Source organism: Rattus norvegicus, chromosome 1 (assembly GCF_021556685.1).
Source record: "Rattus norvegicus strain SHRSP/BbbUtx chromosome 1, alternate assembly SHRSP_T2T, whole genome shotgun sequence".
NCBI classification, from domain to species: domain Eukaryota; kingdom Metazoa; phylum Chordata; class Mammalia; order Rodentia; family Muridae; genus Rattus; species Rattus norvegicus.
The window spans coordinates 209481224-209737642 of record NC_141534.1 but is presented as its reverse complement, the minus strand read 5'-3'; the positions used below and the strand labels follow the sequence as shown (position 1 = coordinate 209737642).

General features: G+C 49.3%; 4 protein-coding genes, 3 long non-coding RNA genes, 1 other non-coding gene and 1 pseudogene across 20 annotated transcripts; 5 read left to right on the top strand and 4 right to left on the bottom strand.

Moving 5' to 3' along the window:
* Positions 1–28735: 28735 nt before the first annotated feature.
* Muc2 (mucin 2, oligomeric mucus/gel-forming) lies at positions 28736–59957 on the bottom strand. Its single transcript, NM_022174.1, is given in 49 exon segments — positions 28736–29112; positions 29236–29362; positions 29821–29860; positions 30054–30182; positions 30816–30914; positions 31168–31290; positions 31411–31451; positions 31661–31765; positions 32060–32237; positions 33811–33842; positions 33958–34055; positions 34187–34256; positions 34454–34632; positions 35579–35795; positions 36056–36239; positions 36833–37080; positions 37553–37727; positions 37979–38268; positions 38863–39141; positions 39710–45520; positions 45578–46108; positions 47439–47663; positions 48106–48149; positions 48735–48882; positions 49302–49433; positions 49658–49814; positions 50483–50722; positions 50841–51020; positions 51102–51209; positions 51797–51935; positions 52194–52348; positions 52709–52809; positions 52920–52972; positions 53197–53452; positions 53843–53969; positions 54171–54265; positions 54760–54924; positions 55031–55168; positions 55365–55434; positions 55523–55633; positions 55820–55958; positions 56041–56158; positions 56385–56510; positions 56682–56892; positions 57026–57135; positions 57235–57325; positions 57730–57844; positions 58871–59132; positions 59853–59957. Coding segments are annotated over 49 exon segments (13071 nt in total). The 5' UTR covers positions 59929–59957; the 3' UTR covers positions 28736–28889.
* Positions 59958–74770: 14813 nt separating this feature from the next.
* LOC147997005 (uncharacterized) lies at positions 74771–94084 on the bottom strand. Its single transcript, XR_015652723.1, has 3 exons — positions 93982–94084; positions 78647–78775; positions 74771–76156 (listed from the first exon to the last, which is right to left on the bottom strand). It is a non-coding gene; the product is annotated as an uncharacterized LOC147997005 (long non-coding RNA).
* LOC147997006 (large ribosomal subunit protein eL39-like) lies at positions 83656–83962 on the bottom strand (annotated as a pseudogene).
* A 267-nt stretch (positions 94085–94351) lies between the features above and the next one.
* Positions 94352–122484, top strand: Muc6 (mucin 6, oligomeric mucus/gel-forming; the record flags this gene model as incomplete). Its single annotated transcript, NM_001446951.1, is given in 41 exon segments — positions 94352–94493; positions 96793–96849; positions 97021–97264; positions 97333–97459; positions 97776–97866; positions 97950–98059; positions 98215–98422; positions 98547–98669; positions 98982–99102; positions 99206–99344; positions 99413–99517; positions 99624–99696; positions 99793–99930; positions 100172–100333; positions 100419–100513; positions 100599–100731; positions 100965–101214; positions 101498–101550; positions 101704–101813; positions 102264–102415; positions 102587–102728; positions 102813–102923; positions 103459–103644; positions 103748–103987; positions 104706–104862; positions 105091–105231; positions 106131–106193; positions 106598–106633; positions 107029–107208; positions 107745–107962; positions 108074–108085; positions 108112–108123; positions 108166–108177; positions 108201–108206; positions 108208–108210; positions 108229–108237; positions 108337–108345; positions 108422–108430; positions 108482–119768; positions 121452–121554; positions 121769–122484. Coding segments are annotated over 41 exon segments (15663 nt in total), but the record flags the coding sequence as incomplete, so codon positions are not given.
* Positions 122485–122973: 489 nt separating this feature from the next.
* Positions 122974–196462, bottom strand: Ap2a2 (adaptor related protein complex 2 subunit alpha 2). Of its 5 annotated transcripts, NM_001438429.1 has the most exon segments (23): positions 122974–124714; positions 125376–125510; positions 125600–125669; positions 125778–125894; positions 126641–126764; positions 127957–128046; positions 129092–129174; positions 131421–131584; positions 134016–134189; positions 134280–134511; positions 134745–134842; positions 135289–135471; positions 139854–139991; positions 141337–141505; positions 142614–142761; positions 144168–144276; positions 148886–148987; positions 151367–151496; positions 154623–154816; positions 155996–156138; positions 167752–167820; positions 188779–188981; positions 196273–196462. In NM_001438429.1, coding segments are annotated over 20 exon segments (2589 nt in total). In that variant the 5' UTR covers positions 156047–156138; positions 167752–167820; positions 188779–188981; positions 196273–196462; the 3' UTR covers positions 122974–124636.
* Positions 140446–144040, top strand: LOC120097363 (uncharacterized). Of its 2 annotated transcripts, none has more exons than XR_015652720.1 (2): positions 140446–141526; positions 143636–144040. It is a non-coding gene; the product is annotated as an uncharacterized LOC120097363 (long non-coding RNA). The 2 variants fall into 2 exon arrangements; XR_015652722.1 differs by lacking the exon at positions 140446–141526 and adding an exon at positions 142761–143469.
* Positions 158360–179221, top strand: LOC147997004 (uncharacterized). The gene is made up of 3 exons (XR_015652724.1): positions 158360–158409; positions 161943–162080; positions 177291–179221. It is a non-coding gene; the product is annotated as an uncharacterized LOC147997004 (long non-coding RNA).
* Positions 196463–199092: 2630 nt separating the features above from the next.
* Rnu6-317 (RNA, U6 small nuclear 317) lies at positions 199093–199199 on the top strand. The gene has a single exon (XR_015656322.1). It is a non-coding gene; the product is annotated as a U6 spliceosomal RNA (small nuclear RNA).
* Positions 199200–219096: 19897 nt separating this feature from the next.
* On the top strand, positions 219097–254210 carry Chid1 (chitinase domain containing 1). 8 transcript variants are annotated; one of them, XR_015687480.1, is made up of 15 exons: positions 219110–219156; positions 222976–223009; positions 226000–226153; positions 227973–228122; positions 228575–228707; positions 229954–229998; positions 230790–230896; positions 232135–232196; positions 236162–236254; positions 243181–243282; positions 244588–244743; positions 248503–248861; positions 253289–253369; positions 253679–253721; positions 253945–254210. XR_015687480.1 is itself a non-coding variant. In NM_001421299.1 (14 exons), the coding sequence occupies exons 3-14, from the start codon at positions 226034–226036 to the stop codon at positions 254041–254043; spliced, it is 1191 nt and encodes a 396-aa protein (NP_001408228.1). In that variant the 5' UTR covers positions 219097–219156; positions 222974–223009; positions 226000–226033; the 3' UTR covers positions 254044–254210. The 8 variants fall into 8 exon arrangements, 4 of the variants coding, with proteins under 4 accessions (NP_001408228.1, NP_001041319.2, NP_001408229.1 ...); XR_015687481.1 differs by having other exon boundaries at positions 248978–253369; NM_001421299.1 differs by lacking the exon at positions 248503–248861 and having other exon boundaries at positions 219097–219156; positions 222974–223009.
* Positions 254211–256419: the final 2209 nt, after the last annotated feature.

The following is a 256419-nucleotide window of genomic DNA, read 5'->3' as shown; positions in this document are numbered from 1 at the left end:
TAGCCTGTCATTTTGGACACATCTGTGTGTCAATGGAGACCCATAAAAACTCAGCAGGTTTTACGATCCTGATGGCTTCTCGGCCTTTTCTATTCCATAGCTGTGTGATGCATGGGTACCCTGACACCCTGGGTCTGGGCTGAGCCTATTGCCAAGCCCAGCTTTGATTACAAGCTGGCATTTGGGGGCAGGGAACCACATCTTCTTGTTTGATCATGCTTTGTTGGGAGCTTCATAAGAAAAACTATTTTCCAGGCTGTCAGGAAGTGACACCAACTGAGGAAGAGAATGACCCTGGTATGGTTGGGCAACCCCGCCACGTTCAGGAATTGTCTCTGGTGTTGACAGAGGGGGCAGGCTGGACGGTGGATCTTTACCGAGCCAGGAACTTCCTTGATAAGGGAGAGAAGCATCTTAAATTTCTCCACCTTTATTTGGGAGGGCCCGAGGGAGAGACATGGTGAAGCAATGGCCACGGGGGTTCTGTTTCACCCTGCCCGGAAGGAACTGAGGGCTAACCTTGCCTGCCTGGGGCCGGGGACTGCACCTCAGCATCAGAGGCTTAGAAAGGAAAATAGCGTCAATTTGATTTTGCGGTGGGGCTGCCGTGATTGGAGAACTCCTGAGATTGTTTGTTTCTCTGAGTCATTAGATAAACGGAATTCCTCCCAAGACCTGGCTGGGCAGCTGAAGAAGTCCTATCCCTTCTGGTCCTGGTTCTAGCCAAAGGGTCAGTTCTCTGGCAGTGTCCACAGCAAGGGCCATATAGATGGCTGCTAAAGTAGCCAACACTGACCTCCCGTGTGGCTGGTGCTCCCTGACCCCCAGCTTCCACTTGCAGTATCTGGAAGTGTACAGGGCTTTCTCCTGCTGTCTCTGGGAGTTGAACCTCCTTTCTTGCCCTAAAGTCCTTCATTCCTCACTTTGGGGAGGGGGGTTCTGGTCACCTGACACCTCTAAGGACCCAGGCAGCTTCAATGCAGCCCCTAGAGAATGGGAACCTGAAGATAACTTTGGGGATAGATAAGACCCTGAGGCAGAACACCAGACCCAAATCCTACTCTGGAGTCATCAGTCAGCCAGTCAGCCCAGCCTTCTCCCAACCCTGAGAGGCCCTAGGTCTGTGTCAGTCAAGCGGACCTTCTTGGTACTACCCCTTGATCACCCCGCCATCGCCATCGTGCTGTTCTCTCATGCTGGCCTGGAGGGCCAGGTTGCTCACTCTCTCAGGACCACCCTTTATACGGCCTCAGGGGAGAGAAGGGAATACTCCCTTACTGGCTCCCGAGGGCCAGGCCACAGCCAGACCACTGGGGCACAGACAGTAGTTCTGGCCTTTTGGACAGAGATAGAACCGAAGCGCAGGTTTCATCCTACACGACGGGGTGGGTCGGCGCATTTGAAGAACTCTTTCCTCAGTAATTAGTCATACCCAGGGGCTAGGAGGATTACTCTGACAATGGAGTGCCAGGCAAGCATAAGGACATGATGTTTGGATCCTCTGAACCCTCCCTTTAAAAAAAAAAGCCCGACGAAGGGAATACCAGCACTGGGGAGTCAGGGACAGGGGATCCCTGGAGCTTGCTGGCCACCAAGCCCAGTAGAATCAATGGCTCCACACCTGTAAGACAGCACCTGTCTCAGAATCATTGAAGAAGATATTTAACAACACCCTGTGGCCTCCACGTGCAAATTCCCACACATGAGCGCACGCACATACACATACACATACACATACACATACACATACACATACACATACACATACACATACACATACACATACACATACACATACACATACACACAAGTATACGGGGAGGGGGGGATCATATCTATTGACATGTATATTCATAGAAAAGTACTTCGTCTGGATGTGCACCCAGAATACTAGAAGGAGACTCTAAGAGATGCCTGAATACCCAGGCTCACGGAAGCACGACTCAGCAAAACCAAAATTCGCTGGTACTTGCACAAGACATCCTGTGTCCACACACCAGGATGCTACCCAGCACATACCTGTAATCCTAGCACACTGAGCCTGAGGCAGAAAGATAACAAGTTTGGGGTCAGTCAGGACCACGTAGAAAGACACCTTGTCTCAAAAGTAAGGGGCAGAGAAATGTGGCATGTGAGATAAGTCAGACATAAAAATATGATAAATTTCTGGGCTGAGCCTGATACAACACACCTTTAATCCCAGTACTCAGGAACAGAGGCAGGTAGATGTCTAGGAATTTGAGGGCAGACCTGTTCCACACAGCCATAGCTATATGGTAAGACCTTTCTTGGATTTAAAAAAAAAAGCGAGAAAGAAAAAGAAGAAAAGAAAAGAAAAATTCTACAGGATTCCACTCATAGAAGATCCCTAGAGCCGTCGGATTCACAGAAACGGAAAGCAGAGTGAGATACCTGTTATAGGGAGGGCGTAGCGTCAGCGTTGAACATAGACAGAGTTTCAGTCTAGGAAGATGGAATATTCTGGAAGTGGATGATGAGGCTGGCTTAACACGTGTGACGCAGGAGCTACGCATTGAAAATGACTGTGGTGGTTAGTGTTTATGGTCAACTGGGCAATCATGTGGGAAGAGAGTCTCAGTGAGAAAATGTCTACGTTGGCTTGAGCTATGAGTATGTCTGTGAGACGACCAGCCTTAAAGTGAGCAGCACCCTTCCCTGGGTTTGTGGCCTGGTGTGTAAGACTGAGAAAGAAAGCTGGGTGGTAGGCATGTGTGCATTCCTTCTCTCTCTCTCTTGACAGAGGATGTGATATGACTAGCTGACTCATGTTCCTGCTCCTTGACTTCTCCGCGATGATGGCTTGGAAACTTTCTCCCCAACGTTAAAACAAACTCTTCGTCCTAAGTTGCTTTTTGTAAAGGCATTTTTATCACAGCAACAGAAACGAACTTGGGACACTAAGGCAGCAGATCTTAGGTGATGTATATTTTACTGATTTTTTAAAAATGGAAGGGGGGTTGGGGATTTAGCTCAGTGGTAGAGCGCTTGCCTAGCAAGCACAAGGCCCTGGGTTCGGTCCCCAGCTCCGGAAAAAAAAAAAAAAGAAAAAAAATGGAAGGGAACGTCACAGCCACTGTTATTTCTCTGGGTTGAGAACTGTATGTATGCTTTCCCAAGCCTTGCCGACCCTTATGGTGACTCCATTCTTTTGGCTGCTTGGCTGAGCCCCCACCCTCCTCACCCAAAAGTGCTGCCCCTGGGATATCTGACAGTGAGGCTGAGATCACCCCAAACCCTAGCTCCAAGAGCAGCCAGATCAGGGACACTTACATTTTGGGGTGAGCAGAGCCACTCCAACACCCAGCTCTGAAAGCACACAGGCTTGCTTCCACACCTTGCTCTCTGACCATTGAGCAGGTAAACGAACCACAGGTGTCCCGTGTGTGCAGCTCTGAATCACTGCCCCAAGCCAGGTCAGGGTCCCAGCAGGCCAGCCAAGCACTCCTGGCCCACAGGTGCTGGACTCTGCTCTCCTGCACCCAAGTGAGTCCCTGTCAGCCAGTCAACCCTTCAGTCAGAGTTCACACAGAGCAAGCCTGACCCACCATGCTTAACTAGACCTGGTGTGCTCATACACCTAGAGCATACAAGAGCGGCAGCGGAGTCCACCCAAAAGCACCAGGCATGTAAAGAAGACAGGCCCAGCAGCTGGCAGCAGCCCTGAGAGGGGGCACCACACGAGGGGCAGTGCAGATTCACCCACACAGTCCTCAGAATTATAAAACCACAAAGAGGAAGGTGAGGAGGAAAAACACCAAAATGACGGAAGAGCTGAGTTCTGAAGTCAGACCACGGCCTGAGGCCTAAGCAAACCCCACCAGCATGGCTACCTCCATGCAGCTAGCTAGAGTAGTCTACAGCTGCACAATCAGGAGGGGTCTCATCCTCAGGAAAGCTGTGTCTCCTCCCCAGGCCACCTGAGAGGCACAGATATGGGGCCTCCCTGCGGTTTGAGCAGCAATTATTTCCTGAGAACTCAGGATACAGAGATCTGTCTAGATTATTTATGGCTTCCAGGAGCCTAGCTAACACGTATCTGTTCGAGCCTTTTGTCAAGGTTTTTTTTTTTTTTTTAATTAGGATATACACATCTCAGTAGGGAGAGTGTTTACCAGGCAAATGTGAGGACACGAGTTTGATTCCCAGCACCCATGTAAAAAGCATGGTGGTGCTCTCCTTTAATCTTGGTGCCAGGGGGTGCAGATGGAAGGATCCCTGGGGTTCACTGGCCGGCCAGTGTGGATGAATTGCAAACCCCAGGTTCAGTGAAAGACTGTCTAAAATTGTAAGGTGAAAATTTATGGAGGAATGACATTTTACAATGGCACACGCGCGCGCACACACACAACACACACACACACGCACACAGAGACAGGTTTTAGGTGTTCTGTTAAGTATGAACTATATTGGGGTTGGGGATTTAGCTCAGTGGTAGAGCGCTTGCCTAGAAAGCGCAAGGCCCTGCGTTCGGTCCTCAGCTCCGAAAAAAGAAAGAAAAAAAAATATGAACTATATTATATACTTTGGGAATACACTGTGATTCCTTGCATTGCCATCTGATGAAGTTCCTGAGTCCGGTGGTACCCAATTTATCAGTTCTCTGTCTTACGCCCAGTGTTCAAGCAGCCTTGGCCTAAGACTCAGTCTATTTTAGGTCAGGCAGACTCGGCCCATGTTTCTCCCAGGATGGTTTGTCCTGGTTTCGCCTGTAAGACGATGATGTACTTGAGTGAGGGGGTTGTGTAACATGAAGTCTGAGGCAGGGTTGTTACTGTCCACTTCCACCTCCAGCTTGCCACCTTGCCACTGTTTTTTCAACAAGGGGCTCAGTGGTGAGTAGAATGGCCAAAGGGTGACAGTGTGTGTCCGGGCTCCTTACTCACTCCATCTGTGTTCATCCCATCTTGACCAGGAAAGGTTTGGAAACAGTATCCTCTAGCTTAGCTCAAGGCCGCTCAGACTGTCCTAGGACCCACAGACCCATGCACACTTCAGAATGACCATGTCACTGTCTAGAAAGAAATCTGCTGACCAGTCTCAGGGGAAATGACATCCCAACCACCCCAAGTAGTCTGTCCTCCACTGATATCAGTCTCTAAATTTCTTCTGCTTTCTCCAGTTTTCAGTGTGGAGGTCTTGTGTATGTTTGTTAAATTGATTCCTAGGTATTTAAGGTTTTTCAAGCCAGCTGAGGAGAGCTGTTTCCTAGTAGTCTGCTGATAGTCTATGACATGTGGATCTAGTGAGTGGAGCATTGGTTTTCACCAACTGTGTTGTCGCTGACAACTGTGTTTGTCTCAATAACATGCCCCGACTTTATATTACTTACCTATTTTGCTGTGGCAGAAATGTCCAATAAAAACAACTTAAGGAAAGATGGTTTTGGTCCCTAGCTTCAGAGTACACTCCTTCCTGGAGGAGAGTGTGGTTGCAGGGCATTTGGCATCTGGTCGCACAGTAGCAGCTAGGAAGCAGAGGTGAGTGTTGGCGCTCAACTCGGGATTTTTTTCTTTCTTAATCAGACTGGCACCCCTGTCCATGGGATGGTGCTGACCACACTTACAGTGAATCTTCCCACCTAAATTATCACCAGCCAGAAACTGTCTCACAGACATGGTGGTTCTAGACCCTGTCAAGTTGACAGTCAGTATTAACTATCATGAATGTCTGCTAAAGAATAACCTCAAATCTCTTTGCTCAGGAGCTGTCACCTTATGTGAGACAGGATTTCTCACTGACCCAAGCCCACCAAGTAGATGAGGCTCACTGGCCAGTGAGCCCCAGGGATCTGCCTGTTTTGGTCTCCCCAGTGCTATGATGACACATGTGTGTCACCACACCAGGCTCCCCCAACCCCTGGGACTGAGCTTAGCAACCGCCATCTCTTCAATCCCATAGCAGGATTTGTCATTTTCCTGAGGAGATCTTCTGTGTTCCTATCTCTCTGAAGCTTACCACGATTGGTGGTTGAACTTCCCAAATTCTTTCTTCTCTGGCCATGGATTACACAGCCAAATGCTTCTGGTTGTCAAGTGTTTGGAGGGTCACTTACTGTTTTCTGTGCTGATTTCTGACTTGATTCTACTGTCACTGGACTCAGTGTGTCCAGGTTTATTTGAGATCCCAGGACATGGAGTGCCTGTGCTGGTTGCATGAATTTTTTCCGGCAGAGATATAAAGACATATCCTCATCCCAGATAAGGAGGGTACCAGCAGACCAAAGATGAGCCTGTCCGAGTCCAGCTTGGTGAATACCGCGGCTGTGATGTTCATATCTACTACCAAGTATCTAACACGAAGCATCTCAAGAAGGATGGGTTTAGTTTGGCTTTGGTTTAGGAGAGTACAGTCCAGGGAAGACACAGAGACAGGAGCAACTCAGTCTGAGGCAGCGGGAGCCCACACACATCTGGCTGGGGCAAGAAGCAGAACTAGACTGTAAATCCCATGGTCTACCACCAGCGACCCAGTTCCTCCTTCTAGAACCCACCTTTGAAATGTTCCACAGCCTCCCAAAAATAACACCTCCAGCTGGTAACCAAGTTCAAACACAGGCGCTTGCCCGAGGCGTTGCACTTCCAAACCCCAACAGTAAACGAACGATTTTATTGGAGTTATTGGTAGGAGTGTGGGTGACTCTCAGGCAGCTGTGTCACCATAGAGACCCCACCCCAATCAACCCTCCACCCCTTGAATATTCTAGCACCCCTCAAGACCACATACAGTTGGAGCAAGACCGTATAGGCCCCACTGAGGCAGAAGGGAACAGCAACCAGAAGCCCAGTATCCTGTGCCTCTCCCTCTGCATTGGACTATTAGCAGCCCCATTACCCCAGACCACACTATCAGCTGTATTCTTCTGCTTAGCCCCTCGCCATGACTACAGGCCAAGGTCTTCTGTAGATCACTATGTCAGCTCTGCTTCTGGACAACACTGGTCACATAACCTGGAGGAAACAAGTACTCGACAATGGTTCCAGGGCATTTGAGAGGAGGGTGTGTGCCCCAGGGTGGAGTGCCCAGGGATGAAGGCTAGGTCCTGTTGGCGGAGAGTATTAATCTCTGCTACATCCTTGTTGGTCTTCGGTCTCATTGTTCTAACAACTGTTTAAAGAGGGGTGTCGGCGTCTCTAACTATAACTGTAAATTTGTGTTTCTCCTTTTGTTCCTATCAGCTTTAGGGCTTGGGCTTTTCGGCTTTCAGTCCCTTCCCTAAGGTCCTGACCCTTCTGTTTCTCAGAGTTGTCCTTGCTGGAGGGCCATTCTGGGCTGGAGAACAGCTCTTCCCACACTTGGAGGATGCCCTGCCACCTTTGAACTCCATGGTTTCTGATGGGGAATCTGTTGTCAGCTGAGTTGGTCCTCCCTGTAGGTAACATGAATCGTTCCTACAGTTTTCAAAGCTTGTTCTCCTCTGTTTTCAGAAGTTTGTTGTTTCTTAGGTTTGCTCTTGCTTGAGGTTTACATGGCTTCTTGAGCCTTAATATGTTTTGTCATACTTGAGAGATTTTACTTTGTTAAGGGCTATTTTAATTTTTAATTATTTATGATACTGTGTTGTGGAGGCCAGAAGAGGGAGTCAGATCCCCTGGATTTGAAGTCGAGGGCCATTGTGAGTTTGGGTGCTGGGAACACAACTCAGGTCCTTACAGAGCAACGCAAGTCCTCTTTACTGCCGAGCCATCTTTCTAACCCTACTCAGGATATTTTCACCCTTTTTCGTTACTTTTTAATGCCATACCCTCTGCCTCTTCTTCCATGATTCCCACCATTTTGTAAGTCAGCTTTGGTTACTATAACACAAACACCTTTAGATAGACATCTTAGGCTGACAATGGACAATGATAGGGTTGGTTTGGGGCTTGGGGCTCATGTTTTGGAGGTTCTAGTCTATAATCATTGGGCTCATGCTTGAAACTTGTGACAAGGCCACGCATCACAGCAGAAGTGTGCGGGCACTGGAGACCAAGCCTTCAACACAAGAGCCCTTCAGGTAACGCCAAAGACCAAACCACATGTGATGGTTGATATAGAGTGTCAACTTGACATGATCTAGTAGAATCTGGGTGACAAAAACTCTGAATATATCTGTAAGGGAGCTCCTGGATTAGGTTGACAGGCGGGTAAATATCTACCCCAAATGTGGGCATCACCATCCCATGGACAGAATAAAAGGGGAAAAGCTGAGTCCCAGCATTCATCAGTCTCTCCTTCCTGTGGATTCTGTCTTATGATTCTACATCCATGCCTTCCTCACCAGGATGGACTGCATCCCTGAAATATGAGTCGGAAAAAGCCCCGTATTAAGTTGCTTTTGTTGGGTACTTGGTCATGTGAAGAGTAACTGACTAACACACCATGAAGGCATCACCGAGCTCCCTGGTACAGATCGCTGGGGCTGTGTGTGCCTTGCCAGCCTCTGGTGCTCTATCTCCTCTCTAGCCTGTATCATCTTTGTTGACTTATCTCTTCCAGGTCAGAGTGTCCTCCCCTCGAAGGATCTTTCCCCTGCTTTCTGTCACTTAAGTCTACTACGTAGCTACTTTCCTCAGTGCTGTGACCAAACACAAGAGGCAATTTAAGGAGTGAAGGGTTTGGCTTCAGCTCATGGTTTGCAGCGATGCAGCCCATCGTGGTGGGGAAATTATGGTGGAGAGACACTCTGCCAACGGTTGTTCACACCAGAGGACCAGGATTCAAGGAGACTTAGGTAGAACAAAGTTTTGGGTACACCCCTCAAAAGATCCTTTAGTGATTCACTTCCTCCAGCAAAGCCCCATCTAAAGGTTCCACAACCTCCCCAAAACAGGGCCCCTCAGTTGAAGACCAACAGTTGAAACAGATGAGCCTGTGAAGCCCATTTCTCGTTCAGATCCACGCACACTAAACTTTTGACATTTTTTTCTTTCTGTTATTGTAGCTCTCAGTCCTAAAATTTTCATTTGATTCTCCTTGATGTCTTTTGTTTTTTAATGTGAATGGGTGGTTTGCCTGTATGTATGTTTGTGCAAGATAAGTATGTCTGGTGCCCAGAGAGGCTAGAAGAAAGCATTAGATTCCCCGGAACTGGGGCTGCAGATGGCTGAGGTGCCACATGGGTGCTAGGAATCCAACCTGGGTCCCCTGGAAGATCAGCCAGTGCTCTCAATCTCTAAGCCACCTCTCCAGCCCCACTCCAGTATTTTTCATATCTCTGCTTAGATTCTGTGTTCTTTGTTGAGCCTCTATGTGTTGCCCAACGGAAGCCTTTCTACAGTGGCTGTGTAAAGGCCTTGCCTGAGTAACTATACTGTCTGTGCTGTCTCGGTATTGACCTTTACTGATGACCTTAGAGTTCAGCCTGAGATCTTCCTGTTTCTTGCACTGAATTGTTATCACTTTTTATCAAAATTTATGTATTACAGGTTCTGTTGAAACTCTCCATCTTAGAAATCTTTCAGTTGGTTTCCCCTAACACTCAGTGACCAGGAGGCAGAGGCTCACATTCCCTGTAGGTGTCTCAATGCCCAAGGGGCCTCTGCTCCTTGCTCACATTGGGCCTGATGTTGCTTAGGGTGGGACAGGTACCTTGTTACAACTCTTCACAAGTCCTCCACTAACGCAGTGGAGGCTTGGTCACCAGTGAGATGAAGTCAAGAGGGGGAGATGGGTACTTCATTGCTGATAGTGTGGTGGTGGCAGGGGGAATCTGTGTGTGTATCCACGTGGCCTTCATTGAGACTTCACCAGCCCAAAGGGAAGAAGGAAAGGATGCCTAGCTCAGACAAAACCCAGCTAGGGTTTCTTATCTCCACTGGTCTCTGCTGTCCTTTGTGCACTATTTTTTAAGTAGGGTGGACTAAGGCAGTAATCTGTGTGTGTGTGTGTGTGTGTGTGTGTGCATGCATATGTCTACATATGTGTATATGTATGTATATTGTGTATGTGTGTATATGTATGTGTGCATATGTGTATGTGTGTATATGTGTATATGTACGTGTGTATATGTGTATGTGTGTATACATATATGTGTGTATATGTACATATGTGTGTATATGTGCATATGTGTATGTGTGCATATGTGTGTATGTGTGCATATGTGTGTATATGTGTGTGTATATGTGTGTGTCTCTGTGTCTGTGTGAGTTTGTGTGAGTGTATCTGTGTGTTTCCTTTTTATTTGGGAGTGGTGCATGAAGGAGAGGATTGAGACAAGATCTTGCTGTGCAGCCCTGCCTGGCCTGGTATTTAGTGTGTAGATTGTAGAGAAGATCATACAATGTAGCCCAGGATGGTCTTGACCATGTGGAAGTGCCTCATCCTCTCAAGTGCTGGAAATACAGACGTGAGCCGCTATGCCTGGCTCTTTCTCCATCTTCCTAGGGTGTCCCTTTTCTTCATCACTTCAGCTCTAGAAAGAAGATTTTGTTCCCTGCATGTCACTTCTGCTTTATTGGGTTCCACTCTGCTAACCTTCTTGGCTCCATGTCTGAGACATGGAGTACCACGTGCTGAGGTCACCACCCCGTAAAATATAATCTCAGGAGACTCGGCCCTGTGACAGCAAGGATCTTGACTGGTTTTGCACTTCAGTAGATGAAAGGGAGGTTTCTAATTTGCACATGAGTGAGCCAGATGCAGATTCTGTGGGTTTGCTCCTCAGCTCCTTTTTTGTGGTGTTCTAAGATTCCTAGTTCAAGGTCTGGCATCATTGTGCTTGCACCTCAATCTGCTCTATCTAGCAAGCTGCTGCCTCCATCATGAACTCTCCCCATCATGAACCTGCAGACAGGCATCACAGTTCGCATGAGAAACCACTCCCTCCCATCACAGACTCTTCGTTAAACACATGGATTTGGCATTCAGCTTGAGTTCTCTTCCATTCCCTGAAAACTGGAGAGATTCCTTCTGGAGGAGCCAGCTGCCATAGTTTGAAAATGAAATGCCCGACCCCTCTAGCTCATGTGTTGGACACATGCTCTTCACCCTGGAAAGTTCTGGAAACATTAGATGGAGCCTAGCTGGTTGAAGCCCTTGCCTTTGAAAGTGATACCTTCACTCTCTGCTTCCTGTCTGCCACGAGAGCAAGAACTTTCTCTACAACACATTTCTGCCATTACGACGCACAGCGTCCAAGTGGCCATACATAGACCGAATGCACCCTCTGAAAACATGAGTCGAATCAGCCCTCTGGGTTGTTTACATCAGCCGCTTTATCACACCAATGAGGGAATGAGCCACTGTGCAGGTAGGATGCTCACACTTCATTTGCTTCCTTGCACTGGTTTGGATCCCCTCTGATACTGCCCACCTCTCTCTCCACTCCCCAGTCCTCAGCACAGGGTCCTTTCTATGCTGCCTAAATCTGTGACTATGAGTGGCAGATGTGCCCATCTGACGGCAGCCCCTTCTCAGCACTGAAGGGGCCACCCACTCTCTCTGCACACTCTTCCTCCCTATTCACAGGGAACCCTCCATGCCCTCCATCTGTCTTACTACTTTACAATCTCTTTTTCTCTCCTGGACATTTTTCATGGGCCCCACTACAGCTAGGGATGTGTGTGTGTGTTTGTATGCGCGCGCATGCGCACTGCATGTGCCTGTGTGTGTGTTGTTTGCATGAACATGGCCTCCCTAGCCTCTGGAGCTCTCCCTAGGGTCTGTGGATCACCTGGCCCTATGAGTCATCATTTGGATGGTCTAAAAGCCTATGATTTAAAAGCCCGAAGGACTTAGGCTCCCTAGTATGTCAACTGTGGGCTCACTGGGCCTCTCCCCTGCTGATGGAGGATCAAGAGGATCTCTGGGCACCATAGCAGAGGACAGAATTAATGACAACTGGAAATCTGCCCAAGAGCATTGTAAGAAGCGTTAATTTCCCACCAATTTTTATTCCCCAGGCAGGGATCTACGTATGAACAAATAAAGAAGTGTGAATATGGAATACCAAACATGACGGAGGGGACCTAATCCTGGAAAAGCAGGGTTGAGAGTTTGGGGGATGGAATGCCCTAAGACCTCAGGAATCAGGGTCACATACAGTGGCTTCATGGTGACAGTGGCAGGAATGGAGGGTGAGAAGAAGCTGGGGAAAAAGAGAAGAGCTTTGTTCAGAGCTCAGGCAATCCCTGTACTGACCATAATTTCCAGGACCTCAGGAGGGTCTCATGTCAGAAAGAGAGGCAACAAAACTGAGTTTGCCCTGAGCTGCCCTTCCTAGAGTTACTGAGGTCCAGAGTGGCTCAAAGCCTCTGATTGCACTGAACCATCTTCCTGCTGAAATCCTTGCCCTCCCTGTGGATCAGGGATCTGGCAGTCTCAGGGACACCCAAGCTCCTTCTCAGACAGCTTCTGCTTCAACCCAGGTGGCCCCTCCCCCTGCCTAGGTCTAGCGGGTGAGGCTCCTCAGCACCCCCAGAGTGCTTGGAATAGAAGAGGAGGCCCCACACACAGAGTTGTTTGCCTGTCCCCCAGCTCTGGGACAGTACTTTGGCTGTGAGCCAACCTTGGGGCCCCCGGGCCCACTAGCTATAGGCTGCTATTACTCATCCATTTGAGGATAAAGGGTGGGTCGGAACAGGCTCTAGAGGCTGCATTTCCTGCTGAGAGGGCAGGGGCTTTGTGAAGGGGTCTTGGACATAGAGCATTTAGATAAGTGGATGTGGGACTTACGGGGGACACCATGTTGAATGAGGTGCATAACTCTGGCCCAGACTCAGAAGAGACATGCAGGATGTGATAAGGTGGAACCTGATGATGCTAGGTCTCAAGTGGGAAGCCAGGCTGGCTGGGGTGAGACGGGCTCAAACCGGACTGGATGGGGCATGGCTGGATACAAGTGAGCTCTGGGGGTGGGGGTGGACAGAGGAGGAAGTAAACTGCATCTGCTGCTCAAGCTCTCCATTTAACACCTTGTGCCTCCTCACTGTCCCCAGGACCCCTTTTCTTGAGTCCTCCAGCTGTCTAGGCTCCCACTCCATCTGCCCCTATTCTCGGCATCCCATTCCTGCCACCTACAAGCCAAGCCCCTAGCTTGTCTCTCAGCCCGGGGCTCTCACATCTGGGATTCTCTTACAGGTTCCATGCTGGATTTATTTTGGTTTTGGTCCCGGGTCACTATAAGATGCTCAGGACTGCCTTGGGTTGAGATCTGATTGCAAAAGAGACAGCAACGTTCCCCAGTTCCGGCTCCCTTACTGCCGGTGCAGTCTCAGGAGCTGGGCAGAGCAAGCATAGGGATGCATTTGGTCCCACAAGTGGCCAGGGTCAGCTACAAATCCTAGTGTTTGAAGCTGCTCCTCAGTGCCCTCCCCAATGGCCTTCTTGATCCACACACGGGGGACACTTGATGAGGAAGGCTGCCTTTGAGGACCAAACAGGAGCTCAAACTGTCAACCTTGGCTCTTATCCACCTTGGCCCCTGGGGCAGAAGGCCCCTGGCCTGGCCTCTCCAGCCCTGCCCCTTCTTGTCAGGAGCTAGGCAGTGCTGCCTCTCTGTAGCCTGGGAACACCTCTCCCCTGGGCCTGCCCAACTCCACCTGAGACAACATCCTGGCTTCGATAAAGCCTAAGGGCACACGCCAAGCTAAGCAGCTTATCTACCACAACGCAACCGCACCCAAGAGGAGACACATTGAGTGTAGATAAAGGGACAAATGGGTGGGTGGTGTTCCCAGATATCCATCAAGGCCTGTGCCAGAGCTTGGCAGGCCCCTCTGCCACCTTAGTGGGGGAGCCTCAGGTTTCTCTCTGCCTGCACCCCATACCTGTGGGTCATTTGAAGCTGTGGCAGGTATCCTAGGGAATGGTCCACCACAAGTGGCAGTGGCTGAGCTAGGGCTACCATCTACTGGAGGGAATCATGAGGAGCCTTGATTGCCTTCTTCATCAGCTGCCTCTTCTTAGACTTTCAACTGTCTGTGCTCCCTGGCCAGGCCACAGTGGCAGATAGCTCTAAGCAGGGCAATGTGTAGTAGGAGTGGGCCCAGCTCTATCATAAAGTCCTCTGATGTCCCTTCAGGGTCAAGGAGTGACAGAGAGAGAGAGAGAGAGAGAGAGAGAGAGAGAGAGAGAGAGAGAGAGAAACAGAGACAGAGACAGGAAAGAGACACAGAGGGAGAGAGGCTGAGCTGGCATGAGCTTGAGACACCCGTAGTAGGGAAAAGAGAGTGTTGGAGAAGGCGGGCTTCCATGCCCACCAGTGGCCTTGCATGGTGGACAGTACTCAGCCTCCACTCACTAGGACCAAGGTCTATTGTTACCAGTGGCAGGTCTGACTCTCACTGGGAACTGCCTTTTCTAATGTCATATTCCTCCTCCAGCAGCCTGCTAGAAGGAAGGCACGAGGCCAGGGCTGGACTTTCACAGCTTATCTTGTACCTTGTTCCAAGAGTAACATCCTGAGAGTGTTCGATAAACCACTGCTCACAGTGGTCCTATCCCTCGGGTATTATGGAGAATGGGGTACGTATACTGCTATCAGGATATATGATGCATGAAGCCCCCTCTGGTCTGAGTTCCACCCTGGTGTCTTTGGTGCCTGTGCAGGCTCAGGCAGGCCATGTAAGAAGCTTCTACCTGCGGGGCATGGTGGATGGTGGCTTTGACTAAAGAAATGGACCATGGAGCAGAAGGTACAGGTTCACTTCCCGGAAACCAACAGTGGGAGGATGGGGTTGGGGAACCTGGCATCCCCAGCCTCCTCTGTATTCAGGGACCTGTCACTAGTCATGCTCATGCCCCTGCCCCAACCTCACACCTCTCCCCCACTTTCCTGACCTCCTGAGGACACTTGGGTAATTACTCATCTCATTGGCTTGACTTGGGCCCTCCTTGACAATTCCCTCTCCATGTTGCTCTGGTTTGATCCTTTGGCCACTCCTTTCTCTCATCACACCAAAGGCTTGAGGTGTCCCTGGGCTCAGAATTCATAGAACCCTCATTTACATTCTGGTGTCCCTCCCGCTAGCCAGACAAGGGGCTGTAAGACGTAGACAAGCTGTGAGAGACACACTGTGTGAATGGGTCACATGCAACAAGATCTGAAGGGCTGGAACACAGAGCAGAAGACAGCTGTGGCCCCACATGTAATTCTACTATGTAGGGCATGGGGGGCTGTCTGGATGAGAGCCCTCACTGCCGTGCTCATCCTACAGAGAGCAAGGGAAGGCAAGGCATCCATGAGAAAGCTGGACAGGGGTTCCGAGGCCCGCTAATGCTCTCGTTACAAGCATTAAGGAAAGTTTCATTTGGACTGACCATTTAAGAACACAGTCCATTATGGTGGAGAAGACATGGCAGTAGGAGCATGAGGTGGTTGGTCACACTGCATCTGCAGTTAGGAGAAAAGGAGAGATGAATGCTGGTACTCAGCTCACTTTCTCCTTTCTCAGTCTAGGACCCCACCCCAAAGAGTGGTCCTGCTCACATTCAGGGTGGGTCTTCCCACCTCAGTTGACCTCATCTAGAAATTCCCTCACAGACATGCCCAGAGGTATGTCTCCAGGGAGCTTTTATCTCCTGTCAAGTTGACATCAGTATTAACCGTGACAATGGATGCCCATCCCAGGATTATGCAGACCTGTGATACCGAAGGCCTCAGAAGCCTGACCTCAGGAATGGGGGATGCAACTATATACTCAGTTGCTACTCCCTACCCTGATATGCCTCCCTCTGAGATGCACCTGTGGTGGGGGGTTGGGGGGCTATGGAGTGAGCTAGACACTTGGAGCAGTGGCCACTGGTCCTGATACACAGCACGCCACCCAGAAGGATCAGGGAACTAGCCACGTGGATTGAAGATCTCACCCTTGTGCCTCTGAACAGGGCCAGGATGATTAGAACAGTTTGGTCCCTCTGCCAGAGCTTTAATCCCATCTTGGTCAGACTACCTTCCTGAGTGGACACCACATACACACATGCTTGATTCTAACAACAAGCCAGCTTTTTGCATACCCAGGTTCACGTGACTTTACTTCCAAAATCCAAGAGGTGGATAATCAAGTATCTAACAGCTAACTGGACAAACAAAGTGATCCTCTTGTCCCATGTGTGGTTGTCCTCATAGGAGGACATTACTCAACCTTTAGAAGAAGGACACTCACCATAGATGACCATCAAGGATGCTGCACTAAACCTAGCAGGATTCTATATCTTGAAAGTCCTCATAGTTGTCAGATTCATAGAAACAGTGAGAAAAATAAGATAGGATATTGGGTTCTGAGGAATCCATGCCTGACAGGAACAGAGTTTGGGCTTTTTTTTTTTAAAGGAAGTTCAGGAGGTGGATGATGGTGACAATTACATGACATTGTGAGCGAGATTTATACCACTGAATGTACACTCAGACCTGGGTATGGTGGTGAGTGAGATTTATACCACTGGAACATACTCAGACCTGGGTATGTTGTTGGGAAGCTGCTTCCCCGGGCCCTTTTTCTTATAACATGCCTTGCTGTGTGGTAAAGTACAGAATAGGAAACACACCCTTGTGACCGTGCTAATTGCACTGTTCTATGGCACTGATACATTCACACAGCTGTATAACTCTCACCCACAGAACTTCCCTGTGTGCCTAAAGTGGAGACTAAGGCTGGATTGGGCTATAGGATACTTGTCACAGTCAGTACAGGACAAAAATATCCACTGTACAAAGGAATGGAAGGGTTGCTTGAGGATGCAGACAGTAGTGACCCCCCTTCCTGATATTGTACCAGATGCACTTGCTAATCAGGAACCAGTAAAGAACTGATGGAAATAAGAAGAAAGGAGAAGAAGGGGTTGGGGATTTAGCTCAGTGGTAGAGCGCTTGCCTAGGAAGCGCAAGGCCCTGGGTTCGGTCCCCAGCTCCGAAAAAAAGAACCAAAAAAAAAAAAAGAAGAAGAAGAAGAAGAAGAAAGGAGAAGGAGAAGGGGAAGGAGAAGGAAAAGGAAAAGAGGAGGGCAGAGAGAGTGAGGCAGGGTCCCTGAGACTTGTTTGTCCAGACCACTGTTCACCACAGAAAGACTCAACCTGAAGCCTAAATAAGAGACCTGGGACCTTTCTGTGGGCCTGTGGTGGACACATAGGAAGGTGGTGGTGGTTTGGGCTATTCATTCCTCCTCTGATTCAGCAAATATTGACCAAGCCATGACCATGGGCTACTGGCCACTCTGCTCCCGCAAAGTTCATTCAATGTGGAAAGAGCCTTCTGACCAACTTATGGGCTGTTCAAGCCTGTCTGAACAGGGTACCTGGGGAAATACTAGGCCAAGCACTGGTGGTTGTTGGTAGGTTCCATGATCACTTGGAAGATACCTTGTGGATGATAAAGGTGTATAGGCTGCCTAGGGCTAGCCTAGGGTTTCTTCCGGCTAAGATGGGTGGTTCCAGATTCCCTATGGAAGTCTGAGTCACAGGCTATAACCTAGCCAGGTTCCTTGCCTATGAGTCGTGTACCTTGGCATGCATACTAGCAAAAGACTCATTTATTCATAGAAAAGAAAAATATCTTCTCCTGCCACCCTCCTCCTTCAGAAAACAAACTTTAGGTTTATCTCTCCTTGGAGCATTGGGTGGAGAGTGAATTCATCAGACAAAGGACAGACTGGCTCAGACCAAGGACTCAGAGCAAGAACAGCACCTGCCACCAAGGTTGACCAGATGACTGTGCAGGCATGCTTAGCCCTTAATCCCACTTCTGGCTAAGAGAGAAGGTAAGGGGATTTCAGGGTCAGTAGAACACACATGCTGACATACATTCTCAGAAATGGTACCAGAACCAACTATGAGACCTCCTCAATCCAAACCCTTCTTGAAGCGAACTCCAAGAGGAATGTACTGCAACTCCATCTCCTTGCCCAGCACCTCTGGGGAGTCTTAGGACTCTTCTGAATGCATGAAGAAGAGAAACTACTCACGAACTTTTAGCAATGCTAGCCAAAGTCTGAGAGGACTGTGGCCACCACCCTCACTCAGGCTAAAGAAAATAAGTCCGATATAGGCCATCCTCAGTTTTCTTGTTGGACTAGAAACCAGTGGCTCTGCTTGACTGCCTGGGGACATCCTGGTGTCATTAACATCTCCCTGCCCCTAAAGACATGCTGCGGTGCTAGGACCATACCTAGAGTTGAGGGTGCAAGTATGAGAGGTGAACCAGATTCTCAGTTCACAGGAAGGGACAGCCAGCATGTCTAGTGACCACATAAGGTGAGGAGTGTGAGATTGAAAAGGATGGTGAAGGGGGATCTTCCTGGCCCTGGGATGTGGAAAGCATAACTGTGTTCATTGTGGGGTAAGGAAAGATGGCCAAGTGTGGACATCAGGAAACATGGGGCAGTCTAGACACCAAAGCAGGGAAACCTCAAGAAAGGGGAGCAGAGCCTGACCCCTTACCTCTGGGGCTCTAGCTGGGAGCATGTCGAAGGCTACATGGTTTATAATTGTCCCACAGTGGTCTCAAAGTTCCCACAGTACTACAACAGTCCCCACAATACTTCCACGGTGTCCACAGTACTCTCCCAGCCTCTTGCACCACACACCATCCCTGCCTTGCAATTCAGTGTAGATGCCATAAATCCATCCCCCAGGCCTTTGTCCACTCACACCTTGACTCCTATCACCCTGTGTGGCTGCCACATCATTAGTTTAAGCTATCAAGGTGTGTACTCTGTATCCACAACTGAATAGTAGCACAGTTACAACCTGAAGGCAGGACTCCTGGCAGCCATGGCCAGGCCCCAACCAAGAAACCAATGTCACAGTGCAGGGGTGGAGTATATGACCCTGCCGTGGAGTTCCAAGACAATTGGAGCTCCTTATGACCTGAGTCCAGTCCCCTCCTGTGGTTGTCCATCATTCTCTTCAATGAGTTCACATGTTTGGTGACACAGACCCTCTCTGAGCCTGGCAGAGAAGCTATGAACTGGCTCTACAGCACACTGTCACTCTTCTGTTCTGAAAGGACTCTCAGAACCAGGTAGTGTCAACACATGGCTTGAAGGAAAAGTACCAGAACTCTAGTGACTGGAAGGAAGGAGGGGAGATTCTGAGTTCCTACAAACAATGGGGTAAGGTTACATGGATGTACCATGTTTGACCTTAGGGCTAGACCAGCTGCCTTGTTTAGCTATAGATTTGTTAGGATTCGATGAAGCAGTGTCTAGTAATGCCATCACAACTAGATGATCAGCACGTGGGGAATGATCCCACAATCCCTGGAAACACAAAGCCTCCATGTCTCTATGTTCTAACCTTCTAGAACTAAGGTCTGAACCCACGGTCTTTCAGCTACCTACCAGCAGGTCCCCTACATGCTGAGTCTATTCAGAAAGACCTTTCAAAGATTCTAGGTATCTAGCACTCTTATCCTGCTACTTGTAACCACAACTCCCATCTACCTTCTCTCAGCCTCTGATAATTCTCCCAGAAACATGGCCTCACTCTTCTGCTTTGTGGAGAGTGAATTCATCAGACAAAGGACAGACTGGCTCAGACCAAGGACTCAGTTTGCCCTTCATTTGCCCTAGCCCAGCTGGACAGCCAGTAGCTTTCACCTTGACACCCACCTTCTTCCTCCCATGAATCCTTTCACCATCCTCCTCCACCAATCCCAATCCTATGTTTTTCTGGCAAGGTCTGTCCCAAGCCCAGGCATGAGGGCTGTCCAGGAAGCCCTCCCTGATCCTACATTACTAGGCTTGCCCACCTACAGAGGTAAGAGGACTCTGATCAAGATCAGTGACAATTACAAGCCCTTGCTTCTCAGTCACCACACATCCTTATCTCACAACCAGACCCACTGGCCAGGGGTGAGTGGTTAGGCTTTTGGGGCTGATCTGGAGTTAGCCTGGGAGAGGAGTTCCCCATGAAGTATCTATAAAAGATAAGGAATAGGCTGGAAACTGATCTGAGCCCTAAAACCACAAACACAGACTCTGTGTCTAAGTTACTCCCTCACGAGGTAAGAGGGAGAGTCATCCACTATGCACACTTGGCATTGAGGAGACCCTGTGGCACATCTGACATTTCTAAAGTTTTCCCCACCAGCCAGAAGAGAACATAGAACTAGGACAACCCAAAGATGGAGGATTCCTGTGAGAGCCATGCAGCTATCACCCTGGTGACTCTCTTGAATGCTACTTGGACTGTTTATCTTTTCCATAGCTCAGTGTAGACATTAGTGTGGGATAGCAGGCAGTTAATTTCTACCATGGCGTTGCCTGTATCTGAGAAGCCAGTGCAGTTACAATAGTGCCTCACTCCAGAAACCAACGACTCAAGGCTCTGTGTGGTTTGATGGAGAGGCTGCCTGGCTCTGATTCCCAAGGAACCCACAGGATCCTGCAAATAGGTGATTAACGACAGTCCTGGGTGGGTTCCCATACCAGGGGGCTGGATGAAATTGTTGACAGAATTAACTCCCCAAAATTAAGAAGACTGGCTACTTGGCCCCACCATATCCTCTGTCTGCCCTGGGAGGAAAAAAAAGCAAATCTAAATCTGTCTGTACATAGGGCCCCGGGGAGAAGGGCCTTGAGATCCTAGGGTCAAGCTGGAGGCCTCTAGTACCACAGAAGCTAGAGCTGCCAAGCTAATGTGGCCTGCAGAGACCACTAGGAGGGCAGGAAGGGAGCACCTACAACTCAGTAACCTTGCTATCCTACACAATGAGGGCTCCTGAAGTAATCTGGTTTCCAGAGCCTGGGATTAGTCCTGGTAGGACTTTGCCCCCACTGTGGTGGGGTTAGAAGGGCCTCTTCATCTGTGGGAAATGAACCCTTGGAAATGAATGTAGCCCTTGGCCCTCCACCATGCCTACACTGCAGAAAGGAGTGATGTGGAGGAAGTCAAACTCCTGGACTAAGATAAACAGGGACACAGAAACAGACAGAAATAGGACACAGTGAAAGAGACAGAAACAAAAAAGTCAGAGACAGGGATACAGGGAGTTTCCAAGATCCAAAAAGAGAAGGAGGACACAGCAACAGAGACAGAAAGACACAGAGATAGAACGCCTAGATGACATAGAGGCAGAGTAGCACAGAGAGACAGAGATGGACAGACATAGGGAGACACAAACAGAGATGTCTGCATTGATAAAGAGACAGAGTTGTGAAGATCCAAAGACAGAAAAACAAGGGGAAACAGAAAGACACAAAGACAGAAAAATAAAGAGGGGCATCGAGACACAGAAGCAGACAGACAAAATCAGACAAAGTCGAAGGAGACACAGAGATAGAGACCAAGACATGACAGCTGATCTCCAACACTCACACCAACATTGTTGGCAGAGGCCAGAAGGTGGAGCACCGTCAGCAGGAGGAAACAATGGAGAGAAGAATTGGGTCTCTCCTGGAGTTTAATAAGATGAGTAAGGGAGGATGTGTTGGCCTCACACAACATGGCTGCCTCGAAGAGTTGTAAAAGAAAACAGTTACCGTGTGCACGGATTTCAGTCAAAGCTGATGCCAACAGGGCCTGCACTTAAGATTCAGAAAACAGGAAATATACAAAAGGGGGAGAGAACCAGAATGACTTTAGCAAGAGTCTGAGTTCTGGGAATGTTCTAGGTCTTACCTGGAGCTGGTTATGTATGTGTACCGTGTGGACACTCACCAGGCCATTCACCTCAGATTTCAAGGCTCGATTCAACTCAGAGAGACTGTTCTTGCTTCATTTCTGTTGCTGTGATAAATATCCTGACAAAAAGCACCTTAGAGGATAAAATGGTTCGTTTCAGTTTATAATTTCAAGTTACAGACCACAATTGAGAAAATCAAAGGAGGAACTTCAAACAGCTGGTCATATCACATCCACAGTCAAAAGTCATGAATTCATGTGTGCTCACTTATTTGTCTGTGCTCACGTCCATTTCCCTACTCATACATTTCATAATCTCCTGCCTAGGGAATGGTGCTGCCCACAGTGAGCTGAATCTTCCCACATCAATTAACTTAGTTAAGACAGTCTCCAACAGACATGCCCACAGGTCAGCTGAATTTAGATAATCTTTTATTAAAACTCTGTTCCCAGGTAATTCTATGCTATGTTTAGCTGATAGTTAAAGCCAACAGTCAGAGAGAGGTATCAACATTGTCAACTCAGGGCCTCTATGGCCTGGGGAGACAAGAGGCAATGTCTGTAAGAAAAGAAATTGATACTAGCATTCTAAATGAATTGTTTGTTTTTCTTATTGCTATGACAAAATACGTGACAGAAGCAACTTAAAGGAGGAGGTCTTTTTTTTTTTTAATCATAGTTTCAAAGATACATCTCACAGCACAGAAGCCATGGTAACTGGGATAGCTCCATCTGTGCAAGCAGAAGTTGCAACTCAGCTTGTTCACTTCTTGGGGAAGCAAAGGGCTCAGAACAGCTCTAACACCCATCCCTTGTGACTCATTTCTGGGCCCAAAAGTTCTATAACTTCCTAAAATAGTACCAGAAACTAAGGACCAATTGTCAAAACACACGAGCTTGTGTGGGACACTTCACATTCAACACACATCGGACTGTGTTCACCACAAGAACAAAACTGACCCCTCGTCTCTGCGACTGAGGTGGGTTTGGCAGAGGGTTGAAGATCTGTGAGGTGAAGGGCTCGGTACAGGAACATGCCCTGACACCTTGCAGACATATAGCAGGCAAAGTAGAGAAGATGCCTCCACAATCGGCTGCCATTCCCTCTGAAAAGGAAGACCTGGGGAAGCAGAAATCTGAAGTCATGACTCAGCAACTTCTCAGAGGCAGTAAGAGTAAGAGTGGGTCAAAGAGCTTGGGACACTTCTTTCAAGGAAAGAAAGTAATGTGCTACCCCCAGACTGCCTTGGCTGTGGCTCCTGATACCCATGTCTAGCTCTTGGAACTCCCTACCCACTCTGTGTGTTAAGGTTCCACTGGGGTTCTGGGTAGCATAGCCACATGGTCCTCTGTTGAGTTAACATTTCCCTGGCTTGGCACATTGGAGTGACAGCCTCAACCCTCTCAAGTCAGAAGGATGTGACTGACCCTAAGGAGAGGGCCCTGTGGGCTCCAAGATTGAACCAGGCACCCTCATCCTTCCTGCGGACTCTGACCTAGCTTAACACTTGTCTTCAAAGAGGCTCTGCCACAGGAGTAGGGATAGGAGGCCATCTCTGTTCTTAGATAAACTTTTGTGGCCTGGAGCATGGCCCATTACCCTACACACACACACACACACACACACACACACACACACACACACACACACACCACACCTAGCCAGAGCTCTGAGGTCCTATGGTTCAGCTGGATTTTGTTGTTTTAGGTCTGGGTTCTACTTAGGCTCTGGTCTCATGGGTAGGAGCCTCTGGGAATGCTTCTGTTTAGTACAGCATGTCCTCTGCCTGCCACCCATGACCTGGCCTCAACAAGGAAGGAGCTCAAAGGCACATCACAAAGGAAAGCCACAGTGTAGACCCTACAATTAGACATTAAGTTCAACTTGCACTAGGGCCTCTGTCCTGAATGAGTGAGGAGTCTGGCCAAGATTCAGTTTTCCCAAGGGTTTTCTACGAAACAGAAGCTGAGTCACTACACATAAGCAGAGTGGCCAGTATAGGGTCAGTGTATCCAACAGTGCCCAGTGCAAGACAGGCAGATCACCATGGCCAACTTGATAGTCCAAGAGGAAGGCTCTATCTTCCCTCTGACAACCTGGCCTAAACTGGTCTCAGGTCCCCTCTAATAGGACTGATCATACACTCATCCTGTGGCTACATTTCCCAGTGCCCATGTGAGAAACGTGCCGTAGAAACGAGGTGTTGTCAGAGACACTGTGCTGACCAAAACAGACCAATGTTATCTCTATCCCATACCCCAGAGGCTGAGGCTAGACCAATTTGAGTCCACAGTAAAGGAAGGGGCTCTAGTTACAACTGTCTTAGCAGGGAATCAAATCACAGGGCCCTGGATCAAGGGGTCAGATGATCTTGGAACCATGTGCTTCTCTAGAGACCCCTAAAGTTGGAGAGCAAAGTCACAGATGCAGAATGACAGCCAAGCCACTACCTGTATCCCTGGGCTACTAAGAACCACTGTCATCTGCACAGGAAGTGTGAAGACAATTAAGTGACTCATGGACGGATGCAGGAAACCACCAAGTCCTGATAAGCAGCATTTTGTGTCCCAGTGACAGCCCCTGAGATGAGAGGATGCCGCCAGGCTTGCCACCAATGCCACCTCTCAACAATGAGCAATGGGAGTGGTCTTACTGGGGCCTTGTTAGATAAGCCTGTGGGGAGGGAGAGGCTGTGTGGAAAGCGCCTGTATGCCAGGATCATGCCAGGATCGGACTTAGCTTTACACCTGGACTATTCAAGTGACCCCCAGATTCATGAAGTGGATCTGGTCCTGATTACAGCTCCATCTGCAAGGTGGGAAGACAGCATCTTGAGCCAGCTAAACCAATTTGAAGCTATAAACAGTGGGATAACACCACAGACTTCACCACACACCCGGAGTTTCAATGACCATCAGACCTCTGGGGTGACAATAGGGTTCCCCGAGATAGGGTGGTCAGGCAGTCTCTACCTCTTCTAGCCCAATGCCAAGGTCTCGTGGGATCCATCCATCTAGTCTTGTACGCTGTTGCTGTCAGGTTTTGAGTATTGTGCCCTCAGCATAAGATCTGGATACATCCTCCCAATAAAGACTACTCCTGTTGTCTCCTCCGGGGTGTGATTTCTCTATAGGAATGCTTTGGGCATTGGCTAGACATCTCCATGGCTTTTTTTTTTCCCCCGGAGCTGGGGACCGAACCCAGGGCCTTGCGCTCACTAGGCAAGCGCTCTACCGCTGAGCTAAATCCCCAACCCTTCTTTTTTTTTTTAAGATTTATTCATTTATTATCTATAAGTACACTGTAACTGTCTTCAGACACACCAGAAGAGGGCATCGGATCCCATTACAGATGGTTGTGAGCCACCATGTGGTTGCTGGGATTTGAACTCAGGACCTCTGGAAGAGTAGTCGGGTGCTCTTAACCGCTGAGCCATCTCTCCAGCCCATCCATGGCTTCTTGAGAGTCACATTCCACTCATCTGACTTCCCTGCCCGTGTATGGTCATACTGTGTGTCTGTGTTCTGAATATATCCAGTTAGATTAGACACCATTAAAATGACTTAACTGTGGTTTAATTATCTCTTTAAAGACCATATCTTCACAGGATGGATAAATGGTTTAGTGGTTAAGAGCACCTGTTCTGGCAGAGGATCAGGGATTCTGTTCCCATCATACACGTTGGCTCACAACCATCTGTAACTCCAGTTCCAGGGGATCCTGATGTCCTCTTCTGACTTTGGAGGACACCAGGCATGCAAAACATGCACATTCATACACACAGGCAAAAACACTCGTGCACAAAAATTTAAAAAATGAATTTTAGAGAAAAGAAACCTCTTCCTAAACGGTCCCTCAGGTGTTAGAGTTAAAGCTTCAATATCTCCCACAGCACATACAGTTCAGCCCAAAGCACACAGAAGCCAAGTAGAGAAAGGGTCTAAGTCACAGGGAAAGACTGGGTCCTCTCCTGGGCTCTGAAAGAGGGTGGGTTGCTGCTGGGGCTGACAGAATCCTGCACAGACTAGGTCTGACTGGACATCATTCCTTCTGCAAATGCTGGATCGCCAGCACTGTGAAGTTTGCAGAGCCCATTCCCTGTGCACAGCTCCTACTCAGCTCTGGTTTCTGGCCATTGATGTTAGATTAGTGTGCACAGCTCAGGTCATGGGGGGAGGGGGGACAGAAAGATCAGAGTGGTGAGACCTTGCCAAGCAGAGAAGAAAGGCAACAGACTCCAGACCGTGTGGCCTCAAGAGCCCCTGCTTGTGGCCCAGCACACACTCACTGACTCTCCAGAAGGTTTTCTTGGTTTGGTTTGGTTTTTCAAGACGGGGTTTCTCAGTGTAGCCCTGGCTGTCCTAGAATTCCCTCTGTAGACCAGGCTGGCCTCTGGTTCTGAGTGCTGGCATTAAAGGTGTGTGCCACCACTGCCTGAGTCCTTAGCTCTTCTTATGATGAGTGACTTTAAACCTCACCACCCTCAGATTAGCCTGTGGTCAGTTTTGCTTTCAAACGTTCTTCCCTGAAGGAATAGACATTACAGTCAGAGCAACTTCTGTCAGTCCACCCACAGCCACAGCCATGATCCTGAATCTAGTGCTTCACAGGTTTTTCTCATATTTGTCTGCTTGCTTGCTTATGTGTGTGTGTACAGGGTGCATGTATGCCAGGACACATGTGTCAAGGTCACAGAACAACTCCTGGAAGTCAGTTATCTCCCTCCACTATGTGGGTCCCAAGGACTGAAGACGGGTGGCCAGGCTTGATGACAATTGACTTTACCCCCCTGAACCATCTTGCTGGACCTCAAATGTTTCATGTTTGTTGCATTTGCAAATATTCAACTTGTATGGTATTATTTCACACTTGTAGAAACCAGCAGACACCACCAATGCTGGAGAGATGGCTCAGTCAGTCAGTAGCTCAAGACTGAGGATTTGCATTTGATCCCCTGAACACATGTGCAGAGAGCTGAGGAGAGAGACGGGAGATCCCTGGATCTCTCTGGCTGGCTAACCTAGCCTAGTCAGTATAATTCAAGTTCAGTGAAAAGACACTGTCTCAAAAACAAGGTGGACGGCACCTAAAGAATGACACCCAGGGTTCACCCACACATGTGCACACACATGCACACAACACACAGATCCATAAATATACAACTCCCTGTAACTCCAGCTCCAGGAAATTCAACTCTATTCTTGACTCTCTCTCTCTCTCTCTCTCTCTCTCTCTCTCTCTCTCTCTCTCTCTCTCTTTCTCTCTCTCTCTCTCCACACACACACACACACACACACACACACACACACACACACACACACACACACACTTTCTTTTCTTTTTCTCCTTGCATCTATCTATCCAAGAGCCATCATCGCAATCACTGGACAGCCACCAAGTGTCTCTGGCTCCCCCAGCTGCTCAATGGTAGTATTACAATCCCAGCATCCAAAGTGTGGGACCACTTGAAGCATAGAATCTGGGAAGACACCAAACACACACACACACACACACACACACACACACACACACACACACACACATACATACAACCCCCACCCCAAGCTGGCTTTAGACACAACAGAAGAGACCTTAAAGATGAGAGCTCCCCTGTCATCCATCCCAGGCTCTAGGCTGCTGATGCGTGCATTATGATGCCAGCCAAGCTGCAGCAAGCAGGAAGCATGAGGAAGATGGGCCTCGTGCTATTGTAAGCCTCTGACCCTTGACAGCTTTTGTCATTGCCACATGACTAATACATGTTAGAAAGTTTTCTGTAAATGAATCCTATTCATGATTATTGGGTCCCTGGGTAGGAGAGGGGGCTTCATATACAACATCCCCACTCTGTGTTTAAAGCCAATACAAGAGCAAGCTAAAAGAGTTGACATTTTCCCAAAGACCACATAAGCTCGTGCTGGTAGGTCCACGTGGTTTGACAGCTCTGCCCAACAGTCTTTGGGGAGCCATGTAATGGTTTGTGTATGGAGTATCCCTCCCCCACCCCCCAAAAAAAGTTCACATATTGAAAGGGAGTTATTTGGGGAGGTTCAAGAAACTGGGGGTTGCAAAGACTATACATGGACTGATCCTGGGCTCCAACCTCATAGGTAACAATGAATAGCCTAGTAAGAGCACCAGTGGAAGGGGAAGCCTTTGGTCCTGCCAAGACTGAACCCCCAGTGAACATGATTGTTGGGGGGAGGGCGGTAATGGGGGGAGGATGGGGAGTGGAACCCATATAGAAGGGAAGGGGGAGGGTTAGGGGAATGTTGCCCCAGAAACTGGGAAAGGGAATAACAATCGAAATGTAAATAAGAAATACTCAAGTTAATAAAGAAAAAAAGAAAGAAAGAAAGAAACTGAGGGTTGGGGAGTGAGACCTTGCTAAAGACTATGAAGGGCTGAGTCCTTGAAGGATATTATCTCTGGCCTTTTGCAGTCATGCTGAGTCAGATTCCTGGCCAACCAAGCTGTGAGCAGCTTGTCTCTCCACATGTTCCTGCTGTTGCATTGGTGTTCTGCACAAATGCATGGGGTCAAGCAACCATGGGCTGAGCCCTCAGAACCCTGAGCCAAATAAATTCTCCTTGTTTTATTTGTTTTGAGGAATCAGTGTCACTCTGATACAGAAGAAAACAATGCAGTCCACCGTTATGGCTGTTTTTCTTTCAGTTTGCAGCAGAGGTCAATGCCCTACCCCCAGTCTGTGGCCTGAGACCTCCTCAGTGACATGCTTACACCCCATGGGCACAGACACATAGAAATACACAGGTGTGCAGGCACATCTGTGTTCTTGCACCTACACACACACACACACACACACACACACACACACACACACACACACACACACTGTCCCCATAGCTTGTGGACACAGTTCTCACCCATTAGCAGAAAACCCTCTAAAGGAACTTGAGGGCTTTGTCACTCATGGTGGGAGGGGGCTTCACTCAGCCAGTGCTCTGAACACTGCCTGACAGAGCCAGGAGCCCAAGGGAAAGGAATACAGATGGCAGAGTCACATTGAGTCTGCTGTGCAAAAACCAGTGACTGAACCCCAGGGCTCCCTGAGGATCCTTTTCAAACTAGCTGGCCCTACCCAGTTCCCAGAAGCCATCCACATAGGGGCCCCCTCGGATTCTTGAGAAACCAATTTAAATCACAATACCAGAGTGGCTATGCCTGAGTTTATTATCAGAAAGCAAAGAATGGAACAGAAACTCCGAAAATAAATATGTGCAGAGAAGAAGTCAAGCAGGAAGTGGGGAAGCTCAGAGAATCAGCAGGATGGCTCAAGATGGGAAGAGATGTGCACGGTGTAACCCGTTCACTTCCTTCCTAGAAGCCGGGGACTAGAACGCCTGGTGCGGCTTTGCTGGGCCTGTGGCAGCTCACAGACGGTGCCCTGGCACAGACAGCTCTCGATGTGTGTGTAGCTATGGCTCAGCTTACTGCCATCTGGGCAGTCCAGGGAAACCATTCGTACACTGGTCCTCTCCTCCCTGCAGCAAGAACACCCATGATCCAGATCCTGGGCCTGGGCAGAGTACCTGGGGACGAGAAGGGCAGAATGAGTGCCAGCCTCCCTGAGAACAGCATCACAGTTCTCCCTCCTTGGGAGCCCATCCTTGAGCTCCTCCACCCCTCCATCACACTTGTAGCCTGAGACTCACATGGCAAAAGTCCCACAGGACCCAGCGCAGAAGTTCATGGAGATGTTCTTGGCGCAGCCATTGTAGGAAATCTCCTTCATGACGGGTATGGCAGAGCAAGGGACTGTGTTGTTAGGGTTATGGATGCCTGTGGAGGGAGACGCAGGTGCAGAGGATGATCTAAGACATCTATCTGTCTGTCTGTCTGTCTGTCTATCTATCTATCTATCTATCTTCCTTCCTATCTATCTATCTATCTATCTATCTATCTATCTATCTTCCTACCTACCTATCTATCCATCTATCTATCTATCTAGCCTTACCTTTACCCTGGCCCTGGCCCTCCCCCTCCCTAGCCCTCTCTGGTCCTGGTTCTTCTCCCTTCTTTCCCACTTTCCTTTTAGGAACTGAGTCCCAGCATGCAGCTGGGCTCCACCCAGCCTCTCCCTGGAAGCGGACTCGGATCCCTATACATTCGCATGAGTGTAGGAGACACAGCAGGGGCAGGAGTCCCGAAGCACCCTGTCCTGTGTCTTCTCAGGTCTTCCTGCTCAGGGTTCTGAGGAAAGCCCACCCATCACCCAACACTTCCCCAGCTGTACTCACATGTCTTACAGCAGCCATTCGGCATGTATGTGATGGAGCCCTGAAGAGAAAGAGGAGTGAGAAAGAATCCCACGGCACCCCCAGCAGGTGAGCGCCCCTTCTTGCTAGGATACATAAGGACTTTCCTACAGGAGGGTATGGAACAAGTCCCCTGGAAACCAGGTAGCTAGTGCACCAGGGTCCCCTGCCCCTGGCAGAGCATACATGGACAGGGCCATAGGGGTCCCACTCACCGGAACACAATCACTTGGGTCAAAGTCAGGGCAGGTGATATTGGAGACTGAAGAGATGAGCTGATTGTTGATTTTCATGCAGCTGAAGAAGGTGCACCTGTCGTTGGGGTTTTTCTGTATCTCCCCAGGCTGTGGACACAATAGGATAAAGATGAGCAAAAGTGTTCACCAGAGGCTAGCCAAGGAAGACCTGGGAGGTACAGGTTCACAGAAAGGAAGCCCAGAGTCACCCCAGAATCTTGGGGACAGGAGCTTACCTACCTGTGGTTAGATAACACAAAAATCTCTAACCTACGTCTAACCCGTGAACTAGAAAGTGACTCTGAATGGAGAAATGATCTCTGAAAAGCTCAAGAAAATAATCTGGAGATGAAGTCGCCCTACATCAAAGAGGTCCTAACTTCAGGAATGAGCATCCTTGTAAGAGACAAAAGAGGAAACATAGGCTCAGATAGAAGGCAGACGGCTACGTCAGAGGCGATGCGAACACAAACCAGTGTTGCCTGAAGCCCAAAGGAAAGGAGGCAGGAAGGACTCCTCATAGCTTCTGCCAGCCTTGATCTTGCCCTCCAGAGCTCCGGAAGTGGGGCAGTCATACATGTTGTTTTTAGCCACCCAAATATGGCCACTCATACCAATGTGGGATCTAGGCTGAGGCAAGCCCGAAGTCATCTAAGCCTGGCCCGCAGTGGTTGACTAGCTTATGGGTGGAACACACACACACACACACACACACACACACACACACACACACACACACACCTTCAGAATGATGTACTGCTGCTCGGGCCTCTTGATGATGCAATGGGTCTGCTGGCACTTCTTGCAACATTCCCCAGGAACCTCCACAAGCTCAAAGCCCTGTGAACACAGAAGATGAGGTTGAGATCAAAGACTTGTCACCGCATCCAACCAGACCACGGAATTGATAGAATGTCTCACTGGGGGTGGGGGGGCTGTATATAAACAAGTGCCAAGGCGGGAGGTAGATTTGGCACTGTTTGGCAAGAAAGACTTAAGAAAACTTGAAGGCAAATCATGGAAAATTAACATGAAATCGTGTTAGGAGATGGGAAGTGGCAGGAAGTGGGAGAGAAGGGGGAGCCACACTTACAGAGCTGCAGGAGATGTTGCAGGGCACATGGGTACAGGAGATGACATTGAGCTGGGTGCTGTTGTCCATGCTGTCGGTGCATACACAGTCCTGGCACTTGTTAGAGTACACTGGGGATCCAGGCTTTGGGAAGACACAGAAGTAAGGGAACCGCACACACCATCATACATGCATCACTCCATCTTCAGGCAAGGGCAACGCCACCCGTCCCCCACCCCCATCCCCTCCCAGCTCAGAACTCACCTGGTATTCAGCATTCTCGTGCACGCACACACCCTTGGGCACTTGGAGGAAAGAGTGGGGAAAGCCATCAGAGGCTATCCTGAGCCTCAGCCTGGCTGGCATACACATCTGAGCAGATGCTCAGGGCCGATAGGCACATAGCCGTAGCCATGACAAAGAAGGCCAAGGAGAGAGCATGTTCCCTCCGCTGGCCCCTCGTTCACAGCCTGTCCAGCCTGTGGCCTTCCCTCACCCCGGTGGCCTGACTTACCACAGGAGTAGACAGGACAGCATTTCCCAGGCACATGCTCACTCTTCACTTCGAATCCCAGCAGACATGAGGGGCGTTCAGCTTTGCACCGTTTGGGGTCACACTCTGAGGGCAGAGAAGGAGGGTGGTGACCAGGATGGACCCCACAGGCACAACACCACCCCCCCTTGTATAGCAGGAGTCTAAGCCTCTGTGGAGCCCACCAGGACCAGTCCTTGCATCAGGAGCTCCTGGCCTGATCCAAGAGCTACTCTCGACACCCTCTCAAGTGAGCAGAACCTGAGCTCACCAATGAGGGAGTGGCAGAAAGCCTCACCTACAGTGGGCATGTTTGGTTACACTAAAAGCATCAGCCCCAGTAGTCTGAGAATGGCTCCCACGCCCCAGGGTTGGCCTTACTACATGAGGTGGTGTTGCAGCACTTGTCATCTGGGTCGGCCTCCACAACAAGGTAGGTGCCATCCTCCTCACATGTGGTCAGGTTGCCCCTAGCACACTTCTTTGGTTGGCAGACAATACCACTTCCACCCTCCAGGCAAACACAGTCCTTGCAGTCAAATTCAAAGTGCTCTCCAAACTACAAAGAGGAAGGATTAGATTAGCACCAGGCTAGCCCTGTGGTAGCACATCCATGACCAAGCAAGGAAAAAGGGCTGGACCAAGTAGCTAGATGAGGTGTCAAGTGAGAAAGCTGTATCTCTCACTACCTTGGAACTCACAGGACAGGTTCAGGGACAGATCAGCAACTGTTCATTCAAGGGCACTGATATCACACAGATGTGACCTGCTCACTAGCACCCATCAGTATCTGCCCAGTATGCAGCAGATTACCTACTGAAGGCATTTTTTTTCTTTTTTCTTTTTTTCGGAGCTGGGGACCGAACCCAGGGCCTTGCACTTGCTAGGCAAACGCTCTACCACTGAGCTAAATCCCCAACCTCAAGGCATTTTTTTTAATTGAGCCAAAAAGTCCAACAATAGCTGTGAGGAGCACATACAGGAAACAACACTGAAGTAGCCAATGTGCCGTCTTATATTTAGTCAGAGTATTATATGACTGGTGGGTAGATGGGTGGACACATGGATGGATGGGTGGATGATGAATGGGTGGAGAGTGGGTAAGTAGATGAATGAACAAGAGATAGATAAGATACATGGATGATAGAATAGTTAAATGAATGGATAGTAAATGGGTATATGGAGGACGAATGGTTCAGATGGGTGGGTGGGTGAATAGATTGATGGATGTAGAATAGGCGAGTGAATGATGAATGAGTGACTGGATGATGGATGAATGGTTGGATGAATGGATAATGGATGGGTAATTGGATGGATATATAATACATACATAGATGTATAGGCAGATGTGTGGCTTGGGTGGATATATGGATAGACAGTGAGTGGGTGGATAGATGGGTGTTGGGTGGCTAGTAGGCAGATGGATAGATGAGAGATAAATGAATGGCGGGTAGGTGATTACCTGGATAGGTAATTGATGGGCATACAGATGGATAATTTGGATGGGTGGGTGGGTGGGTGGATGGATGGATGATGGATGGGTAAATGGATGGATGGGTGGACGGGTGGATGGATGGATGGTTGAATGGATGGTGGATGGATGAATGGATGGTGGATGGATGAATGGATGGTGGATGGATGGATGGTGGATGGATGGATGGTGGATGGATGGATGGATGGGTGAATGGATGGTGGATGGATGGATGGTGGATGGATGAATGGATGGTGGATGGATGGATGGGTGAATGGATGGATGGGTGAATGGATGGATGGGTGGATGGGTGGACGGGTGGACGGGTGGATGGATGAATGAGTAAACAGATTGATGGGTGGTCTGATGGAAAATGGATAGGCAAGTGGACAGATGGGTGGATGGAAAATGGATGATAATACATTGTTAAATGGATGAATACATGGATAACAGATGACTCAAGGATAGATGGCTGGATGATGGACTGATGGAGAGGTGCACCAATGGCAGGAGAGTGAGTGGATGGATCTCATCTAGTAGGACTTACATGGCTTATGACTCAGTCCTTGGGCCTCCCAGGCTGTCATACCACTTCACCCCACTCATTCCCCCAAAACTTGGGATTTTAAGGAGAATTCTCCTAGCTCAAGTGGGAACCTACCTCTCTGGGCACATTGTCCGGTCCCACACATCCTAGAAAGAGAGAAGAGACAAACTCTATTAACACTGTCGTGATATATAGAATTAGGATCAGCCTTCTGTGTGTACACAGAGGAAGTGGGAAGGGGGTGACGGAAGTAGGGCATACCACATATCTTCACACAGACGTCATAGCCAGGGGCAAACTTTGTGGTCCCTTCAGGACAGAAGCAGCCTTCCACCAAGAGCGTGGAATTCTTAGGGGAGCTAGAATGGCAAGACACATGCCTCAGAAGGAGGGAATGACAGACATTCGGGCACAGCTCTGGAAAAGGAGCTAAAGCTGGCTGGGATGCATGAGCAGGACTAGGGAAGCAGCAGGGATCTTGGGTGCATACCTGGACTGGCAGGTGGGTTCCTCTGAAGGGCCACAGGCCTGATACTGCCTGTGAGCTGGACACGTCACAGCTGCAGGGAAGGGACGAGAATAAGGAAGGCCATATCCAGAGAGAAGCCTGTCCCTCCCTGCAGTGACAGAGCTACCCAGCCTTCCCACACAGGACTTCACCCGATGCCAACAGAGGATGGGTAGTTGCCCAGTACCCGTGCCTGGCCCACAAGCCCCAGCACAGGGCAGTGAATGGGAAAGGATAAGAGGGACTTACCGCAGGCCCCCTGGGTGTGATTCCGCCAGTCAATGCAGACACCTTCCTGAGCACAGAGGGCAGCATAGGCCTGTACACTGGCACACTCCATACCAGAGCCAGCCACAAAGCAGCTATCAAACAGGCAAGCTTCGTAGTAGTGCTTGGGAGGCACGAAGGGGTGGCACTGGGAGAATAAGCTATGAAGGGGAAGATGGGTCGGGTCACATTGTGGTCAACACTGAAGCCTCTCCACATGATCTCCCAGCTGTCCCCCATCCCCACCCTACTGGAGCCTGCTCAGAGGCACCTGCCAAAGACAAGATACACTATGATAACCAGCTGCAGAAGACAGGAAGGGCTGGCCTCTAGGAAAGGAAGGACATTGTCTGTTTCATCGGACATGTAGAAATACACTATGTACACCTCAATGGTCAGTAGTTGCCAGGATGTCCCCTTCCAACAATCCTGGCAGAGACTCAGCTAACTTTGACCTCACCCTGCTACCTTCAGGGACAGGGAGCACCCTCCTGTGGCTACCAGATTTAGAAGTCCCTGACCTGTGTCCAATCCCAAACCTACTTCCCTGAGATGCTGCCTTCTGGTTAGTTGATCTACAGCTCAATGAGGCTGCACCTAGCCAGGAGGTGAGAAATGTCTGAGAGCAAAGAAGGGTGTTGTGGTATGGGGTGTCAGAGAATGGCTATGGCCTGGGGAAGCAGAAGCCAAGTCCTGGGACCCCTGGGACCCAACACCCATCCACAGTAACAACCTCGGCTCTTCCAGGCCCACATGGGCTGCTCTTTGCCTACTTGGTAGACAGCAGGGGTCATAGAGATGAGACCTCATGAGACTCTGGGTTGGGTTGGGTTGGGTTGGGTTGGGTTGGGTTGGGTTGGATTGGTTTGGTTTGGGTTGGGTTGGTTTGGGTTGGGTTGGGTTGGGTTGGGTTGGGTTGGGTTGGTTTGGTTTGGGTTGGGTTGGTTTGGGTTGGGTTGGGTTGGGTTGGGTTGGTTTGGGTTGGGTTGGGTTGGGTTGGATTGGTTTGGGTTGGGTTGGGTTGGGTTGGTTTTTTGAGACAGGATCTCATTAGCCTAGGCTTGCCCTTATCCTCTCGCCTTCACTTCTCCACTTCCCACAGATCACCTGTCCATGATGAGCTGACAGACAGGAGACACAGTGCAGTTTTCAGGGAAAGGTCCTGGTGTCGTGATGGCTGGGCGCTTAGTGGTGAGGCCTTTGTGGGGACAGTGTGGCTTGGACGGGTCATTCACCAACCACTCATCAGCAGCAACTTCACAGTTAGAAATGATCTCCCCACTGGGTAGGATACAGTCATCAGCAGTATTGTTGGTGCAGGTGCCTGTGTGCAGAGAAGTAACCTATTAGGCCAGCATTGAGCCCTGGCCCTTCTCTGGTCTAGAGTCTGTGTGTCCCACTAGTCAGGCCAGAAAGCAAAACCAAGAAGGCCAAGCCAACATCTGCTGTCTTCTCACAGGGACCAAACACAAGACAATGCCACAGTGACTGTCCACAGAGGAACAGAGAACCCCCAGCTGGGTGACAGAAGCTCACACCCAGTCTTGCCCTCCAAGGAAAGAGGCAGGGGAAGGGGGCACTCACCACATTGGCCCTTTGTGTTGTTGCCAAACAGGTGGTAAGGCAGCCGGATGGAGAAAGACAGGCCATTGTAGGAGACCTGGGCACCCAGCCTGGGGATGTCCACCACAAAGTTGATGCCAGATTGGTATACCTCCAGTCCATACTTCTTGTAGGGCAAAGCCACTAACTGCTTGTTCACCTGTACCTGTAGTCAACACAGCTGAGTCAGAGAAGACCTCTGAGACAGGAGCTGCCACCTGTTAGAAGATTGCCCTGCTCTGTCCTGTCCTTCCATGAACCTCTCTGGAAGCCATAGAGCTGATCAAGAAGACAAGGTTGCACCTTGGAATAGCACCAGTGATATCTCCAACACTATCTGAAAGGGGGAGATTTTCCTCTCTTTCCATCTTTCTCTTTCCTTCTTGCTTCCTTTCTACCATACTGACCTTTGTCTCAACTCATTCCAAGAGAGCCCAAGAAGACTCTCCCAGAGACTTTGAGGCTCCATGAAAGGATCGGGGCTCCTCATCTGTTTCCATAAACATCATCGGTGACACCAGTAGATAGAGAGGACTCAGACACGGTCACCACCTGTTCACCTATCCTCACAGAGGGAGTTTCTGTGTTCATTTAGAGAGCCCATTAGAAGAGCTGACAGGACCCTAAGGAGCACCAACAATGTGCCACAGCCCCAGCCTGGTCCAATAGATGTGCAGCCTAGTCCTCCGTCGCCTGTGGCCCACAGTCTAAGGCCATGACAAGTTTACTGTGGATACCCAATCAGCCCCAGCTACATACCTCCACCTCAATGGGCATCATGTGCACAGTCTTGATCAGCACTTCCTGGGTCTCATGGTGCACAATAAGTGTGCGGGGGCAGGACACCTTGTCGTTGGCATCGCAGTGGTAGTTGTCAATGTAGACCCCAAAGTTGTCCACTGTGGGGGTAATCTCCTCTACCAGCACATAGGTACAGTTACCCTGGTAACTGTAGTAAAGCCCATCGAAGGTGACAAAGTGTGGGTCCCCCCAGCCAGTGCAGTAGCCTGTGGAAAAAGGTCCATAAATTGATGTCACCAAGCCAGAACCACCGGAATCAAGTCATTGTCAGGATTCAAGAAATAGGCTAGAAAAACTATCAATCATTAAAGGAGTCTTAAAAAAAATAATAAACCCTGCAGGGGCATCCAAGCTGGAGCAGATCTTCCAAAAGCATCTTCCCATTTGGTCCAGAGACCTCCTTCTGCAGGGTGAGTCCTTGCTTAGGGGCCGGGGCAACCCCACCCTCAAAAGCATCCTTGCTCTGAAATATGCTTTGCTCCATCAGACAAGGCTTCTACCTGCCCAGGCTCCTACTCATAAACATAAAGGGTGTTGGGAAGTACCTAAGACTGTACACCCAGCCTTCAGCAGGTGCTTAGCAATTAAAGTCTGCTCCCAGGAGGCTGGCCCCGTAGCCACCAATACCAAAGAAGAAAGGACCCTGGCAGGTACATCCCAGGTAGCTAAAGGCCTTACAGTCACATTCCCAGTGCCAGCAGCAGCCATCAGGGTCAGGGACACGCACGGGTTTGAGGCCATTGGAACAGGTGGGCATGGGTGGGGGGTTGCACTCCAGCTCCACAATCTCCACTACGTTGTCATATTTGCAGATGGCCATGGTACAGTTACACAGCCACCAGGTCTCATTGACCTGCAGAAGAGATAGTACCAAACTATCAACATGCAGCTTAGCTTAGCTTCCCCAGTCTACACAGGAGGACACAGTCTACACCCAGGTCACTCTCAGGGCTGGAGCTGAAGGCAGCTAGGATTAGGACATGGAAAGGCAGGATATGATAAAAAGAGAGGAGAGTAGAACCTGTGCCCATGCTGTGCCCAAAAGGGAAACATCCACCCCACTGTTCAGTGCCAAGGTAACAAAGCCACATACTGCCCACTGACCTGTCTGGGAGGATCAAAATCGAGGCACCCAGGAAGGGTGGTTTTGGGTGGTGTGCTGGGCGTTGACTTGGATGATGTGGATTGGGGCGTAGAGGGTGTAGACTTCGAAGATGTGGTAGATGGTGTGGAGGGTGTGGTTGTCTGGGAGGATGTTGGTGTTGTTGGTGTTGAGGGTGGGGGAGTTGAGGGAGTAGATGGACAGGACCAATTGAAGACCTGGAGTTGGCAGTCCACAGAGCAGTTTACAAAATAACAGGTGTCCCCATAGGTACTGTTGTAGACCACTTCACCTACAAGGGACGAGAAAGACAGTCTTTACACTATCCAGGGGCAGAGCTGGCCACTAGAACACAGTGATAGACACCCATGGAGGTCATGGGGAGGGACTCAGTGTACTGGGGGAGGGACCTTAGGGGAGATAACTAAGGTTAGGTGAGGTATAACAGTGATCCCCCTAGCATAGCATTAGTGGTATTTAAAGAAAAGAGAGACTCAGAGTCAGCACATTTGTGCCATTCCACCACCTGGAACCTGTTTTGATGCACATAAGATGTCAGTGCCACTCCTGTACTACCTAGCCTCCAGAACTGCCAGATAAATGACCCTCCATTATTTATAAATCATCTGGCCTCAAGTGTTTTGTTACAACAGAAAATGGACTGAGCCCCACCTCTACTTGTTCTCCAAGCCTTGGAAGAACCCCGAATTCTGGTTCATGTTACCAACAAGATGAAGCTGGCCACAAAACATCCACCCATGACCACCCTCCAGCCTTCGCCCTCCTGATCAAGCTTCAAGTTGAGGTCTGACCCTGGTTCTACCTACTGGTAAGAGCAGGGACAAGTCTAAGCTGTGTGAACATTAGATATGAACACCATAGATACCTGGACCATAGAACATCTCATCCACAACACAGCAGGTAACTAAGGTTGCAATGCTAGTCCAGACAGTGCTGGGAGAGGTGATTGGGGAAGCTGAAGAGACTGTCCCCCAAGACGAGGTCCTGGTGGTTTCCATGGTTGGTGTGGTTGACGAGAGCCTTGTCTGGGTGATTGCTTCCGTAGTAGAGGTTGGCACAGTGGGGGATGTAGGGGTGGATGTGGAGGGTGGTCTTGTGGTAGGTGAGGTTGGCCCTGTTGTGGTCTTTGAGGAAGTGGGCATGCCTGTAAGAAGAGTTTCCATGTTAGCTGATGGCACTGATTATCTCAGAAACCACAGAGCTCTACCACCAGGCCCCACCACTGTAAGATAACAGCTAGGTCAAGAAGTCATGGTGAGGTGTCAAGCTTTATATACACTCACCAGGATTTGATAGCACCATGTACACTGTGTGACTGTCACACTGAACACTGGACATCTGCCAGTGCCAGACTAGCTACCCTCCAAGACCTCTTGTGCCATGCCCAGGCAGGAGTATCTTACACCAGCCCTGACTCCATACAGCTCAGGACTTCCCCAGGAGATCTTTACCCATGGAGTCCCATCAGTGTCAGACTGCAAACTCTATACTATCTACAATTCATTCAACCCAGGGATCTGACTCAGTAGGCAAAGAAGGCCCACTTAGGCTACTTCAAACCTTCCAGGGGACTGACCTCACTGAGCAAGAACAGGGTCATGCAGGACAAAATGATGACCCCAGGCTTAGGTCTTGAGATCATAAAACTTCCCTTGCAAAGAGAAGCTCTTGTAAGAATGGAGGAATGGGGATGGCTTCCCATGTCTGCTTACCTGAAGATGTGGTGGGTCCTGATGTTGAACTTGGAGGTGAAGAGGGAGTGCTGCCCACTGATGAAGTGGAGAAGGGTGATGTTGTTCCAGGGGATGACGTGCTAGATGTTGCTGTGGTGGTTACAGGGGTGCTTGAAAGGGTAGTGGACTCCGTAGGTGGAGAAGGAGTAGATGGAGAGGTCATGGGCGTCGAGGATCCAGTTGGAGGTTTGGAAGAGGTTGATCCTGTAGTAGGTACTGTGTTTGTAGGGGTAGGGGTCTCTTTGATTGTGGTGGTGGGTGTTGGGGTTGGGGTTTGGCTAGTAGTAGATGTTGGGCTTGTGCTTTCAGTGGTGGGAGAAGTTGAGCTTGCTGTCTCTGAAATGGTGGAAGGTGGGGATGGAGTCTCGGTGATTGTGGTGGTGGGTGTTGAGGTTGAGGAGCCTATGATGGTGGTAGTAGTAACATGAGAGGTAGGGGTAGAAATCTCTGTGGTTGTAGAGATTGGGGTTGGTGTCTCTGAAATAGTAGGCGTGGAAGTTACGCTCACTGTGGTAGTAGTTGTTGTAGCCGGAGTCACTATGGTGGTGGGGGGAGGGCTAGGTGTCTGGGTAGTGGTAGATCTGGGAGTGAAGGTCTCTGTTCCTGTAGGTGTTGGGGTTGTGGGCCCTGTGGTGCTAGGTGTCGAAGGTGGAGTCCCTGTGGTTGTAGGGGTTGGACTTGGTGTCTGAGTAGTGGTTGATGTAAAAGTGGAGGTCTCTATGGTGGGTGTTGGGGTTGTGGTCTGTGTGGTGGTAGTAGATGTTGGTGTTGTGGGCCCTGTGGTGGTAGGTGTTGAGGGTGGAGTCCCTGTGGTTGTAGGGGTTGGACTTGGTGTCGGGGTAGTAGTTGATGTAGAAGTGGAGATCTCTATGGTGGGTGTTGGGGTTGTGGTCTGTGTAGTAGTAGATGTTGGTGTTGTGGGCCCTGTAGTGGTAGGTGTTGAGGTTGGAGTCCCTGTGGTTGTAGGGGTTGGACTTGATGTCGAGGTACTGGTTGATGTAGAAGTGGAGGTCTCTATGGTGGGTGTTGGAGTTGTGGTCTGTGTAGTAGTAGATGTTGGTGTTGTGGGCCCTGTGGTGGTAGGTGTTGAGGGTGGAGTCCCTGTGGCTGTAGGAGTTGGACTTGGTGTCTGAGTAGTGGTTGATGTAGGAGTGGAGGTCTCTATGGTGGGTGTTGGGGTTGTGGTCTGTGTAGTAGTAGATGTGGGTGTTGTGGTCCCTGTAGTGGTAGGTGTTGAGGTTGGAGTCCCTGTGGTTGTAGGGGTTGGACTTGGTGTCAAGGTACTGGTTGATGTAGAAGTGGAGGTCTCTATGGTGGGTGTTGGAGTTGTGGTCTGTGTAGTAGTAGATGTTGGGGTTGTGGGCCCTGTGGTGGTAGGTGTTGAGGGTGGAGTCCCTGTGGTTGTAGGGGTTGGACTTGGTGTCTCTGTTGTGGTAGATGTAGGAGTGGAGGTCTCTATGGTAGGCGTTGGAGATGTGGTCTGTGTGGTAGTAGATGTTGGGGTTGTGGGCCCTGTGGTGGTAGGTGTTGAGGGTGGAGTCACTGTGGTTGTAGGGGTTGGACTTGGTGTCTGAGTAGTGGTTGATGTAGGAGTGGAGGTCTCTATGATGGGTGTTGGGGTTGTGGTCTGTGTGGTGGTAGTAGATGTTGGGGTTGTGGGCCCTGTGGTGGTAGGTGTTGAGGTTGGAGTCACTGTGGTTGTAGGGGTTGGACTTGGTGTCGAGGTACTGGTTGATGTAGAAGTGGAGGTCTCTATGGTGGGTGTTGGAGTTGTGGTCTGTGTAGTAGTAGATGTTGGGGTTGTGGGCCCTGTGGTGGTAGGTGTTGAGGGTGGAGTCCCTGTGGTTGTAGGGGTTGGACTTGGTGTCTCTGTTGTGGTAGATGTAGGAGTGGAGGTCTCTATGGTAGGCGTTGGAGATGTGGTCTGTGTGGTAGTAGATGTTGGGGTTGTGGGCCCTGTGGTGGTAGGTGTTGAGGGTGGAGTCACTGTGGTTGTAGGGGTTGGACTTGGTGTCTGAGTAGTGGTTGATGTAGGAGTGGAGGTCTCTATGATGGGTGTTGGGGTTGTGGTCTGTGTGGTGGTAGTAGATGTTGGGGTTGTGGGCCCTGTGGTGGTAGGTGTTGAGGGTGGAGTCACTGTGGTTGTAGGGGTTGGACTTGGTGTCGAGGTACTGGTTGATGTAGAAGTGGAGGTCTCTATGGTGGGTGTTGGTGTTGTGGTCTGTGTGGTGGTAGTAGATGTTGGTGTTGTGGGCCCTGTGGTGGTAGGTGTTGAGGGTGAAGTCCCTGTGGTTGTAGGGGTTGGACTTGGTGTCTGAGTAGTGATTGATGTAGAAGTGGAGGTCTCTATGGTGGGTGTTGGGGTTGTGGTCTGTGTAGAAGTAGATGTTGGGGTTGTGGGCCCTATGGTGGTTGGTGTTGAGGGTGGAGTCCCTGTGGTTGTAGGGGTTGGACTTGGTGTCTGAGTAGTGGTTGATGTAGGAGTGGAGGTCTCTATGGTGGGTGTTGGGGTTGTGGTCTGTGTAGTAGTAGATGTTGGGGTTGTGGGCCCTGTGGTGGTAGGTGTTGAGGGTGGAGTCCCTGTGGTTGTAGGGGTTGGACTTGGTGTCGGGGTAGTGGTTGCTGTAGAAGTGGAGGTCTCTATGGTGGGTGTTGGAGTTGTTGTCTGTGTGGTAATAGATGTTGGGGTTGTGGGCCCTGTGGTGGTTGGTGTTGAGGGTGGAGTCCCTGTGGTTGTAGGGGTTGAACTTGGTGTCTGAGTAGTGGTTGATGTAGGAGTGGAGGTCTCTATGGTGGGTGTTGGGGTTGTGGTCTGTGTAGTAGTAGATGTTGGGGTTGTGGGCCCTGTGGTGGTAGGTGTTGAGGGTGGAGTCACTGTGGTTGTAGGGGTTGGACTTGGTGTCGAGGTACTGGTTGATGTAGAAGTGGAGGTCTCTATGGTGGGTGTTGGGGTTGTGGTCTGTGTGGTGGTAGTAGATGTTGGGGTTGTGGGCCCTGTGGTGGTTGGTGTTGAGGGTGGAGTCCCTGTGGTTGTAGGGGTTGGACTTGAAGTCAGGGTAGTAGTGGAACTAGGAGTAGATGTCTCTGTCACTGTAGATGTTGAGGTTGTGGTCTCTGTGGTAGTAGATGTTGAGGTTGAGGTCTCTGTGGAGGTTGGTGTTGTTGTTGGAATCACTGTTGTGGAGGGAACTGGGCTGGATGTCTGGAGGATTGTAGCTGTAGGAGTGGAGATCTCTGTGGTGGGTGTTGGCATTGTGGTCTGTGTGGTAGTAGATGTTGAGGTTGGGGGCCCTGTAGTAGTAGGTGTTGAGGTTGGAGTCACTGTGGTTGTAGGTGTTGGACTTGGTGTCTCTGTTGTGGTAGATGTAGGAGTGGAGGTCTCTATAGTAGGCGTTGGAGATGTGGTCTGTGTGGTAGTAGATGTTGAGGTTGAGGTCTCCGTGGGGGTTGGTGTTGGTGTTGGAGTCACTGTGGTGGAGGGAACTGGGCTGGATGTCTGGGTAGTGGTAGATCTGGGAGTCAAAGTTTCTGTTACTGTAGATGTTGGGGTTGTGGTCTTTCCAATTGTTGGTGTTGGAGTTGGAGTCACTGTGGTGGTGAGGACTGTACTTGGTGTCTGAGTAGTGGTAGATCTAGGAGTAGATGTCTCTGTTACTGTAGGTGTTGCAGATGTGGTCTTTGTAGTAGTAGATAATGACGTTGAGGTCTCTGTAGTAGTAGATGTTGTAACTGGAGTCACTGTGGTAGTAGAGGATGGACTTGGTGTCTGGCTGGTGGTAGATATAGGAGTGGAGGTCTCCGTGATGGGTGTTGGGGTTGTGGTCTGGGTGGTAGTAGATGTTGAAGTTGAAATCTGTGTGGTGGTTGTTTCTGGAGTTGGAGTCACTGTAGTTGTAGGAGTTGGGCTTGGTGTCTTCATGGTAGTTGATGTTGGAATGGAAGTCTTTGTTGTTGATGTTGTAGTTGAGATCTCCGTGGTGGATGGTGGGGTTGAAGTAAAACATATTGTACTACAGCAGTAAACATTGATTTCATAGTTGAGACATACGGGCATGGGGATAATCCCTCCTATTCCCTGATCTGCATTTTTGCACACTAGCCCAACTTCTATATTACAAAGCACTTTTTGTCCAAGCTGATCAAGTGGAACATTGGAATACATCACAGCTCTGCAGGAGATGTTTCGTTCTTCCCAGTGTGGTTCACAGACACCTTTAATTGGTTCATAATCTCCACTTCCTTTATCATAGGAGGGTTTTCCAGAATCCAGCCAGCCAGTCCACTTGCAGCCATCAATGCATGGAGTGGAGGATGGGATGGATGATGATGGGGTTGGTGAGGTGGTTGGTGAAGTTGTAGCTGAGGAGGTTGGTGAGGTGGTTGGTGAGGTGGTTGGTGAAGTGGTTGAGGTGGTTGGTGAGGTGGTTGAGGTGGTTGGTGAGGTGGTTGGTGAAGTGGTTGAGGTGGTTGGTGAGGTGGTTGGTGAAGTGGTTGAGGTGGTTGGTGAGGTGGTTGAGGTGGTTGGTGAGGTGGTTGGTGAGGTGGTTGGTGAAGTGGTTGAGGTGGTTGGTGAGGTGGTTGGTGAAGTGGTTGAGGTGGTTGGTGAGGTGGTTGAGGTGGTTGGTGAGGTGGTTGGTGAGGTGGTTGGTGAGGTGGTTGAGGTGGTTGGTGAGGTGGTTGAGGTGGTTGGTAAGGTGGTTGAGGTGGTTGGTGAGGTGGTTGAGGTGGTTGGTGAGGTGGTTGGCGAGGTGGTTGGGGTGGTTGGTGAGGGGGTTGGTGAGGTGGTTGGTGAGGTGGTTGAGGAGGTTGGTGAGGGGGTTGGTGAGGTGGTTGAAGTGGTTGGTGAGGTGGTTGGTGAGGTGATTGGTGATGGTGAGGTGGTTGGCGAGGTGGTTGAGGTGGTTGGTGAGGGAGTTGGTGAGGTGGTTGGTGAGGTGGTTGAGGTGGTTGGTGAGGGGGTTGGTGAGGTGGTTGGTGAGGTGGTTGAGGTGGTTGGTGAGGTGGTTGGCGATGTGGTTGGTGAGGTGGTTGAGGTGGTTGGTGAGGTGGTTGGTGAGGTGGTTGGTGAGGTGGTTGGTGAGGTGGTTGAGGTGGTTGGTGAGGTGGTTGAGGTGGTTGGTGAGGTGGTTGGTGAGGTGGTTGATGAGGTGGTTGGTGAGGTGGTTGGTGAGGTGGTTGAGGTGGTTGAAGTGGTTGGTGAGGTGGTTGGTGAGGTGGTTGAGGTGGTTGGTGAGGTGGTTGGCGATGTGGTTGGTGAGGTGGTTGAGGTGGTTGGTGAGGGGGTTGGTGAGGTGGTTGGTGAGGTGGTTGGTGAGGTGGTTGGTGAGGTGGTTGAGGTGGTTGGTGAGGTGGTTGGTGAGGTGGTTGAGGTGGTTGGTGAGGTGGTTGGTGAGGTGGTTGGTGAGGTGGTTGGTGAGGTGGTTGAGGTGGTTGAAGTGGTTGGTGAGGTGGTTGGTGAGGTGATTGGTGATGGTGAGGTGGTTGGCGAGGTGGTTGGGGTGGTTGGTGAGGGGGTTGGTGAAGTGGTTGGTGAGGTGGTTGAGGTGGTTGGTGAGGGGGTTGGTGAGGTGGTTGGTGAGGTGGTTGAGGTGGTTGGTGAGGTGGTTGGTGAGGTGGTTGGTGATGTGGTTGGTGAGGTGGTTGAGGTGGTTGGTGAGGTGGTTGGTGAGGTGGTTGAGGTGGTTGAGGTGGTTGGTGAGGTGGTTGGTGAGGTGGTTGGTGAGGTGGTTGAGGTGGTTGGTGAGGTGGTTGGTGAGGTGGTTGGTGAGGTGGTTGAGGTGGTTGGTGAGGTGGTTGGTGAGGTGGTTAGTGAGGTGGTTGGTGAGGTGGTTGAGGTGGTTGGTGAGGGGGTTGGTGAGGTGGTTGGTGAGGTGGTTGGTGAGGTGGTTGAAGTGGTTGGTGAGGGGGTTGGTGAGGTGGTTGGTGAGGGGGTTGGTGAGGGGGTTGGTGAAACTGTTGAAGTGATATGCGAGGTTGTTGGTGAAGTAGCAGATGAAGTCAGTGGGGAAGTTGTAGGTAAGGTGGTTGGTGAAGATGTAGGTTGAGTAGTAGATGAGATTGGTGTTGAAGTTGTAGGTGAGATGGTTGAAGGACAGTATTCCATTGGAATGCAACAGTTGACTCGTATCTCATAGTCATAGCAAAGTTCAAACTGCCCAGATCCATACTGGTCCTCATTATTGCAAATGAGCCCCTCTGAGACATTACACTGTACCTTCTGACCCAGCTCTGTCCAGTCGAGTTTGGGATCTGTGGCTGCCCTGCACTCAATGTCCTCAGGAGTGCTGCAGACATGTTCAAAAGTCTCTCGATCACCACCATTGCCACTGGTAGGATGATTGTTGTTGATCCAGTCAGACCAGAAGCAGCAATGTGGTAAATGTGGTACTAGGAAAACAAAATTACATACAGGTCTTAGTGCTTGAGAGAGGATAGGTGATTCAGAGTCCTCAGTGACCTCGCAGGTCACACACACACACACACACACACACACACACACACACATACACAGGAACGCATGCACGCACATGTCCACCCTCTCCCTCTCCAAAGAAGCAAGTTATATTAACCCAGTCAGAGTTCCATTCCCACTTTTCTTTTTGCAGCTGAAAGACTAAGGCTCAGAGGGGAGGGGCCACCCAGGCCCATGTCTAGGTGGGACATACCCTAGTCTCAGAGCTTCAGCTTAGTACCTCTTTCTTGTCAATGCTGAATCTTTGTGAGAGAAAAATAAAAGACTAACAAGAGAGTAACCCTTAAGGAAGAGTGTGAAAAGGGCTTTGCCTATTCCTGACCAAGAACATGATCATCTACACAGGTCCCACCTCTGTGTCTATGGACTTGGCAGACACTGACTAAATACACCTGTGACATTCAAGCAGCTAAGTGCAGCCTGTGCTCACAGCTGCTTCCAAAGGAAGCCCAGGAATCACTTTGAAAGATTATCTCTTCTTGGCCCTACTAATCATGGGAAAGCATTGTCAATGTCACTTACTAGGAGTTCTTGATGGAACTTCAATCAAGGAAAAAGGAAGCTATTACTGCACAGTTTAAGACCTTTTTTGCATGGTCTTGCTATACAGGCCTAGCCTGGAACTCTCTAAATAGACCATAGGCCTCAAACTTATGGTGATCAGCCTGCTTCTGCCTCCCAAGTGCTGGTTGTAAGTGTGTGCCACCATGCTCAGCCTGCACTTTATGTGTGTGTGCATGTGTATGTGCATGTTTCTCTGTGTACAGTATCATCCTCAAGAGTACCTTGTCCTTCCAAATAAGGTCTCCCATTGGCCCTAGAACTTGCCAATTAAGTTATATGGGTTTGCCAGTGAGCACCAAGAATTCTGCTGTCTCCATATCCCTGACAATAGGATTGCAAATGTGCTCGCCATGCCTGGCATTTTACATGAGCTCTGGGGAGCAAACTCATGCTTGTGAAGCAAGTGCTTTGCCAACTGACCAAGCTCAACCTAGGTCCTCAAATTTGCAGGTGATCTCCCCTGTGTCTGTTATACCCCGACTGCTCATTCATTGTGGATATGGTTTGTACTAGAGCAAATCCAGAGGAATGTATGTCCTCTGCCTTCAAAGAAATGTCAATACCACTTTACATTCTATTTTCAAAACAAAGGTAGGATACACAGAACTGGCTCCAGCCCTAAGAGGTGCTCTCTATGGTAGATTTTCAAGAAATCAAAAGCCCCAGAAAAACCCTCACCTGTCGTGACTGTGGTTGTGGCGGTGGCTGAGGTGGTGGTAATGGTGGTGGAGATGGGAGTGGTAGAGATGGGGGTGGAAGTTGTGGTGAAGCTTGTCAGGGAGGTTGGACTTGGCGTGGAGGAGCCACAAATATTGAAGTATTTCTCTGCTGTTCCATTGGATCCACAGATCTCCCAGTAGCAGAAGATACCATCTTGTGTCTGGTTAATAATCTTCCCTGAACAGAAGTTATAGGGCCATCAACCCAACAGGAAAGACACCTTTTCAAGGCTTCCCCAATTTATCACATGTGAGGGATGATTGGGGATAAATCCCAGCAGGACTGCATACCCAGAACCTCTCACTTTGAAGGAGCCTCTTTGGCTCCCAGAGTCAATGAGCCCAGAACCTGGATGAGAGATGCACTAGAAATTCCCCAGAGGCCGTACCATTCCCATTAGAGAAAGGGAACAATGATGTGTAATGTGAGTCCCTAGGGGCTTGCTGCATAGCTCAGCAAGTCGAAGATGGAAAGAACTTGGGCAACAAAGAAACAGAGCCCAGGAGGAAACTCAACCCCACTAGAGACCAGGTCCCATACAAGAACAGCACAGCCCACAGACTTCCTGGGTTGGGCCTCTAACCCTCTACCTCCAGGATCCCAGCAGAGGGCAGCTTACCTTCATCTGGACGGCAGATGATTTCTGATGTGTTGGTGCATGTACTGCAAAGGAAGTATAGATACTACAGATTCTCCACATGCCCTTCCTGTCTACAGTCACCACATGCCCGTCTACAGTCCCAGTGCCCAAAGCCCCAGAACACTGCCCCAAACACAAACTACAAAGGAACCCACCCATTGGGTTCTAAATGTGGTCAGCTAGATGGGATGAAGCAAGCTGAGAAGAAGCTAGGCCTAGAGGATAAGGTGAGGTCAAAAGGCCTCCACAGCCCTCAAGGACAAGAACCAGCACCTCCATACTCTAGCTCCTATGACCATGTGTGTACATGTGTGATTGGGTGTGCAACTATGTGTGGCTGTGTCCATGTATGTATGCACACTGAATGTGCTGTGCATGTATGTGAGTGTGGCAATGATCCATGAGTGTGTGCTTGCATGTGCATAAGCACCTAACCAAAGTGACCACACTTCCAAATATATGAATACGGTCTGTGTGTGATGTGTGTGTCTGTGTGTGTGTGTGCATGTGTGTGTGTGCATTTGTGTATGTGCATGTATATGTACCATGCACACATACACATGTATATGCCAACCTTTCCCAGACCCTGTGCACTGTAGGCTCAGTACCAAGACATGCAGATCTCATCAGTGGGAACAGATCCTCCAGGTGGGTAGCGAGTATCCTCAATATAGCAGCCACACTTGTCCCCACTGACACATTTCTTCAGGTCCTCATCATAGATGGGCCTGTCCTCAGGGCACCGAGGGTAGCAACCTAGTGGATACAGGAAACAGGGCTCAGACCACCATGGAGGATCTCTGGTCCACCAGACCTTCCTCATCAGTCCCACCCCACCTAGTGTTTTGCTTGGAGATGTTCATCTATGAAGACCAAGAATCAAAAGACAGAGTTTGTGTCCCCCCCTAGGGTTTTCTGCTCCCCAGAGACCCAAATCGTTTCCACCCATGAGTTTGCCTGCTCCTCTGCCCTCCTCTTCAGGAGGCAGGACCTTAGCATGGCCCCAGTTCATTAAACAGACTGTGGTGAAGTGAGTCTTGTTCCCTAAGCCAAGCCTCTCAACCCTTGGTCCCCTCTCAAAACCTCCATGTGTGTCCCCCAGCTGGTGGTAGCTCTCAGCCTGACAGGGGCCCGTCCCTTGGTGGCTACCTCCCTGGAGGGCCCTGCCTGCTCACCCTCCAGGTAAGACACTGAGATGTTGGAATGGATGCCGTTGAGGGTCCTGCAGGTCTCAAAGCTGCGGTTCCCACAGGGTTCATAGTGCCATTCACACTCATCTGGGGGGTTGTAGTAATCACAGAATACAGCTAGAGGGAGAGAGGATGGAGACATGGTCAGGCTTCGGAACATACAAGTGGGTGCCCACGTATGCCTGAGTCAGGGAGTGTGAGCAAGTGCAGGACCAGTTCACTCCTATCAACACAAGTCTTACTACAGCTCAGGAAAGGACATCTGGGGGCAAGTGTGGGATGGTTCACACTCAACCATCGCTTGGATGGAGAAGGAAGTGCTGTCAGCCATGGGCACTCACGGCATAGATCTGGCGTCCTCCAGAACACACAGGCCTCGGCCTTGGTGCACTCTTGAGCGTAGGAGGCCACGGCGGAGCAGAAACACTCACAGTCACCACCAGTGTCACAGGAGCAGGAGTCATGAACACAGGCATCATAGAAGACTGTGGGGTCCACCTAGGAAGAGGACCTCAATGTGCCCTAGGTCCACACTGCCCTTAGAAGGCCTAGAGCTCAGGCCCAGGGCCAGAGTGGCTGATGGAGGGAGAACACTCAAATTGAGGCCACTCGGGGCCAAAAGATCTGTCGCTCATACTCTGAGTGCCTTGATGACCATCCTAAAACCAGCCCACCCCCTGATGTCCTCCAGGAACTAACAAAATAAGTCCTTTTTTTCCCTCTCTAGTGACCATGTAGTCATGGTAGAGGAGGTCAGGGTCCAGCCAGGCTCTCAGAGAGAAAGGCTGATCTTCTAATTACTGACTCAAAGAACAAAGTGCACAGAGCCAAAGAACAAACACCTCATGGGGTGCAGCAACATGGCTCCAAGTGTCCTTAGCCTACTTGGAGAGGCCAGGAGCCCCCAAAGCAACTATAGTAAAACTAATAACAGGTCACACCCCTCACATGGCCACAGTCATCCTAGTCAGTCTCTTTTAGTGACCCCAACCATGGCCACTGACCAGAACCATAACACACCTATAGTGGGACTCTGCCTACAGAGCCCTTTGCTTGTGTCCACAGTCAACCCATACCTGTGCCCCTGCTGACACTTGTGGTCCCTCCTATGCATGCAGCCCTGCCTACCTGGCTGTGACCCCACCATGCCTGCAGGCCCAATGTACCTTGCCGTGGCACGCTAGGAACACATCACTCTTGATAATGCTGCATTGCTTCTCTGCCCAGGAGCGGCGATGTGGGTTCAGGCTGCAGGGGTCTGGGTTGTGGCTCACATCTGGGCAAGTGGAAGCTTCCTTCCAGCTATTCCCAAAGTCCAGCTCGCTGGCCACCACCATGTGATCCCGAGTGGTGAAGTCATTTTTGGTCTGATCATCAAAGTTCCCACACAGACCACATACATTGCCCTGCAGAAAGAAAAGCAGGACTGTCCAGCTTGAAAAGAGCTTGAAGTAAGGGAGAGCAGCATCCACCGGGCCTATGCTGGAGGCGGCCCAAGGCACAGCTGGCATCTTGGTGGCCTACCTTGTAAGAGGGATCCAGCTTGATAAAAATGGTGGTCTTCTTGTCCCAGATAACGATGATGCCAGAGCTGACCTCCACCACTAGGTACAGGCCCACTTCCCGTGTGATAAAGGGCACATGGTGTCCCTCTTCCAACTGCTTTACCACACGGTGTTTATCCACCAACTTCAGCTCTGTCCCCTATCCAGAGGAAAGGATGGTCATTGTCTGTTTCCAAGGGTTCCCAAGGGATCCCCTGTCCCAGAAACCAGCGGCACTCACCCCAATAAAGATCTTTATGGCCTTGGAGCAGGTAACACCTGTGGTACCGCAGGGGACATTCTCAGTGATAATGCTAAAAGAACCGGTAGAGTTCTGGCCACAGTAGTCCTGGGGGCCAGCAAGACAGTGTCAGTGAAGAAGGCCAGGACACACAGGACACACAGGACACACAGGACACACAAGACACAGGTGCCTACCCCAGCTGGCAAGACTACAGCATCCCTCTGAGTAGAAAAGAAAGTGCTCTGCCCTTCCCCATCTGGGATGAGAGACCCTAACTCAAACCTCACCCAGCCAGATCTTCTGTTATCCATGGATAATGGTGCCAAAAAGCACAAGGAATAGTAGCTTGGTCTATCTATATACATGTACACACACATGCACACATGTGTGCACAGATGTGCACACACATTCGAACACACATGCACACACACATGCACATGCACGCACATGCGCGCGCACACACACAAACACACACACAGGACGGGGGACTTTCTCAATAACCCTCATCTCTACGAATGGGTAGGGCACTGGAAGGAGGAGAGTGGTTTACCACACCCTCTCTATTCATTGCTGGAAACCCAAATCCTGGCAGTGTGTGGGTTCCAGGGTGAGGAAAGGCTGGCCTTCCCACTCCCAGGACCCTCTTCCAAATCTCAGGGCAGGCTTCTTCCCAGACAGGTCCACAATCGCACCTGGACAGCCACATAGGAGCAGTGTCCATCAAAGTCATAGTGCTTCCCGTCGAAGGTGATGTAGTGGCCACTCCCATAGATAGAGCAGGTGCTGTGGCATGCATAGCGGGTGCACTCCCAACGTCCTTTCTGACAAGTACTGAGGAGAAAAAAGTACCTGAAGGGTCCTGAAGCCAAGACTCTCATCTCTTAGAGAGCAGCTTGGTAAGACCCTGGACACCATGGAGATACCTCCTGAGGAGGTCCATGTAGGAAACCTGCAAGCATGTCTGGCCTAAAAGTGACTTCTAGGGTAAGGGGTAGATACTAGACTTGCTCCATCAACAGAGTGGGGACCACCTTGTATCCCCATAAAACCAGCCCAGTCGATCAGTGCAGCCTGACTGGGCCAGCTCACCATGTGTTGTTGCAGTCCAGTTTGATAGTTTTCCCAGAATCGTAGAATTGTTTGTTGTGGATGCAAGGACACTCATCCTCCACCACACAGCCACCACGGCCATTATCCAGGAGTCCATCGGGACACACACAGCCACTGATGCACTCTGTATGGTACTGGAATAAGAAGGGCTCAGATAAGGGCCCAGCAAGTACAGATACCCGCGTGAGATCTAACAGTGTCCGAGACCCCCAACTTCTTTTCCTCTCTCCTAAGACCCCTCCCTTCAAGCTCACCCTGGTCAGGGAGGCCAGGTAGAGTTGCAGGTCAAGGCCGCTATTACTAACCACTGCACTGATACAGGCTACCACTTCTCTTCCAGGGTCACAAGGAGCATCAACCCGCATGTTTGCAAGACTCAGCTCCCAGCCCAGTGAACTGTCACTGTGGGAGTCTGCCTTTACCCTCCACAATGGACCGGGGCATCCAGAACACCCGCAACCAGCCCACCCACAGCAGCCCTCTCTGGCACTCACATAGCCAGCCACCAGTGTCTGGCAGCTAGTGGGACGGGGTTCCCGGATGGCCAAAGCAGTTAAGTTATTACAGTCCACAAGGATCTGGGGGCTCAGACAGGCTGTGGGATGAAGGAGTCTGTGTTAGCTCAGGGTGAATTCAGGGCACCCAGTGAGTGGGAAGAAGAAACAAGACTCAAGCTGTGGCCATACAGGGGCAGCATCCACTTACTGTGGCCAATCAGTTTGACCTGGGTACATTGCAGCCTTCCGTTTCGGCAAATGCTATGAAAGAGAAGTGGGAAGGGATGAATGGGGCCCAGATCTGTGTCCACACAGGACAGCTGCCAGCCGGGCCACTCTCAGAATCTCACCCCTGGCATTTCTGCACCATTTGGGAGCCTTGGGTCTCATGGGTAGAGTCTGCCATTTTTTCACTCATGGGTAGAGATTCAAGAGCAGTCCCCTGCCCCACTCTATGGGCCCCTTGCCAAGTCCAGGACACTTACCAACGCTCCTCCTGCCTCAGAATCACATCTCCTGCCTCTAGGTAAAGACCATGGTGGTAGCAGGAACACTTAGACAAGGGCACACAGCGACCTTTCTCATCCATGAAGGTGTGGTCAGGGCAGCCACAGCCTTCCACAGGTGCAAATCCCTTGAGGCAGTGGGTGTCGCCTTCTGAGATTGAGCGGCAGGTCTGCTGGCAAGTGGTCAGGTTGTACATGAAGATCTGTGAGCTGGGGCAAGCGTGCACATCTTTGTCTGCAGAGGAAACCACGGGAGTAAGGAAGGGGCAAAGGGAATGGACTCTGACTACTGTCCCCATAGGCTGCCTCTGAGTTTCTCCCTCCACCAGGACTGCAGATACCTGCCTAGCCCAAAAGCCAGAAGGCCAGCCACCCTGAGAATCCCTCCTGGGCCCCTGAACTCAACTTCCAAAGCTGTGGCTAGCCCATAGTCCATCTCTACAGAATTATGCTCCTTGCTGCAAGCAGAGAGTCTAAAAACTTGGGGAAATCTGCTGCTTCTGGCAGAAGCCGGGAGGCAGCTACAAGGAACTGGCCCCTCTCCCTGGACTGCTGTGCTCAAGGCTCCCAGCCCAAGCCCGAATCATCATCTTAGGTAGGAATCAGCCAGTGGGGAAGCACTCACTGCAGACACTCTCCCGCCAGCCCCACAGCATGACACCCTTGGCTGCACAGGCACGAGCGTAGGAAGAAAGAGCTGCACACATGCAGTCCTCGTTGTTCTGACAGTTGCACGTGTCATATTTGCACCTCTGGGAGACAAACCAAACAACAGACAGTGAGGCGAGGAGGCCAGGTGCATGGCCGTAGCACCCCATACACTCAAGTGAACATACATGCACACGCGTGCCAGCACTCAGGTACACACGCATACCCAGCCCCTCACAGCTCAGCTAGGTGCCCAGAGCACACTGTGGTGGCACTGAGTGTGCAGTGTTGGGGGATGAACTCACCTTGTAGTATTCAGTGGGATCCACAGCCAGGTGGCATCTGGCAAAGGGCGTCTCCGACCTCTTCAGTAGGGAGCACCAGTGTTCAGCGTAATTGGCTGGGGAGTGGATCAGAACCTTAGCATGGACCAATCTCCCTTTCACATGCCCTGAGCCTGAAGTCTGATCACCCAAAGGGAAGGTAACATGGTCTCCTGTGAGACCAAAGCCAGACCCCTTCCTTCCTTCCTCCCACCATAACTCCAGGCAGCTATGAGCAAGATGAGACCTCTCTGCATAGCACCCACTTCTCCCTTTCCACTTATAGGACAGAGAGATGGGTAGGAGCACATGTCATCCTAGATGAGAGCCACCACCTAGCAGTTAGCCTGCCCAACCCATCTACTTTATCACCTGGAACACTGCCACCCTGGGGCCACTATAAACCAGCTGAAACAGCAGGCAAATGTGCTGACCCCCGGCACCATGGGCCATGTGACCTCCACCCACCCCTCACCCACAGCCTGCGTGTTCATCTGCTCACAGCTGTACTGTCAGGATTGTGTGTCCTTGACAAGTCAGTGGACAGCAACTAGCTTCCCCCAAGCCTTACCGCTCTCAATGTTGAGGGAACAGGGGTCATCCAGCCAGTCTAATTTGTCATGGCAGCTTGATTGGGCCTTCCAGGTATTGGCGAAGCCAGCCCCCGTGGCCTCCACCATCCCACCAGACGTCATGAAGTCATCACTCTCTAGGCCGTTGAAGTTTCCACAAAGACCTACAGGACCAGGACACCATTAGGAAGAATCTGGGGGTAGGGGGACTGGGAGAAACAGGACCCTCGTGGGGCTCATTCAGAAACAAGACAGGAGAGAGCCCCTCACCTTGCACTTGTCCCTGGGCAGACTGGTCCAGAGTCACAAAAAGCTGCATGACTGGGACCAATTGGATCTGCAGCCGCAGCCCAAACATCGTGTTCACAACAATGTGGTAGGAGGAGGGTTTGAAGATGGAGAAGCTCGCTGTAAGGCAAGGACATGGTGAAAGGCAGCAGGGCTCCATGGTCCCACCGTACTATGAAGTGGCATGCCCACTACCCCCTACCACTGGCAAGGACCCAAGAATAGTCTCCTGGGGACACAAGGCCCCTCGTTGGCCCAGACCGTTAGGCTGTTTGAATCTCATCTGGCTCTGTTGACGGGCAGCAGAACCACTCACCTGCCACATGGGGCAGGGACACCTCCATTTCATTGAGCAACACACTGCCACCTGATTTGAAGGCCACCACCTGCAAGAAATGTCAAGGGCGCATAGAGCTGAGAGGGCCTGCACGCAGGACCCAGAAATACTGGGGAGGGAAGGGTGGAGGCACTCACGTTCTTCTTGTTGTCAGTCAACAGCACTACGGTCTTCAGACAGGTCTGCTTGTCTGTAGAGCCACAGGAGGCCAGCTCACCCAGGAGGGCATAGGAGTCATTGTATTTGGTCTGTATGAGAAAGGTCGGTGCAGTTATTGAGGATCTGACAGCCTCCTTGCACTCTACATCCCCCACTTCCCATCCTGTTTCTAAGAGCAGTATTACCCACCACCCCAAGGACAGCCTTCTCCAGAATCCGTCCTTCCACCCTCCTCAGAAGACAGAGGGCCCCCAGCCCCATCCTGGCTGGCCTACCTTGGTCAGGACATAGTAGCAGTCCCCATGAAAGGTAAACTTTTTCCCATCAAAGGTGGTGATGTGGGAGCCACCTTCCAGGGCACAGGTCTCAGGGCAAGGCAGGTCTTTACACATCCAGCGACCAGCATTGCAGACACTGCCCAGAAGCAGGGCACAGCGTCAAGACTCGGTAACACCCCAGCCTGTCTGACCCCCAACCTCTTTGCTCTGAGACTCACCACTGCTCACAGTCATTGGTAATCTCCTGGCCTGGCATATAGAGGTGTCCGTGCAGCTTGCAATGACACTGGCTCACAGGGATGCAGCCACTGCCCGTAATGTCATCATACACAGTGCCTGCGATAGACGGCCAGAGATATAAACTCACCCTGAAAGCCTCAGGAGGTCCCAATCTCCCCCCAAGGTGAGGCTTCCAGCCAGACCTCCACCCACAGGTGTCTGGAGCCCTGACCTGTCAATGAAGGTTCTCATCTCACAGCCCTCAGGGCTCTTGGGAGGGTCCCAACCCTCCCTGCCTGCTCCCTACCCAGTCCCTAGGACAAGGGTCATTCAGAGGACATACCTTCTGGGCAGAAACAGCCATCCATGTAGTGTTCCTCACACAAGCTGCTGACCTCCAGATGTGAGCAGGTGTCGACGCAGGGCGAGCCGCTCTCCAGGTACACCATGTTACCAGGGCATTTCTTGGCTACAAGCAAAGTCAGCGCCATCAGTCCCCAAATAAGGAGCTACCAAGGCCGCTGGTACATACAGCACAGACATGGCTCTCACCAGGGTCTCACTAAACCCAGCAACGCTAACATTGAGCACCAACCATGTGAATGGCCTCCAAGCACCCCATGGGTCACTAGCTACTTACGGCACAGTGAGGCAGTCCTCCAGTTCTCAGGTCTGCCACCTGCATGGGAGCACTGGCGGGAGAACTCAGCAAGGGTGCTGCACTCGCAGGCACCACCCTGTGGACACTGGCAACGGTCGTGCATACAGGCGAGCACATACAACTCCACGGGCACCCGGGCCTGGCAGTCCTCGAAGGCTGTGGAGGTCAGCAGCCTCTCACATTCAGCTCGCTTAAGATGGAAAGACATGAATGAGGACAGCTGTTCATGCCTCTCTTCCCTCCCCGTAGAGCATAGAGATCCCCAACGAAGGTCAGTAAGTACAGGTTTCCAGAGAGCCTGGAGTCCCCCAGTGGTGGCTCACATGTTCAGAGCAGGACTCCGGCTCTTGTACTTCCTCAGGGTCCTCACATACAACCTCAGGCTTGTTGATCTTCTGCATGTTCCCAAACTCAATAGCACTGAAGCGTATGCCTAGGGAGACAGCTGGTCAGCATTGGTTCCTTGGGAAGGAACCGGGAGCCTGCAATCACACCCTTGTCTCCCTCTCAACAAGACCCGCTTAACACTCACCATCAGAGAGGAACTCATTATTGGCCTGCATGCCATTGAAGTCCCCACAGAGACCACAGGTGTGGTTCTGGAACCGGCCGTCCAGCTCCACCTGTTGGAGAAGAAGGGAAGGCAGGTGAGCAGACCTCAGAGCCCAGCACATCTTCCAGAGAGCCCCTAAGTCTAGGCAGCTTTTCAAACAGGGCAGCTTGGGAAGAAGGCAGGGGTCAGCCACTAGAAAGGTACTTCAGCGTAGAGTACCAAAATGGCCATCTCTGAAGGACACTTAGAGACAGCTCACTGCACTTATAACACAGAGAGCAGAGCCTCTCTCAGGACAGGATAGTGGAGTCTCTGGTACTAATCACCATCTCCAGCAACCTTCTCTGCCACACAGGATCCTACTCCAATCATGAGGTATGGGTCTCCCACCCTTCTGCCCTTCTATGGAGCCACCAGGCCTCTAGCCAGACAGAGGAGTCCTACCACCCCAGAGCCCAGGATGCTGGTACCCACCATCAGGGCATCTTCCCGGTTCCACATGAGGGAGAGGCCAGCACGGGAGTAGACCTTGGTATAAGCATCGTTCTTCTCAATGAGCAGCCCGGAGCTGTAGTGTGGGGTGCTGACCCTGTGGGAGCCACTATGGGGTCACTCACCAATCCATCATCCCAGAACCCACCCACTTGTCCTCATGAGGGTTCTGCTGTCCATACGGTGCTGAGGCCATGGGCATTATCTGGGTGAAGTCAGTCCCAGGCTGACTCCTTACATGGCCTGTCTGTTTTCATCTGAGCCAAGCTCAGAGAGGAGGCCAGAAAGCCCTTGTCCTGGGCTAGGTGGATTTCCTTGGGGCAGGGCCAGGCCCTTCACCCTATTTCCTTCCTGTGCCCTCTCTGAGACCAGAGTAGAGGCTTTCCCAGGAGTCCTAAAGGCAGTGGGTCTGGGATATCTTGAGGACTGAGACCCCCCAACCCTATCTAGGTTATTCCTCATAGAATCTGCCAGGGTAGGACCTTCAACTCCCACCCAGCCCATCATCCTGGGGCTGCCCTTATGCCAAGACCCCATCCCATGCCTGTGCTGGCCTGCAATTGCCATACAACAGCCCCTGAGCCTCTAGCCCTAACCCACACATGACAGCATAACCCAGACAGACCAAACAAGCAAGATAAGGGAACTCTGGGAGAGCCCCATGCAGGACACAGAAACCCCGAAGCAGGAAAAGAGCAAATCCCCAGGAGGTGAACCTGCAGGACAGGAATGCATTTAAGAGGACCTCATTGTTGCAGAGACAATACCAGGGAACAATGGGGCAGGGCAAGCAGCCTCTCCCTTCTGAGCTTCTGCAACTTTAGTCTTGGGGGACATGCTCTGGCAGCCACCAACCTATCCCATATGACCCCCCTAAGGAAAATCTACAGGGGACTCACAAGATACCCAAGACCCCTGGTCTACAGAGGGGATCTCCTCAGGGTTTGTTGAATAAATCCATGGCCTAGCTCAAACCTCAAACTTAGACATGTACCAGAGAGGAAGAGGGTATCCTGGAGGCTGGCTAAGTTATACAAAATGTTCAGGGGGAAAGTTGCTCTGAGGAGCCAGAAACATCCCCCTAGCTGCTGGGACATAAGAGAAGAGTAGTAATCCCACTCACATGGCCCCATTCACAACTGCCAGCTTGTGGGTGAGGTAGATGGTGTCATCCTTAATGGTGATCAGGACGGACTCTATGCTGGAGTGACCCCCAGCCTTGTCCAAGCCCCGCTTCAGGTGCACAGCAAATTCCTTATAGGAGTCTCGGCAGTCAGAAGCAAAGTTGTAATCACAGAGACCAGGGAATCGGAAGACATCGCCGTCAAAAGTTTTGTAGTGGAAGTCACCCCAGGTGCTGCAGACATGGTTTCGGGATCTGGCTTCTGGGAGAACAGTGGGGACACAGTGAGACATCCAGATGAGAGGAGGGCTTCCCTGAGCCCACCCTCCAAGTTAACCTCAGAGGTCTCCCCAAGGGGACCGAACCATCTGGGGCCCCGAACCAGGGTTTCTGGTTCCCCCTATAGACACAGTCTCTGTTAAATATTCGTCACCCCTCTGCAGAGACTCTCAGACAAGGTGGAGTCCAAGCAGGGAGAGGGTAGAGGGATCTTCAGGCAATGTGGTCGCTCTGTCTACCTCAAACCTCTCAACTGATGCTCCATTTAGCCCCTCTCCACACACTCTTCACCCAGCAAGAAGCTCAGTCTTCAAGAGTTCCCCCTGGGACATCCCCCATCTACAGCTTTATCCTGATGGGACAGAAGTGTCACATATGAACACTCAGCCCATTCTCCAGAGACACTGTCTTGCCAAAGGTCCCCCTGAAGCCATCCTAAGCTTGGCTTCTTCTGGACATCCAATGCTTCCCCACTACCACGGACAATGGTCCCTCAGGGATCCCCGCTTCTCACCCACCTGGTGCAGGAGCCTCAGTTTTCAACCTCAGAGTGGTGGTACAAGCCTTAAGACCAGTCCCACTGCAGTGGCTCTGACTGGGGACCCTCTCCTATTCCAGAAGCCCCTTGCTAATTGCTCTGAACTGCCTTCCCACCCTCAGGGTGTTCTGCCCGTCCCTTTACCCAGAGTACCCAGCCCCTTACCTTTCTGAAGTTCCAAGCCCTTGCCTAAGGCCAGGACTAGGCACACAGCCACCAGGCGAGCTAGTGGCAGCCCCATGGTGGCTCACGAGGGTGGCACAGAAGAGCATCCCAGGACAGGGGTCCAGGACTTATATGCCTAGCAGGCACCCGAGGGCGGAGGACGAGGGAGGTGCGAAGGGTGGGTGGGGCATTTGCCGAGTTATCAGGAAGACAGCTGTGGGGGCTCCACAGGTCCCAGAGAGGAAATATTGATTCAAGTTATCTGAGTTTATCTTTATATGACTCCCTGGGTAAACTTGGCCTTCCTCAGGATGTCATAGCCCCAATTATCCCAATGCCAGCACACACCCCAAGCGAACTCCATTCCTTTAAGCTACAAGCCAGGCCACTGTCAGGTGGGGAGAGCAGGAGATGCCTGCTGGAATTACATCCCACAAAGTCTGCCATAGCCCCCAAACCTCCGCCAACAATGCTCCCAGGCTCAGCCCTGCAAGCTCCAACACAGCCTAGAATACGGAGTTTTCAGGTGTCCCCGGCTCCATTCTATCTCTCCACAAGCTGTGCGGGCTGAGGCAACCATATTCCTAATGCACCTCACTTCACATCATCTGGGGAAGACAAAGAAAGAGTGTCAGGAAACCAAGACTCCAGAGGGAGGGGGTGCCTGACCCCATTTCGTGATCCAGAAGGCAAGGAGCAGTGGGGACACGGGGGCCACCTGTCTCCATGGAGCCTGCTGTACTCAACTGAGCCCAGCTAAGACTACTCTCTAATCCCCTTATTTTCTCAGGCTCTGCCAGTCTCTGGAATTACATGTAATTAAAACTTGGGCAGCCCTCAGCCCAGGCAACAACTCTCATTGGATTCGTGTCCCCAGGGTACAAGAGGAAGTAGCTTGAGTGGCCACTCTGTGAGAATGCAGTCTGAGAAGAGGGGTTAGCCCCAACTCCAGCAGGTCCTGTCCCTGCAGAGTCTCCTAGGGCTAACACTTCTCCCGAGGATATGTGGGCTCAGGCAGCCTGTCCTGTGTTCCTAGCCACAGCTCTTATTCAAAGGACATGATCCTTTGGGTGACCCTGGTGATCTTCTGTCCATCCCTGAACTTAGCCCAAAACTATATGTAGCTGCCTCCCCAGTATCTGGAAATGCCTCCAGGAATCAGGATGCTACATCAGAGTTGGTAAAAACCACAAACAGGAGCCTATGAGAGACACCGGTTCCTGAGGTCTACACAGGATGGAGAGGCAAGGGTGGTCACCCATGCTGTGAGCATGAACTGAGACCTGGGGAGCACCCCTGCCCTTCATGTTTCCTCCTCCTGAAAACAAGGATAGGTCCTGACTTAGGTTAGAGCACACATAGTGGATTTGGTCACAAGGTGCCTCAGGCTCCAATTTTGTCCCCAACTTGCAGAGGTGAGTGAGGAGAGAGGCATGGATGGTCATAGGTTCCCTGAATGGGGAGTGTCATCTCCTCCCCTAGACTCTCCCTCCAGTTCTGAACAAAGGCCACATCCTGGACTAGAGAGACAGTACTGCTGGTCATAGTAGTGTCCTATGATGCCACCCACTTAGTCCTCTGGGACCTCTGTGCCATCCTAGCTGGAGCCAGAAAGGGTTCCAGGCACTGGAAAGACATCGGAGATAAAAATGACCAAGAGCTTGGGCATGGGTGGGAGCCAGTCTTCCCACCTCACTGTGCCCATCAGCCCTGGTCTTATGCTCTTCTCCCCACCATGGCTCAGGCACGTGGGGGAATCTGAGTGTGGCCTGAGCCCAAAGAAATAGGGATTAGGGAACTAGAACCAGCTGGGCCAAGGAAACCATTGTTTGGATTCTCTATGTGGGCCCCTCAGGCTGGCACCATGCCCTGAAGAAACCAAGGATAGACCTGGTCCCAAGAACCTGTGGTTTTCCATGCCGTGCTTTCTCTGCTACACTGGGAGTCAGAGGGATTGTGGACAAACTCATGATGCCCAGGACAGACCTCTGAGCTGAGCTCTGAGAAGATGGGTCCTCTCCACATGGGAGATATGAGTCCTTCCTGGATGAGGAAGCTGGAATCTCCTTGGGTAGAGAAGGTCAGTACTGTGTTCCTGCTGAACGAAGCTGTGGTGACTGCAAGCTGAATGACCTGATTCTCACAGACCTCTTGGCCCATTGCAGTATCTGGAGTGGCTTAGGTGAGCTTTGATGCCATGCAGCCCAGCACAAGGCTGGGCACAGCGGTCAAACCACAACGCTAGTAGTTGAGGGAGCTGATGTAAGGGCAAACGGCAGCAAAGGCTGTCAAGCTTTTGTTTCACCGCCTGCTTCTCAGCCGTCAATTTTGGTTTTTGTGGTTCCCTAGTGAAGGATGAGGACCAGGACACCCTGGGGGGCAGGGACAAGGCTCTGCAACAAGATGAACAGGAGCTGGACAGCACCGAGGGACCACACAGAGGCCAACACACATGTAGACACATTCTCAAACCACCATTGGATGTGGCAAACACACAGAGGGTGGCTTTATCCACCTGATTGACCTTCCTCTGTGCTGGGGTCTGACAGGCAGCTGCCACGATCTCAAAGCTCAGTTTTCCACTCTCGGCTCCAGAGGCCTCTATTCCACCTCCTTGCAGCTCTCCCCCAGGACTATGGTGAAGGAAAGGAGACATCAATACTTTGAGGAAGCTCCTGGGAAGTGTCACAATCTTCAACAAGGATGTGGTGGCCCAAGGTGACAATGACTGTACCACCCAGTCACAGGTGGACCGTGCTGGACGTCAGACTTCCTGCACAGTCCTTATTAGACTGGAAACGAAACCAATAGTGGACAGGGTCCCAGGCACCCTGGGCCTTCTTCTGCCGGCCCCACACCCTGCAGTGTTTATCTGGACAAGACACTGTTTCTAGGGACTGCACAAAATTTACAGCCTTGACGACAGGGAGGAGGTAGCAAAGACGTCACAGGCTCCTGAAGTGAATGTCCCACTCTGCCTGTCCACACACTGACTCATCCGGAAGCTGGGGGAGGGGAGGGGCTGCGAGAGGAGAAGGGAGAGGGAGGCAGAAGACCTGATGAGGGAAGAGAGAAGAGGGAGTCCTCCCCCAAATGAGAATCATCCAAGCCTCAATCCTGTTCTCAGTGGCCTTCTGTGGTGGTTTCTGTTGTCTGTCGACATGGCTGAGTCTCAGCACTCAGTGTTCGGTCAGACACTAGTCTTGATGCTTCCATGGAGGTAGGTTTTTGCTTTATTCCAAATGTGAGCAGTTGGTCCTCCCTGGAGTGGATAGTAAAGAGAGACTAAGGTCTACAAGGCCAAGAGGAGGCTACCTCCGGCTCGGCTTTGAGTCTCCCACTTGCTGACTTTCCTTCAGATTTCAGACAGCCCCACCATTTCACGAGCCATTCCTTAAAGTAACACTCACCTATATGTGTACACAAGCACACACCCTGGCGCTCCCGTTTCTCTGAAGAACCCTGACTGATGCATCCTGCCCGACACAACCCCTCCTCACTCAGGGTGGGAGGCAGCCATACAGCCCATCCAATCTGCAGCTTTAGGGCTCCCTACCCCAGACAGCTCCTCTCTCTTCCCTATCCCATTTTGATCTCATGTTACCTCACTGACCTTTACTGTGTTGGCCATATGTATGGTCGCAGGCCATCCCCCATGATGCTCTGTGATCCGTTTGATTATTAGCATCTGTAGCAGAAACCGAATTACTGAGGATCTTATGTCTCAGTTACCTCAACACAGTCTTTCTGTACACAGGAAACGAGGTTGGCTTAACACTCATGTAGACCATTACCCTTGCCTCTTGTCATCCTGGCCAAGTATCCAAGCCCAGGCTACCAAACCCCAGAGAGTTGGCCTTGACTGAAGTGGGAAACTAATGATTCCCACCATGGTAAGTAGAGGACTCCCAGAGAAGCCGCAGAAAAAGTTCTCAGTCCTTCCAGATTAAAGGAGACCCCAGTCCCAGTCATGCTAGCACAAAGTAAACACCAAGTCCCGAGCCTAGGCCCAGACTGCCATCTGTCACACAACCAACTCTGTAGGTCCTCCCCTGAAACATGAGAAAGGCAAGGTCCAATATGGCAAATCAGGTCAGAGAGTATACAGTATGGATGGATGGGCTGGTGTGTGAATGACGACTGATGGGTGGATGAGTGGCGGATAGATGTCTGAATGACTGAATTGAGAGTAGGTAGGTAGATGAGCGGTAGGATGGGTGAGTGGGAGAGTGGGTGGTATATAGATAGTCTTTTATGTTTTAAATTGGAAGGGATTTTGATTGAGGTTGCATTGAACACACAGATCAGTTTGGAAGAATCAACCATCAGAAAGCTCAGTCCTCCAGCCTGTGGCTCTGCGTAGGCCTCTGTTTAGGTCTTGGTTCTCTCAGCAATACTTGTCATTTTCTTACATCTTGTCAGATTTTTTCTTCAGTATTTCATATTTTTGATGCTTCCATGATAGGTATTTGCTCACTCCTATATCAAATTGCTTGGTGCTAAGATATAGAGACCGAGAAAACACGTAACATAACGTTTCCCACCTTAGCTACTGTTAAATACAATCTTCATTCTACCCTTCTGCCTCCTCTCTCTTGACAACTCTAGGGATTTCCATAAGGGGGCAGGGGGGTGTGCAGCATCAGTTCACCCTTCTGACTGCAGTGGCCTTGACGCCATCCATTCTGTGACACTTCAGAAGTGCCCTCCTTTGCAGGGCTGGATTAAGCCACATTTTTCCTTATCCGTTTACCTATTAATGGTACTAGGGTTGTTTCCCACAGCGCAGTTGTCGTCTTTCCTGCTGTCTTCATCATCAGTGTACAAATATCGTTAAGACTCTGCTCTGGATTCTTCTGTTTCTAACCAACAGAGAGAATTTCTGTATTATATAGCGCTTCTATGCTTAGCTTTTTGAAGGACCACCAGACTCTTGTTATTTTACACTGTCACCAAAATGCACAATTCCAGTTCCCTTCCTCCCTCCCTCCCTCCCTTCCTTCCTCCCTCTCTCCCTCCCTCCCTTCCTTCCTTTCTTTCTTCCTTTCTTTCTTTCACCTCCTCCACCCACACCCCACACCCCACTCCCGCCACGTTGTCTCCAGCTGTCCTGGAACTTGTTTTGTTGACCAGGATGGCCTTGAACTCTGAGATCCAGCTGCCTCTCTCTCTGCCTCTGCCTCTGCCTCTGCCTCTGCCTCTGCCTCTGCCTCTGCCTCTGCCTCTGCCTCTGCCCCTGCCCCTGCCCCTGCTCCTGCCCCTGCCCCTGCCCCAGCCCTTGCCCCTCCCCCTGCCTCTGCCTCTGCCTCTGCCTCTGCCCCTCCCCCTGCCCCTGCCCCTGCCCCAGCCCTTGCCCCTCCCCCTGCCTCTGCCTCTGCCTCTGCCTCTGCCCCTGCCCCTGCCCCTGCCCCTGCCCCTGCCCCTGCTCCTGCCCCTGCCCCTGCCCCTGCCCCTGCCTCTCTGCCTCTGCCTCTGCCTCTGCCTCTGCCTCTGCCTCTGCCTCTGCCTCTGCCCCTGCCCCTGCCCCTGCCCCTGCCCCTGCCTCTCTGCCTCTGCCTCTGCCTCTGCCCCTGCCCCTGCCCCTGCCCCTGCCTCTCTGCCTCTGCCTCTGCCTCTGCCCCTGCCCCTGCCCCTGCCCCTGCTCCTGCCCCTGCTCCTGCCCCTGCCCCTGCCTCTCTGCCTCTGCCCCTGCCCCTGCCCCTGCCCCTGCCTCTCTGCCTCTGCCTCTGCCTCTGCCCCTGCCCCTGCCCCTGCCCCTGCCCCCTCTGCCACCTCCCCATTGCTGGTATAAAGGAGTGAGACGCCACCACTGCCTGGAAGTTCCAATGTCTTACCATCCTTACCAACACTTGCAGGTTTTGTACAGGCTTGCTTGTTTGTTTTGGGTTTTTTTTTAATCTGTGTGCATGTGTGTGTGCGTACATGTGTACATGCATGCACAACTGTGTGTCTGTGTGTGGGTATGTAACAGAGACCAGAAAAAGGTCTTAGATTCCCTGTCACTGGAGTCATAGGTGGTTGTAAGCCACCTATGTGGGTGCTCAGAATTAAACTGAGATAGATAATCATGTCACCAGTGAATAGTGAAGGCTTCACATCCTTTCCAATCAGTCATTTGTATTTATTTCCCTCCGTGGGTACACAGGCTATGATTTCCAGTACAGTGCTGATGAGAATCGAGGAAAGCAGATACCCTGGCCTGGTCTCTGGAAAACCACTCTGTCCTCTGTCGTCCCAGCAGCCCTGGCCTTGATGATACCCTTTACCTGAATAAGGAAGTCCGCTTCTATATTTAGTTCATGAGTTTACCAGGAATGTGTGTTGCATTTCTGCAAGACTGCCTCTCTGACTTGATTGAGAGGGTTGTGTGGCTTTCGGTCTGTCAGTACGTTGAATGACACTGCATTAAATCATTAAGCCTTCCTGACTAGACTATATCTGATTACACTTTTAAATTTTATTTATTAATTGAATTTGATGTTAGAACATTTTTCACACATGCAATGCATACTGACCATTCTTACCCTCCCATGTCACATCTTAATCACTTTGGATTTCATTTGTCAACATTTAGAATGTTTTCCTCTGTGTTCATGAAGGGAGTATTAGTCCAGGTTTTTTTTTATCTTAATTCCTTAATATTTTATTTACTGCATATGGTGTATGCCTGTTTGTCTGTATGTGCACTGTGTGCCCTCTGTGCCTGTATGGGCCAGAAAAGGATCCCCTGGAACTGGAGTTACAGGAAGTTGTAAGCCTTCTTATGTGGGTACTAGGAACAGAGCTCTGGTCTTCTGCAAGAGCCCAGAGCAGTCTTTACCTTCCAGCCATCTCTCCAGCTCCATTTTTAGTTTTTGTGATGCTTTTGTGTGCTGCTCAAGTTCCTTAGAGAAAGAATTGAAAGAATTCAGTCCTTTTCAGATTTCTGAGTTGTTTGATTCTCTTCCCCAAATATTCAGTAGAATTTACCAATGGTAACATCTGAGCCCAGATCTCCCCTTGTGAGAGAGGCTTTGTTGTTTTCTTTTGCTTTGATTTTAATAACAATTCAATCCCTTTAAAATCTAGCCTTAGTCTCATCTTTGATCCAATGTGTGCACTTTGATAAATTGTATCCTCCAGAACTTTCCCATTCCATCTAAACTGCTGCTGTTCCCTTAGTGTCTGTCCCTCCGTGACTGTAGTTGGAAGTGACATCGCCACCCCTTTGTCCTCTCTTTTCTTCTAGCTGTCTGGCTTATCAGTTTTGCTAATCTCTTTAAGGTACTTGGTTTTGGTTTCACAGATTTTTTTTTCTTAGTTTTATTTCTTCAAGGATTTATCTTTTTCTGCTACTTTGGAGTAATTTGATATTGTTTTCCTTTCCTGGTTTTTAAGGTAGAAGGCCCCTGGCTGGGGACCTCCTGCTCCACCACAGCAGTTAGTGTTGTAAGTTTCCCCTAAACACTGCTTCAGTGGCATCCCACAAGTCACAACACTGCTCACAAGTCTAGGCACACACTGAGTGTCTCTCTCCTTGTCTGTTCCCTGGCATCTCCAACACTGGCACCATTTCCTAATCTTGAGAACTCATCCAGGGCCCAGTGCTTTCCAGTGAGGGAAAGAAAACCTCACCAAAGGGAGCCAATGAGTTAAATGATTACCCAGGCGCTGGAAGAGCAAAGCGGAGTGTGAGGTCCCTGCCAAGATGAACAGAAGAAAGCAATCTCTACTCCCAGGTCCTGGGATACAAAATGAAAGCGGTGGGGCTACTAGAATTTAGGAACAAAAAGGCAAGGAGGCGCTCCTTTTCAGTTCAGCAAATTGGATCAGGAAGTTTCAAAAGAAGCTTCCTTCCATCTCTAGAGGGCCTTTGAAAGAAGTTTAAAATAAAAACCCTCTCTTCCCACCACTCAACACTGCCTTCTAGGATGCCATCAGCCAGGGAGGCTGAAAATTTTGTAAAATCCTAGCCTCGTGCATCAGTCAGCTACCACTGCGTAACAAAGTTGTCTGAAACCAATGGTTTCAAACATTTAGCAGTAAATGCTTGAAAAGTGGATAGACAGATGATTGGAGAATTTGTGTGCTATGTGCACACACATGTATGCACAGTTATTTTCTAGTTTCTAGCCATATCTTAGAACCATATCATCCTCCTAGAAGAGGAACCAGGCTCTTTGGAGGAGCAGTTGTGTCTTTAGGAAAGGAAATGAGAACTCTGCAGTATTTCATGGTGTCAGAAAATGAGGACGAGCTCAGAATAGGATGAGGCATGTCAAAGGAATGCTAAGCCAAGGTGAAGGGGCTCCCAAAAGCCAAAGCTACAATCTGAGCCAGAAAACAAAGTAAGCCCAAAAGTTAAAATAAATGCATATAAATCCATGCTGATATAAGTAATTGTGCAAATAATTGAGAAAAGAGAGGGAGTATTTTATATAAGAATTCCAAATGATTCCTGCAGGAGAAATGAAGACAGAAACTCATCATAAGTGTTAACACTAACAACAATTCCTCTGGGTGACATCTACTACAAGATCCTAAAAGCAGTGGATTACTGTTTGAGGAGAAAGAAGTTATTCACAGAAATGAAAACGCGTTTCATGTGGTACTAATTAACTGATTACAAAGTAGCAAAATGGTAGCTTGTGGGGGCTGGGAAGATGAGTCCATAGGCAAAGTGTCTGCTGGCAAGCCTAAGGACCTGAGTTCAGATCCCCAGCATCCACACAAAGGACAAACAAAGGCATAGATATTTGTGTCCTCAGCAGGCGGAGGATGAGCTAGGCAGACTCCTGGAGCTCGCAGGCCAGCTAATGACAACTAATCAGTGAGAAGAAAAACAGAATAGAAGAGCTGGGGAGATGGCTCAGTGGTTAAGAGCTCATACTGCTCTTGCAGAGGACCCAGGTTTGGTTCCCAGAACCCAGATCAGGAAGCTCATGATCTTCGGTAAATCTAGCTCCAAGGGATCAAATGTCTCTGGCCTCCAAGGACACCTGCACTAATGTCACATATACACATCCTTTAAAATGATAAAATTAAGGCAGACGTGGTGGCACACAACTTTAATTCTATCGGAGGCAGAAAGATTTCAGCTATTGAATGGCCAGCCGATAGATAGATAGATAGATAGATAGATAGATAGATAGATAGATAGATAGACAGACAGACAGACATGACAATGATTATGGAAGACAGCTGGCCTCCACATGCACACATAAGCACATGAACCAACATACACATGCATGCATGCTCACACACACATGCACGTATGAAATGTACATGGATCACACATTAACACACACACAGAGAGGGGGAGGGAGGGAAGGAGAGGGGGGAGAGAGGGGGGTAAATAATGGCTATGCTATGAAGAATCCTAACAGGTGTCATGTTACCCAAGGGATCAAGGCTCACATGCCAGCAAGAGTGTCATGTCATACGATCTAACACAAGACACTGAGGTGAGCCCATGGCTCCCATGCACTCTTGTAAAATCCCCAGCACAACTCCAAATTCATGATATTACTTTTACCTTTTTATTTTATCAGCTCAGGAGTGTGAGTATCTGCCTCTGGAGGTGTATAGAGGTCAGAGGAAAACTTGTGGGAATCCATACTCTCCTACTCTATAGTTTCCAAAGATCAAACTCAAGTCACCAGACTCGGCAGCAAGTTCCTACACCATGTGTGCCACTACCCAGCCCCACAACTCTAGTTTTAATCATGAGCAAACATGCAACAAATTCAGATGAAGAGACAGTTTCCACATACCTGGTCGTTGCTTTCTGTAGGTGTCAAGATCATGAAAGGCAAGGATGAGAGGGGATAAAGGAAACAGGAATGTTCAGCAGCCCAAGGTTTAGTGAAATGTCTCAGTTCACCTGATCACCTAGGTGGTACCCACAGGGCCAGGCGGCATGGAGACCCTGAAGTGCAGTGTCCCTACTGACCTGGGAACTAGTACCAAGCTTCCTCTGCATCATGGATGGCTAAGATAGGTTCCCATCAATATCCTGGACATGAGTGTTGGGAGCTGTTCGCAACTTCTTTGAAACAGAGTAGGGAAAGAGAGAGAAAAGTCTGCCTGCCAGGCAGAGTCAAGGCAGGTCAGCGTGTGTTGACGGATTTCCCGGCCTGCTGAGACATGGGACATAAGAGGAGATGCACTTGAGGCTCGAGCCCACGGCTGAAGACTCTATTGACCTTGGTGGAAGGAACAGGGAGGTTTGGGGAGGGGAACAGATGTCCTATGTCTACACTTGAGCAAACTGTTTCTGTTAACTTGTGGCTTTACCCCCCATGGTACCAAAGTCTAAGAAGGCTATGAGCAATAGCCTCGCTGCTGGCATGGTATTGGCCTGCAGCCTCCTGTACCTGTCTCTTGCACCTTTCCTTATAATCAGTCTCACTTCCCTCGCATGGTTCCTGCATTGACTGACCAGCACGTAAGTTGCTTTTTCTACTCAAAGAACTGTATAGCACTGTTCATGTGAACCCAACAGCATCTCGTTCACCCTGTCCTACATAGCTGCTGCCAAAGGCTTCCTCTCACAGGCAGAGGAGTGTAGGAAGGGCTGCATCCAAAACCACCACCCGCCTACCACCAGACTCCTTGCCCAGGAGCAGCTGATCTGATATAAAGGGAGAGCAATCCACTAAAGAATAGCTACGGGGGCTGAATGGGAGCTCTCAGAGGCTGGGGCAGTGACCCATAAATTATGCCAGGTGCCTCGGGCCCAACTGGATGTCTCCATGATAGTAGTATATACGTCTGGGGACCAAGGGCTGGAGTCACAGCAGCACCCTTGCCATCACAGTTAGATATTTGCTCACAAAATGCTGCTGCCCACTCACAGCCATGAGGACCCCTTCTTCCTCGAGGGGCACTCAGCCAGGGCAGTGGTGCTGGCAACGTGGAAACAGATGCCAAGGCTACTGCTGAGTTTACAGGAAGAGTGTAAGGCCTCTGTGAGGGCTGTGGTGTGAGTCCTCACAGTCCTGGCTACCCACGGGAACCTGAGTGGCCGCATGAAGTAGCAGGAAGACAGCAGGAGGGATCCAGCTATGGCCAGAACTAGTCCAAATGGGCTGCAAACCCCAAGCAGGAAGAGACACACTTTGCAGACTTCCTTTTTAAATAGGACATTTTTATTTATTCTTTGACAATTTCATACATATAAACAAAGTACTTATGTCATATACACTCCTATCTCCCCTCCATCCTCTCAGGCAGCCTAGGTAAGAGATGCAGAGAGCAAAACCGTCAATAAACTGGCCTGGTGGCTACAGACTGTAAGGAGTCTACGGTCCATTTTCAGTGTGAGATGCACTTAGAGCTCACCAGAGAGTCACAGATTCACAGCAGGCACTAGGCCCCTGCCCTCCCTAGCTGGCAACTGTTCCTAATTATCTAGGCTCTTGGTTCATCCTAGGGTTGAAAAGTCACAGGCACACAGGTAGTGATGGTGCACACCTTTAATACCAGCACTCTGGAGACAGAGGCAAGCAGATCTCTGTGAGTTCAAATGGCCTGGTCTACATAGTGACTTTCACGACAGCCAGAGTTACATAGTAAGACCCTGTCTCAGAAAAGAAAGGAAAGAAGGGAGGAAGGAAGGAAGGAAAGAAGGAAGGAAGGAAGGAAGGAAGGAAGGAAGGAAGGGAGGGAGGGAGGGAGGGAGGAAAGAAGGAAAGGAGGAAAGAAAGAAAAGAAAAATGTGACAGGTAGTCTACTACAGGATCAGAAAAGGAGGGAATCTCAAACCCTGAGACATACATTCTATGAGGTTTTGTTTCCTGAACTAGCAGGATGGGAGTCTGGGGAGGGGACAACACTAGACACTGGGAAAATGCCCAAGAATTCAGACAGTTATGAATTCAGAGAGTAGAGAAGTACGGCTAGGAATTTAAAACTTCATTTTGTGCCGACATCAGTGTACCGGCTGTCCCTGCCTTCTCCCCAAGCTGAGGCACATCTCTGAAAAGTAGAAAGATAAAATGCTCCGCTTTCACTCTCTGGGTCCCCAGGACAATTACTGTGAAGTGAGGGTCATTGTGTCTCACAAACTAAACTCAGAGTCAGTCATGGGAGAGGCTGGGGGTCCCTGGAGGAGAACTCAGAACGACACTGGGGATGCTGTTAGTTTCTCAGGTCTTCCCAACTCTCTAGATTACTGTGCACTGCTCAGGCTCTTGAGGCCCACCAGGCTCGGCTCGGGACACCTCCCACATTGTGGCTCAGGGAGCAAGGCATTCACAGATTCATTCACACTGCAGCCACCCTTCCCTGGATGCCACCTCTTTTTGCAGTGCACCCTGGGAAGAGGCAATGCACAGACAGCTTCCCCCGCCCTCCCAATGGCCAAGTGGCACTTACTCAAAATTCAAAAGCCCATCCCCAAGTTTACAAGCTTTGATCAAGAAAATACAAAGTAAAATGAGGCCTTGAGTTTGCCTCTTGATCTACAATAGCATTTTTTTTTAAGATGGGGGTATCTTACCCTGTAGCTTGGGCTAGCTTCAACTCACTACATGGCCCAGGCTGGTCTCTAACTCATGACAATTCTCAATGACTTTAAAGGAGGGTGTTTCTAGAGTGTTCCCTTGGGGTAGAAGGAAGTGTGGTTTAGGGGACAGGATAGTAGTGAATGCCAACACTGTGGAGTGGGGGTGTGCCCGGTGTCTCTCTAAAGATGTCCCGCTAGGAAGTGAGCAACCAGAAGTGCCCTGAAGCCTTTCCAATCCACCGCTGCCCAGCTGCCCGGCAGTCCAGCCGAAAGCCCTGGATGAATGAAGTGCCATGCAGTTGTGCCATGGAATATTCCAGAACCATTAAAATCATGTTCCTAGTGCTGTTGGGAGAAAAAGGCTGTAAAGCAATCTAAGGCAATAATTAGCATGGCTTCCGCACTAGCGGAGAAAGGATTCACAAACACAAATCATCTTTGCCACCAGGGCAGGTGCACCCATCATTAGCCACTACCCAGGACAACTGTGCCTCCCTAGGACAAAGCCACATTATCCAGGTGGTCAGCAGCGGCACTAGAATCCAATCCCACCAGACCAGAACAACATTACCACCAGAGGGGTTGCTCCGTGCAGGCTGGAGAGACGCAGAATCCTTTCTAACACTTCGCTACGCCCCGCCTGTTGTTCTGGTGCATTTGAGATCCTGCAGACTCAGACAGTGGTGTTGCACATAAAGAGAACCAGAGTGCAGAATCATCCCTGAACTGTCAGGCATGGCAACTTCCTTCTTGCACCTGTGCCCTGCATTGCCCACAGTGAATATCCAGAGTGTTCTATGCCTTGCATCTGCATCTACTCCTGCTCTGTGGGTTAATGGCCCCCAAGCATCGCATCTGTGAATGGCGGGTGGCACAGGCATCGTTCACAAAGAAGATGGGAAGGTCCAGCCTCCCTCCACTCAGGGGTCACCTGAGGCCATAAAACTCCTGAATCTCACACCTTGGTCTTACTTAATAAGATTAAATAGTACAATAAAGGAAGAAGACCATAAAAATGGTAAATGCCTGGCTGGAGGCCTGGCATGGTGGCCACATCCTGACCAGTCCAATGGCATGGAGTCCAGAAGTCCTGCTTCCTGGCCCTGCATCCAGCCTGAAACTGAAATTGTGAGACCTCACCCTGCGTCCCTGCCAGAGCTCCAAACTGTGTTCAGGACTTGATTCAGAGACACAAGGTCCACAGAACCCCTGGGCCCTGGAGAGCTCACAGCAGGCTTTAAATGCCCTTCTGAGGACAAAGTAGCAGGTTCCCATGCCTCAGGCATAATGCCATCCAGGGGCATGGCTCACTAGGACCGAAGGAGGTGACAGGTGGGGGAAGAAACCTGAGGTGCAGGCCTCCAGTTGAAGCAACATTTGTGGACTCACCTGTAAACCCCTCTTTGGGGTTCAGGGCATCTAGACCGATCCCCTAGACCCTCTAAGGATGAAATTTAAGCTAGAGCCACAGGTCGCACCCTAATACCTGCCATTGGAGAGGCTGAGAAAGGATGACTGGGTGTCTGAGGCCTCCTTGGACTACATGATGAATTCCAGACGAGTTAAGTCTACAGTGAGACACAAAGAAAGAAAGGAGGGGGGAGGGGAAGGGGGAGAGAAATTGGGATGGAGTATCAGGGACTGGGGTCAGGGTTGAATAGAAAGTGAGTTTCAGCCTGAGAAGGCAGAATGTTCTGAAAGCAGCTGGTGAGTACGCTTCATGTCACCAAGGTGTGCCCTTCACCATGATGAGCAAAACAAACTTTGAGACAGGGTCAAACCATGTATCCCTGTGGCCTCTTGCCACAGTCCTCACACCTCGTTTCGCTGCTAGAACTACTGGTGTAAGTCACCACAAGTGACAAAAAACTGACATTTTAGTAGTTAGGTATCTTATTTCTGTGTATGTCTGAGTGTGGCTCTACATACATGTGTGCGTACCTGCAGAGGCCAGAAGAGGGCACCAGATCCCCTAGAGCTAGAAGGTGTTATGTATGTGATCCAGCCAGTGTGAGCGCTGGGAACTAAACTTGGGTCCTCTGTAAGGGCAGTATATGCTCTTAACCACTGAACCTTCTCTCCAGCCTCCAAAATCAAAAATTCAGAAGAAAGAAAAGCCATTTTAAATAATTAATAAATAAATACATAAAATGCAAAGTGGCCAGCCATCAACTGAGATCCACAGAGGGAGCACGCGGAAGAGGGGCAGTTCTGTCACATGGACACTGTAATGGAGTCAGTGGCCTTACTGTCCCTAAGATAGAGTAGGACACTGCAGCATACAATCTCCTCGACCTCAGGACCCTGGAGTACACGGGTAAGACCTTAATATTTTTCCCTATTTTACATTTAAACAGAAAATTGCAGAATGTATCATTCACTTCAATGAATAGTGAGTACATTCTGCACCGACACACATAAAACACTCTCATGAAAGAAGTAATAATTTTATTTTCCAAGACAAGACTGCTGAGGAGCTGAGAGTAATAGTGCCCTTGTTTTGTTTGGGGGTTTTGTGTTTCTAAGGCCGGGCTTCCACCCCAGGCAGCGGGGTCCTTTCTCAGTGTGTATGCCATCTACCAGGACACAAGGCCTTGTGGGAAGGGTGAGAGGAAGTGCACTTCGCCCAAGTCCGCAGTGGGAAGGACCCTTGAACACCTCTTAGGTCATCGAGGAACCCCATGAGCCGATCTCACCTCGGAGAGGTCCCACATACTAACACGGCCTGCACGCGGCGTGCTGACAGTCACCAACATCATCATTCTCCCCTCAGAAAGTCTTCAGGCTGGGAAGGCATCATGGTGCGGAATTCATGTTTTCTCTAGGAAGCATCTATTAATCATACCACTAGGGCCATCAGCTGTCCTCACTGTGAGAAAGACCTTCTTCCAAGGAGCTGGATATGCACAATCTGTCCACTACAGCAAGAGTCTCTTCCATCCCAACCCAGTCCCATGAACCCCAGGTCACTGCACTGGTGCTCACACTCCAGAGCCCAAAGGAGAACAAAACGCTCCGTGATATTTGTGGAGACACCAAGACATGCCACCTTCCTGTGTTCTGTCCCTATGACCATGGGAGGTCAAGGGATCTGCCTTGTGGTGGGGACACAGGAATCAGGCCAGTGGTTTCTCATCCTACTTTGAAAAGACTTTGGTGCTCAAGTCCTCCCCTGAAGGCAGAAGGACCCCAGAGAGAGTTGTGGAACAGCATGTCACTCGGGAAGATAATCAGGACAATTCACTGGGTGAATGTCTGTCCTTAGGTGGACACTCAGCCCAGTTGCAGCCAGGGGAGAGCCGGGAAAAAGTATTGTAATTCCCACTCTGGCCCTCTTTCAAAACTGGGAGCAAGAGTGGCCCCGGTGATCATCCTGTATTTCATCCAAGAAGGCAGACACAGGAGAAACACGGCCCAAGACAAGCTCCTGACCTCTGGTCCCACCTTAGAGGACTGCCTTTCTATGTCCCGGCAGCCTCTCCAGGCTGGGACCCACGTGTAGAGGAGAGAAGCAGGCGCACCCCCACCCCCAGGCTTCTGAAGAAGCTTGAGGGCTGGCAGGCAACTCTTTCAAGGAACAAACAAGGCCAACAGCTGCAGGCTAGGCTGGGAGGAAAGTCCACCAGGAGGGTCAGCTATCCACGCCAGGGCTTCACCCCACCCAGGTTTATGGCCAGGTCCTGTTGCAGGCACAGGTCCAGCATCACCACCCTTCCTCCTGCCGGCATCTTCCAGGAACCGTAAGGCAGGAGGCACCAAGATTGGGAGTCAGGAGGATTGGCAGGAAAGGGAATGTGACTCCCAGCAGACCTAAGAGCTGCGGTGACAGAAAAGAGAGTTAAATAAAGCCCTAACACATGTCCTTCCCGTTCTGGGCTCGCTGGACAGGGCAATGATTATAGTGGTGGAACAGAACTGGACACACTGAGTATGTGGCTGTCCATCTGCCCTGAGGGTGTAGTATGCTCTCCTCTCTCCAGTAGGAGAGAGAGAAAGGATGCAGATGCAGGAGGATGAGTTTGGGGATTGCCAGGGGACTTTGTTTGTTTGTTATTTGTATTTTGAGACGGGATCTCTCTATTATGTAATTCTGACTGTCCTGGGACTGGGTATGAAGATCAGACTGGCCCACCTGCCTCTGCCTCCTGAGTGCTGGAATTAAAGGCGTGCTCTACCACAACTGGCTTGCAGGGAACTTTAAACATGGAAGTAAAAATATGGTCAAGGGTCAGGGCTTGGGGACAGGGGAGACTTGAGAACCGGAGTATTTGTGGTCAAGAAGTTTATGTAGGATGTGTTTTCTTTTAGGGGCTTTTTTGGTTTGGGGGGGTGGTTTTTGGTTTTCTTTGTTGGGTTTTGTTGGCTTTGTTTTGTTTTGAGAAGGGGTTTCTCTGTGCAGCTTTGGCTACCGTGGAACTTGCTCTTTAGACCGTGTTGGCCTCAATCTCATAGAGATCCACCTGCTTCTGCTGATTAAAGATGTGAGCCATCATCTCTGGGCTGTAGGATGTGTTTTCAAGGCAGAGTTAGGCTGATCTGTGAGAGTAAGGCCTTGGGCTCAAGGGTCTGGGGAGATGCTGGAGCCTGACCCTGCAGGACAGGGCACTGAATGACACAAACTGAGAGCTGAGGAATTGGACATCCATTTCTACACCCGCAGGGCTGTCCCATACTACTTTCAAACAATCTGCCTGTTACCTCCCAACCCTGAAGGGCCTTCAGTCCTTTTCCCTGGACGAGTGTCACTGGCTGCACCCAACTGTCCACTCCCTTCACTGGGGGGCCTACAGGGTCACCAGTGGAGACCAGCTACCTTGAAAGCAATCAGAGCAGGTACTGGACGTCTAGGTAGCCTCTTCTGGCCCTGCAGGTAGATTCAATAGAAAGTGAAAGCACTGTAGACATCACTTCAGAGCCATCTCTCTGCCCAGGTAAGGGACCTGGGGAAGCCACTTCCTCCATGCCCGGTGTCAGCTGCAGGAAGGATGCATGGTTTTCACGACCACCACTACCCAGCGGCCTCTGCCACCGAGCAGGGAGGGAAGCAGACACTGCTGGTGGCTTAGGGCCCCAGGGCCCCAGTGGCTCTTCAAGGATCCCTCACCCTCTGCCTGCTGTAATCACCTGGCTCCAGAGGGCTTGCCTGGAGTGATGGTCTGGGGTGAGGGCAGGATTAACCTGCCACTCTGACACCCCTAGATACACCTTAGTGTTTGAAAAGTGTGCAGAGCCCTGAAACCCCAGCCATGAATGGGGTGCCTGAAATCTGCATACCAGGCCAGCACCCCAGCCTCTCAGAAACCTTGATGTCCCTGCCATAGGCCTGAGGGCCCAGCAGGATGACAACAGGGTTTTCATACCCCTGGTGGAGGGGGTCAAATGGTTAATCAATGGGAGACCTGTGGGCACAGTTGGTAGCTTGAACACTACCACAAGGGTTGTGATCAGGTCTGAGCCGGAAGATAAGACAGGAGGGAACAAACAGACTTGGGTGGAGACTGTGTTGGGGTGTGGGTAGCAACCAGCATGATGTCTTCTTGTGAGCTCCCAAAGATGCTAAAGAAAGCTTGTCCCTACCTTCAGTCCTCAGGGTGTGGGGCTAGACCTAAAGCTGAGAAGGGAGGGACCACACGCCAGCTTCCTGCTGGGCTTCCTGAGTCAACAGTCTAGGGCATGCATGGCCTTTTCTGGAATTGACCAATAGAGACCATTGGAGAGACTGACCTGGGTCAGGTTGGCTGGACTCTTCTCCCCAATGGAGCCTCCAGAAGGCCCTGGAGATAGTCCTGCCTAGCACTAGGAAGGCAGGCAAAGACAGGCTCTGGTCACCAGAGCTTGACAAACTCCCTCCTCTCTTTCTTCCTTGTCTAATTCAGGTTTTCCTATCTGAATCCACGGTTTCCTTACCCCACCCACGCCAGGCCTAGTCAAACCTGAGGCTAATGATGCATGAACTGTGGAAGATTCCAGAGAACATCATATCAAGATGCCGACAGCTGCCAACAGGTGGCACCTGGTGTCCACACTACGTCCCAGAGGAGGGCTGGGCCTAAGCTGACTTAGGGAGAAGTTCTGTCTTATGAGTCTCAGTCACCTCTGAACACACCAGGCTCCATTATGGCACATTCTAGAACAGGCCGAACTAGTTTAGGATTTTAGAAATCTGAGCTGTGGGAGCTGACTGGGCATAGCTGAACAGGCAAGGGGGACACAGGTGTGTGTGGGCATATGTAAATTCACAGAGCTTGCTATCCAGTTTAAACACATTATACCTTGGATTAGTTTTCCTACCACTGTGACGCAGTACCTGAGATGAACGATTTACAGAAAGAAGGATTTGTCTTGGTTCGTGGCCTCAGAGGGCTCAGGCCAGTCGCTTGTCCCACATCATGGTGGCAGCAGCAGTTGGTGGACCAAGTTCTAATACTCATGGAAACTGAGAAACAGAGAGAAAATACAGAACCAGAAAGCAGATGTAACCTTCAAAGCCAGTGTGACAGTTTGTATATGCTCGGCCCTGGGAGTAGCACTATTAGAAGGTGTGGCCCTGTTGGAGTAGCTGTGTCACTGTGGGCATGGGCTTTAAGACCCTCACCCTAGCTGCCTGGGAGACAGTATTCTGCTAGCAGCCTCCAGATGAAGATGTAGAACTCTCAGCTCCTCCTGCACCATGCCTGCCCGGATGCTGCCATGTTCCTGCCTTGATGAAAATGGACTGACCACTGAACCTGCAAGTCAGCCCCAATTAAATGTCCTTATAAGAGTTGCCTTGGTCACGGTGTCTGTTCATGGCAATAAAACTCTGACTAAGACAGTCGGCCACCCTCCAGCTATGCCCTATTTTGAGTTTCCAGCACCTTTCAAATAGCTCCATGAGCCTTGTGGGGTGACCCTTCCTATTTAAACCACAACATAACTAGATAACCAGAGAAAATATATGTGTGTGTATGCATGTGCATGGGTGTGTGTGTGCACACTAGGAGAGAGGAGAGAAGCCTCTCTCTCTTTCTCTGTGTGTGTGTGTGTGTGTGTGTGTGCGCGCGCGCGCGCGTGTGTGTGTGAATGTACGTGTAACTAAGGTGCCTGAGTATGTTAGTACATGTTCTCATAAACATGAGAATGACTGCCACTGTCCCTGCTGCCCACTCTGAGGTCTTCTTGCAGTAGGAGCAAGCACAACAAGCCCCCCAGGCACTGACCACATTCTAGTTTGCTTTCTCCTGCTGTGATAAACACAGTGACCAAAGCCAGCTGAGCTTGGCCTTAAGGTTACATTGTCATCATCAAACTGAGCCAGAACAGGGGTTGGGAATTTAGCTCAGTGGTAGAGCTAGCAAGCGCAAGGCCCTGGGTTCGGTCCCCAGCTCCAAAAAAAAAAAAAAAAAAAAAGATGTGCACAAACTGAGCCAGAACAAGGCCTGCTCTCCTTGATGTGCTCAGCTTGCTTCTTATACCCAGTGGTGGCCCCACCCACAGTGGGCTGGACTCTCACATCAATCATCAATCAAGAAAATGCCCTTTTCAGACTGATCTGATGGCAGCACTTTCTCTGTTAAGGTTTCCTCTTCCCAGGTGACCCTAACCTGTGTCAAGTTATAAAGCAAAAACCTGACCATCACAGTTCCCCTCATTCATAACTCCTTAGAGGTGCACCTCGCTGCCCATCCTCTGGAAACCAGATGTGCAGCTTCCCTCACAAGGACCAGGAGCACCTAAAGAAGGTCCCAAGTGAAAATATGCAAAAAGTCCCATCCTTACTCCTTTCTGTCTAGAGCTTCAATTGCGTTAGGTGCCTCCCTGGCCTTGTTATTTGTCTCTTTTTAAATTTTTTAAAGATTTTATTTATTTATTTATTTTTGGTTTTGTAAGACAGGGGCTCACTTTGTAGTCTTGGCCAGCCTAGAACTGGCTATGTAGACCAGTCTGGTCTCGAACTCCTAGAGATCCGCCTACCTCTGCCTCCCAAGTGCTGGAATTTAAGGTGTGCACCACCACATCTGGCCTGTTTTTTTTTTTTTAATTGTGTGTGTGTGTGTGTGTGTGTGTGTGTGTGTGTGTGTGTGTGTGTGTTATGATCCTGAGTTCAGATACTGCAGAAGTCAAAAGAAGGTGTTGGATCTCCTGGTGTCAGCACAAGCAGTCGTGAGGCCCCTGATGTTGGTGCTAGGAAATGAACTCAGGTCCTCTGCAAGAGCACTGTGGGGGCTGGAGAGATGGCTCAGTGGTTAAGAGCACTGACTGCTCTTCCAGAGGTCCTGAGTTCAATTCCCAGCAACCACATGGTGGCTCACAACCATCTGTAATGGGATCTGATGCCCTCTTCTGGTGTGTCTGAATTTACAGTGTACTCATACATATACATAAAATAAATAGATATGTCTTTTAAAAAAAAAAAAAAAGCAGTCTATGCTCTTAATCACTGAGCCATCTCTCAAGACCCTGTCTTTAAGGTTTGTTTTTCACATGAGTGTTTCACCTACATGTGTGTACATGTACCATGTCCATGCATAACACCCTTAGAGGTCATAGGTGGGCACTGGATCCCCTGGAACTAGAGTTACGGATGGTTGTGAGCTGCCATGTGGGTGCTGGGAATTGAACTCAGGACCTCTGCAAAAGCAGCCAGTGCTCTTAACCTCTGAGTCATCTCTCCAGCCCTGTCACTCTTCTATCTTTTTTTTTTCCAGAGCTGGGGACCGAACCCAGGGCCTTGCGCTTGCTAGGCAAGCGCTCTACCACTGAGCTAAATCCCCAACCCCCACTTTTCTATCTTAATTGTCTTTCAAATTTACTTTTGCAGTATTAGGGATCAGGCCCAGGGTGTTTCTCGAGTGCCAGGCAAGCCAAGCACTCTGACTTCTGAGCTACCTCTTCAGCTTGGAAAGATTAATGATTAGACAGGCAACAGCAGAATAGCCTAATAATTTCGAGTCTTAATTAATATCAGATCAGAGGGTTGGGGATTTAGCTCAGTGGTAGAGCGCTTGCCTAGGAAGCGCAAGGCCCTGGGTTCGGTCCCCAGCTCCGAAAAAAAGAACCAAAAAAAAAAAAAAAAAAAAAAATCAGATCAGAAACAGCTATGGGGAAAATGCGGAAGGGAAGGGAGGAACCACAGCCCATCAGAGCTGATAGTCTGTTGTGCGATGTTCAGGTGTCTCTGGAAGTAGACTGTGGTGTGAGACATGTGTAGGACTCTTAGAGTCCAGAGACTAAACTTCGATAATAATAACAAAATCGAGAAGTCTGATGTGACGCACCCGTAATTGCAGCACTTAGGAGATGGAGCCCAGAGGGTTAGCTCTGTAGAAGTCTCGGCTTGCTCTACAGCAAGCACGAGCTACACGACACACCACCTTGAAAAAAAAAAAAAACAAGCAGTGGTGGCACACACCTTTAATCCCACCACTCTGGGAGGCAGAGGCAGAAGGATATATGTGAGTTTGAGGCCAGCCTAGTCTACACAGCTAGAGACAGTCACTCTTGGAAACAAACAAACAGCAACAAAACCCAGCAAGTAAGCCCAGGCAGCAATGTGCCCACCTTTAATCCCAGCCCTCAGGAGGCAGGGACAGGCAGACCTTTGAGTTTGAGGTCTACAGAGAAGTTTCAGGACAGCCAGAGTTACACAGAGGTCAGCAGCTAAGAGCACTGACTGCTCTTCCAGAGGACTCAGGTTCAATTCCCATCACCCACATGGCAGCTCAAAGCTGTCTGTAACTCCAGGATCCAACACTCTCACACAGACATCCATGCAGACAAAACACTAACGAATGTACAAATGAGGGGAAAGAAAGAAATGAATGTTACACAAGAAGGCAGAAGAGAGAAAGGGGTTCTTGCTTGTACTGCAGTCCTCACTTCACTTTTGCTCAGTACTACAGGGGAGGAAGTATAGAAGGGACAGAAAATCAACAGCAGGTGGCAGACTTGCCCTAGTCACACCAATAACACACAAGTTTTAAAAAAAAAAGTCGACCGGATCTGTAAGCTCACCACTGCATCAGTAATAATCAATAATAGCGCCAGGACTAGGAGCCTCCCCTTGAGGCATGTCACTAGACCTCCTTTCCCTCAGTCTCTTCTCCATTTTTGTCCCTGCAATTCTTTTAGACAGGAACAATTCTGGGTCAGAGTTTTTGACTGTGGAATGGCAACCCCATCCCTCCATTTGATATCTTGTCTTTCTACTGGAGGTGGGCTCTACAAGTTCCCTCTCCCCTGAACCCAGGGCCTTGCGCTTGTTAGGCAAGTGCTCTACCACTGAGCTAAATCCCCAACCCCCGGGTATTTCATCTAAGGTTCCTCCCTTCGAGTCCTGAGAGTCTCTCTCCTCCCAGGTCTCTGGTACATTCTAGAGGGATACACCATCTCCCACATCCCAAGGTTGCCTGTTTCCATTCATTTTGCTGGCCCTCAGGGCTTCACTCCTGTTTCCTCCCCCCAATATCTGGTCTTGTTCTCCTTTTCCCCTTCCTCTCCCTTCTCCCACCCTGATCCATCGCCCCCGCCCCCATTGCTTTCCTCTCCCTCCCAAGGGGGATTGAAGCATCCTCACTTGGGCCCTTCTGCTTGTTAACCTTCTTGAGTTCTGTGGATTGTCTCCTCGGTAGTCTGTATTTTTTTGGCTAATATCCACTTATTAGTGAGTATATAATACGCATGTCCTTTTAGGTCTGAGTTACCTCACTCAGGATATTTTCTAGTTCCATCCATTTGCCTACAAAACTCGTGCTGTTCTCGTTCTTAATAGCTGTGTAAATGAACCACATTCTCTGTATCCATTCTTCCGTTGTGGGACATCTGGGTTGTTTCCAGCTTCTGGCTATCACAAACAAGGCCCCTATGAACATAGTGGGCATGGTGGAGCATTTTTCTGGGTGTATGCCCAGGAGTGGTATAGCTGGATCTTCAGGTAGATCTATTTCCAATTTTCTGTGGAACCTCCAGACTGATTTCCAGAGTGGTTGTACCAGTATGCAATCCCACCAGCAAAGGAGGAGTGTTCCTCTTTCTCCACATCCTCGCCAGCATGTGCTGTCACCTGAGTTTTTGATCTTAGCCATTCCGACTGATATAAGGTAGAATCTCAGGGTCATTTTGATTTGCATTTCCCTGACCACTTTTTTTTTTTTTTTTGGAAGGTTCTTAATCTTTTTTTTTTTTTCTTTTTCTTTTTTTCGGAGCTGGGGACCGAACCCAGGGCATTGCGTTTGCTAGGCAAGCGCTCTACCACTGAGCTAAATCCCCAACCCCTCTTAATCTTATTACTGGACAAACACCCTAATTTAGACACGAGCAAGCCTCCGGGTTAAAAATGTTGAAATCCATCTGGTAGGACTGATGGACGACCACAATGAGTATAAACCCTCAGTCTTGCCATTGTATGAATCCTTACAGACCCAGCTTCCTTCTCCTCCATGTCTCCTCTTAGAGTTGTATCCGATTGTGTTCCCAGCTTTCATCCGAATCCACTGAGGAATAGGACGATTTTGCTTTTGTTTCTTGGGCAGGAATTGCTTGATTCTGAGAGTCTTGTGAGAAGACATGGCAAGAAGTCGAACCAGGCATAGTGCGCACAATGGCGGAGGAAAGGAGAAGAGAAAGACCAGGCTGTCCCTGATCACTTAAGACTTTGACGTTTCTTTAAGTGCTTCTCAGTCATTCGAGATTCCTCTATTGTGAATTCTCTGTTTAGTTCTGTACTCCATTTTTTTGATTGGGTTGTCTGGTAGTGTTGTTGTTGTTGTTGTTGTTGTTGTTGTTTTTGGAGGTTAGCTTCTCGAGTTCTTTATATATTTTGGATATTACATTAGCCCTCTGTTGGATGTGGGATTAGTGAAGATGCTACCATGTGCTTACAGACAGGAGCCTAGCATGGCTGCCCTCCAAGAAGCCCAACAAGCAGCTGACCAAGACAGATGCAGATACTTACACCCGACCAATGGACTGAAGCCAGGGACCCCTGTGATTGCAGTAGGGAAAGGCTGGAAGAAGTTGAGAAGGAGGGCAACTCCATAGGAATATCAGCAGTCTCAACTAACCTGACCCCCGAGATCTCTCAGACACTGAACCACCAACCAGGCAGCCTACACCAGCTGATATGAGGCCCCCCGGCATAGGTACAGCAGAGGGCTGCACCATCTGGACTCAGTCAAAGAAGTTACACCTAACCCTGGAGAGACTTGAGGCCCCAGGGAGTGCGGAAGCCTGGAAGGGTGGGGGTGGGGACATCCTCTTGGAGATGGGGGAGGGGGTGGGATGAGGAACTGTTGGAGGGCAGAACAGGAGGGGGATAATGACTGGACTGTAAAAAAGATTAAAGTAATTTTTTTTAAAAACATGAAAAAATTCATGATTTAATCTTAGTAAGTGGCACCTATCAAGAAAAAATTTCATTTCCTTTTTTATATTTTTCAATTTATAGAGTACGGGTTTTTAGAGTGTGGCTTTGTGTTTCTTTGGATTTCCTCATGACTGTTTGTTATGTCTCCTTTTTCATTTCTGATTTTGTTCATTTGGGTCTTCTCCCTCTGCCTTTTAGTTAGTTTGAATAGGCTTGGCCGATCATAATGATTTTGCCAAAGAACCAAATTTTTATTTCTTTGATTCTTCATAATTTGAAATTCATTGTTGATGTTTGTATTTTATTGGTTTCAGTCCAGGGTTTATTATTAAAATAAAAACTAAAAAGGATCAGATCAAAAGGTAAAATTATGCTATAGGGCATCTAAACTCACTATGGCAGCCCAAGTGGTGGTGTGCATCTGGAACCTCGGTACTATGGAGTCTGAGACAGGAGGATGGTAAGTTCAAGGCCAGACTAGGCTGTGTAGCCAGGGCACCTCAAAAAAAAATAAATCATAGATAAATCCTAATTAAAGGATAGAAGAGGATCTGTCACGCTGATGACGGTCAGAGTCCAAGGCTATTCCATACTCAGCCTGGGATATCCTGCCCTACTTGGGCTACTTGAGATGCTGCCTCAAATCCACTGCTCTAACAGAAAAGTTAGACTGATCCTCTTTCTGCTATAAGAGCCAATATTAGGGGTTGGGGATTTAGCTCAGTGGTAGAGCGCTTGCCTAGGAAGCGCAAGGCCCTGGGTTCGATGCCCAGCTCCGAAAAAAAGAACCAAAAAAAAAAAAAAAAAAGCCAATATTAACATCAGGCAAAACAGATTTGCAAGCAATGGTGTTACCATGAGCAAAGAAGTCTACGTAATAATGACATGACGGCCAAAGACGTGTGGCCTCCGGGGAGCTCTTAGCCCCAGTATTCAAGAAACACTGGTAAGTCAGACTCTGCCAAGCTGAAGAGCAACTGCTCTGTGAAAGATGTGAGTATCGTAAAAAAGAGAGGCTGCAACCCCAATAAGCTTGCAGCTAACAGGACTGGAAGGACTGAGTTGAAAGCTCAGGAGGTACAGTGATTGCCTTGCACGCATGAGGCTTGAGTTCAATGTGCATGTGCACACACGCACACGCACACGCACACATACACACACAAGCACACATACACGCACATACACACACATACACACTCACATACACACACATGCACACACATGCACACACTCACACACACATACCACACACATACATACACACACACTCACATACACACACACATATACACACATGCACACACACACGCACACGCACACGCACACGCACACACACACATACACACACAAGCACACATACACGCACATACACACACATACACACTCACATACACACACATGCACACACACATACACACATACACACATGTACACACACATGCACACACTCACACACACATACCACACACATACATACACACACACTCACATACACACACACATATACACACATGCACACACACACACGCACACGCACGCACACACATACACACACAAGCACACATACACGCACATACACACACATACACACTCACATACACACACATGCACACACACATACACACATACACACATGTACACACACATGCACACATACACGCACATACACACACATACACACTCACATACACACACATACACACATGTACACACACATGCACACACTCACACACACATACCACACACATACATACACACACACTCACATACACACACACATATACACACATGCACACACACATGCACACACACACACACATAAGCATATGTGCATGCACCTAAAGAACTTCTAAGTGAACCACAGTTAAATAACCCAATCCAAAGATGGACTAGGGATTTGAAGCACTTCATTGAAGAAATAGATTCAGAAAATAATTGACAAAAAAAAAAAAAAAAAAAAACAGAGGCCGGGGAAGCCCACTGAAAGTACATAGCACTGCACACAGTGGGACTGTGGACTGCCATGCTGTAACTCTGCACACAGTGGGCACTATAGACTGCCCTTCCACAGCACCACACGTAGTGGGCATTGTGGTCTATCACATGGCATCGCTGACTAGGAAGTTGTGAAGAGCCTAGGAGTCTCTCATGTCCCCAGTGGGACTCAGTCCAAAGACACCAGCGACACGGCCATGGCAAACTCAATCATGGCAAGGAGTAAGCACCTGAGACTCTTCCCACACGCTCCCAACAGCCCACTTAAGGTTAACTCAAGCTGGAGACAGGCCAAGAAATCAACAAAGGAGGAGAGCATACACCAGGCTCTCAAGGTGACCTGGGACACAGGAACATGGACATTACGTTTATTCTCTTTTCGTGGTTTTATAGTTACATTTTTAATTATTATTCACTGTAAGGCAGGCGAGCCATAGCGTTCATGGGGAGGTCAGAATACGTCTTTTGGGAGTCTGTGCCTTCCTTCCACCATGCCTGCCAGAGTTCAGACTCAGTTGTCAGGATCCCATGAGCATTTTACCTACTGAACCATTTTGCTGCCCCTGGACATCACATTTCTTCTCTTCCTTGGTACTGAGAACGGAACCCATGGGCTCACGCATACTGGGCTGACACTGTGCCACTGCGCTGGATTCCCAGGCCTAAGCATTTCATTTCTAAGGCCAGTCTCAGCCTTGCTCAATCTGACACTGGGCAGGAGAGGCTAAAGGCCCTGTTTCCCCAGGACCCCAGAATTCCACCTGTTCCCATAGAGTCTCTCCGTGACTCAGCCTACATCAGGCTACAACCGACTACCGCCAATGTCTACAGCCCTTCTGGGCCCAGAGCTCCCCTCTTGACTGCTGCCTGCCTATGCCACACCCACCTTCCCCTTCCCACTGCCTGGGATGCTCCTTAAGTTCCTGAGGATTGCACTGGTCTGTGGTAGCCATGCTTCTCAGGAGAGAGGCCACAACTTTCCAGAAATTCCCTGCAGGATCTGCAGCCTCAGGCTGTGGCCTCTGTGCTACGGCCTCTGTGCGTGTCTGTTTACCATGCTATTAACAGAGCCAACATATTGTTCTCAAACTCCACCGAGACACCTTACCTAGACCCCATGTAAGCACACACTGCCCCCTTTATTCCCATGACTAGTTTGAAGCCCCTTCACCACTGTCAGCCCTCAGGCTCACTTCACCCATTTCTCCCAGTTGACTCTAGGTCCAGGACACCCTTGAATATCAGCTCCTGGCCAGGCCTGGCCTCCACAGTCATGGCTCTGCCTCAGATGGTGTAACTCTGGGCTACTGTTGTTCTGCTCTGAAATGCATCTGACTTAGGTTTCTGGGGCCCTGCTGGATCCCTAACATTATCTGTGACAGAGACCAAAGATATCTGAAGAGTAGTGCCCTCGTAGCTTCCAGCTCAACACCTGATCTCTAGCTTCCAAAGTCACCCACTCACAGTCTAAGACCCTCCTGCACTTCTGAAAGCCCCCTCTGCAGCTCCCAGCAGCGGGGACATCTGCACTGAGTCACGTATGCCACAGGTGCTCGCATGGCAGAAGGTAGCCCAGGAACCCAAAGCCTGACAGGTATTAATCCACAGTGCCACTTGGGACAGCCCAGGGGCCAAGCCTTGTGTCCTTGCCAATCCCCTATCTGTGTTTCACTCAACATCCGCTGGATCTGCACTAAAGTGGGGGCAGGGCAGCTTGGCCAGGGCTTTCTGGCAATCCCAAACTGCTTCCTGCTTGCCAGGCTGAGGGCACCTTTACATGTGGCCTGGAAGCTGGGATTATGTTAACACTGGCCAGGGTTGGATGCCGCTCATCCTTCCAGATTCTGAACTCTCCCCGGGTGCCTGTGCGATTTTAGGTTATCTATTGTGAGCAAGACTGAGGGATCACTGCCCTGGAAGGCTTGTTGAAGCATCCAGGTAATGGAAAAAGACCCATTAAGGGCTTCTGTCAGTCAGGTCCAAGGCTCCCCACCCTCCTGCAAGAAAGAAAGGTATGAGGAAGTCCAGCATAGGACTCACAGGTGTAGTGTGCCCCCTAACTGAAGGGACAGCTGAGCAAGAAGCCTTCCTGTCAAAAGGTGGGTATCTCAGACCGGAAGTGTAGCTCAGTTGGTAGAATCCTCACCTAGCATGGACAGAGCCTTGAATTTGAGCCTCGGCATCTCATAAATCAAATATGGTGGCCCCCTAGTAATCTCAGCCCCTAGGAGGTGGAGAATGGTTCAGGTTATCCTTGGATGCATAGCAAGTCAACACCAGCATGGGCTGCATCAGACCAGATCTTAAGAGGAAAAAAGAAAAAAGGAGGAAGAAAAAAAGGAGGAAGAAGAGGAAAAAGAGGAGGAATATAAGGAAGAGAAGGAAGAAGAAGATAAGGAGGAGGTGGATGTGCAGCCACAGGCACCCTCATCCCAGGGTAAGACCTATCAGCTTCCTGGGATCCAGGTCCACCTACCATCCCTTTCTGATGCCACCCTAATTATCTGGGGTCCCTCCATTAAGCACAAATACAGGACTTCCATGAACAAAAAGGACTAAAGGCCCCCAGCAGGGGGAGCACGATAATGAGCTCTCCACCGATTTCAGAACACAGTTCCTCACCACCCAGGTAGGACCTACATCGGGCACGCAGTTCCCTGCCAAGGCTGGAGGCCAGGGCCCATGTCCAGAGGAAGGGGCTGACCACAACCAAACCCCAGACCATGAACCAAAGCCTGATCATGTAAGTGGTGGAGTCCGGGTACTTTGCCAGGTAGAAACTGAGGAACAGTCGCTGAAGGGGCTGAGGAGGCCACACCTACCCCTCTAGCTGTGGAGCCCTGGCCATAGCAGGAGATTTGCTGACTTCGTTGTTACCTCATCAGAATTGACTCCAGAGCTCAGAGTAAATTCTTCAAGAGCCAGAGAAACAACAGTTGTCTAGAGTAGGAGACTAGAGGCCAGGAGTGAGTTATGATCTTGGACATTCTGTTCCAGCAGTGGGGCCCCAGAACAGCATGGTCCAGGTAGGAGTACCAGCCAGCAGGTTCCTGCACCAGGGCTTGCAGGGCCCTGGAGAAGGTAGACCATGAATGCTTCATCTTCTATGGACTCCCAAGGCCACTGGGAGGCCAGGACTCATGAGAATTAGGGTGGGTGTAGATCACCAGTGAACCTTGGAGGGCAGGAGAGGGAAGAACAGCCCTTCTGAGAAATCCAGGTTCCCCTGCCCCCAGTCAGTCCAAGGCTGACTTCCACCTACTACACACAGGACATAGCAGCTATGGCAGGCATGGCTCCGGCTCGAAAGCTTGAAACCCCTCAACAACTTGTGTCCAGGGTCACTGTCTCCCCACAACATAAGGACCTATGAACCTGCCCTGAAGTTCTCTGACCACCAAAGTTTCAGAGCCCACCCCAAACCTTCAAGAAACATCAGGGGGCTGGGGATTTAGCTCAGTGGTAGAGCGCTTACCTAGGAAGCACAAGGCCCTGGGTTCGGTCCCCAGCTCCGAAAAAAAGAACCAAAAAAAAAAAAAAAAAAAGAGAGACATCAGGCCCGACAGATCCATCCTATATACCCAGTCCTTGGAAATCCAAAGCTACATCCTGCACTGAGAATCCACACTGGATGGTCAGTCCTGTGGCTCACAGTCAGGCCCCCCTCCAAGGATGGCTCAGCCACAGGGGAGAACCCCTACTTCTGGGGTGGACATGTTTCACAAACCCTCCCCAGTTCTCATTGATAATGCAGTGGAACTGGGAAGACACCAGCCCCTCCCTTGGGGAATGTCACACCTGACCCAGGTGGGCCCAGCAGTCAGGGACAGGTGGTCCAGATGGGCTGATCAATATGTCCACTCCTGTACCTTTATGAATGAGGCTGAGCAAACCCAGGGTTTGGGGCTTCTTGCTAATGACAGGAGTGAAGACCCAAGCATAGTGAAGAGCATCTCAAAGCACCTGTTAAACCCTACACCAAGGCCTTCTTTTAGCTGTGCAAGGTTCTGAGCCACCTCTCTCTAAACCAGTGGTTCTCAACCTGTGGATCACGACCCCTTAGGGTCAAACAACCCTTTCACTGGGGTCACCTAAGACCATCAGAAAACATAGATATTTACATTACGATTCATAACAGTAACAAATTGCAATTATGAAATAGCAATGAAAATAATTTTACGGTTGGAAGTCACCACATCATGAGGAACTGTATTAAAGGGTCTCGGCATTAAGAAAGTCAAAAACCACTGTTCCAGACACTGGGCTCTAGGACTAGATCTGGCTTGGGCTCCACTTCATAGCCAAATCTAGGTCCTGGCAGGCTACTGTCCAGGGCTTGGGCACACTGATGGATGTGGAGAGCAAGGGTCTGAGCTGGACGTGAGAATGGACAATCATACACTTGTCCAGCTGTAGGTTCCGCTTTCCTGGCCCGCCAGCGGGACCTGAAGCTTATCACTGTGATTGCTGCAGGAACAATGGCGCTCACACACTTAACTCCCGGTCAGAGCTATCTCAGCTGTCAGAGCTGTTTGTTCAGTGCATTTGCTCTCCCAAGTCAAAGGACAAAAACACTATTGAGCCGTGATTTCCCACCAATCAAGTGTGCTGCAGAAGGTGGGCCCTGATGCCCTGCTGTGGCCCCTCCTCAACAGGATAGAGCCATTGACCTAGGCAAGGGCAGTGCCACTCCCTGGAGCTACCTTTTAGCCACAGGCGTACGCAGCCTAGAAGATCCTGGAAGGCACACATACGTGTGCACATGCACACATCCCTGAAGATTGTTACACAAGCATAGCCAGACAGCCAAGCAGACACAAGGCTCCTAGCCACACAGGGTCATGAGCCCCTGCTACACAACTCCTCTGTGTTAGGGTCCATCCTGAGTCCCTCCTCACCTGCCCAAGCCCAGCTTCGAGAATGTAGCCAGAGATAGGACAAGTTCCAGTTGTGTCAGCCTGAGTGAAAGCTTCACTCTGTTCCTCAATTTCTCACTGAGTGAAGGCTGTTGGGTTTTAAGAAACTGCTAAGAGGGCAGAAGTGGTGGCTCAGCGGTTAAGAGCACTTACTGTTCTTCCAAAGGACCAGAGTTTGATTCCCATCACCCACATTGAGCAGCTTAACAACACTTGTAACTTGAACTCCAGTTCCAAAATTCAGACTCCTCTGGCACATGCACTCACATGCACATAACCTACACACGAATACACACAGAAATAAAGATAATGAAATCTAAGGGTGAGAGGGCACTCACTGTCACGACGAGAGGCTAGAGAAACAGTTCAGCCATTAGAGCACTTGTTGATGGCTCAGTGGTTAAAGGCTCTGGCTGCTCTTCCAGAGGAACAGGGTTTGATTCCTAGCACCCACAACCATATATAGCTCCAGTCCCAGAGAATCTTGCCTCCATAGGACCAGTCACATGCATGGTGCACACACATACATCCAGGCAAAGTAATCACACATAAAATAAAAATAAATAAATGCTTCTTAAAAAGGAGCACTTGTTGCTTTTGTCGGATAATTCAGGTTTATTTTCCAGCATCCACATGGCAGCCCACACCTGTCTGTAATGTATTCAGGTTCCAACCTTTGTCTAGCCTCTGCAGGTGCACACACACACACACACACACACACGCATGCACGCACGCACGCACGCACACGCACATGCACACACACGCACACACGGTAAATAGTGTATTAGAAAGATGGAAGGAAAGAAGGAAGGGAGGGAGAGGGGAGGAAGGGAGGATGGAGGGAGGGAGGGAGGGAGGATGGATGGATGGATGGATGGATGGATGGATGGATAAGGGCAGTAGGATCAGATACCCAGCAGCCCGCACATTAAGTGACCACTCCACCCACTGAGGCTAAACTCAGTTTCTATAAAGATCATGTTCTTTCTGTTTGGTTTGGTTTGATGTGGAGGAATTGTTGGGGGGGTTTTGGGGGGTAGGGTGCTAAAGTCAAACCTAGAGCCTCAGAGATGCTAGACGCACACTGTATTACAGTGCCACACTCAAGCCCAAAACATCCTGTTAATGCTTAGTTTATTTACAGAAAACAGCATCCACTGCTTTCTCACAGAGTCTGCTGGATATGCTCTGAGCCAACTAAGGACAGCATCTGAGAGCTCCCAGTGTGGGGGACTAGAGGAGATATGCTAGGTCCAAAGTAGGGGACTTGGCCTAGCTTGGCTGTGAGATACAGGCCAGACTGAAACAAGGCTAGAGTCAATACCAAACCTACAATGAACACAGGTACAAGGCTGATCCTGGTTCCTGCAGGGGTCCAAGAGTCACTGCTCAGCACTCACTGGCCCAGGAGTACCCAAGCCACCATCAGGAGATCCCTGTCCCTCACCTCAGGCTCCCAGTGGGACTGGGTGGACCCAGAAGCTCGCTGGATTCTGCCTCATCTCCTGGATGAGAGACGGTCTCAAGAAAGAGCCTGCCCTGCTCTTGCTCTCTTTTTTTCTTTTTTCTTCTCCCCCCCCCCCGCTCTCTTTTGCCCTTACTCTTCTCTTAAGCCCTCTTTGTCCCTGTCCTTTCTCTCCCCATTCCTCTGCCCCCTTCCCCCACGTGCTCATGGCCAGCCTCCTTTGCTTCTCCCCTCTTCTACTCTTCTTTCATTAAACCTTTCCACGTGGAAAAAAAAAAAAAGAAAGAAAGAAAGAACCTGCCCTTTCCTCACCCAAACCTTAACCCCAATTCTGGCCCTCAGTCTGACCTTTGTCCTACTAGCCCCTTAAAGGGCTGGCATGCACCCCCACCTTTACACACACACACACACACACACACACACACACACACACACACACACACACACACACTCCTCTCATATTCCCAGGATCCCATGTCCCAAGTAGGATTAGCCAGTTGTCTAAGGGCACCCACAGATCACTCAACCCATGAGATGCTGCAAAAGAGTAACTTCACGGGGTTGGGGATTTAGCTCAGTGGTAGAGCGCTTGCCTAGGAAGCGCAAGGCCCTGGGTTCGGTCCCCAGCTCCGAGAAAAAAAAAAAAAAAAAAAACCAAAAAAAAAAAAAAAAGAGTAACTTTACCCACAGAACAGGAGTACGGAGCACAGCAGACTGCATGGAACCACCTACCTCCCACCCCACCCCACCCCACCCCACCACCACCCAGTATACTGCAGCAGGACCTCTCCCCAAGTGGTCTTTTTCCTGGAAGGAAAACTCAAAATAAGTGAAGTTGATGCAGAAAATAAGTATTGGTTTGGTACCAGGATCAAGGTTGGAAACTGGATTGTCTGACCGGATAAGGAAGAGGCCCAGCCTACCTGACCTCCCGCTGGACCAGCCCCATCCCAGGCTCCAAGGTGTGTGGTATCCACAGTGAACTGGCAGTTAGGACGGGCTGTGGCAGGACCCACCCTGGCCCCCAGGACAGCCAGATGCAGGAGGTGCTTGTGGGCCCCTGGAGTGTGTGTGTCAGCCCCCAACTGGGAGTGGGAAGATAATGGGGCCACAACCGTTGCAGAATTTTCCAAAGTCTGAGTCTTGATAAAGCAGAACCCAATATCCTGTTTGGCCACCGCTGTGCCAGGCAGGCGGTGGTGATCACAGGCCTGGAGTATGGGGCACACGTGGGTGCGGTAGGGGGAGGGCACCCCACCCCTATATAGGCTTGGGAGAGCTAGACGCTCAATCACAGCAGAGGCAGCAGCAAGACTGCCTGAGCGTCCAGCAGGAGACCAGGGCTGGTGGTCACCTCTCTGCTCCAAGAGCGCCACCATGCTCAGGGTCGGACACCTGCTGCTGTTGCTGCTCTTCAGGGGACCCCTAATCAATGGTGAGTAGGCAGTGACCAGTGCCCAGGGTGGTCTGAATACCCAATGCCTTCCATAGGTCCCTGTGCATGGGGAAGTTCTCAGGTCTTCTTGTCTCATTGACTGCCTAAGGCAGGCTGGCCATATTAATGAACACTGATGAATGGGAGGTAGGAGGGGCCCAGCGAAATGCTCAAACCTGTTCACCTCCTGTGAGCTGGGTATGGTAGCCAGGAAAGGAATGGGCTCAAACCTGAACTAGAATGGGGGTCCCTCTTGCACAGTCTCAGCAGTTTTGGTGACAGTTAGCAATAGGACAGACATGATACTCCTTTTCTCTCCCCATTGGCTCTGGCCCTGGGAGCTCTTGGAGAGGCTGAGGTATGTGGGGGCAGGCAAGTGTATCACCCCAACAAAGTCTTTGGTGCTGGACCCAAAGTTCCCGGGCAGAATTCAGGTTCCACTATTCTTCACCTCGCTCACTAACAGAACTGTAGGACTGGCTCCAGGTCTCAACTTCCCCTTCTGCATACGTCGTAGGAAGACATCTTGTGTCACCGCAGCCCACAGCTCTGTATGCCAATTGGAGCTATCAGGGACTTCCCCTAGGGAGATGGACCATATAACACCCACCCTTAGAGTAGACCCAGCCTTTGGGCAAGGGTGCTAGGTGGGTCTCAGATTTGGAAAAATGTGATGCGCCTCCCATCAGGCTACTCTGCTCCTCTCTCCAGCAATCTCCTCCCCACTGCATAGGGCCAGCTGTTCACACCAAAAATAGTCCTGAAAGTCATAAAGCAACGTCTATGGGTCCTACCAGGTCACCGTGGACCCTGCCTTGCCCCTTACTCAGCATGCCTGGCAGGAATAGAAGGGGGAGCCTGGAACCAGGTCCCCTGGGCCTATAGCCAGGATAGGAGAGTAAGCCAAGGGAGGGCCTACTAGGAAAGGCCTAGCGGGAACCAAGGCTGAAGTCTGGGGAACTGTGTTGGGCTGCTCCTATAACAGTGTTTGAGCATCACCTCTGTGCACCCTAGCCGGAGGGCGGAAGTGAAGAGTATGAGGTCAGACTCAGGTGGGGCCTGAGGCTACAGAAGCTGGGAAGGAGACAGATGCCTGAGGGAGTCGGGTTAACTGGAGACAGGAGAGGCCACTCAACAAGCCCAGGAGTCCCCATTGGCAATGGCTGAGCTGCAGGTGGTCCCAGCAGGAGGGGCAGTGGTGCTGGTGGTCTCCTGGATATCTTCAGAAGGACCTCAGTTAGAGGCCAACTCAGACTAAAACAGGGACGCCAGGCCCATTAGGCTGGGGTCAGAGAGAGGGAAGACTTGTCAGGAGAGGGAGACAGGGGACAGGAGCCCCTTAGAGCACAATAGACAAAAGGGGGAGGGATAGAGCCAGACCCAAGTCTGGGGTCAAGAGGACAGGAGCTGGGTCTATGCCATTCACATCACATAGAATGGCCAGTGTCTCCGTACTGTCTGGAAGAGAGAGAAACCTGAGCTACAGAGGCTGTTGCCCAGGGAGGCTGCCCATTCTCCATACCCTCAAGGATCGCTCGACAGAGGCAGATGCTCCTGACTTCCCTAGACATCACTTTAGATCTTCCGTTCCCACCGCCTGCTGGGTCCTGAGGTGATGCACGGGCATTCACCAGGCTGGGGCTCAGAGGACAAACCCATCAAGGATGATAGTGTGGTGGAACAGCTTGAGATAACAGTCCCAGCCATACAGATCTGGATACCACCTCCTTTGCCAGCCTAAGTCCCTGGAAGCTGAAACATCCAAAGACACACGAGAGCCATCAGCATCTGCATCCCTATTGACCAGAGTACCAGAAGCCCAGTGGTCCAGGGTGCAGGAAGGAGGGAGCTGCCACATCTCAAAACACACACACACACACACACACACACACACACACACACACACGCGCGCGCGCGCGCGCACACACACACGCACACACATGCACACATACACACGCATGTACGCATACACACACGTGCACACAAACACATATGCACACACACGAACACACACGTGCACACTCGCATGCATGCATACGCACCTGCACACGCACCTGAACACGCACCTGCACACACGCACAGCGTGCAGGCCCTGGCGGTGCTGTAGTTTGGGTTTCCACAAGAAAGATCCATAATACAAGCTTCAGCTCAGGCGTTAGCCAAGAGTTCTCATCCAAGGTGCTAACTGGGGGAGGGGTATTCGGGAACTGTGACCTCTATGTCCGCTGGCCCCGCCTGCCCTGATCAGAGCCTCGATAGGAGCTGTGTGGGGGATGCTGAGTTGTAGCTTCCTGCCTTACAGGTGCCCGGACTGGAGATGCCACAGACTCCGACTCCGAGGATAACCTGCAATCCTGTAAGGCCTAGAGAGAAGGCAGAGGCCAGGCCACAGCTGGGTGGGCATGTGGGACTGGGGCTAGGGTGGGCTCTCTAGGGCCACAGCCTCTGGACCGGGCTGCCCCAGACATGCCCTGCCTAGACACGGGAAATGGGACTGAGAGTGAGTGTATCTTTTTATTCCCCGCAGCTCCAGAAAAGGGTTGGTGCTCCATGTGGGGAGCTGGCCACTTTTCCACCTTTGATGGCCATCAGTATAATTTCAAAGGGATGTGTAATTATGTCTTTACGGCCACCTGCGGGGATGACTTGCCCACCACCTTTAGCATCCAGTTGCGGAGAGATGGGGATGGGAACATCTCCCGGATCATCATAGAACTGGGAGCCTCTGTGGTTACTGTGAACAAAGAAACCATCTCTGTCAGGGACATTGGGTAAGCTGAGTAGGGCAGCCGGGGTCGGGGGGACAGAAAGAACAGCTGCTAACTTGTCTTACCCACAGGGTTGTTAGCCTGCCCTACACCAGCAATGGCCTCCAGATCACACCATACGGCCAGAGCGTGCAGCTGGTGGCCAAGCAGCTGGAGCTGGAGCTAGTCATCATGTGGGGTCCAGACGCCCACCTTATGGTGAGATTCACGAGCTGACAGACAGCATTCAGGAGGGGCCCTCCTCGAAGTGAGTTCCAGGAGCCCCGACTAGCGGGACAGCTGGACAGTTGACTGCTGGCCAGCAACCAAGAGGACCTGAGCTTAGATAGCAGCTCAGTTTCCCTATTTGAAAAGGAGAAGGATCCAGTCAGGGAAGAAACCTCACGCTCTGCTCCCAGGAAGGGCAGGGTGGTGAGGTGGGAGTGCCTGGAACCTTGAAGAGTCTAAGGGTTCTCCAGCCGGGGTGGGGAACTCCTTATGCATTCCTACAGGAACCAACGGTATCACCCCACAGGTCCTGGTAGAGAAGAAGTACATGGGCAAGCTATGTGGACTGTGTGGGAACTTTGATGGAAAGATAGACAATGAATTTCTCAGTGAGGATGGTAAGCTGGGTCAGGGTGGGTGGTCAGGCTCCAGGCCTCTTAGTAGTTAGTCCCACACACTGATCTCTGTCCTGTGTCCCTAGGCAAACTTCTGGAACCCCATAAGTACGCTACACTTCAGAAGCTAGATGACCCCAATGAGATCTGTGCCCATGAAGCTATCCCCAGTCCCAGCATCCTGAAGACCAGATACGTATGTGAGGTGGCCCATAACCCAGGTCCAGAATGTGGCAGACACAAGGGGGCTGTGTAGGGTCTCTGGGACCAATGCCACCTCCATGACTGAAGCCCTGGGTATGATACAAGACGTGGCCTCGCCCGTATGACCTTGAGTGGCTCTCTATTCAGGCACATATCTGCAACCAGTTACTGACCCTGGTGTCCCCTGGGTGTGACGTGCCAAAGGAGACACTGATGTTGAGCTGCCAGGAAGACATGGCTGACTGTGCCCAGCCAGGCCAGCCCAACTGCAGCTGCGCCACACTGTCTGAGTACTCCCGCCGATGCAGCATGGCTGGCCAGCCTGTCCGAAACTGGAGGACCCCCAGCCTCTGCCGTGAGTTCAGGCAGGATGAAAGGGAAAACAGTTTTGAGAAGGGCAGAAACTAAGCAAAAATAAAGTAGGAACTCAGGAAGGCAGGTGAGATCTCCTTACCAGATCCCATGCCTGTTGCCTGCAGCCATGAGCCAGTGCCCGGCCAACCAAGTGTACCAGGAGTGTGGTGAGGTCTGCGTCAAGACTTGCTCCAACCCACAGCACAGCTGCTCCAGCTTCTGCACCTTCGGCTGCTTCTGCCCCCATGGTGAGGATATATATGAGCACCCACTTTCCCCAAAACTCACTCTCTGCTCCAGCTTGGCCTCGACACTCTATATCTGAGTCCCGGGTCCAGGCCTCATCTACGGATCCCAAAACTTCCAGTACACCAAGGGCTCCATGCAGAGTGAGCAGTGGGGAGCAGAGGTGGGCTTTGAGTCATTCAAAGCACCTTCCCCAAGGCTGGCAGGGATGAAGGAGGGCAGAGCCTGGGACAGATGGACAGCCAGCTGAGGACGAGTCTCCACAGTGATAGGCTGCCTCAGGAACATCTGTCCCACGGAGCCCATGCCCTTAGGTACACTGCTTGACGATATATCTGGAAACCACTCCTGTGTGCCAGTCAACCAGTGCCCTTGCATGCTCAATGGTATGGTCTATGGCCCGGGGGAGATCACAAGGACAGCTTGCCAAACCTGGTGAGTATGGAAAAGAAGTTCTGCTAGCATGGGACCCAGGGAGGGATGCTGTTCACCCTGGGCCTCACAATCCCCTGGGGATGACCCCAATATCCACCTGCAGCCAGTGTACCATGGGCCACTGGACCTGTACAAAGCAGCCGTGTCCTGGCCACTGCTCCCTAGAAGGTGGTTCCTTTGTCACAACATTCGACGCCAGACCCTACCGTTTCCATGGCACCTGTACCTACACTCTTCTCCAGGTAGGAGGAGCCCTAAGGCTGGGGGAAAGGGAACAGTCCATCCATGTCTGACCTGTTCCCCTTCCCAGAGCCCACAGCTTCCCAATGAAGGCACCCTCATGGCTGTGTATGACAAGTCGGGTTACTCGCACTCAGAGACCTCCTTAGAGTCCATCATCTACCTGTCCAAGAAGGTAAGGCTGCCTGCTCTGTCAAGCACGTGCTATGTCCCACTCTCTGAAGGCCAGCATCTGGCTCCTGCTTCTCTTACTTCCTATTCCCACTCCTCCGTCTCTCCAGGACAAAATTGTCATCTCAGAGGATGAAGTGATCACCAACAACGGGGACACCAAATTGCTGCCATACAAGACACGTAAGTCCTTCTGGGGCCAGCACTGGGGACTTTGTTGTTGCCATGTCTTTGGAGCACGGCAGCAGGGACGGCCTTCTTAGCCCTGAAATCTTGCAGACAACATCACCATCTTCAGGCAGACATCTACCCACCTCCAGATGGCTACCACCTTCGGGCTACAAATTATGTTCCAGATGCAGCCTGTCTTCCAGGCGTACATCACAGTCGGGCCCCAGTTCAAAGGCCAGACCAGAGGTGAGCACTGTCCTGCTGGTCACTCTCCGAGTCAGCCTGGCTGTCTCCTCCCCGCTGCAGTTAGATGCAGAGGGGACCCACGAGTATCTTATACTGGCTCTCCAAATCCAGGGAATCTGTAGTTCCAGCCATATAAGGCCAGTGATAATAAAGGGCACAGATGCAGGGGGAGTGCTTTGGGTATATGGAGGACTGGATGGGAGGATCAGGACTCAGTTGCTCACAAATCCCGCCCACGAAGGGCTCTGCGGAAATTTCAACGGAGACACGACAGATGACTTCACAACCAGCATGGGTATTGACGAAGGCACTGCCTCACTCTTTGTGGATTCCTGGCGTGCGGGGAACTGTCCAGCTGCCCTAGAGCGTGAGACGGACCCCTGCTCCATGAGCCAGCTCAACAGTGAGTTTCCTGCACCCCCACCTTCAGCCATCTAAGCCCGTTGGGATGGGAACGGGATACCCACGACTATATCTGTTGCCTCCAGAGGTGTGTGCAGAGACCCACTGTTCCATGCTGCTGAAGAAAGGCAGTGTGTTTGAGAAGTGCCACAATGTGGTGAACCCCCAGCCCTTCTACAAGGTGGGTGCAGTGGGCACTTGAGGAGACGAGGGGAGATGGTAGCAGCGGATGCAGTCCTAGATGCCTAGATGTCCTCTCCCCACAGAGATGTGTGTACCAGGCCTGCAACTATGAGGAGACCTTCCCTCACATCTGTTCTGCGCTGGGGGCCTATGCCCATGCCTGCTCCTCCCGTGGCGTCCTGCTCTGGGGCTGGAGGAACAGTGTGGACAACTGCAGTGAGTGCTGACTGTGACGAGAGAGTGGAGGGAGGGGTCAGAAGAGGCAGGGTCGCAGGCATAGCAGTGATGTGAGCCTAGACCACAACAGGGCCTCATGGTCAGCCTGAGGGGTTCTAGGGCCTTAATCTCCGCTCAGCCATTCCTCTGCCTGCATCACCACATCCCCAAGCCCCAGACCCTCTCCTCACACCGCTTCCTGTCCCGAGAACCTGACCCCTCCATTCCCACAGCTGTGCCGTGCTCTGGCAACCGTACATTCAGCTATGATAGCAAGGCCTGTGACCGTACCTGCCTGTCTCTGTCGGACCGTGAGACAGAGTGTCACGAGAGTCCTGTGCCGGTGGATGGCTGCAACTGTCCTGAGGGCACCTACCTGAACCACAAGGCAGAATGTGTGCACAAAACCCAGTGTCCCTGTCTGCTGGACAGCCACAAGTTTGTCCAGGCTGATCAGTCAACCATGATCAACGGGGTCATATGGTATGAAGGGAAGGACTGGGAAAGGTCTGGTGAGGGAAGGGCCTGTGCGTGTGTGCTCATGTGTCCCTGCCCCTCTTTTTTTTTTTTAAGATTTATTTATTTATCATATATAAGTACACTGTAGCTACCTTCAGACACACCAGAAGAGGGCATCAGATCTCATTACAGATGGTTGTGAGCCACCATGTGGTTGCTGGGAATTGAACTCAGGACCTCTGGAAGAGCAGTCATTGCTCTTAACCACTGAGCCATCTCTCCAGCTCCCCCTGCCTCTCTCTTATAGCTACTGCATCAATGGGCGTCTGAGCTGTCCACGGCAAGCAGAGATGTTCTTTGGTAAGTATATACCAGGGGATGACCATGAGACCCCGTAAAGAAGCCCCTGCTTCGGTCCCCAGCTCCAAAAAAAAAAAAAAAAAAAAAAAAAAAGAAGCCCCTGCACCACCTCGTGTCCCCAGTCCACCTGACCTGTCTGCTTCTTCCCTGCAGCATCCTGCCCAGAGCCCAAGACCTTCCAGTCCTGCAGCCAGTCGTCAGAGGACAAGTTTGGAGCTGCATGTGCCCCCACGTGCCAGATGCTGGCCACAGGCACTGCCTGTGTAAGAAGCAGGGTGGAGAGGGTTTCTAAAAGTCTACAGGAGCCAGTACACAGCAGGACCATGCTGCACTCAGGGTCCCTCTGGTTGTGGCTCTGTCTCGATAACTAGTGCTGGGCATTGAGTCAGGAGCTGATTGGTAGCTAGGCAGTTAGAGGACAGGGTGCTTGTCTCTGGAATTCTTGAGGACATGGACTGGCTCCCGGCTTGGGAACTACAGCCACCTGTCTCTGAGTATGTGGCACACACACACACACACACACACACACACACACACACACACACACACACCTGAAACATTACCCGAAGGGTGGCTTCTCTAAGAGTAAAACTCAGCTGTCCATAGAGACCTTAGAGAAGGCTGGACAAAAGAAAAGACACGGGTAGTCTCAAGGAGGCTGGTTCTGGGATTGCAGAATGCTTAAGGAGCTACTAACCCTGTCTCCCCACCAGGTACCCACCAAGTGCGAATCCGGCTGCGTCTGTCCTAAGGGACTCTATGAAAACAGTGACGGGCAGTGTGTGCCCGCAGAGGAATGCCCATGTGACTATGCAGGGACATCCTACCCTGGTGGTTCTGAGCTCCATACAGACTGTAAGACCTGGTAGGTCATGAACACCCAGACCCCTAGGGTCATCTGGGCAGGTGAAGACTCCCAAAAGTAAGTTGTCCCAGGGTAGGGCTCCCAGAGGTGGGGAATCCTAGGGTCACAGCCCAGTCCATCTCCCTGTGTGGAAAGACCATGTCTAACCATTTCTCACTGCCATCTCCCCAGCACCTGCTCGCAGGGAAGGTGGACCTGCCAGCTTAGCACCCAGTGTCCATCCACCTGTGTCCTCTACGGCGAAGGCCACATCATAACTTTTGATGGACAACGCTTTGTGTTTGACGGCAACTGCGAATACACGCTGGCCACGGTAACCATTGAGCCCGGGGCCAAAGGCTAACAGGAGCCAGAGTGGGGACCATGAGGGCTTCTCCTCAACACCCTCTTCCTGCAGGATGACTGTGGTGCCAACAGCTCACAGCCTACCTTCAAGGTCCTGACAGAGAACGTCATCTGTGGGAAGTCGGGGGTCACCTGCTCCAGAGCCATCAAGATCTCCCTAGGTGTAAGTGACTGTGATGCCTAGGGTGGAAGAAGGCCGGCTGTAATTTGATCATCAGCCCCCAGGTCTTCCAAGCTTCCTCCTTTACTGAACACCCTCCCATCCTCCCTTCTCATTTGTATGACAGGAAGATGTGGCGAGAGATTGGTGGCCAGCTGGGTGGTTGCACACTCAGAGCTGGCCACGTGGTCTCCAACAGTTTCCCAGAGCCGTATAGCATTTCGTGGGCAGAAAGAAAGCTGCTCTCCAGGAAGCTGAATCTGTTTCCACATGTCTAGCACCTTCTGTCCAGAACTGGCTCCCAATAGATACTCCTAGACATGTCTTTCGTTGTTGTTTTGAGACAGGGTCTCGTGTAGCCAGGGCTGGTCTCGAGTTTATCGTGTGTTTTAGGCTGTCTTCAAACTGATCCTCACAAAGATGGAAACCTATCATGTTGGACTTCACCCCTCCCTTCCAAAGACTCAAGTCATGGACTGATCTGGGTACTGGGTGAGCAGGAAGAGAAAGCAGGTGATGACAACCCTTCCCCCCACAGGGGCTATCCATCACAATGGCAGACGGTAACTACACAGTCAGTGGGGAAGAACCCCTGGTGCATCTACAAGTGAAGCCTAGCCCCCTGAATCTTGTGCTGGACATAGACATCCCTGGAAGGCTCAACCTGACACTTATGTGGAACAAGCACATGAGTGTCTCTATGAAGATCCGCCGTGAGACCCAGGTACTCACTGCATGTTTGCCAGTGAACCAAGGCCCTGGCTAGTTTCTGGGCGAGGGGTCCACCACAAAGCCTGCATGACTCCCCAGCAACTGTTCCCCAGCAGGACCCCCTCTGTGGCTTGTGTGGCAACTCCAATGGGAACATGAAAGATGACTTCGAAACACGCAGCAAGTATGTGGCGTCCAATGAGCTGGAGTTTGTGAACTCGTGGAAGGAAAGCCCACTGTGTGGGGATGCAAGTTACGCGGTGGATCCCTGCAGCCTGAATACCTTCCGGCGCTCGTGGGCTGAGCGCAAATGCAACATTATCAACAGCCAGACCTTTGCCGCTTGCCACAGCAAGGTGGGTCCTGTCCTCCAAGACAGGGACAGCGGGCACAGTCCTCCTACCATTGGGCTCCAGGTTAGCTGGAGGTTATCAGGTGTGAAGAGGGGTGTACCCAGCGCCGGAGGCCAGGGTCACACACAAGCTAGATATGATAAGCAGTGCCCAGACCTCTGCCCACCAGAGGACTATAGCAGATAAGACAATGAGTAGAAGTGTCACCCCAGGCAGACAACTGGCTACTCTGGGATACGTGGCCCAGAGATGAGATATTCAGTTGTAAGTGACACGGCTACAGGCAGGGATGAGCTTTTTGGACTCAGAGGTAAACCCTGATCTTTGGTGCTCAGAAAGAATTGCAGGAGACTACCTCATGTGGGGCAAAGTACCTATAGCCAGGGGACATCTGGGATAGCTTAGAGGAGCTGAAGAAGGGAGCAGAGACCCCGAGAGGATCAGGCATGCAAGCAAGAGACACCCGGCTTGGGTTTGCCACACTCTGGTCCCAACAGGAATTGTCTCTAATGGATACCCCAGAGCAGGGGTGACTGAGCACCAACAACATTCACCTCTGGAAGGTGACAGCCGATTAGAGCTATAGCTTACACTAGAAGATGCCTCTCAGAGAGCCAGGATACTCCCTCTCCAAAGCTTATTCCCCAAGGTAACAAAGTCTAAACTCCACCTTGCCACCACCGCAGCAGCCAATGGCAACATGGTACCCTCCTCTCCACAGGTATACCACCTGCCCTACTATGAGGCCTGCGTGCATGATGCCTGTGGGTGCGACACAGGCGGGGACTGCGAGTGTCTGTGTGATGCAGTGGCTGCCTATGCCAAGGCCTGTCTGGACAAGGGCGTGTGTGTGGACTGGAGGACCCCAGACTTCTGCCGTGAGTGTCTCACCCCATGCCCAAACCTGCTCCACCCAGGGGCTTACCCCAGAAGCCTTCTCTCCAGGTAGGCACCAGGCTGTACCCCTGCAAGGCAACCTTGGGTCACCAGCGGTTCCCCAGGCTCTCCCCTCCCAGACCCACCAAGAGGAAGCCTCCAACAGACCCCAAGCCCTTCATGTTGGCATGTAGGCCTTGGTGCCAGCTGATGTGCGTCCTTCCTCCCAGCCATCTACTGTGACTTCTACAACACCCACACACTGGTGGGTGACAATGGATACCAGATAGCTCAGCACAACTGCACGTGGCACTACCAGCCCTGTCTCTGCCCTGGCAGCCTGGGAAGCTTCCCGGATACAAACACTGAAGGTATGAGGGCCTGGGACGCACGTGCCATGCCTATGGCTTTCGTTCATTCAGCCATTCATAGGTCCATCCATCCATTCGTGCAAAAGTCTATTCATGATGCATTCATTCGTTTGCACGCAGATCCACTCTCCCGCATCCGTCCACCCACACTCCTCGGCACACATTGACCCCAGTGCACACTCATCCACGCACACAGTCACTCACTCACACACTCAGAGAATGTGTACTGAGTTCCAGGCCCTGTTTTCAATTGGGGACCTGGCCTCACCCAAACTAGCCCTGCTCCCTGGCCTGGCAAAGATCCTTAAAAACCAAAATAAGGAATTAAAGAACTGTCAGATGGCATTCTGACATTCGGAAGTTAAAATGGGCGCCACAGGAACCCCACACACAGCTAGATGGGTTGCTGCTGCTCTGGAAAGTCTCTGGCAGGGGGAGCCAGGATGGGGCAGGAGCTGGGACACAGGTGGAGATCTCCACATCACAAAAGAGCGATTAGGCCAGTCACACACGCCTTTAGTCCCAGCGTTCAGGAGACAGAGCCAGGGGAATCTTTGAAGTTGAAAGCCAGTCTGGGCTACATAATTAGTTTCAGGTCAGCTAGAGTTACATAGTGAGATGTCTCAAAAAGACAGACAGACAGACAGACAGACAGACAGACAGACAGACAGACAGATAGAATAATAAACATGTAGTTAAGACACAGGAACCAGGAGCCAAGAAAGCAAGGGCAGAAAAGGCAGAGTTGTAGAGCCAAAGAGTAACTTCAGGAGCTGGTGTAAAGTGAGAGGAGGAAGGAGGGAGGTGGAGGCAGGAAGGTAGGGTAGGGAGCACAGCAAGGCAGGGCTCCCTGTAGGCAAGTGGGGCTGGAGTGTTGAGCCTGCCCATTTCTATCCCAGGCTGTTACAACTGCTCCCAGAATGAGTACTTCGACCACAAAGAAGGGACCTGTGTACCCTGTGGTAAGTCCAGCAGGCACTCCCACGACCAGCCCTTGTGTGGGCAGCCTGTGTCTCAAGCTTGTCCAGGCCTAGTAACTCCTTCCTAGATCCTCTCCCTCAGGACACTGACACAATGGCTCAAACAGAATCCTAGGCCACAGCAGAAACAAAAACGCAGTGCTGGACCCCTTGGTCTCTGCCCTATTCCCCAGCCCAGCCACTACATACCCACAGCCAGAGTGCCCCACACCAGCCAGGGTACTTGGATACACAGTGGGAATTTTCTTATGAACCCAGCCCTAGATCCCTACTCTCCCTACAAGGCTGACAAAGAAGAGAGGGAAAGAGGCAGGGGTGGGGAGGGCCAGTCAGGGGAGAAGCTTCATACACAGCTATCCCTGACAACGCCTGCCCTTCTCTTACAGCACCACCTACTACCACACCACCACCAACCACCACAGGTGATTGCTCACCCACTTGGTACCACAGGATGAAGGCTTCCTGCCCAGGGCTCACCCTAGCTCCAGTGGACAGCCCTCCCCACCCCACCAGCCCAGCTTCTACATCTGCCAGGCCCTGGGAGGGTGGGTAATGTACCCTGCAAGCCCTAGGTTACAAGGGAAAGAACTTACAAAGCTTAGCTTCTGGCCAGCCATTGATGGTGGCCACTTGACTCACCTGACTGAGCAGGAAGCAGGGCCTCACCAGGTAAGTCTCCCAGGAGTCCACGCTGCCTTCAGAGGTCCATGAGCCACCCTATACCTTTTTGCCTCCCCCCCTCACGAGCTCTTCCCGGGATGGGGGAGCTCTGGAGCCAGATTCTGCCCATCCATGAGATCACATATGCTCTATACAGGTTCACAGCCTACTACTGCAACCCCCATCAGCACCGAGTTCCACAGTTCCAGCTCTACAAGCACACCTGTGGGCCCCTCCTACTTGCCAGGTCTTCCAACCCCACCGCCTTCAGCCCCATCCTCCACTGAGGAAGGAACAGACTGGACCACTCCAAAGAAATCCACAGTCTCCTCAGGAGGTAAAAATGGAGAGGGGAGCATAGTAGAATTCTAGGGTATGGAGGGTTACTACTTACGGTCTTCCCACTGAGATATGCCTGAGGTGGTGTCTCAGCACAGAACTAGCTGTGCATGAGAGGCAGGATGAAGATTTTTCCAAAAACCTAGTTGACAACTCAAGCTGGTCACTCAAGGTAGCATTCCAGGCTGTCTGGAACTTCTAATAGAATATCCATGGGAACTGCTGGGCCTCCACTCTGCAGCCCACCCTGCTCACACACCACGGCAATCCCAGATGCTGCTGGGGACACTGAGGAGAAACCAACATCCTTCCAAAGAGTATGAGTAGAGAACCGAGAACCTGTGTCATGGCCTGGGGGTGAGCCCACTCTAGGCAGACAGACAACAGCAGGCTGGGGAAGGGACAAGACAGGTGTTCATCAAGCTATAAAGAGATAACAATAAGTCTCCTGAGGGCCAGAGCAACGAGCAGGGGGCTTGAACATGCATCTGGAAAGCAGGTGGGAAAAAACATTGCCACTACTTCCCTCTACAGAATACCCCCAAACCACTGTGGCTACCAGACCACTGACATCACCTTTGTCTCCTACGTCTATACCGAAGTCAACACCCACAAGGCCCACAGTGACAGAGGCAACATCCAAACCCACAGCATCTTCCCTCAGCTCATCCACAAAGACCACAGCCGAGTTCACAGAGAGTACCACAGTGACACTGCTAACCTCAGTAATGATTGGGATGTCTACCAGCCAAGGTGAGTCAAGGCCTGTGGGAAGCCACGGCACTCAAAACACATGTTTGAATATGACTCTCAGTAGAGCACATACAACTAAGGAGGAGGATCTGTATATTCAAAAGATTAGGGAGAAAGGGAACAAAGGGGCAGATAATCACCAAGAGGGGGAGAAACAGCCTACATCAAGGTAAGTGTTCAGGAGGAAAAGGTAGAACTGCACTAAAATTAGCCAGAGAATACCAAGTATCTAAAGAAGTGGGCAATTCACAGGGAATCGATCTACCATGCTGGGAGGGCAGAGTGAATATCAAAGAACAGAACCGCAGCATAAAACAAATGAAGGGCAAAGAGCTTAAACTGATTATTATTCCCTGCCACGATCCACAGTGACATCAACCCAACAGGAAAGTCACACTACAGCCACAACAAGTTACGCAGGAGAGACCACAGAGGTACCTCTCACAGGAAGGACTACCATGACCACGCATCAGTCATGGTCAAGCAATAGCCTAGCACCACCTAAAACAAGTACGCGAGCTCCTCAGACCCCTTCGGTCACATCACTGCCATCACTTTCACCTTCCTCTGTGTCACCAACTTCAGAGGTACACATCACCCCAACTAGCCCACACAGTCACACAGTCTCCTCGGTGTCTATGTCTGGCCCAGTGAGCACCATTCTACAAACCACGATAGAACAAACACGACCTCCAAACACACCCACAGCTGCCACTTCCTCAACCAGCGCCACCACCCAAACTCAAAGCTCTTTCTCCACAGAGAGAACCTCTACTTCCCACCTTTCCCAGACTTCCTCCAACACTGTTCATCCATCCACAGCAGGACCTACAACCACTGCCACCAAGTCCACCATGGGAGGAACTGCCACTCCAGTGGTCCACACCACCTCAGGCGCCAGTACCACTCCCCAGGCTGGGAGTTCCACACACCTTCCCACCACTGCTGCTGTCTCCAGCACAAAACACACCACAGGTGTCTCCTTAGAAACATCTGTGCAGACCAACACAGCCTCCCCTACACCGTCAGCACTTCAGACCTCACTGGCCACAACACCTCCCTCATTTTCAACCTCCGCAGTGACGCAGACTTCTGAGGTAATTGTCACTCCTACACCCCAACACACAATTTCATCCGCCTCCACCTCCACAGCAAGGGCAACCATTCTTCCCACCACCCTGGAACAAACTCGGCCTCCTCACACATCAGCACCTGTCATTTACACAACCGGCGCCATCACCCAGACCAAAACATTCTCCACAGGCAGGACATCCCCCTCTACCTCACACCCCTCAGAAACAGCTTCAGTGACTGCCCACGGGTCCACATCAATGCCAGCGACTTCCAACTCAATTAAGCCAACCGTGAGTTCAACTGGCACACCCGTGATCCACACCACCTCAGCCACAACCAGCGGCCCTCAGACTCCACGCACCACACACCCTTCACCCACCGAGGCTGTCTCCAGCACAGTGCAAACCACCGGGCTCCCCTCAGGAACATCCATGCAGACTGCCACCAACCTCCCGACCCATTCAGGTCCTCAGACCTCAGCGTCCACACAACCCCCACTGATATCCACCTCGGCCGTGACACCCACCACTGAGATACTGAACACACCAACCAGCCAACACTCGGTGTCACCGGCCGCCACCTCCACGCCACCGAGGACTGTCCTTCCAACCACCCTGGAAGGCACAAGGCCGCCTCACACAACAGTACCTGTCATTTATACAACCAGTGCCACCACCAGCACAAAAGGCTCACTCTCCACACACAGGACATCTACAGCACATCTCTCAGAGTCTTCCGCCATGACACCCACTCAATCAACATCAATTCTAGCTACCACCAACTCACTTAAGCCCACCACCGGTGTAACTGCTACCTCAGTGGTCCACACCTCCTCAGGCACACCTAGCAGCGCCCCTACTCCACACACCACACTCTCCCCACCCACGGCAGTTTTCTCCAGCACTACACACAGCACAGCTCCCCACGTCAGAACATCTGAGCCGTCCACCACCACACTCCCAACGCCATCAGCTCCTCAGACCTCTTCGGTCACATCACTGCCATCACTTTCACCTTCCTCTGTGTCACCAACTTCAGAGGTACACATCACCCCAACTAGCCCACACAGTCACACAGTCTCCTCGGTGTCTATGTCTGGCCCAGTGAGCACCATTCTACAAACCACGATAGAACAAACACGACCTCCAAACACACCCACAGCTGCCACTTCCTCAACCAGCGCCACCACCCAAACTCAAAGCTCTTTCTCCACAGAGAGAACCTCTACTTCCCACCTTTCCCAGACTTCCTCCAACACTGTTCATCCATCCACAGCAGGACCTACAACCACTGCCACCAAGTCCACCATGGGAGGAACTGCCACTCCAGTGGTCCACACCACCTCAGGCGCCAGTACCACTCCCCAGGCTGGGAGTTCCACACACCTTCCCACCACTGCTGCTGTCTCCAGCACAAAACACACCACAGGTGTCTCCTTAGAAACATCTGTGCAGACCAACACAGCCTCCCCTACACCGTCAGCACTTCAGACCTCACTGGCCACAACACCTCCCTCATTTTCAACCTCCGCAGTGACGCAGACTTCTGAGGTAATTGTCACTCCTACACCCCAACACACAATTTCATCCGCCTCCACCTCCACAGCAAGGGCAACCATTCTTCCCACCACCCTGGAACAAACTCGGCCTCCTCACACATCAGCACCTGTCATTTACACAACCGGCGCCATCACCCAGACCAAAACATTCTCCACAGGCAGGACATCCCCCTCTACCTCACACCCCTCAGAAACAGCTTCAGTGACTGCCCACGGGTCCACATCAATGCCAGCGACTTCCAACTCAATTAAGCCAACCGTGAGTTCAACTGGCACACCCGTGATCCACACCACCTCAGCCACAACCAGCGGCCCTCAGACTCCACGCACCACACACCCTTCACCCACCGAGGCTGTCTCCAGCACAGTGCAAACCACCGGGCTCCCCTCAGGAACATCCATGCAGACTGCCACCAACCTCCCGACCCATTCAGGTCCTCAGACCTCAGCGTCCACACAACCCCCACTGATATCCACCTCGGCCGTGACACCCACCACTGAGATACTGAACACACCAACCAGCCAACACTCGGTGTCACCGGCCGCCACCTCCACGCCACCGAGGACTGTCCTTCCAACCACCCTGGAAGGCACAAGGCCGCCTCACACAACAGTACCTGTCATTTATACAACCAGTGCCACCACCAGCACAAAAGGCTCACTCTCCACACACAGGACATCTACAGCACATCTCTCAGAGTCTTCCGCCATGACACCCACTCAATCAACATCAATTCTAGCTACCACCAACTCACTTAAGCCCACCACCGGTGTAACTGCTACCTCAGTGGTCCACACCTCCTCAGGCACACCTAGCAGCGCCCCTACTCCACACACCACACTCTCCCCACCCACGGCAGTTTTCTCCAGCACTACACACAGCACAGCTCCCCACGTCAGAACATCTGAGCCGTCCACCACCACACTCCCAACGCCATCAGCTCCTCAGACCTCTTCGGTCACATCACTGCCATCACTTTCACCTTCCTCTGTGTCACCAACTTCAGAGGTACACATCACCCCAACTAGCCCACACAGTCACACAGTCTCCTCGGTGTCTATGTCTGGCCCAGTGAGCACCATTCTACAAACCACGATAGAACAAACACGACCTCCAAACACACCCACAGCTGCCACTTCCTCAACCAGCGCCACCACCCAAACTCAAAGCTCTTTCTCCACAGAGAGAACCTCTACTTCCCACCTTTCCCAGACTTCCTCCAACACTGTTCATCCATCCACAGCAGGACCTACAACCACTGCCACCAAGTCCACCATGGGAGGAACTGCCACTCCAGTGGTCCACACCACCTCAGGCGCCAGTACCACTCCCCAGGCTGGGAGTTCCACACACCTTCCCACCACTGCTGCTGTCTCCAGCACAAAACACACCACAGGTGTCTCCTTAGAAACATCTGTGCAGACCAACACAGCCTCCCCTACACCGTCAGCACTTCAGACCTCACTGGCCACAACACCTCCCTCATTTTCAACCTCCGCAGTGACGCAGACTTCTGAGGTAATTGTCACTCCTACACCCCAACACACAATTTCATCCGCCTCCACCTCCACAGCAAGGGCAACCATTCTTCCCACCACCCTGGAACAAACTCGGCCTCCTCACACATCAGCACCTGTCATTTACACAACCGGCGCCATCACCCAGACCAAAACATTCTCCACAGGCAGGACATCCCCCTCTACCTCACACCCCTCAGAAACAGCTTCAGTGACTGCCCACGGGTCCACATCAATGCCAGCGACTTCCAACTCAATTAAGCCAACCGTGAGTTCAACTGGCACACCCGTGATCCACACCACCTCAGCCACAACCAGCGGCCCTCAGACTCCACGCACCACACACCCTTCACCCACCGAGGCTGTCTCCAGCACAGTGCAAACCACCGGGCTCCCCTCAGGAACATCCATGCAGACTGCCACCAACCTCCCGACCCATTCAGGTCCTCAGACCTCAGCGTCCACACAACCCCCACTGATATCCACCTCGGCCGTGACACCCACCACTGAGATACTGAACACACCAACCAGCCAACACTCGGTGTCACCGGCCGCCACCTCCACGCCACCGAGGACTGTCCTTCCAACCACCCTGGAAGGCACAAGGCCGCCTCACACAACAGTACCTGTCATTTATACAACCAGTGCCACCACCAGCACAAAAGGCTCACTCTCCACACACAGGACATCTACAGCACATCTCTCAGAGTCTTCCGCCATGACACCCACTCAATCAACATCAATTCTAGCTACCACCAACTCACTTAAGCCCACCACCGGTGTAACTGCTACCTCAGTGGTCCACACCTCCTCAGGCACACCTAGCAGCGCCCCTACTCCACACACCACACTCTCCCCACCCACGGCAGTTTTCTCCAGCACTACACACAGCACAGCTCCCCACGTCAGAACATCTGAGCCGTCCACCACCACACTCCCAACGCCATCAGCTCCTCAGACCTCTTCGGTCACATCACTGCCATCACTTTCACCTTCCTCTGTGTCACCAACTTCAGAGGTACACATCACCCCAACTAGCCCACACAGTCACACAGTCTCCTCGGTGTCTATGTCTGGCCCAGTGAGCACCATTCTACAAACCACGATAGAACAAACACGACCTCCAAACACACCCACAGCTGCCACTTCCTCAATCAGCGCCACCACCCAAACTCAAAGCTCTTTCTCCACAGAGAGAACCTCTACTTCCCACCTTTCCCAGACTTCCTCCAACACTGTTCATCCATCCACAGCAGGACCTACAACCACTGCCACCAAGTCCACCATGGGAGGAACTGCCACTCCAGTGGTCCACACCACCTCAGGCGCCAGTACCACTCCCCAGGCTGGGAGTTCCACACACCTTCCCACCACTGCTGCTGTCTCCAGCACAAAACACACCACAGGTGTCTCCTTAGAAACATCTGTGCAGACCAACACAGCCTCCCCTACACCGTCAGCACTTCAGACCTCACTGGCCACAACACCTCCCTCATTTTCAACCTCCGCAGTGACGCAGACTTCTGAGGTAATTGTCACTCCTACACCCCAACACACAATTTCATCCGCCTCCACCTCCACAGCAAGGGCAACCATTCTTCCCACCACCCTGGAACAAACTCGGCCTCCTCACACATCAGCACCTGTCATTTACACAACCGGCGCCATCACCCAGACCAAAACATTCTCCACAGGCAGGACATCCCCCTCTACCTCACACCCCTCAGAAACAGCTTCAGTGACTGCCCACGGGTCCACATCAATGCCAGCGACTTCCAACTCAATTAAGCCAACCGTGAGTTCAACTGGCACACCCGTGATCCACACCACCTCAGCCACAACCAGCGGCCCTCAGACTCCACGCACCACACACCCTTCACCCACCGAGGCTGTCTCCAGCACAGTGCAAACCACCGGGCTCCCCTCAGGAACATCCATGCAGACTGCCACCAACCTCCCGACCCATTCAGGTCCTCAGACCTCAGCGTCCACACAACCCCCACTGATATCCACCTCGGCCGTGACACCCACCACTGAGATACTGAACACACCAACCAGCCAACACTCGGTGTCACCGGCCGCCACCTCCACGCCACCGAGGACTGTCCTTCCAACCACCCTGGAAGGCACAAGGCCGCCTCACACAACAGTACCTGTCATTTATACAACCAGTGCCACCACCAGCACAAAAGGCTCACTCTCCACACACAGGACATCTACAGCACATCTCTCAGAGTCTTCCGCCATGACACCCACTCAATCAACATCAATTCTAGCTACCACCAACTCACTTAAGCCCACCACCGGTGTAACTGCTACCTCAGTGGTCCACACCTCCTCAGGCACACCTAGCAGCGCCCCTACTCCACACACCACACTCTCCCCACCCACGGCAGTTTTCTCCAGCACTACACACAGCACAGCTCCCCACGTCAGAACATCTGAGCCGTCCACCACCACACTCCCAACGCCATCAGCTCCTCAGACCTCTTCGGTCACATCACTGCCATCACTTTCACCTTCCTCTGTGTCACCAACTTCAGAGGTACACATCACCCCAACTAGCCCACACAGTCACACAGTCTCCTCGGTGTCTATGTCTGGCCCAGTGAGCACCATTCTACAAACCACGATAGAACAAACACGACCTCCAAACACACCCACAGCTGCCACTTCCTCAACCAGCGCCACCACCCAAACTCAAAGCTCTTTCTCCACAGAGAGAACCTCTACTTCCCACCTTTCCCAGACTTCCTCCAACACTGTTCATCCATCCACAGCAGGACCTACAACCACTGCCACCAAGTCCACCATGGGAGGAACTGCCACTCCAGTGGTCCACACCACCTCAGGCGCCAGTACCACTCCCCAGGCTGGGAGTTCCACACACCTTCCCACCACTGCTGCTGTCTCCAGCACAAAACACACCACAGGTGTCTCCTTAGAAACATCTGTGCAGACCAACACAGCCTCCCCTACACCGTCAGCACTTCAGACCTCACTGGCCACAACACCTCCCTCATTTTCAACCTCCGCAGTGACGCAGACTTCTGAGGTAATTGTCACTCCTACACCCCAACACACAATTTCATCCGCCTCCACCTCCACAGCAAGGGCAACCATTCTTCCCACCACCCTGGAACAAACTCGGCCTCCTCACACATCAGCACCTGTCATTTACACAACCGGCGCCATCACCCAGACCAAAACATTCTCCACAGGCAGGACATCCCCCTCTACCTCACACCCCTCAGAAACAGCTTCAGTGACTGCCCACGGGTCCACATCAATGCCAGCGACTTCCAACTCAATTAAGCCAACCGTGAGTTCAACTGGCACACCCGTGATCCACACCACCTCAGCCACAACCAGCGGCCCTCAGACTCCACGCACCACACACCCTTCACCCACCGAGGCTGTCTCCAGCACAGTGCAAACCACCGGGCTCCCCTCAGGAACATCCATGCAGACTGCCACCAACCTCCCGACCCATTCAGGTCCTCAGACCTCAGCGTCCACACAACCCCCACTGATATCCACCTCGGCCGTGACACCCACCACTGAGATACTGAACACACCAACCAGCCAACACTCGGTGTCACCGGCCGCCACCTCCACGCCACCGAGGACTGTCCTTCCAACCACCCTGGAAGGCACAAGGCCGCCTCACACAACAGTACCTGTCATTTATACAACCAGTGCCACCACCAGCACAAAAGGCTCACTCTCCACACACAGGACATCTACAGCACATCTCTCAGAGTCTTCCGCCATGACACCCACTCAATCAACATCAATTCTAGCTACCACCAACTCACTTAAGCCCACCACCGGTGTAACTGCTACCTCAGTGGTCCACACCTCCTCAGGCACACCTAGCAGCGCCCCTACTCCACACACCACACTCTCCCCACCCACGGCAGTTTTCTCCAGCACTACACACAGCACAGCTCCCCACGTCAGAACATCTGAGCCGTCCACCACCACACTCCCAACGCCATCAGCTCCTCAGACCTCTTCGGTCACATCACTGCCATCACTTTCACCTTCCTCTGTGTCACCAACTTCAGAGGTACACATCACCCCAACTAGCCCACACAGTCACACAGTCTCCTCGGTGTCTATGTCTGGCCCAGTGAGCACCATTCTACAAACCACGATAGAACAAACACGACCTCCAAACACACCCACAGCTGCCACTTCCTCAATCAGCGCCACCACCCAAACTCAAAGCTCTTTCTCCACAGAGAGAACCTCTACTTCCCACCTTTCCCAGACTTCCTCCAACACTGTTCATCCATCCACAGCAGGACCTACAACCACTGCCACCAAGTCCACCATGGGAGGAACTGCCACTCCAGTGGTCCACACCACCTCAGGCGCCAGTACCACTCCCCAGGCTGGGAGTTCCACACACCTTCCCACCACTGCTGCTGTCTCCAGCACAAAACACACCACAGGTGTCTCCTTAGAAACATCTGTGCAGACCAACACAGCCTCCCCTACACCGTCAGCACTTCAGACCTCACTGGCCACAACACCTCCCTCATTTTCAACCTCCGCAGTGACGCAGACTTCTGAGGTAATTGTCACTCCTACACCCCAACACACAATTTCATCCGCCTCCACCTCCACAGCAAGGGCAACCATTCTTCCCACCACCCTGGAACAAACTCGGCCTCCTCACACATCAGCACCTGTCATTTACACAACCGGCGCCATCACCCAGACCAAAACATTCTCCACAGGCAGGACATCCCCCTCTACCTCACACCCCTCAGAAACAGCTTCAGTGACTGCCCACGGGTCCACATCAATGCCAGCGACTTCCAACTCAATTAAGCCAACCGTGAGTTCAACTGGCACACCCGTGATCCACACCACCTCAGCCACAACCAGCGGCCCTCAGACTCCACGCACCACACACCCTTCACCCACCGAGGCTGTCTCCAGCACAGTGCAAACCACCGGGCTCCCCTCAGGAACATCCATGCAGACTGCCACCAACCTCCCGACCCATTCAGGTCCTCAGACCTCAGCGTCCACACAACCCCCACTGATATCCACCTCGGCCGTGACACCCACCACTGAGATACTGAACACACCAACCAGCCAACACTCGGTGTCACCGGCCGCCACCTCCACGCCACCGAGGACTGTCCTTCCAACCACCCTGGAAGGCACAAGGCCGCCTCACACAACAGTACCTGTCATTTATACAACCAGTGCCACCACCAGCACAAAAGGCTCACTCTCCACACACAGGACATCTACAGCACATCTCTCAGAGTCTTCCGCCATGACACCCACTCAATCAACATCAATTCTAGCTACCACCAACTCACTTAAGCCCACCACCGGTGTAACTGCTACCTCAGTGGTCCACACCTCCTCAGGCACACCTAGCAGCGCCCCTACTCCACACACCACACTCTCCCCACCCACGGCAGTTTTCTCCAGCACTACACACAGCACAGCTCCCCACGTCAGAACATCTGAGCCGTCCACCACCACACTCCCAACGCCATCAGCTCCTCAGACCTCTTCGGTCACATCACTGCCATCACTTTCACCTTCCTCTGTGTCACCAACTTCAGAGGTACACATCACCCCAACTAGCCCACACAGTCACACAGTCTCCTCGGTGTCTATGTCTGGCCCAGTGAGCACCATTCTACAAACCACGATAGAACAAACACGACCTCCAAACACACCCACAGCTGCCACTTCCTCAACCAGCGCCACCACCCAAACTCAAAGCTCTTTCTCCACAGAGAGAACCTCTACTTCCCACCTTTCCCAGACTTCCTCCAACACTGTTCATCCATCCACAGCAGGACCTACAACCACTGCCACCAAGTCCACCATGGGAGGAACTGCCACTCCAGTGGTCCACACCACCTCAGGCGCCAGTACCACTCCCCAGGCTGGGAGTTCCACACACCTTCCCACCACTGCTGCTGTCTCCAGCACAAAACACACCACAGGTGTCTCCTTAGAAACATCTGTGCAGACCAACACAGCCTCCCCTACACCGTCAGCACTTCAGACCTCACTGGCCACAACACCTCCCTCATTTTCAACCTCCGCAGTGACGCAGACTTCTGAGGTAATTGTCACTCCTACACCCCAACACACAATTTCATCCGCCTCCACCTCCACAGCAAGGGCAACCATTCTTCCCACCACCCTGGAACAAACTCGGCCTCCTCACACATCAGCACCTGTCATTTACACAACCGGCGCCATCACCCAGACCAAAACATTCTCCACAGGCAGGACATCCCCCTCTACCTCACACCCCTCAGAAACAGCTTCAGTGACTGCCCACGGGTCCACATCAATGCCAGCGACTTCCAACTCAATTAAGCCAACCGTGAGTTCAACTGGCACACCCGTGATCCACACCACCTCAGCCACAACCAGCGGCCCTCAGACTCCACGCACCACACACCCTTCACCCACTGAGGCTGTCTCCAGCACAGTGCAAACCACCGGGCTCCCCTCAGGAACATCCATGCAGACTGCCACCAACCTCCCGACCCATTCAGGTCCTCAGACCTCAGCGTCCACACAACCCCCACTGATATCCACCTCGGCCGTGACACCCACCACTGAGATACTGAACACACCAACCAGCCAACACTCGGTGTCACCGGCCGCCACCTCCACGCCACCGAGGACTGTCCTTCCAACCAATGGACACACAGCACCATCACCTTCCTCCTTCATTCCATTGAGCACCATTCTCACAACTCCTACAGTGACCGGTACAAGGTCCCCTCCAACAGTACCACCTATGCTGTCTACTACAGTTGCCATTACCGACGTTTATACCTCCTTTACAACAGCAACAACTTCTCCTTCATGGTGGAGTTCTTCCCCCGTTCCCCACAGCTCCACTATTGCCCCTTCCTTTTCATCCTCCACCAGTGTTCTCTCCCCCCCTACAAGCTTGCTATCGACTCTGGTTTCTCTCAGTGACAACCCCCTCTCTCCGTCCGTGCCATCATCTCCGTCTCCCCCCCCTAATTCTAGTCTCACTACATCTTTCCTTGCATCTTCTCCACCATCCTCCCTGACATCCAGTATCCCTCCTACTTCACGATCTATTCCGTCCACCCTACTGTCCACACCCTCTCCCAGCTCAGTTTCCCATTCCCCGCTGTTTACTAAACCCACAGTATCCCCCCCTCCATCCGTCTCTGCCTTTGTGTCTCCTTCTGCTGCCTCTCCTCCTAATTCCTCTGTGTCTCCTCTTGTTACCTCCATTTCTTCCTCTGCTCTCCCTACTAGCCACATGACTCCCACCCCATCGAATATGCCAACCTCCAGCACTGGTCCTTTCTCCACTTCCAAGACCACCTCTCACACGCCCACATTTTCTTCATTTTCCTCGAAGTCCACCACCTCCCAATTTACCTCCCTTACTACCCAAGCTGCTACATCAGGGCTATTGTCTTCAACCATGGGTATGACAAACTTCCCAAGTTCTCCAGACACCAACCATACCACTAGGCCTCCTGGTACCAGCCCACTGCCCACATCTGTGTTCCTGAGCCGCAGTACTACTCCCAGTGGAAGCTCCTCTCCTTCTACCCCAACATCGCCCTCCAATCTGGGCTCCTCGGTCTCCTCACCACCCGCAGATCCTGGTAAGTACTGTGTGGCTGGGTCCCTGGTCCCTAGCCTACTTAGGTTCCATCTCTTTACTCCTCAGGATTTTACACAGCAGGTGTTGTGTAGTCTGCTGTGCATACTTCCCTCCTGTGCTCCCACGCTGCCTCTGTGCAGGTCTCGGAGCATCTTTTGGGTTTTTCTGGTGCTAAGTGCAAGCTTCTTTCTCATCACCTCAGGAGTACTTCTCTGTTCACCCAGTCTGGCTGAACAAGAGACTTAAATCCTCCGATAGTTTGAGCCAGTTTGACTTCTCTGGCCTTCTACTGCTCCCTGCAAGGGTTCACTTGTGCCCCATGGGCCTGCTGTAGCCTTGAGTTGCTTGGTCCCAAGATCTCTAAGCCCTCCACACCTGGCTAGCATGTGGGGTGTGGTTAGGCCCTTGTGTTTAGGCGTGCAAACTACCCCAGTGCTGAAGAAAGTGATCGCCTAGTCCAGGCAAGGAAATTAGTATGTACCATTTGCCCATGGTTTCTATAAGCTATCCTACCCACCTATCACTAATGCCACCCAGAGGAACGTGATCCCAGCACAATGTCAGCCTGCACAGCAACTGGAATTCAATATGTACTCTGAGGACAGACACCCTTGAGGGTTCCACTCAGAGCACGCAACTTGGGGCCAGGTTTCCCACACAAGCTCCAGGCCTCCTTCATGCAGGGTCTTCACAGAGCCAGCAATCAGTAACTGTTTGTGCTTACAGCTTGTTTAAGTTCAGGCTGTTTCCTGAGAAAACAGCCTCAAGAAGTAAGGCGAGAAAGCAGTGTTACAGCACAGGAAGAGATCACCCCAAAACTCCTCGGAGAAGTAGGCCAGGGATAAACTTGGATACATGAGAGAAGATACAGGGTGCAAATCTGTCACCCACAAATACTTTTTTTTTTTTATCTTGGTTTTGTTATTGTTTTTCAAGACAGGGTTTCTGTTCTAGAACTCACTTTGTAGACTCGGCTGCCTTTGAACTCACAAGCAATCCACCTGCCTCTGCCTCCCAAGTGCTAGGGTAACAGCTGTATGCACCATGCCTGGCTCACATATCATTTTTAACTTAATATGTTGTGGGTACAACTTGCAGGAGCCAGTTCTGTCATGAGGGTTCTAGAGACGAAAAGGTCATAAGGTTTGGTGACAAGCCCCTTTACCTGTTGAGCCACCTTACTTAACCCAAGTTCCTCATGGGCAGTATCAACCCAGGCTCTTCTTGACTCACGGTCTTTCGGCATAGCCTCCCGAGAGCTGATTGTAGGTAATATACCATCCCAACCTGCCCATACTGGCAGATCCTAAGGCCAACAGTACAGCCTGACTGCTGAAGTGTCACTACCATTTGTCATCCTGAAGCCCAGAGGAAAAGGCTTTCTCTGCTGCGCCCTTAACCCAGGTGGCACAATGCTTCTTCTCAGATATTGTATGTTCTCTTGTGAGGGATACAGACATTCTCCTCCGATACCCTCCTTGGCCCTTAGTATGTCCTCCCATCCAACAGGCCTAAGACACCTTTACTGGGGACTCTGGGGAACTGACTCAGATTCACTTGAGCCTGGCTCAGTGCCAGATCCTTTAAGAAGGCTTTGAAAACTGGAAGGATAAGGAGCTACGTAGGACGAGTCAGATGGGGACAAGGTAGTATCTCAGACCCCCTCTTCGGCCTCCATCCTCAGGGGCCTGCAGCTTGCAAGAAGAGGAGCACCAGATTACCTACCAGGGCTGTGTGGCAAATGTGACTCTAACTCGTTGCCAGGGTTTCTGTGCCTCCTCTGTCAGGTGAGTTGCTGGCAAACACCCTCCTGTCTGCTGGGGCCAGAAACCTCACAGGAGCTGGGCTCTCAGTGGTTCCCATGCCAGTTCTGACTGGCAGAGGTCTAGGCAGGTCACTCTGGCCACACTTGCCTTGCCCATGAGCAGGTGCTGGCTTCAGAGGGCCTGGCCTTGGGAGTCAGGGGGAATTCTGACCTTGCTGGTCTCTGTTTCTTGGCAGTATCAATATGGACACCCTGCAGCTGGAGACCAGCTGTGGCTGCTGTCAGCCCCTTAGTACCTACAAGAAGCAACTCTTGCTGCCCTGCCCAGATCCCAATGCACCAGGTCAGCAGCTCACACTCACTCTCCAAGTGTTCAGCAGCTGTGTATGCAGTTCCCTGCAATGCAAGAACTGAACAGCACCAACTAGCCTCTGGGTACAAGAAAATGCTATTCTCATTACCTCCCCAACACTGGTAACATGCAAACCCTTTATTGGCCAGGGGCATGGCCTCCAAGAGACATTGACCACGTTTCATCCTGAGGTAGCTACAGAGAAATAGCTGTCATGCAGAGCCTCCTACCATCGTCTCCTGTACACCTTGACCAAGCAAAACAGGCCTTATGGTGGAAATAAAGTGGCATCCCTTCAATCTTGATGCATTGGACATTTCCTGTCTGCCTGCACAGCAGCACCTCCCGGCCTCTGGCTATATTGCCCAAGACATCAGAGCACAGAAGCAGATGCTAAGACTGCAGGACACCTGGAGAGATGTGGAGAATGGTGGGAGGAAGATGCAGGGGTAGGAGTCCTGGGTGGGGACAAGCAGCAAGATAAGCAGCAGACACACAAGGAAAGAAAAAAGGAAAGAAAAAAGGCATTGGCACTTGCTGGACAGGAGGCCGTCGCCCAACAATGAGCAGATTCCAAATAAAATGGTTCTTTTCAAGGCAGAACCTGCTGTGTACACATTGCTACAGTCCTCCAGAATCCTGGGCATGATATCACAAACGCTTGCACAGGCTAGGCCATTAGGACCTGAAACTGTAGAGGTCCATGTCCTAGGTGGGGCTAGGGCAGAAAGACTGCCAGCCCTATGAGCTGCTCCCACCCAGGATTTTTGCCAAGTGTAGTGAAACCCACCATCTCCCTGGCTCTCCAGGCAAGGACCATCTCTCTTGCACAGTCTCAGCCTAGGGCAGGGAAGGAAGTCCTGAGCCCATAGGCCTTATGTGCTTAGACCAAAGCCTCGAGGTGCGGGATTTCAGTGGAGCTTAGGCAGTGTGTGGACCCAGCCTAGGGTACACTCAGCATCAGCGTCAGGAAAGTCACTTCCTGAGTTACCCCTCAATTGAGAGGGTCTTTGCTCTAAGTTGTACTCAATTCCTCAAGGAATGGTCTCAAGGCTATCCAGGACACTCCCCACAAAAACCACACACATGTTCCAGTTTCCTGTCCTAGCATTTATTTTTTTTTTTTTCTCTGAGAACAAGCACACTGGACTAATGGAGGCCCGGTAGTCATGGAGGGCGGGCCTATGCCCCAGCAGCTTCCGTGTGCTGGGACGTTACTGATCGAGACACCATCACTGGGCAGCACATGGTACACAGGTTGAGCTATCCACACGGTCCATGCAATAGTGCGTGGACTGTACATAATGGACAGCCACACTGTCCAGCTACTAGAGCAAGGGGACTTGGGAGGCTCACTGTGACCACAGCTAGGTCATCCATCTGGAACAGAAGAAGCCTGTGCCATGGCAGGCGTGGGTCACAACATGACAGGCAGACCAAGGGCTTTGTGGAATGCACTGATCAGCACACAGGTGTTGGTTGTTCTGACTAACTGCCTGGGCTGGACAGAGTGGGGCTACGGGAGCCTGAGTAGGCTGGAGCCCTGCTGCAGCCCTCAAACCCACCATGACAGGCTAGCAGCCTGAGGCTGAGGCAAAAAACATCCTCATTTAAGTGACCACCCCTAGTGCTGCAGTGGGCAAGGGACATCAACACTGCTGTGTAAGTACCGCTGACCCTATACAGCTGAGTCTGTAGCAGTCCTGGGCATCACCTCAAGACAGAGTGCAAGGTCCCAAGCCTGAGCTGCTGATGTGGCCTATGCTCTTCCCCTGATGGGCTGTACATACAGTCCAATGCCCACAAAGGGTTAACTGGCCCGTGAGCTAGGAAGCCCAGTGCATCCTTAGTGCAGCACCTGCCTGGGCTGCCATTCTCGCTCCAGCCTGTCACTCCATTGCCACATTTAGGTCTCTCTTTCCCACCCAACCACAAGGGCTTCACAGAAGTGAGGACAGAGCACTGGGCACCAACCAAGACCCTCTGGAGAGAAGCGTGTCTCACAGTCATTACCTCATCACCCCACCCACATAGCCTTCAGGTCCCCAGAAGGTACCATAGGGACAGTACATTCATAAAAACAAAAGATGGGTGACATCCATGTCTTCCAAAGTCAAGAGGAAGCCCTTTGCCCACCATGCTGCAAAACTAGGATCTCAAAAAAGTGGTGAAATGTTCAGACTGTCCCTTCAAGAACACTGGCTTGTTAGGCACAGGGCCCTGCCACGAGTGGGCATGGAGTTTGCCAACAGTTATAAGCACAAGCACTTCAGCACCGTCAGGCAGTGCTGCAGCAAACTCCATGGACACTGCCCGGCCCTTGAGGTCACACACCTCTAAGCCACTGCCCTCACCATCCAGCATGGTCACACAGCCCTGTGTTAACCCTATAAGCACATGGCGCTATTTCTGGATTCTGAGATTGAACCAGTGGCATTTTAATAAAATTTGAACAAAATTTCCACTTTCGTTCAAATTTCTAATTTCCCTTTAATTTGTAGGTTGAACCACAGGACTGCCTTGATTTCCCAGGCCCAGGCACCCTTCTTTGACGGGGCAGGCCTGCTGCAGCCCTTCTCAAACTGTGTCCTGCATTCCCTCCACACCCAGGGGCTGGCTGTAGGTGTAGGACTGGAGGTGCCTTGAATGGCAGTTTTCAGACAAGGGGTGTTTATCTGCAGTGTGGTACAAAGACAAACGAGAGAGACGAGAGAGACGCACAAACAAAGAGCCTGATCTTCTGGTCTGTGGATTAGAACTGTTCCGACAGCAATTCACATAGTCTCTGAGAGACGGTGTCTTTGCTGGTACGCAAGGTGAGTCTGTACATCTGAAAGAGAGAGCAGCAGGGTGAGTGGGCACTGAGCCCAGGCTGATCTTAGCAGTACTTTTGTAGCCCAGGCCTCACCACTCACAGCAGTCCCCCCCCCAAAGCACCACTGTTTCACCAGTGAAAAGTCTAATGAAAGCTGGTGTTTGCAGCCCGGGCACTAAGACACAGTCTAACTGTGTAGCCTGGGCACTCTTCCTGCCCTCTCTTCCTGAGTACTAAGATTACAGGCATACACAACCAGCTTGGCAGCTTCTCATCAAGTTAACTATGTACCACCCTGTGAGCTGACCACTATACTCCCAAACCACCAAGTGCTGTGAAAAGTATCCATACTCAGAACAGAGCACACAGAGTGGGGTCTCTAGAGGAATACTGCTGACACAAGTGGCAAATGTCCAACACTTCCAGAAAGGGACACAGAACAAGACAGCACTGGGAGCGCTGCTTAGACAGAGCTCAGGGGTAGGTACTGTGGAAGCACATTGGGCCTTCGGTGAGGAGATAGAAACATGATGTGCTCCACTGGCCAGGAGCTGTCTAAATGTCTGCACTGTCACCATGACCAACAACCCTTAGTATCTGAGTATCTCTATAAATAAACCACACTGAAATAAACAGCGACACAAGCATATCCATCCTCCTGTTGCAAAGCCCTCACCTGAGCTTGCAGGTTTGGCTCCAGGCGCAACAAGCAGCCGATCTGGGTGGTTTTGGTATGTATTATGCCAGCACCCACAAAATTTGCAGGGTTTGGATCAACTTCTTCCAGGAGCGCAGAACCAAATCCAATAATCTACAGAGAATGAACAGGCAGGTCAAGACTCACTGCCCCCAGCACTGGCCTCGGGGACATTGCCAGATGGCACCCTACCAGCATTCTACCTTCGCTTTAGTGATTTCTGTGTCCATCGGATGCTTTGCTTTGAAGATATTCTGCACTTCTTGCTGTGGACTAAAAGAACAGAATGTTAGTACTAAAAGCTATGCTGAAACCCACACAGCATCCTTTCCAGAGACAGCATCCCCATTCCCCTCTCCACCCATAGTTCACTCCTCTTACTTGCTCAACTGCTTCCAACGTTGAAAGAAATCCTGAGAAGCCATTTCTGTGGGCTGGAAAAATTTGTTGAGAGTGATGGGAAGCTTAACAGACACATTCTGGAAGGTACCACCATACCTATAACAACAGAGTCATGTTATGGAGAACAAACACAGAACCAGAATGTCTTAGTTGGTGAATCTTCTGGGCTTAGAAAATGGCCATGTAGCTACCCACCCCAATAATGACCACAAAGACTGCATACCAGCAGTATTACTCCTGGAGGGGCTAAGCCACATTCTCCATCTACCCCTCCACTCACAGGTGATCAGGGGACCAAACCACTGCTTTGTGTGAAGTGTCAGTGACCAGTTCCCTTCAGTCCTGTTCCTTTGACAAACAAAGACCCAGGACAAACCTAAGCAGAACTTCTATCAAATCAATTAGCCTTGTAGCTCCTCAAGAAGGAACCATGATCCCATCCACCCTACTGTGGTCAATAAAAAAGGAAAGGAGGCTACATACTACGGTCCAGATACCTGCCTCCAAACCAGTCACCACCTTTACCCTGCAAACTCTCCTCTTAAGCAGGCCTCAACAGGCAGCATGGAGAGTGGCTCTCAGACTCCCAGGGGGGCAAGCCCTTCCATTTCTCACCACGAAATCATCTGGGTCAGAAATAGCCTAGCTCCACAGACCACAAAGGAGACTCACACCCTGTGGCACCATGCCATGGTCACAGAAACCAGCTCCCCTCTCCACATGCTCCATGGTCTAGATTTCCAGGCCTGGCACTACTCTGCACATATGCACAGTGACACAGCACTAATGTTGAAGAGAAGCACACTGGTTGCAAAAGGACACAGGAGGCACACACCACTCACCTGAACTGGATGTTGAGGACAGGTGCCTCTGTGAAATCAGATATACACTCAATGTTGACCACCTGTTGCACCTGTGCGCCCCCATCCACAGTTGGGTCCACGGGCTTAGTCTGCAGGTTCAGATGTGAGTGCATTAAGGAATACAGGCAGACAGGGAGAGTGGGCCCAGTCCAGCCAGCCCACCACAGAAGGCAGCAGAGGCTCCTACTCATCGACCTGCCAACAGCTAAAGTAAACCAAGGTCCAGCGCTACTACCAGCTTGCCCTTCCATCATTCAATAGGTCCCAACGGCCCAGACTACCTACAGCCAAATGTATCTGGCCAGACCTTTCCCCTAAGACCTTAGAATTTGTACACTAGCTGCATACTTAGCATTGCAGAGCCAAGCTCTGAACTAAAAGTGCTCAGCAGAAGCCATGCCTGCTAATTAACTGAAAGGCACATTACAGATTAGTTCAGCTCTGAACTTACGGAAGCCAGAGACTGCAAAATAGACAGGAACCTCTCAGCTCTCTCACCTTTGCATCCAGGGCCCATGCAGCCATGGCTGGTCACAGGCAGCCTCTGCTTCCCTCTGCACTCTCTGTGGCATCCGGTGCCCATAGCTCATGACCCCATGGACCCAGGGAAAGGAGCTGCCTGAAAGGGAGTTTGTGTGCACAGCAGGGGCTGTTGGAGATGTTGCCAGGTTCCTGCTTATGCTGAATAGGTGTGCATGCTTCCACCGAGACACAGCCCTAAACACCACATCTGTGTTTCTTACTTGTTTCCAGATGGCTGCATTTAAATAGATCATCTCCAAATGAACAGAGATCTGCTACAAAGATGACACTCATTGCTCTACACACTATGAACGGGGTACAGTGCATCCCTGGTCACTGTCCGCAGACGCCAGCCGTCCTCTCTGACAGTCCTCAACTGAAAGAACCCAACGTACCAGACCATTCGTGACGGGTCACATGGATCCATCCTCTGCCCGAGCAGAGGCTGCCCACGCACACGTCACCAGTGGGCTTGAGATGCATCACACTAGCTAGTTACCACAGGATCACTCTGCCTCTGGCCACAGCTCCTTGTGGGGGATTTCACAGGGCAAAGGACTTACTGAGATCACAGGAGAACAAAACAAGCAAACAAAGAGTGACAGAGGTATGGGTGGCGTCTGATGCACCATCAGGTCAACTCAAAGGGTAGGCCCGTGCTTTGTCCTAGATACTAGGAAAAAATGCCATTTTAACAAACACATCCTCCTCGAAATTTCCTCTAACCCCATTGTTGTCTGTCTGTCTGAGAGCCTAGAGGTAAGCAAGGATATTAGTCTGAAGGTCGTCAGCACAGATTAGTGTTGGAGTGAAGTTTAGGAACTGCGTGGAGGTCTTGTTACCATAAAATATGAACATTCGACCTAGGAGGAAACAGAGGTGGTTTATACAAAGTATGTCACACTTAGCATGAACAGTCAAAGTGATCCCCGAAATCTCAGCTACAATTACTTACTGTGAGCTATGACTATTGCTAAAGTTGAAAAGAACTTTTTCTAATTTTTTTTGTTTTATTTTTGTTTAAACAGTTGTTTGGTTTCTCTCTGTAGCTTACTCTGGCCTAGAACTTCCTGACTAGCCCTGAACTCATGACAGTCCCCCCTCATCTCAGCCTCCTAAATGTTAGGACTATTCACAGAGCCATCACACCAAGTTTCTAGTTTAAAAGTAGTATGGCAGGTGGGCACAGTAGCATTCATCTGTAATCCCACCACTTCAGAGGTAGAAGCAGAAAAATTAGGAGTTCAAGGCCAGCCTCAGTTACACAGTACATTTGACGACAGCCTGGGCTACATAAGAACCTGTTTCAAACATAAAACTAAAGTCAACTAGACAAAGAAAAGCATGGCAAGATTAGAAATGGGGAGTGTCGTCTCTTCAGTCTCTCACATCTGCCCTAGAGTCTCCTTCTGTAGTTCCCATGTCAGGATGCTGGCAGGGCCATAAACAGCCCTCGAGGGCATTTTGAGAACCAGCCTGCACACCATGGTAGGCACCTAGACACTTATAGCTTCTGCCTGAGTCTATCAGCCAGCCTGCCTGCTGATTCTAACAGCTAGGACTGTCCTTCAAACATGCCATGCTCTGACAGTAACCAACCAGGACATGCTCCCTGTGTCAGCCGGCAGATCCTATTGACACTTACGTCCTTAGAGTTCAGAAAAACAACACCAGAGGTTCTAGAGATGGAGGCACCGCCCCTGGCTTTTTAAGAAAAAGGTTTTGTTGGGGGAGGCCTCACTATGTAACCTAGGCTTGCCTGGGACACCATTTGGTACAGAGTACCCTCAAACTCTCCATTCTCCTGTCTCTGCCTCCAAATGCTGAGATTACAGATGTGTGTGACCATGCTTGGCTATTTCCAAAAATTTCTAAAGAAATTTTCATTAAGTAAAATGGAACACATACCTAAATTCTGCCGAAATTCTGACTTCAGTCCAATTTGAAGCAGCTGGTTTTCAAACAACACACCATTGTTTTTACAAACAAACCTAGGAGAAAGGAGTGAAGGGTCACTCAGAGCCACACACAGGAAGTAGAAGAATCTGTTTTAGAAAGGGCTTAAAGTATTTTTGGGCTAAAATACTTCTGTGGAGACAGGGAAAGACATGGAAAGGCTTCTAGGACCTTACCATGGTCCACAGAGCTAGACCCAGAGCCAGGGGCCTGTGGCAAGCCTCCTCAGGTACCTCTGAGAAACAGATGGTGTCTCCTGTGACTAGTCACCCAGGGAGGTCTGGAGTTGAAGAGGCTAGGGTTGGGTGGAATGCACAAGGTGCAGCTGGACCTCCTCTATGCCCGGGACAGTCGCATGTGGCCACACACCTAAAGGTCTCAATGGCTACCTGAGCAGACTCAGGAACCAAGGTGAATGACCTCTGCCCTAGATCATACATCAACCAACTCAATCAACTTTTCCACAGCTATCAGCGCTAGGCAGAAAGAGCTGTTGCTATCGATCACAACACACAGGGAAGCTATCGATCACATTGTGCCTGCGCACTCAGGACAGAGGGAGTTTTGGTGGCCACACTCTGCACAATGTCCACTAGAGGAATAGAGACAGAGTCTCCTGTGAGCACACCAGACACCTCCAGCTTTCAAGTCACCCAGGTCACAACTCAACAGCTATCTGCCCAGCTCTGGATATGCTTGAGATCTCCCAAATAAAACACAGTGCATAAGACCATTTCCCCAACACTTCTGAGAACACGTAACAACATACATGGGATGACTGTTACCTCATAGGATGTGGCTGAGCTCAGGATGCCCCCACCTCCCCAACTGGGCCAGCCTTCTACCCAGGCCCAGCTTGGATGCTACTTGAGGAACTTAAGCAGAGGTTGTGGAGTTATGCCCTTGGGTCTGGTACCAATCTACTATCCACATGACAGAGAAGCCCCTACCATCCTTGTATGGCTGGCTGCTTCCAAAAGGTCCCTTCAACTGTACTTTGACCCCAGGTACCTCAGAGGTGAACAACAGTCATGGCAGGCTTACGGAGGATTCAACTTCCCTCGTTCCTGCTGCACTGACCAAAGCAACAGGGTCTTCCACAATGTACCAAGTAAGCATCAAGTGATAGGCCTGGCAAAACCAAGACAGGCAAATCTCTGCACAGGCTCATGCCCTAAAGAACTGACCGAGAACCTTTAGAGAGGACCAGGTCAGCAGGCTGAGATAGGGAAAAGGTAAAGGTGCATGACCTCCTGGAGCTGGGAAGCTTAGATCAACAGAAGAAGACTCTGTCTGCAGATGACATCCACCCACATTCCCCACCCCCAATCTTCACAGGACAGCAGGGAGGAGCTGATCCAGGGCCTATGGCTGTCATGGATAAATGACAACAGAGCAAGAATAATAAGGTATTTCTGGATGCAGACCCTGTCAAAAAGGGTAACTGGCTGGATCCCCACATTGCCTCTGCAACAAGGGCTTGGGAAGCTGGGTTTTCCAGAATTGTCAAACACCAAGTCAGTACTCTCCAGCTATCAGAAGCCTGTTTACAGCCCACAGAGGCAGCTTTGCCCCTAATACACACTCCAAACACACATTTCCTAACAGGAAGGAAGGATCATGTCCAAAATGAATATGAGGAAATGGACACCCTAAGATCACAAGAATGCTGCTATCATCTCCAGGCAGGAAGCAAAGACCATCCTCTGATGCATTCTAATCTTCCCCAGACAGAAATGCACTGCCACTGGAGGGTAAAAGTGAGGAGCCCCACACCACCCATGGACCCAAACAAAAGCAGGGCAGGGAGCAGCAGGGAAGCAGCAAAATCAGCCAAGGGAGAAGGAAAAGTGATCCCAAACCTTTAAGTAGCTGGACAAGGAGCATGTAAGCAGAGGACATCTATGGGGTCAGTAAGCGCCTGAGACAGTGGTAAGAAGGCAGCTATCTATACCCAGAGCTGAGGGGGTTTCCTTAAAGATGGCAGATGCCATAGGCAGACAAAGAAAAAAGACTGACAGAGCTGAAAGCACATGGGAGGCGGGAGTAGGTGGGAGATGGTAAGTGGGAAAGAAGAAACAAGCTCAGAGTATTTACCAAACATTCCAAAGAGAAGAAATAGATGTGCCATAAACTCTAAAACAAAGCACAGCTGCCCACATGGTCTCTGTCTGAAGAACACTAGGCCTAATACTGTCCATTAGGTGCTAGGGATTAGGCACACCACCAATGAGGTACAGTCCCACCCCAGCTCCCAGGCAGTACTCAGAAACTAGGATACCTGGCAAAGTTGTCTTCAGAGCCGGGTGCAAGAGGTGCAACTGCAGAAGCTGAGTCTGAGAACACGTCCACCAGTAACCCACCGCCAGAGGTGGGAGGGGGCCCTGTGGGAGCAGGGGGAACGGCCCCCAGACCCAGCAGGTCTGCTGATGGAGAAGGTGTGGACTGGAAGAGAAGAAAAGGGAGCATCAGCATAGACAGTCGGACACCTGAACCCCACAGAGCCCTGGGTCTACTCCAAGGTCAGGTACTGGGAGAGGAGAGGGGAGCAATCCAAAGACTGCAGAGCAGCAAGTGAGAGCTGTTGGTTGCCCGCCTACAAAGTGAGCCTACCCCTGAGTTCAGATGAAGACACTCAGAATTCCACCATAATTTTACACAGCTAGAAAATCGCCTGCATTTTTTCCACAAATGGCTATATGAACAAAAACAAAGTTCAAAAAAAAAAAAAAAAAAAAAAGGTATGGCTTAAGAAGTAGGTCTATGGGGTTGGGGATTTAGCTCAGTGGTAGAGCGCTTGCCTAGGAAGCGCAAGGCCCTGGGTTCGGTCCCCAGCTCTGGGAAAAAAAAAAAAAAGAAGTAGGTCTATGCACATTACTTTCAACTATTCAAAAGGAATAAAGTTTGCACATGGTAGAAACAGGAGAACAGAGAGTTGTAAGTTATCCTCTGCTATATATAGCAAGTTCTAGGCTAGCCTGGGCTGCACAGTAAATCAGGCTACAATATGAAGACTTGGTTTAAGAGATTAGCATGGGCCATCTGTTTAATCCTGGATTTGGAGTCATCTATTGGAGCCTGATGGGCTCAGCAGTGATGTACAATGAAGACAATGACTCTACCTCTCCCAGCACCTATCAGTAGCCACGAGTTCATCAGTGAGGCCTAGAGCCCTGTCAATCCTCCCTCATCCATGACTGACTGTTGACAGGAATGAAAGAAAGAAGTATGTAGAAAGGAAGGTGTGTACAAGGGCGGAAGGGGGTTAAGAAAGTGGAAGGAGAGTACTCAGTATATATTATACACATGAAATTATCAAAGAACAAATTTAATTAATAAAACTGTTAAGATTCAAAAAAGAAAAAAGATGCAAAGGTAAGCAAGCAACTTGCTCAGATGCCTTTTTGGCTCGGGATTAAATCCAGTGCAATTATGAAAGAGGGCAGATAGATAAGCACACACGCCTCTTACAAAAACCCTTGCTTTTCAGTCTAGGTAAAAGCACAAGGAAAGAGTCCTTAAAGCCAGGTGGTGGTGGCACACACCTTTAGTCCTAGCATTCTGAAGGCAGAGGCAGGGGAGGATCTCTCAGTTCAAAGCCTGGTCTATATAGAAAGTTCCAGGATGGCCAGGGCAAAGAGAAACCCTGTCTCAAACAGCCCTTAAAGTCACAGCATCACACAGGACAAGGGCACAGCTTGTCACCCACATTCACTCCCAGATCTGACTTACCCAAAGGTAAGTCACACCACAGCTGACATACACACTTGTGTGCAGTCCACAGCACTCCCCAGCTAGTCTATAAATGCTGGCTGCTGCTGACACAAGACCCTGCCTTCAAGAGTCACTGTGAATGACTTTTAGACATTCTACTGGCTGTTCACAAAGGCAAACATCGTGAAATTTGATCCCAAATCCATTCTAATTCTAATACAGCACACCATGTACAGAGCACGTGCTCAGTGGCTGCAAATACCCTGCACACAGGTAGCAATGGTCTGACGCAGCTACAGAACTCCTTCCAACAGGACCAGGCCTCAAACTGAGCTTCAGCAAAGAATGCTCAAGTGTGTGGAAATAGGTGTGAAATGGCTGTAATATGCTGTGTTTTTTCTAAGTGCACGTACAGGTATGTGATGATGTGTACCCAAAGTCTTGCCATGCGAGGGCCACAAGTGTGAGTGACAGCCTGCCAGGCCTCAGGCCAGCAAGAAGCCTAATTGCTGCTACTGCTGGACAACACAGAGAGGGAAGGGGATGCTGGGGACAAAGTGGGCTCCTGGGTCCGCTCATGTGGCTACATAACTCTTTCAGGGGCAACAACACAGATGTCTTTTCTCAGATAGTTCCCCCAAATGGGACAGGGCCACAGAGGCTGACCACCAGAAAAGTCTACAACCACATCTGATGAACCACATCTACAGACCATATTCCTAGTCCTACTTTAGTTGGAGAAAGACAGTAACGAAGCTCTCCAAGTGGCATTTCCCACCAATGAACATCAGATGTTGTATTCTTCCATCCACAGAAATACTTGCATTTTGCCACATAAAGGAGAAGTCTGTTTCCAAGTCATTACAGGAAACAAAGGGCAAGCCGTTCTAAATCAACGGAGAACACACACCAGGCCTCTTACACAATAAGTTACCACAGAGAGCCACAGCTGTTGGCCTCGTCCCAAGAAGCCATAACCTGGTCTCATGGAATAGGCTGTCCTGGAGATCCTAGGCTCAGGGGCACACCTGACTGCATGCCCACGGTTGGACTCCACTGGACTCAGTTCTCAACATAAGCTGTCTCACAGGCACCCTCTTAATCCCAACCCTGGGGGTATGGGGCCTTGATGGGCTCCAAGTTTGCAGTGGCAGGGACCCACCGCAGCACTGGTGCTGGCTGGAACGGGTTCGGGGCCCCCATTCACATCGATGCTTCGCTCACGCTTGGTCTCCTCCAGGTCAGTCACTGTGCTTGGGCCCTTCTTCTTCTTCAGCTTGGCCAAGATGGAGGACTCACGCTCAGGGAAGGGTGGCATTTCTTCCAGGACAGTTGCCTGTTGGAGGGATTAGAGGTTGGTGTGGCCATCCTGACGCACAGCACCAGCCCAGTGGCCCAGTCCCAAACAGCCCAGCCAGGAGCGCACCAGGATATCAGTGCTGGCAACAGTACTCAGTCGCAGGTACTCCACAGCCCGCTGCTGCAGCTCCACATCTGCGTTCTTCAGTTGGCTGTCACTGCGCAGCACGTCCTGAATGGTAGCCTTTACCTCTGGAAAGAGGTTCACGAACTTGATGTAGGTGGACAGCAGGAGTGCCCGAGTGGGGACGCTGCACAAGTGGAACTTGGAGTGGAGCAGGTTGAACTGGATCAGAGGGCTTAAGAGGGGCAGAGAGCACAGATGGGGAGTCACACTATCTCATCTGTCCCATGTGCTGCCTTGCGCTCAGCCTGCACCTCTCACGGGGACCGTATGTAAAGCAGTGCCTCCTTGAGGACACACTGCCAGCTCCCAGTGTAGGGGACTCCGCCTCCCTCAGGCTGCCAAAGCAGTGTGGAGAGTGGGGCAGTCCAGTGCAGTACATACCCCTGGTTCCCTGGGGTCTTTTACCTGGATCGTGGGTCTCCCGCTATCAAGTTTCCAAACTCGCCCAGGATGTAGCCGCCCACTTTGACCAAGTTCTCATGACATGCTGGAGCCTGCAATGCCTGCAAAAGGGGGAACATCAGGAGCTGGGCCACAGCTGACACAAAGTGAAGCCACAGCAAAGGCAGCTGGGCCTTCCTTACAAGGTGTCTTTTATGTCAGTGAGAGCCTCCCCTAAAGCCTTGGCAGACACTGGCTTCCTACAGCTTGCTGCAGTGCCAACAGCAAACGGGCCCAGCAGCAAGGTCCATGGCTGTCCCTAGAGTCTCCTGAGATAAAGCAGACGTGACTTCCCTTATGCACAGGACAGCGAGTAGGCCACTAACAGCCCAATTGCCTCAGCCCTAGTATGGTTTTGAAGATTAAACTGAGAGGAACCTACAGCTTGGTGGAGGGCATTAGTGCAAAAAAGGGCAGAACTGCAGGGGGTGAGGCAACCACACCCGAGACCCGTCTGTTCCCTCAAGGCACCTGTCCCCCGTGACAGTCCCACCCTCCCCCACCATACCTCAAACACCGTCTTGGCAGCATAACCCTGCACATCATCGCGATTGATGACAATCTGGATGACGCGGTACCACACCTCTTCGCTCACATAGTCGCCTGCAATGCGGATGAGGTTGAGGATGGTGTCCACATACCAAGTGTAGTCCACTGCATACTTCTCAGCAAGGATGGCCACCTTCAGCACCTGCGGGGAAGACAGGGCCCTCAGGCAGATGCTACGCAGGACATAGAGAACGGGTTGCCACACAAGCCCATGCCAGGCTGCAGAAAGACCTAAAGTTTAGGGTAAACAGGAGGCTTTCAGAAGCCACAGCCCAGAGTGAGAGACACAGACTCCGGAGAGAAAAGCTTCAGGCACACAGGAGTACTGCAACTGAGCACAGCAGCTGCACCTGAGACAAGAAGCTGACACTCCAGACATCTGCCGAGGCCGGCCACACCCCAGTCCTGCACCACCTTACCTCCCTGACTCCATGACACTTAGAGTACGGTGGTTTGAATGAGCCCATGTATGGTCTCCATAAGCTCTTATGTTTGAACATTTGGTCTCCACTTAAACTGTTTGGGAAAGCCCTGGAGTGGGTGTGGCCTTGTTGGAGGAGGGGCATTGCTTCTGGTGGGCTTTGAAGTTTTAAAAGCCGATGCCAGGTCCAGTCTGCCCACAACTTGCAGGTCATGTGAGCTCTCCGTGACTATCCCTGCCTGCCACCACACTCTCCCCCATGATGCTCATGGACTAATCCTTTCAAACTGTAGGCAAGCGTCCAATTAAATGCATGGGCACTAAAAGCAATAATTAATAAGCAGAGCCTCTTGAAGCTTAAAAGCTTCTATATAGAAAGGGCACCATCAATTACCAGCAAAGTAAGCCTACAGAATGGAAATGTGTGTGTCTAAAATATCTAAATGACAACAACACACACACACACACACACACACACACACACACACACACGCACACGCACACACGCACAACCCAATTTAAAAATAGGGGGAAAAAGTTCTCAAAAGAGGATTACAAACGGTTGAGAGATACCTGAAGAAGCGTCTTTAGCCACCCAGGAAACGAAAATTAGAAGTACTTTGAGATTTAATCTACCTCAGTCACAGTGTCACAGTGTCACAATCAATAAAACAAAGGGCAGCTCAGCTCGCAAGGACTCAGGGAAAGGGGACCACTTATTCAGGCTGACAAGGTACAAACTTATGCTGCCACTAAGGAAATCAATGTGGCAATTCCTCAGAACCTCAAGAAACCAGAAATAAGTAGTTCTACCTCAGGATCCAGTTATGCAACCTAGGCATAGTGGTGTAAACCTTGAATTCCGGCTCTCAGGAGGCACACAGTAGGTCTCTGTGCGTTTGAGGACAGCCTGGTTTACATCAAGTTTCAGGACAGCCATGGCTACCCAGAGAAGGTGCATCTCAAAAAAAGAAAAAGGTCGAGCTATACCACCCTTGAGTACATAGCCAAAGGATCCTATGTCCTACTACTAAAGATACAAGCTCATTCGTGTCCACTGCAGCTCTGTTCAGAATAGCCTGGAATTGGGAACAACCTAGATGCCCATCAACTGATGAATGCATAAAGAAAAGGTGGTACATTTATACACAATGGAGTATTATTCAGCTGGTAAAAAAAAAATGAAACTATGAATTTATGGGTAAATGGATGGAGCTAGAAAAAAAAAATCATCCTGAGTCAAGTAACCCAGACCCCAAAAGAAACCCAGGCTCTCACTTGTATGCGGACGTTAGTTTTAAGCCTTCAGCATGCAACAGGCAGGCCACAATCCACATACTGGCAGAGGTTGGCACTGAATCACACCAAAGGACCAGGGAGAGGCAGGGGTCCACGGAAAGGAAAGAGTATAGTGTTTGAAGAGATACAGAGGACAATGAAGTAGGGCTAATTAAACAGGACAGGGGTGGAAGGAAGGGTACAGGAAGAAATAGGGGGAGGGACAACTAACACTAAAGGGCATTTGAGAAAGCATACTGAAATATAACTGTAGACACTTGTGAAAATACTACATATAAAAGGAATCTAAATGAAGTCCCCAAGTAACAGAGGAGACAGTACTCCAACTAGACATCCTGTGCCATCAAGTGCCAGAAATGGGTTACATCCTGTTGAGCCGTTGGCCAAAGGGAAGCCCCCAAATATCTACTGGTTGCTCTCTACAACTGACGGTAAGGCCCTACTGCTGAAGACAACGTCCACACATCTCCTCCAACACAGAGAAGTCGAGCTGATACCTAACTAGAAGCTTCAGTCCTGCTGACTCAAGAGGGCACTGCAGGAGAGAAAAGATGGTGAGAGCCAGAGGATCCGGAGTTTGTCTCCCAGGAATGTCAGAAGCTGCCCCATCACATCTCACCAAGACCACCCAAATGTGAGCTGAACAAGGCTGGCACTAAAGACATAACAAACAGGACAAGAAAAGCCCGCAAGGTCTCAACCCTACACAAAGAACTATAGGCAACTGAGGAAAACTGGAAATGGGGGAGGCAACCTCCCCAGGAGGAGCTGGGAGTGGGAGAGGCAGTCCTCCCCAGGAGGAGCTGGGAGTGGGAGAGGCAGTCCTCCCCGGGAGGAGCTGGGAGTGGGAGAGGCAGTCCTCCCCGGGAGGAGCTGGGAGTGGGAGAGGCAGTCCTCCCCGGGAGGAGCTGGGAGTGGGAGAGGCAGTCCTCCCCGGGAGGAGCTGGGAGTGGGAGAGGCAGTCCTCCCCAGGAGGAGCTGGGAGTGGGAGAGGCAGTCCTCCCCAGGAGGAGCACACCAATCTGCTGTTCAGTGCAGAAGGGGCAGCCCTGAAAACATACAAGCAACATGATATGGACTTAACAGGATTTATTTAGAAAGGTTATGGATCTATATACACATATAAATGCATTAGCAATTAATAAAAAAAAGAGGCGGTTAATTTGAAGAATGGGGAGGGGTATGTGGGCAGGCTGAGGAGGAAAGGAAAAAATGTAATTATAAACTCAAAAATAAAAGATAAAAAAGGTGGAAAAAAACAAAACATACTTGGATAAGTAGGGAGGTGGGAAGGGTCTGGGAGGAACAGGAGTGGGAGAAAACATGAACAAATTCTATCATGTGGGGGAAAAAGTTGATTTCAATAGAAAAGAAAAAGGGTTAGAGGGCAAACCAACACACTGCACTGACAGATGCCACTGCCACCTCTGCTGAAAACACCAAGAGCAATCCAGTGAGGGTGAGCCTGGCCAAAGCTACAAGCCACATGTCCAGCCACATCTCAAACAAGGCCAACCCTTCCCCACACACAATGCCCCTGTGCCCACACTGCCTGCCTCAGCCAAACCTTGACTTTTCTAATGTTCCAAGTGTTAGAAGCGTGAATTCCAGAGCAGCGCAGTAGGTGGAGGTGACTTTGAAGGAGGGGATCAGTGGAGAGCCTGCTGTCACTGGAAAGGAGACCCTGAAGGGGGCTGTGGACTGTGGTCTCACTTGGACTCTGCCTCCTGGACACAGGGTGAGCAGTCTGCTTCACCATTTGTTCCCTGCTATTGTCACATGCAATGTATCTGGCCACACAGGCACAATCTTGAGTCAGAAACTCTAAAACTGTAATCTTTTAAAATCATCTCAAGGAGAACAGCAAGATGGTTCAGCAGGGGACAATGTTTGCTGCCTCGTCTGATGACCTTAGTCCCCGGAACCCATGTAGGAGGAAAAATAAGTCCACACACATGCCAGAAGCCATACACTGCACACAAATATAGACTAGAACAACAAAACAAAAAACTCCAGGATTTCGTTAGGTAGCCAGGGCCCCGCACTCAGCACCTGCTATGAGTGAGGCAGCAGCTTTCAATCCCATGTGGCCCCTCCTTCTAGCCCTAGTCAATAGCTCAGCTAGTTACCACCTCCAAGAAGCCTTCCTGACCTCTAATTATCTCAGGCCTTTCCTGGAGCAAGACATGGTCATGAAACAACTCAATGTGTGCGCCTAGCCCTTAGCCCTTCCCCATCAGACCCTTGCTGCAGGGCCTGTGAAGCAATCCAGCCAGTGCCACACTGCCTGTCACTCTAGGTCCAGAGACACCATCGAGAGACCAGTGTTATACCAGGTGAGGCAAGCCAGAGCCTCTCGTCTGTGGTCATGCACTTGCCTCCTTCCTCCCTAAGACACAATGGTTTCATGTAAGCAATTTGCTGGACTACAACAATGGTTAGGTGTGCATGACACTCAGACTGACCAGAGTCCGCTCGAAACCAACACTGCTCAGTGCTGATGACAGCTTAAACATTAACCTCTAATATGCCAGATGACACCAAGAAAACCTAACCAGCAGCATCTTCATGTTCAAAATATAAGAGTATCTTGGAGAATGAATATTAGCTCATTGCCTGGCACAGATGGCCACACCCTGCACTGCCAGATGTCTACACTGGAAGGCTAGACAAGAAAGCTGATGCCACGGAATCTTTTATCTAGTGTCTACAGACACTCATGCAAGCCTGCCAGGCACTGAAAACCACCCAGCAACCACCCACCAGAATGCAGCTTTAACAGCCCCTCAGGTTATAGGACTCACAATTTCCTCCCGGATGGAGTAGTCAGCTGTTTCTAGGTAGCTCAGCATCTCAGCCACAATCTGCTGGGCGTTGCTTCGGTCGCACATGGCGTAGAGCAGGTCCACTGCCCGCTGCCGCACACTCACATCTCGTTCCGTCTGAGAAAAAAGACAGTCAGGACTCCTACGAAGCACAGGTCGGTGGACAGTGGCTAACCACTGCTATATGCGTCCATGAGTCTAGCATCTGTTTGTTCCATAGGAGCTGTGTTGGGGAACCCCACAGCACTGTCCCCATCAGGCAGGGTGCTGCTCTATCCCCAGACCCCTTACTGGGCCCCCTCACTATCTATATATGGGACCCAACAGCTTAGGCCACTTGGAACCCACACACAACACATTGTCCTGTCCCCTCATGCTTTAGTCCAATCAGAGCAAACCAGTTCTAGCTCTGTTTGTCCACTCTCCCTCCTCCCTAACCAGCTCTTCTGAGGACCACACTCAGGCCTAATGAACAGGTCACTAAGGCCTCCATTGTGTGGGCACAGGCCAGCACCTTCCGAGTTGCCTGGGAGCTGGTTCTAAGGCAGGTTCTTGAGCCCCTCTCCAGGAGGCATAGGAGAGACACCACACACAGTGCTTGAGAAGCATGGAGCCGCTATCTGCAGCCCCTACAGTGGTGAACACTGCAGGGCCCCAGTGCAGGACAGAGGGCACCTGACATAGGTGTGCTTAAGATGAGAGGTTTAGGATAAGAGTTGTGATGGAAGAGAGCAACTGGAGCAGACACCCAACCAGGACTAGGAAGAACACAGCCTCCTTCAAGAAAGACACCAAAATGCCTGTTGATTTACACAAAAATACAGACCAGGGCCAGACCTGCTTCACTACAGCCTAAAACTCACCAAATGAAGGGTCTTACAAGTATGGTTCACTAATGAACTAACGTGTAACATGTAAGCTAACAGGCAGGCACAGTGGGCAGTGTGTGCCATACCAGAGGAACACGCTAGCAGGGTCACTCTCACACTCGGGAGGAGGTAAGAGAACAGGTAACCTCTGCTTTAAATTCCGGAATTCTAATCCTTAAAAGAATCTAAAATCCTTGACAAGGAATTTTGTTTTGTAAGAGGTGAACAGTCCTGGAGACAAAACAAAATATTTCATCTTTCTGTCAAAGAAAACTTTGTTTACTGAACTACACTATGTGGACTCCATCCAAGCAGATGTCACATGAAATCATCCCGTGGGATGGGCTCAGCTGTCAGGGACGCTCAGCTGAAGGAGCTCAGCCGGAGCTCTTCCCAGGTGCTAAGCCTGAGAACAGCAGTGCTGCACTGCAGGAAGATGGACAGCTTTCTCACCCAACTGCCGCGTTCACCCCAAATGCCAGCAAGTCACAGGACCCAGACTATAGGACTCAAACAGCGTGAAGGGATTTATCTTGAGGTGACGCAGGCACCTCCTAGCCTTCTGGCCTCCACATGATCAACAAGGAACACACCTTCAAGGCATTGATGACAGTCTCGATGTGGGTCTTGACAGCCTCGTGAGAGAACTCAGAGCTGGCCAGTGTGCACATGCTCTCCAGAGCCAGGTAGCGCAGGTTTGTCTCCCGATGCTGCAGGAACTGGCCCAGCTGGTTGCAGGCACGGACCAGGAGGTTGGGCTCACTGCAAGGAGCAGAGGACATGGTAAGGAGGGGCTCAGGAAGGGCTGTGAGCTACAAAAGAGGACAAGGTAAGGACGGATGCAGGGAGGAGAGGCACGATGAGGAGAAGGTAGTAGGGTGGTGAGGAGGAGGGAGAGCAGGAGGTGCTGGAGGAGGCGGTACATAAGGACAGAAGTAGTGAGACAGGTCCAGGAAGGAAAAGACTCAGTAAAGGGTACATGCAGTGAGGACGCGCAGTGAGGAGGTGGGACAGTAAGAAGTGCAGCGTGAAGTGACACAGGAAGAGGTGCTGTAAAGAGGGGCGCAGTGAGGAGCAGCTGCAGTGAAGAAGGGGTGACTCTAATGTATCTGCAGGATCTCCTCTACTCCACAGTAGACTCTGGAAAGCTCTGGTAGGCTAAGCCTTCACTTTCTTATTGTGTCAAGGAAAGTGAATTGGGTAGCAGCCAGCCTGGAGCAAGGCTGTGTAGGAAACTGGACCAGGCTAGGGCAAACAGTAGTGACAAGGGCTATGAATGTGGAACACAGGCTAAACCATCGAAATTCCAGTAAGCTCTCCCTCACACCACAAGTTTCGTTTTTAACAGTTCATTATCAACCCTGCTCTAGTTTGACAGACTGCTTTTGTCACAGCAACATATATCTAAATGATGTAGCAAAAACAGCTGGTTCCAAAAAGGCAAGAGTTCTGTCGGCTTCACCCTGCTCCTGAGCCTCGTGCCTCTGGCAGAGAGCCAGAGAGCAGTGCCATAGGCACACATAAGGGCACACTGCCTGTGACCCACCCAGAAGCTGGGAGTCATCACTATCATTGTCCTAGGAGACCCTAGAATACTGGCGTATTGCCTCTCTGAGCACAAGTCACGCAGGTATCCCTTCCCCTCAGAGAAGCCTCTTGGAATACTCAGAAGCAAGAGGCAGCTCTAGGGAAGATGCCATAGCCATAAAAGTATCTAGTGGCAATGTCCTGGGGCCAGAGTGCACATGAGCTCAAGAAGCGAGAGGAGCACAGACCAAGGCTAGAGAACAGGCCACCTTTCAGCAACAGACACCTAGTGCCAGCCTCTGCCTGCTGTCTCTGAGAGGGATGTGCTGCTAATGGGGCTCACCTGTCATGGTGGATGATGAGGCTGATGGCCTCAAACAGCACAGCGTTCTTGGCATTTGAATGCTGGACTTTCTTGGACTTGGGGGGCTCCTGGGCCTTATTCAGGATGGTCTCCAAGCACTCAGTCAGGCGGCCACGCACCGCAGGGTCTTCTGGGCAAGACACAACTGTTGGCTGGGCTCCTAGGTACTCATCCCACCAGCCCGACCCACACCTGGGCAATAGGCTGCCAATGAACTGCTCGTCCTGTGGGTGCCTTTGACAATTATTCCTAGCTGCAGATATGACTGGGCGCATTTGTACATTGTCATGGGATAGCTCCCTGTTCCAGTGTCTTAAACACGAAGCAGGATGGAGCAGCCATGGTAACTACACATTCCACTTAGAATGTGTTAGTCATAAAACCCAAGAATTATGGGCAAAACATCAAAGAGCTTAGAGACAAGGAGGCTTGGTTCTCCCTTATCACCCCCAGAAACAGAGAAAACATAGAGCAATGTAGAGAGAAAGAAAATTTTTAATTTGGTTCAAAGCAAAAGGAAAAGACGATGAGCAAAAAACTAAAGCCAGCCATGGTGGTACACACCTGTATCAAAGCCCTTAGGAGGCAGAGGCAGGAGGATAGGAGTTACTATACAGTAAGTTCAAGGCCAGACTGAGGTATGTAAGACCCTGTCTCATTAAAAACAAAACAAGGGCCAGTGAGACGGTTCAGTGGATAAAGGAAGGCATAGCCATCAAGCATAATGACCCGAGATCAATCCTCAGAAACTACACATGGAAGGAAAGAACCAACTCCCACACGATGCCCTCTGACCTCCACATGCATGCTGTGTGTGCACACACACACGGGAAAGGTAAAAGCTATTAAAACAAAACCCAGTTACAGTGGTGGGAGCCCGCTATCCCAGCACTTGGGATGGTGAGGCAGGAGGGTTATAGTGAATTCCAGGACAGTCTAGGCTGTACAATAAGAAACTATTGTAAATAAATAAATTTATTTACTTATTTTTTTTAAAACAGAGGAGGAGGAGGACAGAACAGAACCAAGACACCCAGTGAACTTTGTGTGTGATCTTCAAGTAGCTGCATGTGGACATAAGTGCATGTGTGCATGTGTGAGAGACAGGTCAGCCTTGGGTGCCATTCCTCAGGAGCCGCCCACACCCACATTTCTGAGAGTGTCTCTGACTGGGACAGGAGACTTGTAGTAGCTTACACTGGACCCTCCGTGTCTGCCTCTCTGTACTGGAGAATTCATCACTATGCCTGGGTTTTCATGTTGGTGCTTTAGATTGAACTCAGGTCCTTAAGTCCACCATGCCAACATATCACTAACTTGACCTCTCTCTGAAACACCTCCTAATAAATCTTTAAACATAATAGACAAAAACTAACCAACTACAGAAATAAATTCTCACTTATGAAGAATCTCGGGTGAACTGAATCTGTGACCATGGAGTAGGTGCTCAGGGAGCACGGAGGAAGCGGGTATGGGACTATCACTTGTGGGAGGTGCTGCAAGAACACCTAGAAGGACTGCGGGGAACATTACCTGGGGGTGGGTAGCACTGCAGCAGTCTCAGAAGTTTGACTGACAGCCAAGGAGCCGGGACAAAGTAGTAAGTATAATCCTGAAGATCTGTTGACGCGGACGTCACAATCTGTAAGACAGGTGAGTAAGAGGCTGTCCTCAGAGGACTCCACAGGGACCCACAGAAGATCACACTGGCTCCCTGGGCCGTACCATGAAAACAATTATTTTTAGTATTAGGTATATCCAATACTGTTTCCTGTCTCCCCTCGAAGAGAAGCTGGCATGGCCACATCAGCTCACACTAAAAGGGACTATGCATGCCCTTCAGGGACATATCCAAATGCTGCCAGCAAGGGCTATGGTGCCCTGAGGAAGAGACGACCAAGGCTGCTTCTAAGCAACAGACACACAGCAACCATCCCTTAGTACTAGACACTGACATCTAAAGAAGGAATCAATCTTTTCCTCATGAGCTGGAAAACAAACGTTCTGACCTACACCCCAAAGGCCCGGCCAAGCCATGCTGAGTAAGTGGAGCCAGGCAGCTCTGCCCCACTTACAACCTCTACCTCCTAATCCAATATGGCCCCAGGCTAGCTATGGCCACAGCTGCTAAGCTGTCTCATCAGCACACAGCCCTGCGTCTTCTTCACCTCTTTTAGTTTAGTTCTATTTTTTGAGACAGGATTCTCTGTGCTACAGTTCCAGCTGTCCTGGAACTCACTCTGTAGACCTGACTAGCTTCAATCTCACAGAGATCCACCTGCCTCTATCTCCCAAGTGCTAGAATTAAAGGCCTGTCTCACCATGCCTGGCAGCTTGTGTCTTATCAGAGGGACTCAGGATTGCTCCCTCCCTAAATGTGTACCTCTGTAAACCCCCAGCCATAAGTGAGCACATTCTAGAAAGCTCATCCTGATGAGACTAGCCTGGACTCAGGTTGTAGACATCCCTGCCACAGGCAGCAGAGTCAGAAGAGAACTAGACAGAGTAAGTGGACAGCAAGCAGCCAAGCCAGGCAAAAACAAGGTCCACATCCTCTCTGGGAAATGCAGAGGCAGGCCCAAATGATGTGTCTTTCCTGTGTGTGCTTTCCAGCTATACCATGCTCAGAGAGAAACCTGCAGCTTCAAATGCACTTATTTACAAGAAAAAGGCAAGGGAGACTCTAAATGTTTATGGAGAAAGACAACAAGAAGGCATAAACAGAAACAAAGTAGGACAGCACAATAAAGTCCAAGAAAATAAAAAGTGAAAACTTTGCAGGTCTTAGTGCAGTCGATAGCACGCATCTCAGATAGAGTGGGCACTAGGGGCCTAGACACAGGCCTGGGTTCAATCCCAACACTGCCTCCCAGGGAGGAAAGGCAACAAAAAAAGTGGGCCTTGCCACGTGTGCAGATGATGAGTGCATGGTGGATGAACAATGGAAAGATGCCCAACTTCATCACTAGGAAAATGCAGATCAAGATTGCAGGACCCCCCTACACCTGTGAGGAAAACCAGCAACAAAATCAAGCCTGCCTGCACACTAGCATGGCGGTGCACACCTATAATCCTGATACTTGGGAAGCGGAAGAGGATCTCAACTCCAGCCTAGGGTACAGAGCAAAACCTTGTCTCAAAAAAAGGGAGGCTGGATGGGTGGGCAAAATGCCCCACAAGCCTAACAACCGAGATCAACCCCTGGAACCCATGTAGAGATGGGAGGAGCTCAAGAGATGGTTCAGTGTTCAAGAGCTGTGCTGCTCTTCTAGAAGCCTCAAGCCCAGCTCCAGGCAGCTCACAACTATCTGTAATTCCAGGGACGCTGATGCCTCTCCTCTATGCTGAGATGTACATACACACATGCTGGCAGACACATAGGTAAAATAAAAATAAGTCCTTTTAAAAAAAATGGAAGAGAACCAACTGCTAAAGTTGTTGTCTGGCCTCCGTGGGTCATGATATACCCAGTGAGACACTGGTAAAGATGTGGAAAAAGCAGATCCTTTGTGTACTGTTGACGGAAATGTAAATAGCAAGGGTGCTGTGCAAACAGTATGTCAGTTCCTTTACAAAAATAAAATTAGCATCTAATCCAGCAATTCTACTCCCAAAAGACAAAGAGGCATCTAAAGGAGACATTTACATAGCCACATTTTCAACAGCACCATCCATAACAACCAAAATATGGAAGTAGCCCAAGGCTGAGGAGTTAGCAAAATACATATGAGACAATTATTCATCTCTCAGAGCTGAAGAGATAGATGGTTTAGTGATTAAAAAGACATACTGCTATTCCAGAGGACCTGAGTTCAGTTCCCATCACCCAAGTTTGGTGGCTCATAACTGCCTATAATTATGGCTACTAGGGACCCATCTCTCTCTCTGGCCTCTATGAGCATGTGTACATATAAATGTGTGTATGTGTGTGTGTACGCGCACACGTGCGCACACACACACACACACACACACGAGTAGTAATAAATAAATCTTAATAAAGATTATTTAGCCCTAGGAGGAAAGATACTGAGAAGTCTAAGAACACGGGTGGACCCTAAAGGCATTAATTATGCCAGATGAAATCATGCTATGTGACTGTGCTTGTATAAGGTAGTCAGTGCTGTCAGAGTCAGAGGCACTCAGGTAGAAGGTGCCAGGGGTTGGTGCGGGACAGGTGGGACATCATCAGTGTTTGATGAGGACAGTTTCAGGTTTACAAGCTATAAAAGAGCCAGAGAAAAGGCTCAAGGGGTAAATGTGCCTATAGTTAAGCCTAATGACCTGAGTTTAAATTCATGGACACCTACAAGCTGATCTCTGACTTCCTCATGTATGCATGGATAAATACATACTAAAAAACAAAGTTGTAGCTACAGTCACAACTTACGGACCTACTTACCACCAATGAACTATACATTTTAAAAAGTAATAAATCTTAAATTATATGTAATCCACAACACAAAAATTTTTTTATTTCTGAGACAGGGTCTTACTATGTATACAGCCCTGGCTGGCCTTGAACTCATAGAATTCCACCTGCCTCTACCTCCCAAATTCTGAAATTAAAGCAGGTGCCACCAAACCTGGCCAAAAAAAAAAAAAAAAAAAAAAAAAAAAAAAAGGTTGTTTTTCATTTAGAGGAATAGGATAACAATATAACAGTTAAAGTCCAAATGGTAGGCGCATTACGGAGGTCAGCAGTGGAGTGCTTACCCACCACATAGGAAGTGAAGATTCAATTCCCTGCACCTCAAGAAAAGTAAAAATTTTAAGCAGTCACTGAGAATAGCATTTTAAACATAGACAGAGCTGCTGGTCTAAAGAAGACGACCTTTAAATTGGTACTGTATCTTAAAAATCTTAAATTTTACAAAGCTACAAAAGCCTTCAGAGTCACCTTGTTTGCAAAGGACCTTGGGGATAGAGAACAGAGACACAGCTGACTTGTGTGAGACCACAAGACTGGCAAAACTTCAGAGAACAGTGAGGGAGAGCAGGAGAGGGTTCTCCAGTCTGGTCCAGTGTTGGCTCCTCACATCCGAACAGTGCCAGTTGTGCCACTTAGACGTGGCCTCAGAGCAGCTGGCTTCATAGCAAGATTTAGCAATGCTAACCCAGAGGCTCAGCAACTTAAGTCTCTGACCAGAAGACTCCGCAAAACAGTGATGGCCAGCACTGGGAATACACCATGGAGGAAGGACTGTCAGTTGAAGGCCAGTCTGGGCTACACAGTGAAAGTCTGTCTCAAAGCAGCAAGAAAGCCAAATAGCATGTCCACCAACTACACAGAGATCAGGGAAGGCCATTACACCCACTACCTTTGAGGAACAGCAAAGGGTAAGTGCTGGCAAAGTGTCTGTTCCAATCGAATGCAGCCAACAGTGCCAATCCATACGAATGCTTCCCAGGCTCAACGGATCACCAGGCCACATCACAATGACACCGAAGTCCAAGAGGCCAACTCACCCAGGCAAGACCAGAGCAGGGCCACACTGCTGCAGGTGTAACAGCAACTGCTGTGGAAGCCACTGAAAATCCTACAGCCTAAGCCATGCCAGCCCACTGCTACCAACATTTCACACACATGTAGCCTATGAGACACCCTGGGCCGCTCAGAGCCAGTCACTGATGATTGTCTGCGAGGAGGAAGAAACAAAAGGCTTGAGAGGACAGGGATGACTACACTGCATCCCTTCGGGAGAGCAACTTTTCTGCAGGATCAGAAAGGCAGCAACAGCTACTCCAAACAAAAGTCAAGGGTCCACACACACAAAATAAACACGACACAGAGACGCTAACAAAATCCAAGGCACAAAGCCAGGCCAGTCCTAGCTGCAGTGAAGGTGAGTGGGGAGCACACCAGCTAGGAGAAGGGACAAGGGTACACTTGGCAGTGTCAACTGCCCCTCAGTGAGTACACTGGATAGGGCAGGGTGCTTCTCAACTAACAGAGAAACATGTCAAGGACTGACAACGGCAAATTTTAATTTTATTGAGTTAATTAATGGTGCCAGATCCCATTACAGGTGGTTGTGAGCCACCATGTGGGTGCTGGGAATTGAACTCAGGACCTCTGGAAGAGCAGCCAGTGCTCTTAACCTGAGTCATCTCTCCAGCCCCAGGCAGGAACAATTTTTATTCTGGAATTTACAGTGTGGGCCAAATATCCTACATTCTAAATGTAAAGTAATAATTCAGCCAATCAATGAAAATCAAACCCACCTTGCTGTCTCCCCCCACCATGGACTTACTCTGCTCAGTCGAGAGACAGCTAGAGAGACAGAGGTCTTGAACTCCTCAGGATTCTTCTGGGCCAGTGTGGTGATGAGGCTAGTTGCGGCAGTCACTACACCCTGAAAGACAGGCATCACAGATGACAGTGCGTATAAAGTGCACCCTATGGGACATGGCCACCTGGTCCCCAGGCCTGCCCTGACCGACCCATGAGGTTTGCAAAACCAAGGTAGGACATACTGGTTCTTCCTGGGTCTAGCTTGTCTCTCGAAACTAGTCCAGCTTGGCCTAGATATTTGCAGGTGAAGCAGGCAGCAACTGGGAAGTTTGGGGGCCTTATTTTCTGTCTGTCACCTATACCACTGTCCCCATCTACTCTATGTGCCTTTAATCACTGTGCCCACTACAGAGGGAGACAGAACTTTCACAGTCCTCCTGTGTCTTAACTTGGATGGGACCCAAGGCTGGAGCCTGCTTCCCTGCATTGTCTCCACCGACTGCCTGGGCTCAGACAGGAGCAGCTCACACAGCAGTGCAGCATGGCCGGCCTCCACAAGCCTACCATGCTTGGCCTACCACCGTCATAGGATAACAAATAGCTGTTTCCAGTTCATGCCTCCTGTAAGAATTTGGTTGAGTAAAGGAATCTCTAGCCTGGCAGTATGGCACATCTGGTAATCGCAGTATTTTAGAGGAAGAAGCAGAAATGTTATTTCAAGGCTTGCCCTAGCTATATGGCAAGATGCTGGTTCAAAACCAAATGTAAGTTCCATAAGGTTAGGATAGGAGTCAGGAGCTGCTGTATTCCTGACATTTGGAATAGGCCAAATCCACAAGAACACAGCTACTCAAGTTATGTGCAAATACATACTTGTTGGCCACTGACTTAGCATCCCTTCAAACTATGGTTTGCTCATCTTCTGTGGTCTCACAGGAAGCAAGCTATGGTACACAGTACATGGATTCAGGTGTCCCCAGGTGGACATGGGGCAACTCTGGCCTTTTGTTCCCTCTCCAAATCTCTTCCCCAGATAGCAGCTTAGTCCTCAAAGCTCTAGGCCATCTGCTCCACCTAACCCCTGTTATGACCCATCAGGGCTGGGTCCTTCCTCCACCTATGGCTCTGTATATGTATGTGTATATCCCTCTACCTATGGCTTCTGTGTATTCCTGATCTCACCCCCAGGTCGTTGGCCCACCAAGCTCACTTATAAGCAAACATCTGACATTTTAAGAGTCCCTAAGCATGAGGCTAGGAGAGTAGTGTCTCAGGCCTTCTACACTGGCAAAGCTGGACATGGGTTTGAAGCAGCTAAAAGGAGACCATGCTGGGCTACTAAGGAAAGCCTGTGAGTCTGAACACGATGCCCTTACCTTTCCTACTTTGAGTTAAGTTTCTGTCATGAGCCAAGATGCAAGCAAAATAATGTAATGTGAAAACCAAAAGCAACTAAGAAACTGGGGTCATAGCATCCAAAGAAAGGCAGTGTCCTGGCACCAAAGACCCAGCCTTGCTATCTGGAAATGATCTGAAGCCACAGCAAGATGACTGACACACCACCAGAGGAGCTGAACACAAAGCACTGCTCAATGCTTCTCACAGCTGGTTCACCTGCACATTGGTGTGACACCTGACTCTTAGAGCCTCTGAAAACCTGGTTTAAGTCTGGCACAGTATGGCTCTGAGAATCTTAATCTCTTTGAACTGTGGTTTATTTTTTTTTCCAGCTATAAAACTGGGAAATTCTAACTAGTTACAATTTAAAAAGTCTATCAATGGTGAACTAGCATTTATCTGATATAGCTGATGGCCTCCAGTAACATCCTCTGACTTAAACTTCAGGGTCTTCGTGCTCAGGGACCACTCACAAAGCAGCATTACTGGCTCCCATCCAGGGCCTTCCACCTTCTCTGCACTCCCTTCAAGAGCTGCTCTAACTATCTCAACAAGCACAAGAAGTCACAACACAGGAATGGCTTGAACGGCTGCCACTCCACACTAAAATGTCCAATGCAAGCCCCAGGTACTGTTGCCTAAATGAGCATCTAACAATCTTTAACCTTCACAGCAGATCTTCCCAGGGGTGGGAGTAAATCTCTAACATACTTGCCTGACCCCAGCCAGGTCACCAGATTCACTTGTTCAACAGTCTAAGGAGCAGAGGTCACGGCTCACAGCTGCTTCCCGCCCATCTGAGCAGTCGTGCTCACCAAATCAGACCTTCCAGTCTTCTATAAAATGGGTAATTCAGTAAGACTGGCACACTGGAATTTAGCCAAGAGGTGGGACACACCCCTCGTAGCACACACAAGCAGTATATAGGGGGCACAGGCACTGAGTGAGAGTCTCCCTGCTACATGGACTCTCGGGGCTTAATCTGCAGAGGGGACAGTGCATCACCTTCACATTCTGAGACTCTTAATGGACCGCCTTACAGTGCTCTTCTGAAAGGCTACTGAAAGGGTGATTAAGAATGGAACGAAACTCAGACACTTACCAAGTGCTGGTCATTGAGGAGGTGTACCACACGGGATGTCCAGTCGCCCATAGGAACTAGGTCAGGTGACGTCCTGTACAGGCGCAACAAGCACAGGGCTGCGCTCTGCTTCACACTGTCCATGGTATCTCTAGAAAACAGACATCGACAGTCACTCAGGAGAGCGGCTGGTGACTTCTCAAGGTACCACAAACTAAGCCAAGGGGGATGGAGCTGTGCGAGGACCACATGAAGTTCACCAGGAGACCAGTGGGTAGGAAGGCCTACACGGCTCAACACGCTAGGCCTGCATAGGTCACTCTGAAAGACACATTTCAGGCACGACACCAACCTACAGGCAAAAGCCTGCACTATTTGCACTCTGGCTTCCAAAGGCATCAAATTTTCATCCCCATTTTGTAAATTCTCATATACAAAACGGACTGTAGAGGCCAGTCATGTCAATGATGATGTTCTCTGGATCACAGGACTACTCCAACCCCACCCCGTTCGTTACAGCAGGGTCAGACTGGAGGCCTGACCTGACGCACGAGTGGTTTCTTCTCTTGCCTTTCTTTTGTTTTGGATTTTGGTGCTCTCATCACGTATCATACACTCACCTCAAAGCCATTCTCCTGTCCCACCTCTTGAATGCTAAGATTTCAAGTGTAAGTCACAATGCCCAAATCTAACTACAGTCTTTTTAAAAAGCCCGTTGTGTCCTGGCCCAGCCTGCAACTTCACATCAACACCTACATGCAGCAGCTGCACTCCCTCCCTTCACACACACACACACACACACACACACCCCTCACATGCGTGCTGCCTTCCAGCCAGAGTGTGCATGCGAGGGCCTGAGGCAGCACTGGTGTCAGGAGGTGCTGTCCTCTCTCTTCTCCTTCCAAGGCCACCCAGAGGCCCAAAGAATAAAGTTGTAAATGGATGCAGACAACAAACAGGTAGACAGCTGTTTTCTGCTGTTGAAGACAGAGGAGCTCTGGGGCTCCCCTCCACCCTACCAGACCCTGCCAAGAAGTAGGAAAGAGGCCAGGTATGATGACACATGTCTTTAATCTTAGCACTCAGGGGACAGAGGCAGAATGATCTCCGTGTGAGTCCGGGGGCAAATGGGACGACAGACTGAGACCCTGTCCCAAAAACAGTCAAAGAAACAAACAGTGGAGGAAAAAAACAGGTTGATCAAAAGATGTTAGTTGGAGGAGGCCGTCCTTCCCATGGGAACCAGTTGGAAAGCCAGGCATAGTGGCGTATGCCCTAATCCCAGAAGTTAGGAGGCAGAGGCAGGCGATCTGTGTGACTCTAAGGCCACCATGAACTTCACAGTTCTAGGGACAGTCAAAGCTCCATAGTGAAACCTTGTGTCAGGAGGGGATTGGGGGTTGTGGAGAACCAGCTGGAATCCCCAAGGCATTAAGATGGGAACTATAGCTGTGGTAATAAGAAACAGAAGGGCCTGTTGACCAGGATGCTGAACCAGGAGGCCATCTCCTCTTGTTTCCAGACTGATGTTAACAGGCAACTCAGAGAAAAGGAGCAAACAATTGCTAGCCCAGCGGCAAGGACAAACAGCACCCTCATAAACCCACAGGGCCCAGAGCAGCTCCCAGCTGTCAAAGGTATTCTTTCTGATCCTGATCCTCTACTGAGAAAGGCACCAATGTAACTACCCTCTCCAGCCTCACATCCTAATTCTGACAAGACTACTCCACCATCTACAGCCACTGGCCCCCATCTCAGGAGCCACACTGACCAGCACCTTACAACCGTGATGCTCAGACACCACTCACAGAATCACCTGTGCTCAGTTGAGTCCCATCACTTGCTTACAGGGTGCCATGGTAAGCTTTGCCCATGAACTATCCCTACAGCCCAACATGTTCTAACTGGGAGACACCACCTGTCTCCTGCTAAAGAACCTTTACTCAGCGTTGGGCCTTGTGGTCACTCTCATGTACCCTTGTGTATCTCAGGAAATATTCCTGTTCCTCCGATGTTTTTCAAGGATCACCCTGTCTGTACTTGCTCCATTAGACCAGCCCTGTGGCAGTGCCAGAAGGCAGCAATGTAACAAAGACATCTGAGCCAGGATCCCTGATGGGGCATAGCAGGCAACACTCAGGTGCCCAGCCACAAGACTTCACAGTGACTGCTGGGGAAGATGGCCAGGGAGGCCTTGCTAGCAGCTCACACTTGCATCCTGCCCAACTTCCTTCCTCTCTGGTCTGAACTCTAGCCCTTCCTCTACCCCAACCAACAGCCACTGTGATCTCCTACCTCAAATACCCAGTATTCTCCATGATTTCTGCTGACAGTCTACAATCATAAGCCTTTGAATTTCCCATTGCCACTCAGCTCTGCAATGCTTCTCTTCATCAATATCCTGTGCCCCACATCCACATTTCTGAACCTGTTTCCACCGGACAGTTCTCCCGAGCCTGGTTCCTCTACCTGCCTGTGCTTCACATTGCTCAAGATTGAGGTGCCAGGGCTGGCTTAAAGCTCCTGTACCACAGCACAGCGACAGAGACTGAAGTGTTCTCTGCTTTGTGCCTGTGCCATGCAGAGGACACTTGTAGCATTTTTGGCCTCTGCCTACTAGAGGACAGGGGTAGGCACTCCACTATGAAAATGGTAAACTCACTAAGTCTTTGTTCCATGTCAGCCCCACCCAGGCCCCCAGAAAGCTGACTGGGTAGAGAATGTAGGCTAGCTCTGACCTACCTATATTCCAGCTTCACAGTAACAGAGGGCTGCAGCCATTGCTCCCAGTTCACTAACAACTGTCCTATCCTGTCTCCTGGACCATGATGAACGTAGCCACTATGTCTGTAGACTGACTACACAACAGCATAAGCACATGACCCAGCTGGCCCTGCCTCTGCCAATCCCGAGGCCTGAAACAGCCCAGGGCTGCTCCGAACTCTTCCAGAATGACTCTCAACACCACTGGTCAGCTTTCCAAATGAACTGAGGAGAGAGATGATGTAGAATCCTCAATACACAAAGGCTTGTCCTTTGCTCCACTGCTTCTGCGCAGGGATTAGACTCGGAGTTATACCAAACAACATTGTTTCTTTCTCCCTGTAGTCCTTTCTAGACTGGCAGGCTAAGGGTTTTCTTCTATGATTAGTGATCTTACGGAGAGAATCTATGACTCTGAGCTCTATAGTAGGGCTTCCTGGCACCCCTCGTTATACACAGTGGACTGTGTTTAGAAGAAGCACGTGCTGCCCACGTATAGCTCCCAGATACATACCCTGCCACCAGGATCTTGGGGATCTCTCCAGCGAAGGCCTCTGCCATCTCACGGCTACCCACATTGGCGATGCAGTGCAGGGCCAGACCCATAAATGTAGGATTGCGGCTGGCCAGGTCATTCTTGATGGCATTGTTAATCAACCGGATCAGTTCACTATTTGAATTCACCAATACAGAGATGAAAAGGTAGCCCTGTATTTCCAGAAAGCAGAGACAAAAAGCGTATGACAAGATGGCTAACATACAGTGTACAGAGAAGCAAGCCAGGAAAGCCTCTGGTACCATTTCAATGAGTGCCACAGAGACTCACCCCTTAAGACAGCCCCTGTTTGGACAGTGTACCAGTGAACACCACTTTTGTACCACCCAGCCCTGATGCACTAAATGCACTGATGCACTAAAATATGTACAAAGTCAGAGGCATAAGGAAACCAGACCACTCAGTCCTTCCCCAAATCTCATTTCCTTCTTGGTAGCTCACACATCTGTGTTCAGATACCACACCGTCTTCATGTCAGGATGGGAGAGGGCTGTCACAGCCAGAACCAAGCCTGGCACCACGCGACCTGTCCGAAAGCCTAGCTTACTGCTATCCACTCCTCACTACCTGTTCAGTCTCATATCCCCATTCTATCACTTACAAGGTGAGGATGTGGAGCCTGAAAATAGAAAGGGCTAATTTTCTTAACAAAAAACCCTAAGATAATTGGCTTATTTTTTAATTTCTGTGAGTTAATTTTTTTTCTTTTTTTCGGAGCTGGGGACTGAACCCAGGGCCTTGTGCTTGCTAGGCAAGTGCTCTACCACTGAGCTAAATCCCCAACCCCTGTGAGTTAAATTTTTAACCAAAAGAGAAATCTGTTATTAATACACAAACAGCCTTACTATAATAGAATGCAGACAGAGCTGAAACTCCAAACCTAAGCAAGTCTGAGCAGCCTGCAGAGAGAGACCGCACCTTCTCTGGCTTTATTGCTTGCCCCTGTGGGCACAGATCCTTTTTCAAGTGGTCATGCAAAAGGCCATGGAGTAAAGTCACTGCTGACATGGTACTCACTAACATGGCCCTGTGACAAGAAGGCACCGAGGCTGTAGGCAACAGACACAGGTGTGTGAGCACAGAGACTCTACCTGCCTAAGCCAGCAGAAAGCATCAGTGGAAAGAAGGCCACCCCATCAAAGTCTATCCTGGGCACAACTGGTCCTTAGAAGCAAAGAAGTATGTTAGGATGGCCGTGGCTACAAGAAACCAGCGCCAGCCAGTAACACAGGCCAGATGCACAGATGGTTGGTACCCAATATGGGACAGAGAGAAGAAGGAGTCTGCAAACTGCACACGGGCACATGGCCCTGCCCCTCAACCATACTCACGATCTGCTTTTCCGTGTATCTGTTTGAGCTCAGAAGATTCACAGCTTCCATGTGTCCGAAGTCAATGTCATGACCAAGGAGAAAGATGAAGAGTAACTTGCAGACATACTTCTTCTTACTGTAGCCATCAAGAGCCTTGTCACCTGCAGAAAGGTCAATGAAAGGTTTACATCTAATCTAGGTGAGGAAGGTAGAGACCTGGTTAGCACAGTAACAGACTGTAGTAAAAGTCTCAAAGAAGGCGCAGGCCTCCATCCAGACATGCAGCTACACACACAGGGAGAGCAGCTATTGCACTTGGTAAGTGTGGCACACACCACCATCCAGAATACATGGCAGTCAGTGCTCTGTAGCCAAAGAGACCTGCTAATGCATGCATGCCTGCCTGCCTGCCTGCCTGCCTGCCTGCCTGCCTGCCTGCCTGCCTGCCTGCCTGCGGGGCCCTCACCTCTCAAGCTGCTTTGGCCCCCTAACCCTGAAGAGAGATCTGAAAGCTCTGCACAAGCCATCAAGCTAAGCTAACCCTTTAAACAAGCTTATCGCCTTAGGCAGACACACTTACTCTAAATTATTTTCCATTTCACAACAGTTAAGGAGCAAATCACCTGGTCATAAAACCACACACACACACACACACACACACACTTCAGAAAGTGGGTTCACCATAAGACTTACTACAGCACAAACTCCATGTGTAGGTAAGAGCCATCAGCTGGCACGTGGCACGCCATGTAAAGCACAGGAATATTCCTGAGCCGACCTGCAGCAGTAAGGAGGGGTGCTGCATATAGTCTTCTCCAAGTCAGAATAACAGATGTATGTATGGTCTAAATTGTCATCCAAGAGGCTTCACCCAGGAACTGATGGAAACAGACTCAGAGACCCAAAGCCAAACATTAGGCAGAGCTTTGAGAATCCCGAGAAGAGGGGGAAGAAAGATTGTTGGAGCCAGTGGGGTCAAGGACACCACAAGAAAACCCACAGAATCAACCAATCTGAGCCCATAGGGGTTCACAATGACTGAACTGCCAATCAGGGAGCCTGCATGGGACTAACAAGGCTGTTTGTTTGTATGTATGTATGTATGTATGTATGTATGTATGTATGTATGTATGTATATGGTTGTGTAGCTTGGTCTTCTTGTGGGACTCAGAACAGTAGGCACAGGAGCTGTCTCTGACTCTGTTGCCCACCCTTGAGATCCTTTCCTCCTACTGGGTTGCCTCATCTAGCCTTAATAGAAAAGGAAATGCCTAGTCTCACTGCAACTTGACCTGCCATGGCTAGTTAATATCCATGGAGGCCAGCCCTTTTCTGAAAGGAAGCCCGGGGGGGAGGAGGGGGGGGCCTGGGAGGAAAAGAGGGGAAACTGTAGTCAGAATATAATATAAATACAAAAAATATTATTATATGTAAATATAATTTAAATGTATGGTCTAAAGGTATGTGACTAGTCAAGGACATCACAGCAACATCATCCCTTTGCTTATTAAGAGCTGGGCAGTGGCATCTCTGTGGACAGACCTACTGACCTCACAGGTATGTCCAGGACAAACACTCCACATGTTGGGCGAATACCAACTCAAAGTGGGCTTGTAGAGCTCCTGGGAAGCCTCCCCTCCTTTCTAGCAGCAGCACAGCATTCACAACTCAGATGCTAACACAGTATCTAGCTGGCTGCCTCCTACTTAGCCTCAGCTTGCTGCTATCTTCATGCTGTGTGCGTGCGCAGCATGAGTGGCAGGGAGGCAGACCAGGGAGATCTCTGCAAATTTGAGACCAGACTGGTCTATGTAGTGGGTTCCAGACCAGTAAGGGCTACATAGTGAGACTCCATCTCAAAAACGTAAGGTTATTATTCAAAAGGTTAAAAGAATTATCAGGTTATAGATGTAGCTCGATGGTTTAAAACACTTGCCTAGCACACATGTGCTAGCACACATCATAGAGGGAAAAAAGCTAAATTAATGTATTCCATTTCAAGGTATATCCCAAAAGGATGTAAATGAGGGAGTTAAGCATGGCAATACAAGACTGTTATCCCAGAACTAAGGAGACAGAGGCAGGAAATTCAAGGCCAGCCTCAGCTGTAGGCCATTCTGCACAGAGCAAACTGGGAACAGTGGAATATCATCAGCAGGTAAAAGCACAAAATGCAAGCCTGATGACCTGAGTTCACGTCTGGGTACCACAAAGTGGAAGAAGAGAACTGACTGGAACAGGCTGCTCTAGGACCTCCACTGTAGCATAGAGAACAAAACAGTTTAAACCAATTAGAGGTTTGCACATGAAATATGAACGAAAAGGATCTGAGAGAGCAAACTGAGTTAAGCACACTGAGGATGGGGCTGGAGAAATGGCTCGGGGGTTACAAGCATGCACTGCTCTTTCAGAGGCCCAGAGTTCAGTTCCCAGTACCACAGCAGGCAGCTCACAGCTACCTGAAACTCTCTGGCTCTAGAGAGACCCAACATCTTTAGTCCCTGTAAGCACCTGCCCTCATGTGCACACCCACATACAAACCACACACATACACTTAAAAATAATAAAACTAAGACTTTTTAAAAGCCACTGCGGATGTGCTAACCTCTGATTGGTGTGAGTGTGACCTGGACAGAGGTGGAAGAGCTGCAGGAAAGAAACTGGTCAGAGTCCAGCAAGGCAGCGGACAAGCGTGTGCTCATCCAGCAAGGCAACGGACAAGTGTGTACTCATGCAGAGACTCTAATGCAAAGTCAAAATCTAGCAAGGCAACGGACAAGTGTGTACTCATGCAGAGACTCTAATGCAAAGTCAAAATCCAGCAAGGCAATGAACAACTGTGTACTCATGCAGAGATTCTAATGCAAAGTCAAAATCTAGCAAGGCAGCGGACAAGTGTGTACTCATCTAGCAAGGCAATGGACAAGTGTGTACTCATGCAGAGACTCTAATGCAAAGTCAAAATCCAGCAAGGCAACGAACAAGCGTGTACCCATTCAGAGACTATGCAAAGTCAAAAATAAAGGTTAACGAGCTCTTTTATGATCTAATGTGGCAAATTAACTGAAAACCTCCTGAGTCTGGAGGCCTATAAAAATCAAGGTCATCCTGTCTGCTTCTTTAATAGACTAGATAAACTGTAGCTCTGAGCCAGGTTCCAAGAACTAAACAAAGCAAGGGTCCGATCTGTTAACCGTGCCATGAGCAGGCTGGAGAGATGGCTCAGCTGTGAAAGGTGTTTACAGGGCCCTCATGAGGACAGGAGTTCAGGTTCTAGTACCCATGTAACAAACTGGGTGTCCCCAAAGCACCTGTAACCAGCTCTGGACGACTCCACAGCCTCTTCTGGCCTCTGAGCATCCATAGGCACACTTTCAACTTCTCGTTTGTTTTGTTTGTTTGAAACAAGGTTTCATATAATTCAGGTTAGTCTCAAATTCACTGTGTAACAGCGGATAGCCAACCCTGAAATTCTCATCTGCCTTTCCTTCCTGAGTGCTGGGATTTTAGGTGAGCACCACCATACCTGGTTTATGCAGTGCTAGGAATCAGTAATGAGACTTTGAGCTAGAAAAGCACTATAGCAACAGCCCCAAAGCTCCTGCCCAAAATCTACCAACATCTTAAATAGACTTCCTGTGGTGGTAACCTTCAACCAGTGGATAAATACCACTGTACCAGCTGAGTTCTAATCACAGACTTTTCCCTATATCATAGTCTTAGAATATGCAGCTTACAAAGTCAGAGCCTACATCCACACATAATTACTGCTAGAGACAATCTTCACCACTAGAATGCTCCATATTCTGTACTGGAGAATAAAATGGTAAATACTAAAAGTACCACAGTGTTAACTAGCATAAAAAATCCAAGCCAGACATGGTGGTGCACTCCTTTAATCCCAGCACTCAGGACAGCAGAGGCAGATGAATCTCTGTAGGTTCTGGCCATCCTAACTCCTCACCCAGACTTTTCAAATGTCCTTATTCATTTTTGTTTACAGAGGGAACAGTATGTGTAGCTGTGTACAGTGGGAGACTACAATAAGAATGATGCTTGAATGATTCCACAATCCCTGTAACTCATTCTCAGTCATCTACAGCTATAGACTCCTACATGAATCCCTGCACAACTGTGGTTTGCAACAACAGATAAGTGGCTTGGTATTTCTGCCTGTCTGTGAAGGTTTCACATGTGCATCTTTTTGGAAGGTGATGAGGGAGGGAGTCAAGGCCCCATTCTAGATCCCAGGCTGGTCTGGGACTCACTACATAGCCCAGGATGACCTTGAACTTATAGCAGTTTTTCTATGGCACAGTGGCACACCTGTAATTCTAGCACTTGGCAAGAGGATCTTAAAGTTCAAGGTCCATCTCTGCTACACAGCAGCTTCAGGTTATCCTAGACTATATAGAGATGTCTAATAAAATGTTAATTAGAGTATTTTAAAGACATCCTTCCTTTTTTGCTGAGTGCTAACTGCTGTCAAAATGGGTGAATTCATGAAACCTGTGACAGGTGGTCCTGGCTGGACACTACTCCAGACTCAAAGCTGTTATTATAAAGAATACTGTTGACAGCACCTCAGACTGCCCTGACAGCAATGCCTTCCTTGGTGGATAAAATTGAGCACTATCCCTAAAAAGTCATGGATGTATGGACAAGGAAAACAAAACAAAACAAAACAAACAAAAAACAAAAGAAAAAAGAGATAAAAAAATCAAGTCCTGGGTTGGGGATTTAGCTCAGTGGTAGAGCGCTTGCCTAGCAAGCGCAATGCCCTGGGTTCAGTCCCCAGCTCCGAAAAAAAAAAAAAAATCAAATCAGACCACTAGTTGCTTTTTTCCAGAGGTCCTGAGTTCAATTCCCAGCACCCACATGGTGGCTCATAACCATCTACAGTAGGATCTGATGCCCTCGTCTGTCATGCTGGCATACATGCAGATAGAGCACTCATATACAAACATAATATATACTTTTAAAAAACAAGTCCTGTGTGAAATCACCTCGTGCCCGCAAGGTACTCTGTTGATATCCCGTGGACAGAACTTGGCAACAAGAATGACAGCTGTAAGTGCTAGGCCAGGCGGGAGGCCAAGCTCAAGTTTGAGGACTGATACAAGACAGAAAAGAACAAATGGTTTTTCTAGAAGCTTTGCTTTTAGGCATATTTTTGTTTCCATCATTTAAAAACAAAAAAAAAAAAAAACAAAAAACAAAAAAAAAAAAACCCTCTAATCGCAACACTCAGGAGGTAGAAGCAGGAGGCGCTCTCTGAGTGGAGTCCACCCTGGTCTACTGAGTGAGTTCCAGAACAGCCAGGGCTACACAGAGAAACCCTGTCTCAAAACAACAACAACAGAAGATTATATGTCTATGCAACAGGGAGCCACTGTATTTAAGTCGACCAACTAACTCAACGTTATAACTATTCTGAGATGGCCACGTGTAAACTAAAAGGGCTGGAAACAGCTTACTGGTAGAACGTTTGTTTAACATGCAAGATGACCTGGGTTTGATCACCAGCACCACAGAAACCAGGTGTGGTGGAAGCCATCTATAACTTCAGAACTAGGGTGGTAGATATAGGAGGATCAGAGGTTCAGTCAATCTCTGGGGCATCATACATTCTAGACCAGGCTAGCCCATGGAAGACCCTACTTAGGTCTTCATTAAAGCAGTGCCCTTCTGTATAACTTAGCGTCAATCATTCATTAAGTTTAGACTGCCATAAAAAACGTTCAGATTCAACTCTCCAGTGTTCACTGCTCACATTTTATCTGCTTACTATCAAGGACTTAATTTCTATCTAGACTTTAAACGCCACAAAACACTACCACATCACCATTTAAATTTACTACCCAGCATCCTCTGTTTTATCATTCATTTCTGTGTAATTGACCTTGTACCTGGAATCATGAGCGTGCCAAGTTCCTCTATCAGAGAAAGGCCTACTGTTAGGAAGTTCTTCATTTTTGTTGTTAAAATATCTTTTTAAGCTTTATTAGTACTGTTTTTTTGCTAGAGGGTTTTAGAGGGGCTGTTTTCTTGAGACTTGCTGCTGTATAGACCAGGCTGACCACAAACTCGCAGAGATCTACCTGTCTACACCTCCCAAGTGCTGAGATTAAAGGTGTATGCCAGCCAGGTGCATTCAGTGTCTGAAGAGGATTCCCTGGGACTGGAATTACAGATGGTGATGAACAACTATATGGGTGCTGGGAATTCAATTAAACCCAGGTCCTCTCAAAGAGCAAGATGGTGTTCTTAATCACTGAGCCAACTCTCCAGCCCTTAGGATTTTTTGTTTGTTGGTTGACAAGGTCTCACTATAATTCCCAGACTGACCTTGAACTGGCAATTCTCCTGCCTTGGCCTCCTGCATTTTGCAAATTTTTGTATATACAAGCTCTTCCCTCTCTCTACCCCTCATTGTTGTTGGGTTTTTAATCCTCTTTTTTCCTTGAGGGTTTTTTGTTTGTTTTTTTGAGTAAGACATTTCCCCAGAGTCACCCCTAGAGTGGACTTCCTCAATATCTGGACTTTGTATCCTTCTTCCTGCTCCCTGCTGTTCCTGCTCAAAAGCTGCCAGCCTTGCACAGCTGCTGTGAAGAGAGTTCCACCCCTCACCGCTCAGTGCGCCAGTCTTTGAGCCTACACAGTATATGCTAACATATTCAGGGTAGATTCCCTTTTGTATATTCTGCGTTTGTTCCAGATTCTTAGTTCTCTAAGCCACACACCTCACCTTCCCTCCAAGACACCAAGTAACCATCCAGGTTTCAACTTTAGTCTGTGCCTCCCACCGTCTATACACCCTCTTTTCCACCTTGTGAGCTAGTCTTCATCCGCCCAGCCTTTCAGAACACCAAACTTTTCTTAAACTACTTCTATCACCTCAGTCATCAGCCATATCTCCATTTAAGTCACCCCAAATGGTCTTACTTCAAAGTCTGTTCTCACTTCTGACACTTTCTCCATTTCCTACTGAGTTTGTCTTTTACACCTTTAAATGCTGTAAACCCAGTCCTCTGTAACGTGAACCTGACTTACAAGTCTTCAAGATGTTGTCTCCTGGGCCTCTGTGGGCTACAGCTCACATGCTCTCGTTCTCTGAGCACCCTTGTCCTCTCTGACCACATACTGTAACAGTGTATTTAAACCAACTACATTCAAGATTAAGGAGACAACACTCTCCTACCAGAGGGACTGGTGCTCCTCACCTCAACCCAGGTCTAACTATGAAGTTGTTCAGTGTCATGTGCCAAGAAAACCCAGCTGCTGTGTGAGAGAGGCCAGTGGGCCCAATCTCCAGAGCTGCAGTGTGTTTTTTTTTTTGTTGTTTTTTTTGGTTTTTTTTTGGTTCTTTTTTTCGGAGCTGGGGACCGAACCCAGGGCCTTGCGCTTCCTAGGCAAGCGCTCTACCACTGAGCTAAATCCCCAACCCCTGCAGTGTGATTTTTGGTATGATGTAAAAACCAGGTGAGACCCGGACTTTGACTTTTATCCCTCTACACAGGGATCCATTCTGAACCGGGTAGAAAGGAGCTGTGTCCTATGAGTATCTGCAGCTACTAGGCTCTGCCTATCAGATGTCTGCCATAGCCCACCCCTAGCTGATAAGCAAATAAGCTTTGCTTGGAAGACATTGTTCGGTCATGGCTCTAAGGCCCTCAGGGCCACCAAAACAGCTCCACCTTGAAGTGGAAATCTCTGGTTTCTTTGGAGACTCGGTTGTGTTATGTGATGTTTTTCTGGAAGCTGTCTTATGAGAGGATGTCTTCCTGAAGCACACATGTGAGAGGCTGTTTCGTTGAGGCAGACACTTGAGGATGTTAAGAATAACCAGCAGTAGGGGCTGGGGATTTAGCTCAGTGGTAGAGCGCTTGGCTAGGAAGCGCAAGGCCCTGGGTTCGGTCCCCAGCTCCGAAAAAAAGAACCAAAAAAAAAAAAAAAAAAAGAATAACCAGCAGTGGACAGAGCTCTTGCACTGGTTTGCCTTGTGCTGCTTCTCCGGTCTTCGCTGACGCTGCTCTTGCCCTGCCTTGCAGCTCTTTGCGGGTCGTGCATATCGTTGCTTGTCGTGACTTTGTAGACAAACACACCAAAGAACTTCTCATGGTATTCCATGCTTCTATTCTCAACAAACATGACATCCGGTTTTCTTCTCTCTTCCCATTCCCTTCCTCTTGCCCTCCTAAGTTCACTTTCTACTCTTCCCTTCCCCTTGATTCTTTCTTTTTCTGTGCCTGCCTTTCCTTTGGCTTCTGCAGTCATTGATGACCAGAACATTAAAAGCAGCTGTAGAGAAACACACCAAAGAACTTTCGTGGTATTCCAGCTACTTCTAGGTGCTTCCGCAGACTCACGCCAAAATGGCAGCAGAGCCTCTTGGTTTCTTCAGGATGGAGCAGCTGATACTGATGTGTTTGATATTTGCTGACTGGACTGGCTGCTGTGACTAACTCAGGTTTAGTATTTGGGATTGGATCGCCCTAAAGAACTACTTGTAAGGGGCTGGAGAGATGGCTCAGCGGTTAAGAGCACCCGACTGCTCTTCCAGAGGTCATGAGTTCAATTCCCAGCAACCACATGGTGGCTCACAACCATCTGTAAAGAGATCCGATGCCCTCTTCTGGTGTATCTGAAGACAGCTACCGTGTACTTATATATAATAAATAAATAAATCTTTAAAAAAAAAAAAAAAAGAACTACTTGTAAGCAGGTCAACGACTCCCATTTCCTACTAACCTTCTTTCTCCCTACTTTGGGTAGGTGGGCTAGAAGGGAGGTTGAAGCGTTTAAGAACCCTTATTAAAGTAGGTCTTGAAAAGTCTAAGCGCCTATACCATCTGGACTCCCTTTCTCAGAGCAGTAAGGTAAAGGTATAAACAGTGCTGCCCCTGGCCTCACAAGCCATGGCCTTCTCCTGGGTAGCCTGAGAATGTTTCTTCTCTCATGGCACTCATGCTCTCAGGAGGCCTTGGAACTGTCTGCTCCCCAGCTGACACCAGTGGCAGGACAGGTCTTGGACTCAGGAGGTGCCATCTACTGCAGTCTTCCAGGCAGTGCAGACCTAAGCCAACTGGACTCTAACTGCAGCAGACAACTGAGCTACGAGTTCACCACCAACAGATTATAGACATCTATCCCTGCACTCCTTCAACAACCAGTTCTGCTCAGCAGACAGCCCTGGGCAGTACACAGAGGGACTTCCTTCCTGCACAGAACAGCTCAGCTTCCTAAGACTTCCTAGCACTCACATAGATGTTTGTAGAATGGATAATTTAACACCTCCCTTGATTTGGGGGGGAGGGGGGAGGGAGTTGCTAGGCATCAAATCTAGGGCTTTGTACTTGTCAGGGGACACTTTAACAGTAAGATATAGCCTTAGCTAAAGTCCTTGTCCCTTATCTCTTCTTTAACATTTGTTAACGTTGTGTTTGTGTGTGTGCATGGGGGAAGTATACATGCCAGGTGTACATGTGGAGGTCAAAGGACAACTTTCAGAAGTTGGTTCTCTCCCTCTACAATGTGGGTTCCAGGGATGGCTATGAGACTCAGGAAGTGCCCTTAATCAGTGAGCTGGCACCCAGGCCCCAGAGTTCTTAACCTTTAACTTACACATATACAAATTACTGCTCTTTTTAAAGATTTGTCTATTTATTATGTACACAGCAGTTTGTCTGCATGTATGCCTATAGACCAAAAGAGGGCACCAGATCTTATTATAGATGGTTATAATATAATATAACATAAGCCACCATGTGGTTGCTGGGAAATGAACTCAGGACCTTTGGAATAGCAGTCAACACTTTTAACTTCTAAGCCATCTCTCCAGCCCCTGATTATTCTTAAAACTAACAAAAATATGAACACTTAGGGCTGGAAAGATGTCTTTGTGGTTAAGAACATAGGCTACTCTTCTAGAGGACCAAAGTTTGGGTCCCAGAACTCACATGTTAGCTCATAACCATTCGTAACTCTACTTCCAGGGAATCTGATGTCCCTCTTTTGGCCTCTGTGGGCACAAGGCATACAAATGCTACAGAAACATACATGCTGGCAAAATACCTATACACACGGGATAAAATAATAATTTTTCTTACTTCCACATTCAAACGTAATCCTTTCCACTTTGAGAGTCACAAACTCTGTATAATCACATAGGTTAAAATGTACTGGGTGCTCATCTTTTATCAAGCAAACAATATGCATTTCCTTATATAACACAGTTAGAATAGCAGACAAGGCCTTTCGCAGTGAGGGTCCAGAGCTGCCAGCATGTGGGAGCTGGACAGGTGGCTGTACCCAAGTCTGCCCAAGTCTGTCTGACTCAGCTGAGCAGGGTGACATAAGACCCCAGAGGCGGGCCAGACTCCACAGCTGCCCAACGGGTTACAGGTGACCATAAGTCAGTATCTCTACCTAGGGCCTCCCTCCCCATTACAGTGCGCGGGTATCCTCTGTAAGTCTTCAGCATTGCAACCCCATCATGGGGTCTACATCTGGAACCCAGCCTGCAGAGAAACAAATGGGCAGCCCCACTCCTTACAGAGCAATGAGAGACTACCAAAGTCAAGTCACAAGAGAGTCATTACATTCAAGTTCAGTGTCAGGACTTTCAGAGGCCTGCTTTAAGAAACTCAAATTTAACTTTCTGTCAGCTCAACAGCAAATATTTGACAAGTAATCGTTTAAATTCCACTAGTTTTCTCACTGCCCGACCATCCGGGAAATCCACTTTCAAGGCCTGAATTCCCCCCCACCCCCCGAGATTCTAGGAGACCACAAGGCTAACTCTACTGACCACGCACCTCTTCTGAGGATGCAACCCAAGCTTCTCCTCTACTCACCATTTCTAGGAAACTCCAGCTGTTCTCGCAGTTCTCATGATGTGCTCAGCTTAGAGGGTTAGCGGGCTTTCCCGAGGGCCCTACGTGCAGCATTCTAAGCCTGTGCTGAGCAGGCACACACCTCTTCAGCAGAAGTCCGTGTAAAGACAGGTCTTTGCCTTCACCTGACAGGGCAGATACACTGGGGCTCTGCATAACACTTCAGATAAACAGCCACACGGGCACTGTGTAGTCAACAGACTTCAGCACCCTGCCCGGCGTGGTGCTGGGCAGCACTTTCCAGACAAGGCAGAGTCAGTGTTATTTCCAACCCTAGGGAAAGGTCAGCATGAAAGCTAGGAGGGGGCTGCCCAACCAATTCAACACAAGCTGCTCTCCCTACCTGCGTCCTCAGGGCTAGATTTACTAGACTAAGAACTTGATGGTTTTAGGAGGTTGTTTTTTGTTTATTCATTTGTTTGTTTCTAAGTTAAAAGACTTTCTGTAATTACTACTTTTCTGGTGGTTGTGAAAGAACTATCTGACAAAAGTGACTTAACGAGAGTTAACTTCAGCTCATGGCTCAAGGGGTGCCCATCATGGTGAAGACATCAGCTGCAGGAACTTGAGGTCACATCCAGCCAGAAAACAAAACACAGATGAACTCACGGACAGGCCTAAAGTTCACTTCTCTCCTATGCACACTGCTTATAGCAAGCTCACCAGGACTGAGCTTCGAGTATCCCTGAGGCTGGAGGTGTGCTCAGCTTACTTTTCCCTTTTAATTTAGTCTAGGACACCTGAGCCCACAGGTGGTACTTCACACATTTAGGGCATCTTCCTACTACAGCCATGTCCAGATGGATTTCAGGCAGCATTAGGCTGACGATGAAGTCATTACAAGGCCTTTAGTAGTTTGCAGAAATGGTTAGCACTTACCTTTAAATTTTGATCTAATATTTGCCAGCTCCTTATTTATCCTCTTTATTTCAGCTTCTTTACTTTTACCTAGGAGAAAAGAATATAAATACATTGTTTCATTGCCTCTAAAGAAGCACTCTTTCCTGCTGAGACCTACACTGAGAACTGATGACAGACTCATGGTTTTCAGTGGTGCTGGGGGAGGAACGACCAGCCACACGGATGATGTCCAATTACATGGTACAGCATCACAGCCAAAACCTTGAAGACAGGAGGTAAAACCAAGGAAAGAAGCAAACCATTTCAAGACCAGCAGCAGGATCCTCGGAAACCTTAGTAAACTGGTATAGTGTAGTCACAGCAAGGCAAGAACCCCATAAAGATAGTGATGAAGTAGGCTCACAGCACCTCCTGGGAGCAGCATCTCAGAGGGGTGCACTACACCTCCAGCTTAACTCTATCTACCTGTGTGCCACAGCTCTGAGAATGGAAAGCATCACATCATGCTCTAAGGGTTCTCCCTCAACCCTCCATGAGTCCTCAGCTATAGATCATGGATGCTGACTTCCATGAGCACGGAGAAAATAGCAGTTTAACCCACAAGCATCCAACTGTCTTCTCTCAAGACACTCACTGCAAAGCCTAGCAAGTCTACCTCCAATGCAAAATGAAGTTAGGAGAAATGGGAGAACAGCTACTTCATGACTATGTATGAGGGGAATTAACGAGGAACACACACCTCACTTACCAAACGAGCATGCTGTGTATACAAACAAGTATTTATATGTGTAAATCACTCTTTGAAGCAGCAAGAAAAGCAATTTAAAGGGTCCATAGGCAACATGGTGGGTAGAGACCTCAATGCCCAAGACTGGGGATCTAAGATTGGCCCCTAGAACCCAGGATAAGGTAGAAGCTTGTGAGAACTGACACCAGAGGTAACCTCTGGCCTCCACATGCACACACAATAATAATATAAATAAAATTCAAACTTTAAAAATAGCTTTGCCAGGCATGGTGGTACTCTGAACCCAGCACTCAGGAGGCAGAGGTAAAGCCAGACTGGCCTATTAGTGAGTCTATGCCTCAAAAAAACAAAACAACCAATAGCTGTTTAAAGACAAAGGGCCCTTCCTCTCTGGATGTGGGAGGCCATTGACAGGTTTCCCAAGCTCCAGTAAATGGTCCCACACCCATGTAACTGTTTGTCCCAGTTGTATGTGCAGACAAAAACATATACATAAAATTAAGCAAAAAGTTTTAAAGAAAAGGTTTAAACGGGCCTTCTGCATTGAAGTGAGAAAGGGAAGTGTTGGTGTGGAGGGGAACAGGGGGACGAGCTGAGGGTGGATATGACCAAAATACATTGAATTCATTCATGCATTTAATTATAATAAAAGATAATAAAAATGTAAGTAAAAGGTAAAAATAAAATTAAAGTAAAAACAAAGGATCCTCTTAAGCTACTCCTGATATAACAGTTGTTCTTCCAAAAGGAACAACCCATCTGCAACACAAAGCCATAGCACAGGCTGTCCCAAGCCCAAGGCTGGCAGAGCCAATACTGACTTAACTCACATCACACACTGCAGAGCCTGGCCTCACACTGCTGTTCGATACCCAGCTTACCTGTCGTCCCCACCCCCCACCCCGCAAGGCAGGCCGATCGAGTGTCCCTTATCTCCTGGGAAGACTTGTTCATGAGCAGGGCTCACTATAGCTGAACTGAGAGCACTTCTGAGTCCAGTTCTACCCAGCGAGCTCTAGATGGACAGGTGAGAAGGACAGGAAACAGGATTCTATGACGCAGTTGGGGCAAAGGGCAGCAAGGTCTAGAGCCCAACAACCTCACATCACTGTCTCCAACCCTGATGGAGCAGGTCTTAGGACCCTGATTCCTATCTGCCACACCTGAGTAGCCGAAGGCTCCATCAGAGTGGACAGCACAAGCACTGGATTAGCTCTGGTGCTTCCTAAACTGCCAGGAAGAAGGTAAGAAGCTGCTTTTATTTCTGAAGTTTTCTTTAATCCTGTCTTTAGGAGATACAGTTCAAATTTATAATCCCAGTATTCAGGAGGCTGAGGCAGGACTGCTGTGAGTTGGAGGCTAGCCCGGGCTAACATGAGCAAAAAGGAAAAGGGAAAAAAGGGAGTTAAGAATTAAAAGCCAGGGGGTTGGGGATTTAGCTCAGTGGTAGAGCACTTGCCTAGCAAGCGCAAGGCCCTGGGTTCGGTCCCCAGCTCCAAAAAAAAAGAAAAGAAAAAGAAAAAAAGAATTAAAAGCCAGGGGGCTAGGGGTTGGGGATTTAGCTCAGTGGTAGAGCGCTTGCCTAGGAAGCGCAAGGCCCCGGTTCCGTTCCCAGCTCCGAAAAAAAGAACCAAAAAAAAGAACCAAAAAAAAAAAAAAAAGCCAGGGGGCTGGAGAGATGGCTCAGAGGTTAAACACTAACTGCTCTGAGGTCTTGAGTTCAATTCCCAGCAACCACATGGTGGCTCACAACCAACTGTAATGTGGTCATATGCCCTCTTCTGGTGTGTCTGAAGACAGCTACAGTGTACTCACATAAAATAAAAATTAAAAAAAAAAAAAAGAATTAAAAGCCAGGCTTGGTGGGACACACCCACCCTAGCCCTAGCACAGGCCTCATCGCCACATCTCCTTTGAGCATCAGGCTCTGACACATCCTGCTCTAAAGAGATATCAGGGTGTCCCCAGCCAGAGGCCCAGCCTTAGGAGGGAGGCTTTTGGAACACAAAGCTTCACCTAAGGGCCACCAAAAAAATTTGAGCTGTGGCTCTAAGTTCCTGAGGTGACAGGCGCACCTGTGTAAAAGAGCTGAGGAAATGGAGATCTGGGCAGCTCCTCCTTCCAGGCTGTGCCGGGGCTGCATACCTGTGGGGGTTCATTTCAGCAGAGATGTCTGAAGGAAAAGGAGTAAGGGGAGGGGCAGCCCACCTGCAAGCCTACTTTTTTTTTTTTTTTTTTGGTTCTTTTTTTTTTTTTTGGAGCTGGGGACCGAACCCAGGGCCTTGCGCTTCCTAGGCAAGCACTCTACCACTGAGCTAAATCCCCAACCCCGAGAGCCTACTTTTTAGCCAGAAGCAGCTCACCTGCTGCAGAGCTTGGAGAGGGCTGTGGGAGGCTTTGGTTTTTCTGGAGAGAATTAAAAATTTGCCCACGAATAAGAAATAAAAATAAATTTTCTTAAAAATGGAAGGGTCTGCTTAAATTGTTTTGCATATTATAAACTAAAACAGCTTTAACTTGTAAAGTATTTCATATTTTTTGCCGCCACCACCACCCCTCCCCGCTGCTTTTGAGACAGAGTCTGACAAAGAATGTAGCCTCAACTAGCCTGGAACCCATGACAATCTTCTTTGCCTTAGCCATCAGTCACCACGCTTGGCTCTCACAACAAGACTGCCCCAAGGAAGACAGGCAGGCAGGCAGGCAGGCAGGCAGGCAGGCAGGCAGGCAGGCAGGCAGGCAGGCAGACAGAGAGACAGACAGACAGGAAAGCTCAGGTGCTAACAAACATCTATCGCTTCAGCACTCAGGTCAGGAGACTGGGTCAGAGGAAGAGGTTTGCTTGGCATGGTGAAATCATGAGTTCCATCTCCAGATCATAAAAGTGAATAGAGGGCTGGAGAGAGCTCCACAGCTGAGGGCACTGAGTGCTTTTCCAGAGGACCTGGGTTCAATTCCCAGCATTCCATGGCAGCCCACAACCTCCGGATCCTGGGAATCTGATGCCCACTTCTGCCCGCTGCAGGCACTGCTTGTACATGAGCAGAAATACATGCAGATAAAACACCTATATGCATAAAAGGTAAAAATGGAAAAACTTTTTTAAAAGAGTAACAGTAAATGTAAAAATATGAGCATAAAAACCTAAGTTCCATCCCCAGAATCTATAAGAAAAAGTCGGGTGGCACAGGCTTGTTAACCCAGACCTAGGAGAGGAAAAACAGATTCCTGAGGCTGCCAGTCAACCAGTCTAGCTTACTCAACCAACTCTAGGTCAAGGATCAGTCCCCATCTCAAAGAAAGAAAAGGAAGGAAGGAAGGAGAATGCCAGTAGAAGATAGCCATGCTTTGAGCATATGCATGTACACACACACACACACACACACACACACACACACACACACACACATTTTAAGTTTTAAAAATAGGAAAAGCTGGGGCTGGGGATTTAGCTCAGTGGTAGAGCGCTTACCTAGGAAGCGCAAGGCCCTGGGTTCGGTCCCCAGCTCCGAAAAAAAGAACCAAAAAAAAAAAAAAAAAATAGGAAAAGCTGAAGGACTCTGTGGACAGTAGGAGCCTGGGGAAATCCTAGCCAAGCCCCAGAGCACGATGTTTAAAGGTCAGCACAGCGGCTTCTGTTTCGTGTGTGGGTGCTGGGTATGTTGTTTGTTGTTCTTTAGTTTCTCTAGACAGGGTCTCAAGTAGCCAAGGCTAGCATAGTGGAATGGGGAAATGCCTCAAATACTAAACAAAACAAAAACTGGGTGTGGTGACTTTCTGTGAGCTCAAGGCTAGCCTGGTCTACACAGCAAGTTCCATCCAGAACTACATAGAAAGACATGTCTCAAAAAGAAAAAAAGTTCTACATGGAGCTTAAGACACTAAGCAGTGTTGAACATCAGAATGGTTATAATATATCTAAGATATTCAAGCAAAAGAAACAAGGGGTTGGGGATTTTAGCTCAGTGGTAGAGCGCTTGCCTAGCAAGCGCAAGGCCCTGGGTTCGGTCCCCAGCTCCGAAAAAAAGAAAAAAAAAGAAAAAAAGAAACAAGACATTGGGGCTTTATATCCAGCAAAGTTATCAGGTATAAATGTCATAAACCAACTACATAAAGTCCAGACCACCTTGCTCCCTAAATTCTTTGTGGATCACGAACTTCAGACATCCAGTCACATGAGGAACCACAGAAAACATCAACTATGAATATGAGGTGCAAGCATGAGGTGTGCAGAGGAGCATAAGTGGGGTGGGGGTGATTGCAAAAGTGGGCGTAAGTGTTCAGGGACAGTCTAAGTGTACAGGATGGCAGTATGAAAGGGGAAGGCATGCATAAGTACAGAAACGTTATGTCCAGATAACGTAACAATGTAACAGTGTGCAACTGTGAAACACAGCTCCCGCAGGAGCACAGTGGACATGCAGAAGGCAGTTGCTTAGCCGTCACCCAGAGTGGCAGCACCTAACCTTAGGAGAATCATCACTCAGAAAGCCTGTTTCCTGCCTCAGTAGTTCCCAGTGGGAAGGGAGACCTGTCCGCCCAGAGGCCCACACCGTCCTGAAAGCAAGTCAGTCCTAACTCAGTGTAGTTGGTTCTGAAGCAGAGAAGCAGTGCACCCCAGGTGGCGATGACAGATAGACACCCAGAGGTCACAGGCACACTTAGTAGACCTGGCCTTTCCAGTGTTTCTGATCTACCCTGACTCTGTTCTATGGGACTCTGGCCAAGCCATATCAGCCCACCATCCTGCACTGCCCTCGGTCCTCCATTCACCTGGGTCTGCTCAAGGCACTCCCTATGGTGAACAAGAGTACATCTGGGTCCTTCAATTCATCTGACCACAGCTTCCGCTACAGAAAACTCAAGTCTCTTCCAAGAACAAGGAATGAGCCTATTCACTGAGAGAGCTTCCACTTGCCACCACCAATGCACTCTAACTACTCCTGTCCTCGGGCATCCCTGTCTGTCTGCAGCCTCACTGCCTCTTCCACTAGACAGTGAGGCCCTCTCTCCTTTCCCTGGATCAGAGCCCAGTATCTGATGCCTCCCGGCACTGACATTCTGAGGAGCAGCAAGGGATGGAGAATGCCTTCAGTGAAAGCGAGAGCAGGTCTACCTGTCTGAGAAGCTCCCACATGAGGAGTAGCCATGAGCTCAGCGTGCATACAGACTACTGCTGCTCCACGATGGGCCATGTTTCCCAGTTAGGATGGCTCTAAGTCCCGTCTGACACAGAAGGCAGCATCATAGAATCCTATGTTACTGTGAGGTTAGGCCGCCTGAATGACACAGGCCATTAACGCTGCCCTCCACAGGGTGGTACTTTTACTCACTTCACAGGGGTCACCAAATGTCCAAATGCTCTGGAAATGCTATAGAGGAATTCCCACCAGATGAAACGACACACAGGATTTAAAGTGCAGATGGCACCAGCAGGCCTGCCTCTTTTGACCAGATGTTTTACAGGTGGTATCTGTAACATATATTACAGATGTGCCACTGGACAGTAGTACCTGGCCACGTTCCTTACTCACATCACACTTCTAACTCTTAGACAAAGGGCCTCATCTTGGGAAGAACAGATCTAGGAAAAAAAAAAAAAATCAGGGGTTGGGGATTTAGCTCAGTGGTAGAGCACTTGCCTAGCAAGCGCAAGGCCCTGGGTTCTGTCCCCAGCTCCGAAAAAAAGAAAAAAGAAAAAAATCAAAACAAAACAACAACAAAAAGCTAATGTGACAAAGATTCAGCTTGGACCAGATGTAGCAGCCTTTTAATTCCAGAACTCAGGAGGCAGAGGCAGGCAAAACTCTGTGCGTCTGAGGTCAGCCAGGGTTACAAAGTGAAATACTGTCCAAAAAAACAAAAGCAAAAACACTTTTTAAAAACTAGATATAGTTCTTCAGCCACAGCAGCCACCTTCCAGTTAACTCACCAAAATGACGAACACAGAGAGAAGCACTCGGTCTATGTTCTCTAGACCTTTAGGAAGCATGGAGCTGTTCTTTTGGCCACACGCATGCAAATCCACAAGAAGGGTGCTACTGTAGACATCAAGGGAATGGGCACTGTTCAAAAAGGGATGCCCCATAAGTGTTACCACGGCAAAACCGGAAGTCTACAAAGCATGCCGTGGGCATCACTGCAAACACGCAAGTTAAGCACATCAAACAGTCGAAGGGCAGAGACAGCTTCCTGAAGGAGGTGAAGGAGAACAATCAGAAGAAAAAGGAAGCCAAAGAAAAGGGCACCTGGGCTCAGCTGAGGCGCCCACCTGTGCCACCCAGAGAAGTGCACTTTGTGAGGACTAACGGAAAGGAGCCTGAGCTGCTGGAGCCCATGCCATACAAATTCATGGCCTAATGGACAAAAATGAAATAAAGTACCCAGACTGAAAAAAAAAAAAAAAAAAAAAACACCTAGATATAGGCAAGGGCAAGGACTACTACCTATTCTAACTCTAGAAATTGATTTCAAAAAGGTAACCACCGGGCTGGAGAGATTGCTCAGTGGTTAAGAGCACCGACTGCTCTTCCCGAGGTCCTGTGTTCAAATCCCAGCAACCACATGGTGGCTCACAACCATCTGAAATGAGATCTGATACCCTCTTCTGGTGTGTCTGAAGATAGTGACAGTGTAATCATAATATATAATAAATAAAATATTTAAAAAAAAAAAGAAACTGTCTTAGGCTAGGCATCCATTTAAAAAAAACAAAAAAACAAAAAAAAAACCAAAAAGGTAACCACCAACCTGAGTGACCAACCAGACTGTGTGAACCAGCCTGACAGACACTCTGAGCTGTGGGATTCTGGTCTTAGCTACCTTAACTCTCTGAAATGCAACAGCAATTTCAGCATGGACTTCGGAGCGTCACTGGCTAATAAGTGACCTAGACTAGCTGCAGACATTGGCCAGGAACAAGCCATATTTTGCCTTAGTGAGTCTCAAAGAATGCACAGAATGGGGACAGGCTGGGACGGAGCACCTGGGAGAAAGCTCATTCCTCAGCAACTGAGTAGTTAATCATTCTTCTCTAGGGATCAGACGGATCCTGACGGTAGTTCAGTCAGGAACGACCCGGATTACAAAACACCTGCCGAGGCTGGACATGTTGGCAGACACCTCTAATCCTAGCACTCCGGAGACTAAAAGCAGGAAGATCACAAGTTCATGGCCAGTCTGGGCTGTGCAGTAGGACCTTACAGAAGAAAGAGACACAAAGGCAGAGACACAGAGAGGTATAAAAACATGAACCTTTGACGTGTATAACGAAACTCTGTCTAAAGTGAAGAGTTTCAGTCAAATGTATGCTAAGACAGAAACTCTCTTCACTTTAGACTGTCCACATGAAGATAAGACTCTTACTAGGCATTGAAGGTGTTCTCCACAATAGCCACTCACAACCTACCCACAAACTGCAAGGCTCAGATTGCTGGAGTTGCCTACTCAGATCTTCTAATGACAAGACTGCCATTAGCCCGAATGCTCTGAGGAATGTAATCTCAGATAATGGGCAGAAGGCAGTGAGTGGCCACAGGCTTGATATGGCTGTGCTCAGGAATGCCTCTCTATGGTCTGTGTTAATGGGAAGGGGGCCCACTGATCAAAATCCACACCAATAAACCCAAGGAAAGGTGCACAGACAGTCTGATGGCACGGATCTGTGCTCCCCAGCACGGGAAGCTAAAGACTCGTGCAATTTAACAGCAGGGATATGGAGTGGGCTTCAAAGGAAGGAGAAGAGGGGAGAGGAAGGAAGGGGAGGGGAAGAAAGGGATGGGAGGAGGGGAGGAAAGGGAAGGGAGGGGGAAATTTTACAGAAATTAAAAATTGTTCTGCTGGTAAGTCCCACTGAGTAAACCCACGAGGCTCTGACACACTGGGCTGGACCATCTTTTTCAGCAGTTTTTTGGGATATGATTCACAAACCACACTGTTCACTCACATAAAACATGTACACAGTGGCTTCCAACATTCTCCTATCTGTCTGCCCTTTATCTTTCCAAACGAAACTCCATAACTATTGGCAGTCATTTACTAGCCCCTGACATCCTCAGCTTGCCTGTTGCCAGTCCATTTAAGTGGGAAAGTACAGTATGTATGATTAAAGTCTGGCTTCTTTCCTCAGCACAACACTGTCAAGCAGCAGCCTGCACGGCCATTTTTATTAGGGGCATCATTGTGATCCATACTTTGTTACCTAGTGGTTTTGGGGTTCTTTCTACCTTGGGGCTATCAAGAATAACATCCTTGGGACAAGAGAGATGGCCCAGTGATAAATAGCCCTTGTTCTCACAGAGGATCTAAGTTCAGCTCCCACATTCCCATGCTCACATGGAGGCTCTCAACATTCGTTAACACCAGCTCGAGGGTAATAACACCTCTTCAGGCCTCTGAGAGTACCACACATGCACAGGGTACACATACATACATGCGGTCTAAACAGTCACAGACATAAAACTAACAAATCTTTTTAAAGAACGTATGAGGCTAGAGAGATGACTCAAGAGTTAAGAACAGTTGCTCTTGGAGGACACAGGGTCTGTTCCTAGCACCCACATGGTGGTTCACAACTGTCTGCAACTCCAGTTCCAGAAGACCCAATGCCCTTTTCTCACCTCCTCAGGCACTGCACACATAAGGTACAGAGGCACACATGCAGGCAAACTGCTCATACATATAAATGCTCATTCATAAAAATAAATTAAATAGATCTTTAAAAAAAAAAAAAAGTCAGGTGGTGGCACACAACTTTAACCCCAGCTCTCAGGAGGCAGAGGCAGGTGGATCTCTGTGAGTTTGAGGTCAGTCTGGTTCATAAATAGAGTTCCAGGACAGTCGCCAAGCTATACAGAGAAACCCTATCTCGAAAAAACAATAAATACATACATACATACATACATACATACATACATACATACATAAATGCCTTAATAATTTAACATCCCACAGGCCAGCCAAGGCTACACAGTGAGACCCATAGTGAGACCCTGACTGTCACATTCACATGTAAGTTTCTGTATATACACATCCTTTCTCTTAGACACATGCCTCACGGAGACTTCGAAATCCTGGTCATATGGTGACCATATTTACACTAAGCCACCCTCCCCACCCTAGACTAATAGCCAGTCAAGGAGGGAACTTAAGCCCTTGCACAGGAGCCACAACCAATACATAGCTTGGTAAGTTAAGAGAATTTACCCCAGATACCTTTCAGACCCCAGAACTATCTTCATTCAGGTAAGCTGTGAGCCACAGGAACTAGGGTTTTTCATTCCTTCACTTTCAGGTGTGCGAATGTGCGCATATGTCTATGTGGATGTGCCTACCCATGTGTGCATGTAGAAGCTAGAGATTGCCCTCAGGTACCATCACCTTGCCCTCACACACACGCAAGGCTTCTCTGTGTAGACTAGGGTGTCCTGAAACACTGTGGTGGGTTGAATAAGTATGGCCCCATAGACTGTGTTTGAATGCTTCACCCATAGAGAGTGACACTAGGAGGTGTGGCCTTGCTGGAGGAAGTATGTCACTGTGGGGATGGGCTTTGAGGTCTCATATGCTCAAGCTAAGCCCAGTGTGGCACACAGTTTCCTTCTGTTTCCTGTGGATTAAGATGTAGAACTCTCAGCTCCCTCCCAGCACCACTGTCTGTTGGTAAACGGTCGTGCTCCTGCCATGATGACAACAGACTAAACCTCTGGAGCTGTAAGCCAGCCCCAGTTAGATGTTTTCCTTTCTAAGAGTTGCCATGCTCATGGCGTCTCTTCATGGCAACAAAACCCTAAGACAGAAGCTGGTACCAGGAACTGGGTGTTGCTGTGACAGGCCTGACCGTGCTTTTGCTTGGAGGAGTGTGGATTTGGGGACTTGGGGTTAGGAAAGCCATGGAATGTTTTGAGTGCTGCTTAATGGGCTCTCCTAGTAGCACAGAAGAAAGTGGTGCTGAGGGAGATTTGAACCACGGGAGCCTAGCTCAAGAATTTTAGTATGCTGCCTAGAGATCATTCTTGTGATATTTTGGTGAAGAGCGTGGCTGCTTTTTTACCTTGTGAGAAGAGTCTGCCTGAAGCTAAAGTAAAGAGATCCAGACTAATTGCATTTGAAGTCTCAAAACAGTCTACTATTGATTATGTGGGGTTACTGCTGTCCACTCTTATGAAGAACATTTTGATGAAAAGAGACAGAATGTGAAAGGAAAAATTCAAAATAAACGGATTAATGAGAAACAGGGCACTAAAAAGGTGGAATGGAGCCAAGTCCTGTGTTCAGAGATAAACATGTGATGAAATGGAATAAAGGGAGTGGCCTCAGGGGAAGACTCCACCCAGCTCAGCCCCATCTTGAGAAAAGGAATTAAAGAACAGCTTAGGTCCAGGCATAATAGTACAGGCCTTTAATCCCAGCACTCAGGAGACAGAGGCATGCAGATCTCTGAGTTCAAGGTCAGTTTAGTATACACAGCAAACTCTAGAACAGCCAACCTTCCACAGTGAAGGAAATCATTGAAAACCGAAAGCTGGTGAAGATGTAATTGAAAAAGGGGGCCATGTTCCAGTCCCAGCAAGCAACAGAACTTGGCAGCTTCAGTCATATAATTCTGTCAACAAGGAGAAAAGAAAGGGGTTATGGATTAGGGTTTCCAAGATTAGGGAAAGCCACTGAGACCAGATGTAGGGCTGGGGTGTTCCTACATGGAGGCCCAGAAAGGTCGCTGTGTGGATTACCTTGGAAACCCCAAGAGGTCAGTCAGAGCCATGGGATACCTGCTGAGAAAAGCTGCTAACAGGAGTGGAACCAGTCCAAAAGAAAAGTGTGTTACAGTCAAAGCTGAAATGAGTTGGAGATCTGAAGAGCATTTGATCTGAAGAGATCCAAGATGCAGAGCTTGGAGTTTGTCCAGTATTTCCTCACTGTGCTCCCTTCCCTATATTTTGGAGTAGTAATGTATATCCTGTGCCATCATATGTTGGAAGTATGTGTTTTTTTTTTAATTTGATTTTACAGGGGATTACAGTTAAAGAGATTGCATGAATCTCAGAAGAGACTTTAAATTTTGGACTTTTAAAAACTGTTGAGGGCTGGAGAGCTGGCTCGGCAGTTAAAAGCACTGACTGCTCTTCTAGAGGTCCTGAGTTCAATTCCCAGCAACCACATGGTGGCTCACAACCATCTGTACTGGGATCTGATGCCGTCTCTGGTGTGTCTGAAGACAGCCACAGTGTACTCGCATATATAAAATAAATGATTCTTTAAAAAAATTTCAAAAAATAAAAGTTGTTGAGACTGTGGTAGACTATGAGGACTTTGAAGTGGGACAAAATGCATTTTGCATTATGTTATGACTATAAGCCGATAAGGGTCAGGGAGTGGAATGTGGTTGTTTGAATAGGTACAGCTCCCCAGGCTCAAGTGATCCAATGCTTCACCCACAGGGAGCGGCACTGTGGAAAATGTGGCCTTTTAAAGGAACTGTGTCATTTGAAGGCGGATTTAAGGTCTCCTATGGCTCAAGATGTAGAACTCTCAGCTCCTTCTCCAGCACCATGTCTGCCTGTAAGCTGTCCTGTTTCCCTCCATGACAATAACGGACTAAATTTCTAAAACTGTAAGCCAGCTCCCAACTAAGTGTTTTCCTTTCTAAGAGTTGCCATGTTCATGCTGTCTCTTCACAGCACTAAAATCCTAAGATAAACTCCCTCTACAGAGATCCACTTGCCTCTCTCTCCCAAGTGCTGAGATTAAAGGTGTGGGCTAACACTTCCCAGCTTGGTGTTTTGTTTTGCCACTGTACCTTCAATTTTACCAAGTAGATTAGACTGTCAAGCCAGCAAGCTCCAGAAATCCTGGGTTTCCTCCTTCCCACTGTTGGCACTACAGTCAGGCATGGTGATATACTCCTTTAATCCCAGAACTCCAAAAGCAGAGGTAGGCAAATTTCTGTAAATTATACATACTGAATCCTTGCTTGTCCCCTGCAAAAGGACAACATCACATCACATGCAATTTTTTTGTTTGGCTGATTGGAGGGAGGGGGTAGTTTTGAGAGACCCCTGGCTGGCCTGAACTCACTATGTAGACTAGGCTGGCCTCACACTCAAAGATTTGCCTACCTCTGCTTCTCCAGTGATGAGATCAAAGGCCTATTCCACCATTCCTGGCTTTACGAAGTTTTTTACACGGGTGCTGGGAGTTGAACTAAGGCTTCTGTGGCAAGTACTTTATTAAGTGAGCATCTTCCAAGCCCCAATGATGCTTGGGTGTGCTATGGTTGTAAGTGGACCTGTCAGGAAGTGACCTGAAGCCAACACGCCCAACACCTCTGCAGTCCCACCCATCCTCATTGTTCCTTAGACCAAAAACTCTTGGAAGGGTTAAGTCAACTACTGTTGTCCCCTGAGCCACCCCACCAGACTTCCTCCCTGGTCTATGATCCTCTTCACCTCAACACACCTACAACATCCTTAAAAGAAGGGGAAATGCTGCAGTCTGTGGCATCTGAATCTGGGCCCCAGCACACAACAGCAGCAGTAGCCACAGCAGCTGCCTCACTTGCTCAGTCAGAGCAGGGAAATGCACAGAGCCTGCATCAGATGTAAGCTAGGATGGTGTCTCAGCCAGGGTTTCATTACTGTGAAGAGACACTGTGACTAAGGCAACTCTTATAAAGGACAACATTTAACTGGGGCTGGCTTACAAATCCAGAGCTTCAGCCCATCATCTTATGGTGGGAGCATGGCAACATCCAGGCAGACATGGTGCTAGAGGAGCTGAGAGTTCTACATCTTCATCTGAGGGCAGCCAGAAGAAGGCTCTGATTCCATACTGTGTGGAATGTATGCATAGGAATCTCAAAGCCTGCCAACACCAAGATGGACTTCCTACCTACTCCAATAAGGCCACACCTCCTGACTGTGCTACTCCCTAAGGGGAAGCACTGAAACACAAGAATCTATGGGGGCCAAACCTATTCAAATCATCACAGGTGGCCAGAAGGACGAATCCATCTCTCCTCCTGGGCCTGACCTCATGCCCTCCAGCTTTAAATGTCAACTGTAACAGCACCCTGTATTCCTATCTCCAGCCCAGACCTCCAAACTCCACTCTCTTGTAACAAATATCTCTCTAAAACCTACTGGTCATTAGCAGGGTCCACACTTATCCTCTCTCTTAAAGATCTAAGAAGACACAGAGATATGCTCTGCCTCCAGTCAAAGAGAGGGAACCCAGGCCTGCTATCTCCCTGAACTGAGCAGGAGATGGACTCTGTAAGAAAATCCTTGACTTGACAGGTGCTACCCTGGTTAACAGGAAGCCTCTCAGCTGCAAGAAGCCCACTGTGGCCCTCTTCTGGTAAGGACCCCACCTCAAACAAGAGCCAGGCATTGTGGCACACACCTGTAATTCCAGAACTTAATAAGTAGAGGCAAGAAGTGATGAGTTCAAGTCCAGTCTCCACTACACAGTAAGTTGGAGGTCAGCCTGGCCTACAAGACTCTTAAAAGGGGAGAGAAAAGAGTGAAATCAGCCCCAGGCCTGAGGCTACTCTGGTCCTTCCTTACCAGACCAAACTGCCCCCAAATGACCTGGCTTCAGCCCAGAACAAAGTTCTGTGATATTTATAGGCAAGGTAATCATTCAAAACTAAGGAGGGACTCACAATGTCTAAATCGCAGGAAATGTCACCCTGTGGACAAAAAAACAGAAACAACTTATAAGGAGAAAGGAGTTTAACTAACAGGCATAGGCTGTTAAGCTGTGAACGGCAGAAGGTAGAGCTGGGAGAGCACTCGTGGTGCCCAGCATGTTAGCAACCTGGCACCACAGGTCACAAGCTGAAAGAACAGCCCCAGGGACTTAGGCAAGTGGAGCAAACAGAAAGAAGACCATCCGTAAGGGCTGGGGGATCTCATGGGGCAACGAGTGTGTGTGAGAGAACAGACACGAGTTTCAAACAGATGAAAACTACAGCTATTGTTTGAATCTGGGATGCCCCCAAAAGCCATAAAGGCTTCTTCCCCAGCCTGGAGCTCCTGGGAGGTCATAAGTGGAAGCAAAGTATAAAAAGTAGAACACAGGGCAGGTCTTTGGGTCTGGGGCTTGCTCTCCCAAGAGACTATGGACCCCATTCTTCTACCTCTTCCACTTCCTGGTGCTTAGTTAAGTGATTCTGCTCTATGTGTTCACTCCATGAAGAGATGTCGTGTCACCTTTGCCATGCCACAGACCACAAACAATAGGACCATCCCCTCATAGACTGCAAACTCCAAAGTTATGAGAAAAATCAACTTTTTCTCTGTTTAAGTAGATCATCTCATCTGTCTTCCAGACTTCAGAACTATAAGTCCACTGGTCTAAAAAGCTCAAATCTCAAGGATAGAAACTTTAACAGAATAAATCAAACTGCCTAAAAGCATCACTAGCACAGGAACAATACCAGAGAGACACAGAGGCTATAAAGATGACAGCAGATCCCATACGGGTACCAGAGACAGGATGTGCCAGCCCAGAAGCAGACCCACCAGCAGAAACAAGTCTATTGTTTCATATAGTACATATGAGCAAAAAGGGGGGAGAGAATGAATGTGTACACATGTGAGGGGGGGCTGCCATGGAGGCTGGAGAGGATGCCTGATTCCCTGGAGCTGAAATTACAAGCATTCTGGACGACCTAACATGAGTGCGAGGAACTGAACTCTGGTCCTCTGCAAAAGCAAGTGCTTGTATCCAGCAATCAATCTCTCCGGTCTCTACTTCAAACAATTTTAAAAGCTGGGTCATGCAGGGCTGGGGATTTAGCTCAGTGGTAGAGCGCTTGCCTAGGAAGCGCAAGGCCCTGGGTTCGGTCCCCAGCTCTGAAAAAAAGAACCAAAAAAAAAAAAAAAAAAAAAAAAAAAACTTTAAAAGCTGGGTCATCAGCCAGGCAGTGGTGGCGCATGACTTTAATTCCAGGAGAGAGATGCAGGTGGTTCTCTAAATTGAAGGCCAACCTGGTCTAGAGATTGAATTCCAGGACAGCTAGGGCTGCACAGAGAAATCCTGTCTCAAAAAACAAAAACAAAAACAAAAAACAAACAAAACTGGGGCATCCATAGTCAAGAGAGCAGGCATCTGACCAGGGCCTGATCTCAGGGTGTAATGTGACAGGGCAGAATGGTGTCACGGTAGATCTAGGCCAGGTATGGGCCCATAACTTTAATCCAAGCACTAGGGAGGTAGAACAAGCAATCTTTGTATAAGGCTAACCTGGTCTACATAGAGCGCCCCAGGCTAGTAGGGGTTGCAAAGTGTAACCTAAAAAATTATTTTTAGATGGGTGTGGTGATACACACCTTTAATCCCAGCACTCAAGAGGCAAAGGCATCAGACCTCTGTGAGTTTCAGGCCAGCCTGGTCTATGTAGCAAGTTCCACAACATCCAGGGCTATGCAAAGAAACTCTGTCTCAAAATCCAAAAAAATAAAATAAAATAATTTTATTGTGGGGCAGTGGTGGCTCATGCCTTTAATCCCAACATTCATGAGACAGAGGCAGGCAGATTTCTGTGAGTTTGAGGCCAGCATGGTCTATAGACCTAGTTCTTGGATAGCCAGGGCTACACAGAGAAACTGCCTTGAAAAACCAAAATAACAATAATAATAATTTTATGTATTTATTTAGTGTTGCTATTAAAGGTGTGTCACCATCCTGTCTAATTAAAAAAAAATGCCATCCAGTGCCCATGCACACTAACAATCTAGAAAAAAAAAAAGAAATCTGAACTATACACCACACTCAGAACACTCATATGAATGTTGCTATAGGGCTGGAGAGATGGCTCAACAGTTAAGAGCACTGACTGCTCTTCCAGAGGTCCTGAGTTCAATTCCCAGCAAGGACACGGTGGCTCACAACCATCTATGATGAGATCCAATGCCCTCTTCTGGTGTGTATGAGGACAGCTACAGTGTACTCACATACATAAAATAAATAAATCTTTTTTAAAAAATGCTGTTGTACCAAAATCATAACAAAGGAAACTATTCCAGCACTCAGGAGACAGGTAAATCTCTAAGTTCAAAGTCAGCAGCTTAGTCTATATTATGAGACCTTATTTTTGAAGAAAAAAAAAAAGGAGGAGGAAGAAGAAGAAGAGGAGGAAGAAGAGGAAGAGGAGAAGGAGGAGGAGGAGGAGGAAGAGGAGGAAGAAGAAGAGGAGGAGGAGAAGGAGGAGGAGGAGGAGGAGGAGGAGGAGGAAGAGGAGGAGGAGGAAGAGGAGGAAGAAGAAGAGGAGGAGGAGAAGGAGGAGGAGGAGGAGGAGGAAACAGCAGCAGCACCACTACTATAACCACCACAGCAACACAGATCAGATGTGGTAGCATCTGGAACCGCAGAACTTGGGAGGCTTGAGACAGGAGGATGAAGGATCAAGGCCAATCTGGAGTACACAGTATCTTGTTCTGGAAGAAAAATCCCCTGGAATTTACTATATTATTAATGCAGGGCATTTGCCTAGGGATTCTCCAGCTCCAGCCTCCATCCAAGCAAAGCCAAAGAAAATAAGAATGGAAGTATAAGAAAGAAAGAAGATGGCTCACCTCAAACCCACCATCCACCTGCCTCAGCCTCCGGAGTGCGGGGTTCTAAGAGCACACCTCCATATTGCGTATTCTTGTTTTCTTTTTTTAAAAGCAATAAACCTATTACATTAGATGTGCAATAAATCAGAGAGTATGAAGGAGACAGCACTCAGAACTGGATCCTTATCTCCCACCACAAGGACAACAATGACAAGTACATCAGCTTCCAAAGCATGGGGGGTGAGGGGCGGATGTGTGTGCACATGGTGGTATGCACCTTCAATCCCAGAGAATCCCAGGCCAGCCTAGTCTCCAGGACTTCCAGAGTTACCTACTAAGGCCTGATCTCAAACCAAAAAAGGGGGTAGATGGAAGGAGAGGACTGTGGGGCGGGGGGGGGGGGGGGGGGCAGGAGGGATGAAGGGGAAAAGTGCTAGGAGAGAAAACTGGAATGGGGGGTGGGCATCCCTGGGATAAGCTAGAAACCTAGGACAATGGGAACTCCCTCGAATCAATGAGGTGACCCTAGGGATTCCTAGCAATGGGGGGATACGGAGCCTGAACTGGCCATCTCCTATAACCAGGCAGGACTTCCAGTGGAGGGACTGGGATACCAACCCAGCCACAAAACCTTAGATCCACAATTTGTCCTGCCTACAAGATGTGCAAGGATAAAAAATGGAGCAGAATGAGGGAGGGGTCAACCAAGGACTGGCCCAGCTTGAGATCCATGCCATGAGACCCCTGACACTATTGACAATATTCTGCTATGTTTGAAATCAGGTCCATAGCATAACTGTCATCAGAGAGGCTTCACACAGAAACTGATGGAAACTGATGCAAAGACCCACAGCCAAACATTAGGTGGAGCTTGGGGAATCCTGTGGAAGAGGGAGAGGAAGTATTGAAGGAGCCAGAGGGGTCAAGGACACCATAACAGAACCTACAGAATCAACTAACAAGCCCATGGGGCCAACCAGGGAGCATGAATGGGACAGCCCTAGGCCCTCTACACACAGGTAACAGTTGTGCAGCTGGGTGTCTCCATGTGGGGACTCCTAAAGCTGGAGCAGGGGTTTCTCTGACACCCTGCCTGCCTTTGGATCCCTTTCCCCTTGTGTAGCCTCAATAAAAGATGTGACTAAGCTTACTGCAACTTAATATGCCAAGGCTGGTAGATAGCCATGGGAGGACTCTCTTTTCTGAGGAGAAGTGGGGGAGAGCTGGATGAGGACGGAGGGGAGCGGGAGAACCTGGGAGAAGAGAGAGGAGAAGCTGTGATGAGATGTAAAGTAAATAAATAATTTAACCAATTTAAAAAAAAACCGAATGTCAGCTTCAGAGGCTGAGGCAGCCTCGGGCAGAAGGACCTGGTGCTCCCAGGAGTAATTTTAGCCTGCAGCTCCCTCCAGCTGCACTCTCACCTCCTAGGAGAGAGGGATTTGCTACCCTGTGCAGGGACAATGCAGGCTACAGTTAAATATGGCAACAAAAGCTTAACATGGAAAACTGACTGAATGTAGTCAACAAGGTGGGGTACACCTGTATTTCTAGCTACTTCTAAGGCTGAGGCAGGAGAATGACTGAACCTAGGAAATGGAATGCCAGCCTAAGCAATGTGGCCATCACCATGGGTATGTGTATTCACTAATAGTGGTGAGGAATCTACCAGAGAGAACTTATAGAGGAACCCTTGAAAATAGACTCACAACAGCCCACAGTACCAATAAACTTCAAACTGGACAAAGACTTTCAAACGTCTATAGGCATAAATGGGATTCAAAACAGGGCTCTGATTTGTTGGTACCATGACCAGCAAAAACCACCTATACCAAAAATAAATATAAAAAAGCTATTGAATTTGTTTTTGTTATTGTTTTAGGGGAAAAGTTGGTGTTTTTGTTATGGTTTGTTTTGTTTTTGTTTTTTGTTTAAGAAGGTTCTCAAGTAATCTAAGGCTAGCTTCAAACTTGCTATGTAGCCAAGGTTAGCCTGATCCTCCTGCCTCTGCTTCCCAAGTGCTGGGGTTACAAGCATGCATCACAATGCTGAGCTTCAGACATGTATTTGCATTTGCTTTCTTGCTTTTTTTTTTTTTTTTTTTTTTTTTTTTTTGCTGTTTTGGTCTGTGTTTTTGAGACAGGGTCTCTATTATTATGTAGGTTGGCTGTGTAGCCCAGGCTGGCCTCAAAGTCACAGAGATCCACCTGCCTCTGCCTCCCAAATCTTGGGATTAAAGACTACCACACCCAGACTCAGAACTATATTTTGAACTATAAAATATGCAAACCAGAAAATATTAAAAAATACTCATATTTCACCATTTTAAAAGATTTTCACTACCTAGAAAAACCCTGTCTCCAAAAAAAAAAAAAAAAACAAAACAAAACAAAACCAAAAACAAACCTGCAAGTAGAAGGAACACAGGCGAGCTATCTACCAGCACACTCCAGCCCGTACCTTGTGCTCCTCCCACAGAAGCCCTCTGGCCTAACCTAACCTTATTCCCAGGCCCAAACCCTCCCACCGTCCCCCAGTCCGTTCTGAATACTGAAGGGAAAGGGGTGAGGTTGCCCAGGGAATTCATGGCTTTAGGGTCCACAGTGCGGGGAGTAACACCCTTCTCCACCCAGTTCCCTGAAGGGTTACAGTAACAGTGACTTTGTGACCTCAGGTCCCACGCTCTCTTGGTCTGTGTTCTGTGTACAGGGCACTATTTCTCAGTGAAACTGTTGTCTGCTCACAAGCTATCTAGTGTATGCATGTTGGCCAAGCCTAACAATGCCACATCCACACAATGCCAGGGCTAATTATGAGACACTTGCACAGGGACACCCAATGAATCCTAGACACCAGAGTAAAACTGCATGTGTGGTACTGTTTTTCGGACATGTCAGCCTTTGCTGGCCACCACATGGGAGTCAGGAAAGTTTAGAAAGCAAACCCTGATACAGTTTTGTTATCTGAGTGTAAGGCATCATATGATTTAGTAAAAGCCGTCCATTTGGTTTTGTTCTTTGGCTTGGTTTAAAACAGGGTGTCCTCCTGTAGCCCAGAGAGGCCTGGAATTGATCCTCCTGTCTCGGCCTCTGCTGAGATTGGAAGTGTGCAGAACACCTACTCTGCTCATTTGTGGTTTTTTTTGTTTGTTTGTTTGTTTGTTTGTTTGTTTTTAAAGATTTATTTATTTATTTTGTGTATCAGTACACTGTAGCTGTCTTCAGACACACCAGAAGAGGGCATCGGGTCCCATTACAGATGGTTGTGAGCCACCATGTGGTTGCTGGGAATTGAACTCAGGACCTCTGGAAGAGCAGTCAGTGCTCTTAACCACTGAGCCATCTCTCCAGCCCCCTCATTTGTGTTTTAAGCCAATGCCTTTCGCTCTGCATTTCTTCCCAACTGTGGAGACTTTTACTTAGCTCTACATACAGAAGCCGGAAGAGGCCACTCGACTTTGTAGCTCCTATGATCTTCCATATCAGGCCTTACATGAGACCTCATGCAGCTCACCGCTGACCACACGGAGAGGCTGGGAGGGAACATTCCAGACCGTATTAATCTGCAGGCAGGTAGGAACTGCATCACACACTTCCACTTCCACTGGAAAGAATGCTTGTTAGGCAAAGCCACACCCAAGCACACGGTCCTCCAAAGTTAGTTGGAATCGCTGATTCGTAGTGCCCAATACCATTTATACCTCTTATTATTTCTGTGTCCCGTAGGATCACCCACCTCCAATCAGAGAGCTCCGTCAGGCAGGGTGTCGGTCGGTACCACTCCAGATCTGAGAAATCACCAGGCAGGCGCCCATCCTGCCATCTCAATGGCAGTGCCAGTCCACTGTGCTTTGCAGGTTCAGGAGGGGTTTTTTTTTCTTTGTGATGGCATTTTAATGTGAAACCCAAGCTGACATCAAACACACAGTCCTCCTGCCTCTGGAATTAAAAGCTTACAATGCACAGCTTCAGATAGTGGGTTTTTGTTTTTTCTTTCTTGATCCAACTCTGGTTATCAGTCTTGGTAGCAAGCACCTCATCCCTCTGAACCATCTGGGCAGTCTAGGCCCAACCAAGATTTCTGACTAATTTACTACAGATTAACGAAAATACTTTTGAACCTTACAAATCCTGAAGTTTGAGCTCAAGGGAGGCCTCATGCTCAAGAAGCTGCCACAGGTGAGATCCACCAGAGTGCAGCCCCTTCTGCTCCGGAGTTGACACCACATACTTCAGCTCTTCTCGTGTAAACTGTCTTCAAAATACCATTCAGGGATGGGAAGATGCTTCAGTGCTTAAAACACTTGTTTTTCTTGCAAAGGCCCAGGGTTCAACTCCCAACACCCAAATAGCATTCCCAGCCATCCAGAACCCCAGCTGCGGGGAACCCAACACCTTCTGACCTCAGGCCCCAGACATTCATTCAGAATGCAGACATACATGCAAACAAAATACTCACATACATGAAGCTAAAAATGCTTCAAAGTAACCATTTCTCCAGCAGATGCTCATCTGCCCTTCTAGTCTGACTCATTTGTTTTTTTAAAGAGCCAAGGAACTGCCATTTAATCCCACAGAGACAGCCTTTCTAAGAACCGTGCCTCAAGCAGTTGCCAAAGCACAGAGAATCATTCTAAGAGGAAAAGAGAGGTACCAAGCATGGCGTACACCTGCAATCCTAGCACTCCACAGGCTAAGCTAGACTACACATGAATTCAAGGCAAGCCTGGAATACACAGTAAAAGTCTCAACTGCGGGGTGGAGCGGGAGATTGAGATTACTGCTAGGTACTGACATTGAAAGGTGCTACCAATGGGAGCCAACTTGTCACAAAACAGTGTAAGCCCTTCCTGAGGGTGGGAAAGTACTGTGGAGCTCCTGTGAGTATCTCCTGGAAGCCCCAACCAACAGTGCACACAGGAATGGCAGTTAAGACTTCCTTCCTCATCCCTCACCACCATCCTGTCACAAGTTTTCAAAATGGGTTTCTAAGGAATATGAATTATGCAGAAGATTGCAAAAGAAAATGTGCAAGACAAGCATTCTTCTCAAAAAGTCAGCACTTCTCAATGGGACTATCAGGAGAGAAGACAGTGAGTGAACTTTACAGGCTTTTAACTTTGAAGGTTCTTTTTAAAACTCAACAAAAGCTTAGGCATAATAGCATATGACTATAATCTCAGTGCCTCAGAGACAGTCCATGCTACCTAGGAAGCCCTTAATCGATTAATAAATATCTAAGCATGGTGGCTCACATTGTACTTAGAGGGCGAAGGGAACAAACAAGAACCACACAGTCAGTTCTAGGTCAGTCTCAGTATGAGACCCCATCTCACATAAGTAAAAAATATTTTTTTTCATTAAAACAAGGGGCGGTCAGGCATGGTTGCTCATGCCTTTAATTCTAACATTAGGGAGACAGATTTAGGTGGGTCTTGTGAGTTCAAGGCCAACCTGGTCTACAAAGTGACCTGGGCCCCAGTAAAGTCCAGGACAGTCAGGGCTATTATGGAGAACTCTGTCTCAAAAACAAATAAAGTAAGTCAAAGAAAATGAAAATAAAAAAAAAAAAACAGAAAAACCCTGTTAAAAAAATAAATAAGGGGGGTTGGGGATTTGGCTCATGGTAGAGCACTTGCCTAGCAAGCGCAAGGCCCTGGGTTCGGTCCCCAGCTCCGAAAAAAAGAAAAAAAATTAAATAAATAAATAAATAAATAAATAAGGGCTGGAGAGATGGTTAAAAGCACCAACTGCTCTTCCAGAGGTCCTGAGTTCAATTCCCAGCAACCACATGGTGGCTCACAACCATCTGTAAAGAGATCCAATGCCTTCTGGTACATCTGAAGACAGCTACAGTGTACTTATATATAATAAATGAATAAATCTTAAAAATAAATAAATAAATATTTAAATAAAAACATTCAACAACAGACCAGGTCTAATTTATCTTTACCATTATTGAGGAAAATCAAGTACCAACTTCATGTTTAATGTTTATACAGAAGCTTAAACAGAATTCGAATTGTTATGTTCCATTTCTCAATGTCCAACTTATGGCTAATAACTGAGATTCTATGACCAAATAAGTTGTCTGAGATCTTAGTGATGCTGAAGTACAATTCAAAGGGGCATCTGCCACAGTGGACCCTGCCATACACAGCCGCTATGCTCTTCTCTGAGGACGGAAGAGGCGTGGCTTGGCCGCCCCACCCTCTCCTCCTTCACCTGGGCTCCTACGATGATTAAGAAGGCACCCAAGCATGATAAAAGCATTACACAGTCTCCAAAGCCCAGCTCCACACACAGAGATAAATGGCAATTTGGGCAGTTTCCTGCCCATAGCAATATGACAAGTCTTACAAGGACCCTCTGTCTTTCTGCTGCAGTCCTGCCTGTGACAGTCAATTCTCAGAGTATGCCATGCTCAGTCAGTACTGTACAGAAAGATGCTCTACAACCTGTGATGGAGGTGCCCACTAAACCACAGCAAGGTGAAAATACTTAGCAGAAAAGGCCCTCAATATACTTAACCCAGAGCCTCAGGCTCAGACGCACAGCTCACTGCAAAGTCAGGGACTGAGGGGAAGCTTCACTGGCTGCCACTGCTCGGGACTGTGAAAGGATCATACCACAAGCAGCCCAGTAAAAGATCAAAAATCAAAGCCAGATTTTCATGAACGAGCATTGCTTTTATGCATATTAATAAGATCAAAAACCCTGTCAGGCCAACCATCTTAGTTGGGACCACTGGTATCCCCAATCATATTGGACTGTTGTGAAGTCAACAGCAGTGCACAAAGACAAGTGCCACTTGTCTGGGGGTGTGGCTCCATGACAGTGCTCATCCCCAGCACTTCAAAAACTAATGAGGAAGACATGCTAAATAAGTTCCACATGGCTCTCCTTCGCGTCACTTGTACTCCCAATGTCAGAAGGGTTTGGTTTCCTTGGCACACCATCAACACAAAAGCCTACATGGATGTCAAGGACCACACCAGTGAAAAAGCCAATCTCCAAAGTCACATGCTGTACAATTCCATTTACGTGACATTCCTGAGATCACAAAATTACAGAGCTGGTGAGCAGATTAGCGGTTGCCATGGTGGGAGGCAGTGGGTGTGGCTATGAGAGCTAATGCTAGGGAGCTTCGTGGAACAGAGCAGAACAGTCTCTCAGAAGTGCAAGCAACTTGAAGCTATGCAAACTAAACCCACAAGCATCTCTCACACGCATGCACACACACACACACACACTCACTCTCTCTCTCTCTCTCAGATATGCATGATTACAAGTAAAATACTGACATCTAAGGCCTGAAATACTCAAGGCCCTGGGTTCAATCCCCAGAACCAAAAAAAAAAAAAAAAAGTAAATAAACAAAATAATGAAATCTAATTATGCCAGTGGTTTGTACTAATGTTGGTTTTCCCGTGTTGAAAATACTGTGGTTACAAAAGATGTCCACATCAGGAAAGGTGGAATGAAGGGTGATGCCAAGGGCCTGCCTATCAATTTCTTCAGAACTTCCTATGAATCTACAATTATTTCAAAATAAGAAATTATTTAAAACTTGGACTAAAAAACAAACAGAAACATATTTTTTTTCTTTTTTAACATTCAGTGGGGCACACGTGCCACAGCAAACATGCCCAGTGTACATGTAGAGGTTAAAGAACAATTTGGTGAGTCAGTTCTCTCCTTCCACCATGTGGCTTCCAGGCATAGAACTCAGGTCAGCAGGCTTGACAGCCAGTGCCCTCACCAGCTGAGCTACGTCACCAGCCCAAACCAGCAGTTAGGAACACCAGCTGCTCCTGAAGAGGACCCAGGTTCAACTCTGTACACCTACATGGCTACTAACAACGACAGCTCCAGTTCCAGGGAGCTGATGCCTTCTTCTGACCTCCATAGGCACCAGGCACACATGGCACACAGACAGACATGCAGGCAAAAAATTCATACACTATATATATATGTATGTATGTATGTATGTATGCATGCGTGCACCTGTATGCATGCTACAGTATGTATGTATGTATGCATGCGTGCACCTGTATGCATGCTACAGTGTATGTGTATGTATGTATGTATGTATGTATGTATGTATGTATGTATGTGTGCATGTGTTGTTATTTAAAGAAGAAAAAAGAAACAATCTGAGATGGCCCAGCAGTTAAGAACAGTTGCTGCTGCATGGGGTTGGGGATTTAGCTCAGTGGTAGAGCACTTGCCTAGGAAGCGCAAGGCCCTGGGTTCGGTCCCCAGCTCCGAAAAAAAGAACCAAAAAAAAAAAAAAAAAAAAAGAACAGTTGCTGCTCATGCAAAGGACACAGGTTCTATTCCCAGCACCCACCAACCACACTGGGGAGATCACAACAACCTGTCAGTTCTGTTCTAGAAAATTCAACACCTTCTTCTGGCCTCTCCCAACACCTGTATGCACATGATACACACATAAACAAGCAGACACACATACACATAAATAAAAATAAATAAAGGCAAGAGAAACAGAAGCATTTACAAGGTTCTGACACACTAAAATCATATTACTAAGTTCACAGGCCCTGGCTGAAGCAGACCAGGAAGGAACACATTAGTTTTATAAGACTGAATGTGGGGTTGGGGATTTGGCTCAGTGGTAGAGCGCTTGCCTAGCAAGCGCAAGCCCCTGGGTTCGATCCCCAGCTCCGAAAAAAAAAAAAAAAAAGACTGACTGTGTCTGTTACCTGAGCTGCAAAGCTGCAGGCCTCCATGACATGGGAGTAGGTTGGGAGAGGGTAAACTAGTAACCCAAGCGCGAACAAGATGCAGAACCTCACAGCTCCCACATCCCTTTATCCCTCTCGACCCTTCCCTCTCAGCCTTCACTCAACACAGGCCCTCGGAGAGACACCAGATAAAAACACTGCTGAAACAGACATGACACAGACTTTGAGGACACATCAGCTTATCACCAACCCCTTGAGAACCAAGGCTCACTGACTGGCAGCTTCTAGCTACAAGGATGGTACCAGAGTCAGGATCCAGCACTGCACCCTGGGGGCTGACCTAGCACTCCCTCTCCACAGAGCCACCACCCACTCCCATCATGAGAAAATACAAACTCAGGAAAAGGGAGAGTAGTGACACTGCCCAACCCCCATGGCCTAGGGATCATGTTCACACCAGCTCTGGTCCCCGGCTCGAGTGAGAATTTCTGCGTCTTGCTTGGAGCTGACTCACTCACAGAGCACATATTGTATGCCAGACACTGAGGGGCACGGGGCGGGGTGGACTGAAGAGCATGAGGGCCCTTGCAGCAGGACATAAGACTCCCCTGGAAGAGACAACATGCTCCACAGAAGAGACTCGCAGTGTCATGGGAGCCCTGACAGCAGAGAAGGAAGGTATTCTGGGAGGATGGCTAGGTTACATAGAAACCTGCTCCCAGGGAGGCCCAGATACCCCATCTTCTAACGGGTCCTCTAGGTTCAGTCTTGTACATCCCATACACCTCTGAGGAGCCATTTACCACTATTCAACTGAGGCACTTGGTGTTGCCAAACATCCTCCAAGAGGCAGAAGTGCCCCGCCACCAAACAAATATCGATCATCCCCAAAGATTAGCTGTGCCAAGATAGGGATGGCTTCTCTACCAATTTACCCAGTTCCTACCACGTATCAAACACCGGGCATGTCTAACAAGTGGTAACCTGTTGGGTGAGAAACTGCTTTCACCATCAATATCCTGCCCAATGTAACTCTCTTCAGAAGACAGAAGGATGGAGATGGGGATATTGTTGGGGGCGGGGGGTAGGGGGGGAGATACTTGCTGGCACACTGAAGACCCACATGATGGAAAGAGAAAACAGACTTCTGAGATGTCCTCTGACTACAACACAAGACACCATGGCTTGTGGGTGAATACACAGACACACACACAACACACACACTTATACATGCAATTTCTTACAAAAATTTTCAGAACAAATGCATTATGACTATGAATGTTATTGTCTAAAATTTTGGTAAGCCCTGATCCAAGGATGCCTGTTATCTTTGCAGAGCAGGGAAGGACAGAAGTCTACCTCTTCCAGAGTCCTACAGAGCCAGGCAAGCTGGGGTCCTGCACACAGTCTTAGGGAATACAGTATAAAATGAAGTGTTAGTGTGACAACACAAGGGCCAAATTCCTCAGGACACATATTAATCTCTAAAGTAACAAAACTTATGGAGTCAGCTATTTGTGAATACCAAGTAAAAAATAAACTGACAGGAAAATGCCTTTTCTTCTCTGCAGTAAGGGGGTGTCTGATAACCCTCAGAAGTTTCCGTAAGCCAAAGTCCTGGGCACCCGCCCTTCGTGACCTTTAACCTTCCGACCCATTTCACTTTGTGCAGATTTTTTTTTTCTACCCAGGGGACACTGGCTACAGAACTGCTCAGCGAGAAGCAGGCGCAGCTTCCACATCCACACCCGGCTGCTCCCGGTTCCCTGGGGGAATGAGTCACTTTAATCGCAGTGGGTGAGATCTAATCATCGCGCCCAACATGCCGCCTGAATCAGGTCCGAGAGACGTGTAGTGTCCCTATCCCCGCCCAAAGAGAAAATTCACGCTGTTTTGGAAAAGGCTGGGTTAAAGGCTCCATTACTAGAAAGACCAAGATGACATCATGCTGGGGAGGGGCGTCTTGGGCCGGAAACCCCTCGACTGCCACAAACCCCACAGACTCCCCAGCCCGCCCCGCACTCCCATCGCTACACCTAGATCTCAAGACACCTAAGCCCCGCACCTCAGTCTGAACACCCACAGGCAATCTCCAGCTGTCCAAACCCATACATGCAACCACTCCACCAGGGGTCCGCACCCCAGATCTCTGCCTAACCCACTACCAGATTTGCACCTCCAGGACCCTGCCCCACACACCCGCACCAATCTTCACTCCACACCCCATCGTGGATCAGGACTTGGGACACCACTATCCCCACCACAGTTTGGGCCCCCGCAGCAAGCAACCAACTCCCGCCAGATGTGCACCCAGGACGCGCGCTCTGCACCCTAAGCGCCCGCGCGGGACCCCCGCCCCACCGCGCGATCTGCACCCCGCAGCCCTCCTTCCCAGGCCTGCGCCGACCCACGCACCGGCCCATACCCTCTTCCCCGTTTCGGCCGAACCCCCAGGCCCCCGGCCGCACCTGCGGACCCCCAGCCGCGCCCCCGCTCAGGCCCGCCCGGCGTCTGACACTCACAGTTACGGATATCGGAGATGAAGACCGCTAGGCCTCGCATCCCCTCCCCCTTGGATACGGCCGGCATCTTTGCGACCCGGGAGCGGCCTCGGCGGCGGGCTGGAACAGAACGGGCGCGGCCGTCACGCCGAGTAGCCCTGGAGCGCGGAGCCGCCTAGCCACAGCCGCCTCGGGCCCCCGAGCGCCGCTCGCTGAGCCGCGCGCGCGAGCACGCACGACGCACGCGCCGGCGCGCACGCTGAGCCTCGCGCCCGGCGACGGGCGGTGCAAGGGAGCGTGCGCGTTCTCGCGGTGCTGGGGGTGGGGGGGCAGGGGGAACGGGGGCGTGGCGCGGGATAGAGCAGGTTTACCGCTTGGAGAACCCCAGAGGTGCGGAGCAAGCAAGCGCCGCCTGTTATCACCTCTTGGTGAAGGATCCTTCTAATGTATACCGGAGTAGCCCCGATCTCGCTCTCCCGGGTGAGCCCGGCTTTACCTAGACAGGGACACTGACACCAGTGCCGGATCAACCCAGTGTCACACCGGGGTTTGGGGGAGGAGCGGGCTGCGCTAGCACCTGCAGCGGTCAACCTTTGCCTGTGCACACCTGCCCCAGCGCCCTGGCAGTAAGACTGACCTCCTTCCCCAGTCCACCGGTGTGGAACCAGAGTCAGAGGCGTTTACAAGCCTCTAAGCTAGGACAAAAGCTCTACTCCAGGCCCCTACTTCCCTTACAGATGAGGAAACTGAGGATCGAAGATAGACTGACCACTCTGGCCCAGGTGACTGTTTTCTGGAGTACAACCTCTCAACATCCATTCAAGCCCCTTCGCTTCTTGCTTCTGCTCCCCTGTTCCCCTCTAGCGAGGTGGACCCATTGGATCCTTCCTATGCACCCATTCTGCAGAGGAGCGGGCTGAGCCTAACGCTCCAGGAAACGGAGATCTCTCTTCTGTAAAGAGGAAGTTTCCCATTTAAGGTGGTTATCACGATCCAGACGCACCAAGCAGAACTCTGCCCCTTCTCATGATCTTTTACACAGCTGTGGTGGAGCCTAGCTAGCCAAGAGAAGGAAGAGACAGGACCCTCCTATAATTCAGGCATCCCACCAAGGTCGCAGGACTGATGGGAGAAACTGAGAATGTAAGAAGCTAAATCTCTGGCAAGGCTGCTGACTTTGCCTGACTTTTTAAGAGGCAAAAGAGCCAGCACCAGAAAATAAACATCCTCCAGCTGTCTGCCCCATCAGAAAGATGCTTCTGGGCTATAAGAGGAGTGATGGGCAGAGGACAATAGGCACCGGCAAAGCCTATGCCCGGAGGCTGCAGGAGATTCTCTGACTCCTCCATTGTACTGACTCTCAGAGTCACCACAGTCATCCCATAATTAATATTTTAAATAATTTTATTATAAATTGCTTTTTGAGAGGAGTGTGCGATGGGGAGCTGGAAGGACACGTATGAGAGTGGATTTTTTTTCTCTTCCATCTTGTGAGTCCCAGGAAGCATCTTCACCTGCTGAGCTAGCTCAAAAAATGGTTAATCCTGACTGTCCAATTTACACTCATCGTGAAAACAAACATCTGGGCATGCCTGCCAGGAAGTTTCTAGATTAGTTTAATTAGATAGGAAGGCCCACCACAAATATAGGCAGTACAGGTCCTGAGCTGAAGAAAAGAAAAGGGACTGAGCACCAGCATTCATCTGTCTCCTGGCTGTGGTGACAATGTGACCAGCTGCCTGAGCTCTTATAGTCGAGACTTCCCATTCTAATAGACTATATCCTCCAACTGTGAGCTTCAGCAAATCCTTTTCTAACTTGCTTTTGTCACAGGGGGGGGAAAAAGTAATATAGTGTCACACAAGTGTGCCACATTAGGCCTGACAAGTAGACTCAAGAAAGACTCCATCTATGCCCACTGCCTTTGCCATCTCAGATCCGAAAGCCCCCAGGTCAATTTCCCCACCCAAGCCTTGAACCTGAGCACATGGCCCTTCCAAAGCACTCACTGAAGGAGAGGCTGCATTGGTAATGTGCTGTCCTCGGGGACAATTTTGTTTAAGCTGTCTGAACTAGAGATTTGTCACAGTATTTTCCCCAAGTTCAGATGGTATTGAGAACCCTACCTTCCTCCATAACCACTAGGTCAGAAGGGCTCTGCAAGCTCCCGCTGCAGTTTTATAGAGAGGACAGCAGAGCATGCCCTGTCTCATTTTCTATGCTCTCCTAGCTCTGCTCTTGCCTGCCTCCTTTCACGTTTACAAATGGCCCAGTTTCCTTCCTGGAGTTTCTTCAGTAGGTCACAGATAATGAACCTTACACCGAATATTGGGGTTCTCTTCCTGGTTCAGGTTTAACTAGGTCCTGAGCATATTGAAGGACAGGGATGTAGAAATCTTCAAGCCCAGTGGCTATCTTTATGATTAGATGATTACCTATGGTCATCAGAAGTGACGAGGGGGGCATGAACCTTTGATCCCAGCACTTGGGAAGCAGAGGCAGGGGGATCTCTGTGACTTTGAGGCTAGCCTGGTCTGCAGAGCTAGTTCTGGGACAGTCAGAACTACTGTAGTCTGGGCTACACAAAGAAACCTCGTCAAGAAGAAGGAAGAAAAAAGATAAAGAGAAGAAGAGGGAGGAGAAGGAGGAGAAAGAGGACGAGGAAGAAGAAGGAGAAAGAGGAGGAAGAAGAAGGAGAAAGAGGAGGAGGGAGAAGAAGAAGAGAAAGAGGAGAAGGAAGGAGGACGGGACAGGGACAAGTGCTCAGGAAGGCCAGATCCTGAAAGAGACCCCTGCCACAAATGATGAGTAGCTATTGAGGGATTCAAAAACTCTAAAGTGGTGCCCACTTCGGCTGCACATATACTAAAATTGGAACGATACAGAGAAGATTAGCATGGCCCCTGCACAAGGATGACACACAAATTCAAGAAGCATTCCATATTTAAAACAACGGGGTTGGGGATTTAGCTCAATGGTAGAGCGCTTGCCTAGCAAGCACAAGGCCCTGGGTTCGGTCCCCAGCTCCGAAAAAAAGAAAAGGGAAAAAAAAACAACAAAAAAAAAAAAAAAAAAAAAAACCCTCTAAAGAACTGGAAGAGCTTGAAGAGCTCGAGACCCCATATGAACAACAATGACAAGCAACCAGAGCTTCCAGGGACTAAGCCACTACCTAAAGACTATGCATGGACTGACCCTGGACTCTGACCTCATAGGTAGCAATGAATATCCTAGTAAGAGCACCAGTGGAAGGGGAAGCCCTGGGTCCTGCTAAGACTGAACGTGATTGTTGGGGGGAGGCCGGCACTGGGGGCAGGATGAGGAGGGGAACACCCATAAAGAAGGGGAGGGGGAGGGATTAGGGGAATGTTTGCCCAGAAACCGGGAAAGGGAATAACACTCGAAATGTATATAAGAAATACTCAAGTTAATAAAAAAAAAAAAAAAAAACCTCTAAAATGGTTATGGTTGTGGCTCAATGGTAAAACATTTTTCTTGACTATATAAGACCAGGACCACAGAAAAATAAAATTGGTAGTTCGTACTTTGTTATCCCAGCTATTTTGAAAGCTAAGGAAAAAGGATTGGAGGTATAAGACCAGACAGGCAAGTTAATGAGGCTCTGTCTCAAAATTAATTTTAGTTTAGACGGGATCTCATGTGGCTCAGGCTGACCTCAAACTTGCTGTGTAGCTGATACTGGCCTTCAAAATAATCTTTTAAAAGGCTGGTGTTGTAGTTTAGTGGCAAAGTGCTTACTCAATGTAGAGATTAGGCTGTGCCCTGCTCTACGTTAATACACATTATGTGGAATCATGGTTTTCAGGCTGTGCCTTGCCTTAGGTGACTCCATTTTATAAGCAGCGTTTGGCCAAGTGCAGCTATAGAGGCAGGAAGACTGTATCTTATTCATGCACATAGGCACCACCACTTTTTCAGCACCACCCATGAGGCACAGACTGATAAATGACATTCCTAACAAGTTGCAAGGTTACCACTTTTGAGCTTATCAAAGTATACTAGAACACTCTCAGAAAAGCTTAGCCTTGCCAGGCGGAAGAGGGGCGGGGGAGCCAGGTGTGTGTGTGTGCACGCCTATAATCCTAGCACTCAGGAAGCTGAGGCAGGTGAATCTCTTGAGCTGTAGGCCAGGGCTACACAGAGAATTTCTGTCTCAAACCCCTGAGCGAGAAAGAGAGAGAAGCGGGGAAGGAGGGGGAGGCCTTTTGAATGTATTGAATACACCAGACCTAAAAGGATACACCAGACCCTTACCTGACACTTAAATGAAGAGACACCAAACACTCTGGTGGCCACAGTGGTGATAGAGATAGGACCCAATAAACCATCACCTGACCATCCCCTACGGTATGTGCCTCAAGGGATGGATAGGCAAAAACACTCTTTATTGTCCCCTGGGGCTTTGGCTCAGCCTATCTGACAACTTGTCACTACCTACACTCAAGTTTAAGTCTGTCCATCAGTCCATCTGGAACGGTCTTTCCATCTGGACCCAGTCCTGCCCTTCACCTCCATGGCCCTGCTCCTGCACATCACCAGCAACTCCCCCTTTGGGTTTGTAATATCTTATCTAACCACATGCGTATAAGCTCTCGGCCTGTCTTCAGTAAGACCTCTTGGAATTTAAAGGCCTCTTTACCTCTCTTAGTTAGGGTTACTATTGCTGTGATGAAACACCACGACCAAGACCAGCAATTTGGGGAAGAAAAGGATTGTGGTTTATATATGTGGGGTCACAGTCCATTAAGGCAAAAGAAAAACACAAACTTGGCTCTAACTTGTTCAGCTCTCTCGCTCTCTCTCTCTCTCTCTCTCTCTCTCTCTCTCTCCCTCTCCCTCTCCCTCTCCCCCCCCCATCACTTTTTTTGAGACAGGGTTTCTGTCCATAGCCCTGTGCTCAACCTCACAGAGATCTGCCTGCCTCTGCCTTCCAAGTGCCAAGTGCTGGGATAAAAGACAAGCAGCACTAAGTTCAAGTCAACCTGCTTTCTTTTAGAACCTAGGACCACCAGCCCCAGGGTGTCCCCGTCCACAATGTGCTGGGCCTTCTCATATCAACCACTAATTAAGAAACTGCCCTTACGGGGTTGGGGATTTGGCTCAGTGGTAGAGTGCTTGCCTAGCAAGCACAAGGCCCTGAGTTCGGTCCCCAGCTCCGAAGAAAAGAAAAAAGAAAAAAAAGAAAAAGAAAAAGAAAAAGAAAAAGAAACTGACCTTACAGGCTTGCCTACAGTCCAATCTTAGGGAGGCATCTTCTCCATTGAGGTTCCCTCCATTCTGATGACTCCGGTTTGTGTTAATTTGGCATGAAATCAGCCAGCACAACCTTTACTGTTGCTGTTACTGTTGGTGGTGGTGGTGGTGGTGGCTGCTGCTGCTGCTGCTGTTGCTGCTGTTTTTAGTCTATGGGTGTAAGTGCTTACCTAGATGAATGTATTATACACCATGTGGGTTTCTGGTGCCTACAGAGGACAGAAAGGGACATTTCATCCTTTGGATTTGGGTGCTGAACACTATCCTGGGTCCTCAGTAAAAGCAGCCAGTCCTTTTAACCACTGAGCCATGTCTCCAGATCCTTTATTTCTTTGATGCAATGTACGTTGGTTTTTGCTTCTGTCTTCAGGTTCCGTTTTGGTTTGGTTTGGTTTGGTTTTTTGTTTTTGTCTTTTGTGGGGTTGTTTTATTCCATTTTGTTTCTGAGACAGTCTCCTGTAGTTCAGATAAGCCTCAGACTCTCTATAGAGCCAGGAATGAACTTCAACTCCTAATTTTCCTACCTTCACTTCCCAAATGCTACCACACCCAGGTCTCTTTATTAGCCATTCTGTAACCTACCTTCTGACATTGTATAAAGATAGACACATACATGGGGGCTGGAGGGATGGCTCAGTGGTTAAGAGCACTGACTGCTCTTCCAGAGGTCCTGAGTTCAATTCCCAGCAACCACATGGTGGCTCACAACCATCTGTAGTGTGATCTGATGCCCTCTTCTGGTGTGTCTGAAGACAGCTACAGTGTACTCATACACATTATTAAATAAATGATATTTAAAAAAAAAAAAGATAGACACATACCTGCTTTGCTAAGTGCCATGAATTGTATGATCTGAGTTAATATTAATAATTAATACTGAAACAAACAGACAACACTAGAGCTAAAGATCAGTTGGTAGAGTATTTTCCTAGCAAACACAAAGTCCTGGGTTTGATGCTCAGTAGGACATAAAACTGGGCATGATAATGGTACAAGCCTGTAAGTCCAACACTGAAAAATTGAAACAGTAGAATTAGGAAGTTCAAAGTCAAATTCTGCCCCTTGGTAAGTTCAAGGATGGCTTTGGCTATGTGATATCCTGTCTCCAAAAATAAAAGATTGGTATTTCAAAAAAACTGTGGGGGCTGGAGAGATGGCTCAGCGGTTGAGGGCACTGCTCTTCCAGAGGTCCTGAGTTCAATTCCCAGCAACCACATGGTGGCTCATAACCATCTGTAATGGGATTCCATGCATTCTTCTGGTGTCTGAAGACAGGAACTGTGTACTCATATAAATAAAAATAAATAAATCTTTAAAAAAAACTGTGAAGACTGGAGAGAAGGTTTAGTAGTTAAGAGCACTTGTTGTTGCTCTTGCAGAAGACCTGGATTCAGTTCCCAGCACCCACATAGTGGCTCACAACCATCCATAACTCCAGTTTTAGAGGAGTTGATCTCTCTTCCAAGAGCAGCAGGCACACATGAGATATACATACATTCGTGCTGGCCAAATACTAGTACAGATAAATACATCCTTTTGTTTTCAAGTGAAAAAGAAGAACCTGTGGTTGCCAATTACTGTCAAGAGAAATCGGGACTACTTAGTAAATTACAGGCAGCAAAACTGATGTGACTTGTAAAATTTATTTTTTAAAGATTTATTTATTATATATAAGTACACTGTAGCTGTCTTCAGACACACCAGAAGAAGCCATCTGATCTCATTACAGATGGTTGTGAGTCACCATGTGGTTGCTGGGAATCGAACTCAGGATCCCTGGAAGAGCAGTCAGTGCTATTAATCACTGAACCATCTCTCCAGTCTGTAAATGTATTGCTAATAAAATTTAACACAGTGGAAAGACACAAACAAGTCCAGTTTGGGCAGCCCATCATTCCTATCATTGCCATTGTTGTCAAATACAATTAAGATGCCAGAAATTCCTAAAATTAATGCAAAGGAAGGAATTTACAGACTTCAGTGCTTGAGCCTACCTGGCCACTCCTTTGACTTTGGAACTATCTATAAGGCACAGAAAGTCAGAAACTTCTCAGGAGACAATCCCCTGAGGCTGGCAGAAATGGTGGCAAAGGCAACTCCCTGCTTTCAAAAGAGGTTGGCCAAGATGATCATGGCCCAAGAAATAGAACATCCTCCTGGGCACAGAATCTGTGACATCATAAAATGGCATGGCACAGGTTGGGGGAGGCAGTGCCACAGAGGACCCTTTAGCCAACAGGTTGTCAATTCTCAAAGTCCCTGATTGGTCAAGAAGATTCTAGATTTGGTGAATCATGCCTAGTATAAGCCATTAGGTCCTCCCTGATCCTGAGCCAAAGACAGGTGAGGATGTAGGCCCCTGATCCTCCCAGAAGAAGAGATAGATAGGTACTGCTGAGAAGAACCAAAGTCTGCAGTGACATCGCTACTCTGTCCTCCCTTCCTGGTGAATTATCAACAAAGCTGAGGGAAGAGACACCTGAAGGACAGTTAGTAGACAAAGCATTGAGCTATACAATGAAAACTCCCCCTCTGCCTCCCAACTGAGAGAGGCGGAAACGTCCGGGCAGGGCAAAGGATAGTTGGTGCGGACCCTGGGAGTGAACATCCCTGGTGCTTGCTGAGGCCAGACCCACCTTCAGAAGTTCTGATGACTTGGCCTGGTGAACTAAATATGTAGCTGAGGCTAGTCTTTTTTTTTTTTCAGAGCTGGGGACCGAACCCAGGGCCTTGCGGTTGCTAGGCAAGCGCTCTACCTCTGAGCCAAATCCCCAACCCCAAAAAGACACCTCCCCTGTCAAGTTGCTTCTTTTCTTTTTTATCTTTTTTTTTTTTCCGGGGCTGGGGACCGAACCCAGGACCTTGCGCTTCCTAGGCAAGCGCTCTACCACTGAGCCAAATCCCCAACCCCGAGGCTAGTCTTGAACTCTTGATCCCTCTGCCTCCATTTCCAAAGTGCTAGGATTGTAGTTATAGGGAGGCATTTCTGCTTTTAGTTATGCTAGGTAGGTGTGTGTGTGTGTTGTCTGTGTGTGTGTCTGTGTCTGTGTGTGTATGTGTGTATGTGTCTGTGTCTCTGTGTGTATCTGTGTCTCTGTGTGTATCTGTGTGTGTCTGTCTGTGTCTGTGTCTGTGTGTGTGTATGTGTGTATGTGTCTGTGTCTGTGTCTCTGTGTGTATCTGTGTCTGTGTGTGTATCTGTGTGTGTCTGTCTGTGTCTGTGTGTGTTTGTCTGTCTGTGTCTATGTGTCTGTATCTGTGTGTGTCTGTGTGCTATCTGTGTGTGGGTGTCTGTGTCTGTGTGTGTGTTAGTGTGTGTATCTGTGTGTGTGTCTATGTGTCTGTGTGTGTTTGTGTGTTTTACAGGGATTAAACCTTGGACCTCACACATGCCAGGAAAGATTTACAACTCAGCTATATTCCCAGCTCTATGGTGTCAGAAGTTTCTCAAATACTCTCATCACCAGACTCTCTTGAGAGCAGAGTGTGCTCTGTAGGGCAGACTTCTTTTAACTACTCTATCTGGAAACTTAAAGGAGTGAGACTCAGGAAGTGTTATGGTTTGTCAAGTCTATACCTGTAATGGTAATGGTATCTCAGTTTTATTATTCACAGCATCTAAAAGAACTAGTCACCTTGTGAATATACTGACTCTATCTCAAAAGAAAAAACAAAACAAAATGCATAAGGATGCATATCTGAGATCCCAGCATTCAGGAAACTAAGGCAGGAGAATTGCCATGAGTTTGAGGCCATCCTGAACTACACAGTATATGCCAAACCGGATAGGGTCACACAGCAAGACTCTGACTCAACATAGGAAAAGACACACACACGCACTCGCACACACACATACAGAGAGAGAGAGAGAGAGAGAGAGAGAGAGAGAGAGAGAGAGGCACAAATGTAGAGTTTTGGTTGTTTGGTTGTTTGTTTGATTGGTTTGGTTTGGTTTGTATTTCAAGACACGGTTTTTCTGTGCAGCCCTGGCTATCCTGGAACTCTCTCTGTAGACCAGGCTAGTCTGAAACTCAGAGATCTACCTGCCTCTGCCTCCCAAGTGCTGAGATTAAAGGTATATACCACCAACAACAACCTTCTCCACCACAACCTCCCCAACCCCTGGTTTAGATGTAGAGTTTTTGCCTGTCCTAATTAACTTTGTCAACTTGACAGGCTAGATTCATCTGAGAGGAAAACCAAAGTACTAGGATTGTAGTTGTAGGGAAGTGTCTGGATCAAATTGAGGAAGTGTCTGGATCAAATCAGCCTGTGGGCCTGTCTGTGTGAAGACTGTCTTGAAGACTGTGGGCTCACTGTGGGTGGCACTATCCCTAGGCAAGTGATCTAGGGCTGAATAAGAAAACTAGCTAGGTTGGGGATTTAGCTCAGTGGTAGAGCGCTTGCCTAGGAAGCACAAGGCCCTGGGTTCGGTCCCCAGCTCCGAAAAAAAGAAAAGAAAAAAAAAAAAGAAAGAAAACTAGCTAAGTGCCGACAAAGCCCTGAAAACCTTCCAGGAGGAATTCATGCCAGTGGAGACCTTCTCAGAGTTCCTCGACGCAGCAGGTCTTCTATCAGAAATCACCGACCCAGAGAGCTTCCTAAAGGACCTGTGACCTATGACATTGTCTGTCACCCAGGCCATTGAAGGACCTAGGAGCTGTGAGCTGTCCCGGCCAGAGTGAGTGTGTACATCTTGAAATAAATGAATGACTTAGTACAAAAAAAGAAAGAAAGAAAGGAAGGAAGAAAGAAAGAAAGAAAACTAGCTAAGTAGGAGACTGTGAGCAAGCCAGCAAAGAATTTTTTTTCATGGCTCCTGCTTCCAGGTTTATGCCTTGAGTTCTGGCTACACCTTCTCTCAGTGATGGGCTGTCACCTGGACATGTAAGCCAAATAAACCCTTACCTCCTCACATCGCTTTTTGTCAGTGTTTTATAAAAATGAAACACTGCTTAACATGTCTGAAGCCTTGAGTTCAATTTCCAGCACTGAAGAAAATAAAGTCAACATTTACCATGCATGGTGTCAAATATATGCCATCCCAGCACTGGGAGAGGTGGAGGCGGGAAGGTCAGGACTTTGATGGCTAGCTTCAGCTAAGCAGAAAGTTCAAGGCCAGACTAAGTTACCTCAAACCCTGTCTCAGAAAACAAACACAGGGAGAAGCAACAGGGAGGCAGACGTAAGTGATCCTTGCCTCATATCTCTGCACAGATAAAGGTTGTTATGAATATTTTTTTTCTTTTTTTCGGAGCTGGGGACCGAACCCAGGGCCTTGCGCTTCCTAGGTAAGCGCTCTACCACTGAGCTAAATCCCCAACCCCCGTTATGAATATTTCTTAAGGAGTGGATTTCTATAGGTCAATTTATCTTATCTAGGTGGGCGGTTTATATCTTATCAATTGGTAGTGAGTTTATTGTGTGGATATATTGTGGATTGAGGATTCAACATGTAAATCTGATTGATAAATTACAAAAAAGAAAAGAGAAAAGAAAAGAAAAGAAAGGAAAAGAAAGGAAAAGAAAAAAGAAACACAGAGCTGGGGTAAGCTGTGTTCGGTTGGAAACATTTGTTGAGCAAGAATCTAGATTTCAATCTCTAGAAACCATATGAAGAAACTGGGCATGGGGCATCCCTGATCCCAGTACTGAAGGGGCTGCCTTAGACACGGTGTCTATTGCTGTGATAAAACACCATGATCAAATGCAATTTGGGGAGGAAAAGGTTGATTTGCTGTACACTTTCATTCACAGTTTATCACAGAAGAGAATCAGGACAGGCACTCAAGCAGATCAAGACACCAGAGGGAGGAACTGATGCAGAGGCCATAGAGGAGTGCTGCTTACTGGCTTGTTCCTCATGGCTTGCCCAGTCTGCTTTCTTAAGGAATCCAAGACCACCAGTCTGAGGACGACACCACCCACAGGGATGGGTGGGGAGCTTTCTACATCAATCACTAATTTTAAGAAATGCCCTATAGGCTTGCCTACAGCCCAATCTTGTACAGGCATTTTCTCAATTGGTAGTCCTTTCTCTTGTGTCAAACTGACATAAAACTAGCCAGACAGAGGTGAAGAGAGGATGATCCCTTGGGGTCACTCGAGAACAAGTCTAGCCTAATTAGGGAGCTATGGGACCCTTCCTCAAAGGAGATAACTTGAGTTTCTGAGACTCAAGGTTTTCCTCTGACCTCTACAAACATACACACACACACACACACACACACACACACACACACACACACACATGAATATGCACACGTATACACCAACACAGACACACACACACATACACATATGTGCATACAAATATACAAAATATAATATAAATAAATCCTAAGAGATCAAAACTTGATAAAGGACATAGGATTGACTATAGGTTGGCCAAACCTAAACTAGAAAACAACAAAACCTTCTTAATTTCTCTCCACTTTTCCTAGAGCGCTCTTAAAAATTTTTATTAAGTGTGTGTATACCTGTTTATTTATGCTATGTATGTCCATGTTGTGTGTGTCTGTGTGTTTGTGTGTATCTACATGCACATATATGTGGAGGCCAATGGAAAACTTTGGGTGTCACCCTTGGGATTGCCATCCACCTTCTTCTATACAGGGTCTGACAATGGCCTGGAACTCATTAAGTAGGCTAGTCAGGCAGCCCCAGCCATCCTCCTGTCTCTACCTCCTTAATACTGAGCTTACAAGCATGCCAGCATGACCTGTATTTAACATAGGTACCTGTGTCAGGGATAGGTTCCCCAGGCAAGCACTTTCCTGACTGAGCTTAACTCCAGTCCCTCAGCCTTACAGTTTACAGAAAAGACAAACAGAAGTATGTAAAATTCAGCCACGAGATAAATTGATGTCTTTTCCTGGGGAAAGACAGCTCTTCCTTGGTCATGTCCCAGGCTGCTCCACTATCAGCATTGATGTTAGGTTTCACTGTTAAAACTCTCTCTAGATCAGTGGTAGTTTCCTTGCTGGAAACTCCAAGGGAAACGTTTTCTTCTTCAGCAGCAAATCCTATCAGCTCAGACCCACACCCCTAGCTGTTGACTTGGCTAAAAGCCTTTTTCTTTCTTTCTTTTTTTTTTTTCTCTCAATTGCATGAGAACAGAGGCCAAGCTGATTAACAAGGAAACTTCAGAAGTAGTGACTTAAATAAGAAGCATATTACTGTTCCCTTGTGGACTGTCCACTGGTCCACACTGCAGGGCTAAGGGCTGGCAGAGGGTTCTGTGTTCCCCAACACACATCACTGGTCTCTGGCTTCTAAATAGATGTTTTGCCAGTTGTTCTCAGACAGTGGAAAAGGATAGAGTTGGGGCTTTGCAATCACGCACAAGGCTCCAGGATGATCCTTAACACCATCTATGCAAAACAGTGCATTGGTGGGCATGGTAGTTTAAGTCTGCAATCTCAGCAGTTAAGGCAGGAGGACTGTCACAGATTCAAAGCTAGTCTGGCGAACTCAAGATCCTCTCTAAACAGAACAGGAGGGCTGGAGAAATGGTTCAGCAGTTAAAATTACTTGCTCTTCCAAGGGCCCAGAATCGATTCTCAGCACTCACAAGGCGGCTTATAACCATCTAGTTCTGGGGAACCTAATGTCCTCTACGTCTACCAGGCACACATATGGTGCACAGATATTACTCAGAGGCAAGCTACCCATACATGTAAAATAGTTTTAAAAAGAAAAAGACAGGACAGGAGAGAGAGAGAGAGAGAGAGAGAGAGAGAGAGAGAGAGAGAGAGAGAGAGAGAGATGACTCAGCAGTTGAGAGTGAGTGGCCGCTCTTACAAGGAACCCAAGTTAGGTTTCCAGTACCCACACCAGTAGGCTCACAGCAGCTCTGGGGGGACCTGACACCATCTTCCGGACTCTTGAGAGCACCAGCATGCATATACACATACTCAGACTAACGGACAGCAACACACACTCCCTAAAGTGTGTGCACACACATTAAAATAAACATGTTTTTGTAAGAAAAAGTTCCCTCAGAGCCGCAGAAGAACTACTCCTGAGGCCTCTCTGCAGAGTTGAGTTTCTGACGAATTTGTTTGTTGCATCATCCTACATCCTACAGCTATTACACAAAGAGGACCTGCTGAGCAGGAAGTAGCGCCAGAGCCCTGGGGAGACGTGCTGGCCATTGGCGGAGATTATGTTAATTCCTGACACTAGATTGCCCTCTTTTTGCAATAAGTGAACTCCAGAGTCTAACCCTGAGTGGACATGCCACCACCCAGAGTGGAGACTAGAGCATCTTCTCTGCATCTAGGCACTGCCAGGTAATAACAGAGCAGGAAGGATGGTATTAACTTCTTGTACTTTCCATGGCCAGTGGTACAGTGGGTTAAAATAGCAAGCACTGGTTCTTGCACAGTCCTGGAGTTCTTTCACACCTTTAGAATTCCAAGATCAAAGACTGGCTCCTCCCACTGCTTCTCTCTTTGGTTTATAGGTATCATCTTTTTCACCCACTCCCACATGGTATTGTTCTATTCATTTGTGTCCTGATCCCTCTTCTTATAAGAATTCTACCAGGGCTAGTAAGATAGGTCAGAGGTTAAGAGCATGCACTACTCTTGCAAAGGACCATGGCTCACTTCCCAACACCCACATGGCAACTCACAACTCCAGTTCCAGGGGACCTAACACCCTCTTCTGGCCTCTATAGACACCAAGCATGCACATCGTGCACAGGCATACGAGCAGGGAAACGCTCACTTAAAAGTAAACAAACCTTAGTTCTAGCCTATATGATGAGAAACCATCTTTCCCAGTGGCTTCATTTGAAATAGTTACACCTGCCATAACCCTGTCTACTCACTCTGCAGTACTCAGATGGGAGCCCAACACAGGCCACAGTAAAGGTGACATTCGGAGACACGATTTCAGTGCCTGACCTCTCTCCTAACCACCTCCTAAAAACCTGGTGTTTAAGATTGGCTTGCTTGTCTTTAACATTTAGTTAAGTAGTAAATTGCTTTGGGAAGTAGGGGCGAGTTTGTGGAGGTCATGTGTGGAGGTCAGTGGACAACTTTCAGGAGTCAGTGCTCTCCTTCCACCTTGTGGTGCTGGGGCCTGGACGAGGGTCCTCAGGCTCGTCAGCAAGTGCCTTTACAGATACAGCCGTCTAAACCAACCCTCCTCGACTTTTTAAAAAAATATATATTATTTATTTTTATTTATGCGTATGGGTGTTTTTTTTTTCCCGGTTTCCGGGCAAACATCCCCTCCCCTTATGGGTGTTCCCCTCCCAACCCTCCCCCCATTGCCGCCCTCCCCCCATAGTCTAGTTTTGTCTGCATGCAAGTCTGTGTGCCATAGGTATGCGGTGTCCTTGGAGGTCAGAAGAGGGCAGCGGATCCCCAGGTCCTCTGGGAGAGAGAGCAACCAACCACTAAGTCAGTTCTCCAGCCCCAAGGCAGGTTGGTTTTTTTGGGTTTTTTGTTGCTGTTGTTGTTGTTGTTGTTGTTGTTTTGAAACAAGGTCTTATTTTATATCTCAGATTGCCCTAAACTCACTAAACTCACTATGTAGTTCAGGCTGGCCTCAAATATGTGGTAATCTCCTTTCTCAGGTAGACTGAACTTCAATTCTCTACCTCCAAAGTGCTGGGTTTATGTGAGTCAACATGATTAAAACCTTTCTTTTTTTTCTTTCTCTCTCTCTTTCTTTCTTTCTTTCTTTCTCTCTAAAGATTTATTTATTTATGTATATGAGTGCTCTATTTCCATGTGTGCCTACATAGCAGAAGAGGACATAAACTCAGGACCTCTGAAAGACCAGCTAGTGCTCTTAACCACTGAACCATGTCCCTAGCCCTTAAAAACTTTTGGGGTTGGGGATTTGGCTCAGTGGTAGAGCGCTTGCCTAGGAAGCGCAAGGTCCTGGGTTCGATCCCCAGCCCCCCAAAAAAAAGAGAAAAAAAAAAACTTTTCTTATGAGAAGGAACTCCAACTTTACAGAGAGAGGGAGGGGGAGGGGGAGTGGAGGGTGAGACGGAGACAGAGAGAACCTTCAGCCTCCTCATTTCCACAGAGCAGAGACCCAGGCCTCCAGGATCCCTGAGAAAACTATCTAAAATACTCCCTTTGACCCCAAGGGCAGGTTTCTATGTCTGGCTCTCAGCCCTGACTTCTTCCTCTGTGGGCCCAGTCACGGCAGCTAATAGACTCATTTTAAGATCGACCTGAGAAAAGGAGCTTCTGGAAGGAACTCTTATTTTCTTCTTTCTTTCTTTGTTTTCCTTTCTGTCTGTCTTTCTTTCTTTCTGTCTTTCTTTCTTTGTTTTCCTTTCTGTCTGTCTTTCTTTCTGTCTTTCTTTCTTTCTTTCTTCTTTGTTTCTGACTTTCTTTCTTTCTTTCTTTCTTTCTTTCTTTCTTTCTTTCTCTTGTTGAGCCTGGGTCTGTCTTTTGATGTAGTTCTGGCTGTCCTGCAGCTTGCTTTGTAGACCAGACTGTTTTCAAACTCATAAAGATCTATCTGCCTCTACCTCTCAATCACTGGAATTAAAGGCATGTGTTACCACACCAGGCTTAATTAGGGTTTCTATTGCTGTGATAAAACACCATAACCAAAAGCAACTTGGGAGTAAAGGGTATATTTCATCATACAATTTGTAGGTAATCAAGAAAGGGAGTCAAGGCAGGACCTTGGAGGCAAAAAAAAACAAAAGCAAAGGACCTGGAAGGATGCTGCCTTCTGGCTTGCTCCCATGGCTTGCTCAGCCTGATTTCTTATATACACCAGACCCACCTTCCCAGGGCAGGGGTGGCACCACTCACAATGGGCTGGCCCTCCCACATCAATCACTAATTAGGAAAATACCCCATGGGCTTACCTGAGGTATTTTCTTAGTGGTTCTTTCTCAGATAATTTTAGCTTATGTCATGTTCTCATATAAACAACAACAACAACAACATCATCATCATCACCCTAAGACACTGGGAATAGTGCTTTGTGCCTTTCAACACCACCAAATGATTTCCGGGAACTGTTGAGATATTGATCCCAAATTGGATGTGTAATAGTCTGAATAAGAATGCCTCCGTGGGGGCTGGAGAGATGGCTCAGCGGTTAAGAGCACCCAACTGCTCTTCCAAAGGTCATGAGTTCAATTCCCAGCAACCACATGGTGGCTCACAACCATCTGTAAAGAGATCTGATGCCCTCTTCTGGTGTATCTGAAGACAGTTACAGTGTACTTAGATATATAATAAATAAATCAAAAAAAAAAAAAAAAAAAGAATGCCTCCGTGGGCTTCTATGTTTAAACAGTTGGTCCCCAGTTGATAGAGCCCTTTGGGAAGGCCTAGGAGGTGTGGCTTCCTTGGAGAAGGTGTGTCACTGAGAGTGAGCTCTGAGGTTTGAAAAGACAGGATCACCAGTGTTCTCTTTCTCTTTGTTCTCTTTCAGTGGCTGCGTTGTGGTTGTGCATCAAGAAGTGAACTCTCAGCTCTTCCTTCACTCCACCCTCAGGGGTTCTAACCCTCTGAAACTACAAACCAAATAAAAACTTACCTTTTCTAAGCTGCCTTGGTCATGGTATTTTATCACAAAAAATAGAAAAGTAACTTAAGACAGAAGTTGGTGCTAGGACTGGTTGGGTATTGCTGTGACAGACCTGACCATGTAAGGTTACTTATTTGTTTGTTTTTGTTTTTGGAAAATTAGAAAACTTCTCAAACTTTGGATTAGAAAAGCAGTCGAATAGCGTAAACAGATTTTTTTTTTTTTTTTTGAGCTGGGGACTGAACCCAGGGCTTTGCGCTTGCTAGGCAAGTGCTCTACCACTGAGCTAAATCCCCAACCCCTGCATAAACAGATCTTAATGGCCCCCCTTTTAGGTTTGGAAGACAGCAGTGCTGAGAGCTGTGTAAACTGTGGAAGCTCAGCTGGAGAGGTTTCAGAGGAGAGCAATATTAGCAACTGGGCTAGAGACATTTTTTGTGATATTTTGGCCCAAAACAACAACAACAACAAAAATGTAGTTGCCTTTTGCCACTGTCCTTATACTTTGTCTGAAGCTAAACTGAAAATTAATGGGCTAGTTTCTTTGGAGGAGATTTCAAGACAGCTTAATATCAAGTCTGTTGCATGGTCAACAGTAGTCCCTCTTATGCAGATCCACCGTGAAAAAAGATCAAGTTGGGTAAAAAGAAATGTACAATTTGAGAAGAAAAATATTACCAGGAAATTCAATGTTGAAACCAAGGTTTGTGCTGAAAGAGAGGATGGAATCAGAAAGAGGCCTGACCCAAAATGGAAGAGAAGACATGGTGCACTCGGGGTATGACCCCAACCAGCTAACCATGCTAAAAAGCAACAATGAATCAAAACCTTTGCAGATGAGATTCAAGGGGTCCAGAGTTCACCCCAAGTTGCTTGTCAAACTTGACAGTGCCTTCAAAGTGTCTCGGTCTTTAGGTCATGAAGGACATATGAGTAAAGGGGTTATGGAGTCTTCCTTCACAGTCCAAGAGAGCCACTGAGGCCAGGTGGATGGCAGCAGAGTCCCTCATGGACGCCCTGGAGGGCCACTGTGTGAAGCTATGGAACTGAAGCCTGAATTGGGTTGGAAATTCAAGGTGTTAGAAGTGCCTGAGCTGTGGGATATCTGCCAAGCAGAGCTGCGCACAGTGGGTGGAACCAGCTGGAAAGAGAGCAAAGCTGGGAAAGAGCCATCTAAAAAGCCCTTTGAGAGTGAACTTACAGGCACAGTAAAAGGGTTTGCTTTGCTAGGTTTTGGTCTGACTTTGGTCCAGTTTTTTTTTCCTCATTAGGCCTCAATCCCTCCCTTCTGGAGGATATATTCCTTTTGGTAATGTATATTCTGTACCATTGTAAGTTGGAAGTACATAATTTGCTTTTTGGTTTTACATGGGGTTTCTTTCTTTTTTTTTTTTTTCCAGGGCTGGGGACCGAACCCAGGACCTTGCGCTTCCTAGGCAAGCGCTCTACCACTGAGCCAAATCCCCAACCCCTTACATGGGGTTTCAATGAAAAGATCTCTATCAGTCTCTGAAGATACTTGGACTTTGGACATTAAAAAGGTGTTGAGACTGAGAAAGACTATGGGAACTTTGGAGTTGGGCTAAATGCATTTTTGCCTTCTGGTATTTATGGCCATGAAGTCATGGGGACAGGAGTGGATTGTGGTGGTCTGAATGAGAAGGCTCCTCTCAGGCTTATACGGTTGAATACTTGGTCCTCAGTTAGGTTGTTTGAGAAGGATCAGGAGGTATGGTCTTGTTAGAGGAGGCGTGTCGCTGAGGAAGGCTTTGAGGTTACAAACCCTTGTGTGGGTTCCAGTGCTGCTGCTTCTCTCTGAGCCATGTGGTTGTGGATCAAGACGTGATCTCTTTGCTCTTCTTTGGTCTTCTTTCCCTCTGCCATTGTGGACTCTTTGTCTTGGTCCTGGTGTTTTTGTTTGTTTGTTTTGTTTTGTTTTGTTTTTTTCGGAGCTGGGGACCGAACCCAGCGCCTTGTGGTTGCTAAGCAAGCGTTCTACCACTGAGCTAAATCCCCAACCGGTCCTGGTGTTTTATCACAGCAATAGAAGGGTAGCCAAGATAGAATGCTTGCAAACAACAGTTCTAGAGGCCAGAAGTCCAAAATAAAGCTAGCATACAGGTGCGGCTCTCCTGGAGGTAGCTGCAGGTGGCCGCTGGGCATTCCTGGCCTCAGAGCTGTGTTTCTCCTTTCTGTCCTCACCCTCACAGGGCTTTCCTACCTGTCTCAAATCTCCCTTATCCTCTTATAAGGACAGCCTCTCCTCACATCACTGGATTTAGGGTCTACCCTAATCCTTAATCCAAGACTCTTAATTTAATTATACATGCATAGTTCTTATTGACAAATAAGGTCACACGGAAAAGTCATAAGAGTTAGGACTTGCACAGCGTTTTGAGGAGGGGCACCATTCAACATAATCATCCAATAAAAAGGAAGTATTGCCCCTTTGCGTATGGTTGCTACCCAGCCTCCACTTCCCTTTAGTTTGGGAATTTAGGCTAGTTTCAGAATATTAAGAAAACCCTTGCAGGTACCTTGAGGCAGCAGTTCTTTGCAAAGCCCAAATGAGGTGGGTATAGGGCCACGTGCCATCCCAGATGGCTGCCCAGCTGCTGACCAGACACCTATACACAGCAACCATCATGGCCAAGGTCAGCCAGGCCAGCCTTGTGAGACACAAACAATTTGCTGTGCTGGCCCTGGAGCTCTTTCCAGAAGCTTCCTCCTTCCTTCTTTCCTGGAATTGCTTATTCCAGCACTGAGAGAGGATGTTTCTGTCCACAATGAGAGAGGGATCTGCAGCACGGGGTGCTGGGATGTATCCATCCTTCTGGACTTCTACCCTTTGCACAGGGATGTCTCCAGATCCAGGAGTGGCATGAAACAGATACCTTCTAGATGACCCAGGCCAAGGACTTTGGTTAGAACATAGTAGAGACATGGCTCTTCACTGTCAGGCAGAGGCTTGTTGGGGCTGATTTGGCAAATGAGTGGCACACTTTGAAGACTAGGACTCTACCTTCGCCCAACCTAGGGATGCTCTTGAAGACACCTCTTAGCAGGCTCAGGCTGGAGAGCCTTAACTGGCCGTGTGCATGAGGGTGGTGTGTTCCCAGAACAAGGGCAGAGATCCCATTGGTAACGGAAAGCCCATTGGGTGAACAGCAACTGCGCTGCTCTTGTCTACTTTCCAGTGCCAACTGCAGACAGACGGTGGTTCAGGCCAAACGACCTCAGAACACCAGCCTGGGTCCCACAGCTCAGGATTGCAGAGCTTGGACCTTGGTCAGGACATCCCACATTGCTGTGGTAACAAGGACTGAGGAATTGACTGAGGTCTGGTTTAGTGGTCTGGCCAGGGGAGTTATACTCAGATTTACATTAAATAACTAGGATTCAGTTGACTTGTTTGTTTATGTCTCATTTAGCCCAGGCTGGCTTTGAATTCATTGACAATCCGATTTCGGTTATGAGCCACCATGCCCACCTTTTCACAGTCACTCTTAGAAGCCTTTGCATAATATTTTTCTCTACTTCAAACACAATTAAATAAGCATTTTCAACATTTCGAACTCTCTCTATATACACACATGTATATGTATGCTATTTAACCCAGGGGTGCCTTGCACTTGTGGCTATCTTCCTCTTGTCTCTGCCTCTCAGTGCTGATACTATAGAGGCATGCATGCACCATCACATCTGGCCCAAATTTCTAAAATGCACCCCACTCCCTTTTAGTACTTTGTTTAAATGAACAACAATATCTCAGGAATCTTAAGAATTTGAATTTTTTTAAAAAAAATTAATTCCTTGGGTCAAGGAGCTGACTCATTGGGTAAAGACACTTGATTAGAAACTTGACGGTCTGAGCTGGATCCCCAGAAACCACATGGGGCAAGGAGAGAGCCAATTCCCAGAAGTTGTCCTTTGACCTACTCTCTCTCTCTCTCTCTCTCTCTCTCTCTCTCTCTCTCTAATAAATAAATAAATAAAATTAAAAAGCATCTTTTTAAACCAAAAAAATTTGCTGAAAATCTAAAGTTACATTAATGTGTCTTCAGAAACATTAAAAGCAGAATGGATTCACTAATACAGAAGTGTTAATGCTCTGGTTCTGATTCTCTTAGACTTTTCTATCCATCTTTCTGTATTTCTGTGTGACTAAAAGGTGGGTAGCCACTTAAAATCGGTTTAGGGCTGGGGATGTAGCTCAGTGGTAGAGCATTTGCCAAGTAGGTGTTTGGTCCTGGGTTCCTAACTCCTAACACCATGGAGGGGGAAAAGCCACTGTTCACCTAAATACACATCTGGGCACCTTGGTCCAGCTGTGCAGCTGGGGTCAGGGCAGACTTTGTGAGGACAACTCAACAGGCTCCTGAGCACCTATCCAACGGAACCAGAAGAGGGGCTGGTTTTGAGCTCTGCTTTTCTCTCCTTTCTGTTCTTAGAGTCTGCAACACAGACTGGGGCTGGAATCCTTAGTGGACTTTTCCAAGTCTTTAGCTCAAAGACCTCTATCATCAGTTGGATACAAATGCCCTGTCTGGTTTAAAAGAAAGGTGGTCTCGGGGGCTGGAGAGATGGCTCAGTGATTAAGAGCACTGACTGCTCTTCCAGAGGTCCTGAGTTCAAATCCCAGCAACCACATGGTGGCTCACAACCATCTGTAATAAGATCTAATGCCCTCTTCTGGTGTGTCTGAAGACAGCTACAGTGTACTCATATACATAAAATAAATAAATAAATCTTTAAAAAAAAAAAGGTGGTCTCTTTAGCATTGTTAAGACTGCACAATTCTCAGGACATCTACCTCTCCAGAGTTCTGCCCACTTGGAATCACTTTTCTGGGCATTTGTTCATAGTAGGGTGCCGAACTGGGTGCCAGGAAAGCAGATGGTGATGCACTACATGCCTTAGCGTACACACCCAGCCCCGCCCCTGTAGAAAGACTTGGGGGGACAGCTGGCAGAAAATATGGGGAAGAGAAAGGAGGAAACGTGATTAGGAAGGAAGAACACAAAGCTCAGCTCAGTGAGAAACCTCTGCAGCAGCAGGAATGAGGAAATGGTCGCAATGTGAATCCTGGAACAGACCCTAGTGGGGTGGGCCAGAGGGTTTAACTGGGTGTGGACTGGCCAAATGTGGTTTCTGCAGGAAACTGCTGGGAACAGCCAGGGATGGGGGTGGGGACTAGTCAGCTTGATGAAAAATAAAAATGCTTGTCATGTGTGCTTTCAACCCACTCGAAGAAGTGTCTGGGCTCCTTTTGCTAAAGCTAAAATGGGGGTGGGGAAAGTGTTGTCTGCCTCTGTGGGTTCTAGCTCCTACAATTTGCAAAATCAAAAGGAGGACAGAGACAGCTCTGGAATTTGGACAGGTAGAATGTTCGCTGTGCAAGGCCGTCTGGAGAAGGCCGTTACGTTGCCTGGAGCAGGGTCCCTACTGGATACAGTGTAGTGGGCACTACAGACCTATGTATGTATGGTGACAGAAATGTGGCAACGAGAGGTTCAAAGTCTTGGCGCACAGTCTGTCCTAGTACATATGGGAAACCACGGAACTGACTATGCGCATAGTGACCCGCGCCACCCATACTTGACAGGGATGGGTTCCCAAGACCCTTAATGCCTTGGTGGTCGCTTTTGTGGTCATGATGTAGACTTCAACACGGGTGCTAAGGCAGACAGCCATTAACCCCGGAGCAGAGTATACTAAACACCACCACCAGGTTCTCTGCGAGGATCTCGGAATGTGACTCCACGATTCTGCTGTACGTCAGGCCCTTGAGCAATCAGGGCAGGAGCGGAAACAGCACCCACGACCACGCAGTACCCACTAGGCACACCCAGCTCAGTCCTCATCCAACTGACAGTCCAGACCCGCTCTCCGCCCATCTCCACCTTGCCTGCAGCTACGAGACTCCGCCTCTAACTCCACCCGCCAACCATCTCGGTCCCGCCCCCATCCCAGCGTGCCCTGCGCAAGGCATCTAGGAAGCTGGCGTGGCGCAGCGGGAGCGTGTGGCGGCCTGTGGGCGGGACTTCCGGCTCGCTGAATCGTCTTCCGGCCGTGCTTGATGGTTCTGGCCGGTCTCCTGACATGAAGGTGAGCCCGGCAGTGGCGGCAATGGGACTGCTTCATCTTCCGCGTCATGATGCGGGAACGTCGGGCAGCGAGCCTCTCCCCGGACAGGACGGGCAGAGTGTGAGCGGGAAGGAGAGCGCGTGGATGAGAGTGTATGTGGGAGCTTTGAATGTGAGGGTGAGGAAGTGTGTGAGAATGAGAGGGTTTGAGGGGGAAAACGATTGTGTCAGTTGAGAATGAGCTAGTGTGAGAATAAACAGATGTGAGGGTGAGTGGGAGCTCGTGTAGAATGAGCAGATGTGAAGGTGAGCTGCTGTGAGAATGAGTAGATGTGAGAAAGCAAGTGTGTCGGTGTGAGTGTAAGGGCGTATGTGAGAGAGCGAGCCGGGTGCGAGGGAGTGTGAGGGCCAGAATGAGTGAGAACAGGTGTGAACTTAAGAACAATGAACTTATTAGGGTGAGAAAGCAAGTGGGGATAGTGTGGGCAAGGGTGAGAGAATGTTAGGATGAGAGCAGGTATGGAAGAGAGTGTGGCATTGTTCTTGAAGTGTGAGCGCAAGTGTGTCAATGTGAGGGAACTTCCGAGCAAACAGTAATATGAGAATATGAGAGAGCACAAGCCATCGCATAAGATCTAGAGAGCCGGTAGCGATGGCACATGACTTTAATCCTAGCACCTGGGAGGCAAAGGCTGGCAGATGGATCTCTTTGAGTTCTAGGCCACCCTGGTCTATATTGTGAGTTTCAGGACAGCCAGGGCTACATAGCAAGACCCTGTCTCCACACAAGAGGTTGGGGATGGGGCAAAAGAAGCAGCTGGAAAGCATGTGTGAACAGCACAGTAATGAATGTGTTAAGTGTATGTGCCAATGTAGCTGTATATGGAGAACCATGGATGAGTGATAAATAAAAGAGTATAGACAAGAACCAGGATGTAAGATGCCGGAAGTCAGAGATTTCAGAGGTGTGAGTTAGTGTGCATAGCTGGAGCCACAAATGGAAGATGACATAAGTGTGCAAACGAGTTATCGAGGCCAGTGTGTCTGTTGGGCATAGAGAATGAGGGTAGCTGGCGGGCCAAGCCTGAGGTAGGAGGGTATACAGCAAGTTGTGTGGGTTCCTTCAAGTTTGCTGGGTACGTGAGGCTAGGCCTTACCCTCAGCGCAGCCTCAAATCTTGAACACTCTGTGATGGAGAATTTCCAAAGGACTTTTCCACAGGTCTCTAGACTGGAGGCCAGGGAGGCCCAGAGACAGTGTACTGGTGACCGAACTGGAACTTAATCCATCTTTTCACAGTCCTGTTTGCATTGCATTATGGGATAGGATGGTAGCCACATGCCCCACAGATTGGTGGGGCTGCCCCTGTGTTGGTCTCATCTGTGAATGGGAATAACATTGATGCCTGCCTGAAGTCCTGGGCTGTGGAGAAAACCTGTGGGTAATTCACCAGGTTTGGCTTGCAACATACGGTCAATAAATGTCACCTGGGGTTGTGATCATCCTGCTTCTTACGTCACCTTCATTTCCAACCATACACTCACCCACCTGCTCATATGAACAGTTCACTCCAAAATTTGTTCTCAATAGTGAAAATGTAGGATAACCATCATACTTGCTATAAGAGCAGTGAATCTATTAAGAGAACTGAGAGGGGGGCTGGGGATTTAGCTCAGTGGTAGAGTGCTTACCTAGGAAGCGCAAGGCCCTGGGTTCGGTCCCCAGCTCCGAAAAAAAGAACCAAAAAAAAAAAAAAAAAAAAAGAGAGAGAGAGAACTGAGAGGGCTGAAAGTGTGGCCCAGTATTTTCTTAGAATATGGGGAGCCATGGGTTTAATTCCCTGGTTCTACAAAACTAATAACAGGCAGTGATAGTAAAAGGTACTTGGGGCACATCAGTTGGCATCCCTCAAATCCTGCAATACCAAAGCGGGAGCTTGGTCTGAGGGTCAAAGGCCATCTCTTCGTTGTTGTTATTGTTTTGAGATAGGGTCCTCTGTAGCCCAGGGTGGCCTTGAACTCAGCTTCGTAGCTAGAAATATACAACTACATAGTATAAAAATGACCTTGAACTCTTTCCACTTCCACCTCCCTAGTGCTGGGATCACAGATGTGACCCACTATACCCCATCTAAAACTTGTTCTTTTAATTTTTAAAAGAATCGTTTGTTTTTATTTTATGTTCACTGGCATTTTGCTTGAATGTATGTCTATGTAAGAATGTCATCTCCTGGAACTGGAGTTGCAGACAGTATGTTACACACATACATGACCTTGAACTCTGGTCCTCTGGAAGAATAGCCAGTGCTCTTAATCACTGAGCTATTTCTCCAGTGCCCTCTTCCCCATTTATAGTTTCAACAACTTTATTTTTATGTGTATGTGGTTTTGCCTGCATGTATATATGTGCTCACAGAGGCCAGAAGAAGATGGTGAGCCGCCATGTAAGTGCTGGGAATTGAACCCAGGTCCTCTGGGAAAGTAGCCAGTGCTCTTAACCGATGACGCATCTCTCCAGCCCCCTAAAGTTAGTTCTTCAGAGAGATCCGAAGTGGACAGTGCACCACAAAGTAAACGATTAACTTTTTTAACTCTGCATATGCACAGCAGGTATGTACACACAGTTTGCACACATTAATGCATTTCTTTTTTTTTTTTTTTGGAGCTGGGGACCAAACCCGGGGCCTTGCGCTTGCTAGGCAAGCGCTCTACCACTGAGCTAAATCCCCAACCCCACATTAATGCATTTCTTTGTAAAAAGCACCAGACATTTCTTGCTTTGAGTCTGCTTGAGAAGCATTTGAAAGCTTCTGCTATGACTTTGTCAGCCTCACCAAGATAATCCTCCCAGTGGGGAATGATTTATACCCCCAGAGTTACAAGAAATATAGCATGTTCTCCATTGTTAGCTTGGTATAAAGATGGAGCCAAGACTCAAGTAGGCCAAATGTATAACATTCTACCCTGTGTACAGGGTGTACTGCCCAAAGGACTTTTATTAATGCGTGGAGACAAAACACTTTTTGATGTAAGGATCCTGTGAGACCCTAGGAGTCTGCTCTGTGAAGAAAATGATGGAGAAAATAATGGTTATTAGAGCAGTGGGCAGTGGGAGTCATGGAAGGTGCAATAGCTTGGACACCCTTCATATCATAACCCATGACTCACCCATGCACACCCTAGTAGTCTAGAAAGTTGGGTCACGGGCTGGGGATTTAGCTCAGTGGTAGAGCGCTTACCTAGGAAGCGCAAGGCCCTGGGTTCGGTCCCCAGCTCTGAAAAAAAAAGAACCAAAAAAAAAAAAGAAAAAAAAAGAAAGTTGGGTCACTCCCCACTCTATCTTTCAGACAGGGCTTCTCTGCATAGCCTCAGCTGTCTTGAAACTTGATCTGTAGACCAGGCTGGCCTCAAACTTAGAGATTTGCCTGCCTCTGGAGTGCTAGGATTAAAGATGTACACCACCACCACCACCCAGTCTTGGAGATTCACATTTATCCACATCCACTAGCAACATGGTGGTGGTATTATGTTGATTTTGGTTCTGCCCTACTTCCATACACAACCTAATGGACCTATCTTCCTCCATGTGTCCAGATAGCCCCCACCTTTTTGTGTTTTGGAGGGTTTTTTGTTTGTTTGTTTTCGAGACAGGGTTTCTCTGTATATCTGCCCTGGCTGTCTTTGGAACTTGCTTTATAGACCAGGCTGGCCTTGAACTCATAGAGATGTTCTTGCCACTTTCTCTCGAATGCTGGGATTAATTGCCCAGCTAGGGCCCCACTTTTTTTTTTTTTTAAAGGTTTATTTATTTATTTTTTTTTTTTGGTTCTTTTTTTTCGGAGCTGGGGACCGAACCCAGGGCCTTGCGCTTCCTAGGTAAGCGCTCTACCACTGAGCTAAATCCCCAGCCCCTAAAGGTTTATTTTTTAAAACACACATAAATGTTTGTGTCTCTGTATGAGCATCTGAGTGCAGGTTTTTATAGAAATAAGAATAGAGCGTCGGGTCTCCTGGAACTGGGGTTATAGTGGTTGTTAGTACCTGGTGTGTATGCTAACAGCCTATCTCAGGTCCTCTGCAAGAGCAGTATGTACTCTTAGTTGCTGAGCCATCTCCTCAGCACATCCCACCTCTCTTTGGTGAGTGGGTATTTGGGGTTGTTCCCAGGGTCTCATGCATTCTAGAGAAGTGCTGGATTACTGATCTATGTTCCTGACCCCCATTTCATTTTGAGGAAAGGTCTTGATAAGTAGCCCAGGCTAGTTTAGAACTCTGTAGTACAAACAGGTCTTAAACTTTAGATTCTTGTACTTCAAGTCCCAAGTAGTAGGATTATAGGCCTGGGCCACCGACTGGGCTTCTGTCCCCCTTTCTTCCTGTAGGTATAAAGTCATACATAGGTCAGGGGATCAGGAAGTGTTTGGCAGAGGGACTTTAGACAATGTGAACAATGACCAGCTGCGATTCTAGGCAACAGATAAATTAGTAGAGACTCAAGATCACAGGGCACCTGGACATACTCTCAGTCCTGGACTACTTACATCAAGTTTCTTACTTTTTTTTTTTTTCCTTTTTTTTTCAGAGCTGGGGACTGAACCCAGGGCCTTGCGCTTGCTAGGCAAACGCTCTACCACTGAGCTAAATCCCCAACCCTAAGTTTCTTACTTCTTTCCTTCTGTGACCCAGTTTTTTACCCAAGGGACAAGAAGCCTGGCTTATATAAGAACTCAGACCACACCAGGAGCAGTGTCAGAGAAGTGACAGCAAAAGGAAACAGGAGGGAAACAAGCAGTCAGCCAGGAGGTCATGGGAACAGGCCTGAGGGCATCAGGGCGGACCTGCCTCTAAGCTACTGCTGATGGCTCACACCCTCCTGGCTGGGCTTTCTGGAGCTTCTGGCATCCCTAGGTGCTCTTGACTACAGGGGAAGCTTTATTGCTCACCTGTTGGGCAGTGGGCTGGGTCAGCCTCCACAGAATGTTCCTGAGCTTTTGTAGCCCCCTCACTTGATCTGGTAGACTGTGTGTTACCAGGGACATGAGACTAGATGGATACATTTCTACATTCCTTGTCTTGAAGTCCCACTGAGGGAATGACAGCCCAGGTGGGCTGGGTCTATCCGGAATTTCCTAAGATAAGCGAATTGTGCAACTAATGAGAATTCAATGCAGAAAATAGAAATAAAGAAATCACCAGTAGTTCCCTATCTGCTTCTGGTTTTGCTCCTTACATACTTTTTTGTGTGAGCACATGCACATAAAAACAAGAGTGTTAGGCTTATGGTGGTGGCGTGTGCCTGTAATCCTGCCACGTGGGAGGCTGCAGCATGAGGATCTTGAGTTGGAGGGCAACTGAGATGTTCTAGCACAATCCTGCCTCTTACAAAGGAAAACTGTTCTGTGGAAATGCAGCCTGTGGTGGTTTTGTTTTGGTCACAGGCAGTCATAGGCACCTCTGTGCTTGTCTATGTTCCAGTGTCGGAAGTGCTCAGTCCCTAAGCTTGGTTCCTGTGTGTGGGACAACCTCAAAGTGGAACTTGTAAAAGGAAGGAAGTGTATGGTGGACACTGTAATATTTATGGCCACACTGTCATTCACAGAAGCTTTTCCGAGTTGGAATTCCCACTTAGCCCAGGAGTTAGTTGTTTTCCCAGGAAGCATTCTTTGTAACCCTTTACATACTGAGTGAAGACACCATCTCACGTCTCATCTGTGTTTGCTTCTTTTGTTTCCAGGGCTCTAAGTAGCTCAGTATTTGAAATTTGTCCCTGTTTTTATAGTGTGATCTTGTTTCCTGGGATGTCTTTGATTCTTTGTTTGCTTATTTACTTTTTAGACAGAGTGTCATGGCAGGCTGGTTTCCATACCCATAGCTGGCCTTGGAACTCCTGATCCTCTGGCCTCTAACCACACTGAGTTCTGGCCACCGCACCTGGTTTTTTTATTTGTAATATTTCTTTGAGTATTATGGATAGTTGTGGGTAGGAATTTGTCAAATGTCTCCCAAGATAAATTTTTCTGACCAACTTGTCTTTAAATTTGCTTTAGATTTCCTAAATAAAAGTTTTACATTAAATATTTTTAAGTTTTGAGACAAGGTCTTGCTATGTTGCCTCAACTAGCTATAAGCCCCTTGGGGTCAAGCAAGCTTTTTGCTTCAGTCTTTCCAGCAGCTACAATTATAGGCACTTAACACAGTACCCAGCTTTGAAAGTTACACATTTTAAAAAAATTTTTAAAATTTTTATTTCCTGGGCATTGCTGTTTTGACTGCATGTATGTCTGTGTGAGGGTGTGGATCCTCTGGAACCAGCATTACAGACAGTTATGATCTGCCATGTGGATGCTAGGAATTGAACCTGGGACCTCTGGAAAAGCAGGCGGTGCTCTTGACCTCTGAGCCATCTCTCCAGCACCAAAAGTTAAACATTTTTAAATAATAAACATTGATGATACTCTCGTTTGTATTCTCTCTCCTTATCGATATATTTGAAAAAGGCTTCTCTACCCCGGGACTACATAAGTAATTGCCCATTGTTTGTTCGAGTACCTTCTGTGGCCTCATTATTTTATACTTCATCCCCATTGTTGCTGAGGTTTCTTTTGATTTGAGGGGAATGCAGGAGCCAGTTTTCCTAGATAGTTGGGTGTTTGTGGTCGGAAGGACATCTTTGGACAGCCTGTGGTGGTCCAAGGGTACCTGGCGATCCAGGCAGAGAAGCCTTAAGTTGTAGACCTTTGACTTCAGTGACCAGGGCTGGCCTAAGGGCACTAAAGATTCAAGCCCTATTAGCATAAACATATTTGTCTAGTTTATGCTACATCTCTGTGCTAATCGTCTGCCTTCATGTACTTCTCTTTCTGCAGCCCCCTAGACCCAGAGATTGGTTCCTGCTGTGACATGCCTACCATGTGGCCACTTCTTCATGTCCTCTGGCTTGCTCTGGTCTGTGGCTCTGTTCACACCACCCTGTCAAAGTCAGATGCCAAAAAAGCTGCCTCAAAGACGCTGCTGGAAAAGGTAGGGAATCTGAGGTGACCACAGTGGCTAAAACCTAACCTATCCTTTTTGGCTAGGATCTTTGTGAATCAGGACATAGGAGCGTCTTGGCTCCCAGCCTTCTGACAAGCTAGTGGCATCCCAACATGCAGCCTGCGTGGCTCTGGGGATGATTCTTGTTAAGATGTGGGTTTACAGCCATTACCTTCCCTGCTCAGATTCCGTGACCTGTGAGTTTCCATCGTCTATCTCCTTATCTGCCCCGTGGTTGTTAAATTCTCTCATCTTTACAGCCCAAGTTGTGTTTCCATCCTGGCCCTTGTGCTGTTCTTTTGGAATATTCCTAGGGATTGCAAACCCAAGGTTTGACCCCCCATCCAGCTTACTCCTTAGGCCCAACAGTTCCCATGCTGCTGGCCAGGCTGCTGACACAGGATTATACCTGTGGCCCAGGCCCGGAGTTAAAGATGCTCTGTGCCTTGGAGCAGAGAACCCATACAGTGGGCGTCTCTGTCTATGCTGGGTGGTTTTATGTTGATTTGATGAAAATTAAAGTCATGTGACAGGAGGGAGCCTCAATTAAGAAAATGCCTCCACACCAGGATGGTGGTGGTACACACCTTTAATGCCAGCACTTGGGAGAAAGAAATAGAAGGATCTTTATTATGAGTTTGAGGTCAACCTGATCTACAGAATGAGTTCCAGGACAGTCAAGGCTACACAAAGAAACCTTGTCTTAAAGAACCAGGGGGAGAAAAGCCTCCATAAGATGGATTGTAAACAAGCCTATAGGGCTTTTCCTAATTATTGTGGGTGGTACCATCCCTGGGCTGACAGTCCTGAGTTCTATAAGAAAGCAGACTGAAGGCTGGAGAAGGTTAAGAGCACTGACTGTTCTTCCAGAGGTCCTGAGTTCAGTTCTCAGCACCCACATGGTGGCTCACAACCATCTGTAATGAGATCTGATGCCCTCTTCTGGTGTATCTGAAAACAGCTACAGTATATTCATATACCTAAAAATAATAACTAAACTAATTTACTAGTTCATTTTCAAAAAAGAAAGAAAGCAGACTGAGCAAGCTGTAATGAGCAAGCCAGTAAGCAGCGCCCTCCATGGCCTCTGCATTAGTTCTTGCCTCCAGGTTCCTCCCCTGTTTGAGTTCCTGACCTGAATTCCTTCCATGATAAACAGTGAGGAACAGTGAGATGGAAGTGTAAGCCAAATAAACTCTTTCTTCCCCAAGTTGCTTTTGGTCCTGGTATCTCATCCCTGCAATAGAAACCCTAAGACAGTGTCTCTCACAGAAAGACCAGGAAATCAAATGCTACTAGGGAAGGCTGAGCTGGGCCCCCAAAGAGTGAACATAACTGGCAAGGTGAGAACCTGATGAAGGATTTCTAGGAGCAGAGGTCAGGGAGAGGCAGACATACTAGCTTCCTGGTCAGGGGACTTGGCATGGCCAGTGGAATAGCATGTGTTTGACATGTCCTTAAATGTAGGACCTGGGATACCTTGATGAGTATCTGGTGGTTTCAGTGCTAAATATCAAACTTCATATGCAGAAGGAGCTACTTCTGCCAGATCTCCAGCCCAAATAAAGGGCTGAATAGCCCTGGAAAATGCTGCTGTGCTTACTGGTTGCTAGAACCCTCCTGAAATAAGTCTCTTACTGTGGCTTAATCCTCTACCCACAAGAGTAGATCACCAGTGCCATGTTAATCCAGAGACATGGTCCGAGCCTGAATGGAACAGACTTGCTGCTGTCACTGTTGCTTCAAATATCATGTTCCATGCTGAGAAGATAGGTCACATAGCTTGTTCCTCTCCCTTTTGTTTCAGACTCAGTTTTCGGATAAACCTGTCCAAGACCGGGGTCTGGTGGTGACGGACATCAAAGCTGAGGATGTGGTTCTTGAACATCGTAGCTACTGCTCAGCAAGGGCTCGGGAGAGAAACTTTGCTGGAGAGGTCCTAGGCTATGTCACTCCAGTAAGTCAAGAGTTTTGTGGTGCAGAACAGGGCTGTCCTTGTGGCTGGTGTTCTGCTCTCCATGGCTGTAGGAGACTGTAGGAGAGATGCTAACATGAGGATGTCAGAGGGAAGGGTAGGAGGGTTTTCTTGGGGCTTGCTCCTTATGGCTTCAGGTGACCCCCATCATGCTTCCTGAGTGAAGAGGAGGGCTCTAGTGCTGTCTGGTTCACAGTGGGGGCTTGTAGAGCCCTGGTGAAGGAACATCAGCTCAGACCCCAGACAGTGGGCTGCAGTCCCAGTAGTTTTGCAGAGTGGAAGAGGGAAGCCTAGGCAGGGGACTGGTGACAGCTCAAGTCCAGCACTGTGATACTGATGGCTGTCCTGGGCATGTCCAAGGCATCAAGTGACAGCATCACAGCAGTGCGGGTATGTATTACTTGTTCTCTGTCTGCCCTCTCTTCCTCTGCCAGTGGAACAGCCATGGCTATGATGTTGCCAAGGTCTTTGGGAGCAAGTTCACACAGATCTCACCAGTCTGGTTGCAGCTGAAGAGACGTGGTCGGGAGATGTTTGAAATCACAGGCCTCCATGATGTGGACCAAGGTTTTTCTACTTCCTTTTTATCTATACTTGCCTTGAAGGCTGAATATGATAGTGTAAATGTGTCTGTGTGAGTATAAAAGTGTAGACTGTGTGTGTGTGTCTGTGTGTGTGTGTGTTTGTCTGTATGTGTGTCTATTGGTCTGTCTGTCTGAGTGCCTGAGAGTATGTTGACTCCGATTATGTACTTGTTTTGTTTTGTTTGAGACAGGGTCTAACCATGTAGTTCTGGCTGCCCTGGAACTCCAGGCTGACTTTGAACTCACAGAGACTCACCTGCCTCTGTGTGGTGCTTGGATTAAAGGCATGCACCACCACAGCTGGCTAGGTTATGTATTATGACTAATGAGTATCAGTGTGAATATATATAAATATATCAATTATGACTCTGTTATACGTCTCTAATCCCAGCTACTCAGGAGGCTGAAGTAGTAGAATTACAAGTTCAAGACCTGTCTGTGTGTGACTCTGGATGTGATTGTAGGAGTGTGACCTTGAGAGGTATCAAGAGTGACCAGGTTATAACTGAGTGTGAATGTGATAGACATGTAGTTTGCTGTCTTGTACCACACGGCTGGGCTCAGAATGAAGCCAGGTGTGCAGAGTGTGAGGAATGGCCTGCCAGGTAAAGACAGTCCCTAAGGTGGTCACATGGTGAGGTCTGCAAGGCTGGTCAGCTACAGGGAGTGAGATACTATTCTGGAGATGACAGATTGAAGGACACTGGGAATTTGAATCTTTCCTTTCCTTTCTGACTCTAATGCCAAGAACTGTCCAACATCCCTTCTCTTGAATGTCAGGACTGCATGTAAGTGTATGAAGGCAGGCTCTGAGTGAGCTGTGCAGCTGGGCAGTGAATGGTTGGCTCCCCTTTTTCTCTCTTCCTAGTGCTCTGCATTTGGTGTCCAAAGAGAAGACAGGCTGGATCAGGACACTTCAGTGATGACACACACTGTTGGAAGGGACCTAGATAATCTACACAGCTGAACCACATTTGGCCTCTGACAGAATTAACAAAGAGGGTTGGCGGGTTTGGAGTTCTGAGACCAGGAGTGGTTTTTTCCCAATGCTGTGACGATCTGGGGAAGCTAATGGGAAGAAGGGAGTGGGGCAGGAAGAGGGAGTGGAACAGAGTGGAGGGAGGATAGGAGTGACTGTGAGGTTGCCCTGGGCCAGGAGAGGAGTGAGGAATGGTCTAGATCTTTGGACTGCACATAATGCCCTCTACTGTCCCTTTCGTCTCTGACAGGGTGGATGCGAGCTGTCAAGAAGCATGCCAAAGGCGTGCGCATAGGTGAGTCCAGTGGGCCTGGGCATGGTCAGGAGAGCAGCCTCAGCCATACCATGTTGATAGCACAACTTCCCTGTGGGTAGACAGGTACCTAAGGTCCTTGCATGTTCCTTCCCACCTAGACTGTGCTACATGAGGGTATATCTCTCCCCTGAATGCTCTGAGTGCTCAGCTGAGCTTGGCCATCAACACCTCCCTCCTTGGCTGGTGATTTTCCTGCATACTGTTCCCTTTTCCTTCATTCTTCCTGTCTAGCCAGTGTTATTGAGATTCCTGGTGCCAGACCCTAGGCTGGGCCTAAGGGTGATATTGCCCCTACCCTGCCTGTGCCTCTGAGACTCATAGCTGGTATGGGAAGGAAAAATTTCCCAAAGAACAGCAGGAACCTGAGGGCAGCAGAGGAAGCATATGGAGCTCAGGCTTAGAGGAAGCTACTGGAGGCTCAGAAGCAGTGACAGGAGAGGACTCATCATTCCACCCTGTGGAAACCATCAGGTCAGAATGAGGTAGACAGCACTAGCAGCAAAGACCCAGACGAACTGGGGGTCTAGCCCAGCCAATTTCCCAAAAGGAGGGCCCAGAGGTTTTTGTTAGGTTAGCATCTCCTTATTCCTTCCTTCCTTGTGCCAGACTGTGTGAGCATAGGATGTCTGCACTGGGTAGATCCGTGTTTGCTTGGGTGACCTCCCTGCTTGTCACTGGTCTGAGTGGTCTGGGAGCCAAGGGAACACTTTTGCAGACAAGGAGCAGCAGAGGGCAATTCAGTGTTTCTGTGTGTTCTCTCCTGCCACCAGTGCCTCGGCTTCTGTTTGAAGACTGGACTTACGATGATTTCCGAAGCGTCCTAGACAGTGAGGATGAGATAGAAGAGCTCAGCAAGACTGTGGTACAGGTGGCAAAGGTGAGACCTGTGTGCTGCTCAGGACCTCAGGGCTCAGACAAAGCTTGAAGCATCAGCCAGCAGACCCCTGCTCCCCAGACAGGCTGTGCAGTCTGCTCCCAACTTCTCCCCTTGTCTTGCTTTGCTTCCCTCTCTGGCTGGAGCTCCCAAAGGGCCCCCACCTGGAGCCTTCATTTGTTTGTTTGTTTGTTTGTTTGTTTGTTTGTTTGTTTTTCAAGACTGGTTTCTCTGTGTAGCCTTGGCTATCCTAGAACTCGCTCTGTAGACCAAGATGGCTTCAAAATCACAGAGACCCACTTGCCTCTGCCTCCAGAGTGCTGGGGCTAAAGGTGTACGCCCCACTGCTCAGCTCCTCTTCTTTTCTTTTTTTTTTTTTTTTTTTTTTTTGTTCTTTTTTTTCCGGAGCTGGGGACCGAACCCAGGGCCTTGCGCTTCCTAGGTAAGCGCTCTACCACTGAGCTAAATCCCCAGCCCCTCAGCTCCTCTTCTTTAACACATTATTTATTTTTCTGTGCATGTGTGTAGAGGGGAATGACACAGCACGTGTGTAGAGGGTAGAGGGCAGCTTGCGGGACTCACTCTTTCCTACCATGTGAATCAAACTCGGGCTCTCGGGCTTGGCAGAAAACTCCCTTACCTCCTAGGCTATCTCGGTGGCTTTTTTTATTTACAAATTTTGGGACAGAATCTCACAAAGCCCAGGCTGACTTTTGAATTTATTATGTAGCTGAGGCTAGACTTGAATTTCTGACCCACCAGCCTCTACCTCCCAAGTCTGAGATTATAGGTAGCATGACCTGGCTCCTCTTGCTTGACTTTTTCCTTGGGTATCTTTGTATGCACCCCATGTCTTCCAGGGTGGATAGCATAAACCCCACTCAGGCCAGACCTCCTCTGGCTAGTAGCTTTGGGAGTTTCAGAGGTGGGAAACTTTTTATCTCTGGGGCCAGAAAACTTCCTTTGGCTAAAACTCCATAACTTCTGGAGGTGAGACCATCCCTGCTGGCCATCAGGATGCTTGGGCTACTGCAGGGGTGGAGAAGTGTGGGCAGCTGAACACCTCTGCCCTTCTGGCTACTGTGGCATACCCCCTCCCCATGCTGCCTGCTTCAGAGGGGCTAGTCTTGCCTCATGAGTGACTGGGCTACTTTGCCATGTGGGCCAAGCCAGTGGTGTCTCTTTTGTCTTACCCAATCCTCCTGGATCCCCCTTTCTCCTCCTCTGCCCATTTCTTTCAGAACCAGCATTTTGACGGCTTTGTGGTGGAGGTCTGGAGCCAGTTGCTGAGCCAGAAACATGTGTAAGTTGGGATGTGGGCAGCTGCTTTGTTCTCTTTCTGGCCTCTATGTTTGGAGAAGCCAGAGGAAGGACCAAGGGAGAGAGAATCTGTCTGGAAGGGCCTTCCTTCCCCAGCCTCTGGGCTCTGGGGTGGAGATGGGAAACTATAAAAGATGGAGGCCCACCCAGAGAAGCCATGAATAGCCATGGGACTGGCAGCTTGCCCTGACCACATCACTGTGCTAGTCTGGAGGCCCTTCTAGGTTGGCTAAAGAAAGTGGGGGATCCTCACCCAAGAGAACTGAATGAGAGAAGGGTCGATAGGTCTATGCTGTAGACATTCAGCTTGGACCCATGTAGAGATCTCCTCACTGAGCACAAAGGATACTGCCTGGGACATTAAAAAGAGGCTGATTGAGTGTGGCCAACACCTGGGGTGTGATGGTCATAGTGCTTACTGGGGAAGGAATGTCCAAGTACATAGGAGCCATCAGTCTACGGGGAGGAGGCCGCAGAAGGCCCTTATGTCTCCTTACTGCCACAGTACCAGCCAGCAGCCAACACACCTTAAACTCACAGGATCCAACTACCCTTTGCCAGTGAGACCAGGAAGGAGGGAACTGTGCAAAGTGCCAGCAGCTCCAACACAGCCTGAGGCTGGCTATAGTACTGAGGAATGGCCTCTCCTTGATCCTTAACTCAGGTTATTTGGCTCCTGAAACAGCTACCTTATTTAGCTCTGCCAATGGGAGTTCTACCCTTTAGAAGATGACACAAGAAGATCTTGCCCTGCATAGGACTGGTGCTGTCTGGGTACACCCTTAGCAGAGGTCTACATGGTTCATAGCAGTTGTTTGGGCCGTAGTGGCTCTGGAATCTGCTCCACCTCCTTTTTTTACATAAGGGAGTTCTGATTGTGCTTTTTAAGCCACAGCTCAGAATTGGCTGAGCCATTTACTGTCTCGGAGGTTCCTCCTTCCCCTTTGTTATTCTTAGAGCCTTTGCTCTATGCAGAAGACTGTAGGTCTCAACTCTGTCCACTTGGAGGCAGCATCCCCACACGAACCTCTTGTAGCCTGCAAAGGAGGTTCTGGTGAGGTGAAGTGCTGTAGGGGTGGGAGTGAGGAGGACATTTGATGAAGGGATGGAGCCGTGAGGGTGTGCCAGGTGTGACTGGGCCTTGCCCTTGATGAAAGACCCCAATCAGAGACCACCACAGGGGGAGAAGTTAGTGAGAATCTTCTGCCTGCAGTACCCCTGAAAGGACCACAGCTCTGGCCTCAGAGTCAGCCCCAGAGTCTTGGCCATGTCACGTCTCCAGACCCAGCTTTGTGTCCTTACTGGGCAGAGGGCCCCACCAAAGCTGACTCCACTGCAAGCCAGCCTTTCTTTTAACTCTGGAGACTACAGATGTATTAATCAGAGATTTGCTATAATTTATTTGTGTTTCAGCACATTAAGTAGGCAGTGAGACACAACTGCATTGTGCCTAGGCTCCCTCCCAGTAGCTCATTAATCTCAGATAGGGAGGTCCAGGGTGGGAGTCTCAGAGTCTGCAGTAGGAGATGTGGCGGTGGGAGTAGCCTCCATGATCCTTTGTGCTCAGGGGACAGACAGTGCAGAGCTATTTGCAGAGCAGGACACTGGCCCAGGAGGAGTCTAGTTGTTGTACGACACAGTAGAAATATTTAAGGAGAGTGCTGCTCTGTTTGTCATTTCCTGCCTCCCTTTATCTATCTTGGATTTGAAAAGCCAAGTCACATGTTTGGTACATATGTGTTTGCCTTTAGTAAAAGGTGATGATAGGGCCCATGACTCTTGGTCTTAGGAGGCAGCCAGTTGTCCAGCTTTCCCAGAGCATAGTGGATGTGTCAAGGAACTGTGTGATTTATCTCTGGGGACTTTTCTTCAGATTGCCATATGTCACAAGTATCTGTCATGGTAGGAAAGGCTATGCAGGCAGCCTTTAAGGCCACCTAGTTTTGGGTTCCTATTAGAGCAGATCCTGCCTAGTATCCTGGTCTTCTTAGGCTCCCCATCAAAGACTCTCTTCAGGGAAGGTGCCAACCCCCTGATCCCCATGAAGTAAGTTAGGGCCCCTAATGTATGTAGTGCTATGGGCAGCAGTCTGGCTTTAGCCAGCCCAATTCAGGAAGCAATTCCATTTACAGGGCTCATCCCAGCAAACACCACAGGTCTTACGTAGTAACCTCTCCAAAATGTGGTTGGCAGCAGTGGCAGGAGAAGTGATGGCTGCTGGAAACGGAGTAGACTTTTGGGCATATCAGCTCTGTAGTAACCTTGTCTCTGGAAGATGCTGATCCCTCAGCAATATGGAAGAGAGCCTGCCAACCAAGTACCTATATTCTCTGCCCCATTGCAGTCCCATCCCAGTGTACCAGTCCTAAAGCTGGACTCAGTGGCTTCCGGTCATATACATTGGCCACTTGGTACAGGCTCAGAGATATGTCACCTGCAGGATCTATTGGCTAAGTCTTTTTTTTTTTTTTTTTAAAGATTTATTTATTTATTATATATAAGTACACTGTAGGTGTCTTCAGATACACCAGAAGAGGGCATCAGATCTCTTTACAGATGGTTGTGAGCCACCATGTGGTTGCTGGGAATTGAACTCATGACCTCTGAAAGAGCAGTCGGGTGCTCTTAACCGCTGAGCCATCTCTCCAGCCCCTGGCTAAGTCTTTTATGAGCTAAGTCTACTGCCAGACCCTGTCTGGGGTACGCTTATGGAGTCCCTGTGTCTAGAGTGGCTGTAGTGTGGGCCCTTGAGAGGGATGAGTTAGGCTCATACTTGTCTTCTAAAAGCCTCAAAAATTAGGCACCTCTTAGTCCTTAGGTCTCCTACATATACACTGGAAAAAGATCACCCTGCTATTGTCCTGCAGTCAGGCAGAAGGGTCTTCCTTTGGTGGGGTTGGCTTTCCATATTCCTCTGTTACTTCAACACGTGGGCAGCATTCTCCTGGCTCACCTGCATAAGAGATGTATTGTACCTGCACCCTGCAAAGTGTATATCAGACCAAAGAAGGACAGACAGTGGGACTTAAGTTCCCTTTAGCCGCTCATCGCTAGATTTGTCACACTGGAATCACTGATACTTAGGTTGACAAGTTATAGCTCTGTTTGGGTCACATCAGGGAGAATGAAGCCATTGCTGTCCACAGTTGGCTCTGAGAGGACTCTAGACTGTCTGCAGAGATGTACTAGGGGCAAGTCTCGTGGCCATTAGGGACTCAGCTTTGGCTGTGCAAATGTAGGACTTGTCGACCTGTTTGCAGATGAAGCTGTTCCTGAAGGTCCAGCTATGCAGAGGGAGGGAAGACTTTCTTTACAAAGAGATAGTAGAGCTTCCTTGAGTGAGCACAGCATAGCAAGCCTGACCTCATAGCAGTTGGATTGTGTCAACTCCTTTAAGATGGTCACCTTCAGGGACAAAGCTGGTGTAGAATATGTCACAGGCAGTCCACTAGAAGGCTAAGGAGTGGGCTCCCAGGACATGGGGAGGGAAGCAGACATCTGTCCTTGAGGTATACAACCATCTGCCTCCTCTACCTTGTCTGGTTTCCCCATCTCTTGCTCCCTGTTCTCTTAGTATCGACTTGAGGTATTCTGCACCGTCTTCCTTCCCTACCTGGTATGTTGCTCAAAGTGTTTCGTAGTAGTCCATTGCCTGAAGATGACTAAGATTTCTCTGGGTCAGTGTTTGGCCCTTCAGTGCCCTGAAAACACCACTTTTCTGGGGATCCCTAAGTATGAAGAAAGGCAGGTTCAACTGGGGTACAGGGTCTCCTTTCCCTCAGCTCCCTCATGGGTTCACACTGAAGAGTGGTACAGAAAACCCTGTGAAGGACTTGTAGTTCTGCAACAGGGCCTAAGGCTGGGGCTCCATCTCTTGTGTTGTTGATGCAGTAGATGTCAGGGAGCCCCACAGTGCTCTGGGCTAACCTTGCTACTTGGTTCTTACAGAGGCCTCATTCACATGCTTACTCACTTGGCTGAGGCGCTGCACCAGGCCAGGCTGCTGGTCATTCTGGTCATCCCACCTGCTGTCACCCCTGGGTAAGTGCACCCTAAGGGTGGGAAACAGTTACTCAAGGGCTCAGTTGTCAACATGAACTCTTCACTCAAAACAAACAAACAGCCTGGATGCTAATTGCTTTCTTCTTGGGTTGTATGGGAGGGGGAAGCTGACCTACAACTGTATCCTGTCTTGTCCCTCAAAATAGACATTCCCTATTGAGGAATTCATCAGCATGACAATCCACAAGTTTAGACTCATTATCTAATGCTCTAGGGCTCTGAGGCACATACTCAGTTCTTAGGCTAACAATACTTAGTATGCCTATAGCATATTGCACTAAGCTGGGCAAGCTACTGCCAACTAGAGCCACTGAGGGCCTTTGTTTCAGACTCTGGCTCTTTACCATCCCAGCCGTGTGAGGTGGCTCTTTTGGAACTTTGAGGACAGGATGTAGTGACCTAGGTACTAAAACTGGAGCCAAGGCATTTGGATTCCTATGTCTACCCTGCCTAGAGCCTCTCTTAGAAATCACCAGTGTTTGACTTAGAAATAACAACACTGTGAAATAGGAGACTCAGAGTCACCAGGGATAGACCTGGAACACAGCAGGCAGGAGCAGGCATGGAAGGTAGAACTATTGGGTAGTAGTCCTAGAAATCATCCTGGTATTTAAGTTTCCAAGGGCAGCCCTATCTATTTGGCTGTTAAACCCTCAGATGGATGCTAAGCTCCCTGGCCTACACACTAGAAGAAGTACCCTTCTCTCTGGTCATCTCTGAGCCTTCAGCCATCTGACATGATAGTAGCTGGATCTAGTTGAATGTGCCTACAGGACTTGCGGTGTCATTGGCAAGTTGATGAATGCTTAGAAGAGAAATTAATTTTCTGTGAATTTAAGACTAACCTGATCTATGTAGCAACTTCCAGGCCAGTCAGGGCTACACGGTGTCTCATATAAAGGTGAAAGCCAAGTGTGGTGTATATATCTTTAATTCCAGCACTCATGGGGCTGAGGTAGATGGATCTCTGTGAGTTTGAGGCCAGCCTGGTCTACATGATGAATTCTAGGCTAGCCAGAGTTAGTGAGGTATTGTCTTAAAAAAACAAAAATCAGGGGCTGGGGATTTAGCTCAGTGGTAGAGCGCTTACCTAGGAAGCGCAAGGCCCTGGGTTCGGTCCCCAGCTCCGAAAAAAAGAACCAAAAAAACAAAAAACAAAAAAAAACAAAAATCAAAAACAAACTAAAACCCTCTCAAATCAATGTAGTACCTGCAAGTGTTTGGGCAGCTACCAGGGATACTAGTTGCTGAAAGACCTACTCTGTCACTTAGTGTCACCTGTCACTACAGGTGCTACTGTTGAGGCAGTTCAAAGCTTAAGACCCACCAGCTCAAGGTAGTTCCCTCATTCCGACCTGGAGTGTGCCAAGACCCCTTCGTGTGCTGTGGATGTCTGCCTTCTGTCTGAGTTTGCTCCATAACCTTCCCTCGGTTCTCAGCCCATTAGAAGGGATTGATGAGTACAGCAGCAGGCTCTCCACATTGCTTTCAGGCCCAGCTTGCAGTGAGCTCTGGTGCCTCTAGGTAACCTGGAAGGTAGAAAGCATGAGAGCTGTATGCCACTCTGCCCAGGAGGAGCTCTAGAAGTGCTAGGTGACACAGGTAGGTCTCCAGCAACTAGTGTCTGTGACAGCTGCTCAAGGTGCTAAGTTAACTCAAGTCAGTTTATTTATTTTTTATTTTTTTTTTGTTTTTTGAGGCAGCATCTCAACTATATCCCTGACTGGCCCGGACACACCATGTAGACCAGGTTACGCTTTAATGTGTGGAACCTATGTGTGCAGTGAGGCTCTGTTCTGTTTGTCTTTTGTTTGGTATTGTACAGGGGTACTCTAGCTCTGGAACCCGTCTCTATTAGCACCTCCCTTTACTGTGTCTGCTGAGTTGACCACAAGGTGTTAGGTGAGGAGGACTCCATTTCTGTCTTGGTGGGTCCCAGGCCAGGTCTACACCTGTATCTTAGTGACCCTACCCTTGCCAAGGAGAGAGAAACCCAGATCAGGTTTGTCCAGGGATCGGGGCCTGTGTTAGTCCCCAAGCTGCATCTCTATGTGAGCACTCAGACTATCTGACCCCTGATCCTTAAGTTGCTTAGGGCTGAAAGGGTGGAGCAGAGAGGACATTTCCTTCCTCGGCTGAACAAACAGTGTTGTAGACCCAGGTGGAAGAGACACAAGGGAGTCACAGCCTCCCAGAAGCCTCTAGACTTGTGGTGTCAGCTGCCTCTGCCAGGCACTCATCTCCTGATTTCTTGGTATACAATGCTGGATGGGATGCCATAGCTAGGCAGAAACTTGGGTGAACAGTTCAGAAACCTGTGGCAGGTTCTGCGTCTGTGGAAACTCCTCTCAATGTTCTGGTCATTGGAGTGCTAGATTTTGAGAGGATCTCTGTCCAAGCATCTGCACCCAAGCTCCCAGTCCTCTGCCCAAAGGGCTTACTTAGAAGCCAAAACCAACTGCATCACTCACTTTGCAGTGACTGAGGCACATAGTTTACTTCATGTGGCCATGAGGAGAGGGATTCTGGCGGGTACCCAGAGTGGGGGGTGGGGGGTGGGGGATGCATCTGCAGGGGCTGGAAGAAGGACCAAGAGGTGGCCAGAGTCTGAGGGAAAGCAGGGCCCTTAGCTGATTGAGGCTCTGTGGCACTGGGATGAGCCTTCTGCCTTGAATGCACTGAGGGTTCTTCTGGCACTACTCCAGGGCATGGGGGTCCTTACTGTCCTCCTCGTTTGTCCCCTCCCAGCCACCTCTGCAAGAAAGCCAAGTCAGCAGCTGCGCCTGCGTCTTCAGCAGGACACAGTCATGTTGTCATTTGCCTCATCAAAGCTGCTCCAGGAAGACAGCTCTGGTGTGGGGGGGTGGGGAGTAGGGGTGGCTTCTAGTCATCAAATGAAAATTCACTTTGTCACCAAAGGCAGGTTAAGTCAGAGCTGCTACGGAAAGGGCTGCCACAGCACTGTAGACCCTTGGGGTTTTGCCCTAGAACTGGGCAGCTATTCAGCCATGCTGACCTTGAGCACTTCTTCCAAGGTTACTTGGGTACACTCAGCAATATGAAAACCAGGACAGAGTGGCAGCCTTGAAGATGTAGTTTAATTAGATCCCCACACCTACTGTGGCTAGCACACACCACCTTGGGGACCTAGGAGATACCAGGTTTGCTTCTAGCCGGCCTCTTGGGATTCATCAAAGGCCAGTAACATACTAGCCAGAATGGCAGTGAGGGGTATGGCAAGTTAAAAGTCAGATCAGTCTCTAACCTGCCTTTCCCATTTCCTTGGCCTCTTTAGCTCTTAGGGACGACCTCTTAGGTTGATGACAGAGATCACAGGAACAACAAGCCCAGAGCAAGATGGGCAGCAGGGACTGTTAACTCTACAGGGTAAACCAGCAAACCCATTCTGTCGTCCTGGAAGTAGGGACCTAGATCACCACCCGGGGGCATGGAGAGAGAAGTCAGAGGAGGCAAGAGTCACAGGAGCAAGGGCCTGAAGCTTCAGATGAAAGCTATGGGGCATCTCCAGGAAGGGTTGTCTTTAAGTCTCTGTGCCTTCTGTCTGGCTATAACGCCAGTATTACAGCGCTGCCAACTATAGATGGCCTTAATTGTTGGCTGGAGGAGGGAGGTGCACAACCTGTGGGCTGAGAGACGGAACTAAAGTTTGTGTGTTGGAGTGTAGGAAAGAAAGGATGCTGCATTGCTGAGAGAAGGTGGCCCTGGGGCATGGTTGAGAGTTGACAGCCTTGATGACTCCCCCTGAGGTTACAAATGGCAATGGGGTGAGGCTGCCAGGCCCATAGCTCTCACACTGTTCATGAACAGTTTCTGCAGGCTACAGCTGCAGTGTGCCCTGGCACCAATCTGGGCGTTTTCCCAGCTATAGGGTGTCTAGATAAAGGGCCATGTGACTGGAGGGCCCCAGGCCAGTGTCGTTACAATCCTGCTCTCTAGAAAAGAGAAATTCTCATCATTGGAAAGAAAGGGTAGCCTGGGCTATTGCCCCATTTTAGCCCTTAGTGGGCACTTAAAAGTGTCTAGCTGCTGGGGCTGGGTACTTTCCTTCTTTGCCATGGGAAGGCCCAGCTGCATGGGGCCTGTTCAAGACCCAGGCACTGAGGGATGTGTTTTGTTATATTGTTTTCCTCCCTCAGAAATTAATTCAGAGCATGAGGTTTTCAGCATGAGCAGTGGTTTCTGTTTATTGGAAGTCATGCCGTGTGTGGCCTGTTGGCAGGCTGTTTTTATGTCTCTCAAGCATGGGCTCGTTTGGTCCTGGTGCTGTGGAACAAAGAGAAACAGCTCAGTGGCCAGGCTCCCCAGGGGTCTGGGGCAGGAGCAGGGCAGGCTGGGTAGGGATGGCTCTAGCAACAGCTTCTGCATATATAGCCTTTCTTCCTCAAAGTCAGAAGGGCAAATAACATTCCCAGAGAAACCCCAAAGGACATAGCCGGGAAGGTGGGAGTAGGAGGGTAGTAAGAGGCCCAGTAGCGTCCCATCTTTCCTGTTGATGGCTAGCACCCTAGAAAGTTGCACCATTTCAGGAAAGTGTTGGCAGTGTTCCTGTTTGTCTTCATCGTGTCTTATCCTGACCACTTAAGAATAAGGCCATTCTGGGGTTGGGGATTTAGCTCAGTGGTAGAGCGCTTGCCTAGCAAGCACAAGGCCCTGGGTTCGGTCCCCAGCTCAGAAAAAAAGAACCAAAAAAAAAAAAAAAAAAAAAAAAGAAAAGGCCATTCTGACATGTGGGCTGTTCTTAATGGCCCCGCCTGTGGAATTGGGTTGCATCCGTGAGGAACTGCATATGGGAACCTCTGGGAATAATGCATGCTTCAGGAACGTAGTCCCCACAGGGTCCCAAGGTCTTCCCAACATTCCCACCCAGACCTGTTCCTGTATTCTGTCTCTCTCTCTCTCACCTTGCACCCTCTCCTTTGGTGTCAGAACCCCTGCCCTACCCCTGTTTTTCAGGTGCTCTCGCCCCTGCCCTCAGCCCTCATTATCTCCCCATCCATGCCTGCTCGGTGTTCCAGTAACAAGCACACTGAGGGCAAGTGCTATGGCAGCCTGCCTGGAGGAGCTAAAGGTGACCATAGGGGTCTGTGCCCAGAGACAGTGAACCCGAAGGTCAAGTGACAGCAAACAACACTGTGTACTGGGGCCAGCTTTGCCTGGGCAGAATCATGTACCTTGAGGCTCACAAAATGCCCTCTGGCCTGCCCGTACCTCTGGATGATATCTAACTGATAGGTCAGCTGATCCAAGAAGCACAACTGGTAGAGAGTACCATTCGAGGTCTTAGGCAGTGCTGTTACCTAGCAGATGGCAGATACTGTCTGCTGTGACTAGTCCTTGTCTGCAGTTCCCTCTGAGCTTCTGGCCTGGGATCACAGCGTGCTTACAGTCTGACCAGTGTGATTTAGCAGAGGAAGAGGTCTTTCTGGGAGTCTTCGACAGGATCTATGCCCCTTCCCTGTGCAAAGTATAAATGTCTGTGCAGATTTATCCTGCCATTGAGAGAGGCCTGCTTTTCTTCCCCGTGAGAGTCTGGGGGTTGAATGATACTGCTCTAAGTCTTCACTCGGGGAGGTATTCTTCCCCAGCCATGAGTGAGGCCACAGGTCCCTGTGTGGGACTTTGCCAGGTGTAGCTACTCTGCTTGGAACTTTCTAGGCCCTGGGATCCTCTTCTTGCCCAAAGCCTTCAGCCACACCTTTCTGAACCTTTCTGAGCCTTGCTCCTGTACCACTGCTGAATCCATAACACAAGGTAGGACTGAGAAAGGCTGTTCATCTGCCAGCCTCTAGCTGCAGCTCATGCCTTTCTTCATGAGCCATCAGATCTAGAAACAGCAGGGGCTGACATACTAGAAGCCTGTAAACATTGGCAGGGTCTTACATGAGGGTCCCACTAGGAGCAGGCAAGCCTTTGCCATGGGAGCCTGTCTTAGTTACTATTGTATTGCTGTAAAGAGATAGCATCTTTTTTTTTTTTTTTTACAAAAGAAGAAGTGGAATAGTAGCTGAGATCTTTATGTCCTTACCTGTAGGCAGGGATTGGGGGACTGGACCTGGTTTTTGAAACCGCAAAGCCCACTCCCAGTGACATACCTCCTCCAACAAGACCTCCTAATCCTTCCCAAACATTTCAACTAACTGCTGACTAAATATTCAAACATATGAGCCTATATAGGCGTGAACCCTTGTCACTCTAAGAATACCACAGCCCGTATCACATTTCTAGATAGAATGTTTGGGCCCCACTGGGAGCAGGAATAGGAATAACTGTTACAGTATGGGGCCAAGATAATGTGTTTACAGAGGCCCAGGTCCTGGGGACACAGGGAAATGGTTCAGCCATGTCTGGGCAACTAGGATCTCTATAAGTCTGTCTGCCCTCTTGAATATGTTCACATTATGGAATGGTTCTGGAACAGGGCCAAGTACCAGGTAAGATGTGCAGCTCTTACCCATCTTTCTCTCAGAACCTTCCAGGGGCAAGGGAAGAGGGACATCTCTGTTTGACTTCAGCCCTCATCCTAGCACCTAGAGTATGTATGATCCCAGCCAAATAGCACACTGCCCCCATCCCTGAGGGAAAGTAGCCTGGGGTCACCTTAGACCATCAGAAACACAGGTATTAATTACATTACAATTCATAACAGTAGCAAAACTACAGTTAGGAATTAAGAACCTAAATAATTTTATTTTTTGGAGGTCACCACAACATGAGAAACTGTATTAAAGGGCCACAGCATTAGGAAGGTTGAGAACCACTGTCTTAGAGGGAGGAGAAGGGGTTACAGGCTTGGAATCCAGACAGCATGCTTGTTCTGACTCTGATTAGGAAGGCCAACCGTCCATACGTAGTAACTCAAAGTAGGTATGCTTGTCTTGTCACAGGACTGACCAGCTGGGCATGTTTACACACAAGGAGTTTGAGCAGCTGGCCCCCATACTAGATGGCTTCAGCCTCATGACATACGACTACTCCACATCACAGCAGTGAGTATGGGCTGGTAGGGCACTGTAGGTACTGTGGGTCTTCAGGAAGATACAGGCCTGCACCTTAGTCTCTCAAGCAGACTTCTGCCTATGGGCTCTGTGGCTCAGTGTAGATGGACAGTCAATTTGTTTACACCTGAGTGCTGCCAGACAGAAGCTAATGGTGTTCCTGCCCCGTTCTCGGGAGAGCTGGCTCTTTGAGAGGTCCCTGCCTGGGTGAAACCTAGTCACCAGTGACATAAGCATAGTCTGTCTGCCCCTTCTGTTTTCCTTGGGCATTGGTCCTGGCTGCATCCCTGCTGACCCTTCCTTGCTCAGTATTTTAGACATGTTCCTACTGCCCTAGGGATGGGGAGGTTACAAGTAGGTTCTTTGCCCCATGCAAAGCACCTGTGGGTTCCATCAAAAGGTGCTAATGCTTCTTTGCCTATAGTACTTAAATGGTGTTTCTGGTTCTGCCCCTTTAAAAAAGAATTGTGATGTGTTCAGAGTCTCATTTTTCTAAGATTTATCTTGTAATTTTTAATTATACATGTATGTGTCCCAAGTGGGGGTATAAGCATGTGTGTGGGCTCTCAAAGAGGCCAGCGTTGTTGGATTCCCTGAGGCTGGGAGTTACAGGCACATGTGAGCCTGTGTATAGGTGCTGAGAACTGAACTCAGGCTCTCTGCTCTCTCTCCAGCCCTGAATTTTTTTTTTAAGTTTAGGCCCTCACTCTGTATCCCAGACTGGCCTGGGATACAAGGCTGGCCTTATATACCTGTAGCAGGTGTATGCCACTATGTTCAACTTCTTCCCAACTCTTTTTTTAATTAATTAATTTTTATTTTATGTACATTGGTGTTTGACTATATGTATGCCTATATGAGGGTGTCAGATCCCCTGGAACAGGCACGGTTGTGAGTGGTCATGTGGGTGCTAGGAATTGAACCCAAGTTCTCTGCAAGAGCAGCCAGTGCTCTTAACCACTAAGCCATCTCTCCAGCCTGCAGCCCCCCCCCCTTTTTTTTTTGTTTGTTTGTTTTGTTTTGTTTTGTTTTTTGTTTTTGAGACAGGGTTTCTGTCCTGGAGCTCACTATGTAGACCAGACTGGCCTTGAGCTCATAAGATCTCCCGCTTCTGCCTCCCAGGTGCTGAGTTTAAGGATGTGTACCATTACACCTGGCTTCCCAGTTCTTAAGAGGTATTTGTCATAACACTGAAGGAAATGGGCCCAAGTAGATGACCTATAGGACCAAACTAGAGTCAGACACAGGACTTCTGCCTTCTTCTCAGAGTGGTTCCATTTCCCATTGAACTTGCAGGCCTGGCCCTAATGCTCCATTGTCATGGATCCGAGCCTGTGTTCAGGTCCTAGACCCCAAGTCACAGTGGCGTAGCAAGATCCTCCTGGGATTGAACTTCTATGGCATGGATTATGCAGCCTCCAAGGATGCCCGTGAGCCTGTCATTGGAGCCAGGTGAGCCCAGGGCCCTCCAGGTCACATTCCAGGTATGGCCAATCATGGATTTCAGTCCCTGGGAAAGGGGGAAAGTTGGGCTAAGAAGATTGGGGGTGGCTCTTTTGGGCTTTGCAGACTGTGGAGTCTAAGCTATAGGTTGGGTAGAAAGCTCCAGTCCTCTGTTGGGCACACCCCAGGCCCTGAGGGTTAGCACCTCACCCACAGTGTTGGTGCCTTAGCCAAGGTCTGCAGCCATGGTGCATTTGTCCTGCTACTGGGGAGAGGGTTGGACGTGGCTGGCTGGGCTTGACATGATTTACATAGTCCTCTGGGCGGTGCCTGTGTCAAGTGGGCCTGGCTAGGACTGGCTCTTCCTTTTCTGGCCCCATTATTTCCTCCACTGAGGGTCTCCAGTGTCTTGGCTCTGTGATTTTAAAAGAGTGAACCATTTCTGGATTTTAAAGTATTGCTTTTACTTCCTCCCTGTGCTTTTCCTGTGTACAAATCTCCTGACTGCCATCAAGCTGCAGTGCTAGCTGTTGGGTTTCAGCAGTTTGATGACTTCGTCTGTCACCTGTGCTCAGTGTTCACCGAACTCTCTGTGGACTGTGTACTCACTCACTTTTTAGCAAGATTGGGAGGCAAACGTTCGGTAGTCCCTCAGCTGCCACCCTCTGTCCCCTCAAGTGTGGTGTGTGTTTGCCTGATGAGACTGCCCCTGGGCTCCTGAGGTGTGTTTCCCTTTGATTTCAGTGTTTTCTCTTGCTGTGTCCAAGGAGGCTGGGTCCTTTCCTATTCCCCCTCAGCTTTAACCCCACCCAGGTTCTTTTCGTGTCACATCCAAAAGTTGTCTAGTTCGTGATTTTCCTTTCTGTAGATTCAGCTGTGGTGCTGCTCAGAGTCTCCCTCTGCAAATTCTGAGATCTGGGTCAATCTGGCTGGCCTCCACAGGTAGTGAGGGCTGTTGTGGACCCCTCCGAGAGTATTAGATGAAGTGAATTTCAGTATTAAGTGACTTTTAACATTCTTACAAATCTGGGGTCTTTGTTCTGGGTTAGTTGCTTAGAAACCTAACTAGGTGTGATGGTAAATACCTTTAATTACAGTACTTGGAAGCCTGAGTCAGGTGGGTTTCTGTGAGTTTCAGAACAGCCTGTTGTCCCCTAGGCCAGCCAGGGATTCATACAGAGACCCCATTTCAAAAAAAAAAAAAAAAAAAAAAAGAAGCATTTAAGCTACCCACTTTCCTAGTAGTTTTCCATGGAGAATGGTATTCAGTAACAGAAATTTAAGTGTTTTTGCACACTGGGTGCAACCATTCTTTCTGACCCCACATTCAAAAAAGGTGAACAGCGGCCAGGCTGCCCACCTTGTACTAAGTGCTGATGTTCTATTCAATCTATGCTTCAAGGTTCTCTCCACCTTGGCCTAAAGACAAAGCCAGAATTGACTTATTTGGCCCTCAGCTGAGCTTATAGTGAGGGGAAAGGTTGGGACTGGTCTCTGTGGCTCCGGTTGTTTATAGTCTATGGAGGTACACCACAGCTGAGATCACCTCTCATTCAATTCTTCCATTGGTCCTTCTGTGGTGGGGCATTAGGGTGGGCCATGCTCCAAAGCCATGGATGTAAATTCCATCTTCCCTACACATCTGCACTCTTTGGTGTTCACACAACTCGTTCCAATGTCTGGGTTTGTCACTGCCTTGAGTTAATAGCTATTGTAGCCCTCAGTGCTGCTGGCTGGCTTTGTTGTGAGCCTTGGTCTAACAACAGACAAGGGAGGCAGGCTTACTGACTGAGAAGACCCAGCATGGTGCAGACAGGGTGAAAAGCTATTAAGGCTCTGGCGACTGGTCACCGGCTGCTCTCCAGGAGATTGTCGGGGATCCCATCAGCCTCCCACAGCCATGTCCTGTGCCTGAAGAAGAGTACAGCAGGAACTAGACATGGGGTGCCACACAGGTGAAGGCTACTTCTGCTCCACTCGGGAGCACACATATCCACACAGGCTGTTCTTAGTCTCCTGGCCTTTCAGGATTTGCCCAGCTAGGGAAGGAAGACTGTACCTCTCAACCCTCATCTTGCTAATGGCTCCTGTGGGACAAGATATAGGCATGCATGCTCCAACCTGGACATGGGCCTACCCAAGGGAAACAGCTAGAAGGAGAAAGTAGCCTCCCTGGGGCTGGGCCTGGCAGCTCGTTGCCTTTGCCAGCCTGCCCATGCAGAAAGACGCGCCTGCCCAGCCTCACCTTGTCAGGACTGCAGGATGGACGCCCACCCAGCAGGGGCACTTGCTTCCCTGGGCCTGGGATCAATGATCAGACAGAGTTCCATGGGCATCCATCCTCACAGCTGTAGAACCGGCCAGCATTGACCCCGACTCAAGGGTCCTTATCGAAGAGCCTGTGCTCCTCACCTTGATCCTGGGCTGTGGGGCTGACCTGCTGGAGGGAGACCTAGGAGCACACAACAGGAATGTCCCACAGGCACTGCTGCCGGCCGGCAGTTTGATGCTTGGTGACTGCTAGAGCCTTTTCTTGGCAGATCTCTGGCTCTGGACTGCTCAAGTTTCCCTGAGTGGCACAGCTCCCGATACTCAATTGTTGCTAGGCTTTCAGATCCACAGAATGTTCCTCCAGACCCCACCTCAGCTTCTCCCTGCAGACAAGCTTCCTGTGCTTACGCCTTACTTCACCCATTAGACCTTTTCCCTTTACACCCCTATGGGCGTGCCTCAGCTGTGTGGTGTCCACTCTTGACTTAGAATTCAGCTTTCTAAGAGCACAGGTAAGAGAGGTCTCTCATTTGGGGGTGTCCTGTAGGGTCTTCACCAGTGCCTGAATCTGGGATTAATCATCCTGATGTCTGGAAGGTTACTCTTTCAGCTCACAGCCTTTCCTTGTTCTCTGCCTGTTCCTTCTGCTGTTGGCACCAAGTTTCTGTTTCTTGCTGATATTGCTGTCAACCGCAGTTGGACCTATGCCTTGGGTAATTCAAATTGCTGCTCCCAGCCCACCCTACACACTGTGTATGCTGCCCAGTGACATTGTTCATAGGGTCCCCTCTCAGACCATGTCTTTCCAAAGTGAAGAGCTCTCATCCCTTTATCCTGTTCGTCTCTGCCCACAGGGATGTGTGCAAAGCAGGTGGCAAGGCAGGATGAATCCAGTACTGTGGTTCTTCTTTGTCCCTGCTGCCAAAATTCACAGAAACTACCTGTTTTCTTCCTTATCTCATTTTTATTACTTTTCGTTTTCTTTTGTTTTAGAAACAGTCATATTCTGTAGCCCAGGCTGACCTAGAACTTACTGCCTTGGAACTTACTCTGCAGCCCAGGATGGCCTCAGTCCCATGATAATCCTCTTATCTCAATGAGCTAGCTCCAGCTTCCAGATCCTGTGCTTTCTATTTAGTTTGTTCTCCCAAAATTGCAAGCATCATCTGACAGCCAATGATGTGGATAAAGAATTCCCTCCCCCTCAAGGTTCCCAAGTCGTTATTTTGGGCACCCTGACTTTAAGTGGCTTTCACTGACCAAGTGTAGACCTCAGTCATGAGCCCCTCTGCCAGAACAGGCATGACAGCCCAGGCTCGTCAGCAGTTGTGTTTCCATAGAATGGGACAGTACTCCATGGGGGCCCCATACCAGAGATATGAGAAACCCCTAGAGCAGGCTGTGCATCTGCTGAGAAGCCAGTAGAGACCCACCTTGAGCTGTGAGAGACTTTAAACCTATGAAGCCTTGATTGACCTAAAGTTCTGTTATTCCCAGGGCAGTTTTGAAGGTGGCTCTGCCATTGGCTGTCTCATCCCAGCAGATCTGGACATTGGGAAGAGGAGGGTCCACCAGTGCCCTACTCCTGGCAGGCTTGGGGCTGGCCTCAGAGCCCTGTACAAAGAGCGAGGAGGTTCCAAAGAAGAGCCTCTTAGATACAGTTTGGCACTGGCAGGGAGAGCCAGGAGCACTGTGTAGAGGTCGTCTTCACACCTGGATCCTAGTGAGCGCGGTCCCGCAGGCCTGCACATGCCTGTTTCAGTGATGGCCTCACGAGGCAGCACCGGCTCTAGCTGCACTGCTTTCTTTGATTAGCTTTGGCCATGGGAGACACAGGTAGCAGCATAGCGGGTCAGGTAAGTCTGTATCTGCACCTGCTGGCTTTACTCAGTGTTAGTCCCCATGCTTTAAAAGCTGTACCGTGCCAGTGACAACAACCCTTTGACATTGCCAACATCATTCTTCCTTCTAGGGCTCCACCCGGCCTGCTGCTCACTCACCAAGCTCTCGTAGACCTGTGTATGGGAGCAAAGGGCCTCTCATAGACCAGGCCCTCAGAAAGGCTTCAGTGAGTTCTTTCCCCAAAGCAGAATTCCCTCCGGGTTGAGGGCACAGGGCCATGGGTCAGTGTCTTCCGTGTTGTAGTCCGGTCCCTCTGGTGGAGCTGAATCCAGTCAAGAGAGGGGGCTGAGAGACAAGCAGACCTGTCCCTGCTGACAAGGCCAACTACAGTCCCCATGTCCCCAGGCCAGGCACAGCATGTAGGGAAGGTGTTAGGGGACTTACTGCCTAGGGTCTAACTACTCCTCAATAGCAGAGCTTAGCAGGAGGCAGCCCCTTCTTTTCGGTCACCTCTATTGATGGCCCCATGGGGCAGATAGTGACATGGCGTGAGATGCAGGTGAGCTCTTAAGCTCCTTAGGACTCAGTTACTCTCCCCTTTTAAAGATTTACTTATTTTTACGTGCATTGATGTTTTTCACTGCACGTTTGCTTGTGTGAGGGTAGCAGATCTTCTGAAACTGGAGTTGCAGACAATTGTGAGCTGCCATGTGGGTGCTGGGAATTGAACTCAGGACCTCTGGAAGAGCAGCCAGTGCTCTTAACCACTGAGCCATCTCTCCAGCCTTTCAGCTGCCATATTTGTGAAAACCCAAGCATGGTCTCAGTATGATCTGCCACCCCATCTTAGCCTCTAGCACAGAGCCCTAGTCCTCTCCAAGACAGACATGGTTCAGCCACTTAACCATCTGCTCAGCTGTATATGGAGCCAAGGCCCTGTGATAGGGGCGATTGGCGGGCTCACCCAGGCCAGTGGCTGTGGTCTGTTTGCCTCTACCAGCCGTGCAGACCATCTGTGCCTTTCCTATGGTAGGATCTGCAGAGTAGTGTCCCTTACTGGTATGGCCACGGCTCCTAGTGAAGCTCTGGGATGGCCAGCTCATTGCCTGTCTGTAGAGTTATGGCACCTCACAGTAGCAGAAACAGGTTCAGGATGCCTGTCCTGGGCCCCTCGTTTGGCTGACTCAGCATAATGACGCTGATCATAGCCAAGCAACTGTGCATATGTGGGCTCTCATGCACTTACGAGGCAGCTTCTCCTCCCTTTGGCCCCATGAAAGCTGAACCCACTTCAGCTGTGTCCTCTGACTCCACCCTGCCGCCAGGCCGTAGACTCCTCCTAGTGATGAACCACAGTTTACTTGGTGATGTGAAGAATCAAGGCCAGCTGGCCAGGAAGTGTGTGGGATCCTCCCAGCATGGGCTGTTGATGCTCCAAACACGGTGATGCCATAATTATCTGTGGTACATTTGGAAGCTATCATGGTCCAGGCAGTCTGTCAAATGGAGAGCCAGCCTTGGTGCTAATGAGCATGTCCACCCTGTTCCTCCCCACCCTGTAATGCCAAGCAAGTTCCATAATGTGATAACTTTGTGTTCTGTGATGAGAAGCTTCTAACTATGGCAAAGACAGAAGCCAGGTGAAGATGAGGCCCAGCAGTGGTCCTCATTCCTATCCGTCCTGTGAATGCATCTCACCCTCGATGGCCTCTGCGTCCCTCCTTACTCAGCCCAGCGGGCTCTGTGCATGTCACCATGTCCAGAACATTCTGATCAAGCCTGCTTATACAGCCCTGCTTTTTGTTTTGTTTAACTTATTATTTTATCTTTGCGGTGGGAAAGCACACACATGCCCTGGCACTGTTGTGGAGGTCAGGGAACAACATGCAGAGAGAGGGTGGTTCTCTCCTTTCACTGTCTGGGTTCTCAGGATCAAGCTCAAGATATGAGGGAGGCTTGGTGGCAAGCACCTTTGCCCACTGAGCCATCTCACCAGGCCTGTTTTGTTTCTTTTTTTTTTTTTTTTTTTTTTTTTTCTTGGAGCTGGGGACCGAACCACCCAGGGCCTTGCGCATGCTAGGCAAGCGCTCTACCGCTGAGCTAAATCCCCAACCCCCCCTGTTTTGTTTCTTAAATCAATTTTTAATTTGTTTTTGACCATATACTGGGAGGGGCAGTGTATGAACGCAAGTGTCAGAGATATCCGATCCTCCTGGAACTGGAGTTCCAGCAGGTAGGTGTGACTCACCCAGTGTAGATGTTGGGAACTGAGTCTGGGTCCTTTGCAAGAGCAGTACACTCTGCACTCTTACCTGCTGAGCCACCCTTCTGGCCCTGGTTTTTGCTCTGTTTTGTTTTGTGTTTGTTCGGGTTTTTTTTGAAACGTGGTTTCTCTGTATAGCCCTGGAACTCACTCTAGATCAGAGTGGTCTTGAACTCAAAGATTCACCTGCCTCTGCCTCATGAGTGCTGGGATTAAGGGTGTGCGCCACTCCTGCTGGCTTCTAGCTCCTATGTTTTTCAAGAAATTTAAAAAAAAATTTAATGTATATATTGTATATTGATCTTTTCCCCTTCTTATCCTTACCCTCCTTTTCTTCACCCCTTCTGTCTACTTTTAGTCTCTTGTGTCCCTTAGACAGTTTATATACATATATATGTATATAAAATTTAGGAATCACAAATAAGAGAAAACATTTAATACTTGTCTGAGATTGACTTAATTAACAAATATGATTACTTGATTGTATCCATTTTTCTGCAAATGATATGATTCATTCCCTGATTTTAGGAACCTCTTGAGCAGATCCAACCAAAGGCTTTTTGTCACTTGCCAGCTCTGCATGGTCAGCCTGTGACACCGTCTCACTCAAGGCCTTCTGGAGTTGGCCCTCAGCTCAGATGTCATGTGAGGGATACCCTAAGGAGATGATGGGGCTCCCTCTTGCCTGAGCTTGCAGGATTGGATCTTGGGCAGATCAGGGCAGTGGAAACGTCAGACCTTCTACCCGTGGGAGTAACTACAACCTAACCTTAAAAGATTTACTTATTTCTGTATTTTTTAAATTATTTTATGTGTGTGGGTGTTTTGCCTGCATGTATGTCTATGTACCACATGCCCACATGGTGCCCACAGAGGCCAGAAGGGAGCACTAGATCCCCTAGAATTGGAGTTACACACAGTTGTGAGTTGCCATGTGTGTGCTGAGAATTGAACCCAGCTCATAACTTCTGAGCCATCTCTCCAGCCCCCTACTTATTTGTCCTTATGTGTATGAGTGTTCTGTCTGCATGCCAGATGCCCAGAGAGGTAAGGAAAGAAATCCAAGGCTCCTGGAACTAGAATTGTGGACAGTTGTGAGCTCCTATGTGAGTACTAGGAACCAATCTTGGGTCCTCTGCAGGAGCAGTAAGCACTCTTAACTGCTGAATTGTCTCTCTAGCCTGTCCCAACATAGCTTTTGTTGGTATTGACCTGGCAGTGTGTCTGGCTGCAGTCAGTTTCCTGTGGAACTCTGTGTTTAGTGTGATGTCAGAGATAAAGGACCAGGACCACAATGTCAGCTGTGTGGGCAACCACGACTCAGATCCAGAAGGCAGCTCCTCTGCTGGAGGTTCCCAAGCCTCATTCACCAGGGTGCTGGAGCCCCTGCTGCCTACTGTGCCTTCTCTCAGAGCCCAGACTAATGGCCCTGAAGTCCATCCCACTTCAGGCTACAGCTGCACAACAGCTCCCACCCCTTCCCACAACAGGTCTTGGTTGTGCTGCTGGATCAGGGAGGAGACCTGTACCTGCAGACTCCCAGCTGTTAACCATCTATTAACATACTTGTGGCCATTATGGCCTTTGTTTGGTAGGGACACTATTCTGGTCTCAGATGTACAGCATGTGATTGGCTGTGTGCCATAGGTCTGCAGTCTTGGCCCAAGCAGTTGAGAAGAAGCCTTTCTGCAGGAAGGGCAGCACTACACAGCTTTGGAAGTGAGGCAGCAGTGTCCACCTGGGGAAAGGAAAGCCTGGGACACTCAGCCTATCACAGCCAATGTTTCTGCCCACTGTCCGGGCAAAAGCCCTGTCTTCTAATCCTTGGCCCACAGCTTGGTGGAGAAGTTGAAGATTAGCTGAATCACTTATTATCTGAGCTCTGGGGGAGAGCAAAGTCAGAGCAGAGTGTAGGTGGTCTGAACATTGACTTCCCCAAGGAGGCTCACAAAAGGTGCTGTTTCCTAGAGCAGGACATGTGTACAGTGGGACTTCAAGGTTTGAGCAGCCAAGCTTACTGGCTGAACAGAACACAAAGTGCTGCTGGCTCACTGTGGACCTTTAGGAACAACGTGTTGCTCGCTCACTCTTTCAGTGACATCAATAGCCACATAGGAGCTGGGGCTTAGGGGTAGGCTGGGGTATGTGGCTATCTCACCCATAACCTGATCTCTCTAGGTACATACAGACGCTGAAGGACCACAGGCCCCGTGTGGTATGGGACAGCCAGGCTGCGGAACACTTCTTTGAGTACAAGAAGTAAGTGACTTATAGCTCACCAGGTTGTAGGCAGGAAGCCTTGTGGGGAGGACACTTAAGAGGGAGCAACAGGGGGCTGGGGATTTAGCTCAGTGGTAGAGCGCTTACCTAGGAAGCGCAAGGCCCTGGGTTCGGTCCCCAGCTCCGAAAAAAAAAAGAATCAAAAAAAAAGAATCAAAAAAAAAAAGAGGGAGCAACAGGGGATGGGGAACAGTAAGGGGCCAGGACTGGACCTTAATCCTAGTGGAAGGAGAGTGTAGCCCTTGACCTAGCCAGAAGGCAGGGCTCATGGTCCCATTTCTTCTGCAGGAATCGCGGCGGGAGGCACGTTGTCTTCTACCCAACGCTGAAGGTACGTGCCATGTGCTCTGGCTGTCAGCTAATGCTGTGGTGGGAGTGAATTTTGGTCAGATGACATCAATCGTATCAGTATTTGCCATCTGTGTTTAAGGTCTGCCCTGTGGGCTTGATTCCAGGCCATACCCTGCCCCCATGACTAGGACAATTTTGGGTATATTGTGGGGGTAGTGAGAAAGTGGGTGGAGCAGGTGCCTACACCTCTGTCTGCCCCCTAGTCTCTGCAGGTGCGGCTGGAGCTAGCCAGGGAGCTGGGCGTCGGGGTCTCCATCTGGGAGCTGGGCCAAGGCCTGGATTACTTCTATGACCTGCTGTAGGCTGGAAAGCAACCCTCAAGTGACTGGACTTTTCTAAGCCATGGAGTCAATGGTGAAATATAGGCCTCTTCTCTTGTTTACTGTGAGACAGCTGCTATGGCCCTCAGCAGGACCCACTGCATGGGGGTTTCCTGATCCAGGATATAAATTGGGATCCTTTCTACTTACTGCTGCCTGCTGTGAGTCAGGTAAAAACACAATTCCCATCCCTTAGGACAGCCGGGCTCTGGGCTCAGGCTTCTTGACTGCTTTGCAAGGCCTGTGTGGGATGTGGGTTTGGAAGATGTGAACAATTACAGACTCTTCCAGACAGCCTTTCTTAGCTTCACCCTAAAGTCTGACAAAGGCAGTGCAGAAGGCCCTGCCTTCATACCATGGTCATCTGCCTATCACAAACACAGGTGTATATTCAAGGTCCCCGACACTTGGAACAGGTTCTACCCCTAGCCCTACTGGGCTTGATGTGACCAGGTTGTGTGATCATATTGGAAACTGGCCCAGAGAAGCTGGACTTACTTCTGTGAAACTCCCTGGGCCATAGTCCTGACTGCACCAGATGACAGGATAGGGTTTGCCCATGGGGCAGCAGTAGGACCTGTGGGCTGAGTAGGACAGGTATCATGAGATCAGAAGGCGTCTATCTGTCTTAATGAATAGCAACAAGCTGATCCACTCTTGGGGAGATGTCCAAGACTTCTGAGGCACCAACAGGTGAAGAATAGCTGGCCTACTTATTTCTTCACTTCTTCATTCCAAGTCCCCTCATCCCCTGCTGGATATGATCTTGAGATTGTGATTTCTGGTCCTGCAGCCCTTGGGTGGAATTTTCTTTTTTTTTTTTTTTTCTTTTTTTTCTTTTTTTTTTTTTTTTTCCGGAGCTGGGGACCGAACCCAGGGCCTTGCGCTTGGTAGGCAAGCGCTCTACCACTGAGCTAAATCCCCAACCCTGGGTGGAACCTTCTAATCCACTGGCCAAGGCCCAAGCCATAAGAGGTTAGAAACCCTAACGAGGACTCTGCCCTGTAAGTTTCTGAGATTTGTAGCTCAAGATCCTTAGTGTTAGGAACAGGAAAAATGCTAAAAAAACAGACCAAGCCTGACTCATAGAAGGTTGAACCTTTCCTACTTGGAGCGGTTTTGGAGTAGGTGGTCCTACCTAGACATCAGCTGAACCACCTGTTGACTAGAACACACTGGAAGAGAGGTGGGCCCTGGCCATTCATTCAGGTCAGCATGGCCAAGGCTGAGAAATTGGGGTGCTGGGTCAGGGGATCCCTGAGATGGATAGACTCTGCCAACTATCTGATACCTGTGAAGGCCTTGGGGGGCTACCCTGACCCTGCTGACTTTGAGAAAACACAGCTCTACAGACCACAATTAAGGGGTACAGCCAGGCCTGGAAAAGAAGGCCAGTGTGAATAGTGGTTATCAGTGAGTTATGGGGTAATAGAAGTTGGAACTCTGGATGGCACTGTGGGGCCATGGAAAAGCCTGGTCCCACACTGGCTGCCCAGTGACGGAGCCTGAGTCCTTCTAGCCTTGACTCTGAGGGTTTAGTGGATGGGAGTACTTTTCTGAATATAAGAAGTGAGTGACATGGAGCTCACCAAGTTGTGGGCAGAGCACTACTGAAGGAACAGAAGTGGGCTGGGGACAGCCTTCTTTGAGGAGACGGCGTGATGGAGGTGGTATGGGGACAAGCAGTGTAGGTTGGAATGCCACAGGCAAGGGTCCTGGTTGGAGAGTCAAATGATGGAAGTAGGAACTTGGCTGAGTTCTCTGGGGCCACAGAAAAGTGAGCAGCCAGCTCGGCCTCTCCATTTTTTCCCTCCTCATTGGTGCTAGAGATTGACCCCAAGAGCCATGCAGGGACATCCCTACTGAGCAGTAACCGTCAGGTTCTGGGTTTGAGTCAGCAAAGTTGAGGTATGCAGAGGCACTGTCCAAGAGCTGACAGACTGTAGATAGAAGTGAAGGGTGAGGCAGTGAGTGGCTACGGTGAGCCATACACAGGAGAGCTGCTTAGCTTGGGAGAGGGTTGAAAGGGAATCTCAGGACTTGCTCAGCAGGGCCAAGGCTTTGAGCAGAGGGAGGTCAGCACCCCACTGTGCTCTGAGTACAACTTCAACCTCTCAGTTTGGCCATCTACAAGTAACAAGGCTTTTTGCTAATTAGCAGCTTGCCTAGAGCAGCTGACTCCACAGTAATTCTGAGATTCTTCAGGGTCCTATGGCTTCTAGTAGAGGGAGGACAGTGGGAAACAAGGGCTCAGCCCAGAGCTAGAGAACGGGAAGGGTAGCAGCCACCATACAGATATTTTCTCTAGTGCTCATCACACTCTGATATGAGTCACAAGGATGACCCCTAATGAGAACT

Coding starts and splice junctions, on each gene's coding strand:
- Ap2a2 (XM_087593671.1), bottom strand. CDS start 156,046: ATGGAAGCTGTGAATCTTCTGAGCTCAAACAGATACACGGAAAAGCAG. Junction 139,992..141,336: donor CTGTCATCAATGCCTTGAAG/GTGTGTTCCTTG, acceptor CTTTTTTCTCAG/ACGGAACGAGATGTGAGTGT. Junction 134,190..134,279: donor TTGCCAGCACTGATATCCTG/GTGCGCTCCTGG, acceptor TCCCTCCAACAG/GCAACTGTCCTGGAAGAAAT.
- Chid1 (NM_001047854.3), top strand. CDS start 226,034: ATGCCTACCATGTGGCCACTTCTTCATGTCCTCTGGCTTGCTCTGGTC. Junction 243,283..244,587: donor GACTACTCCACATCACAGCA/GTGAGTATGGGC, acceptor TTGAACTTGCAG/GCCTGGCCCTAATGCTCCAT. Junction 244,744..253,288: donor GAGCCTGTCATTGGAGCCAG/GTGAGCCCAGGG, acceptor TGATCTCTCTAG/GTACATACAGACGCTGAAGG.